The sequence below is a fragment of the Mchenga conophoros genome, linkage group LG6 (assembly GCF_057382185.1).
Source record: "Mchenga conophoros isolate Kocher_MC1m ecotype Shallow Benthic linkage group LG6, M_conophoros_male_GT1.1, whole genome shotgun sequence".
In the NCBI taxonomy this organism is placed as follows: Eukaryota; Metazoa; Chordata; class Actinopteri; order Cichliformes; family Cichlidae; genus Mchenga; species Mchenga conophoros.
The window spans coordinates 23396376-23684733 of record NC_140531.1 but is presented as its reverse complement, the minus strand read 5'-3'; the positions used below and the strand labels follow the sequence as shown (position 1 = coordinate 23684733).

Sequence of the window (288358 nt, the reverse complement as noted above, 5' to 3'; positions counted from 1 at the left end):
TTTTTCCTTTTAACAGGCTGTCAAGTGATTTCTATGTGAAAGACTTGGATCTAATTGCTATGAACATTCCAAAGGATGCCACTAATCAGAAGGTCGGTGGTTCGATCCCAGGCTGCCTCCTGGCTGCATGCCAAATATCCTTGGGCAAGATACTAACCCCATGTTTGCCTACTGGTGGTGGTCAGAGGGCCCGGTGGCGCCAGTGTCGGCCGGCCTCGCCTCTGTCAGTGAGCCCCAGGGCAGCTGTGGTTACAATGTAGCTGCCATCACCTGTGTGTGAATGACTGAATGTAGTGTAAAGCGCTTCGGGGTCCTTAAGGACTAGAATCTTCATGTTTCCCTCTCACCACATATCTAAACAGAAATCATGACCAGCAGCTTTACAGCTGTGGCTCCAGCAAACATCAGCTGATACTAGAAATTAATATTAAATACATTCTAACAACAGCTGATCAAGCTTAAACGTGCTGCTGTTGTTTAGCGCAATATCCGCTGGTTTCCTCTTTCTGGCGCAAAGTGGGCGATAAACAAACAAGAGAGAAAAGCCGATCAGCTGATCATTGATCAGTTTCATGATTGAAGTAGCAACAGGAGAGGGAGGGGGAGAGAATGAGAGAAGAGGCAGCTGTGCAGCATAAAGACAGAATAAATCCAGCTTTGTGTCTTTTTTCCATTCTAGCTAAAGTCCGGGACAAACTGCGTCTCTTCTCAGCTCAATACGAAACGTGTAATATTTTCTCTGAATGAGGGACCATTCCATTTTTTTAAGGAGCCGTTGGCAACTCTACTAACCTTATGAATAAAATAAAGTTCACTATCAGTAACATCATAGCACCCACCCAGCTGTATAAAAACTCCTCAAACTGGCTAGAACGCAGTATGAGTTATTGCAACTGACAGTAAAAAGTCAGCAACATGAAAATAAACTCCACCTAAACTTGGTTTATATCTGACCCAGATAGACTGCAGGTCATAACTTCTTACCTGAAGTTCAGTTCACCTGACACTCGGACTGGCGGCTGCTTCGGGTCTCTCCTCCTGCCTCCCCTTCCCTCATCCACCTGTTGCCTCTGTGGAAGCCCCGTCATAGCCACCACCAAACAACGGAGTTATTTCTACACATCGACCTGCATCTGGCCAATCCACCACCTCTCATTGTTCATGCCATTACAAAAAAAATAAAAAATAAGTCACTGGGGATATGCCCGGTATGCCCGATGGCCAGTCCAGCTATGTTAACCTGCAACCAAATCTGCAGCTCCATACAGCAATGTTACGACTTAGATTATATCTTATAACTCATAACTCTTATGTTAGCTGCCCTCAGTAGCATACTGTCTGAAATATTCCACAGCTGCAATAATTCTTTAAGTGTTATTTTTTTCCTTGGTATTCTAATTTCACCGAAGTTTACTAAACTCAACAAACTTGATATTACTTACCGGGACATTTATTCTGTCCTCATTTTCTTTCACCGAAAAATTGTTTCCTGCAGTGCCGTCTTTCGCGCTTGGCTCTCCTACCTTTGCTAACGTGATGCGCATAGCGCAGAAGCGATGCTGCATTCACTTACACTCGGATATCTGAGCGTCACCGTGAAAACATAATCGGACATTTGATATTTGATTGAATTTTATTGTTTTGCCTTTGGGGTGGCACCTGGGGTGGCCAGTCTGGTTTGGGGGGTGGCCTGTGCCCCCCCAGGCCACCCCGCTGGACACGCCATTGCCCCCCCCCCCCCCACCCCCACCCTATTTTACACAAAGGAGAAGATGACAGAAAATGAAAAAAGTAGCAAAAGAAAGGAAAAGAAAAAAATGGAGCAAGTCAGTAAGCTGAGGCAATATTTTTTGTTTTTTCTCTCTTTTTGGACGATTGAAACCAGATGAGCAAAGAAGTGATGAAAGATCTGGGAAAAGAACCATTACCCAATTAGCTCTCCTAAACAACCATGTCTCCACCTATCAGGGGGTTTTACCTGACAGCTGCGTTACGGGAATCAGATGATGGATAGATAAGCTGGAAATACATAAAATTATGTTTTGAAAAACATGCTAAGCTTTATTGAAATACATTTGAAAATTTGCAGCCCCCAAGAGTACCGAAGACCTGACACCACACATGTCGATGAGATTCACACAACCATTCCAGCAGGAGAAGGAGGGACGCCCCTGATTGGGTGCCCACGGCCAAAATCCCACAGGACCGGAGGTTGGTCACCCTGGTATGAGTCAAGAACAGGGTCCCAGGGTCCCGGGTTTCCAAGAACCACCCAACAGCACCCCCTCGATAAGAAGGAGGTCCAAGCCACCCCGAATCCACCAAGGGAGCGAGCCAACAATCATGTATGCAGAGAGTGTGCATCCATGCGGTGTGTGACCTGTGTGTTGAGCACTACTGTGTAATCTCGTCTTTCTTTTGCCTCAAAACAAAATTCAGACCACATGTTTGTCAAACAATGAATTCAAGACCAGAACTGGGAAAGCACCTCACATCCCACCCTTCCCTCACAGCCCTCCTTCTCTGCTTTCCGACCACCACCACCTCCCCTCTCTGTTCCCCTCTGTCCGCCTCCTATTCCTTCGTCCCACTTCATATCTCTCGCCACATCCACGTCTCACTCAGTATATCCTTATGTCTCTTTTCTAATGTGTCAGATCTCATCATTCACTCCTGAGGTTTTATCCCACCGCAGCATGAGGACAGGTTCAGCTCAGCGTGAAGTGGATGATAGGAAATGGAGTTCCTGCTGAGAGTGTATGCTGTGACCTATTGACCTATTGCCTCAATGAAACACGATGAGGGAAGTGCACAGTTGGTAAGGAATGCAAATGAAAGAAACCCTAATATTTGTCTCTGGGTGGTTGAAGGAGGATGAGCGGGAGAGAAGCTTTGAAGATGTCACTTGAGAAGTTTCTGATAGTTAAAAAAAAGAAGTAAAAAGGTAAGAAGGCGGAGTAGAGAAAAGGGAGGAGATTAATGGTGGCGAAGGCACAGCATTGTCAGAAGAGGAAAGGGAAGGGTGGTGCTCTCACCTTTTTCCACTGCAACCGCAGAGACACAAAGAGCAAGTGGCATTACTATGACAACACAAACACAAACACCAGGGTCTGGTGTGTGTGTGTGTGTGTGTGTGTGTGTGTGTGTGTGTGTGTGTGTGTATTGGATGGTCCCATTGTTGGGACGACCCCACAATATGGATCAATAAATTCAGACATTTTGGAGTAAAGGTTTAAAATAAACTGTAACAAACTGTAAAAGTAACCAGATGATGAAACCTCTGAGGAAAAAACACTGCGAGTATCGTGTTTTGTGTTTTTTGTAGTTCATGATTTCTTTTCGGTTTTAAGAGTTGGGATTTATGTTTGAGCTGCATAGTTGTCTGTTAATTATTATGTGTTTCCTTGTGCTTATGAGCTTTTTGTTATTCTGCGCCTTTAGTTCCTTGCTTAGCAGTTGTTGACAGTGGGTTTGTTAGTTTCCTTTTGTTATCCCTTCCTGTTCCTCCAGTCCTAAGTGTCTGTCTTTAGTCTCTTTGTGTCAATTTTGGATGTCTGAATTTCTGTTTTGATGCTAGTTATTTCCTGTTTTATTCTATCACTTGCACTTTAGTTTTGCTTCCTTATCTCCTTCTTTTGCAAATAATGTCAGCTGTTCTCTCACTTATTTCATCTCCCGTTGTCATATTGTGTGTATTTATTGTCTGGGTCTCCCCTTGTCCCTTGTCGCGTGGCTGTGTGTCTTCCTTTTCTGTGTTTCCCTGGAAAAATCATAAATTTTGGCTTTGTAGATCCAGGTCTGTCATTGTTTTGCATTTTTGGAAAGACTTCAGCATTAAAGCTATCTTTTGAGTTCACATTCTGTCTCCAGGTCCTGTATTTGGGTCCAATTTCTGCCTGACACACAGCTATCATATGACAATATCAACAAACTCTTACCAAAAATCATAAAGGAATTCTACGACTTCATGAATTTTTTTCAACTGCAAAATGTAATGTAGGTAAATGTTGAAGTTAAAGGGCATTCGCATAAGTAGAAATTTGCAGAAACGTGGTGATGACAAATCACAGAAAGCAACGACATTCAACAACTTCAACCAAAAACGAGTGAAATAAACACAGACTGTGAGTTATATTCAACGTGTGTGTGAGTTAAACTTTTCTTACCTATCAGGTGAGTGACTGAAGCGACTTCCAATGACAGCACTGAATACGGTTTATAAGAAGGGGTGGTAAATACATTAGTGGGTTACCTAGGCAGCTGGAGCCTTTTAATTTAATAAGTTACTAGAGTATGTTTTTATTGTTTGAAAAGTAATAGTTTTTTTAATAGTGCCAGTGTTAGTTTTAGTCTTTTCGTATTAAGGGCATATCATGGAGGCAATTTTTAGGAAAATCAGTAAATGTTTTCTAATAAAAAAGAGTTAAAGGGGGCTGGCTGTCAGTCTCGCAAACATCCAAACTCTCAGGCTTAGTCCACGTGTGCACAGGTATTTTGGTAAATGTAGCCTTTTCTATATATTTCTATACATTTCAGCCTTTCGTCATATGCAAACCCGTAAACTTGAAAAACTGCTCATGTTTTTAAATGTTTGTTTTTACATGTGGAGAAAAGTGAGATTTTGCAACATCAAACGTGTGCATCTTTATTTCCTTTGTTAACATCAGACTGTGCACCATATTGTTGTTTGTGGGCTTTTGATTGGCCAGTATTTCTTCAATAGGATGGAGATATTCTTTAAAACAAACTCACCAAAATACTTATTTTACATGTGGCCATGAAACATGCCCATGAATGCCTCATCAGGTAAGTTGGGATAATAAATTAATTAACAAATACTTAACTTATTACTATTTCCTTTATATTTTTCTTTTAGTTTATAAAGGTCTAGTTTTTATTTATATTTTAGTCAACTAAAATGTTTTTTTCACATCTCGTTTCAGTTTTTAGTTTTAGTTAAATGCAATAACAACAGAAACACTTCCGTTGTGGACAACTGTTTAAAACATTTACTTGAGTCTAATTGTGTTTTTGTTGTTCTTTTCATTGTTGCAGTGTGGTTTCCTGTGGTTGTGTGACCAAGAACAGTGGTAAGGATTAGCTAGCTGTGGGCCACCATGACAGAGGCTCCTGTAACAAATAATTCCTCAGCAACTATTTCAACATTGACTAACTGTTCTCTGGTCTTCTCTCAATGTCTCGTCACGGTTACCAAACCTCAGTTTGAGGTACTTCTTAAACGTAGCCTGGAAAATCCTTGTTAGACTTTCTTGTCTTCTTGTGTTCTTATTCAGAGTGGAAACAGCTTCAAAGTCTGTTTTTGGTCATATTGTGGCTGGTTTTGACCAGGAAGATGACACCAGAGTTTTACCACATTTGGTGAGTACAACCAGCAGGTGATAAAATTAATATACCAGTATTCCTGTGACAGTCATATAGGGAGCAGGGGAAATGCATTAGATATCCCTGATATCTTGTCATATTTAAAGAAGGCAAAAAAAAATACAGAGTGAACAGTGAGGAAATGCAGGAGACCATGTTCAGACTGAGAAATGGCATTTTTATGGATCTACAGGACTTTAATAGAGTTTACAATAATAAACTGTTTACAGAGGGAAGCTAAAATAACAGTATAATGGCAACTCAACAGCTGACAGCATTATACTGTAGATTATGGGCCTGTAAAATAATAGCTACATGCTGGCAAATCAAGGGTAGAGTTAGTTTTCAGTTGTTTAAACTTTGGGTTATGGAAGTCTTTAGCAAATTAATGTGATCTCAGTGCCAGTTTCCATCACTCTGAAGCGATGGAAACAAAAACATTTCATGTGTGTGTCTGTGTTCAAAAAGAAATCCTGCCTAATTATATATATTTTCAAAAAGGATTATCAGTATTCCCTCCTCATATATGCGCTTAATACCAACAGGCAGGTACATGCAACACTAACTAACACACTTACACGCAGGCACAGTCTTACACATACACACTGGCCATATAGTGACATCACAAGAGTGGAATTGAAGGATTTAATGTTGCATTTTCTCTGTGTAAGTGTTTGTGTGTGTGTCACTACAGAGGGGAATGCCTTGGCTGCGATCCTGGTTGCGTGTGATGGAGAACTCAACGAATTTCCAAACAAACACTCTGGAAACAATTAAGAGAGAGAAACATGGACGGACATAAAGAGCGAGACAGACAGGGAAAGAGAGAGATGGTGGAGAGAGACAAAAGCAAACGTTGCTTGAAGGTTATACAGACATTTTCTCTACTTCGCGTGCACTAAAGCAAAAGACGTCCACCTCTATCAGATTGAATAGTGATGACACAACCCCACAAATGCTCTACATGCAAGATTAATTAACAGGCTGTAATGCCTATGACACAACATTCCCAAATCACAGGAAATTATTAGTCCCAGAGCAGGCAGAGTGAGTGGAGCCATCAGTCTGAAGCTCTGGAGGCTCATCAGCTCTAAAAGGCTGCAGACACACAGATCGCCACCTGCTGCTGCTGCTGACTTTGCAGTGATTAGTGCCTTAAGCAGAGACACGCAGACACTGAGAGGTGGCTAGAACACAGTTATCTGTAACATCTGAAACATTTTACCTGCAGTCTGTTTGGTCTTTGTCTGGTAAAAGTAGACTATAGCAAGAGCAGCATAATCACACAAAGTGACTGTTTTTGTTCCACATCACACAAGTAATCTATGATAAAAAAATGAGGAGGGGGTGTGACCGGGCTAAAGAAACAATTGTGAGAAAAATTTGTGGAGAACTACATCGACTGTTGAGACAACACCTACAAAAATTCAGACTTCATCAGCAGACACTCGGAGGAAAAACCAGCCAGAGTATGGGCAGCGCGATGACTGTTTACCATTTGTCATGCTGTCAAATAAACATTACTCTGATTACAACTTTGCGGTGGTAATGTGCAGAAATAGTGATGTGTGTTTGGGTTGTACGCGTTCCCAACCCTTCAGCACCTGCACAGGGGAGTGACCTCATGTCCATCAGCAGAGCTGTTCATCTCGTCTAAACACTCAGTGATAGATGCATCAGCTAATCAGGACAGTGATCACACAGCTATGTTACAACCCACATCAGCACAGGCACTAAAAAAGTCAGATCCCCATGGGGGGTTTATTACATCCATGCAGCTCTTCCTGATGAATGACTGGGACCGCAGCTTACTTCCAGTACAGTAACAGCAGCTGTTTGCAAAACATAATTTATCCTCTCTGAGGTGGGATTTTCTTTTTAAAGAGGGGCGTTTATGGTGACTGAAATATGCCGTCACAAATACGAAAATATTGTTTCCGAAATTTGACCATCCTTCCCCAGAAGTCATCCACGCATCACCAAAGCAGAGCAATGACGCAACAACCTAAAAACGCTGCTGAACACATTGGTGGCATAAACTTCCAACAGCAACCTCTGGTGTTAACAGTCAGTCTTTTATTTTTTGCCACTGCTTGATCTACAAGATATATGATTCTTCAAGGTGGTCCACTCAACAGAACTAATCAAATAAGCAAACAGATTACAGTAGATCTTATTAACATAAGCAAAATCCTCTACAAATCAGCAACTTTGTTTAAAACAGTCAAACACATAGGGCAGAACAATAGCCCATTTACCACAGTCCCCCTTTAAAGCAAGAGGGTCCCAGGCTTAAATCCGCTGGTATCTTTATTGAGAATGTTCTTTCTTTCTTTTAAGAGGATGACTGGATGGATATTTCTTTTATCCCCTCTTTTAATTACCATGTGGTGCCATGTGGAACTTTTAAATGATACTTGGGGACTCTTCTGCCCTACATCTTTTGGTAAGTAATCACAAAGGAAAGAAACTAATCAGTCATCGAAGCCTAATCAGTAAGGCCTCAGTCAAGCAGACAGCAACCTGGCAACCAACCACACACTAGGGAATAATACGTATTCCCTAATTCCCTAATCAGTTCATGTATGGTTGCTGGAGGTTGCGGGTTGAAACCAAAGAGGGATCTGCACCAAAAAACTGTGGTTTGCATGGAAGGTGCCAACTTACCTGCAGACACTTGTTAGCTAACCACCAAGCAGGAATCAAACTTATCAAAGTGAGACGCAAACCGGAAACCTTAGCTCTGAGACCAATGTTTTAAAAAGCGAGATTACACATCAAACCTCCCTCAAGCCAACATTCTCTCAATGAAATTATTTTAATGTGTAAATGTGTAATTATTCCGTTACACTATACAAATCTGTTTAACTGACTGTTTTTGAGGACATGTGTGATCTAAACTTACAAATTTAGGTTTGGTTTTGCCAGGCTGCGACATTTTAATTGAAAAAGGACTTGGCCATGAGCTCTGGGCAGTGATGGAAAATGTGTGATAAGTGACTGCTTCAAGTTTCCTCTTTAGGATGGGTAGTCTGAGGCTTACAGATAGTGAGCAACTCACACATCCAGAGGGAGCCTGGAAAACAGCCGGTGCTTCTCTGTGTGGAAAGGAGCACACTGAAATGATTCAGGCATCTAATCAGGATGCCTCCAGGGCGCCTTCCCTTGTAGGTTTTCCAGGCACACCCAGGTAGGGGGAGACCCCAGGCGAGACCCAGAGCTTGTTCAGAGGTTATTAAGTGGACATGTTGCTGGACTCCTCTGCTTAGCCTTCTGCACCATGACTTGACTTTGGATAAGTGGAACAAAACCAACAAATGGTGAAGTGGTGTAGGAGGTGAAAATAAGGGGAATCTGCTGCAAAGGTTTGAATTCACTTACCCCCTCCCTTTCCAAACGCCTTCGATGCTTGTTTCCTGTGGGGGAAGACGGCGGGTCTATGTGCCGCGCTGGAATGGTAGCGCTGTGTAGGACGACTGCTGTGTTCCTTCGGATTACTCCTCACCCCCTACCCAACCCATGTGGCCAGTCACGTGCTCTAATGTTGTAATGTGGACATTTATGTGCTCTCTGTGCAGAGGAGTTTTTTTTGTTTCCTGTTCTCATGCTGTCCTCCCATAGGTGCCCAGCGTGAGAAGAGGTCTCTTTTTTTCCTCTTGTACTTTTCCCATTGTCGTGTACTTTTTCAGTGTTTTTTTCTGTAACGCTGCCGATCGCCGACGGTATTCCCATGTGAAGTCGGGGGGGTGTCCTATTCCTCTGCGGGGCAACCTGCATATGGCCAATAAAGCATTCACTCATTCATTCATTCAGATGACTGGACAGGCAGTTGAAGGACCTTGTCTCTCACTAACTACTTCAGACACTGACTGATAACGCTTATAGGCACCAAGGGATTGATAAATTAGGCCTCCAGAGCAGAGAAAGACTGTGGACAACACAAGAGTCAACAGACCACTGAGTGAGTCACGACAAAAGACGCTAACTTTCTCTAGTTTGCTTTAGTGCATCTATGAAGCTGAGGGCTTCATAATATTTTGAACTCATTGTGGTCTTTACTAAAGATAGATGCAGGAACTCTACTGCTTAACTTTGTCATTGACTCATTCTCAGTTGCTATGGAGCAATATAGAGAAGAGACAATTAAGAAATGAAGAGGTGTTTTATAAAAGAAATCTGTTTAAACCACATTAAATGTTATTTTTTTCCTCTAATGAAAATAAGTGAGTGATGGTTTTGGAAACACCAAAATCACCATAATCCTGCCTTTACAGCTGTGCTGGTGAAACTACTGTGTGAAAGAGACAGAAACAGTCAATGTTTTCTTTTTCAATGTATTTTTTGTGGCCTTGCTTAAGGTTCCATAAGTGATTGATGTTTAACACTCTATGTACTGTTGCTATCAAGAAAAGGCAAGTGTGTGGTTCAGAAAGCTTTAATAAATCACAGTTCATCTCCATGTTAACTACTGCCTGCACTGGTGCTTAGCAGGTTACATAAACGGTTACTCACTGCACATTACTCACTTGAAAATCTTAGTAGCAAAAGTAAAGTAATACACTCATTACTTTACTCTTTTAGTCAGCAGATTTTTTTGCTGAGTGCAGTTTCAGCTTCAATTCAGGGGGTTTGATGACAGTACGTGACCTAACTTTAGTTGTACAATTTTCGTTTTCAAAGTCCAATATTTGAATTAAATGTTATATTTACTAAATAATAATAATTATTAGTATTATTTTGAACCTAAGCTGCAATGTTAGAAATGATTACCTGAAATTCCAGGAGGAGATGTTGTCAGAACAAGTGTGTAATTGCTGCAGGTGGAGTCACTCAGCATAGACATCATTAACATGTTTGTAAACGCTCACCAACTACTCTCTAACAACTGATTTATAGTTGTGCAGTGAATATTTCAAATCCTACGATGTGAGCTGTACAGGTGGCCATCATCTCATCGTTAGGGATATGAATTGGTAAGATTTTAGCTATTCCAATACCATTATCAGTATCACTTATTGATTCGATTCCTTATCGATTATCATTGGGTTCTGGTTGACTCCGCTTTGAGCGTAACCACCATCGCTAAGCACTACGCTAAAAAAGGCAATTATTAAACATATTAAACAAAACACTTTCCTTAAACGTTGAGAAAACGTTCTCAAACTACTCATTACATTTCTTGGTGTTTCTCCGTGAAATGTCCTGAAACGCAGTCTCTTAATAACCACTTGACAACTTAGGCCTATCAGCTACAGTTCTACACACCAACACAAATCCCTATTCTAATGAGGATACACACGTCTTTCTCTTCGTATTTATGCATGAACACAAGGCTAACAGCAAAAAGCAAAGCAAAAATCCAGCACAAAGAGACTTGAAGGCGATCACCACAGTAATGCTACTGTAGAAACATAAACAGGTAGAAATGGAGGCTGCAGCCAGACTGATCGACAGTTTGTTACCTGTTGAAGTTCAGGGTCTGGCTGCTGGGCTGAGGTCACCATTCTCTCAGCTTTAACATCACTCTGGGTTCTTGGCTAGCTTAGCGTTAGCATGCCGTCTGCGCAGCAGCTTGCAAAGAGCTAAAGTCTGTTAGCAGTAAAAAGCAGCTGTTTCTGGCCTGGAAGCAGTTTGCACTTTATCATTGCGCTCTCCTCCTTTTCTGCAATAACATTAAAAGCAATATCTATATTCACACTGTAAACATCGCTACTATTTTTCTCCTCTGATATATGAATTTAAATTAGCTGATTGTAGCGCAATTGCAACTGGAACAGAGTCATCATCATTGTCAGTATTTATTCTTTTGTGTGGTGTTTTATGTGCCAATTACTTTGTGGTTGTGTACAGTTATGAGATTTTATTTATTTTTTTGTTTTTTGGAGACGAGCATATTTTCAAGTTTTTCCATTTCTGTTTACATTCCTTCACGTCCATTCCCATAGTTTCAGCAATCTCTCTCCAGCAATGTGCAGACATCTGAGAGTCATTATAGTGAGGCGATTATTATTGTTCACTTACTGATCTGTTCAAAAGTTTTGGTTAAACCGTAGCAGGAAATGCATAGAGGTCAAAACAATGGGTGCAGACAGCATCTAGGCAGTGTATAGTTACCTTTTTTTTTTTTAAGTCCACGTCAGGTTACAGGATAGGCTGTGGTGTAGGATTTCAGCAGGGTTTGCAGTTACGATGTACCTATGGCATAAATTTAACATAGAAGCATGAATTCATTGGCAAAATGGCACCTTTTCAAATGCCTTGGTTTCAGGAGTATGACACAATTTTTACTTTGAAGGAAGAAAAGTTTTCTTTTTCTGGCTTGTGTCACAGTTTTTTAAGCTTCACTACTAGAGAGTGGTTCTTTAGTCAGTGTTTGCAGACAAGTTTGCAACTTCTGTGCAAACTGCAGCCAGCCACAGTATACTGCAGAGAACTAAAGCAATCATAAGGTGCAACAACCAGCAACCTGTCTGGGAATACACATTTTTCCCTAACAACAGATGTTTTTCAGGTCACTGGCTGATCTCTCAGCCTCCGTAATTAAGCAACCAGCAAAGACTTTCACTTTTAAGGGGGACACTCAATGAATGCCCTTTTTTGAAGGTGCATGCAGTAGTATTAAATTCGTCAAACTGAGATTTTTCTTCCTTTAAAAAACTGTGACTGTCAGGACAGGATTAGGGACTGTGAAGTGACTACTTTAACTTTGAATCCCATAACCCACTAATTAAAGGAAAGTTAAAGTAATAATATAAAAGTAATTTATTACAAAGAAATGCATAACTGCTGAACACTGATCTCCATTCTCTAGAGCGAACAAGCCGTTCATTCATTCGTCAGTTCCATCATCCATTCATTCCTCGCTAAGACAATAGACTGTTGTTGTGTTTATGGTCTTTGTTTGTGGCCTTTCTCCCAGGCTCACTGCGCTGCAGAATCTGGAAGCCCATTCACTCTAATAAAGTTTAACAGGCCTGTTTCAGTCCCACAGGACCCTGAACACATGGGACGACAGCAAAGCAACGCTGACTTTCATTATCTTAAACTCCTGTGACCTAATTACATCCAATCTAATCAGCACTCACTCCTCCACCGTGCGGTTTCCATTACAGAGAAGTGGTAAGATGATTGGCGGCGATGATTTAAACGTTTAAGAGTTTAAGGTTTGACTCCAAAGAATTACTTAATTAGGCAGTGATTGCTTAATTTGTACCACACAGATACTGTCACACATGGAATGGATTTGTCTTTAAAGGCTGTAAAAGAATACTTTCTTCACTCAGAGCCCCACGTTTTGAATAGTTGGAAAACTAGGTTAAATTCTAATGTGTTAGCTTACACATGCGCATCATTGTGGCAACACATTCATCACTGACCCCAACCTGACCTGGTGACAGCAGCTATCCTGAATCACAAACAATAGTTACACGTTACGGTTGCTATGATGTTAACACAGCTAATCAGGGGCAAACAGAGAGGAGCTAGAAATGTGTACATACTCATGTCATCATTGTACTTCATGTATGAGCAGCAGAACACGCCTGGATGACTATAACTGTGTAAACACTGATCACTCAAATACTCCTTTGGCTCTTTGTCTGCAGGTTGTCTTCACTCCCCCGTCCATGTTACACTTTTCCCTTCTATGAAGACATAAATTGTCCCACTCTGCCTCTTCTTCATATCTTTGTGTCTGCTTATCCATATGAGACACAGAGCTTCCTCCAGAGTTGGGTGGGGTGAAAAAGGCGCTACTTGAAGACAAATGATTAGGCTGGAAAGAAGAATTTCCCTACATGTCTGTAGCTTTCAGTATTAATGGGTCTTAGACATGCAACTGCCTGAGAGGAGTGGTAGGTGGGGAGGTTTAAGTCAGATAAAGAGATTTTCTTGAAAGGAGGAAAGTGTATATATGGGGAAGACAGTGCCATATCCATCTGTACCCACTGTTTGTGGAGGATCTGCAGGTGTTGAGAGGCCTGATGTAGGTAAATGTAATCCTTAATGATGTTTGGAGTCTGCTCTGAGAGTTCTAATTAGGGTTTAGTCACAGGAAAAGGTTTTCAGTTTAAATGCAGTTGCTGAAATCGTTTAATTTGCTTTCTCAGACAGACCAGCAGACAAGCAGTTGTGATTAAATATACCAGACATCTTTGTTAATCTTGTTGGTAACAGTTGAAATCAATTACTTTTAAAAATATATTTCTCCAGCACTAGTTTCATAAGGACTTGATATGGCTAAATTTTCTGGACCACACATGTAGTAGGTGAAGTGGGATTATAAAAGAATGGGCATGGAAAGCAATAATATTCAGGCATTTAAACAATGCTCAGTTGGTACTAAGGGGCCCAAGGTGTGCCAAGAAAATATCCCACACATCATTACACCACAAATACCAGCCCCAACCGTTGATATGATGCAAGAAGGATCCATGCTTTCATGTTGTTTACCCCCAATTCTGTGGAGTCTGGTTCTCCTCCAAAATGAGAGATCAAAGGCACTCAGTCTCAAATCCACACATTTTAACTTCATATTCTTACTTAATTATGCTGCTTGTTGAACGCACTGAAGAGGACAAAGTGAGAATAAGGGAGAGGAACACAAGAATTATATTAGTTTAAGCTTTTGGTTTGTTTGTCTTTGTCTCCTTTTGTTTGCCGTATTCTTGTCTGTTATACTCAGTGTTGGGAAGGTTACTTTTAAAATGTATTCCACTACAGATTACAGAATACATGCCCCCAAAATGTATTTTGTAATGTATTCTGGTACATTACTCAATGAGAGTAACGCATTCTGAATACTTTCGATTACTCCATATATTATCAATAACTACAACTACATGAATGTACTATTGCTGTGTGATTTATTACTATTACTGAAGGCTACTCCACATACCACTAGCAACTAGATTTTTAAATCCTAATATAAAATGAGTAACAGTAAGGTGGACATTAGGTAAGGCTGCACTTTTTGCAGCGATCTCATATAGAAAACTATTCCACGAGTATATAAAACAGGCACGCTGCTCCGAACCATAGTAAAGGGACCTCTGGCTAATAAGTTGGGTTCTGTGTCGGTCTCGTAACCGAAAGCTAGCTTTACTTTGTTGTCTGGATCAACTTTGCTAGCGAGAGACAGACAGAGGTGTTGAAAGGCTGCTCCAACGGACTAATTGTTTCGGAGGAAAACACGAATACAGTGTACAGTCGAGTATTAATAGCTTACTTAGAACACTCTTCTTGGCTGCAGTGGTTATTTTTATATTTACATGCTTCATACATGCTATGCCTGTAACACTCTGCCTATTGCTTTCATTTTAAATAATTTTTGAATAATACTTTTTTAAAATGTTTCTTCACGTCATTATGCTGCCGCAAGTAGAGGTGACATGGGCCATGAGATTGAGACCCAGGCATTAGAGCCTCTTAATGCGTGTTTTATTTGGGTTTATTTATTATAATTACCAGATATAGAGAGGGCATAGACTAACATATGAAACAAGAAAAGACCGCCGTGTAATCCCTTTATTTCAACTGTATTCTGAATACCACCTTTTTAATGGAATACAGTTACTCATTTTTTGTATTTTAAATATGTAACGCCGGTACATGTAAATGGTAAATGGCCTTATATAGCGCTTTACTAGTCCCTAAGGACCCCAAAGCGCTTTACATATCCAGTCATTCACGCACACATTCACACACTGGTGATGGCAGGCTACATAGTAGCCACAGCCACCCTGGGGCGCACTGACAGAGGCGAGGCTGCCGGACACTGACACCGGGCCCTCTGACCACCACCAGTAGGCAACGGGTGAAGTGTCTTGCCCAAGGACACAACGACCGAGACTGTCCAAGCCAGGGCTCGAACCGGCAACCTTCCGATTACAAGGCGAACTCCCAACTCTTGAGCCACGATCGCCCGCCATGTATTCCGTTGCTCCCCAACACTGGTTATAGTGTTGGGGTTGCTTTTTTTGTTTTTATGTCATGAAACCTGTGTTTCTCTTGGATTTGCTACCTGTGTTTTCCCACCTGGTGGATTACCTGACCCACCCTAACTGCTTTCCTATGAGCTGTTTTCCAGTGAGCTTCTTGTTTGTGTATATACACTCATGGTCCCTTTAGTAGGTATGCCTTGCTAATACAGCTTTGACTCCTTTTTTCCATCCTTTGTGGCATCGATTCAACAAGGTGCTGGAAACATTCCTTAGAGATTTCGGGCCTTGTTGACATAACAGCATCAAACAGTTGCTGTAGGTTTGTTGGCTTTGCATCTATGATGTGATCCTCACTTTCCTCCCAAAGGTGCTCTCTTGGATTGAGACCTGTTAACTGTGGAGATCATTTGATTAAAGTGAACTCTTTGTCATGTTAAAAAAACAGTTTCAGATCAGTTGAGCTTTGTGACATGGTGCATTATCCTGTTAGAAGCAGCCATCAGAAGATGGGTGAAGTGGGATTATAAAAGAATGGGCATGGAAAGCAATAATATTCAGGCATTTAAACAATGCTCAGTTGGTACTAAGGGGCCCAAGGTGTGCCAAGAAAATATCCCACACATCATTACACCACAAATACCAGCCCCAACCGTTGATATGATCCAAGAAGGATCCATGCTTTCATGTTGTTTACCCCCAATTCTGACCCTGAACATCCAAATATTCCAGCAGAAACTGAGAGTCATCAGACCAGAAAACATCATTCCAATCCTCCATTGTCCAATTTTTGTGATCCCACCTGCATTGTTGCCTCAATTTCCTATTCTTAGCAAGCAGGAGTGGCTTCTGTGTTTTGTGTTCAGAGATGCTCTTCTGCAAACCTTAGTTCTAATACCTTATTTGAGTTACTGTTGCCTTCCTCTCTGCTTGAAGCAGCCAGGTAAATGTCATCTGACCTTTGATATCAGCTGATCTTTTCTGTTTTCTTTTATTTCGGGCCATTCTCGGTAAACCTTAGAGATGTTTGTGAGGGAAAATCCCACCACATAAGCAGTATATAGTAAATACAGTATACAGTATAAAATTAATACTCAGAGCAGCCAGTGGACTTCCACATTCTGATGCTCGGTTTGAACCTCATAAGATCATTTTGTCCTACATGTCTAGATGCCTAAAATGTAATGAGCTACTCCCATTTGATTAGCTGCTTATATATTTGCTTTAACGAACAGTTAAATGGGTGTACCTAATAAAGTGGCTGGCAAGTGTATATAGTCCTGTATTTGTCTTTTGTCAGTGCATCTGAGCTCCTTGTCTAGGGCAGTCTGATGAGCCAGTGCAGAGTCAGCAGTTGGTTCACCTGTGCCAGAGTCAAATCTCTTGGCTGACTGCTACGCTGCTTCAGGGACAGTCTGTTCTGTCTTCTAACACCCACTTGAATTCTGACTGTTCTTGTATCCTCTTGGGTGTTTTAAGATACCTAAATATCTAGTTTGTTCACTTCTGCTGATAGGATGCTGCCAGGCTTTCACCCAGCCTCCTAAGGCCCTTCAGCTTTTGTCAGCTTTGTCAGGGGTCTCCTGCCCATTTTCCTTCTTTGCTGTCCTCCCGGCCCTCACAGAGTTTCTGCCTTCATTGCCCTGCCTTAATACCATCAAGCCAAACAGCCCCACCTATGTACTCTGGCACTACTCTGCTCTCTTTTCTAAGGAGTTCACCCCAAATGCTAGTCTCTGATGAGTCCAATTGTATTGAGTTTTGTGACAGGATTAAAGCTCATGTGCGTACTAGCGTGTAAATCAGAGAGAGTGGGAGTAAGACTTGTGGACATATATCTACCAGCACTTGATTAAGAACACTTGGACTCAGAGTAAAGCAAGTGTTTATCTCAAATCATAATCATAATCTCTAATCAGTACCTCATGACAGTGTCAAGAGCAAAAGTGATGTTTTTTCCTCAAACTTAATGGAAAAGGAAATTTGTGAAAACAAGAACAAATCCAGTACAGGAGAGCTTTACAGATGTTTAAGAGTGACATTTTATTCTGACATGCACACATATCCCAGAGAACAAAAGATATTCAAACCTACACACACAGTCACACACACAGAGCCTGAGTGACAGGGAAAGTGGGTGAGCGGGGGTTAAAGAAACAAGGAGAAATGAAAAGTGTCTTTGAAAGTAAACAAAGGCAGAGTGATCAGGACCAGATTGGTGTAGATCAAACAGTAGTGCTGAAGTAGGAGGAGAGAGGCCTCTGATGGAGACATCAAACAGGACTAATGTAAACCACATATCGGCCTGACATCATGCACACACACACACACACACACACACACACACAGTGGATGTTGTACTTACAACAGGTCAGTCCCTCCACACACTTAGCCAAATTTAATTCATGCACAAGCACATACACAAACCCCCGCATGCAAGGCCTCGTACTCACACACACAAACATCAAGAGCCAAGTACTCAGAAAATACTTTTAAATATCATCTGTTATTTTTTTTAATTTCCAGGAAATTAGAATTATGGCGCAAGAAACAAAATTTATCAGTGAGGGATGGAGCCAAAATACAAAGTAAAACCAAATGAACTTTCAGTAAATATTTGATCAGGAGTTTGTATTCATCAGGGATAAGTTACACATGGATTAGGTGATACATGTTGCTGGAGAGGAACGTAATATGTCTGGACATAACTGGAGGCGTAATCAGTGCGTGATTTTTCTCTGTGCACAGGCTACGGACGCTGACCCACGATGCTTGATGGATGACAGAAAGACAATAAAGGAGACCGTACAGTAGTCATCGTCTCGAACAATAGTTGTTATAACTACCTACGTCATTGTGGTGTAGGGTCTCCACAATGAATCAGCCGCACAGTAATCACTGTTCTCTGAAATGAAGGAAAGCGTGAGATGGAGATAAAGAGGTTACAAACAGGTCAGTGACAGAACGAGCCAGTCCCAGAAACAAAAATAATATTTAAGCAGAGATACAGTGAGCCAGTACGCCTTGTGTTTTCCACACATTTTTCCATGACTTCCAATGTGCTGAACGTGTCACAAAAATCACATTCCGGTATCCTTATACTGTATCTCATCAAATTTACATAGAACAAATAAGAAACCTACAGCATGCAATTAGGGAATACTGTAATTTGTTAAAGGTGTTCCCAAACTTTTACAAATAGTCTGCAACAAAAGACACAAGATGATTATAAAGCAGATTTCTTTTAAAAGTTATTGTAATTTGATGATGAGTTCATAATGGGATGCTCTTTTATTTCCTATAAAATTTGCACTTGGGGGCGCGTGGTGATTTGCACTGTTGCCTCATAATAAGATACCCAGAGGTCATTGGGTTTGATGGTTTGAATCAGCCATCTGGCTGGAGCCTGTCTCTGGGGGGTTTGCATGTTCTCCCTGTGGATTCCCTCTGACTACTTCAGCTAGCTCTCACAGTCCACAGACATGCAGTTAGTGGGGTTAGGTTAATTGGTGATTCTAAACTGCCCATAGGTGTGAACGGTTGCCTGTGACCCTGGTTATCCCTGGTGACCTGACCAGGGTATACCCTGCCTCCTGCCCCATGGCAACTGGGATATGATCCAGATTTTATTTATAATTTAACTGGTTTTACTGGTAGTACAGTGTTAAATGTGGGCGTTTATGATGCTCAGAAAAATGCACTGCGTACTGTACAGATGCTTGTGGAGCAGTGGTGTTCGCTCGTCCCACACAGCAGGAAGCCCCACAGCAAGGATCAGGTTTTTATGGTCCAGCCCCCCTTCCACCTCTGCTTATCTACAGTCTTTACAGCTGACTAAAGTGAGGGTTTTTCTGTGGCTCCGGTAACTTCTTTCTCACACACCACAACAGGACCGCTAACCTACAGTCATCCACACAGGTGCTGAGTGAAGTTCTGGAAATGGAAACACTTATTTTTGTTTGTTCTCCTCGCTGCTCTCACTCACACCTTCCCCTAATCTGTGTCCAGAGGTTTGAAGTAACAAGGTACAAATACTTCATTACTAAAGTACAATTTTCAGGTATTTGCACTTGAGTAGTTTTTTTTTCTGACTACTTATTACCTTCTTACTTTGAGTACGTTTCAGAGGCTGTACTTGCTACTTTTACTTGAGTAAAGTTTCATCAGTTCTTCAACTTTTAATAGAGTATTTTTAACAGTAGTATTTGTACTTCTACTTAAGTACAGAATGTTTATACTTGTACTGGTGCTCTCTAAGCTAACACCAAGCTCCAACCTAAGAAAACCCGAACCCATTGCACTTACTCGTCCACTAATCAACACCACTGTGTCATACAACTCAACCCATAGATCTATCAACTGTCTGTCACTGGCTGGGTCTCTTTTTCCTTTTAGTCCCTACATATTTAAACTAATATCTGTACTTTCTACTCCTTCCATTTTCAAAATGGGCTTGTTACTTTGGTTAAATCCATTTGAGGGAAGTTTTATTTCGTCACTGCGAGTCAAACATCAAACCGATTTGAGCCTAAACAGAAACACAGGAAAGGCAATCTTTAATTAACACAAGATGTCACATAAAAATAGATCATGTGTGCCAAAGTCAGCGGTTAAAAGTGGACCGGTGTGGGGTTTTTGGTTGTTATTGTTGTTTGGTTGAGGATCGGGATAAAAAAATGTTTACGCTGTAAATCTCATGTAACGCCTATGTCTGCAAGACTTGAGTACTAATTCACTAAAATTTATGTAGATGAACCTCATCCTATTAACACGGCGATTTTACCCTTGACTGTCCTCCTGAGAGGTTCCGTAGCACCATGTAAACGATCAGTTTTGGCATGCTTTGTACAAGAATGAAAGCATGACTAGAATTAAATCCAACAGTTGGGGGGGAAGATGTGTGAGAGAGAGATGGGGTGAGTCGAGGCATTTGGATGGTGGCGTATGTGTGTGTCTGTGTGTGCGGAGGTGCTCTCATGGCACCTCTCAAGTCTGTGTAATCAACTCCAAATTCAGTCAGCTTTCAAGGAACTGAAAATGGAATATTTTTAAAAAGTCAAGGTTGTGTAGTACATAAAAAAGTGGGAGGAGATCTGCAAACTTCAGTCAGACCCACACACATGCATGCACACACCACCTTTGCTTGGTTATTTTACAAGGATTACACTGCCAATTACATGGGGTGCTTTCACTGGCTGTTCCCACATTCCAGGTCGCTCCCGCTCTATTTTTCTTTTTTTCTTTTTTTACTCTTTCTTTCCGGCTTCTTGCTCGGTCTTTGTCTTTTTTTGTCAAAACCCCTTTTCCTCTCCACTTTCATCGCCAGATGGAGAAATTTATCTGAGCGGAGAACGTGGGACTGCAGCTCTCCTATATTAACATTTCATTCACGCTTTTAGTTCACTGAAAGAAAATAAACTCAAGTGGGTTTGTGCCTTTTGCTCCCCTCTAAACTGTATACTGCATTTCTCTCTCTCTCTCTCCCTTGCTTTCTCTCTTTTCTTTCTCCGACTGTTCTGAACCCGTAAGAGCCGGTTCAATAAGTGAATGATAATCCCTGTAGAAGCAGGGTGCAGTCGGCTGGAGTGCCTTTGTAGTTTGGAGGGTAGATTAGCATGGTGGCCGTGGAGAGAACAGAGTCCTCTGTCTCACTAAAGGCCAGGGATTAGATATAGGGTCTGGCCTATGAACTTGGGGAAACTTGTTTTTGTGTGACTGTGTATGTGTGTGGGAATGTATGAATAGAAAAATACAAATACAAGCATGTGACAGGTAATATTGAATTTTCTTTTTTCTTTTGGTGAAGATCATTCCCTTTTGTTCCAGCTATGTTATGAAGTTAGTAGATAGCGTGAAGAATGTAGAGATTAGTGAGAACACCTGAGCTATTCATTTATTTTGATCACCTTCTGTGCCTCCGATGTAATTACTGTGTAATAATTACTTTGTAATAATTACTGTGTAATTACCTTACACAGAATGGTAAAACAAGCTGCCCAGCTGTGCTAAATCTAATAATTTTTCCAGTGGAAGTCATTTTTCCATTTTGTGCACCTCAGGAGAGACACAGGTGCTAGTAGTGTTGCTTTTATCAAGAAACACCCATGCTACAAAAACCACAATACACTTTGATATTTGATTTTTAAACACTCGTCATATCACAAAATGTTTCGAATGGTGTCAAGAACGAGGGTGTTGTACAGAGCTGTAGTAGTTACAGAGGGATAAAGCTGGTGAATAGCTGATGATACCATGAAGCTACAGGAAAGAGTTGTTGAAGCTAAGCTGAGAGGAGAGGTGATGATCAGCGAGCAGCAGTATGGCCTCATGCTGAGAAAGAGCGCAACAGGTGCAATGGTCAAAATGAGTTGCACTGTGTCTGTGGATCTAGATAAATCATATGTTAGGGTACCAAGAGAAGACCTGTGGTACTGTATGAGGAAGTCAGCACTTGCAGAGAAGTATATGATGGTGGTGCAGGACAGTGGTGAGGAGTGACAGATTCAGGTAGTTCAAAGTAGAGGTGGGATTACATCAGCGATCAAATCTGAGCTTCTTCTTGTTTGCAACGGTGATGGACAGGCTGAGAGGTCAGGCAGGAGTCTCCTTTGGCTGTGATGTTTGCAGATGACACTGTGATGTCTAGAGAGAGCAGAAGTTGAGGTATGAACTGGAGAGAAGGGGGTGAAAGTCAGTAGAAACAAGACAGAATACATGTGTGTGAATAAGAGGGAGGCGGGTGTAACAGTTTAGATGCAAGGAGCAGAAATAGCAAAAGTGGGATGTCTTTAAATTCCTGTAATTAACCATTCAAAACAACAGACTGACTGCTCATCGCTGACTGTTTCCTGTTGAAGTTCAGGGTCTGGCTGCTGGGTTGGGGTCGGCATTCACTCAGTTTTAACATCACTTTAGGTTCTTGGCTAGCTTTGTTTTAGCATGCTGTCTTTGTAGATGCTTGCACATAGTTGTAGTTGGTTTAGCAGCATAATGCAGTTGTTTCTGTCCTGGACACAATTTGCATTTCACTATTACATTCTTGTACTTTTGTGCAAAATAAATTTTTTAAAAATTTCTGTCTCTCAACTCCTAAAAAGCTGTGAACCACTCCACATTTCCCACCTCTTGAAGACCAACTAAAGTCAGCTAATTGCAGGGTGACCGCTCTAAAAGAAAAATACATGTTTTTCTGAACAACTGAAAATTGAATGACCTTTGTAACACAAGTAATGACCTATTTGTAACTGCAATGTAATTTTTGAATTTAGTACAGTAGCGTTACACTACAGTACTGCGTGATTGACAATGTGACTGAAAATTACTTATGAATGCATTACACCCAACAGTGGTAGAGTGGAGGACAAGCAGAGGGTTGGTGTAACAGTAAAAGATGCTAGGGATAGTTTGAGGTGGAGGCAGATGAGTTAAGGCCATTACACACAGAGCGTGTTGGGTAAAAAAAAAAACATGAAACACATGAAATTCTGAATTTTTTCAATGCAAGCTTGTCGTGTAACTTCGCACTGTCCTCAAGAAAGATAAAGATGATGAGCTGGTCCTGACTTTTCTAAACAAGAAAAGGAAGAAACTGAGATTCTGGGTTCAACCGAGTTTCACGGTTTGAAACAGCAGTTGAAGCTGTATCACAACCCCTTTCGTACATATTTGAGGATGTCAGTGGGGGAGTTTGGGGTCCTGTTGGCAGAGTTGGTACCGCATCTGAGGAGGCAGAGAAATAATTTCAAAGACTTGATTGACACGGAGCAGCATGTAACTGTGTTTCTGAGGTAAAATACCATTATTTTACTATTTTGTATATTCATTACCAGTCCACGTTTTGAGCTACAGCACACTTGCTGCCAAATGCAGTGGTCTGATTGTTCAAATCTGTTTGCGATAAATCTGAAAAATCGAGCTTGGTTCGGAAAAGTAAATGCCACAAATTCATCCAGCAAATTTAAGCAGTCGGTGTGAAAGTAAAATAGTTTTACCACACAAAATATTTGCACAGATTTTATGCATCCCATGTTCAAAGGCCTTTAAGTAACATGTAAATACTGTATCATAGGTTCTCTGGTAAATCCCACCACTCCTGTATTGTTTGTTATTTTACATTAGTGGAGCACAACGTGTGTTAAGTTTCTTCATCACTCTCCCTTCGCCATTCCCCCCGTTTAAAGGCTAAAAACACAGATGTTGTTAAAGCAGTGAACTGAGAGAAATGTTGGGAAACGGTGAGCACAAGAAGACATATGATGGGAATAATATCAATAAAAGAAGTTCCTGTAAATCAAAGCATCAGTAAGTTCAAATAAATACAGAATGCATGACTGGGGATGACTAGAAGTGGCGTATGATGACTGGGATATATATATATATATATATATATATAATAATGGATTGGATTTATATAGCGCTTTTCAAGGCACCCAAAGCGCTTTACAATTCCACTACAATTCATTCACTCTCACATTCATACACTGGTGGAGGCAGCTACATTGTAGCCACAGCTGCCCTGGGGCAGACTGACAGAAGCGAGGCTGCCATATCGCGCCATCGGCCCCTCTGGCCAACACCAGTAGGCAAGTAGGGTAAAGTGTCTTGCCCAGGGACACAACGACCTGGACAGAGAGCCCAGGGATCGAACCGGCGACCTTCCGGTTACAGATGCGATTCCCAACCCCCTGAGCCACGGTCGTGTGTGTATGTATGTATGTATGTATGTATGTATGTATGTATGTATGTATGTATGTATGTATGTATGTATGTATGTATGTATGTATGTATGTATGTATGTATGTATGTATGTATGTATGTATGTATGTATGTATGTATGTATGTATGTATGTATGTATGTATGTATGTATGTATGTATGTATACACACACACACACACACACACAAAATTCCATTCCACCCTTTGCATCAACAAACATGGACCCAGATTTAGAGCCATAGAAAAATGCCAGCAATGAAACAATGTTTTGAGAACAACCACCATCGCCAAGTAACTACTCCTCTCTTCAGACACTGTGTATGTGGGTACGTGTGTGTTTGTGTGAGTTCATGTGTACATGTTTAGAAATCTTTGTGAGGACAGAAAATTGGCATGCTACTATACTTGTGGGGACCTACAGTCACTTATGGGGACAAAATCCCTGTCCCCACGAGTTTGAAGGCATTTTTGAGGTTCAAAATGTGGTTTTAGTGTCAGGGTTACAATTAGGTTATGGTTAGGTTTAGGCAGAGGTTTAAGATTAGGCATTCATTTTTGATGGTTAGAGTAAGCAGCTAGGGAAAGCTTTATGTCAATAAGATGTCCTCACTAAGATATGAAAACGAGCGTGTGTGTGTGTGTGTGCGCGCGCAAGGAAATGTACACTCATGCACACTTTCTTAAAACAAGCACAGGGAACAGATGCTGCAATGCAAAGTCTCTGTTCAGCCTCAAAGCGCTACGCGTCAGCCACAAACAGCCTGCTCTATGTACGTTTCTTCACGACTCACATTTACTGACCTCTGAATAATTCGAAGACGCACTTGGGAGTAAGCCATTAAGAACGAAGTGACCGTCAAGGTTCAAGTGCAACTTTATTTTAACTGCCTATTTGTCCTGTAAGTTGAGATGCAATTTGAGGAGCACTTAGATTGCGGAAAGTCATTTTCTTTACATTTAGTTTCGTTTTAGCCGTCATTGGGAAAACAGCCCGTTCCCTTCCTCCAATCTGCTGTTATTCATATTACTATTGAATTTATGAATCCGAAATGCAATTTTCCTGTGGTTTTAAGGCTGTTGGCACCTTCAGCCACTTGGACAATCACACTGGGTGGAAAAAATATGCATGAGAGTGTGTATGTGAGAGAGAGAGAGGAGTATTGCACACAAGGGTATCATTATACAAAGTTATTATCTGCTGCCACTGTGACACACACACACACACACACAAGCATGCACAAGAGCAGCTGTCTTTACAATAAAGTAAGAAAAACATCATTATTTTGACAACAAAATTTTCTTTCTACCAATAAATTGTGATAAGATCTGATTTTAAGGGAAACTTAAATTCAGATTTGACCTTGGCAAAGCTTTAAAAGCCTCTCCTAATGGACACTGTTTGTTTTCACTCTGTCGCCTGCGTAGAAATAAATTTCTAAAATTACACATTCGTTTTATTTCTGCCTAAACCACAAATTGAAGAAGTGCATTCTTGTGGGACTGGATAGTTACTTTTTTTTATTTGTCCTGTCCTTAATTTCTGTTGTCTCATTACATAAGATGTGAAATCAAACTGCAGCAGCCTGTCCAAAGCAGTTAAACATAACGAGTAAATTGAATTCAGTTTTATTTATACGGTGCCAAATCGTGACTTGTTATCCCAGGGCACTTTGTAAAGTAAGGTTAAGACTTTATAATTCAGCAGAGAGGAACCAAATGATTCAATGTGAGCAAGCAGTCGCTGACCATGCAGAGAAAACAGGAAGAAAACTCCAACTGAACCAGACTCGGGCAGCAAGTCCATCTGTTGGAGGGAGAAATAACAAAAAAATAAATAAATAACTGGGAATGTACCAATGCTGACTGTTGGTGAGCAGCACAGAAAGTACAGAAACTGGGCAAACATGGGATGAATGATGATCAAACGGTTGTTTTCATACCAGATGACAAAATCAGTGCCAAAACAATACCACTCTCATAACTGTAACTAAATAATAACTGTAGCTGAGTACAAACATGCAGCCAGCTTTTCGCATTGGTCTCACTCTCAGTAAACGTTCAGTGCTGAGAAGCTTTTATCGCAGTTTACTGACATAATTCATCTTTATCTGATCACATCAACACGTGAGAAACTGATGAATGACAGAGTATATGTTTATTTTTAAGTGTATTCATTTCTTACATTTCACAGTGTTAAGAAAACAACATTTAGGTTAGAGCTGGGCGATATATCGAGTTTTTAAAACATATCGATATATATTTTTATACGAGATATAAGATGTGACAATATCCTTTATATCGATATAGTCTATGTTACGTTATACTTATAGTTGTGGAGCCGCAAGTTTGCCTCTCTTTCGTCTACTTTTATCTCTACGCAACATTACTCCGCCTCGCCTTCACTGAACACAACTCCCCCTCCTCCCCCATCGCTTCACGTGCAGGCAGCGACAAGATGGACACGGCAAATCTCCGTTAACGAGTTACTGCGCATCGCCCCATGCGTGGGGCTGGACGGCGTCAACATGTTAACGAGCTAACCATGCTAACGAGCTAACCGCGCTAGTCCCTACGGGCTGCATAGCCTAAAATCCTTTCATTCTCTCAAAAGTTGACAGCGCGCCTTATGTATGAATTCTGGTTGTGCTTGATGGCCGCGAACCGATTTTATGTGGTACGCGGCGCTCAGCAATCTGTCAAAAATGTTTGAATACGATTTTGGTAAGCTACGGAGCTGCACCGCTTGATAGATTGTCGGCGCATTACGGCTACCGAGGAGCCTCGCGGAGTGATACGTACTGTGCTTCAACGTAATATTACCGTATTGTGTGTGTATAAGGACCATAAATAGCACCTGTAAGAGACGTACGTGGTTATGAAGTGGATTTCAAACTCCAGACTGTCAGTCACACAGTAAAACTTGGAAATAGAGCTGCTGTGAAATCTGTCTGTCTTTGTTATTACGCTCAGCGTCTTTTAGTTTACATTTTGACTGCACAATTGTGAGCTCTTTGTTATGCACAAAAACAACATTGTTTTATTTTATTCATGGAGCATTATTATTTAATGAATGCTCATAATTTAATTTTGAGTAATTTTTCATGTACATCTGTGCTGTATGTTAATAAAAGTGCCTGTGTGACATCTGGGACACAGCTTTAACTAAGAACTCTCTTTTTGTTCTTACTTTATGGCTTAAAAAAATATCGAGATATATATCTTATATCGCCATCCAGCTAAAAAATATTGAGATATGAATTTTGGGTCATATCGCCCAGCCCTAATTTAGGTCAATCCTGATATTCTCTTAGATTTGTCTTACACATAAAGTTAGGAATCCAACTCAGCTAAATGCATGAAAGCAACATTATGAAACTGGAGTCTAAGCCGCTTGGCAGACTCGAAATACAAGCTCAGATTAGCACATTGTAACTGGTCAGTGTGAATATATGGAACACCTGCCAAGTGAAATCAATATAATAAAACATATAAAATGCATATGTAGTAAAAACACAGAGGCTAATGGAACCATATTTCCCTGTGTTTGGCAGTGCAGAAGGACTAAAAGATTTTAGGAAGAGCTCAAAAGAGAAATGTCAGAAAAATGACTAATGGGGAAAAAATGTTAAGAACTGCTGAAAACAAAAAGCAACGTTCATTTCCTTATTTGTATTCATCCAGTATTTCTGTCAAAGTCACGCAGAACCACTGGAGATGGCAAAAGAGACACATGCAGCTCTGGTGTCACATTTTCAAGACCCCTGCATCAGACCCCAAGTGAGTTCTATTTGAGTTGAATCCAGATGGTAACACATCTAATAATAACAAACAAACCTCAGTCTTTTTAAAAAGTGTTGTTGGGAAGAAAGCTCATGAAGCAAATGTAATGCACTGGATAATATTCAAAACCTTCAGCTGGAAAGAATTGCATACTAGATTAAAAGGCAAACTATTGTAATGTCTTGCTGCACGCTCAATCATCCAGGTAAGCATTTTCAATGGGAGATGGTTTGTAATGTTTGAAATATGTGAAAGATTTAAATCTTGAAGGAAGCCAGTCAGAATGGTTTGTTGTAATCAAGCAGTTATATGCAATTGTGTATCTTTCCCTCTTTTTTACATTCCTCCCACAGACTATAGAAATGTTAACTGGTGATTCTGAAGTGGCCACAGATGAGAGGTTGATAAACTGCTTTAACTGGATAGAATAGAGTGCCTTGTCAACATATTGTTAAAATCTGAACTGTTAAGAGAGCTTTGAGTGGTCAGTAGAAGAAGAAAAGCGCCATATAAATGCAAACGCCACTACACTATCATTAAAAGCTGCACAAATACACACATTAATATGTAATCAAACATATAGACATAGCAAGACTGTAGAACTGCAGAGGGTGGTCATTTTGACCCCATCCTGCAGCACCAGCTGTAATGGCAAAGAGGTATTATCTTGAAGAAGTTAGGTACTTTTAATATTCATCTAATGTCTCGAATTATAATTAAAAGATTTTATAAAATAAGCATTTAGAATTATGCTCTAGGAATTATTTAGATTATTTCATTACAGGTTGTAACGTTAAAATATATTTTTGAATTTACTAATGAACAAACGGTACAACAAAACAGCAAAATAGCTCAAACATCTGAATGACTTAATTACTGTTAAGTTAAAAGTGAATTCTGGACTAAAGGTGGTATTTTTTATGCTAAAATAAAGAACAATTTAGAGATAAATGCTCTTACTGCATGTATTCCCTGCATTTAAAACAGACCTCACAGTTTTTGATTTTTTTAAATACAATTTAATACAACAAATTTTAATGAATTAATTATTGCATATAGTTAATAGTAGCAATTATGTGACCTGCATGACTGAAGAGGACACTGAGCAGATGGACGTATGCAGGTAAAACCTTGGGATGTACACCACATGTCACGATGAAACTAAAGAGGTCGTTCATCAGCTTCTGCGGCTAGTTTAAAAGTGTAAAACAAAATAAATGAAAATGTGTTGAGGATGTTGTGTGCTGACAGTCAGCTGTCCTTGTGTGTGATGAGTTCATTGACCCACTTCTGCACCAAGAAATTGTTTCTTGTGTCTGTCTCCTGCTTTGCCTCTTCCGTTTAAGACAGATTTTTTTTGTACCTTTATAACTGAGCCTACATTTCTGTATATGATTGTAATTATGTGTATGTGAGTGCAAGCTATTTTATGAAAAGTCATGAAATATCAGATTATGAGGTTTTCATTTATCAGCCTTATATGATTTATCAAATGCAAGTGGACCAAAATGACCACCTATGGCGGTTCTAGAGCCGCTGAATTAGGGCTGCTCGATTATGGCAAAAATGATAATCACGATTATTTTCACTGAAATTGAGATCGCGATTATTTGACGATATTTATTTAACCCTTTAAGACCTACTATAGAACCAAGTCCACCAGAGCTTATATTATTTTTTTACATGTTGTAGTGCCATTTGTGGGAGCATTTCAAGTTGCTATACAACTGTTATAGCCCATATTTTAATAATATGTATGCATTAAGTCCATAGTAACTACATTAATTGCAAAAAAGTGCAATAAACTACAAAAAAATTGAAAATTGTTTTTGTTTTTTAACATATATTTCTACTTGGAGAAATTTAAGAGGTTTATCCCTCCAAACTTTAAATACAAAAAAGTTTATTTTGAGTGTCTTCATAGTTTTATTTTGGAGATACAGCAATTTTTATATACTGCAGGAAAAACAAAAACAATCCTATGATGCAAATTTGCAAAGAAAACAGCATGTGCATCAAAATAAACTATTTCCAGCAGTGCAATTCGAGTTCTAAGCATCCCAGAAACTATTCAGAAAAGTCAAACATGACCAGTATAGGCTTTTAAGGCCTACAAGTAAAAAAAACTACATTTTCCGCGAAAATGACATCACTTCCGGTTTCGGGCAGGAAATGGCGGACATGTGATAGTTAGCGGTGATGTCTGTTTCAATGTGCGAAGTGTTACGAACAGCTGATCGGATCGGCAAAGCCTGTTTCTGGAATATTATGTTTTTGTTCCTGCAAGCGCTTTTTATGCAATTTATGTGGAAGGAAACCGTGACCAAGGACAAGCTGATGGCATAAGATGTAAGTTTCATATGCAAAACAAATTATTGCGCTAGCTTACACGGTTCAGGTTCTACAGGGATTTAAAAATAGTTACACAAAACAGAGCGTGCTGCTCTGACCGGCTTTAAAGGGTTAACAATAACAATGTATTGAATAATGACTTTAAAAAATAATATAAAATAGTGTGCAACACCACTGAAGTTTTTTTTACCTCTCTTTTCAACCAACGGCAGTCACTCTCCTCTCCAAATAACTTCTGCTTAGCTTTCCGAGCTTCCCTCGGGTCCTCTTAATCAGCGGTCTCCAACCTTTTTTGCGCCACGGACCGGTTTATGCCCGACAATATTTTCACGGACCGGCCTTTAAGGTGTCGCGGATAAATGAGGGAGGGGCTAATAATCGGCTCAGTCATTTTTAATGATCGTTGAAAGCCCAGATCGTAATCGTGATTAAAATTCGATTAATTGAGCAGCCCTACGCTGAATGACTTACTCAAGGCCTCTGGTGTTAACCTCTCTAACCCGCGACTTAACACAGGCAAGTAAGGTACAGCTAGCTGCCCAACCTGTTGACAATTTAACTAAGAATAATGCTTTCAAAATACTTAAAATACAGTCAGCTCACTACCAAAACACACACACACACACAAAAACCACATTCCAACATTCTACAGAGTAATAAGTAAGTTCGTACCTAAAGGGAAGAGCTCAGTAAACATGCTGGGGTACAACATTTCCTCTGTGCCAGCTCACTGAAGAGCCATCTCGCTTCTTTCCTTTGCAGGTTTGATTAATCATTGGCAAGCGCCATCACTCTTTTGCTCTACAAGTGGATCATAGCTTGCGTCCTCTGGCAGGTTGGTCTAGAGTTTGTTTTTTATATGATTGTTTTTGGCATTTTGCTTTTATTGGATAGCAATTGTGAAGACAGACAGGAAAGCAGAATGTCAGAGTGGGGGAGACACGCAGCACAGGGCCGTGGGTCAGACTCGAACCCAGACTGCTTGCTCACGTACTGAGCTAAACCAGCTCCCTGTATAGCCCAATTTTAAGCATTTAAACTTGCTTCACACGACATAATGTTTTTATGAGACTTTTTACATCTACAGTTATAGCCTTCCCCTGTTGACTGTTTTTATTGCTTATTGAAATTAGTGATTAGCTTCCTCATAAAATTAATCTACGACATGAACACATTAACTTTATTTATTAGACAAACATTCACTGATGTGATAAATCACTTCCTGTTTTAACTGCTTTGCAAAAGTTTTTATTTTAGGAAATACTTGAATTTTCTTGGGACATTTAAATATAGCCATTTGAATTCATCCCCTGTGTTGAGTCCACAGTTAGTAATGATTAATAAAACAGACCCGTCTGCCCCGATGACTTATCGTTACTCGCATGGTCAGGTGCTCTGTGGATGAAAACCCAAATGGCAAAATCATAGAGCTGGAAAAAATAATCTGAACACATAGACTGACACGACCCAAACATTTCCTCCCTCTTAATTTCAGGTAAAACGAACAAACTTCTGTTGCCTCAAAGGTTTCTTTGTCCTGCAAAGTTGTCTTTATTGTTTTAAGTTCTACATTTACACGTCTGCACCAGTTCACCAGAGAGTGAGGAGTTGTCCTTAGAAGGACAGAAAGGATGTGACATTTGGTTCTTTGAGCAAATCTGTGGGAACTGTCCCACTCAGGAATGTTGGGACCTCATAGCAAAACACGCGTGCACACACGCACACACATACACATACACACACACACACACTGATCCATTTACTAAATCATTCAAAATATCATCGTTCACATCTTTGAGAACTGACATGTAAAGACATCATTTCTCCAGGTGCAGGAAGACGATCCTTGCCAAAACAGTGAATATTGAATAGAAAAATGGAAAATCAACCACAATAATTTTAAACATTATCAGGTCTGATGATTTTCTGCAACCCAAAGAGCAAATAGGCCAGCTTTGATCCAGACTGTGAAGGTATGTCTGACTGGAAGAGCATCAGAGAGCGCTCGTGTCTGTCTACACTTTATACACAGAAGACCACTGCTGTTGCCACAGATGGCCCACAGACCTAGAAAAGGTGACCAAGTGTGTATTTGAGGCATGTTTGGTTCATGTTATGTGTAAATGACATCCACACACTTTTCTGTGGCAGTACTCAGGTGCATATGTTAGTGTATGTATGTGTGTGTGTGCGTACACATAGCTGCAGGCATACATTTTTCAGAAATGAGCTCCACAGAGATTTGGAGGTAATCGTTCATCCATGCATTTCTTTGCAATGAATAAAACACTGCTGGGCCTTATGTTTTCACCGCATAGTACGAGCCAGAGATGTTAATCAGGGACCAAGACGTGAATCTGCACAGTGTCTGATTTGGACCACTCTGCTGTGTTTACACAGAGGTTTTTTTATTACAAAGGAGGAGGAAGTCTTTATCGAATTAATGATATCCTTGTCAGGTTCTTGCAACGATGAAAACAAATCCAGAGAAGAGAGAAGGGAAGCACGGCTGATCTGAATTCTTCTGAACTGATGAAACAAAAACAATGCTGTTACTTAGTTTTTGTTGGCCAGGATGTGCTTGAAATAAACAGCTTCTCCAAAGTGTGGTAGAGAAAATCTGCTTTAAATCTGCTTTAAATGGCCACACGCACAGCAGATGAGATCCATGATAGATAGCACGACTAGAGCTAACAAAATCTGCTTTGTGTTGTGGCAAAATGTAGATGCAAAAGTGACATAAGTAATCATGTAACCTAGACTCCCGTAAAATGTCATGGGCAGAAGTATTGAGCCATCTACACATTACACAGTCAAGGGGTGCTTGGCCATGCCTTGAAGCTCCCAGCACACAGTTTTTGTGCTGATGTCAATGCCAAAACGGAAATAGAACAAAAGGAAACAGAAATAGGAAAAACAAAAGAGGAAATGTTTCTGGGGAGACAATAACTTGACGGACCAGTTGCAGGAACCAAAATATGCTAAGAATTGCGCTGGGAGACACTTAAAAGAAGTGGAGGGTCTATCGGAAAGAAAAGATGTGATGTAAGTGTGTTAGCCTAACTATTAGCCTAAAAATCCATCATCAGTATTATATGAATCATGAGATTAAAACACACTTACCTAGCATATTTTGGTTCCTGCAACTGGTCCATCGGGTTATTGTCTCCCCAGGAATACTTCCCTTGTGCTTTTGGAAATCTGTTTTTCCTATTTCTGTTTTTGTTTTTCCTATTTCCATTGTGTTTTGTGTGCTTTTGCAGCGTTTTTCTTATTGCTGGTGTTTTCTTAAGTTGCAGTCCGTTTGGCCTCTCAGGGCCACCGTACAAAACAGGTTAACTGAATGTTAGTAACTTTTACTCACTCTATGCCTCATCACTTGATAGCCCCGTACATGGTCTGCCATGGCCTTGCATAGTGATATCACATAAGCCTCAATTATACTCCATTGTGGATACAGACACGGACAGCTGGACCCCCAAAGGCCCAGTAGTCACTGGCTAGGTCTCATTAAGACTGTAATCTCAATGAGACTTTTACCTGGACAAATAGAAAGAATGCAAATTCCTGTTATACTTCTTTGAAGTCCACCACCTATGTTGCATGTATAGTTGGTGCACTGTAATGTAAATGGACTTATTCTTATATAGCGCTTTTCTATGTATTCCAGAGTACTCAAAGCCCTCTATACAACATGCCACATTCACCCAATCACACCCATTCTCACAAGCACTGTCTCTATACTTATTGTTTTCTAACTACAGGGAGTGCAGAATTATTAGGCAAGTTGTATTTTTGAGGGATAATTTTATTATTGAACAACAGCCATGTTCTCAATGAACCCAAAAAACTCATTAATATCAAAGCTGAATGTTTTTGGAAGTAGTTTTTAGTTTGTTTTTAGTTTTAGCTATTTTAGGGGGATATCTGTGTGTGCAGGTGACTATTACTGTGCATAATTATTAGGCAACTTAACAAAAAACAAATATATACCCATTTCAATGATTTATTTTTACCAGTGACACCAATATAACATCTCCACATTCACAAATATACATTTCTGACATTCAAAAACAAAACAAAAACAAATCAGCGACCAATATAGCCACCTTTCTTTGCAAGGACACTCAAAAGCCTGCCATCCATGGATTCTGTCAGTGTTTTGATCTGTTCACCATCAACATTGCGTGCAGCAGCAACCACAGCCTCCCAGACACTGTTCAGAGAGGTGTACTGTTTTCCCTCCTTGTAAATCTTACATTTGATGATGGACCACAGGTTCTCAATGGGGTTCAGATCAGGTGAACAAGGTGGCCATGTCATTAGTTTTTCTTCTTTTATACCCTTTCTTGCCAACCACGCTGTGGAGTACTTGGACGCGTGTGATGGAGCATTGTCCTGCATGAAAATCATGTTTTTCTTGAAGGATGCAGACTTCTTCCTGTACCACTGCTTGAAGAAGGTGTCTTCCAGAAACTGGCAGTAGGACTGGGAGTTGAGCTTGACTCCATCCTCAACCTGAAAAGGCCCCACAAGCTCATCTTTGATGATACCAGCCCAAACCAATACTCCACCTCCACCTTGCTGGCGTCTGAGTCGGACTGGAGCTCTCTGCCCTTTACCAATCCAGCCACGGGCCCATCCATCTGGCCCATCAAGACTCACTCTCATTTCATCAGTCCATAAAACCTTAGAAAAATCAGTCTTGAGATATTTCTTGGCCCAGTCTTGACGTTTCAGCTTGTGTGTCTTGTTCAGTGGTGGTCGTCTTTCAGCCTTTCTTACCTTGGCCATGTCTCTGAGTATTGCACACCTTGTGCTTTTGGGCACTCCAGTGATGTTGCAGCTCTGAAATATGGCCAAACTGGTGGCAAGTGGCATCTTGGCAGCTGCACGCTTGACTTTTCTCAGTTCATGGGCAGTTATTTTGCGCCTTGGTTTTTCCACACGCTTCTTGCGACCCTGTTGACTATTTTGAATGAAACGCTTGATTGGTCGATGATCACGCTTCAGAAGCTTTGCAATTTTGAGACTGCTGCATCCCTCTGCAAGATATCTCACTATTTTTGGCTTTTCTGAGCCTGTCAAGTCCTTCTTTTGACCCATTTTGCCAAAGGAAAGGACGTTGCCTAATAATTATGCACACCTGATATAGGGTGTTGATGTCATTAGACCACACCCCTTCTCATTACAGAGATGCACATCATCTAATATGCTTAATTGGTAGTAGGCTTTCGAGCCTATACAGCTTGGAGTAAGACAACATGCATGAACAGGATGATGTGGACAAAATACTCATTTGCCTAATAATTCTGCACTCCCTGTACATTCACATGCCATTGGATACATCAGAGAGCAACTTGGGGTTAGTATCTTGCCCAAGGATACTTGATATGAAGACCAGAGGAGCCAGGGATCGAACCACCAACCTTCCGATCAGTAGGTGACGTGCTCTACCTCCTGAGCTACAGCCACCCATGTAAGTGTAAAGACGTCCACAAAAAAAATAGGCAGGCAGACGGACGTAGGAGGACAGAAATTTCACAAAATGGCTTGTTGATCTTTAGAACAACCCATTTTCAGAAGTGTTTGTAAAGGCAGACTGCATATCGATTTCATCTACCTCTGGTAATCAGACACCCAATTAAAATATTAAGAGGTTTGGCCCAATAGTTGTGTCTATACGGTGTATCTGTCTGTACTATGACTTCCAAGTGACTGTGCCACAAATTCAAATGCCAGTCCTAATTTACTCCAGTTCATTTACGCTTCAAGCTTATCTCGTTTTGCAGCTCTGGACCACTTCCAGTAGGCTGCCTGTTTTATATCGCTGCACATACTCATCGCAGAGAGCAAATATCCACCTGTCTGTCTTACTAGCCCAACTTTCATCTCAATAATTATCACTGGTAATGAGATCTGGCTCAACATCTACAACCCTAAGACAAATCAAGAGTTTTCAGTCACAATGTCAAAGAACAATACAGCACATCAGGTAACAGGTAAGTTTGTGAAACACTGAGGTACACGAAATTCTCTGCAAATCACCTGATCTGTAGCGAATTCCAGCAAGCGTCATGTGTGCAAATGCTGAGAACAGGACGTTTAAGAAGCGTGATGAAAGTGACTCTGCCAAGATTAAAGGCTAATTTAAAGCAGGTAATGCTTTTTGATTTTTTTTTTTTTCATGTGTGGAGTCACTGAACTTTATGATCAGGAAAAGAGATTGTTATAATAATTTATTCATACAGGAATAATGTTTGGCTTCTGGGTCTCTTTAACTCCCCGTAAAGTAAGATCACCAAAATTGAAATGCAGTATTTAAAAGATGTGACAGTGATAAAAAAAAAAAAAAATTGCTTTGGTAATGTAGCATCAGGCTTGTACCAGCTTGTTGGAAATAATAAAATAAAATAAAGTTAAAACAAACTAAAGTAGCCCTGAATAGTTTACAGTGATTTAAAAACCATGTCTGAGTAAAGCCTGCGTTTCACAAAGTCTTGTGTGAACATTTTGCCCTTGTTCTGAGTAAACAAGAGAAATTTAATTTACCACTGAGAGATTAATAACCCAGCACAATTTATTCACAGCTTGTTTGTGTATCTTGCTCAAGCTACAGGTGTTCCCACTGGACTTAAATAAACATCGAGCCTTCCAGCCTACATAAACTCTCCAACTCTCCCCAAAACCTCTTTATTGCTTACCTAACCCTCTATAAAAATCTTTCTCCCTTCATACACGTGTCAGTCCTCTCTGCCTCGATTGCATCTTATTCTCCTCAAAGCTGTATGTCAAGTCTGCAATATCTGTCCAGGTCTAAACCTCCCTTTTTCCTTGCAACATGGCTGTTGACCTCAAGATGCCTTCTTTGAGGAGGAGCTGTATGAGTGCATGTGACCTCACAGCAGGCCCCCTTAACTCTCACTGTAATGCCTCGCCTAAAGCAAGGTGAAGGAGCGTGAACACACACACACACTTTCCAGTGATCAAACACACACAATTACATAAGCACACCAGTGACCAGTCCAAGTGGCCTGCCAACACCATTAGACTTCAGCGCACGTCCTGAGGCTGTTCCAGATGTAAAAGACAGAAATACGTGTGAGTCAGGGGTGTAGCGGAGTGTGTCTGGGTAAATGATGGCCACTGAAACAAACTCACTTCTTTTCAAAGACCCGGACACACCTAATAAAGTTGTTGCTAGACCTTGCGGAGTGAAGGCCAACCTTTACGTCTTATATGTCCCGCAGATCTCGCCAACTTAATTCCAAATAGGCTCGATCACAGTTCAGTACAGTCCAGATCACCTCATCCAGCAAAGGTTAGTACACAAACTTGCCTGTTACCTTTTTACTCACATTTCACACCCTGTTATTTTAACGGTATAAAATAAGACTAAACGGTCACTCACTTTAAAATGCTTTGTCTTTACTTGAGGAATTAGCTAATGGTATCCCAATGCTTCAGATATGTAGATGTAGCTTTCTGACACTGCCTCATGAATTGCTTTAATTAAACCTAACCAGTTTACAATATGGGCCTTGAGGGCAACAAGAGAACAAAAATAAGTCGGGTCATTAAAGATGCAGTGCAATGAAAGAACACAAGTGGCTCTGTTTCTCAAAGTTTATTTCAGCTATTTTTTTTTTAAATTAAGCTAAAATATCTTATAGACTCATTAGACTGTAACAGTCTAATCTTATATGAGTAATAATAAAAATATTTATAAATAACAGTTATTTTTGATCATAATAAAAAACAGCAGTCATGTGTCACACCACGACTTACACTTTATGAGATGTCACCAGAGGCAAAATGTAGAACAATTCAAATCAATTTGATTTTGTCCTGCTGCGTGCATGCCCATGCTGCAATATTGTTTGGTGTGTTTGTGCTGTTGCTAACTAATGCACTGAGTCACACTGTGAAAAAAGAAAAAAATGAGGGCGGTAGATGTTGTTTATATAAATAAAGAGAAGATAAATATTCTGAGTCAATCCACAGAATATTTTCCCCAAAACCTCAGGAATAATCAAGACGGGATTGTTTCAAATGTGAAACAAGTTATTAGTCAGTAGTCAGTATTAGGTTTAGAGGGAAGTTACTTCTCATTCAGAGTCAGGAAAGCTAGGGTAACTTTGCTCCTTTAATCATTTTAAAAGAAATGCTTTTAGTATTTATTTAGGTTCTGATTGTCTAATATGAAAAAGTATTTAAGTCTGACAAATATGCAAAAAAAGTGTATTATTACACCCATTGACCAGAGACTGCTATGCAAGATTTTGCAGTAAACTTGGCTTCATAAGTTAATTATAGACAAATTATAGAACTCATACTAATAATGAGTAAACATATTAATATTTTATTAATTGGACCAATAGTATTAACATAAATGTCAGTCTGGAGGCTGATTTTGATGTTGCAAATGCAGCAGATTAAAAAAAAATGCTTTACTCTGATTTCTCAGTTGCATTTATTTCATTGTTACCTACCCAGCTCAATGTTGGACTCTGATACGTACTAATTACTTTTTTTTTCCCTTCAAACAGCTGCAGTTTCTGCAGTATGTTCAAATAACTTCTAACAGACAACAAAGTCTTTGATTAGCCAACCTTGGGCATTGGTCTGCAGCTGGCTGAAGGTCGACTGTGTTACTTCCTCTGCTGAGAAAGACGTTGGAATATGATTAAGAGCACCAGAACAGCTGTGGAGTGGACACTGTGGTGAGTGCATTTCATCATCTTTCAAGGCCCAGAGTAAAGGGGAGAGCTGGTTCATCCCCATATGTGGTGGACATTAACAGAAAGGCTACAATGGTAGCATCAACATAACCCTGTAAAATGTATAAAAGATGGATGTACATGTCGCTTCAGGGTCCCTCACACCACCATTTTTGGTAATGACTAGCAGGGAGCAACGCATGTGGTTACAAAAGGAAGTTTAGTGGTATAGAGGTCATTGTGAAAATGATTACTGCTATGTAGCAACGCTGTCAACAGTTTGTGGCTTCACAAATTTATTTTGTTGTAATTTTAATGTGTTTTTCTGAAACAGGTCTCTCTTGTAAATAAGACATCGGGTCTCAATGGGACTACCTGTATAAATAAAGGTTAAAATATAAATAAATACAAATTTTAACGCTATGTTTTTCATAGCGTTTGCATGTGATTCTTCCTGCCTGGAAATACCAAGTTTTGAGTGAATTCTGATAAAACTTTTTAGGTATGACCTTTTGTTCAAGGTCAACAGACTGATCTGAAGGTCAAAGTAATAATAATGTGTTACAATACATTTTTAGACTGACAAGAACATGTTGGCATGGGATGCTTTTTGATTAGTTTATTAACTTTATCATAAATTTGTTATGAACAAGACAGTAACAGGTTATAACCATTTAAATGCAGAACAATTTGAATGCATGAACAGTTATCCTAAATATATTTTGCTTTTCTGGAAAATAAAAGAAACATGTTTTAAAAATTGTTCCTTTCCCTTGATATTTATCACCAAACATTTAAACTGATTTTACTAAACAATGAAACTAATGCTAGATATTCAAAAATAATTTAAAAAAATAATTGTAGTCAAAATTATGTTAAGTAGGTTAAAATGGGTTTCAACATGGCGAATGTGGGGCCCTTAACAGATTTTATCTATGAAATAATTTAGAACTTTTTCGCAGAGGGCCGGGGAGGCACCCATCGAAACATCAGAGCAGGGATTAACCACTGAGTTAAAGATTTTGAACAGAACTCGAGGATTGTGACTATTAGTCGCAATAATGTTCGACAAAAAAGAAGTTTTTGCCATTTTGGCAGCCTTCTGAAATTTAGACCGGCTCATATGCAGGATGTCAAGGGACACCTGAAGTTGATCTTTTTTCCATCTCCTCTCAGCTCGACGACATTCACGTCTAAGAGCGAGGGTGGATTCATTTAGCCAGAGTTGGCGAGAGGTTTTACGGCGTTTAGTCTTTACTGGAGCCACAGTGTCCAAAATAGAAGAACATGTAGAAATAAAAGAGTTGACTACGCCATCAACCGAGAGAGGTGCATTACTGATGTCATCGTAACAGGCAGAGTCAGCAAAGGCCGCAGAGAAAAGGGCAACAGCCTCAGAATTAATCAGACGCGATAGGCTCAGTGGACCCTCAGAGTTCAGTTCCATATTGCATAACTGAACATCAAATGTAACTGGGAAATGGTCCGAAATCCCAGCATCATTAATGTCCGTGATGCAAATATCCAGTCCATATGACAATACCAAGTCCAGCATATGCCCTTTAGTGTGGGTTGATTTTCTCATCCACTGAGTGATATTAAAAGAGTCAAAAAGTGAATATATAGAAAATATAATAATCTTCTACTAAAAGTAACTGATGCCTTGGCAGAAGTTTGTGTTCTCAAAGTGCTTCTTGTTAAGATTTGTTTTTTACAGAGTTTGTTAGCACGACACAGCTACATTAAGTTACCGAAACTCCAACATTTTTATTCAAGCCTCCAAAAATAACTCTATTTTTAATTTCTGCGATTCATTTATTCCAATCAGTTTACTTTTTCTGTGCTGAGTTGCTGCAGACACAGTAAATAATATTTGGAGAGATAACAGATGTTTCTGGAGAGATGTGAGGGGGATGCTTAGCCACACTGTGCACGTTGCTGATTACACAACACATTCTCTTATAACGTGCTATGAGGCTATTTTGGTTTCTTTGGTGACAAAGGTCCTGTTTCAGAGACCTACAGTGTCTAATTTAAAATATCCATTAGCAGTTGTTGTAGGCTGGTTAGGACAATATTGTGGTTTAAGTTAAAAAAAAATGCACTGTATGTTAAAAAAATGATGAGTTGAGAGACAGACCTTCATGCAAGTAGTTTAAACCATTGTGATGTGGGCTGTGAAACAGAGAGTGCAACTCGATATAACGGCACTTTCTGGAACTTTCTGCAAGGTGAAAATGTGCTGCAACTGCTGCTGTGATGACAGTGAACTCAAAACTCTCCCAGGACAGCCACTCGGACGGTTTAGGAGTCCTCCGTGGGAAGTTTTATGGACTTTGTGGGTCGTTGCTTCATAGACAGTGGACGGGCATGAATCTCCCGTCTGTGGTTGCAGTGTAGATCAGCGCTGCGTCAGGATCCCTGTGAAGGTTGGTTAAGACTCTGAGTTATGGCTCTGGAGAAGTGTTCTCCTGCAGGCGGCGCTTTATGGGGTCACCAACTATGCCGCGGTACTCAGCATACCTGGACACTCACACACATACAGATGTGTCTATCCTGAAGGCATCAGGGGCTCCTTCGGTGATTCAAACCAGATGATTAATGGACTAATTATCATGCTCTTTCCCCACTAGACACACGCACAAATACTCACACACACCCTCCATCACCCTCTGTTTGACCCTCTCTTTTTGGTTCACATCCTCTTACTTTATCCTGCTTTTCACCCACTCAGCTCTTCTATACAAAGTGCCCCCTCCACCACACACACATCCCACCCTGCCCTTTTGCCCTTACTTACAGTCTTCTGCTTGTAATTCAGAGCTAATTAGCTCATTTCAAATCAGAACAAGATCTGTAGAGCTCACTTTAAAAAATCTGTGGCACCAGTCATTCATCGCTTTTACATCACTGGAGCAATGTGCAGAGTCTTTACTAACAACAAGCATGTTAAAGAAATCACAGCTGATGACTATTGGCAAGAGTGGCCAGGGCTGGATGACAGTGCTTCACAGTGACATGGAAAAACAATACTGGAGGGTTTTCCCTCCACACAACTGCTGTCAAGTAAGCTCAGAGACAGACAGAGAAACTGATGTAAAAAAGGAGAAAAAAAAGGGAAGAAAGTTTGAGACTGGGTCAACTCTGCGCACCCTTGTCATATGTCATTAGTGTACCAGTTTCCCCACTGTAGCCTCGTCTGACAAACAAAAAACATCACATGCGGGGCTTATACGACCCCGAGGGCCACAGAGCGCACGTCAAGCAACAAGCCGACACAGGAATAAAACGAATGTGTATTGCAGGTTGTCAGTTTATTGTGGCAGACTGTCTCTCCACACTTCAACAATGACACACTCAAGAGACTGCCTGAGTGTCTGAGTTAACCCACATCTACAACCTTCCTCCACAAAGGTTAGTTAGTATTTTCTTTCTTCAGATTGAAAAAAGGTCTTAATGACTTGTGCGTAGGATGAAAAAGTTTGACATTTTGTCTAAATTACTTTTGTCTGATGAAAGTCTGAGGACAGAAACGCTGCTAATAACGGGAGATAGCGAGAGATGTCAAGTATTAAAGAATAAAAAGTTGACAAGCAATTAAGGTTGAATATTTCCAGAAGAAATTTTACCAATTATGATCAAAGTTTGAACTCGTAATATTTTGACATTTTTCTTGAAACCCCACATTGCTAGATATTAAAAATAATCATCAGAGATACAGTCAGGTCCATAAGTCCTTAAACACCGACACGTGTCTTTTTCTGTGTGGGATTTTAAATCAGACAGTCAATATGTGATTGAAATGTAAACTTTCAGCTTTTATTCAAGAGGTTCAACAAAAGTATTGCAAAAACAGTTTAGTTTATTTTTATACAAGTTCCTCAATTTTCAGAGGCAAGTAATTCATTTTAAATATAAGGATTGCACATGACAGCATATAGTCTTGAACCTGTGGTCATCACCACGTTCTGTGTTTCCTCCCTTGTGATGCTCTGCCAGGCCTTCACTGCAGATGCTTTTGGTTGCTGCCTGTTGCTCTGCATTCAGTTTTGTATTTTAATAAGTGAAAAGCACGCTCCGTTGGGTTGAGATCAGGTAAATGATCAGGCGATTGGAGAATATCCCGTTCATGATGCGGTATGCCTTGAATCAGGAGATGTTCTTTTTCTTCTCCGTACTTTTCCCATCATTCTGGTACGAGTTAATCTTAAGCTCATCTGCCAAAGTAATTTTTTTCAGAACTGCGCTGGCTAAAGCAATCATTAATTTAAAGAACGTACCAGATCATCAGTTTGTCCACTACTGAAGTTTTTGGTATGTTTCTGATAGTTTTGGGGTTTTTTTCTTTTCTGCCTCCTTCACATGCATCAGCATCTGTTTGGACCTCATATTGAGAATTCCTAAACAGCTAATGCAACACTTTTATTAAACCGCTTGCATTAAAGCTGAAAGTTTCCACTTCAGTCACTTCTTGACTGTTTGACTTAAAATCCACTGTGGTTGTGTGGCCTACGTAGGCAAAACTACAAAAATGTGTCCAAAATCCTAACTGGACCTAACTGTATGTGTGGCTGAATTAAAGTGGCCTGTTCAGAGGCACGAACACTTTTAACTTTATCCGTTTTCAATTTTTTTCTTTGTTTGAAATATTATTTTGCTTTCTGTTACGGTGTTACCTGTTTATTTCAGTTTCAGCTGCATACTTACTGACTTGAATGAATAAGTATGAATAAGTAATAAAACTTTCTGTGCTGCATTTTATCTTTGTCACAGTTGTGAGACTGAGTCTGGTTTCGTTCACAAGAGGGGGTTTTTTTTGGTCCTTTGCTGTGGAGAGTCTTTGGGCCCTGATGGCACTAATAGTTTTTCCCCTGAGTCAGACCCCATGTGTGTGTCCCTCAAGGCTGTTTGTTAACAAAAGCCATTCTGACAGTCTCTGCTCCCCTATATTAATACACACAGCCATGCACACATGCATAACTGTGTCATCTGTTGGCGTGTATGAGGCACATTTCAGCAATGTGGCACTGAAAACACAGAGACTGTGTTTATGTGAGACAATGTGTGTGGGGTACCCTTGTGAGCAGTTTAGCAGTGCTAAGTAGTATTTGTAAGTGTTAATAGACCGCTGGCTTCAAAGCACAACGGCACTAATTCTACAAGTTTTTACAGAACATCCTTGTTCCAAAACAAGTTCCCTAATTAGGTGTTTGGATGATGATGAGAGAAACACTGTCCAACACATCGGTACAAAAAGTCAACAGATTGTTATTACTGCAGTGGGTGATCAGGCACTTTTTCAAGTTTCCTGTGATTAGTAGCAATGTCTAGTTTTAACTTACCTTTGATGGTATTTTCACATCATCTAGGAAGTTTGGGATACGTCCTGTGTAGTCCTCTGCTGGGAAACTGAATGCCAACTTTTACTTCACAAAGAAAGCCTCTGAATGACTCTGTGTATTGACTGCCACGTCATCAGAAGTGGATCTATTAGTGAAAGTGATTTTGTTTCCAGCAGCATGAAAAGATTTGGCTAACTGCTTAGCTAACTGATGCTCTCTAGGTGGTGGTCACACAGAATAAATTGGTTCAGTACTAACTGTGGTGTTACTGTGAAATATAATATTGGGTGCTCTAAATGTGGCAACCTTACAGACACAAAGTCAGCATCACAAATAGCAAGGCGGGCCACTGCCAGACATCATCAATCCAATTTTCCATAGCTCTCTCGCTGTCCACAAACAGCTGTAAACCCTGTCGCTCAGATTTGGAATGCTGGAGTCATTTCTGATCTGGATATGTCCTTCAACACGCACATTAAACAGATATGTGGGACTGCTTTCTTTTATCTCTTCAACATTCCTAAAATTAGAAACATCCTGTCTCAGAAAGATGCCGAAAAATAGACCATGCATTTGTTACTTCTGTTTTATTGGAATTCTTCATTATTGGCTGTTCTAAAAGCTCTCTGAACACCTTCAGTCGATCCAAAAAATTCTGCAGCGAGAGTACCAGAAGACAATAAAAAGACAGACTATATTTCTCCCATATTAGCTTCTCTTCATCGCCTCCCTTTTAAATCCCTTACTTGTGGTTCCTAGAGTTTTTACAAGTAGAATGGGAGGCAGACCTTTCCTGTGGAACCAACTCCCAGTTTGGATTTGGGAGACAAGCACCTTCTCTTCCTTTAAAGAATGGAATCAAAGTTGTCTTGTCTTTCATCTTAGGGTTTTTGCCTTTAATGTAAAGCACCTTGAGGGAACTGTTGTTATGATTTGACGCTATATAAAGAAAAGCAACCTGAACTGAATTGAATTAACTACAGGGTGGGCCATTTATATGGATACACTGTAATAACATGGGAATGGTTGGTGATATTAAAGTCCTGTTTGTGGCACATTAGTATATGTGAGGGGGCAAACTCCTCAAGATGGGTGGTGACCATGGTGGCCATTTAGAAGTCGGCCATCTTGGATACAACCTTTGTTTTTTCAATAGGAAGAGGGCCATGTGACACATCAAACGTATTGGTAATGTCACAAGAAAAACAATGGTGTTCTTGGTTTCAATGTAACTTTATTCTTTCATGAGTTATTTACAAGTTTCTCTTGGTTCACAGCCATTGACATGTCGAAGAGGTTAACACGTGAGGAGCGGATCGAAATTGTGTTGATATCTGGTGAACGCAGTGACCGGGTCATTGCAGCAGATTTCAATGCAAGACACCCTACGAGACCACTCATCTCCCATGCTACAGTCAGCAAACTGCTTGCTAAGTTTCATGAAACTGGTTCAGTGTTGGATTTGCCAAAATGTGGACGCAAGAAAACTGTCACTAATGAAGAAACAACAGTGGCTGTCCTAGCTTCATTCAGCAAGAGCCCACAGCGTAGCACTTGCTGCATGTCACTGGAGAGAGGCATTAGTCGAACATCCCTTCGGTGGATATTAGCTACTCACAAATGGCACCCTTACAAACTCCAGCTACTGCAGCATCTCAACGAGGATGACCCAGATCGGCGCACAGAATTTGCAGAATGGGCAAAACAAAAATTGGAACAGGACCCTCAGTTCACACAGAAGATTTTGTTCAGTGATGAGGCAAACTTTTATGTGAATGGTGAAGTTAACAAACAAAACCACCGCTATTGGTCTGACACTAACCCACATTGGATGGATCCCTCCAAGACTGTTGGAACAACAAAAGTGATGGTTTGGTGTGGTATATGGGATACAACGATAGTGGGTCCATTCTTTTTCTTTTTTTTTTTTCTTTCTTTTTTAAATGACATCAGAAACAGCAGTATGCGACATTACGTGATGGCAGAGCTTCAGTTCATCCTTTGTCTTTTTTTTTTTTTTTTTTTTTTTTTTTAAATAAATAGGACAGGGGGAATGAATGAGAGAAAGAGGGGGAGAGAAAGAAAGAAAACCAAAGGGGAGAAGAGACGGTGAGAAGGGGGGGGAAGAGAGAGAAAAAAAAAAGAACTCCTGGGTCACCTGTATGGAGAAAAAAAAAAAACAAACAAACAAAAAAAACAAACAGAGGAGACAGCAAACAACAAAGAGCAACATAATAATAGAGAAAACAAAGCACCATCACAATAAACTAGCTAGTCATAGATATCAATATTTACTAAATAATAAACGATATTGTGCAGCACGCAAGATAGACAGCGCACAGTGTGCTTTGAGGCAGCAGCCAAGAAAGCTTTAGTCCGCGTCTGTGAATACCCATGTGTGCATACCTGTGTGGATCAGCATGCTTGCATTCCAAAGGTTTCTCCATGTAATGATCTGCTAGGGAGTGTGGGGGGGCCACAGCCCCGTCCTCCAGGGTGTGAAGCGGGTATGGAGGAGATCAAAACTCCAGACATCCAGAGGCCCCCAGAACACAAGAGACCATGGAAGACCAACAGAGGGGCAGCCGCGCCACTGTACGTTTGATGATAGTGGGTCCATTCTTCATCAATGGAAACATCAAGGCCACTGGATATTTGAAATTGCTACATGATGATGTGTTTCCCTCTTTATGCACTGAAGCTGGCACATTCCCTGAGGTTTTCCAGCAAGATGGTGCACCACCACATTATGGGTGCCAGGTCCGAGCATTCCTAGATGAACAGTTTCCTGGAAAGTGGATTGGTCGTCGTGGGCCAGTTGAATGGCCCCCAAGGTCTCCCGATCTGACCCCCTTAGACTTTTATCTTTGGGGTCATCTGAAAGCAATTGTCTATGGTGTGAAGATACGAGATGTGCAGCACCTGAAACTACGGATACTGGAGGCCTGTGCTGGCATTTCTCCTGCGGTGTTGCTATCAGTGTGTGAAGAGTGGGAGAAGAGGGTTGCATTGACAATCCAACACAATGGGCAGCACATTGAACACATTTTATAAGTGGTGAGAAACTTGTAAATAACTCATGAAAGAATAAAGTTACGTTGAAACCAAGAACACCATTGTTTTTCTTGTGACATTACCAATAAGTTTGATGTGTCACATGGCCCTCTTCCTATTGGAAAAACAAAAGTTGTATCCAAGATGGCCGACTTCTAAATGGCCACCATGGTCACCACCCATCTTGAGGAGTTTGCCCCCTCACATATACTAATGTGCCACAAACAGGACTTTAATATCACCAACCATTCCCATTTTATTACTGTCATGATCCTGGGTCCTTTTGACCCAGCGTTTTGTGTTTTCTCTTCGCGATTTTGGTTCTGTTCTCTAATTGGTGTTTACCCTGTTCCCCCCCGTGTGTTCCTGTTTTATTGTGAAGGTCTGCGTCTTATGTGAGTGTTTTCAGTTTGCCTCCCTGGTCTCGTCATGTTAATCACTCCCAGCTGTGTCTCCCACCTGTGTGTAATCTCCCTGTGTTCTCTGAGTGTATTTAAGTTGTATTTTCTGTCTTGGTAATCGCTGGTTCGTCTGTGTTGTTTCCCCTTGGTCTCCCTGCGTCTTCCCGTATGTATTTCTCCGGACCTCCCTGCATCCTCATTCTGGTTTGTCTTCTTAGTTTACCCAGTTTAGGTCTCCAGTTTCATGTTTTGTCGCCACCGCTGTTTGTACTTACCCACCACTGTAAATAAACACTCACCTGCACCAGAGCTGCTGCCTTTTTGGTCCTTTCCTACAATCCCACACGGCTTGCCTCGGCAATCCGTGACAATTACGGTGTATTCATATAAATGGCCCACCCTGTAGATGGCTGAACAGAGTTAGTTCATACATGTTCAACTAAGGTCCAAGTTACACAGGTCTAGAGCCTGGATGGCAACTGTATGGCAAATTCTGGTTGCTGAAGAAAAAATGGGTATTTCCTCAATCAGTTGGTGAGTGGTTGTTGGAGGTTGCTATTAGGCTACTTACTGTTGCTAGCAATATTTCTTTAATTGCTAGCAGATTGCTGCATTGGATTGATGGGCGTTTTGCCATTAAAGAGACCACTCATAATATCTTTTTACTGACTTGCAGTGTTACTTCCCTGTAAGAAGAGTAGTGGACCACACCCATGCCATCCATGTATGCCCACATCATAACAAAGTTACCAGACTTTTCCTTACTTGTACAGTTTTCTCGCTTTATCCGCATCTGCACTGCCTGATTTCTGAAGAATATGATGATGGATGTCTCATCTATCAAGTTGGTCTTGTGCCTTATCAATACGTAACGCCTCAGTTTTAATCACAAAATGATTTTTTTTTTAATTTTAACACTAATAGCTTTGAAAGTCAAAGACAAACGAGGTAATAATCAGATCAGAAACACTTCTCTGTCTTCTCTGTGATGACAGCAGGAATACAAAAGAAAGACCGCACAGTTCACACGGCAGGACCTGTGTGTATTTTAACCACCAGGCCAACAGGATGCATTTTTTTATTCTCCTTCAGTGCGGACAAGATCTGAGAACCAACTGAAAGCTTGCTGACATGTATGGGACGTGCAAATCAAACCACATGATGACAAGATCACAAAAATTTGGCTCATAAAGGTGAGTTATTCCCACAGTCACAGCTACATGAAATACAGTCACATTAACCCTGATAAATCATGCACCTTAACAGTAAAACATCCAGATTCTCGACCATTTACCAAAACATGATAAAATATAAAATAAAAGGAAACTTAAACTGTGATTAAGAGCAGTGTGTTTAAAAAGCAGAGTTGGGTTTCCTTCCCTGTAGGTTCCAGCCAAGCCAAATGTTGGCCGGGGCCACATAACGTGCTGCACTTCTCTTACTGAAATTGATGCTGACATTTAGGGTTAATACCGCTTGTCACTGTGATTTCTGCAAATATGGCTTCACCACTAAGTGTTCCAGCAGCTGTTTGTGTGCGTGTGTGTGCGTGCATGTGTGTGTCTCTACAGCTTAACCCAGTCATAATGTCCACACCTAGCAAAACTATTCCAGAGTGTTAAATACACAATTATCTGTGTGAAGCCATCCAGAATACAAGAGGAAACACCCACTACCCACACACTGACCCCCACTCAACACCCTATAACCCCCACCCGCTACTCTACCCCTCTAACTCAGCCCTGCAGGCCAGGTCTGTAAGCGCAAGTGTACTCCATCAAGTCAGTGCCAGGATGGGAGGTGAGAAGGCGCTGGGACACTGGAAACCTGCATGGGAAAGTGAAAACGAATCAGCCCTCCTACCCACATACACACACTCAAAAATACACACACTGCTCCGTAGCCATTGTGTGTTAGATGAGAGCGAGCCACCTGGCACCCACACACATGCCATCGCCCAGGTCAGTGGTCAGCTTGGTGACGGCAGACACTGGAGATTAGGGCTGGCCAGATGACGACACCCAGTGAGAAACCCTGTGTGTCTGCCAGGAGAGGGAGTGTTTGTGGGAGCTGATTGCTTGGCTTCTTTCTTTATTAGACATAACAGAGCTCAAAAAACAGCACCCACAAAGAGCACTGTAAAGAATATAAGACGTGAATCTCTTCTTTCCTTCTTGTCTGCTCGTTGGCTGGGGGTTACGGGGAGTCTTTCCTTCCTCGTGACTCACTGATGAGTCTGTTTTTGACGACTAGCTTGCCAGCAGCAAATCTGGGAAATAAGAGCAGGGGTATTCCAGAGTTACGGTTGCACCACCTAGTGATAATTGCAACTTGGAGTGTGATGGTGCTTAATAAACTTTATTTAGGTAAGGAAGTGATATCACGATACTCACTTGATGGCTCACAGGATTTTTTTTCTTTTTGGGAGGATGCATGTGTGTGAGGAGGTCACAGCCTTCTACACCCTTGTTTCCTTCATCCTAAACACACTCATGAAACCACAAGGCTGACTCGATGGAACCAAACTGTCTTTTAGAAATTATATTTATATACTTTTACTGTGGCTTGGCCTCTTATGTTTGCATATATTTGCAGACTGATTTACCTTTCTCTTCATGGAATAATGCGTTGAGGAGGCTGTCAGGGTGGATGGTGGGCTCGAAAAGCTCACATCCTGCCATTGTCTGCTTTAGTTCTAGAAATGAAGCCACTTTGCAAAAGGTCAACATGTCATCCAAACTGCGCATTAAAATGCCCTCCACACTGACACACACACAAATGTATTTTGTGTTTATGTGACGCCCCTGTCGTCAGGGCAACATTTTTTGCCGGTGACTTATAAAACCACAATAAGCAGTCAAGCAAAGTTTATTTATACAGTGCATTTCACAGACAAGAGTCACAAAGTGCCTTAAAAAACCCAATAGAATCAAGTTAAAACAATACAAAATGAAAGGAATGAAAAACAAAACAACTCAACAATACTACCCATCATCATGGTCCTGGCAGGGCCTCTGCGTGTTTTTCTTCCCTTCTCTCTCTTTGTTCTTTCTTTCTCCATCTCTTGTTTCTCAGGTGGAGCAGTGTGCTGGCTCCTTAGTTTTGCTTACCTCGGGCTGGCTCTCCAGTTTCCCAGGCTCTGACCTGCATGTCATTAGCTCATTTAGCCTGTAATATTTAAAGACCAACTTGAGCCACCGCACTTAGGAACATTTAAATGTCCGACACCAGCCTGCCCACTCTCCACCTCCCACCTCTATGCTCTCTCCTGATTCCTCTGGTCTACTTGCTTCCCTACCTGCAGTCTGCTACAGTAAAGCAAATAAAAATCCCTGGAAGCACCTCTACCTTACTCACCTGTTCAGCCTTTTTTGTAAATAAGCCGATAAACTGCTTGTAGTCTCCGAGTCCTGTGCTTGAGTCCAAATTTACTGACATTATGACATTTGTATTTGCAAACCTTCAGGCGTGCAGCCAGCACATAAGACAGCTCAGGTGTCACAGCTTTAAAAGGTCAATAATCCCGGGTGCCTGAGTGCATCTGTGGACAGGCAGTTTTGGTAATGTGTTGGGAACATAACTCATTATATCTTGTTTTGCACTGATGTTATATGGATTAAAAGTGAGAGTCATTAGACTGCAAACTAATGCAAACTGCAAACTCTGTGGCCAAATCCAACAAGAGTGAACATAAACAACAAATCAAGAGAAAGAAATCATCGTCGTTGCTGGATCTGGGATGACTGTAGCTCAGGAGGAAGAGCAGGTTGTAAGGTTGGTAGTTCACACTCTGGCTGTTCAAGTCTGCATGCCATGTATCCTTGGGCAAGATACTAACCCTAAGTTGCTCCCCATTGGGTGCATCCAAATGTGTGTGAATGTTAGACAGAAAGCACTAAAGCAAAGAAAATAGTGAACGAGGCATGTTTATATGTTGAGAGTAGTGTTGTGAAGCGCTATATAAGAACCGGCCCGTTTACCATTTTTAGTCATATCAGCTCACTTTGTAACTGTTTAAGTTAAGTAAAAAACTTTTGCAAACACACAAACCGAGGCTGCTGCTGTAGTGGAGTGAAATACCTCCAAACCGTTGGGTTTGCTGCTAGCTGCTGCTGCTTTTCTGTGATGACATAAACACAGGGTCAGACCATGGATTGGCTCACTGTCACCAACATCCAATCCAGCTTTTTGGGTCAAAATCAAACTGATATCCAACTCAAATATCCCTCCTTAATTTGTGGAATCCCATTTTAGGTGTTGATTGCGGCTTTATGACCACCGCCATCATGGTGTCATGGTCCTGGGTCGTTGACCCAGCGTTTTGTGTTTATTGTGATTTGTATTAGTTTAGGGTTGAACCTGTAGTTTGATGTATTGTCAGCCCTACCTGTGTCTGTCCTTGGTGCTCTGTTCATGTCCCCGTGTTGTAAATCAGTCTGTGTTTCCTGTTTTACTTTGAAGGCTCGTGTTCTGGATTTCCTGTTCTGTTCTGAAGGTCTGTGTCTGTTGTCATGGTGTTCAGCTTGTCTCCTCCGGTCCTCATGTGTATTAGGTTCAGCTGTTCTTCCCTCCTGTGTGTGATTACCTGATTACCTTGTGTGTGTGTATATTTAGTGGGTGTCGGTCTGTGTTGGTTGTCGGCTCGTCTGCATTCATCCGTGTATTTCTGCGTATCTCTGCATTCATCTGCGTTCCATGGTGTCCTGTCTCTGCGTCCCTCTGCCCCGCACCCCCTTTGTATGGTCTCAGGTTTGTCATTTAGTTCCTCCCAGTTTAGGTTTCCGTTTGTAAATTACTCATACCTCGTTGCCTGTTTTTGCCACCACCACCTTTGTAAATAAAACATCACTCGTATCATCAGTTTGCTGCATCTTGGGTCCTCCTTTTCCTCCACACCACACGGCTCCCTTCGCCAGCCGTGACACATGGTTTTTTTTTAAGCCAGAGGTGTTCATATTTCAACAAAATGACATACAAATAAAATAAGAGAATTTAAGGCGCCTCTCACCCCATGATAGCTGGGATAGGCTCCAGCCAGAAAATGGATGGATGGAATTTCACTCACCAAAACAGGAGCACCAACATGTTATAATTAGAGATGGCACAATACCACTTTTCTATGTCCGATACCGACACCGATATCATAAATTTGGATATCGGCCGATACCGATATGAATCCGATATAGTGTGTTTTAATCAACAAAACTGTTTTTTTGCTGCTTTTTGTATAAGTTCATACTCAAGTTAAAAAAAAACAAAAAAAAACTAAAGCTATTCTGTTATAACTATATGCAAAAAATGCACTGCACCCAAAATATTTCATAGTTCAGCAAAACCCATCAATCTAATAAACTTAAACCTACTCCATCCTCCCTATTCTGGTATTTTAAAGAGTAAGCAACCTAACTAATAGGGCTCTAAAACTCCCAGCAAAAATAAAAAAAATAAAATAGGGAACCACCCTCCACCTCATGATGCTTAATCGACGTAATCAACTTTAATTTGATGCAGTGTGAAAAAAAATGCCCAGAAATAAATTATTTTTCAAGAATAATTAAATAGATTCAACATCTTTCACAGATGGTACCTTCCCAAAGGAAAAAGTACTATAGCTTACAGGGTATATTAGACTTAATAGTTACTATATACAGTAATGGACTTCTATACATTTTACATCAGATTAAAACTTTGGGTGTAAGATTCAGATAATTATTTATTAAAAGCTAGACATTTTAAATGAGAGTAAGAAAGAAAAGTATGTCTTTGTGCCCCCTTCTCCCTGTTCATGCCCTATCGGCCCCCCTGGCTAAACTTTGCTAGATCCGCCCCTGCACAGTTACAGCCGTCAGCTACGTAGAAAAAGATCCTGGTGTAGAAAGTAATATTAAATAAATTCTAACAACAGATTATCAAGCTTAAACGTGCTGCTGTTGTTCAGCCGCTGGTTTCCTCTTTCTGGCGCGAAGTGGGAGATAAACAAACAAGAGAGACGGACTCGCGACAGAAAAGCCGATCAGCTGATTACTGATCAGTTTCATGATTGAAGTAGCAGCAGGAGAGGGAGGGGGAGAGAAGAGGCAGTCGCTCCATATATGGTTGTTAAGCTTAACGCGGGAATGCTTTACAAACATTCAGAGATGAACTTACACACTTGCTTTACTTCTCTCTGGGATAACTTCCTCGGAGATGAAATGCCGGTTTGGTAGCAAAGCTACAAATACACACAGCCGCTCTATCACGTGAGCACACTGCTCCAATGTGCTACGGTTATGAGGAGAGTTACGCTGTGTTGCAAGTTTTGTGAGGTGCTTTTTTGATATTTAATGGATCGGATTACATTTTTTATTTTATTTCTCTCCGATCCAGTAATTTACGTCAGTTAGTTATGATGGGTATAGCTTTCCTCCTATCAGTAAAAGCTGCCCTGCTCCTTTCATTGCAAAAACTTTAAGTCTCAATCAAAATCATTTAGATTAAACTTCCATGAAATTGTCATGAAGAGACCAAAATCATTTTTTGTACTAGGCTGTGAACACATGCATCGACTCTTTTGGAGCTTCAGGACCTGAAGTTTTTGGCATTGGTTTCAGTGCTACTTCTGAAAGTAGAGAAACAAATACACTTCGCCTTCACTGTAGATCAAATGGATACATTCAGCATTACTGTTTTTGGACATGTGAGATATTCACTAATATTTCCTCATTATCTCAATTTAGAAAACATAAGGCAGACAGTAAAATGGCTGCAGAAAAACATAATGCACCCATCGGTGTGCTTTTATACCCTTACAGACTTCTTTTTTTAAATGTCTTCCTTTGATCAAGCTGACATTTGAAAGGGGTGCGTAAGAGTTTTGTGGCTAGACACAGAGGGCTTGCGGTGGCATGGTGGCCCGTGTTGTTTTTGTTTGGTTTGAGGTTGATGTTCACTTTGACGGTCTGCACTCGACTAACTAGATGCAGACCTACAGGCAGGGAAATAATTCGCATTTTCCAACGTTGAGCAGCTGTGGGCATGCAGCCACATACTGAGAACGTTTCTGTACTGTGTATGTACACACACATGCATATCAGCAAGCTAAAATATAAGAGATGGCAAACTGTACAAACTGAAACAGATGAAAGTATGTGCACACACACACAGACACATGCACACTGAGAACACCCAACAAGTTCAGAGGCATCAAGCTGGAATGGGCTGCAACTGAATAATAGAGGCCAAACAGATACACACACGCACACACACACACACACACACACACACACACACACACACACACATTTCTGATATTATTTTAGCCTTGGACATAATCAACCAACAAACTCTAGAGTTAATTCAGCTGACAAATACCCATACATCACATCCAAATACTCAGACGTTGGTCTGACACATACACTGTGTGACTGAAATACAACAGACAAGGTATTCTTTTAATATTTCTTTAAAGCTGCTTTCTTTATTTAATGGTGCCTTATTGCACATATTGTCTCTGTTACAGCTTTACTTTTGGCAGTCTGTGTGTGTCCGTGTGTGTGCGTGCATGCGTGCATGTGTATGCATGAATCTCGTCATTGTAATAGTTTAACAGCTGGCTCATTGTCCAAGTGTACGCACACATATGAAATCCTCATCAGGCTCAACCACATCAATTCGACCCAAGTATTACCTCAAATCATTCTGTCCATTTTGAGGTTTGCCTGTGTGTATGTATCAGTGTGTGTTTCTGTCGCCACTGGCTTCTTGTCTCTTTTTTATGAAGGCGGTGACAGAATGTGTGCCTTTCCCTCACACGGGGTCGTGCCTAAAAATAAATAAGTGCATTTCAAACGCAGGCCAAAGGAGGCTAACTGACCCTGAAGGACAGTTTGTGTTAGTGGTTCAAATACATGAAAGTGTTCAACATTTTCAGCCTTTCTGTGAAACAAATTTCTTCTTATTCAAAATAAGTTACAAAATGAGAAAACTGATTTAAATTTTCTGATAAATAAAGTCTATCAAGTGAGGAAAAAATGAAAAGCATTTTTGTAAAGAAGCAAGATATGTTGGGTTCTTTTAACATAATTTTTAAACTATTTCAGGGGAGAACAAGTACAAACTCAAAAGAATGATTTATTGGGCTAGTTGTTGCAAGGTATTTGACCGCACAGTCAGACTATATACTAAGTCAGGTTAGGACTACAGAGTTTTAAATTTTTTTCTCAAACCCAATTTGTCTTATCACAAATAAATAAACAAACTAAATGTGTACCGCCAGCAATTAAAATGCAAAACAAAAGCAGCTCCCTAAATCAGTGCCTGACTACTAGAATGAACACACAAAGGTGCAATGGTTGTAAACTGACCAATAGAAGCTAGACAAGGGACGTGTGAGGGTTGTTTGGCCAGGTTGGCTATATGGCGAGCAATCGAGAATTCAGTCTTGAGTCTGTAGGTACAGACTCCAGTCATAATTTACTGGACAGAAACCTATGTTATCTCCTTGCACAGTCATGGCGAAACTTGCTCCGTATTCATCACAGGGGGAAAAAGCGACATCTCATAACTTTTCTACAAGTTTTATTCACATCCATCATGCAAGTACTTGACACTAATAAAGACTAATTAACAGGAATGTAGCACAATGTCAAGGTGTCCTGTTCATTTAATATTGTTAGGTTTCAGTTCAGTGGATGTTAGTCACTGCCAGGGCGGCCTTTGTTACCCAATATGTTAATATTTATCAGCAGAATTTCCATACAGAGCTGAGGAGGGAAAGGTATTGAGTTCGGTGGTCTGAGGATCTCATCACTGCATTTTGCAGATGATGTGGTTTTGTTTGCTTGAACAAGTCATGACCTGCAGTTTGTACTGGGGAAGTTTGCAGCTGAATGTGAAGCCTCCAAATCTGAGGCCATGGTTCTCAGCTGGAAGAAGGGTGAAGTGTCCACTCTTAATTTGGAACAACTGGCTGCTCAAGTGGAGGAGTGAGGGAAGAGTGAAGCAGGAGACTGACAGACAGACTGGCATTTCGTCTGCAGTAATGTAAGTACTTTTACTCTGTTCCCCAACCGGACATGGCAGATGGTTGGCCTGCCCTTACTGGTTTTGCAAGAGGAAAAAGGGAGTTTTTCCTTCCCACTGTCACCTAGTGCTTGCTAATTGTTGGGGTTTTCTCTATATTATCGTAGGGTCTTTACCTTACAATATAAAACACCTTGACGTCACTGCTGTTGTGATTTGGCAAAAAAAAAAAAAACTCTGGCTCTGGATACAAGTGGAAAAGTAGTGGCTTAGGTCTTGCTCAGAGACTCAGAGTAGACCAACTACAAGCTACTCCTACATATCAAAAGGAGTCACATGAGGTGGTCTGCACATCTGACCAGAACGCCTGTGCAGCGCCTAGGTGAGGTGTTTCAGGTATGTCCTACCAGAAGAAAGCCCCGAGGCAGACCTGGCTGGGAATGGGAATGTCCCCGCAAAAGAAATGAAAAAGGCAGCCAAAGAGAGGGAGGTCTGCCCCCACCACCCAGACTCAAATAAGCAAGAAAAAACTGGATGGATGGAACAATTCCTCTAAAAAAAAAAACCTTTAAAAATAAACAGTTTTGAACCATAAGCAGTGCCATGAGGTGTTTTACTTTTCTCTCAGTTGTACAACATCTGGAACATGAACACAGACTGAAGTTTAAATGCCGCTGAAGGAAAGACGGTGTTAAGAAGCTCACTTTCCATCACCTCCCTTCTCAGTCTGTCGTCAAGGAGAGCTGCAGCAAAAGGCATGATGTAAAAAGAAATCTTGTCCCTGAAACATCTCCCTGTTCCTGTATTTGCGTGGTTAAAAAAAACAACAAAAAAACACTACATTCATCTTAAAATATTCACAGGCGAATATTTGGTTACATGCTTTGTAACGTAAAAAAAAAAAGAGGAAGATAAATAGCTGCCCACAAGCTAATGTTAGTGCTGTGTAACTTCTGAAAGCTTGCTCTCCTTTATGCAAACAGTTTGTGCAGGCGAGGTGGCTCATAAATCACACGTTTTTCTGAGAATCGCATTGGAAAAAACATCTTTCTGTCATTAACCGCATGCTCCCAGTTTGTCAAGTTGTGTTCTGATAGTTTAAACAAAGTTTTAAATTTAGGCCGCGCTAATGACCATATTTTTGTTTCCCACGAATGTAAAGAAGGCAGCATCACAGAAGATGTGACATAGCTGTTCTGGGGATGTTAGAAACGCCATGACTGCTTAATTAACAAGAACATCTGAATGTGAACACTGGCCTTAATGGCAAGTCTCATATATGCTGACTGCACGGCCCTTTCTGGTCACATTCATCCTCTCGCTCTCTGCTGCTGCTACTAGAAATAGCACACAAAGTAGGCTCGTGGAAATGCCACCAGTGACAGCTTATGACAAAGCTGAGACTACAAGAAGCTATTAGCGAGCTTGCCAAAGAGTCATTAGTGAACAGCAAAGTTTTAACTAAATATGAACGGACAGAAGCAATCTGCTCTAACTGTGTTTCTTGTTGTTTTACTTGGTCTAAATGTTCCTGGAAAGCGAGAACAAGGAAAATTTGAGCTGATATTTCAGTGTCAGGTCGAATATAAACGAACCAGAGGGAGAAAAATGCTTCAGCAGGTAGTAGATGATAAAGTAAATACGGTTGTGTGTGTGTGTGTGTGTGTGTGTGTGTGTGTGTGTGTGTGTGTGTGTGTGTGTGTGTGTGTGTGTGTGTGTTTGAAAGACTTATTGGTGCCACATGTGGAAAAACTGCTGGCGGTTTTGTCACAAAGCGTGTGAAGCATCACATCATGGCGACACATCTCTGTGACAGCTCCCAGCCTAAATGCCGCAGCTGGACTTTGACTGTGATAACTAGTGACAAGGAGAGCGAGAGGGAAAGGGAAGGAATGGGTAGGACACTTGTAGATACCGGCTTTAGGCCTGACTTCATGGCTTTACAAAGCCCTTTGAGCGAGAGCCTCTAACAATACAACTGTACAGAAAAAGGGAAAATCCATGCAATTTAAGTCTGCTGCCTGCCTGCTTTCAAAATTCAGTGTGACTCCAGTGTTGAGTAAATTCTACAATTTAAAGGCAGCAGATATGGATTTATTGAATATTTATCCCGGTTTTATATCCATATGAGCACCTGCGACCTTTTCCTTTGATGTCGGTCTGTCTCCACTTACTGTCCTAATAAAGTGTTCTGGGTTCTATTCACCTTTTAAAGAAACTCCAATAAAACACGAACATGCACTTCGGCGGCACGGAGAATGAGTACGTAACAGGCTTGAGAAAAGGTCTCTCTTTCCAGGTTATGGAGCAAGATAGTCTCATTGTTCATCTTTACAGCTGTCAGTTAGCAGGCGCAGCCCAGTGCGTGCGTCAGCCTTTTCTTTAATAGGGAACACAGCCTCTCTGCACAGCCATTGATTTACCTCCTCCACCCTCACTATCTCTACTTGCACCCAGAGTTTTGAGCAGCACACGCTGGATAAAATTTGCCCTGGCTGTGTATACATGTGTGTAATTGAAAACGAAGGAGAGAATGAAAATTCAAAAAAACAACACACACAAACGCGGCGGTGTGTGTTGTGTGCACTTGCTCGCCTACACCTTGATGCATTTGTGCGTCTGCATCCATTCGGAGTGCAGTCGTAAATTGAGGGGCTGTATTGTATCCTGTGAACAAAAGAGGCCCATTTGTATAAATTTGGCTTGCAGAGGATTTGTCTCTAAAACGTGCCCCTAGCGTAGAAGATTTGATTACACGGGTATCTGTTGCTCTGCCTCAGTGGATAAAACAGGCCTCCATCAACAGAAGAAGTCAACGTGCCCCTGAAAACACTTCAAACAAAACACAGACTTAAGGTACCTGTTTGTGTCTTAGATGCGTTTGGGTTAACATGCTTCTGTTCAACAGAAAGGCTTTTCCTTCTACACTTCAGTTTTTACTTTCATCTTTTTAAAAGATATTTAATAGAAAAAATATTGTACACATAAATATACATCGATTAGTGTGTAAGTACATTTTCCAACTAATCGATGCATTCTCGTAAACTTTAAATTAATCCATTAAAAATGCATAGGAGTACGTGGCTAAGGAACGGCTAAATACATACAGTGGGGCAAAAAAGTATTTAGTCAGCCACCGATTGTGCAAGTTCCCCCACTTAAAATGATGACAGAGGTCAGTAATTTGCACCAGAGGTACACTTCAACTGTGCGAGACAGAATGTGAAAAAAAAATCCATGAATTCACATGGTAGGATTTGTAAAGAATTTATTCGTAAATCAGGGTGGAAAATAAGTATTTGGTCACCTCAAACAAGGAAAATCTCTGGCTCTCACAGACCTGTAACGTCTTCTGTAAGAAGCTTTTCTGTCCCCCACTCGTTACCTGTATGAATGGCACCTGTTTGAACTCATCATCTGTATAAAAGACACCTGTCCACAGCCTCAAACAGTCAGACTCCAAACTCCGCCATGGCCAAGACCAAAGAGCTTTCGAAGGACACCAGGAAAAGTATTGTAGACCTGCACCAGACTGGGAAGAGTGAATCTACAATAGGCAAGCAGCTTGGTGTGAAAAAATCAACTGTGGGAGCAATCATCAGAAAATGGAAGACATACAAGACCACTGATAATCTCCCTCGATCTGGGGCTCCACGCAAGATCTCATCCCGTGGGGTCAAAATGATCATGAGAACGGTGAGCAAAGATCCCAGAACCACACGGGGGGACCTGGTGAATGACCTGCAGAGAGCTGGGACCAAAGTAACAAAGGTCACTATCAGTAACACACTACAACGGCAGGGAATCAAATCCCGCAGTGCCAGACGTGTTCCGCTGCTGAAGCCAGTGCATGTCCAGGCCCGTCTGAAGTTTGCCAGAGAGCACATGGATGATACAGCAGAGGATTGGGAGAATGTCATGTGGTCAGATGAAACCAAAGTAGAACTTTTTGGTATAAACTCAACTCGTCGTGTTTGGAGGAAGAAGAATACTGAGTTGCATCCCAAGAACACCATACCTACTGTGAAGCATGGGGGTGGAAACATCATGCTATGGGGCTGTTTTTCTGCCAAGGGGACAGGACGACTGATCCGTGTTAAGGACAGAATGAATGGGGCCATGTATCGTGAGATTTTGAGCCAAAACCTCCTTCCATCAGTGAGAACTTTGAAGATGAAACGAGGCTGGGTCTTCCAACATGACAATGATCCAAAACACACCGCCCGGGCAACAAAGGAGTGGCTCCGTAAGAAGCATTTGAAAGTCCTGGAGTGGCCTAGCCAGTCTCCAGACCTCAACCCCATAGAAAATCTGTGGCGGGAGTTGAAAGTCCGTGTTGCTCGGTGACAGCCCCAAAACATCACTGCTCTCGAGAAGATCTGCATGGAGGAATGGGCCAAAATACCAGCTACTGTGTGTGCAAACCTGGTAAAGACCTATAGTAAACGTTTGACCTCTGTTATTGCCAACAAAGGTTATGTTACAAAGTATTGAGTTGTATTTTTGTTATTGACCAAATACTTATTTTCCACCCTGATTTACGAATAAATTCTTTACAAATCCTACCATGTGGATTCATGGATTTTTTTTTCACATTCTCTCTCTCACAGTTGAAGTGTACCTCTGGTGCAAATTACTGACCTCTGTCATCATTTTAAGTGGGGGAACTTGCACAATCGGTGGCTGACTAAATACTTTTTTGCCCCACTGTAGTACACCAAAGATGAAGGAGAAGAAGAGGACTTGTAGGCAATGGCATGCTGTGTAGGCAAGTTTGAATTAGGGGACATGAAACGTTACAAATATAAAGGCTAATTTACACCACTGAGCCCTGCTCTTAAAAACTGACATAGATGTAACTCTGGACTTAAGAAAGAAGTGCTTAAAGTTTTAAAAACATGTTTAGTGCCATCTTCTGTCAGTGCCAAACATTCTTACACGCTCCACGCTGTTCTTACAAACTCCAACATTTTGACTGACAACTGGATTTTTCTGTTTGAGTGCAGCTAGCCAAAGAGCGAACAGCCAAATACTGCTAAAGAGACAAACAGTGAAAGTGGACAGTATATCCTCGGTTTCTTAATAAAAAACTCCAGGGGCAGCACAAATGCGATAATTTTAAACTGATTTTTGGGTTTAGTGTCCTTGTTTTCCTCTGACTTATCAATTCTGTCCCTAGCTAGCTAACATAGACTAATGTAAGTCAATTAGCCGCAACCAACCAACCACATGACGTCAAGTTCCTTAGTCACAGAAGATAAACAAGATAAACATGTTTTCAAATTTTTAACTTCAACACTTAGATTTCTTAAATTTCTTAAATCCAGTTTTACAGACAGTGTTTTTTAGAGCAGGGTTCAGCAGCGTAAGTTAACCTTTATATGTGTAGTGTTTCATTTCCCCTTTAATAGCTACCCCTTCACACTTCTTCTTTTTCTTCACCAAAGAAGCAAAAGCATGAAGGAACAAGATGAAAGGAGCTGTGGAGACAGAAGGATTGACGCAGAGGTCGCCTGCTTTCTGCTCAACCAGTAATTCTAAACCTAACAGTCTAAATGATGTGGATAATGCTACAGCTAGTTTTACTAGTAGCTATATAGAACCATTAAAAAGGTGTAGATGCTCACTCTCACTGAAGATCAGCAAATCAAATGTATATGATTAGGCCAAATCTATTATTCTTAATCAGAGAACAATTTCTGTACCACCCTACCGCATCTAACATTTACCTCCTCCAGTTTTACCAACCATGTGTCAGTCTGCTTTAAAAAGAAGAATCAAATTTAACCAGGCTATGATCAAAGGAACTCATAACTGTTCCTCATCTGCATGGGTTAATTCCAAGGTTAATTTATTGTCTAGTGAGCAAAAGTCAGCCTTAATTTCATGAGTCGGTGTGTGGCTGGCAGAGTGTGGACCCAACTGCAGATCACAAAGAAGCCAGAACTCAAAATGCCTTCATTGCTAAAGATCAGGGAGTGAAATAGAAGAACTCTGACTGAACAGGAACCAAGATCTTACTGTACTAGTTACAATACCAAACACACAAAGCACACACATGAGGAAACATTTGTCGACAGCATGACAAGGAACAAGAGCAAAGAGAAGACACCAAAATCCAATAACGAACTAAGGGAAGCAAAGCAGAACATAATGCACATTGGACAAGACTATCAAAATAAGATGGTAAACAAACACAGAGACATGACTGACAGAGGACAGAAGACTCACCTGACACAGCTAACAGGGAGACCAGACAACCACATAGAGAGAGAGACATGAAGACATGACAAAAGATGATAACCAGATATTACTAAGAAGATGGGTCAGAATATCAACAGAAACTAGAGACTGCAAACATGACATGAAACAAGAACAGGTTTTATTTAGCAGGTCCAGATCCACATGTTGGTGCTGGTAGAGTCATATGAGCGGATAACAAAAAAAATATGTGGAACAACCAGTAACGTGAGCTACTCTTGTATATGCTACAAGCTACTACAGTATATGAGTTGCCTAATAAGCCCAGTGTCAGCAGTTAACCTAAATCATCATTTTGGAGAACTGCATGCAAATGCAATTCCATACCCTCTGTGCCGATTTTCCCATAATCCTTCTCTTTGAATACACAAAGAGCTGCACAAACCAACAGAACCATGAATTTCTGTTGAAGTTGGGGGCGGAGCCAAAGATGGTGAGAAGCTGACTGACCCCCAGCGTCTGTAAGTCTGTGGGGAGCGAAGCGAGTCCTGACTATAACACTAGCAGCTCTCCTGCTGACTTATAATCTGAGCCTCTGAGCACACATGAGGAAATGCTTTCACTAACAATTTATTTCAGCCACAGAGAAGGAAGAACAATTATCAACAAACTGTCCTATATTCATATGTACACAGTAAAAATGAAAATAAAGAGAATGTAAACATAAACCTAGGTTCAGTGGTTGGTTTCCCAGCTCATGTATTGGCCCAGACCCTCCAGACATCCCCTCCCATGTCTCTCTCTCTGCTTTCTTAGTAAATAAAAAACATTACAACTCAGTGGACTTCTCACTCAATTTATGGAAAACATATGTTTGTTCGCTCTTCCACACTCGCATCTTGGCTTCCAGTTTTCCCTTTTGAAATAATGAATATGTTTTTAATCGACTCATTTTTCTCGTCAGCCGCTCATCCTGTGATATCTCTTCCCCTTTCGCTCCCATCGTTGGGTCCAGTCGATTCCAGGACCAAGTTTTCTATCTGTGGTTGAAATTTAATATCTATCAGGAGAGTTGACTTGCTGGCCAAATGCTGGGCCTCTACACACACACACACATGCTGGCACATATCCACTTAAATCAGCACAACTAAGTTCACAAGTAGGTTTTTACACATATGCCGGCAGCCCACCTGCAACTTCTTCAGTCTAACTCCCCCCACGCAAAAGAAGCCCAAACCTCTCGATGTTTCAACTGTACTACTACTTTCCTCTTCACTTTCTTACTTTCAACAATCCAAAGCTGTTTTGGATGCTGATGAAACGAGACATTAATCCACAGGAGGAAGACGTACAGTGTCTGATACTGTGGAAAGGATTTGTAATGGTAATCTATGCATCTGATGTAATTTATTGATGCGTTGAGGTTGCACAGAGACTGTGTGTGTGTGTGTGTGTGTGTGTGTGTGTGTGTGTGTGTGTGTGTGTGTGTGTGTGTGTGTGATTTTTTTGGCTTAATGAAACTAAGCTCCATTATCTCCACCTGTTGATCGTCAGCCTTATTACACTATAACAACAAGAAATCCTCCCATTAATACTGGCCCATGGTAGGAGGTTACGGCTCCAACATACACTGAAAAAATATACCATAGCCTGTGTGTGTGTGTGTGTGTGTGTGTGTGTGTGTGTGTGTGTGTGTGTGTGTGTGTGTGTGTGTGTGTGTGTGTGTGTGTGTGTGCCAGAAAGAAACACAGTAGAAACCGAGGCGTGTTCATGTTGGCTGTGGTATTGTTCTTGGAAGATGCCTATCAAATACTGCGTATTGCAAACATCTGGATCCAAACCATCACACACACACAGACAGAGATCTGCTTTCTATCTTCAGTCTAGTGTGTGTGTGTGTGTGTGTGTGTGTGTGTGTGTGTGTGTGTGTGTGCTGTAGATGGAAAAAAAACTCCTGCCGATGATGGGATGTGATGTGGAGATAGTTTTAAATTCCTGGTTTAAAATGACATCTTATTTATGGCCACTTGACTACTTTGACATGATTGGAATGCATTTGGGCAAATGTGTGTGTGTGTGTGTGTGTGTGTGTGTGTGTGTGTGTGTGTGTGTGTGTGTGTGTGTGTGTGTGCGCGCATGTATTATGCCTGTGCCTGTTTGTGTGTGTATGTGTGGTCATCCGTGATTGCTTTTGGTAGCATTATTAACCTCACCGGTCAGGAATAGCAAATGAAATGTCAAACATCATATCAGGTAGGAGGAAGATATTCCCTCTTCGTGTCGCACGCTCGTACACACACAGCTTCTTCACGACTAAAGAAATTAACATCCTCCATATACAGGACGTATACCATGCAGCATTCTGATGGTCTGAATATGAAATGAAATGACAATTCCTACATGATCCCAGACTCAAACTCAATAGATTGATATGTAAATGCAGGCAAATGAATCTCATCCCGGAAAGCTGACCTCACCTGGCTGCTCCACGCCGTCAATCAGCAGCCTCATCAGCCGAAGCACGGTAGCAATCGCACTGCATATGCAACTCTGCGGATTAGGCCTGAACCCTGCAGCTATCATTACTGAGCTCTGATACTGTCATTACAGTATCTTTCCCACTTTGTGGCTTCCCCTTCTGTCCTCTGGCCTGAGGAAAGAATGTAAAATCGCTTTCCAGAGTCAAGAAAAACAGAGGTTTTCTCACAGGGCGTGGAGCTGGAAGACCTTCAAAAACCAGTGCTGCATGCTCACTGCAGTCACAGCTATCATGAAAAATAATCCTGCCCACGGTGTGGCAAATCAGTGGAAAATTACACTTCCTATTGTCCCTGGTTTTGAGGAAATATTTGATTAGAGATTGTTCTTCTCACATTTGACTGCTGTCATCATACAGCTGCGGAAGTGAGACAATTGTCTGGCAAAATTTCACGTTATCAGTATCATTGATAGGTAATTGCAGGTTCAAAACCAACCATGAGATGCTCAGCATCACGCACAAAAGGATCATCATTTGGAGAAATCAGGTTAGGTTTTAAAGTGGCTCAAAGTTTCAAGGTTTGAAGTCTCAAAGACAACTTCTTATATTATATATAAGTTTCAGCGTCATTACTCATAAGTTTTTAAATATTGAATTTCTCTGAAAATTTGAGTTAACAGTGTGCAAATGTTTATCTGCTGAATACAAGCTTTGAGTGGTTTATTGCCTGAGGCTCATGCTTCAAGCAGTTCAAGTTCTCTGGCATTTCCTCTTCTGTCTCCCTCTCTGCTTTTGAGTAGATTGGGTTCATCATACTGAGAGTTACAGCAAAACAAACAAATAAACAAAACAGTTTCGTACTGCTGAACTGCCCAATGCAAATTTGCAGTTTTCTGCATATTTCCTTTGCAAAGTTAGTTTTGTAAATGTCTTCAAGTTGTCACATTAAACTTGTTCTGTGATAAATTTCCAGAGTTGGTAAATCCAGCCCTGTGCAGTGGTATTATAAATCACTGTGCAGCGTTTTGGTACGTAATAAGCTTAAAACTCTTTCTTTTTATTAAATTGTCTGGACTTCCTGGATTATATTTCATTTTCTTACTGGCATAGGCTCCTGTCAGCGAGAACGTCTACGACAGCTCTAAAAACATAATGAGAAGCAGAATTTCAGTGGCTGTTTTGAGCTGAGAGAGCTTTAATTCTTCATGGTGTCGCAAACATTCCCCAGAGATTTTGGTGCATATTGACGCGATAGCATCATAAAGTTGCTGCAGATTTGTCAGCTCCACATTGATGATATGAATCTCCCATTCCTCCACATCCCAAAGTGCTCTATTGGTGAAATGTGATTGTCAAGTCCATTTGAGTGCAGTGAAGTCACTGTCATGTTCAAAAACCCAGTTTGAGATCGTTTTAGGCTTTATGACACATTGCATTTTTCCATTGGAAGCACCCATCTGAAAATTGGAAATCTTTTGTCATAAAGGAATGGACGTGTTCAGCAACAATACTCAAGTAAGCCGTGGCATGTAAATGATGGCCCAGAATGAGTCAAGAAAATATCCACCACACCATTATACCACCACCACCACCGGTCTGTACCATTGATACAAAGCAGGATGGATCCACGATTTGATGTTTACACTAGATTCTGAAACTAGAGATGGTTGTGTGGGAAAATCCCAGTAGATCAGCAGTTTCTGAAAAACTCAGACCAGCTCCTCTGGCATCAACAACCATGACAAGTTCAAATTCATTTACATCAAACTTTGTTCCCTCATTCCGATGCTCGGTTTGAACTTCAGCAGATGGTCTTGATCATGCTTTGAGTTGCTGCCATGTGATTGGCTGATTAGATAGCTGCACGCAGGCAACTGAACAGGTGTATCTAATGAAGTGGTCAGTTGCTCTATGTTTTATTGTTGAGTGGGTTTACCATCACATATTAGCTGAGAAGCTAACAAAAGCTAATTATCAGTGATCAAGGACGCCCGCAGGTAAAAATCATCATGTGTTGGCACTAAGGCTGCATTCACGCTAGGTATGGTTGCTGTGGACCATACCCAAACACAACAATCCCCACATTCCCGCTGTCCTGCACTCACACTGTGCTTAACGATCCAGGCCCAAGTATGTGTCAGTTCTTCTCATCATCTCAGCTCCTTTCTCATGTCTGCTCTCTTTCACGCACACACAAACCACGCATTATCATTTCATTTGGTCATTTAATTGGGGCTGTTTTTGAAGTGGTGGCATGCTGTCCTCTTGCACTAAGTATAGATTTGTTAATTAATTAGCACAGCTGTCAGCGAGCAAGCGTTGGCGTACTTTGGCACAGTCAGCAATCACACTACTCAAACAAACTGGACTTTTGGGGTCAAATGGGTTTGGGTACAGTACGGATTGCCTTGTGTGGGTGCAACCTGGGGCTATTGATGGTCAGTGCAGTCTGTTTCATTGGCAGTAGTTATTGGGTAAGTAAGAGACAAAACTCTAAAATTATTTTTTTGCACTGAGGTAGAAAAGTGTACAATTAATAGTTTGCCAGGTTGGCAACCAGGAATGTTGATTTATGGCCTGTATCCCTATCTAAACTAAAACAATTAGCCAAATAAGAAGACTGGAGGTAAAAGGATCAAGGCTGATTCACTTGGGGGTGGTAAGGGGTGGTGAATGTACCAAAATATTTTGAAGGAGGTGATATGTTTCTCTTCTGGAAGTGGCACAGATGAGGATAGCTCACATTCAGAGTCCTTAAATCCCTGAGAACATGCACCTTGGTCTGCTGACCCAAAGCTGGCCCTTGTGATCCCTGAGATACTTTTGGTGAACCGGAGGTTTGGAATCAGGCCATGGAGAGCATGAAATAGGCTTTTATCCTAAGACAGCCTCCAGTCTTTTGTGGAAGCCACTGCCGAAAATCCCCACCCCGCATCCTGTGCGGTACTGCTGCTGGATCCTCCACAGACGTTCTTCTGAGAGTCTGAGAAGAGGAACAATAACGGAACATGACGAAGGCTCGAACATTGCAAAGAATCGCAAGTGACGGGGTCCTATCGGTGCACTTTTGAGTCGGGAGTGCTGAGTTCACGCCGAGTGAAACCAACTGTAAGAGGAACTGTGAGAACAGGCTATGTTTCATCTGGATTCATCTCAGCTGCTAGATTACTGGCAGGTGTTTACACAAGACTGCAGTTCAGAAACGTTACACGCCTTCCTCCTTCTGTGTGTGTGTATTTAAGGAGTATGTCATGCATGTGTGGCGTATGTGTGTCCCCGTATTGCTGAACGTCAAATCAGATTAAACGTGGGGAGAGGGGTTGGGGGGATTGAGCTGCGAGCGCTCAGATACGCTCGCTTTACTCCAAGGTATGTGAGAGCGTGAGTGTGTGCATTGGGGGTGGGTGGCTTGATTTGGAGTTGTTGGCTCGAAGGTATTTTACCTAAAGAGGCTTGTGCAAAAGTTGCTGTATGTATACATTGTGGTATGTATGTGTGTGCGCTTACATGCACGCGCGTGTGTGTGTGAGTTACTAAACCAAAAGGCCACCTGCTGATAGGCCTGATAAGAGGCCCTTGCAGCTCCGTCTTCTGTTACATCCACGAGTTGGACACAACCGCGACATCATCACAATGACTGCGATTAAAATATCAAGTTGTTGAGTGGTTTATCTTTTTGAAGGGGCTGTGAGGGTTGTTGAATAATAAGAAAATAATTTAATGCTGATGTGTCTGTAAAATATGTCAGCGTCCCGTGCGGATTTCCACAGCGAAAGTTGTTGTTGAGCACTAGTTTGAGATACAGCAGTAGTGACAGCAAAGATAACAATATCAAAGTAGAGTTTGGTCATTTTCCCAGTTCTCCACAGAAAGGATCAGCTCACCATTAGAGACAGGCCTTCTTTTTTTTTCTTAAAGGGGCTTGGAAAAACTGAGCAACAATGTGAAGCCTAATTAAATGGAAAAACATGCTCGTGTTTGCGTGACTTGTGGCAGTTTTCACAGTTTATCAACCGCAGCAAACTGGAAACACAAAATTCAACTGTAAACACAATGTAACTGCAAAAAGGTGAAAAGCAACAGCGCTGTGTAGTGTGATGTCATATTGTCGGTGCAGGCTTTTTTTCACATTTTTAAATGGAACTTTGATGCAAATAATGGGATAAAGTTAAAGTTACAACAAAAGTCAGTTCACCAAGTTAAAACCAAGATATGCTTCTTCAGATATGCATGTTGAAAGACCAGATAGCTTCTTGGAAGGTGAATGTGATTCGAGAGCTCAGGGAAACACTGGCCAAATATGTGCCTTTCTGTGGCCAACATACACACAAGCATAAACCTTCTTAATATCGTATCACTGTAAATATTTAACCAGATACAAACTGGATAAAGGTGGTTGTAGGACCCAAGTAACCATTATCATCTTCTAAGGTCATTAACTCCTCTATACTGCGCTTCCTAGTATTCAGGCAAAGCTCTCCATAACCTGTGCACTGACCTTTGTGTGTTTGTCACCCAGTCCCTCCAGGCGAATGTCTGTTAACTCACCCTTTAGCCATGACTTTAACAGGACACGTCACTCAGTAGAGAGGAAATTACCACTTGAATAATGAGAGGAACCTGTGTTCTCCAACAAAGACAAGCGAACAACTGTGAAAGAGGGCGAGGCTGACAGACAAAGATAGACATGACCTCTCGTTCATATTTCCAGCTTTTGATCATTTATATATTTTTTTTTTCGGATGCTGAATCTGTGTCTGCAGAAACCCCAAATTGTGACATTCTGAAAACATTTCCCAGACATCGAGCATGTATTTCAGGATAATGTTACAGGAAATTTTCCCTCACACAGAAAGTGAGGTTATGACACACAAGAGATCAGTGCCAGTCCAATACCATAATCTGAACACACCCCTTCTCTACCCATGAATAAATAAATGCTGCTATATTTTTCCAGCTGGCAAAAGCATAAAATGATAAATGATGTGTGATCAATTTTGTGCTATAATGTGTAATAATGTGGGTTTTTTGGTTGTGTTGATGAAAATAATAATAATAATGACAGGGAATAATGAGGGGGGAGAGAGCGCAATGAGCAAACCGCTCTCACTTTAACAGCAAAGTCATACTTTCTGTATGTGCAAGTACACGAGGGTTTACTAGGGTTACGAGGGTCCTGCTAGCACAGATTCTCACTGTGCTAGCAGGACAGGAGGTTCTGTGTGGACATCTGTGTAGTCTCCAATTTGTAGGAGTTATCCACACAGCTACTACAGTACAAGGGCACCAAGTGTAAAAGGTAGTATAATAAGAACAATATGCATCATGGTGGCTGCAGCTCTCTGCATACTTGTAAAGAAAACAAAAAAAACTTTTGGCCTGTTTTGTAACAAGTGAACTTTATGTGTTTTAAATACAGAGATGTGCCCTACAGGTCTGAAATTTGAAACTTTCAAATAACACCGTTCCTCTAATGGCCATGTGAAGCTAGCTCCTAAGAATGAGCCAGAAAATGCACAACATGCAAAATGCACGACTTTACAAAGCATGTTTTCAGGTTGGTATGATTCAAATTGTCCCATTCATTATCTCCTTTGTAAAAAGAGCAAAGATTTTAAGTGTACACTTACCAGCCATTTTATTTGGTTCCACTACTCTTTAATGCAAAGATCCAATGATTATGGATACACAACTAAATGCAATGTGTGGGAAGACATTGCATTTAGTTGTGCAATCAAGGTCAAGATGTCCTGCTGGAGTTCAAATTGAACTTTGGAATTGGGAAGAAAAGTGATTTATGGGGCTTTGAGCATGGCGTGGTTGTTTGTACCAGACAGACATGTCTGTGTAATTCAGAAAAAAGTAATTTCTAGGATTTACAGAGAATGATTCAAAAAAGAGAAATATCGAGCAATTGGCAGAAAAATGTCTTGTGGATGCCAGAGATGAGAAGAGGATGGTCAGACTTCTCTGAACTGATAAGAAGGCAATAGTGATTAAAATAACTAGTCGTTAAAACCAAGGTATGCAAAATAACTTCTATGAATGTTGATTCTTGAAGCAGATGTGCTACAGCCACATCTACAAGATCACACCAGGTGGCATGCCTGTCAGCTAAGAGCAAGAAATTTGCACTGACCATACAGGATGTGAAAAATGCCTGCAACTGTTGGAGTATAAACTCAGAATTTGGCATAAACAACATATAAGTATGGCGTGATTGGTGTCAGAGGATGTAATGGTGTGGGGGCTATTTCTACTTTAGAGTAGAGCCACTAGGCCTCAGTGTCAAAAAGAACCAGTCAATGTGGTTTAGGTATCTGGTTAGGATGCCTGCTGGGCAGGCTAACTAAGGCACGCTGAGTGGAAACTGGGAAGAAACCCCAGTTAGACCCAAAACCTGCTGGAGAGAGATTGTATCTCATCACGCCTGGGTTAGGGTTAGAGCCTTGGGATCTCCCCAGAGAAACTTGAAAGTGTTCCTTGTTAGGATATCACCAGAAATTGCTCTTTTACTACCCAGTTTGGTCGGATGGATGGATGGACTAATTAAAATGTGTTAAACATCTCATTTGACTGTTTGTGGCTGACAATCTATATTGCTTTTCTTAAGTTTCACCCTCTTTGTTTGTTTATACCACCCTGTATAAAACAATATGAGGGCACAGCGCGGATTATTTAAGGTGCATTTTCCATGTTTGGTTTCAGCACAGCCCACCCAAGTCAGAGAACTGAAAATTGCAATTCTCTTTTCCTGAGTACTTGTAAATTCTTCACGTCTCTTCTCGACAATTGAGGTAAAGAAGGTAAAGAAAAAGCATTTCAAAAAAGGCCTAAGAGGTAATTTTCTCGAGTATTCAGCTGCAACCCCTTTCTCTGTTCAAAGATGATCTGTGTGTGTGTGTGTGTGTGTGTGTGTGTGTGTGTGTGTGTGTGTGTGTGTGTGTGTGTGTGTGTGTGTGTGTGTGCATGCGTTCCTGTTCTCTTCTTCTGTATGATGAAAACTTGCGTGTCTGACTTTTCAGCACAGGTTTCAAACAGATAATAAATGTGTCAGTGGGATGAGGTAGAATCATACTAACTTTCATAATGTCTGCAGTCAGTACACTTTCACCTTCAAACACAGACGCACATATGAAGCATTGCCAGTACTGTAAAATCTGGTGCCTGAGTCAGCCTGAGACACCGAGAGTTTATAACCAACATGTAGTCCACCCTTTCTCTGTAGACGTCTTAAAGACAGCTGGAACCAGAGCAGTTGTTAGCATCTTCTAGAATTATAAAAACAAATGACTGTTGCATCTTATAAGGTTAACATGTTTTTGGAAAGTGGAAATGTTGTCAGGTTACCACTTTCTTACCTAGGGGCCTAGGGGCGATCGTGGCTCAAGAGTTGGGAGTTTGCCTTGTAATCGGAAGGTTGCCGGTTCAAGCCCTGGCTTGGAGAGTCTCGGTCGTTGTGTCTTTGGGCAAGACACTTCACCCGTTGCCTACTGGTGTGGCTACAATGTAGCTTGCCATCACCAGTGTGTGAATGGGTGGATGACTGGTTGTGTAAAGCGCTTTGGGGTCCTTAGGGACTAGTAAAGCGCTACACAAATACAGGCCATGTACCATTTCTTAGACAACTCTTCAGTTTCGCCCTACATACAGCAATATGTAATAGATGTTTTGGTAATGACAAAACCACATTCTCCGACCTTGCCCTTTCATCAAGGTCTACGTGGCATTTTAAAATTTGTGTCATTTTCATTTTATCACCCACTACTTTTCTATTTCATTGTGCATATGCATATGTGGCCCACTCAGGAGATAGATTAGTTCATCCTCTAATCTCAAGATGGTTGGTTAGAGCCACGGCTCCTCTGTTCAGCATATCTAAGCGTCTTTGACAAGATACCTAACACCCACCCTCTCCACCAAATGAAAAAGAAGAAGAAAAAAGACCTTAATGTGTTCACACAGTCAGTGGATGAAAAGAGTTGAATGTCTAGTTCTAAGTGTATTCTCTAAGCATGAATTGATTATAATGGCTTGTAGTGCAAACTACCAAATAAATGCTGTTCTTTTTACCTATCAGCTTCTTCTATGGTGCTCTCTGAGCAAATGCTACCTATCCACCCTCTAATGGCAGACAAATCTGTTTAGCAACCAGCTGCTGGATGCACTGCAGTATTTAGCGAAGAAGAAACGGGCCAAGACCAAAGCAAAGAATAAAAAAAGTTTCAAAAGAATAATCTGATGGTTATTAAATAGACGACTGTTCAAGTGACCAAAATCATAAATTATTATTTTTTTCACTATATTTGATGTTAAGGTCAGCTGTAGGAGCTGAATGAGGTTCAAAAGTGTGTGTGTGTGTGTGTGTGTGTGTGTGTGTGTGTGTGTGTGTGTGTGTGTGTGTGTGTGTGTAGTGTGAGTAAAAGGTCAGGAATTGTCCTCCCTTTGGGCTGATCTGCCCACTTAGATCAAAGAAAACTTCCAGGACAGACTGTGGAGTGCCGCCTGGAAAATCCCACTCACTGGAACACAGTCGCCATGGGAACCAAGCGCGATTCCGTGTGTGTGTGTGTGTGTGTGTGTGTGTGTGTGTGTGTGTGTGTGTGTGTGTGTGTGTGTGTGTGTACATTGAGTTGGGGCTGGGTGTCCTGAGGCTCGTTTAGACCTTTTAGTGCAGGTCAAACTTAAAGAGCTTGTCATTCTCTCTCTTACACACACACATACACAAACATCCTGCTTGTGGCTAACCAGGCGGGCCCTGAGGATGACCGGCCTGCTACAGTCTGTTGCTGTGGTGTGGTAACCTGGCTGTAGTTCCCTGTTCAAAAGGAGGTCAACATTCAAAAGGTCACTTAGCACCGCTCAGTGTGTGGTGATGTTACTGGTCCCTGAGCAAGGAGAAAATGAAAGCTTTACAGGAGAGTAAACTTAAGCTCGTCTTTAAATTGCATCATTTTAGAGACCATATTCACAAGAGAGCAACACTGCACAAGACAACAATGAAAGAGACTCCATTCAAACACAAACCCTGGTGTATACCTCAGTTTGGTTACTTTGGTAAAAGAAGAGGTTTGGGGGATTTATGTGCACGTCACTTCCCACATGGAGGCTGCACTGCTGAGAACAACAATAAATTGGAAAGCAAGGACGCCACAGAAGGATGAAGAAGGACTCCACAGATTAATCAGTTGCCCTTGTCTGTCAATGTATCTTCACAACCAGATACAATGCTGTGTAGCCACCTTTCTTGTGTGATGCATCACTTTGTGATGCACAATAACACACAAAAGTGACCCTGTACCAGTTTTAATTTCAGAACCACAATAATGATAAAAAAAATAATTGATAACCATTTTAAAACATAAATGTGCCCACAAATACATCTGAAATCTTCTTATTAATGAGTGTATCTTAACACACATTATCATCCATTCACTAATATCTCTATAAATAATGTTGGGACACTGTTGATTTCTGGACAAAAGTCATCTGTGATGCTGCTGAAAATTAGCCAAGAAGCAGCAACGAAACAACTGTGGCACAGCGATCACACCAGCACTGACAAAACAATAAGCACAACAGATCTACTGATTCAACTGTCATGTTATCAAGTGTTGGTATGGGTTTGATTTGTGGTCATTCTTTATTTCCTCTTAAATTTAAAAAAAAAAAAAAAAACTCTGGCTGGGTACACATGCCAGAGCTACCACAATCGTAACATTTAGCCCTTATAAAATCCAAAGGAGTGAGGAAAAAATAGCCCCGACATTGTTTGGTTTTTAAGAAAAATAAAAGAATAAAAACTTTGCTGTAGAATCCTAAGCCTTTTTTATAGCTACTGCATACTCTAAAATTGATCTTTAGACATGGGAGTTTATGGGAAATTGTCTGTCTTTTAAAGCCAGCCTTAAGTGACCACTCCCCAAACTGTGGCTTTTGTCACTTCTGTATGATTTTAATTTTCCAGTCCCAGAGGTTGCTATTTGCTTCGGAGGTTTCACGTCCTGTGACAGTGACAACGGTAGCAGACACTAACAGATGCCTGGGAATTTGGGGAGGGAGACAGGGTAAAGACACACAGGGGAAGAGAGGCAGAGATTAATAATAACTAATAATTAATGCAACGTTCCAGATATCTCAGAACTGGGATGTTCGCACTCAGTAGTGAAGTCACTCCAGAGTTGGTGTGTTCCAAAACACTGACGAAAAACAGGATTTGTTTAGGCTCTTAGCAAGGTCGAGCCCTCCAGGTATCAGTAGCAATCCCACGTAGTACTTGTTTTTTCGCGCTTAAAAGAAACACATTGACAGCCTGATCCCTGCTCTGTGTATGGTAAAACTACACAGTGGCAGTACAAATTAAAAGTTTACAGTTTTACTACTGTTTACAGTCATTGCGGCCTTCTTGAATGTATCAGAAACATCCAAAAAGTACCAAAAGGGAAAGTTTTAAGGCTAATCTCAAAAGTAGAGAGGGTGTCTGTCTCCTGAATCTTCAACAGAAGATGGGCCTGAAAGCTGAAGGCTCTGCCTCCCATGCTACTTTTAAATATCCTAGGAACCACAATTAAGCCAGCAGTATGAGAGCAAAGCGTTCTATTGGGATATTAAGATACTATGAGGTTTCTAAACCTAATTATTCAGAATTGATTATTATTCAAAACAGGTCGGTGGAAAATAGGTGTGACCTTTATTTGTTTTAGCTGATCCAAACTGGTAGAAATTTGAATGAAATTGGGGCTGAGCCAATAAATAAATGACGGTTGTGTAATTTCTCAACTTTGGTTCTAAGTCAAAATAATCAAATAACAAAGGAATTTCAAAACACAGGGCATGACTTTCCTGTACAGCTTAGTATAACTCAGTATACTGCTATATACAACTAATGTATACAACTCAATATAATGTATACAACCATATTTTATAGTATAAACACCTTTTAAATATGACTGAAATATGAACTGAAATAAATAGTATTGCAAAACACAACCACAGCTTTTGAGACATTTTCTTTCCTAAGCATCAGCAGTGCAGCATGAGTTTACGGTTCAAATGAGAAAAAAGTGGAAGCTACACTTTGTACATCTGTAGGGCATTTAGTATGCTGCGCTCTGCATTTCCCCTCCCCAAAGGTGAAATTGCAGACTAGCTTCAGCAGCTACTTCCATGCCAGATGATGGTGTTTGATAGTTGTGTGAGACTGAAACTAATGAATTAGAGAACAGAGGGTGTGTGGAGTACATGCAGATCTACAGGGAGCTCTGTCAGCCAAGGGGAACAGACGAGACAGAAAGCCCACCTTGAATTTCAGCATGCATTCACCCTTGCAAATCAATAACCCCGCTGCAAGCATACATATGCAAAGGCATACACATATAAATACCCGTGAAAGCGTGCTTACGCAGAAAAAACAGAGGAAGATTTCAATGTTAATTCTTGAGGTTGTAGACATGATTGTGGACCATGTCAACACTTTGAAACTTCTCTCCCTACTATTTTTAAGACCAAAGCATGCAGATAATATTGAGATGAGTTCCAGATGGACAATAGTGGAACCATGTGTTTGAATCAGGCCTGCTAAAGCTCTATCGATTCCCCCATCAGAACACAAAGAGGTTCTCCAGTTATCGCTTCCCCTTTTGGACAAAGAAGCCCTCCATCTGTGAGCATCTGGACACTGTTTGATCTACGCACTATGAGCAAGACAAAGGATGAGATGAAGTGGGATGGTATGTGATTAAAAAACAACTGAAATAATAATCTGGATGTCTGGTTATATTTGCTTCTATTATAAATAAGACTTTTGAGAAATTAAAAATCTAGGCTGTTTTATTGCCAAAAGGTCAACAACACAAAGTGTGAATGTGATCTCAAACCTGAATCGTTTGATTCTTTTTTCCAACCACATGGCGAGAGGAATAAATATTCTTTTGCAGCTAAATGTTCACCACATTCACCAGACGGCTCTAATGTGAAGGGTACAAACTGCAGCGAGAGTGAAGCAAAGCAATTAAGCTGAGGGCTGGAGAGCAAACACTGAGCTCACAGAAACACTATTACTGGCATGGTTATTTGAGTTCAGGTCATATGATTTATTGTTAACATAAAAATGTTGATTATATGGCCTTTGGGGCAAACTTGATGAAGAAGTGCAGTAAACTTGATGAAGAGGGAAATAATAAATGGCTACAGATCTGTCCTTGTGTAATATATGCAGTAGGTGAAATTCGGGGGATTAACTGCAGCTTAGGCCAACATCACCACAGAATACAACATCACCTCCCAAGGGGAGCGGGCCAGTGTGACAGCCCTGACTGTCTCACAGTCAGTCAGTCAGGGCTGTCAGTCTGTCTGTCTGACTGTGTGACTGACAAGCTCCAGACACTCCTGTCTCTCTCTCTCTCTCTCTCTCTGCAGGGTGATGCTGTATTCACATCATGACTGCATCAACAGGCAGGGAAGGAGCTGGGAAAGTCATCCTGATCCATAAAGCCCTCATACACACACATTTATTGGCAAACACACAAAAAAATTTCCACTCTCTATGTTATACAGCATGACATTTGTAGGTTACACTGGGGTTGTTAGTGAAATGACAAAAGATAATAACAGCTTTTGCCAAAGGGCCAAAGGTTTTGACCAACCTTTGAACATACAGTTCTGTGCATAACTCTGGAGTTATGCACTGTCATTTCTTTACATTTTGCTAGGAAAATAGGAAATGGGTGCAGTGATTGAAACGTTAATGGAAATACCATAGGCAAGGCAATAACAAGCTTGAAGGTCAATATTTGGTAGGACCACCTTTGTTCTTCAGCACAGCCTGAACTTTGTTAAGCAGATTTTTTATCATTTCTTTAATCAGTCTTCGGGAATAGTTCTCCAGGCATCTTGAGTGACATTCAAGGCACTTTTTGGATGTTGTCTGCTTTTTGTTCTGTTCTCTGTCAAGATGATCGCTCACTGCTTTAATAATGTTGAGGTTCAGGCTCTGGGGAAGCCAATCCATGACTGACAGTGTTCAATTGTGGGTTTTTCTATCCAGGTATGTGTTGGCAGAGTGTTTGGGATTATTTTCATCCTGAAAAAATGAATTTGTTGCCAATCCGAGGCTTTCCAGATCGTACTGCATGTTGGATCAAAATCTACTGGTACTTTTGTGCATTCATAATTCCATCAATTTTGACGAGATCTCGAACACCACTGGCTCAAACGCAGCCCCAAACCAGGACAGAGACTCCACAGTGCTATGCAAATGACTGCAGACACTGTTGTACCTTTCTGCTGACCTCCTCCATACATATTGGCAATTACTGAACCAGAAATTTCAAATTTGGATTCATCACTCCATGAGACAAGCTGCCAGTGATTTTCAGCCCAGTTCTTGTGTGATTTGGCTTGCCTCGGTCTTTTCTCCCTGTTTCCCTTCTTTAAGCATGGCTTTTTGACAGCCACGCTTCCATTGAGACAATTTCTGATGAGATTTTGGTTTAGATGGCTCAGCTGAAGGCTATCTCTCAGTTTCTGTGACAGGTCTTTACTGGATTTTGTTTTATGACTTTCAGACTGTTCATATGCTGTAGGTATTTCTTTAGGCCTGCTACTCCTTCTTTTGTCCTCCACCTGTCCAGTTTTCTCAATTCATTTTAATGACACAATAGACATCATACCGAGATATGCCAACTTTTTGGTTAATAAGACACTTTGGGGATCACCCTGTTGTTGAAAAAGTAGCCAACGTCCAACAAGAAGACATTGAAAGACCTCCAGAAAGCCAGGAGAACTATTGCTCAAGGTCACTTTAAAAATTACAATAAAGTCTGGATCCTTGGAAGCAAAATGTAAAGAAATGAGGGGTGACTTTTACACATTATTGTATTAATACTATTTGAGTTTAATGCATTTATGAATGGGTTTTCAACATTTAAATGCAAGATATGAGCACTTTATCTTTTATCCCGGTTTCTAATGCCTTTAGTAAGAGAAAAATAGAAACACCCACAAGGTAAATTAGTCCTCAAAATAGTGCAGCTATTTTGTATCTGAGGTTGTTGTTTTTTTCAATCTGTTCAACAATTAACACTGAAATGAGTATCGGTTATCTACTATCTGTCTCTTTACGTATTCACCCTGGTGCCAGTAACGACTCTATACGAGCTCCTCTTCAACCAGCATTGATGTTACAGACTGAAGAAGCTGTGGCCAATTGGACTCGCAGTGCAATAATTGAATTTCACTAAATTATGCTGCACAAATTGCTTAGAGAAATGTAATTGTGTGCTTTGCCTTTTCTGGTACTTCTAAAAGAACTGTGCACCTCAGTTGCTGTAGAGAAAATATGGTGCTTGGTTTTAGGCTGTTAGACTTTTCTTTGAGCTTCAGTTGGTGACAACTGTTAAGGGTTATTCATTTAACTTTGAACTTTCTAAATCATTGCTTGTCCACTGTAATGTTAAGGATGAACATGGATTTTTACATTCCTTTAAGTGTTTAAAAATGTGTATAAACAAAAGGATGCTACAGGAAAATATCCAAAATATCCAAATCCAGCATGTGAAGTCAATAGTTTAGTCCCCGACCGGTTGGTGAGCTGGGGCTGGGTGGAATAAGTTGCAAAGAGGGTGCTGCACCAAAAACCTTGCTTTGGTCCTCAGCAGGCAGACAGTAGTTTACATGGAAGACAACTTGTCTCCAAACAGTTGCTAACTAACTACCGAGTAGTGGTGAAACTTGAAAAAGTACGACACAAACCGTAACCTTCATAGTAAAAGTTTTGCCTTACCACTGCACCACACATATTTAAGAAGGCACAACTTTTACTTTGAAGGTTAACATTGTTTCTGGTTTGCATCACACTTTTAGCCAGTAAATGGCAAGTATTTGCAGATAAGGTCATAAGTCAGCATCTTCCTTAAAAACAGCACACAACTATCACAATCTGCTATCAACAAAACTATTGCAAGAAGGTTTTCTGTGCAGCACTATATACCTCTTTGCAGCCAGAAAATGCCCACAACTTTTCAGTCATTAGCCAAACAGTTGCGAAATACAGATTTTTCCCTAGTCACCAGTGATTTCCAGGATTTCCAGTCTGTAGGTCTGCATGACTTGGGCTTTAGCAATCAGTTTCACAGTAACTGCCAGAGCAACCACTCGCAGTTGGTTGGGGAGTACTTGTTTTTCCCTGGAAACCAGTGGTTGCCAGGCAGTTGCCAACCAATCTATGTGACTGGGGCCTTGCACAAATGCATCTTTGTTTGGGTAACCCCATTCAGCATTTCCAGCATCATACTTTTCACCCACCCATTCACTCTTTCACTTCTACTAATTTACAGATGACCCCTAAATAGCTATTTATCATAGAGGTATGAGGCTAAGAGACTTTCTATTGGTATTAATGTTAGTTAGTTAAGATAAGATAAGATAAGATAACCTTTATTAGTCCCACACGTGGGAAATTTGTTCCCTCCCAAACGCCAAACAAACATGATTGTGTGCTGTATTTGTGCATACCTCCCCTCACACACAGTAGATACAGCAGCTGTCATTAGAGGGGAAACTGGTAAAAAAAAAAAAAAAAGAACGGCTTTTCTAATATGTAAATTCTCATTCAGGGTTTGCAGAGAGGTATTTTTAATTGTGACTGCAAGCAATTCTACTAGGGGCACTTAATTTACTTATTTACAATTCTTGGGATGAAGTTGTTCATGCATGAAAAGATCTTTCACATTTGCTGGATGAAAGAAGTTCACATATTCTGTGGCATGGGTGTGTAGGGTTCTTGCAGATGTTTATTTGCGCATACAAATACAGTAGGTTACAAGGTTTTCTGTGGTGCAGCGGTAGTAGATCAGCAATACTCATTAGGGAAGGCCAGCTTTTTTTTTTTACCATTCTTAAGAAAAAATGCATTGCTGCAACAGCACTGTGGTGTTGGCTGTCCATGGAGATGAACATCCCCATGAACCTGAGTCTTGATACATGCGCCCATCTGTCCCTGTTGATGAAGACTGGAGCGTCATTTTACACCTGTGATTCATGATTGCCCTGTGTGGATTACAGAAAATTCAAATTATGTTCAAAACTGTGCACCCAGTTCTTCAAGTCATTAAAGCCCTGGAAACCCTGGAAAAAGAACAGTTCAAAGAAATCATTAAAAACCTAAAATTACCATAACATTCATGCTCATGATGACTGGACGTAAACTTCTCACCACAACTTTATATTATTTGGTGACAAGGATCACTCACAACAGACATTTGTACAAAGTGCCGCTACAGTTGCAGTATCAGTGAATGTGAATCTTTTAGCCTGTTTCAGGATCTCAGTCGGCCTAGGACTTACGAGGTGGTGACGAGATGGACTGACGAATAGTAAATCCTGTCAGCGCACGCATGTACCCACACACACGGGCACAGACACAGTATATACTCACACACGCACAGGCATACATGTGTCAAAAGGGTACACGGTCTACTGCTGTGTTACCAAGCTCCACAGGATGTCCCACCAACTGTGGTCCGAACATATGGAACAGTTGTCACACCCTCACTCTTCACACATGTGCATTCATAGAGCACACACACATACTCAACATACTTGGTGTAATCTCCACAAATTCCCTTTTCCTCACTTCCTCCACTATAAAAAAAACCCATAAAACGTGTCCCGCTTATGTCTCACATACACATCTACACAAAGACATCCCATCCTAGTTTCCTGAAGTCCTTCCTGGATGTCATGGTGGCAAGCTGGGAATTGTGAATGTGTGAGATGACTTGGCCGGTATTAGTCACTCTCACACACACTCCATCAGTCAACACTCTCTCACACACACACACTCAGTCACTGACAGACATATCCAGCATTATACAACAGCGTGTGCTCTCCAGTGCAACACTGGCACGCATAACAATCGCACGTACATTCCCAGCATCGCATGGCACACATGCAAAGAAAAGATACGATATAAAGCAGTACACCATAGTTGCATTAGAATAAATTCTTGATTGAATTATGTCTGTGTGGGCGGGGAAGCAGGCAAGCACTGCTGTGTGGTCTGTTAGCGTCAGCCAGAAACACACCACACAGTTAGAGCCAATCACTAGTAATGAGTCTACGCGCCGCACATTCGCAATCAATTAACTGAAACATCTGCGAGTGGATGAACTCGTGTGCTCATGTGTGTACATATACGTGTGTGGGTGGGTGTAAATCATAATTGATTTAAAGTGAGAAACTTTCTACTTTCCTACTTTCCCTCCCTGCTGTGTCACTGTTGGCCCACACTGAGGTGGAGCTTCTTTTGCCAGATCTGCCATTCCCACACACACACACACACACACACACACACACACACACACACACACACACACACGAGCGTAAATTTCAGGGTCTGTGTTAGCTTCATTAGTGCGGGAGAGAGAATGGGCACCGCACTTTTGGCATGTGGGTTAGATTAGCCAGGCCTGCCGAGCCTTATAAACCTTTTTCTATTACAGCGACAGAAAGAAAGGGAGGAGGTTTTGAGGGTTCTCACTAATATATCTAACAGAAAGGAATATAACTGAGACACAGAGGCGTTGAAAAGTTTCCACTAAAGACACTAGAGACAGAAGGTCATCAGTGAAAGTGCAGCATGTGAGAAACTCACCCCTTTAACGAATTGCACCACAGAGACAAAGCATTAAAGCAAGCACACACAGACACAAAAAGGGCTGTAAGACAAAAACACACAAAGTCAGATATGCAGAAGCAGCTCACATTTTCTGCTTTAGAAGTGTAAATGATGTACAATGGCAACTGTTACACTGCCGTTCCGCTCCACCTTCCCTTATCTCGCCGCTGCCTGTGTCTGCAGCAGTCCAGCTATATATCACAGGTGACGCCCATTTGCTCGACATTAACGCGCGTCATGATTGACATCATTTTCAGCTTTAAAAATTTATGTGTGAGGCTCGGACTCTCTGAGTGTGAGCGATGTGGGAGTGTGTGCACTTTTTTGTGTGTTCTGCGAGGTCAGAGGTGACGGCTGCGTCAGCACACGTGGTGACTGCCTTGCTGCATCGCATTGCGTGCGTCTTGACAGTGCCATCTGGGTCTGTGGTGATACTGGAGCAAACATGCGCTCACCTTGCCGAACTGCAACAGCACAATGTCTGCATGAGAACATAAAAAGCACCACTGAATCCTTGCTGTTGACCCCAGAACGTTATGAATACAGACACTTGAGTTTACTTAAACATCTGTTGCTGGTATCAGCCAGACAGTCCCACTTTAGCTACACTTTAACTGACATTGCTACAGTCACCATTTGTCATTTGTGACAGTCACCTTTCATGCACAAAACTCTACTTGGAGCATTTTCTCTATATTTTTTAATATTATAACTGCTCTGTTGTTTTTGGTTGGTTAAGATGTTTTGATTGGTAACAGCCAAAGCTGTTGCTAGACACTAAGCTCGACTGAATTTGAGCGTGATGCTGTAACAGGATGCCACCATTGCAAAGTCGAAGTCTTTAGGAACCAACCAGAAGCAACTGTCACGGCTGCACAGCAGTCGTGTGGTGTATTGAAAAAAAGGATCCAAAATGCAGGTACCGGCTGGGGTGCGAGTGAGTGTTTATTTACAGCGGTGAGAAGGTGACAAAACAGGAAGAGCAGAGCGGGGAGTAAACAAACCTAAACTGGGAAAACTAAAGAACAAAACTTAAACCAAACACTCACGGGAGGAGGAGCGAAATGCACAAAGAGAGATGGCAGCGAGACGCAGAATGAATACCAGGTAACAGAATAATGCAGACTGACATGGAACTAAACAGACGACGCGACAGAGAGCACAGGAAAACACAGGGCTTAAATACATGGGGAGTAATCAGGGAATGGGCCACAGGAGGGAGACACAGCTGGGAGTAATAAGGCTAACGAGACAGGGGAGAGGTAAAACTGAACACACTGACATGAGACATGAACTTTCAGAATAAAACAGGAAACTAACAGACACAGAGAATCAGACAGGACACTGAACTTGACAGGCAGACTCATGAGCAGACACAATAACACCATGGACAGACAGAGGGAACACAGAGAAGTGGGAGCAGGCAGGCAAAGAACAGAAACCTAACAAATGGCAAAATCACAACAGAATACACACTCGGAATGAACAAAAGCATAAGGAAACACAAAACACTGAGTCCTCAGACTCAGGACCATGACAAAAACACTGAGTCCTCAGACTCAGGACCATGACAGCAACAGCCTGGGCGCCTAAGCATCAGTAAATTAAACAGAAGGAAGCCCCACATGAGTCCACTCACTTTAACTGCAAGTGGCATTTATAACTCTGTCTAATTGAACCCAGTGATTGATGCCAATAAATGAAAGTTGAGAGGAGTTATTATTCTGGGAGTCATGCACGAAAGAACAAAAGGTGGCAATGAAAATGGAGTGATTTGGAGAGTGAAACCCACTATGACATGGAAGCTTACTTAGATATTACTGTTACAAGAATCTTATACTTTATCACTTTATCTTCTTTCTCTGAAACATTACTCAGGTTTCTGGCACCGGCAGCAATAGAAAATGATAAATACTGATAATGCTAGCTATTATTCTCCTGTTCAGCTTCTCATTTTTCAACCATGATACTCTTGTCTTCTCTAAGTTTGTCTCCTGCACATCCTGGGTTCACATACTAAAGGAGGGCATGATGAGTCTGGGATGATTGCAGATGTTCCTTGCCTGTTTCTGTAGGTAAGGGGTGAGCGGATTTTATCCTGCCTGCGTGGTTCAGCTTTGCTCTAACGTTTGTCTTTTTACTGCCTTTTTCTAACATTTTGATGACTTAGAGAGTCATTGTACCAGATCTGTGCCCACTGTTGGCCACTCTTTTGCTTTGATAAGGGTTATTCAGTACTAAAGGTACTCCAAGTCTAGATCTACAAAAACTGCATTTAATCAGCTCAGAGAGTGAACCGTGTCCACTGTAATGTGTAATGTTCTCGACTGTGACGAGCTCTGGTGATTGCAGCTTAGATTCACTGACCTCTACAGTGGTGACTTCTGGTGTTGCTGCCAATCATGCTTCAGGGCCATGTTTGTGCTTGGCTTTTGAATGGTGTCCAAGCTGTCCTCAGCTTCTGCAAAGGGCGTCTCCTGGTTGCTTGTGTACACAGACTGAAGGAGGACATCGGTTTGTGTGCATTCCAGATTCTCCTTATCAGTGTTCATGGATAACGGTGTGACCAGACTTTTTTTCTGCCTACTAGGTGATTTCCATATAACTTCTTCTTTCCAACATTTTGCTGGTGTGGAGAACTATCATATCAAACCTGTGTTCAAGGTTGGCACATTCTGGCATTTGCTCATGCACATCTGTCTGAAGCTCCATTTGCAGATTTAATGGTTAAACTAGCCAAACAATCATTGCAAGCACCTAAACTGAGGTACATTTCACAGATTATCACGTAATTATTATCAGTTATATGATGGTTGCTGAATAGATCTGATCATCACACTAACTGACTAACTAATCCTAGTTGTGGATTTAGGAAGCTGTTATCTCTAAAGTGTTGTTGGTTATCCAATCAGCCACACAGATGAGTTAAGTGAAACCACTAAAATCTTTCACCTTTTCACAGTTCTCCTGTTCTAGATGAACTCTGCTGTCGCTCCCCTCTCTGTTCTGGCCCACTTGTCAACCAGTCAACGTTCAGTGGAAGCCAGTGTCTTCAACTTCCAGGATGCACAGTCAGGATCTTAAGGACTGCCCAGGCCTGTGCATGGGAATCCCCTCCACATCCGAACGGAAGCTTGTACACAGAAGGACACATTTGAAGAACCGTAACTTATGAGGGCCGACAAATGAAGACAAGAGAGTACTCAGGTGTGATACTGCAAATTTCTGTATTGATCCGGCACCAAGTGTTATATTATTGATACCAATACAGACAGTGATACTCTTAACTTATATAGGCAGCTTATATAGGGAAGATCAGTGCGCCATGACTTATGAGATGAATCTTTAATTTGCAAATTCTGGAGTCCATAAATCGATGGATGATATCATGGTGGCTACATACATCTGTTATGTGCAGTCTATAGTTATCATCTGTTTTATGGATCTAGTATTGGTGGGCCGAGTTGTTAGTGGTGTCAAATATGGTGACATTTCTCACCGTCGCCTTTACTGATAATTTGATGTATGACCAACCATCTATAGCTTCATCTGGGCTTTTATACTGCCTGTGGTCAGTTTATAGATGTTCTGGTCTAACATTAATATGAGACGTGGCACAAACTGGGTTTGATAACGCTGCACTGAAGTGCAGTGTGTTTCAGGTGTGGTGTGGAGTTTTGGGTGTAAAAGCAAACAAAGGTGATGGATATCACCATACATATTTTATTTTTAGCAACTTCTAAATGCATTACAGGTATATCCATGCTGCTCTGAGGATAAAGTAAAATGACTTTGGTGATCCACTGACTGTTATATTTACTTTTGGTGACACCAAAAGGACTCGTCCTGTGAAGGCTCTTGTAAACCTTGATAGACGTATCCTGGAAAATGGATTGACTTTACTGGTGTTTTGCTTTTTTGTAGCAGTATCATCATGAAACCTGTATTTGAGTAAACCAGATTATGAATGAGGAATAGCTCACTAAAGATTAGAACTGGATGGAGACGTCTGAATCTGTACAAACAATAGTTATAAGATATTACTGCTGCTCACAGTAAACACGTTACATAAAGCTAAAAAGATAACATTTAGAATCAATAAGGGTAATTATTTGTTAAAATAAGGTCCAAGCGCTCCTAAAGCCAGCTAAAGAGAATGATATGCATACAAGCTAGTGGGCAGAGAGAGGCAGAGAGAAACAACCCCATTGCTGTCTTGTATTTCCCTCTTATCAGTAAGTCACAGCTCTTATCAGAAACATGAGTCCAACAGAATCTTCATAACTGCATTACATAAAACACAAACACACACACACAGATTCACACACACAGCTGTCTGGATTTATGGGCAGTCTATGAGCACTGACATCTTCAAATATCAAATAACTATTTCATTTCCCTAACAGGGCAAACATCGTACATGGAGGTGACTCTTTTTGTTCCCATCTTCCTCCACAATAACATGTTCATATCCCGAGTCTCACAGACACGCCTGGATCACTCTCAGACCTCACAAACAGTCTTTTTTGAGTCTGCCATTGACGCAGGAGAGCTCAGTATCTGGTCTAAGCCACAGCTGTTTATAGTTGCTTCCATAAATGATTGTAAATAACACTGCCAGCTGATGCTTGAGAATCTGGTTAGTTGTATACAGGCATAAATCAGCGCTTTACAAATCATTGACTCCCACAAAACAACTGGCAGCACGGTGGCTCAGTATTTAGCACCAACAACAAGGTCCTGGGTTTAAAACCTGGGAGGGGCCCTTCTGTGTTGAGTTTGCTTGTGAAGGTTTTCTCTGGGAATTCTGACTTCTTGGCAAATTAAAAGCATGCTCAGTTAATGCTCGCTAACTTAACCCAGAAGACTGTTGCAAAAGATATTCTTTAAAAAAAAATTCACTTTCTGGTAAATAAAGGTTACAAGAAAACTGTGATGCGTAAAACAAATAAGAGAAATAATAAAGCAGGAACTTACACATTTGATATTAAAAAAAAGGCAAGTTTATATATTTATATATGGTCCCACTACCACAGTCCCAGATTTCATGTCACAAGTTTTACAATAACATCTTTTTAGCGTGTACAATATGACATTTAAAATAGAAAAACAAAATCTAAACAAGCAACAAACTACCTCGAGCTGCTTGTCCAATGTGTTCAGTCCTGTTATAGCTACATTCAGTGGACATCGTTTAAAATATCACCAATTCTAAGAATAAGGTGCAGATGTGATTCCAAACTGCAAACTACTCCAATTTTTATGTCTGTATAGTCAGTTTAGATTTTACAATGTACAAATTACAAATATTAATGGTGTGAGCATTCATTTAACTGCAAAAACAACACTCAGCATTCTTGCTTGAAAACACTGGTGAACGTTGCTTAGTCAAAATTATTGCCTATAGGTGATCTCGCCTTTGAAATGGTTACTTTGAAGATGGGGAGAAAATCTGTTATCTTTAGGTGCATCAGGATGGCAATAAAACTTCTTTCGGTGGGGTATATATTGCAGTTAACTGTGGTTAATAGGCAAGAAAAAATCAAAAGTCGATTGACGTCTACATTAACTGAAATTCACAATAACCACTTGCATTCAGAGTCCAAACAGAACTTGGAAGATGTGAGAAAGAAACTGCACTAATAGTGACGTAGCTGCTGCTGGACAGTGATTTATCAGCAAAATGGCACAGACAATCAGGAGCTTTGCTTTAACATATATAACCAGAATAAAACCAGTTGGCGATACATTGCTATTGGAGAGAGAAAAGAAGCACATCAAACACTCGACATGCTGGTCTAAAGTCAAGCTTTGGTTAAAAAGCAACACATACCTAACCTGTATAAAAGAGACCCAGTTCTTATCTACACAATTAAATCGAAACTCTCTCGGCCACAATTTAGAAGAGAAAAAATCTTCACAGATTAACAGACCTAATCCGTATATAATTCAGGCAAGTGAAGGAGCAGATGGGGGGAAAAAACTAGACTGATAAGTCTGACAGCAATGTGGTTCTTTTTTAGCTTGTTCCTCCATTATATGCTAAATGAAGGAGAACACTTGACCTTGCATGTGTTTTTACTTTGGCTGTTTCCTCTCCCCTCCACCTCCTTCTACCCTCATCCCTGGGGCAAGGTCTGCCCCTGTGCACCTCCACTTAAAATGACCCTCCACCTTCCTGCCCCCTCCGCAGTCCACCTTTACCCAGCTCAAATGGTTAGCGTGTGTGTGTGTGTGTATGTGTGTGCGTGTGCATTTGTCTTCAAAGTCAAGTGCCTCATTGTGTGCAGAATTAATGATAATCCTTCGTAGTGCTCCTGTGCTGCATAAGCCCCTTGAGCTGCCTTTTACCTTTTACCTCCAGAAAAACACACGTCTCGCTGAGCCCCGTCTTACCTATAGAGCTGCCCAGAAGCACAAAAGACAGACAGCTCAGACAGGCAGGGAGAGAGATGGGGGTCAGTTGAAACCAGTTGGACCGAACAGAAGTTATGAAAGACTTCTTGAAATCGACAGCGGTTTGGTGTCTCCCTGCACAGCGGTAAAGCTCTCCAGGTCTCTGCATGCATGTCTACACACCATCTCCAACTCAAATTAAAAACTTCTTTTCAAACTCTTTGACCTTCCTTCCTCTTTCTGTTTGCCTTTCTTATCCATTTTTTCCAATTGCCCAAATCAAGAGCATAGCTTCAGAAATGTAGGCTATATATATATATTGGGTGGTCAAAAATGTATTCGAGGACCTTTGTGAAGGAATGCAAAGAAAGGCTCTATCACAAATAAACATTACCATCCCATACAGTGACCACCGTACCTCACTTAAAGCCAGGAATTCTAAACAGATGTCTTCATGCATTCACTTGCTCAACAGTGAGTACGCCTGTCTGTTTGGACATGGGAAGCTGATGTGAGGGTTCACACTGGACTCTGTAGGGAACGGAATACGGCATCTCTGTAATAATCACAATGGCCATGCTCCAACCATAATACTACCCCTCCCTCAGGACTCATGCACACATCCATACGCACTGCACAAGCACGTGCACTCAGAAAACACCTAGGTAATTATTTCCATACCTGTTTTCTTTGCATTTATATTCCTGTCTCCTTCATATGCGTTCATAAAAACAATGCCAAAGCTTTCGAAGGTTATATGAATGATTTTTGAAAACTCGTTTAAAGGCCTCTCCTAAAAGTACGGCGTGCATCTGTGCAACGTCAGAAACACATCCCTGGACTCCCTCAACTTAAATGGAATTTGGTCATGGTTAACTAAAATTTAACAAAAAGCTCAAGCTAGGTGGGAGAAAGAGCAACATGGTTATCTGAAAATCGACTTCCTTTTCTTCTTCTTTTGTGTACTTGCAAAAGTAACTAAAATAAAAATGTAATGAAAAAGTCAAGCCATTTAGCGGGGTGACACCCACCCCGCTAAATGGCTTGTTTTAATTTTTTCACAAAGGATTAAATATGTTTGATCCAGGTATTAGCACAAATTGCATCCTCAGCCTTTAAACTGACACAAAGCCTGTGCTTTCAGACACAAAGCTTCTGAGTGTTTCTCTAATTCATCTAAATTTTTAAAACTAAGCATCCCCCACTGGTCTGAATGTGGGGAGGAGGAGGAGGAGGTTAATGGTCACAGAACTGTGCACCCCCTGTGACTTCACTTGCAATTTGGTAAACTCAACAAGACGCCAAGAATTAAGAAGGATGAAACAAGAAAAAGCATGGAAAAACATGCGTCACAGTCAGTTCTAGGGCACACAGGGCGAAGAGAGTGAGTTCATACCAGGCAAACATGCCGAGCCAATTTATTTGTTAGTGTGAACAATAAAACCCTACTAATACCAGGTAAACCTTGCTTATATTAAACATGGGAGGTGTTTCTTTTACGGCATATGGAGAACTGGTTCTAATCATCCTTAAAAAGTCTATGGGCACATGGAAATGCACCTGTAAATTAAATTCACTTGAAACATCCTAAAATGCATCATTCGCACTGCCCTCTTCAGGGAACAGAGAGAATTAGAGCAGGGAAACCAGCAGGATGAGATCTGGGCAGAAAAAGTGTAAATGAGGAAGGAGTTAGGGGAAATAAGATGGATAATTTGGTTGTCATCTTTCCGTGGTTATTTTAAAGGATATGCTTTGTTCTTGGGTGTAATGAGTTCTTGGGATTTATTCATCCTGTGGTTATATTTAATCGGGTAGTTGTGTTTGGACTTTGAGAGCTGGTTCAACTGAGGGAAATTAAAATGTAGTGCTACTGTGCCCCTCTTCTGAACTTAATAACAAGACCCAGGTGTGCACTTACACAGTTATTCTCACAGGCCCACACCTCTGAGAGGGCCTATCCGCAGTTACGGCTGTGTGCATTGTCGTAATGAGATATAGTGACAACTGAGGTGTTAAAAGGTCCTCGGGGTGGCTGCAGAGGCAGCAGAGGGCCCACCACTGAGGTGGGAAGCTGTTGCTCTTTCCCTGATCGCTCAATACATGTTGGAGATACAGTGTACTACACTGACACACAACATACACGCCGGCATTAAAACACACACTCACGTGCACGCACTGTGATGCATGGGTGCTTGAAAGTAAAGCGCACATAGCCACAGCAATGTGGTGACCCTGCACACGATCATCTCTGCCGCCCCCCCTCAGGGCACACGGGGCTGTATGCTGTTGGTCACGCTCCGGCCCAGAAATGCCATTCACCAGACTGCCGTCTTTCATCGCCATCTCCACAGCAACAGCGCCCTAAGTCACCGTGACAACGAATTCCACCTGGGCTTGTGACACTTGTGCCTCCTCCACGCTCACCATTCAATCACGTCTCCCCGTTTGCTCTACAGCCCTCCATCGCTCTTCATAACTATTTCATATGTCCTCTAGTCGGCCTCCCCGCTCTGTCCCCGCCACAGTCTCTTTCCACGAGCCCATTTGATTGCCCTTGTTGTTCACATACCTTCTGGGGTTCCCCATTATTGGTTTGGATTAACCTATCAGGGGACCCTGAGAGAAGCAAAAGGTTTCAGCAAAGGCAGACCCTGCATTCTTTGCGCATTACTTAAGACAGTGTAGATGGAGAAACACACAGAAAAAAAGCAAAATCCTTTATTTATTTATTTTTATTGCATACATCCTTCATCCCCTCAGACTGTACAAATATACCTTTAAGTCAGTGATTTAGGAGCACGATGTGCCTTAGTGGCATGTAATCCCATCAGATTTGCAATTAATTACAATTTTCAAAAGTGACACAGTGAAACTGGGGCTTTTGGGCCTCTTTAACGTCCGCAGCTTGATTCCCCTGTTGACAGAACAGCCGCAGCTGGATGTAAATAAATAAACTATATTTATAAAGTGTCAGATAATAGAATTCTGTAATCACGATGAATAATAATGGTGAATTCACTCGACTCTGCTAATCCAAACATGTCCTGTGTACAGTGCGCCTAACCCTCACATCCTGAAAGCGCTCTGCTGCCCTCATGCGGTCACTCTGACTGTGACGAGTGTGATGACACTGAGGATAGTGAGAATATTTGCATTTGTTTGGATTTTCTGCTTTATTACAATCCCCATTAGCAGCTACCTTTGCGGTCGCACATATACATGCAATCAATGTTCAGAAAACATAAACACAAAACAAAGTAAGCCGTTCTCATTCAGATGTTATTGAAATTCATGGAAGAGAATATTTTTTAAAAAACTACCTTATAACAGGATATTAAACAGAAGCAATGATCACGAGCTTCATAGAATAAGTAATCAATGCAATATACATTAATTTCCATTCAATTATGATTCAGCATTTCCCATCTGTGTTGTTATACTTTAGCTTCAAAATCAAGGTTATAAGTCTGCTTCATATTCACACGGCAGCTATAGACTCTCTCTCTCCACCAGCTGTGTTTGTTATACAACTGGTAATGTCTTCAACCAGATCACAGCATGAGAAATTACAGTTTTTAAACAGTTTGATTCAGCTCAGTATAGTTTTATTCATGTAACACTAAATTACAGCAGCAGATACCTCAAGGGATTTAACCCTATCTAACCCTATCGAAAGATTAAGACCCTACAATAAAACAGAGAAAACCCCAACAATCAGACAACACCCTATGACAAGCACTCGGTCATGGTGGGAATGAAAAACTCTTTTTTAGCAGGAACAAATCTCCAGCAGAACCAGGCTCAGGGAGGGCAGCCATCTGCCACAACCAGATAGGAGTGAGTGGAGGGAGACAAGACGAAAAATAGAGCTAGAAAGTAATAATAACTAATGATGCACTTTTATGTTGAGTTGCTTGATTTTTATTTTTTTTTTATTTCATTGGCTTAAGCAATAGATCCAATCACACACAGACCACCTGGGCTTGAGTCCAGGCCCCCAACAGGACCTGTGCATCTTCTGTGCTCAATGAGGTGAACTTTAACAGTGCGCAACTCTACAGTCGCTGCTGCAGTTTCACTGCTGTTAAAGTGAAACTGTGAAAGTGTCAAGCTGCTGTTTGGCAGTGGTTAAATCCTTATATACGATCTCATTTTGTACAGATATGTGATATGTAACTCGGATAAAACAGGTGGTGTGTAGTTTCATTTTCTTCCTCTTTCAAGGGTAATATTTACTCCCTTGCAATAGCGCTGCATTATACAGTACAGCTGCATAACACTCAATGTTAGGTATATTTTAGCATTAACAATGTCTCCATTAAATGTGCTGTGAGTAAGTAACCACACAGCTTTGGTCTGCATTTTATGTCAAATCTGCACAAAAACTACTCTGTGGTGTGTCGCGCATCCTTCTTAGTCATGCCAAACACCAGATGCTGTGTGCAGAATTGTTCCGATATTTAAAAAAACAAAAAACATCACAGCGAATATATTTATGAAATCACAAGCTATTAATTCAATGATTTGAGTTTAATTTTAGGAGTTTAAATAGACTTTTAAAATAGTCGAGTATGCCACGTATTCCTTTTTTACTCTCACTAAATCAAAAATCACATATCTGACCTTTGACTGTGGCACATCAAATGTTTTAATGTCAGGGGTTTTCCTGCTCAGAGTGGGGCTGTTGTGAGCTGATTATTCTTATAAGCACAAATGGTCCACATGTAGTTCAGGCAAGGAGTCTGTGTTTGCTTACTTAACAGAATTGTGTGGTGCCTGATATCGGGCATGCTTTTAAGCTTGTGTCTGACTTGTCGTGTCTGAGTTTCACATTCTTTTAGGGAGTTTCTGTCTTCTTACATGTCAGGTATCGATTATTGTGTTTTGGTGTAGATTTTTGTGTGGTTTTATCTTCTGTCACTGCTGTGGTTTCAGTATTGTAGTAGTGCATTTCCATGTTGGGACATCACTGCCTCATGGTTTTGAGACTTCTTAATGGTCCTTTGTATTTATCACTGTGATTTTCTTGTCTGTGTATTTTATCTTGTTGTTTCTGGTTTTACTTGGATCTTTACAGCTGCTTGTGCCTTGAGTTTTACTTCTCCCTCGTGATTGTCTTGATTATGTACATTATGTCCCTTTCGGTTATCACTTCCTTGGTCAGCCCTCTCTCCCCCTCTTTGCTTTGTTGGTTTTCTGTTGTTCCTCGAATGCTCCTTGTGTATGTGTACTATATTCCTGTGCATGGGTTGTTTGTGTCATTGTTGAACCTTTGCATTCTTTCTCCTTTTGTTTTTTTTTACTTTAAATTAAGTTCACTTTTTGTTTTGTCACTCTATATCCTGAAGCCTTTACTATGACACAAGTTCAGCATATCCAGGGTATCGTTCTGGATTAATTTCTGGATTAATTTACCCTAACACTGGACGTCGGGATAAGCAGTCACGCAATCCCACACCGTGTTGGACAGGAAAGGGGTGACAGTGGCAGCATCGGCATACAGAGGTCTGAGGGATCTTCCAGAAAATGGTGACTCTATTTTCCAGAGAACTGATTGGTCAGTAGACAATCATCTGGTCTGCATTTTTAACTGATTTGCGAAACACAGTTTTAAATACATTTTTGTTTAGCTAAGTAAATGATAAAGTAAATGACACTTAAATAAGTGGTTTGAAATATTGTAATCACATTGTGATTGTCCCTTAGTGTTTTTTAATGCAAGAGAGACTCTCGATAAAGTTTCTATCTATAAATGCCTACATATGTTTGCCACTGTAAACAATTTGTTCAATTGAACAAACAATCATTTGTCTGGTTGAATGATATGTGACCTCTGTGACCTCTCATTCCTCTGCATACTACCACTCCACATTTTCTGGAGACTCGGGTAAAGAGAGGGGCTGACCTCTCAACTCACCACCTGGTGGTGAGTTGGATCAGATTGCAGAGGAGGATGCTGGACAGACCTGGTGCACCTAAATGTATAGTGAGGGTGTGCTGTGAACGAGTGGCAGAGGCCCCGGTCCACAGGATCTTCAACGCACACCTCATTCATACTTCCAATAGGTGGTGGTAATGCACCCGCCCAAATAAAGTTGAAGAGTAACTTATCAATACTCTTTTATGAGTTTATTATCGAGGTGCAATGCCAATGTTGCGTATGTAAGACGAGAGATGCCTTCTACTTTAGTTATTAATACTCTACCTTTTAATGATAAATCTCTTAAGAGTCACTGAGTAAATCTGTTTTTGAGTTTCTCTAGAATAGGATAGAAATTTTGAGTAATTCTTCTTTCCTGGTTTTTGGTTATTAGAATACCTAAATAGCGAACTTCTTGTTTTATTGGAATGTTACACAAAGCTGTTTTCGAACATTCTTTTATTGCCATAAGTTCACATTTAGGAATATTCAAGTACAGTCCAGAAGCTTTGGGAAACGTGGAGATTGTTTCAACAGCAATAGATATTTGATGTTCATCTTTTAGGAATAATGTGGTGTCATCTGCTAACTGTGTTATGAGTAAATCTTTGCCAATTAGCATATACCTTCTATATTGCTTGACTTCATATGACTAGACAACAGTTGGGCAATTAACAAAAAAAGGTATGGAGAAATGGGACAGCCTTGTCTTATCCCTCTTTCTATGTTAAATCTGGGTGAAGTACCATTTGTTAATTTAATACTGTTGTTACTGTTATTGTATAATCACTGAAGAGAAGTAAGTACCAAAACCATATTTATCTCGAGCTTGAAATATAAATTCATGCTCCACTGTATTGAAGGCCTTGTGGAATTCTAAAAATAATATGAATCCATTGCTATTTATTAGGTCAGAATAATCCAGAATATCTAAAACCAATCTGATATAGTTATGTGTCTTTTGGGCAGGAAGCCAGATTGTGTTTCATCAATAACCGAGTCAAGAACCATCTTAAGTCTACTAGCTAAAATTAGAGCAAATGCTTTATAATCGTTATTTAATAAGCTAGTTGGTCTCCAATTATCAATATTAATAGTTCCTTATTAGGCTTTGGAATCAACCTGGTCAAACCTTGATGCATTGTACTGGGAAGTTGTTGGTTTCCTATGCTTTCTGCAAAATACTCAAGAAGAAAGGGAACCAACTCTTCAGAAAATGTTGAGAAGGGTCTGGCTGCAGCCGCTCTGGAGCGCCATATTTTGTGACCTCCACAGTAGGCTGCATGGATACAGTGGAAACCTTGGATCGTAAAGGGTTGGGACAGAGTCTTTCATATATAAATTTGCCGTTAGTAATTTCATAATTCTATGAATCATCTAGTCTGCTTGCACTGATCATGTTGGTAATTTGTTTGCGTTACAACAACGGTCATTTTTAAATTTTGTTTTTTTAATCGTGCTCCAGGAAATGTTGGCAAAGAGAGGAAGTGAGGTAAGGTTCGCGCATGCGTGGTCGGATTGGGTTTCAGGTACGGATCGGGTAGCGGCGACAAATGCACCGCAGCGGTTACAATACACAGCGGCTGTAACGCAAACAGGGGAGAAAGAGGGGCAGAGGACGAAGAATGACGACGCTGCAGTGTAGATGCATGGCAGAAAAGAAGTTGTTTCGGCGGGAACTTGATTCTTGGCGTTACAAATTGATACACTGCGTCGGTATGGTTCATATGCAGTTTAGTATTTTGTAAAAAATAAAACATGTAGTGAATGGTTTTGTCCGGCAACAGAGGGATCGCTACCCGAGCTGTGTTGGTTCCTAGCTAACTAGCAGCTACTGATGTGGCTGCTTTTAGTGTTCAGTTAAGCCAAGACAGCTGCTTAGCTAGCTCCTTTTGTCTGCGCTTGCTAGCCCTTCGCCGGCGTTAGCGCTTTCTTGGGTCGTTTCATTTCTGTCTTAAATTGGATTGTAACCAATAAGATATAATGCATATGCCCAACCAAGATATGTAATTTTATCTATCGGTGTACCATAACACAATCAGTTATATTAGTAACATACAGTTATAATTGTTTATTGTTCGATGGCTATGCTATAGCAGTGCTTAGCTAAAAGCTGTTGTTATTTCGGGAGGATGTTGTTGTTACGTTAAGTAAGCTAATGTCAGTGCAATGCCAGGAAAGCATTCATTTCAGTGGTGTCCGGTAACGGTTTTTCTCGGGCTCTCTTCTAATTTGAACGTAGTTTTTAATGCTACAGCAGCTGGTGATGTTAGCATAAGGCTGGCGCACCTATTCGTAAGTCAGTTTCCTACTGTGTATAACGTCTAAACAAGGGGTGTCAAACTCGTTTTAGCTAATGAACCATATACGGTCCAGTCCGGTCTCAAGTCGGCCGGATTTATAAGACCACTGTCCATTTGGTCACAAAAAAACTCGATCTTTTTTTAAATTTTTTTTTTTAAACAAAGCAAAAAACTGACATCACCCAAAATATAGAAGACTCCCGTAAAATTTTGTCAGACATCAAATTATTTTGGTCATTTTGCAAATATGATGATTGATGTAGTTTCAGCATTTCTCGATGTTCTTTGCATCGTCTGGTATTGTATGTATCACAGTTAAAAAGGCACAAAATAAACCTTTACATTTGTTTTTGTGATTTAAAGAAATTGCCTGTATCTACAGTTACATTTTAATTCCTGTGAAATAATGCTGTTAACACCACACCAGGAAATTTTAAATGGGAGTAATAACAACTTCACGGTAATATTCACACTGCATGTTTGACACCTCTGATCTAAACTGTTGTGACAATGGCATCCTACATGTAATCATGTATGTGTGTTTTTCAAGGTTTATAAAGAGTTCATTGTAAACATCTAAATTGTTCTGTCTTCCTGAAAATGACAACATAGTAAACAGTTTTGAGAGCAGATTTTTCTCAGATCTTGGAGCCCTAAACCATGCACTTGTTCGTATCAGCACTGATGGATTGCTCCCATTTTTGTCTTGCAGGGTTTGAAAGCATTCTGGAGGGAATTTATGGCCCGCTGCCGAGAGACCTCAATTTATTTCATGGTGGGTTGTTGGTTGTATATGCTCTTTACCATTGGCTTGTGACTATAAGAGGACTGTACATTTGTTTTCAGCATAAGCGATGATATTGCCAAACAAACAAATCATTATTCTTGCCATGCCTTTTGTCTTCCCAACGCTGTCCCATATCTATTCTTATAATATCAGACCTCAAAATTGTGTCACCAATATTAAGGCTTTTAAACCAAAAAAGATTAGCATTTGTTGTGGGATTTACTTAGCTATTGATTGGTATTCATTACGTTATTTAAGTAGTTGAATCAGAAACTACGTATTCAGTATGATTCATACTTGTACTTCCCATTTGACTGTAATTTTAACCGTATATTGTTTTTAAGTAGGACTCAAAAATAGCAAAAACGATTCTTTTCCTGCTCATTTAAAGCAGTCCACTTCCTCTTTAACTCATAATTTTACATATATATGCTCTATGCTACCTCGAGAGAAAGCACAGCAGATTGCATTATTAGATTATTTAACAACCATTGTTAACAAATTATGATACAGTTTCACTGATCCTAGAGGCAAGTCTAAATATTTTCTGGTATTCTAATTTCAATATTTTGTTAGACCTAAAGCTGTGGTAGGAGTAATCAGGGACTAGATTTTCAAAAGCCTAAAACTGAGCCCTGAGGAGATAGAGTCCATTTCTGTGTCAGATGACTGTACAGTATGCTGAAAAGTAGAGTCTCCAGAGCTCCCAAAACCATGTTGAGTAAACTGTAATGTATCAGCTGAAATTTAATCTTCTTTGCCTTTGCCATGTGTTTATGTGTGACCCATTTCTCACCTGCTAAAATTCTGCAGTCACATAACAACCTCAGCGTCACAAAAGCCCCCACGCCCTGGAAACTTCCGTCACTCTTTACGGTGTGCTCCAAGGCACCACCAGTATGTCAGCCTCACAAGAACAAAGGTCTTCACAAAATATTTGCAGTATATAAAGCAAGCAGTTACACCATAAAACATACCCATGGTGCCACTACCCTTTGTACTTATATCAGGAAGGAGCACAATATCGAACCTGGAAGTCAAATAAATCTAACCTAAAACACCAGAATTTGGTAGATCCCTGAAAAAACTAAAGAAAGTCTTACTTTCTGTCTCTCTGATGCCTTTATTAGCTTCGATCATGCCTTCACATCCCTCTAGCACTCTGTGGACACCAGCAGCCAAAACATACAGCTTGCTTGACACTGTCTGGGATCTCATTGAAGTCTGCAGTGTCATCTGGAGTTTGAGTTAGGCTACACTGGAACCTAGTCAGATGACGTGATAGACTCCTGGCTGGGTGGATGATTTGTTCAGTGAGGCATTCATTTGAGACAAGATCAGGGTGGGAAAAAAATCTATCTTAAATGAATGATAAGACAGCGCAACACCACTGTGCAACATTTTTTTTACTGCCACCCTTAATAATTTATTTTCCACACTATAAGGCATACTTAAAATCCTTTAATTTTCTCAAAAATCCACAGTGTGCCTTAAGTATTAATTCCGGTTGTGCTTACTGACCTTGAACCAATTTTATGTGGTACACAGCGCTCAAAAATCTGACCAAAAAATCTTTTAGTACAACTTTAGCTACGAAGTCGCACCGCTTGATGTATTGTCGGAGGATTACGGGTACCGTAGTCAAGGGCCTCGCGGAGTAATCTGGGTCCAAAGCTGCGTCTGCTTCAGGTCTCAAAGTCAAACGAACACTGCGGCATCACTGAGAGTTACAAACTGTCTAAATTCTTTCATCTTTAATAAAATGAGCAGCGTTGCTGCTTTACCAGGTGTGACAATTAAGTTTAACATCCAGGTATCCATGAAAACAGAATTTCTTAAATTTAATGGAGTTAGAAGTTAGCAGGAAGTTAGCTCGCTAGTTTCCACCTAAACATGGTATACCACGTTTTGAGTGAGTGATTTGTGAAAAATATAAACATACAGCTCTGCTACCACTTCCAACATAAATGAAGACAGAAAAGTAAACAGCAGTGACTTTTGTAGGGTTACTGAAGTTGGACTAGCTGGTATATAATGCTGTGCTATGTGATCGCTAGCAACATAGCTATGTTAGCATAACATAAACAGTGAAGCTGGAGGATAAATGCTAATGCTTGTTTCGCTTAATGCGCTTTATGGTCCAAAAAAATACGGTACTAACAATATGAAATTAAAATATACTTAATTCATATAAATTGTGCCTTCAAAGTACCAAAATATCCTTTACACTTTAATTCATAGTATTTTAGGCATCGGTCTAAAATTATTCTGGAAAACTGATATTACATGTACCTTTAAGAAAATCATAGCAAGGCTTTCCATGATATGAAGTAAACTGCTGATGGGTGTAGGTACATCCAACCTCAGAAACATTTTAGCTCAAAAAGTCAAATGCAGTGGCAGCTGATGCCGCTGTTTAAATACAAGCGTGCAGCACACTATTGGCAACAGTAAAATTACTGGCAACTGTAGGCATTTACATTTAATGCAGCATCATATCTAAAGTCTGATTTTAATCACTTCTTCAATCAGTGATGTATTCATGTAATATACACTTGGATTAGAGCAAGATGGTTACTTAAAATGTATCTAAAACAATTTGGGGTAATGGGTCATATGCAGATAATATAAAATATATAATTTATAGGACATTTTATTCTGTTATACATTTACAGCTCAATGTATAAGGTTGGAAAATTATATTTTCAGTATTCTTTTTAATGCTATGTCATCTAATCAGACAAGAGGTGAGTTGTGCATATACCATGATGAGGCATCATGTGTCTGTCTGCCAGAGGTGGGTAGAGTATCCAAAAATTGTACTCAAGTAAGAGTAGCATTACTTTAAAATATTATTACTCAAGTAAAAGTGAAAAGTAGTCGTCAAAAAAGTTACTCAAGTAAGAGTAAAAAAGTACTTGGTGAAAAGACTACTCAAGTAGTGAGTAACTGTTTGAAATGTCCGGTTTATTTTATAAATAAATGTTATCAGACAAACAAAAATAAATAAATATACAAATTTTAGTATTTTCAAAAGGAATATATGTAAAAACATCAACAAAATAAGGCACAATTCTGATTTCAGTTTTTCACAACATAAAGCTTTTTTCACCAATACCTACAGTAAATAATATAAATATATAAACAGTGCAAACAATTTCCAGTGACAAGATATGCTGTAAACTTTATATTCATTTTTGCTCCAAATGGCACAGCAGCCTCAGAGAAAACATTAGAACGAGGCATCTTCAACATATGTACATACAAGGCAGCTCAGTTTACCATAAGTTGTATGGGTGTGCATTTTCTGGATATTTAGCAAAAATGTGCCATTTCTTCACTCAGTGAAGTGATGGTTAAGCTTCAGCAGCAGTTTGCTCTCAAGGTTCTTTCTGTGAAGCTGTAACTATTAAGCAATGAACAGGAGTCCTGCATGACTGAGAAGTCCTTCACAAGCTCCAGATGCAGGAAGAGCTGTATTGATTTTGATTGACAGCTTCTTAATGTGAGGAAAGCCATGCAATAGATCCACACCTCCAGTGAATGGACATGAAAGGTACCTCTCCAGCTCCCCTGCTTCTGGCTTTCCTGCCCCCATGGATCCATCATCTTCGTCGGTTAGGCCGCTGTTTGTACTGGCATCATCCAGCTCTGTGTCTAGGTTATGTCTGATGAAGTTGAGACCTGTATGATGTATGGTTTTCAAAAGAATTAGCTCTGGTCATTATAGTGCTGTATACACTGCCAAGCTGCGGATGTTTGGCAAGAAAATTTGATCACACTGGAGATGTTTTTTTACCAACTCTTGTTGAAAAACAAAATCTTGTCATTCATATCCCGCACAAACACTTTGCAATGAATTCCAGATTAAGTTTAAAATAAGAACGCATGCAAGGCTAAGCAGTGCTAGCCATTAGATCCTCCTGTTTGGCTGTTACTCTGGGAAAGACGAGAAAGACAGTGATGGAAGCCGTGACTGGAGCTACGATGTAGCCTCTAATCTCTCCATGGCTGTCTTGAGAAGGCAAACACCTCAGTCTGGCTGCAAAAAGATAAAAACCCGCCCCTTCCAACCACAGGGGAGGGAGACGGATGAAGCTAGCTTTCAAAAGCTGGGCATACACTGTGCAAATTTTTTTGGCCCATTTTGAGCCGATTTTTCAGTCGCGCAACCGTTTTGGGGATCGGCCCGAGTTTCGCCTTAACCGTGTGTTGTGCATCGTGTAGTATACATGGGGTAACGAAAAGCAATTAAGATCTCACGACCAGCTCCCAATCATCAATCGTATGGTCGCAAGAACATCAAACCTGTTTGAAATCCCGTTGCCCCTCAACGCACCCTCTCAAACTGCGCATGCACAAACACAGAAATGAAAGTGAAAAGGCGGAGCAGCGTTTGATATGGACACGAGATGGAGGCACAACTTGTAGAACTGTGGCAAGCTCATCCGAGTACGTAAGCGTAGAGCTGCCACCCAGGCAAAAGAAAAATACAGCTATATCACGTTATAACCTGAAAAGTTTATTGTTCTAACAATATACTTTTCATGTTAGTGCAATATACCTTTCACGTTTGAACAATATAATATCACGTTATTACAGTATACATAATTATCATGTTCATACAATATAATTATCACGTTCGTGCAATATATATATATATATATATATATATATATATTGTATTGCTTTTAAGCAAAACATTCTTTGTATATGAGGCCAAGGGTGTTCATCCTCTTCAGCTCTAGCGTAGACAGTTGGCTCTGCCATGTTTTCATGTGTTTCTTCTTTCCGTGTGTCCGCTACTTTGAAACGCTCGGGCCGCTCTGCCCGCCACAGTTTCAAACTGGTCATGTGACTGCATGGCCACATCTGATTGGTAAAAAATTTACTGGAAACTCCACTGGCGGCATGTTATCTAATGTGTTAAACTAAGTATTTTTTTAAAAACTAACGAGTCGAATTTTGCAAATGTAGTGGAGTAAAAGTACAGTTTCTTCTTCACAAATGTACTCAAGTAAAAGTAAAAAGTATTGTGCAAAAAAGGTACGGAGTAAATGTAACTCGTTACTACCCACCTCTGCTGTCCGCATTCACACGATTCACTACACCTTCTACAGTATTAGTTGGAATTAAATCAAACTGATTGTGGGCTTCACACAGTTTGTGTTCAGGGTCACATTTGTCATTTTACAGGCACTGATCTGCAATAGATGAGCTACTGCAACAAACGTTCTGGTTGAGAGTAGCTGTAAAAGCAGTTCTTGTTCAGTGTATTTTGTCGCCTTAAAAAAGGGGGGTGTTAAACAGTTATGTAGAGTTCATTGAGGCAGGAGTGACGGTCACTTTAACTGGTTATAAAAAAGACAAGCATGATAAACTGTTAATCAAAACCATTCTATTGAAATCAACATTAGCAGCTAATTGATTTTTAGATGCCACTTATGGAAAAACTCTAGTCATTCTTCCGTGTGTATTGTCTATATATGATAGCGTGGCTCATAATGAGATTAGTATTGTGTCAGCAGCATTTGAAGTGGCTGGTATAAGGAAACAGAATAGAAACCCCTGCTGCCTGTTGTCAGTTTTGGTTTGATCCATCAGCAGTACTGTAATACATGGTTATGCGATATTGTGTCTTTCAGACTGTGAACCGGAAGAGGTAGATGACTGGTCTCCAGAATCAAACTGCTCTCCGTGCTCTTTCTGCAACGTGCTCCTGGACAAATCTAGTGTAAGGACTTTAGTTTTGATAAGCCTCAGAGAGGTTGTCTTTCTTTTCTCTGCACCCTAGAGTAAAAAATAATTCTAAATAAGTAATCACCTTTCTGTCTCTGTATCTTCTTCTTTTTCCTCTTCATCATCCTCTCTAGGATCAAGCACCTGCAGCCACGTCGCCCCTCTCCTCCCCCTCTGATTACTCACCTTGTCAGGCCCCAACCATCTCTGAGAGCACCCAATCAGCACACAAGTTCCTCCAAGCTGTGTTCCACAAGAAAGGTGAGTCAGGTGGATTTGGACAACCTCGTTGTTATGTAGAACTGTTAATATACTAAGAGCTCCTATACTGAAAACAGCTGCCAAAGTTGACATAAATATTAATGTGGGGAATAACCAGAGAGGAGTATCTCACAGTTCCTGTCTACTGATGTACACAATGAACTGAATTACATTATTGACCTAATACACATTGCGGTTACTGTGGTGTAATTGGCATGTCAAATCTCTGCTATTCATGACCCACTAAGTGTTCCCAAAGATTTAGGATGCTTTTGAGACTTGTTTCTAGTGTGGTAACATCAGAAGACATTTTTTGTTACAGTGGATTTAATTTCAATATCTCATTAAAAACGCTGTTTAAACACTGTTTTCTAGATCAGTTTTTCAGATCAGTTTTCTAGTCCTTTAAATAATGCATGTTAAAATTGAAACCAGTGATTTTAATTGTATTTTTTTTCTTTCTCCTCCTGTTAGATGTGCGCCTGAGCAGTGATTCCAACATACCTCAGATTGCTCAGGAGCTGATGAAGAAGATGATAACCACATTTGCTAAGGAGTATGCATCCAAGTGCCTGCTCCACACCAATACAAATGGTGTCACAAGGACCTCATCACCCTTGTCTGACGCGTCCGAAGCATCTGACGCCCCTCTGGACCTCACAGTGAACCGAACTCAGGAGGAGAACACGATCGAAGGTAGAGAACGCATTTAGTGCACGCATATAAAATTTAATGTTATGTCTGACTGTAACATGGGCATCCTCCTGAAGGAACCAAACAACTGGCACTCAGACTCTGACCACTTGTCTTGTAACAGATGGTGTGCTGGACCTCTCCAACCGGAACTCTGCCTGCTCAACAACTTCGTCATCATCAGAGAATCACAGGGGATCAGGGTAAGTTTTTGTAGTTCTCTGACTGCATTTTAATGTGTCTGGCCTATTGACTTATCCCTACTCTTAGTTAAATCTGGGTCTTCTTCACAAAAACAAGAATGCCGTTTACATAACTATGGCCCATATCCTATGACTAGAAAAATCACTTTGGTTTGCAGCAAATCCACATTTCAGAGTGTGGTACAACAACAGCTATATAGCATGCCAAAGATTAAGAGGTTAGCATGAGCACTGTGTTTATTACTGTCATGCTCACTGCTCAGCTAAATAGCACCTGTTCAGCCTGAAATACACACATTCCTGTTTTAGCAGTGCTTTGGTTCAAGTAATTGTAATAAATTGTGAGGAGCTAGCTTGTGTTTGGTGTTGTGGTTCTATGGGGTTTACTCTTTTATCTCTTGAGCGGTAACGTCACAGCAATGGCCGTATTATAACATTTGCCAGCAGCTCAGGATTGTATAATGAGGAGAGCATTTCAGTACTTCACAACCATTTTACGTCCGTTTTTACTAATACATTAATGATGAGTTTGATTATCCAATCTTCAAGCATGTAGGACTTTCACTGGATATCCCAAAACTACAGGGGTTTTATGTGAGCACCAAAGTAACCCCAGCCATTCACAGACTGTCCCACCTGGACGTGAAGAGGCTTTGCTGCTGTGTGTGAGAGACACACAGCAGCAGTGTGTGTGCGTGCGTGTGAGGGCCCACAAACAGACTGAGAACATACAGACATGAAACTAACAGTCGCAGTGATGTTACCAACACAAGGCATAAAGGAGTGGACCCCTCGCTCTGCACCCCCTTGTCCCCTATGCCACAAATCAAACCACCTCCATCACCTCCATCCTGACCCTGCTGTTTGGTCCTCACATCCCTAGGAGGCAGTGCAGGCAGAAGGAATACACTGAGAGGAGCTGGGAGCTGTCTGAGGGATTGCTGTCCAAGGCCTTGAAGGATATACGATCAGGAAGGCTGCAGGAGCAGCGGGCTGCGTTGCTTTATGGAATACCCCTTCAAACCCTGAGACAGGGTCTGGATGGCTGGGCTGAAGGGAGGCTGGGAGTGCTGCATCAGCTTAAAGCAGGAAGCAGAGATATCAGGGATGAAGTGACATCATGCAATGTGATGTCAACAATGCTGGGTGGCGAAGCACGCCTTGTTTTGCAGAAAGTGGCAGCATGGGCAGAGCGAGCAGAAATTGGAGGTGCTGTCGAGGAGCATGGGGACTTTAGTTTCCCTTCATCTGTTCTTGCCTTTTATCAGCCGGGTAGTTTACAGAAGACCCTCCCTCACTGTTTTCCCCAGCTCAGGGATGCTCTCCAGCCCCCTCCAAGCCCCACCCCCAGTCTGGAGCCACCCACACCCCTGCGTATTCCTCAGGTTCGTTGTGCGTCTGACCACAAAAGGTCAGTGTCAGCTGAGAATTGCAGCATAGCTGAAAACCTACATCAACGTACCTCATCAAGCGAAGGTACTGCCAGTTCATCAACAGCAGCTGCCAGACCTTCATCTCTCTTCAAACTCAGACCTCCACTCTTGGCACAAGGATGTCCAGGCAGTGCCAGCCAGTCACCTCATCGCCTGGGACCACGTGGATCCTCACTGGATGAGTCAGAAGATGGGGCAGGTTGCCGGGATAAAGACAAGCAACCTAGAAAGAAGCGTGGGAGGTACCGCCAGTATGACCACGAACTGATGGAGGAGGCCATCACCATGGTGATGGCTGGTCGCATGAGTGTGTCTAAAGCCCAGGGGGTTTATGGGGTGCCCCATAGCACACTAGAATACAAAGTGAAAGAGCGTACTGGAACACTGAAGAACCCACCTAAGAAGAAATCTGCCAACTTCTGTTTGTCCAGTTCTCACTCGTCTGGTTCTGGTAGCACGACCAGTTCCACTAACTCAGGGAGTCTTGCCTCAGCTGCTGACGCAAAGAGGTTCTAGACCACAAACGCCTCAAAAACACCTCAACACTTGAACACATCACCTCCTACAAGATAAATGTTTTCTGGAGACACTTGTTAAAACACAACACATGCCTTTACAAACTACACTGATATTAATATTCAGGTCTTTTAACTCTGTCTGTGATGTGATAGTCATACTTAAAGCTGTATTTCTCCTGCTTCGTTCTGAGTCCTTTGGTTAAAGCAGCCATAAACAGTACTGTTTTATTCAGGTAGAAGTCCTGCTCATCTTGATCTAGACGAATGATTTAGATCGTTTACTTTGTTTATGGATAGACCAACGTGGTAAATGAATTCGGATCAGAGCCTGAGGTACTGAACCTCTTAATTCACCATCTCCTTTCGTTTCACTGTACTATTGTCAGAATACTGTTTTTCTATTTTTTGTTTGTTTGTTTTTTTCCGTTTGGGACTGCTGTGGAGTTTCGTGGCTTGGTTATTAAGATACCAGTATGTGATTACATCTAATTAAATCATCGATAAGTTAATGTTCAACAAAATGTAACGTATTCATAGTTTAACATTAGATCACTTAGTAATTTTTACTACCACGATTGATCAACAGAATTAAAAACAAAGGCTTTTTTAAAACGAGAATCTGTTGGTGATATAGAATCAAATTATTTTACCTTCAGGGTAGTTGTACTGTGTTGTACATCCTTTTCTCAAGGAGGAAAAACAAACAATGATGGCTGCCCAAAAAGATTGCTCAAGACTCAAGTATGAGAAACACAGTTGCAGACCTTTTAAGGCTGAAAAATAAAGTGTGACTGTCATATTTGTTAGCTGTTAGGTTATTAGGTTATTCAGGTTTAATTCAATTCTTAAAGCTCCTTGGTAATGGAGCATTGATGATTGTGATTTGCAGCTTTCTATCTCTCTGGGTATGTATACCTAGGCTTTTCAAGTGACTTAGAGCCATTAAAACTATTTAAAAACTCATTTCTATTGTTAGAGACCTCTACAAACAGGGAGCTTGTACAGTATATATGCTGTGGTGGCTACATCTTGATTATGAGTTTTTGTACAAGAGATTAGCTTAAAAAAGCCATTTTGTGTCCACATATTTCCTTTCATTCTGTACAAGCTAATCTAAACACTGTATTGAGTGTAGTTGGAATGCAAACGTGCAGCATGTTTTAAATGTGCACTGATAAGCTTGGGAACTGTATATTATTGTGTATTTGTACCGTTTGTGAAAGATGTTCTTTTATTATCACAGATATTTACTAATTCTGCTACTGTAGCTGTATTACTGCAAACCTCATACCATGACCGCTGCTTAACTTTTACGGGACTGTTTTCCTGGCACATGGATGCGTAGCTACAAGAAAAACTCATTTCAGTTAACGTTTTAACAGTAATACCGTTAAGCCTAATATTAATATTTGTTTTATGGGTAGTCTTAATGTTATAGATGGTCGACTGTGTCAGCTACTGGAGGTTTCGGTAGTTTAGGTTTTTAGTGAAATGTTTAAACGGCGACCACGCGGCTATTCAGTGTCAGGCTTTTAAGGCTTCTTTGTCTGCGTCTGTAAAAATGCTAAAAGTTTCGTCTACACTCATGTCTGCCTCTAGAATGGGCTTTTTTCCATTAACAGTGCTACTACCAAAGCAGCATTTCAGGGTTACCCACACAAAGCTGCTTTACTTTGGATTTGCTGCAATGTCAGCCTGCCCCCCCCCCCCCCCCCCCCCCCCCTCTCTCTCACCGTCTTTAACCTGTTGCCATATATACCTCTGAACATTCTCTGCCTATAGCCCAGTGTTAGGTTTCAAATCAAGCTTAAAATCTGTATGAGTTCTTTATCTCTCAAGAAACAGCGAAATGTAAATTCACTGCTATCAACAACACTTAAACTTTAAAAAAAAACTAGCCATGTGGCGTGTAAAATCTTTTTTTTTTTTTTCTTTTTTTTTTTCCTTTAAGGTTGAAATTCTGTCTTGCGGCATTTACAGATTTTTATTTTTTATTTTTTTTTTTGTTATTAATGTCGGTTTTTAAAAGTTCTTCAGTCACAAAATTGTGGCATTTCAACCTTTGTAATTCCTCCAGCTGTGCAAATGTTGTCTCCACTTCTGAATGTCTGTTCTTATTGCGGTACATGGTGCCGGTCACAGCACAGCATGTCTCTATTTTGGGAGTTATCTACTATTTATATCAAAATGACTCCGAACACGCCCTGAGAAATTGAAAAAGGACATCATTGTATTTGTTTAATTGCAGCTAATTCTGGGAACACACTTGGGCTTTGAGATTAGGGCTTTTTAATTTTTGATTGAACTGCTGGCAAATCTTTGAGGCAACGTAATTCTGCTATTTATGCATAAATCAATTATTGCACTATGATTTATAAAACAAAATTGTTTTTTTTCTAGAAACTTGTTTTGTGTTGTTATGGCATATTTATTTATTGATTGCGCTTCAGAACTGTGATTTATTTTTTTATTTTTTTAAATATTGTGGTAGTTCTTGATTTGTAACGGGGCACTTTGATGCATTGTGAAATGTGTATTGCTACAATTGCATGAATGCTTTTAAATGTTAGCTCATATAATTTATTTAGTCCAGAAATTATACTGCTGACTATTGTGATTGTTTAGTGATTTTGTTACTATTAAATTATTTTAATGATTTTAAAGAATAATTTGTCATAACAAACTCAACAATATAGCCTCTGTAACACCTAAAGTACTTGGAAAGTTTCCACCGCAGAAACTAGGCGGAGATGGGCAGGTGGTTTTGCAACATATACACCTTTGTATATGTTCCAGTTGTAGGACTAATTTGTGAGGGTAGATATTCCTGCCCAGAAAAGCTTCAAGTGGGGCTCAATGCTGTTAGGTTAAATGTTGAATAAGCACTATTTTTGAAAATTAGCAACCTGTCAAACAAGACAAAGAACATGAAATTGCTGTAAACTGCTCATGTATGAAACAGCAATGGCTGTTCGAGACCCACCACCACCGCTTTTAAATTAAACACAACAATACAGCAAACTGCCCAGTAGTTGGAAGAAATTATTTAACAAGTCGGTCAGAAAAGTTTAGCTTGAACCCCACCACCAAAGTTGCTGTTCTACCTCCTGAGCAAGGACTCTCTTGGAGGTACACCCCAGAATTGTAATTGTACCCTGGTTCCTTCAGTGAAAAGTTCCTGCTGTGGAAACTTGACTCAACACTACAGAATGTAACACTTAAACCTGGCCTCTTGAAACCTGACATGGTTTGGCCGCAAACAGTACTTAAATTGCTGGAGAGAAAAAGTAAAAACTTGAAAATAGGTTGATATTAAATCAGTTACTTGATTCTATAATTAAATATCTTACTTCTTGGACCTGCTGGCTGTTATGAAAATTAGAGGGCTTTTTGAACTGTTGGTTTGTTGATGAAAGTGCTGTTGGTTTAAAAAAAAAAAAAAAAGTTAAGTTGAGCGTTTCTTCAATCATTCCTTCTGCTGTTAGCAGAATGTTATCATTTGCCTTCAGCAACTAATCAATAAAACAGTTCTTTAATCAATCGCCTGTTGTTATTTTTTTTCTAGAATAATGGTTTGCTTTACAGTTATCAGAGAGTTGTACTGCAGATCAAAGGTTTTACAACTTTTTACAAGGGCTAGAATCCAGTAAATGGTAAAATGGTAAATGGCCTGTATTTGTATAGCACTTTTCTAGTTCCTAAGGACCCCAAAGCGCTTTACACAACCTGTCATCCACCCATTCACACACACATTCACACAATGTAGAGCAATGCATCATGTCACTTCCTTCTGCAATACATCAACATTATAGTGGCACTCCAAAAATGAAAGTGCATTTGGGGGAAAAACTACACGGCAAACGCTGCTAAATAGGCTGCATTTACATTATCGTTTTCCTGGTGTAATAAACCACAAAAACATCTTGCACTACAAGCTACATTCCACTTTTTTTTTTCCAAATGTTATTATTTAAGCTGAAAGTTTTGTACCATTCAGAGTTCATTTTATTTCATTATTGATGGCTAGCAAGTCTACTGCCAAAAAAATTTACTGTGTAACTTTTTTCCTTCTTAAGCTTATTTCAAACATTGATTTCTGTAAGGATACATTACCATCATTTCATCACAATATGTTGCCTACATCTTAAGCTGCATATCACATTTTTACATTAACTCTAATAATGCGGGTGCAGTCTTGCAACCAGCACGAACTCCAGTCTCATCTATAAAATATATGGAAGTCAGAAATGACAAACTTTCAGGCAGTGCTGTTATGGAACAAATGCAACTTAAATGTGCTTGCTGCTGAAATTTTTAGTCTTCATTATTTTGTGTGCATGCTCTTTTTTTTTTTTTCTCATTTGAAACTTTGTGAGTAAAACATTCTAACTCCAGTTTTTACCTTTTACCTCTAGCTCCCCGGTGCCATCTTTCACAGAAGACAAGGCAGGTCAGCAACAGCGAGGGACTAAGTTTGGTCAATGTTCCACATTGGATGATGTTCTGAGTTCTCTCTGCCCAGCTCACCAATCCTTAATCTACCAAATCCTCAAGTATGCTTGCCATGAAAAAGAGATGCTCAGGAACGAAAGGGACACTGTTTTATGTTCCAAGAAGCTGCATTGCACTTCGTGTCAGAGTCTTGTTGCAGCCTCTCCTGCATCGTTCCATTCGCCTTGCACACCCTCTTCTAATTTATGCTTGTCCTCTTCCATATGTTGTGAGAAACGCAGCTTCCAAATCAAGAAAACAACAGATGGAGAGGTAGGAGATGGAGACCCTCCTTGTCCTGTTCTGAAGAGAGAGCAGAGTCCCTCTCCTCCCCCTCTTTCCCCAATCCCATCAGATTTCGGTAAGAAATGTGATGAAAACCCACCCTCTCTGCTTCACCAAGAGGAGGATGTTAATCTCATGGTACAGAGTTTTGTAACTGCAAGCTACGAAGCCTCAGATGTCAATGCAACTACAGAAGATGCTGAAAGTAAGATCGCTGAAAGAAGTCAGGCTGATAAGAATCCAAGTGGGACTTCACTGCAGGATGTCATGGATCGTTTTAGTGAGAAACTGGAGACAATAACACCTCTAGACAAGGACCCTACTCTGGTTTCTACGGCTATCTATGTTTCTGAAAAGGAGCAGCCGTTATCTCCCTCAACCAGCTACAACCTGCCTTTTCGTGCTGATGCCCATGTCACTGAGATCATCACCACAGTGCTTCGCACAAGCAGTCCCAGTGATTACAGCTTGAGTGAGCTGTTTAGTCGCCAAGACAAAGAATCCAAGTCACCCGTTACTAGATCCCGTCATCGCCAGAATGTTGAAAAACCTAAATGCACCCCTGAGATACAGAACAACAATGACCAACAAAGTTCAAGTGTACAAAAACAGGTGAATACAGTGGCTACAAGCTCAGCTAAACAGTGTGTTTTGTCCTGCAAAGAAGGTGGTGAGGGTTGCAGTTCTACAAATGACAAAAGCCACAAGGGATCCCCATCAAGTGAAACCACTGAGGCTGAAAGATCAGGTAAAAGGAAAGCTTGTGCTATTAAAGGGAGAGTGTGTCATCTGCTTAACATTTCTGAGGGTGCAAGAAGATCAAGGAGAAATATAGTCCCTCCACCGCGGTTCTCCTCCTATGTCACAGAGCCCAGACGTATGTTCTTTGTTGCGTGTTTCTCTGAACCTATCTTCAATCAGAAAGCACAAAAGGACAAGGCTTCATCTAGCACCAATCATATGTCATCAAAAGATCCAGATGCTAAGGATGCCAACGTAGAATCCAGAAATGACGTTTCTTTGTCCTCATGTGTGAACACAGGGAAGCTTGCCTTTCAGTCAGCAGAAAAAGGACATGAACTATCTCACATGGAAGTGAAAAGTCAAAGCCAGGTCACTCCACAGATTGTGACTGCGAAAGACCAAAGTCCTAAAAAACATCGCTCAGGCAAAGAGAACAATAGTAGTGACAGTGTTGTCCCTCTCTTAGGACGGTTACGATCAGCATCATCAAAAAGAGTACAGGACTCATCAAATATGGATGTCCCTATAAATTCTGATACTTGTCTTGAGAGTCTTAAAAATTCCCAAGTCCAGTACACTAGTCCAATTAAACTTATGTTTGTATCACCAGTAAAGGATAAAGAGGGAGTTAAATACAGTCTCAAATCAGCAGGCTCTGGTTCTGGCTCACAAACAGAACATTTTGATCCCTGTGAAGAGTCTTCATGGTCAGGGACACATCAGAAGCACACAATCCAGAGCAAAAAGCCTGCAATATCACAAGTAAAATCAGTTGTCTCACCACTAAAATCTTCTGCCTCATGCATACGGTCTTCTTGTTCCCCAACCAAGTCATCTTCTTCACCAGCCAAGTCTGGTTCCTCAACACGCAGGTCTGCTTCTTCACCTGCCAAATCTGGTTCCTCAACACCCAAGTCTCCTTCATCACCAGCCAAGTCTGTTTCCTCAACACGCAGGTCTGGTTCTTCAACACCCAAGTGTGATTTGTCACCTGCCAAATCTGGTTCCTCAACACCCAAGTCTCTTTATTCACCATACAAGTCTGATTCTTCAGTATCGAAGTCCTCTTCCTCACCAAGCAAATCTGCTTCCTTAACACGCAGGTCTGCTAATTCACCATCCAAGTCTGGTTCTTCAACACCCAAGTGTGCTTTGTCACCCGCCAAATCTGGTTCCTCAACACCCAAGTACGGTTCTTCACCACGCAAGTCTCCTTCTTTGCCCAGGTCCCCTTCCTCATCACCTAAAGATGCTTCCAGAGGATCAGGTGAAGGTACTCCAACTAAGCGCGTAGCTGGAGCTGACAGCCAGGGATTATCAGGTAACTCGACTTCTTTTCATGAAACCACTCCACCAAAAAGGCGTCCTGGGCGTCCGAAGAAACTGGGACCACAGCTGGAGCAAAAAGCAAAAAGGCCAATTGGCCGACCCCGTAAGCAGAAGACTTTGGATTCCGAACCTAAAAATGTTAAAATGGTAAATGGTAAATGTCAGTTGGCACCTAATATTGAGGAGAATACAACTAAAAACCTCAAGATAACAGTCGTATATGGCCGTTCGAGGAGAAACAAACGATTGGTGTCAGAGGGCTTTGACCAGCTGCAAACAGAATTTCATGACGCTTGGCGAGCCGTAAATCTATTGCACAACTCTAAGACCAGCTCAGGTAGTATTAAAACAACCTCAGAGGAGTTGGATTTTGTCAGACCAGCGAAAAGGCCTGCTCCTCAATCTGGCAGTAACATCAAATGTCAAAAGCATGATGATTCTGTTCGCTCAAGGAAACCAGGTAGACCTGCAAAGGTTAAAATCTCTGGAATCTCAGTCACAGTGACCACAGTGTCACCTCGTCAACGTAAAATTCAAATCAATAAAGAGAATAGGCAGTCTCCTGAAATGCTGGCTCCTAGGAAAGTACTTCTACAAGACTTCATGTCTGCCAAAGAGCCCAGGACAATCAGTCATCAGTTAATGAGCAAAAGGGGTCAAAAAGAAGAAGGGAAAGAAACAGAGGATGGTAGTAAAGATGAACTCCCCAATCAGCCTGTAGTACGACACTCCAAGAGAGTGAGAAAGCCATCAATACACTTTTTGCATGCTGTTGCCACCTCTACATCATACAGCCGCAGCAATGCGCTGGTACGACGCTCTAAACAACTTCTTTTAAACAAGGCAAACAGTGAAAGGAGACAGGATGAGCAGCAAAGTAGTTTCGAAACTTCAGGTGAGAAGAGAAAGTCACGTGGACCACAGAAGAAGGGCGTTTCTCTAGACGTAAGCAGATTGGCAGGGGTATCTGTTGATTCGATCTTTAGGTCTAAAGAGACATTAAGGTGGTGGGCAGCATCAGCTGAGGAAAAGACAATGAACCAGGAGCTCGCCAGACGAATAAGAGTCATCTCTGACACTTGGGTCTCAGACGCTGTGGACAACCAAGAAAAAGAATTGGCCCTCGATTCTAAACTAGGCACTAAAGACAGCAGTTTATTTGCCAAGAATTCAAATCATTCCTCTGTGGTCCGAACACTGTTTGACTGTTCGCCCAACAAACCAAGGTCCTGTAGCATGCAGCAGATCTGCTCCTGGTTTATGGAGACCACCGAGACACAATCTCTGGCCATTGTCAAGAAGGCAAGCTCCCGTAATCGTTACGAACTTATGCACTTCCCTCGTTCTGCTAATGCAAAAAGTGTTTGCCACAGTCCTCAGGCAGAGCGACTCCGCAAACACATCAAGAAGTTTGCCAAAATGGTGCCAAAAAGCCCTTTACAGCATCAGAAGGCTCAGAGACGGCTGAGGAAGAGAAACAAAGCAGCTGTGTCAACACACAGACGACAACTTTTTACTTTAAGCATTGCAAGCAAGCGCACTCGCCAAGTCCAGCCGTTGAGAGGCAAAGCATTTAGTATATATCAAGCCACTCTGGTTAGAGCAAGGACACGTTTTCTAACCCGGAAAGAAAGGGATAGGTGGCAAAATGGGGCTAGGGACAGGAGAAACATAAAAGCAGTATCATGTTGTAGAAATGAACGTATAGTAACTGGACTACAATCTAAACGTAAAGCATTATACACATCCACAAACGATCGGCACTCTGTTGGTTTGGAAAACGGTTCTGCCGCCTCTTCGGTTAGCCAAACTCGGGAACTCGTGGATGTACACAAAGAGCAGAACCTTTGCTCCAAAGCCTGGGGTCCTGAAACGCTGAAAGAATGCCGGGTGTTTCTAAGGAAGATCAACTCTCCTGATAGCGAATCGGCTGAGGAAGAGTGGGACTCTTGTACTGTGACACTGGAAGGGTCACCTTCTGCATACCTCTTTGCAGAACAGGACAGGCAACTGGTAAGATTCGTTAAAGCTGTGAAAACTGAAAGAAAAAGGAGCATTAATAGGAGGACTGCCTCGAAAGAGTTGGCAGATTCTGCATCAAAATCAGTCCAGGAGCAGGAAGCAAAGCCAGCAGGGAGGCAGAAAAGAAAATTCAAGAGTCCCAGGGTTGCGTCTACTGAACCACCACAACCACCACCAGCGAAAATCTTGAGACAATCGCGAATGAGGGGCCTGACTGGGCCGAGATGGCGTGACTTTGTCCTTGGTAACTACTTTTCTTTCTTTTCTTTGAATTGAAGGCATTGACTTTGCCCATGCAAAAGTTACCCAATAAACGTTTGTTCTTTTATCTTTTCCTGACAGAAAGCTAACTGAAGCATGAGGCCTCCTCTTCCTGGGAAAGGGACTGTGGTTTAACGTGGTGCCTTTGGACTTTGTGCTGACCACGTAGACTGGCCATCTCAGTATGGTTCAGTCTTACAATCAGCAGCTATGTAGCAGTCTAACTTAAAAGCTTGATGTTGCACTATTTTTATCCATGGATATGTATGTACATTTTGTCATCTTGCCTTTGTCTTTCTGAAGGTGTATAGTAGATCAATATAATAGTTACTTCAGAGTTTTAATGGAAAGAGTGCTTATACCGTGAACCCTGTCAGAGTGGTCATAGAGGAATGAAAGCTCGACTGCCATCTCCCTAAAAATGTACCTTTACTGATACTAAGACCAACACTTCTTCTCGGAAATGAGCCCTTACTGTATATCTTAACCTGACATTTATCATAATTTTTACTACTTTAAGCCACAATGCCAGCTCTAAAACCCCCACTTATTTTATTTATAGTGACTCGTACTTTGGCACTGTTTTGAATGTTTAATTTGTAATTTAATATTTGCTTTTGTATTTTAGGTTTGCTTAAAGTATATTGGAATTTGATTTGAAACTTTCTCTTAATCCGAGCCTTTTGTTTTCTCTACTGCTGTCGCAAACAAGTAGCCAAAACAGGCTTTTAATGAAGGAATCTTTCAGTTCACTTAACACCCAATCTTAACTCCAGTAGCTATCTGTGAAAAGGCCACAGCTGTAAGAGTGTGTCTTGAAATGCACTAATTGGCCTGTACTAAAACCAAATATTTGATGTCATGAGTTCTTTTTCAAGAGCATTTTCAGTTGTCAATTCCCCACAAAATGCAGAGGTGTCTGTGAAGTGACAGAAATGGCATTATGCAGTTGTAGAACATAGCTTCTGGTTAATTTCATGGTTTGTGGGATCTTTCTTGTTTTTATTCAGTTATCTTTCTAAGAACGTATTATTTTCACCCAAAGCATATACTGTATGTTGCTGTCAGATCGACTTTTTGCACTATTGAGCCCCTTTCAGACGTGATATATGCACCGCTGGCTTTTCGTTAAAGTGCTGACATCCTGTCAGTCAGACGTAGGGTGCTTTTACATTGTTTCTCACAATTTACTCGTATTTAATCTGTGATTTTTTTTTTGCGCTTGTTGTTCACAAATATTTAGCCAGTGACCTCCCAACTTTGAATGACTAGAATTTTTACGTTTTATTCAGTATGATGTGAAACCGACGACTGGGACCACAAAATCATCTGAAAAACTGAGCTGTGAAGAGGGTGTGGGCGTTTGTCTCATAGATTTAGGCACGATCCTAGAGACAGGTTGGCAACCACCAGTTACTGGGGAAAAATGAGTTTTCCCTGACCAGCTGTTTAACTATTAATTTCTGCTGTTGTCACTATGAACAGGGTATTTTTCTTAAGCGTGTGCGTTGCACGTATAAGTAGCTGCAGACACCACTGACGAGTAGCATTTCCTGTTACTTTCTGCACATGTTGTTTGTAAACTGCAGCATCTCAGCGGGCAAGTCTATGCCATCACTGCAAATTGGCAGGCATGCAGATGTCTTGCACACCATCTGCTGATGCAATTTACATCACTCAGACTTGCCTACGTGGGAAGTGGAACGCACCCATTACTGCATGTATCCTGCTGAGAGAGCTGTACCCTGCCTCTCCTGCACAGGCTCAGAGAGATGTTTGCTGTTGTTTCGAAACAGAGTTGGCGAGATAAAATCTCATTGTGTACCTGGTATTTCTGTTCAGGTCTTTCACTTGAGAGCTCAACAACTCGCAGGTCCACGCGATACGGTCGCTGTCCTAATCTCGCAAGTTCCTTTTAAGTTGCAATGTGACGCATGCAGTGTAGAAGTTGATACACTAATGTTGCAAGTTCAACATTAGTAAAAGCTTTGCCGTCGTGGCTTTCACAGAAGAGTGACCGGGGTCTTCCTTCGCACATGAAACCTACGTGTTTTCATGCTGTCAGATCAAAGGCGAAGAGTGCACGTCTGAAAGGGGCTCTATATTTGAGATTAATCCCACTACGCAGATTCCTCCTCCCATATTTTGCACATCCCATCTCCCACTACCACTCCCCCCCCCCCCTTACTGTAAAACTAGAATCTGTTTGGTGCAATACAAATCCAGATGATTTATCAGTATGTAGTAGTTATTTTATTGCTGACAGACGAATGGATGTACATGAGTACCAGTGGCCTGGGATGTTACTTCAGTTGTTTCCATAGCCATGTAATGTGATCTTAAAGGATTCTGCTATACAAACTATGTTTGCCCACCTGCGTTGGTCTCATCAGAGAAACAAAAATATAAGAATTTTTTTTTTTTTCCTCTTACACGTAATAGCATTATTTACTTTTTAAATGTTGAGTTGTCACTGTTTCCCTGGATTTTCTGTTATTTTCTTAAGTTGCAGCAAGGGACGCCGACCTCCACAGGAGCTCAGCTAGGACTAGGCCTGAGAGTTGATGGGGTAACACTAATCTTGGATCAATGTCATTGTTTTTCTGCCATCTGTCCAGAGACCGGCAGATCCAAGGTGTCCAGCTGTAGGTCAAAAACTTCACCCTTTAGGGTGTGTTGTGCCCGACTACCGTTGTATGCATGTCACTATGGTTGCCGTTTCAACATAAAGGAGGTGGGCAAGTCTCTGTCATTTGATAAATAACCATCAGCCCTTTGTTTGTTGAAGAACCTGGTGCTATACATCTGTTGTATATTTTCTTTATCATGTGTTTTTATACTGTCCAATACAGATGCAACAAACAGGTGTCTGTGACTGAACCAATAAAGAGTCTTTTGAGATAACCAGAGAGAGGTGTGAGTTATTCATTCATTTGTTGTTGTGGACCCACTAGAACATGGGAACAAGTAAAAGTGAAATATAAGAATATTCTACAGAATGGTAATATTTATCACTTATATTGCTTTTAGTCTCTTGAAAAGAGACCCTGAAATAATCTGTTTGTTTATAACAGCAACCAAGAAAAGGGCAGAGCAAAAAAAGACAGGTGGTGGTCCTGCACCCCCTCGTCAACAAGTTGGTTAAGTAAATAATACCCTCACGGGAAAATCGATATCTCTCTATGAGCACACTGTCGCGCTGAGCTAAAGGATCCTGTCTGTCCCGCAATATACGCTGAATTCTGAGGACTCTCCTTATCAATCTTGCACCTTCCGCAATGGGTGGCTCGCGTAAACGGACAGGACATGGCTGCGACAGGCTTCCCAAATCCACCTTCGCTTTTATAGCCTTGGTTTCTCATCTTGATTACACGAAGTAATTTACAATTACAACTCTAGAATATGAATTACATCTGAAATAATCAAATACATGAAATAGAATGATTAATAGTACATTTCCCTTTTTTAGGAAATGACCTGTATGTATCTGTGTGACATCAATAAAAGGATCAAGTACTGCATTATCTTTAGTTACATTGATAATATTTATTTTTGGTAAAACAGTGGTAAAATATCGCTGTTGCTTTCGTATACATGAAGCGGACATACCTGAGTGGCCGCGATCTAATCCTGTTTACATAAAGTAAGCCTGCTCCCGAGCAGGTTTACGCTTACGGATCTGTTGCTATGACAGCAAGTCCCGGATGAGCTTCGGGGAACCGAACGATCCAGGATCACGCGAAATCGTCAACAATCAAATCCAGCTAACTTACTTAGCGAGGTACGAAGAACGGACCCCAGGGTCATAGTAAATAAGTTCTTCAACCAGTAGTGTGGTTATCCTTGCAGTCACTGTAAACACCGTTGTGGAGATCAGGGCAATATTTTACTGCTACTATTCATAACCATCATTACCATTACATTAATTATCATTTCATCAAAGCATTTATTCAATAGATTACACATGTTCTTAGTTAAGATTATTACACCTATCACAGAGAGCTTCTGTCTGGTAAAAGGCCAGAAGCGTCAACGGGCGGGGTGAGGCTGAGTGCGTTGGAGGTTGAGACACACACATACACACACACACAAACAGTAGTTAGACTCATGTTTAGGTAAGAGTTCAAATAATAGTTTGCAAAAGCTTGTGACTGCAAAATTGTGTCTGCCTAAGGGACAGTTTGCTCCAGGAGATAAGTGAGAGTCAGAAGATTAACAGGAAGCGCCTGGCCTCGAGACGGAGAAGATGTCCTTTTAAATGTGTCAAAAGTCGTCAACATTTATTGTATTGTATCTGCTTTGGCGCATGAGGGGGCGTCATAAATAATAACCTGATGTTATAAAAACAACTACTTGTGTATCACTGGCCGGAGATCGATGCTGTCTGTGCGCAGTGTTCATCTCCCCACGCGTGTGTTCATTAAAAATCATTGTTTGACCGACTCTCCTGGACCATTGTTGTTTTTGTGCTCACCCTCAATATTTGAACCCGCAACACCCTACAGGGTGTCTACATGTATTAATGTAAATAGAAAACAAAGTGAAAAAAAACAAAAATAAAGTTCCCACAAATAACTATACACCACACATTTAACATACTCGCGGTGTGGAGGGCCTTGAGTGCCAAAATGATTTAATACATCATTAAATTTGTTAAATTAAAACTGTTTAAACTTAATTACATGTAATTTCATTTAAAACACAATTATTTAATTTGGTATTTAATTCATTTTGACACTCGTGGCCCACAATAAAGGCTATCAGTTTGTTGTGATTAAGTCCAACTCATTACTTTTCCTTTTACAGTTCAAACACAATTTAGAAATACATTAATAAACTGTTCTAAATCCCTACTATATGATTACTATAGAGTGGGGGGAGGGGGGGTGGGGGAAAAAAAAAAAAAAAAACACCCATCATGAATATGAATATTAAATTAAAATGTAAAAGTAAATAAATATATAAAAATGCAAGATTAATCCAGTCCAAAAGTACAGCATACTTACGTGCTGGGAAAACATTATTCTAATACCATAAAATTACCATGAAATACTTAAAATTGCTTACACTTTACTTACAGTATAATTATTTGTTTACCGTAAAAACCTGACTTGTTACTCTCCCTTTAAGAATTTATAGAAAATGTATGTAACTTCAAGCAAAACTGAAATACCATTTCCATTTTTATTCTGTAAGATTTCAATGATTGAGATCAGACCTCTCTGAATTCTTCACATTTGTGGTGATTAACATGGTTTAATTATGTACTGGTAGAGAGGGAACTGGTAAGGGAATCTAGAAAGGTCACATGGTTATTCAGGGCATTAAAACATGAACACAAAAGAAACATTTTGTCTTTGCTTCTTGTGTGAAATGGTGATTTGCTTTTTTCCCTGTTAAAAGTTATCAGGATATGTTTGCACTAAATTTTTAAAAAGAGAACAAGCTTTGTTAACTTTGATACATTTATTTAATGATTAAAATGACAAAACTTTAAACAACAAAAATGTAACTTAAGGGTAAATATGACTCATTGCCTGAACACTTGAGTCGATACAGAAAGGTAAATCTCTTTATTCAGGACACATTGGCCTCCTGGTTGATAAGAGGGTTGAGGTCCAGCTTCGTCTTCTCCAGAGCTGCAGTCTTGGCCCTCCGTGACGGACGCACCACGGAGGCCGACTCTGGGACATTTTCTCCATCGCTGTAGCCAAAGAGAGACGGTGAGACGAGAAAATGAGTAAATGCACTTGTGATGAATATGTTACTGAATGGGTGTTTTCTATTTTGCTAAAATCAGCAAACTCGCCTCTCCTCTGACGACTCTGCCCTCCTGTTCGGCTTTCTGCCACCTTTGGCTGTGCACGCTTTCCTCTGACCTGTGAAAACAAAGACTCGGGTTACCTCCCAGTGCTGACTCAACTTCTTGCCTCGGGCAGGAGAGGAGGAGCTCTAAAAATATAGTGGCACTGAAGGACTGCGGTTTTAGACGAGCATATAAAAACCCCTGCATTACCTCTTTTGGGTCTCTTGGCAGATTTTGATGGATCATCTGCCGCAGCCTCTGTGGAAACAGCAAACAGAGAACTCATTTTTCTGCATTTCCGCCCTCAGCCTGCTGCATTTTTATCTAAACAAACACCGAATGGGACGGAGCGAGTCATTTTTAATCTACTTAGCAACATGCTGGTAAAGTCATGTAATCCTTTTGCAGGAGCGCTTGTCACAAATTAGCATTTTAAATCTATTTAGACACACACTCAGGAGGTAACATAAGTTGGAGATGCTCCATGGGATATCAGATGGCCATTCCTATTTAAAGTCTGTGTTTGCATACGTACCATCTGCATTGACATCCAGGGGTTGTAACGCAGTGGTGCTGAGGAGCTCAGCCTGTTCTTTTGAGTCCGCCAGCTGATAAATCATCTTCTCCAGAGCACGGAGACAGACACGATCCTTCACCACCTGAAAGAAAGGAGGAGGGAAAGGGGTGAACTTAAACAATGGGCCTTTTAACAGACAGATATGCAGGTACAGCTCTGTGCTCCACACTACATGAGCTCGGTTTGATGGACTGCTGTGAAGGTTTTTCTATATATCTTGATGATTTCTGTCTTTTGACATTCACACACGTGACACTTTCACCACTAGGGGGGGGAAGCATGTTAAAATGTTTTTGGACTTATAGTGCCATTTTCCTCCCGTCCTTTTAACTATTCCTCAAGAAACTTTACAACGGTGTCCTGGCAAAAGGTAAAGAGGAATACGTTCTCGTTGACTTTGTTTAAATGAAGATTAAACTGACTCAATCCACCTTGTGGTACAAGCTGGTATTACATTATAATACAGCCCAGTTTAGCTGACCTTCAACTCCACAGAAAACACATTTTGTTCATAAAGTCGGAGCTGCTGTTTTCTCCACTTTATTCTAATGAGAGGTGTAGTTAATTCTGGAAATTTTTCAACTGTTTTTAAAAACACAACATGGACCTATGATGTCGTTCATGTGTCCCGTTACAGTGGCTAATGCTATGTTCACAATCAAAGTCAAAGGCATCACACTGCTTTAATATCGTCATTTGAGACAGTGGTGCTCACAGTCGCACTCTAAATGTGACCACAACAGCTCCACCCACTTGCTGTTTAAACGTTCTGTTTGCAAGGACAAAACAAATCAGCAGAAGTTGGCTTAAAGGAAGAAGAGCTAAAAGAGCTTATTTCAGATAAACCGAGTAGCTGCACAAAGTCTTAGTATAAGGTAAATAAGGATTATTTTAAACTGTGAATCAGTCCCAGGATATAAAATATGGAGCTTGAAATGAACAGAACATGTTCAATACTTTGATTTTGTTTTTTTGGTTGAAAACAAACAAACAAACAAACACAACAACAACAAAAAACCCAAAGAGCTTTTTTAATTGCAATTTTCACAGCTTTAGCTATAATTTGTGATTAGTTCTCACTCGTGTTTGCATCTTCTCTTTTTGGGTGGAGTAACTAACGAATTTCTACCTCTGTTTAAAGTTAGCTCAGAGAAAGCTTTTGCGGTCTCTCCCAGACCAAGCAGCTCCTGAGCATCTATAGGTCCCTCCTTTACGTTCTTTTTCCTTTTCTTTGTCAAGTTTTAGCAGTCTGCTGTTTTTTGGCAGTACCTTAGTTTAGCTTTTTATTTATACAACCTCGTTAAGGGTTGTCCTCCAGCCCATTGTGTGGCTCCCTCAGTCTCCTTCCACCTTTTGTTTCTTCCAGGCCTTCATTTCGTTTTTTGTTGATATGGTGAACTTGTTGCCAATATCACGTGGACTACGTTACAGTGGTGCGATAGCAGTAGGCTCACTTGTACAAGCTGCTGCAGCAGTGTCTGCAGGTCCTCCCTGACGGTCTCGTCTCTGCTGAGCTCTAGGTTGCTCAGAGTCTTTGCATAGAGGCGCACCTCGGGGGCTGTGGGGTCCTTCAGCATCTCGCCACAGATACGCACAGCCATGTAGTCATGGACACACACCTCCTGAGACATACACAGGTATACAAATACAATTATTCAGAGATTAATAATAACACTCTGTTCTGCTCACGCTTACTTGACCTGCAGTAATCGTGTGAAACATTTTGCAGACTGTTAGCTGGTATTTCAGGGAAGATGTATAACGAAAAGCTCAGTGAGGCAATAAAAACATCCTTGGTGTTTTCCTTGAACAGAGCCACAGACCCAACAGTAAATCCACACTCCTAATATAATAAGATTATAAATAGCTTGTTGGAATTTGGGTTTAATTTAAAATCTTCCTGAGTCTCTTCCTCAGTCTCCGATGTTTCTCACCTCAGTGTTAGTTGAAGGTTTAATGAGAGCTCCTGGGCGAGTCAGCTCAACAAAAAGCTCGACTACATTGTTGATGTCCACCTCAGCGAGCGGAGACGTCGCCGGAGCGTTCATCAGAGTCCGAACGGTCAGCAAGAAACTCTCCTCCACGACTTCCTGGTGAGCCCTGAAGCATAAAAACACCATTTTCATGTCACATGATCAGCTGGGGGAGATTCCATGCCAAATAAAAGTGACCACATCACTCAACATGCACATTAGTGACCTGCTCTCGCGGGCGTAGAGCTGGAAGAAGACGCCGAGGCAGTGTCGCAGGCGTATGTCGTCCTCTGTGACGGGATTGTACCACAACAGCACCAGACGGGACAGCATCTTGGCGCTGGAGATGCGGCCCGTGTACATGAGTTTGGCCAGGCCCTCCGCTGTCTCTGTCCGCAGGTCGGACACCTGAAGGATGTTCCCAGCACATGTATCAGACATCTATAAACACCCACATGCATACTGTAGTTTCTGGAGTAAAATATCTCAGCCTCACCTCACTGTCCAGGAACTCTGACAGCATCACAAGGATACTCTGTGCGGTGTCCTCTGGTACGTCCGCCTTCTCATCAGTTGCAACCGCCATGTCATCGTCCTGGTTCTCTGGTGAGGATTGGGAGGGCGGGGCCGCTTCAGTGGCAGCTGTTTCAGAGAGAAGCTGGAAGCCAAACAGCAGCAGCAGGTCGATGATGTCCCGCAGAGCACTGATACGGATCTTTACCTCATCCAGCTGAGCTATCTGGAAACACGCAGATACACACAGAGCACTTTGAATCAAGAAAGCCTTTAATACATGTGCGTTTTCTGTCAGTGAACAAAAATGACTAGAATCACCCCCCCGACTCCCCTCCAGCCTGCATAATGTTGTTTATTTTGCAATTAGCTACATTTACAAAATAACTGAGGATTAGTTTGAGCACAGCTCTTAAGCTAAAGGCATCATGTTTAGTTTATTACATGTTTTTTTTTTTAAGAGATTAATTAGCAATTATTTTATTTGCAGAAAGACTGACAGTAACTGAATTATTAATGTCATTAACCTCTTAGGACCTGGCGTTCACATATGTGGACATCATTTGGGTTCTCTAGACCAAAATACTAAATTTTGCTCTGATATCCACTTACGAGGACATTATACTGTCACTGTTCTATCGAAAGTTAAAACGAATGCCCTCATATGTAAATCTCATTTTTCTCAGAAACAAAAATCAGGTGAAAAAAAAAAAAAAATCATGTAATTCTTTGTTTTTACATTCATCAGGTTCCAATCAGCCCAAATAGCAAAGAGAAATTAAAAATGCATGCCATGAAAGAGTTTGGGACTTACGAGGTTAATAATCATTTAATCCGATTAGAAGGGAAGCAGCAATTTAAGTGTGGAAATGATATTAAGGCTTAACTTTCTGTTCATCGTGTAGCATCCTTACACATATAAACAAAGTGTTTCAGGTATCTGAAACACATCTATAAGAAGTTACCTGTAGCAGCAGGACCATGTGGGTTTTGGCTAGCTCCTTGCTGTGCAGAGCACATGTTCCTAAACACACCACAGCCATGTTGCGGACAGCAGGGTGTGCGCTTGCTATGCTGGGCAGGATCTGAGATGCAGGAAAAAACAGTGAAAGCAATCAATAAGGTTAACACTTAACCATTGTTAATAAACTGTGCATTGTTAGTAACAGATAAGAATAAATGATAACAGCTGTTATTTATTTACATACGTTTTGTAATATAGGCTTATTACTGATGAATGGGTGTGAAATAATAATAATAATAATTTTATTTATAAAGCGCTTTCAAACAAAGTGCTGTACAACTAAAGGGATAAATAAAATAAAAGCGATACAGGTAAGAGACACAATAAAGTTAAAAACAAAAATTTAAAAACTAAAAGCCATAGAATTAAGACATATAGGATAAGGTGAACAAATGTGTCTTCAACTTAGTTTTAAAAACCTCCACAGAGCATGCCTGCCGAATATCTTGAGGGAGGTTGTTCCACAGAAACGGGGCACGAAAAGAAAAAGCTCTCCAATTGTCTTTTTTAGGAACTTTTAGAAGGCCAGAGTCCTGAGATCGGAGAGCACGAGATGGAGCATAAAGGTGTAAAAGGTCGGAGAGGTATAGAGAGGCACCTATAGGTGCCAATCCGTTTAAAGCCTTGTAGGTGAGCAGCAGGACCTTAAAATCTGCTCGAACCTGACAAGGTAGCCAATGCAGAGATCTCAGAACAGGGGTGATGTGCTCAAATTTCCCAGTTCTTGTTAAAATGCAAGCAGCTGCATTTTGCACCATCTGTAGACCTCTAAAACTTTTCTTTGGTAGGCCAGAAAGAAGAGCATTGCAATAGTCAATACGGGAAGACACAAATGCATGGACAAGAACCTCTGCAGTGTCGCTTGACAAAACTTGTCTGATTCTGGCTCATGTTCCTCAAATGATAAAAGGCAGTCTTTGTTATCTCTTTCACATGAGATTCAAAGGAGAGCACCATGTTGAACCACACACCCAAGTTTTTTACCTTGTTCCTGCAATTTATGGCACTGTCATCAATTTTCAAGATGAAATTTTGGGACAAGTGCTGAAATTTGTGTGGCCCAATGACCATCAACTCTTTCTTTTCAAGAAAAGAAGCAAGAAATTATCCGATAACCAGCCCTTAATTGCAGATAAACAACATTCTAGTTTAGAGACTTCAGCACAGTTCCAATGGTTAAAGGAACATAAAGCTGCAGGTCATCAGCGTAACAATGAAAGGTTACAAGAACGTAAAAGAACACCAAGAGGTAGCAGGTACATAGAAAACAGCAATGGTCCAAGTACGGAGCCCTGAGGGACCCCATGCCTCACTGCACAGGTCTCGGACAGATCATTTTTAAAACTAACAGTCTGAGACCTCCCAGACAGGTAAGATCTCAGCCATGATAAAACATTTCCTGTAATTCCAATAAAATGTTCAAGCCTATCCAATAAAATGCAGTGATCCACAGTGTCAAACGCAGCACTTAGATCCAGCAGTAATAAAACTGAAGTGCGATCATTGTCTGCATTTACCAGTAGATCATTTACCACTTTTACTAAAGCTGTTTCTGTGGAGTGATTTGGTCTAAAAGCAGACTGAAATGGTTCAAACAGATTGCTTGTTGACAAATGCTCAGTGAGCTGCTTAAAAACCACTTTTTCAAAGACCTTAGACAAAAAAGACAGATGTGAGATGGGTCTATAGTTTGCAACCATGTCAACATCCAGTCCAGGCTTTTTCAAGATCGGCACTACCACAGCTGATTTAAAACATTCAGGAAAGACTCCAGTCGTCAATGAAGTATTTAAAAGAAACAGAATGTAGGGTCCTAATACTGACCACAGTTCCTTTATAACCCATTTAACCAAGGCAAAGGGTTAAATGACATTTTTTGACATTTCAACTTCCCTACGGGAGCAACAGCAAATAGTGCTCCAAGTCATCAGGATTCACACACAATATTCTGCACAAGCTCACAGACTACCTGACTTGTCAGCACATGTACGATGTTTCGCTCCACACCTTAAACTTCGGACAGTTCTTGCCCAACTGATTCATGGACGGTACCAGCAGGGGCCGGTTTTATCGACTGAACCACCAACAGTTCAGCATCACTAACAAAGAAAGCTGCGAATTCAGGAGAACCGAGTGAGTGAAACAGCATGACCCGATTCAAACCACTTTAACCTCTGTTAACCGCTATTAGAACAAATACTGCAGATGTGCCTCATCATGACATCCATAGTACAGTGTACATTTAAACGTGATATGAAAATATTGTCACTACTATGGGCATTTCTGAGAGTGCGAGCCAGCGTGTCAGTACCTAAAAAGTCTGTGTTTTATTCCCCTCATCAAAATAAGTTATGACTGTATGAAATTTTAAAAGCTGAGAAATGGTACGTGACACACTTCTGAGAATAAAACAAATAGGGTCTATGAGAAAAACACATTTGTAAAACAGAAGAAATAACACATGAATTCATTGGTCAAAAACTTCCATCTAACCTCAGTATCGAATACAGAATTATTTATTTGTTGATTGGTGACAGATGACAGTTTCTTTCTTCGTTTTTTTTGTAAACAACTTGATATGAAAATCTTCAGCTTTTGGACTTTGTGGTCTTGAGTTTTATCAGCAGCAAAAACAGTCTGTTATTTTTCTTGTGAAATCCCCTGATACTTTTTATGTGATAAATATTAAGAAAAATGAAAATGTTTGGCCAGTCTGTATGCACCGATCAGACATAACATAATGGCCTAATACTGTTCCCCCTTTTGCTGCCCAAACAGCAATAACCTGCGATCCTCAGTGTATTCAGACACCTTTCTATCAGAACAAGCATGAACCTTTTCAGCAATTTGAGCTAGAGTAGCTTGTCTGTTGGTTCAGCCTTCACTCCCAACATGCATCAGTGAGCCTTGGCTGCCCCTGACCCTGTTGCTGGTTCACCACTGCAGATCGGGAATACCCCGACAACAGCTGCAGTTTTGGAGATGCTCTGCCCCAGTCGTCTGGCCATCAATATTTGGCCTTCACCAGACTCACTCAAATCCTTACACTTGCCCATTTCTCCTGCTTCTAACACATCAACTTTGAGAACAAAATGTTTACTCACTCCCTAATATATCCCACCGATTAACAGGTGCCATGATGAAGAGATAATCAGTGCTACTCACTTCAGCCATCAGTGGTCATATTGTTACGCCCGCTCTGTGGATTTAGTGTCCCTTGTTTGGAGAGATGCAGTTCTGAAATGTCTTCAGGCAGTTTTGTACAAACAGGATGTTTAAGTTCTCCTCAAAGAGGGCATTTGATGATAGGTCGGGTAATCCATTCTTCTTCTTCTTCTTCTTCTTCTTCTATCTGTGCAGAGTATCCTGTGCCACATATCATCTGTGATAGCTGACATTTATTTTGCCTTCCTGCCCGCCAGTCATGAAGCTCTTTATTCAACACTAACTTATCTTGGTCTCACAGATCTTTTTCTGGCGCCCTCAGTTCCCCTTAATTGCTTTTTCTGCATCACATTTTTAACGGCTGAAATTTCAATCTGGAACTACGGTGGTATCTCGTCATAGCCCGCCTCTGCTTTGCAGCTATCAGTTTGTTTCAACACCCACCAAGTATAAATCGTCTGAATGAGCATCTAACTGAAGCAAAGTTTGAAGACTCAGAGAATCTGCCAGCTCTGAACCATCATCAGCTGTTTGGTTATGTGCATTGAAGTCTTTGGGAAAACCACCCTCTGGCTCCCTTCATCTGTGACCTCAATAAACTTTCATATACAGCTCATGCTCGTGTCCTAAAAAAGGGATATTTTTAAATGCTTGTTTTCTACAGGGTGGCGTCGGCTCAACACTAGCATGAAAGAAACTGAAGGTTTCTGGAAAAACAGATGTACAAACTCAGATCTGAAAAGGCGATCCTGCTGCCTTTACTATAGATCTGCATGTTTAGTTACGACACAAACTCAAGTGCTTGTTTTGTTTTTACCAGTGAAGACATTAAGGCGCTTGTGGTTGGACCAATCCGGGTCTTGATGTTCATTTGCTTCAGCAGCTCAGCACACATCGTTAGACACCTCAAAAGAGTATCTGGATCATTCTGCAAAGCAAACAAACACATACCATATTCACCATTTCATTTTATTAAAACGCATTTATTTTCTGTCATATGGATGCGTTTGGCTCATATGGAGATGGATGGTCATATGAACAAGGTTTCAAATAATGAGGTGAGTGAGCAAAAAGCTCAAGCTTCTCTAAACCAGGTCAGGTCATAGTAATTTCAGTTCATGGGTCACATACAGACAGATCTGATCTCCACGGGGATGCACTAGTAAAACTATTGCATCACACCCTATGATGTATAAAAACAGGGACAAATTCAATGAAAAGCCAAAATCTCCACATGTGAAGCCTGTATGACGGTTTATTAAAAAAACAAAACAACGAGGACAAAAGTTGTCTTTATGACTCAGCTTGTTGGGATCTAAAAATACTGAAATTATTATAAACTGTGTAACTAGTGCTGTAAGCTTTAATCTCGTTAAAATGACGCTAACGCTGCAAATCTTCATCAGCAAGTTAGCGCGGCTCGCCCTGTGCGTGGGGCTGCACGGTGTCAACGCGTTAGCTCTTTAAAACGTTAGCACCGTGCAGCCCCACGCACGGGGCAATCGGCACTAGCTCGCTAACGGAGATTTACCAAGTTAATGCGGTTATGGCATTAATGTCATTTCAATGAGATTCACGCTGACAGCGATTTGGGGTAGCCATCATGCAGCTCTGGCCCTGAGCTCACTAACTCCACCCCATGGAAACTTGGCACCAATATGTAGAAATATTTGGTTTTTATCGCGACTTCATGAATCAAAACTTCAGGCCATTTTCTCCATTTTAAGTTATTTTCTCAGAAGTTTGAGTGATTGTGTCAAAATATTGAGATAATATCCAGAAATCTTGACTTAGGGTTGGCATTTTTCCCTCCAGTGGCAGAAGCAAGCCCCCATACCTCCTGTCTGCTTGGGAAACCTTCAGCTTACAAGGGGTAACAAATCAGAGCTGGCATAAACAGGGGGTTGCCTTAAAAGGAGAGGTCCATGAATGGAGCTAGAGCTGAGCAAAAACTGTACATTTAAATGCAGAGGTGATGTTTCTGTGTAGCTTAATACCTTCTCTGTGCGGACCTCCTTGTCAGCCACTTGGTTGCTTTCAGCAATGTCCTGGAGAATCTGGTTCCTGCGATTTTCCAGATCTGTGATGGAGTTCTTCAGCTCTGCCGCCTGGCTGAACTCCTGGGCGGAGATGCAGTCCTCCAGAGTTTGTTTAGCCTCTAAGATACGCACCTTCACTTCTGCAAGCTGGGAGCGAAAAGAGGGAAAGAAAAAAAAGAAAAAAAAAAAAAACACAAACAGGTCAGACAATAAAAATAAGAGGGGAGGGTCATTCTTCAGCTGAAGCACGCTCAAGAGAGGACTGTTGAGATGGAAAACTGCACCTCCGCAAACAGGAAAAACAACAGCTGATGCTCTGGAGAGGCTACAGCCCTCTGGAGCCTTCTTTGCCTTTACTCACTGAAGAATAAAAAGATGGGAGAGACCAGGTGCACAGAGCGGACAGAGTAAGTGAACACCTGGGCTAGGATTAACTTTCTCAACAGCCATTTTGAACCCAACAGATTTCAGTATTTAGTGAGGAAACTAAGGTACAGTCACAACTGAGAGTAATTCCCTCAGAGCGTACGTGTGCATGGAGCTTAAGCAAAGGGAATGAAGCAAAGAAGGGAGAGCTAATGAACCAGGATTTACCAGGCAAAGATACGTTTAGCGTACATGACATTCACCATCCACCCCGCTAGTTTAAGTGGGCTTGGCCTTAAATATAAACCATCTGCCAGCTGGATGTAGAGCAGGACAAAGAAACAGAAAGGGAAGGAATATAAATGGAGCAGAGAGCAAAAAAAAAAAAAGGCAAAAATCCAACTAATTAAGAAATTATTAGACTGTAATCTGGTCGTCAGTCTACATGGTGTCCTTTAATAGAAAGGGATTTTTTTTTTGTCACCTTCTCACTTTTAACTTCTATAAAGTAGAATTGTGCAAAGATGCTGTTTAGCTCTTCTATTTAATCACAGTGAGACAACTGGACGGGTTTCCAGAATCAAATTGCTTCTGGGCGTTTTCATTTGGCAGAGTGTCACCCACCTGGACCTGCTGCCGGCGTCTCTCGTTCTCATCCACTGGCTGACTGGCCCCTGTGATGGGCTCCCTCACGTCGGAGATGATTTCTGCCACCTGTGCGACACAAAGCCAGCTCATTTAAACATCAATCTGAGGGTCAATGATGCCACAGCTGAGAGGAAACCTGCTATATTTTCTGACACGTCAAACAAAAAGACCCCGGTGTATGTCCATCTGGAACCACTGATAAATAACTACAGCCTTTATCATTTCATTTCTGACTAATTGGTCTGTCAGCTGGATTCATAAAGGGCAGTGACATTTATATTTCCCCTCGTGTGCAAAAGGGGAGTTTAGATAACATGACAACTGACTATACAGTGAAGTTCATGTTTAAGCCTAACTTACAGTTTGGATGCGTCTGTGGTCATCGGAGATGAGGTTGAGGAGCTTCTCAGTGAGGAGGAAGACCAGAGAGGAGGGAGTCTGAGGAAGAGCCAACATGTCCTGCAGGACAGCCAGTACACGCTTCCTACGAACATGCACAGCTCAACCGTTAAATGAATAAACAGACTTCAAAAAACTAACATTATGAATCTCCTACCAAATTAATTAAGTCTTATATATAAACAAGAGCAGTCTCAGAGTCACAAGCCTAAAAACTACTAGCGTTCACAGACACACTCACACCATTCACACAGAATGGAGGAGTCGAAGATAAAGCCAGTGACCTTCACATTATTAGATGACCCGCTCTACACCCTAAGCCTCAAGCTGCCACTACGAACCAGAATCTAGTTCCAAAGCTAGACTGACTGCACAGGTTTATTACTTCCGAGGGATGAAACCCAAAAGTAAAATTTCACGCAAATCTGACCAAAGCCTCCTGAGCTATCCAGATAAACAGACAGGCAAACAAATCAAAACAATATTTAATTTAATATTTAACCAAACAGTCAGCTCACTGTCTAACCTGTCACAGCAGCTAATCTGGGTCTGAAATTTATTCATTAATTTATCTATTAGCTGCCTGTCAGAAAATAATCTTTACTTGCAGTCATTTCTCAAACAAAGAAAAGACAATACTTTCTTGTATGAGTTTTGTCAATATGAAGATCTCATACACTTGTTTCTTATTTCTGACCTGCTGTTTGGGTAGGAAAAATCAGAAGGGGGCTCTAAAAGACTTATATACCATTTTGGGCCATATTTGTTAGGACATGCTGATTAATGAAATACCAGACTGTTTGCATCACCCTCCAAAAACATCCTTCCTCTTTCCCAGCTGATTTCCACATGCATTTTAAGGTATTTTGCATCCGATTCACATTCCTCAACCTTGTTCTCATCTTACCTGCCACCCTCCTCGTTGGTGTCCAGACAACCAATGAGATGGATGAGATGTTGCGAGATGAACTCTTTGGTCATGACAAGCTCCACTTGGTTAAAGTCGGCCCTCTGCTCCTCGGACAGCACAGGCACGGCCTTCAGATATCTACAACAGTCAGAGTCAGACAACAGCAGCTCTCAGAGCCCATTCATTTAGAATAATTCCGCTACCCTGACAGCATAAACAAAATTAACGCTTCTCCCAAATGTCACGCAGCAGAGCCAGTTATCAGTCAGCGGTGGAGTGACTTTTAACCAACCAGCTACTTGTCACCTCACTCAAATTAATAAACCCATTTTACGAGCAGACAAATGTTAGATTTGCCAATTAGTTAAATCAAATTCATTTGCAGAGCATATCACACGTCAGTATTTCACACACTTACATACACAAGCACTAGACTGGTGATAAAACAGCTCTGTCAGTGCACAGCAAGGGTAGCAGATGAGCTGTCAGTCTGCTTGAGTATGGCAAAAATCAGCTATGATCACTTGGATCACTACTGAGATCGTGATTACCCACAGACTTTGGAAAAAATAGAACTTTATAAAGTGGATTTCTTTGGACTATAGATATCACTCAAATAAAAAAAGAAATAAAAAGCTTTGGCTTACACAGCTTGGCAGAGAGTTAGGGGCATAAAGCACCACGATACCAATTTAGGCAACAAAACCAAACAACAACATCATTACAAAAATAATGCGGTGCAATAATTGTCTGGTTTTCATATTTGCTGAAAACCACAACTGTTACTATAAAAGATAAAAGTCTAGAGGATAACAAAAAGAAACCTGCTGCTGCAAATGAGATAACTTATCTGTATAATTAACTTGTTAATAAACAAAAGACACAGAAAACGTCAATTTAACAAGGACTGCGAAGGATAATGGTACCCATCAAAAGCAAATAACATTATTTAAAAAAATAAACATGAAGGTGGATATGTCGTGCTTTTCTTTATTGTTCCACTGGTGCATGTTCAAATTAAACATGGCAAAAGTTTCAACTAATGGGTTCAGTGTGAGTGTTTTGAAGTCCATGCAAGCTCAGGCTTCAGGCTGCTCTAAACATGAGCTCCAGATATCGATCCGATATTTGGTCGGATGTCGGTGACAACGTGACGATCTGTGGAGAGTGGGAGAGCTAATGGCAACGCAACAACAGCATGGAGGTGTTTCACTCAAGCTACACTAACTACTTTTATTTGTGATTTGTTTAATTTAATTTAACTGCAAATTGTGGACATTTCAGCTGCTATGACTAGAAAGTCCTAATGAACTCTTTCTCACAACTGGAAAAAGTTGGATTGGTACATACCTGGATTGGATTGTACTTGACCTGCTGCACACTAAGGGCGTGTTAAACTGATTACTACTGTTTTTAAAGTATCACGTTTTACTCTTGTAACACACCCATTTTTATGTGCACTGACCATGAGCAAAGCAGGTTAACTTGTCTGGATGTAAAACTATATTTTATAATAGCCAGGTGAAGTTTAACAAAAAGCAGTCAGTTAGCCTCGCTGTTATATAAGCTTTGAGTTAGCCACACAGTTACATACAGAACGAGCTCCTCTGAGAACACCGGACCTGCCTTCAGATACCTAGAGTTACAACACAATCATTATGGCAACTGTATTTTTTTTCCCAAATAAAGCACCACAAAGTAACTAAAAGCACATTAAGTGCCCAATAAAATATTCCATAAATTCCACCAATATGAAAAGTTACTTGGTCCAGAATTTACACAGCACAGCAATAAGCAAGAAAACCACAATTTATAATCCAATAACAGTGGCTCTTCTTACCCACAGAGGTAGTCGGCATAAGTGGCTGCATCTGGCAATACTTGCTCCAGCATTTCATCACCATCATCTCCTTTACTCCTGATGAACTCACACAGGGCTCTCCAGTAAAGCACATTTTCACAGGTCAGACTGTCCTTTGGGATCAGCCTCCTGTTAAAAAACACACACGATGATCTCTAACTTCAGACATTTTATTTATTATTTGTTAGACAGAGGGAGAAGTGGGAGTACCTGTTGTCGAGCTCTACTTGGTTCTGCAGCAGCTCTTCAGTCGGGATGTTTTTGAAGATCGCTTTCAGGGTCTCCAGAGCCGTTTCTGCGCAGTTTTCCACATCCAGCCTATGGAGCAGTTCAATGATGTTCCCATCCAGCCGAAGCAGCCAGGCCGGTAACAAACGAGAACAAACCACCTCCCTTACCGCTTCTGAAAAGCACACAGGCTATCAGACACATATACAGCAGGACCATTCCTATCAATCGAACAAAAATACTAGCGGTGCCCAGTTCAGCACACTAGTTGATACACCGACGGTATCAATTTGAAACTCTTACGTCACTTTATTCTCAAGTTATCACATTTACAAGATTTTCGGAAAACTTGACCTCTGACCTTCTGGTCAAGATCACTGAGATTTAAACTCGTCCGAGATTTTTAGTAAATTCACTTATGTTACCAATTTCAAAATCCAAGGCAACTTCCTTCTCGAGTTATTGCCTTCACAAGATTCTCAGAAAACCTGACCTCGAGGTCAAGGTCACAGATTCAAATTGTGAGGTAGATACACTTCTGGTATCATTTTGAAAGCCCCACGTTGCTTTGATGTCGAGTTATCGAATTCACAAACTTGGATGTCAAAGTTCAATACCCCATCAGCCTTTAAAAGCCGAGGGGTAAAAAAGGGCTCAACTTCTCCAGTGTGTTTTTCATTTTATATTTGGTAAAGAAATCTCTTTAAATTTTAGATCACTCATTATTCCAAAGAGCTTTTTGCTGTATAAACAAACATTTTTGACAATGAAGAAAAAATAACTGGTGTATTAATAATTAAAACAATAAGAAGTAGCTTTGATTAGGGTTTTGCGTTACTTTAAGTGCAAACTTTGAAGTTAAAAATGCATCTTTATAAAAGTAGTATTATTTAACCACAAAAATCAGTGTTACCTGAGGTGTCATGGAGGCCTTGCTGCAGTAGGCTTACTCTCTGTGCAATGCTAAGGGCTTTAATGTGAACTTTGTCAGCCAGAACCTTAAATAGAAACACACATGGAAGTTTTAGTGCAAATCTCCGTAATCAACCAGCCCTTGCAGTGGATACATATTTTTACATTCATAGGTACCTGATACGCCAATTTGCGAACATTTTCTTTGATGTCTCGAGTGCGCTTGAGTACTTTGAGGAGGGTCCGAGGGGACATTGCAATACAGGACAGAACGGCACGTCGCACCTCGGCATTAGTATCGTTTTCCAGAATCAACATAAACGCTAGAAATAGAAAATAATTCCGCAGTTAGAGTGACAGTAACAAAGATACACAAACACAAAAACAAACAACCACGTGACAATAATTACTTTCTAAGAAGTGAGATTCAAGAGAAGATTAAGAATTTAAGACCATGTAGAGGATGGGGATTCAACACATAATTTTAGATAATAAGTCACAGATTTCAGCATTTAAAAAAACAAACCATTGATGGTCGGACAGTCTGGATCTGTTGGCTGCTGAAGGCGGGTCATGGCCAAAGCAGCCTGAATCCTCACATTGGGGAATTTGTCAGTGACACGGACCAGCATGGCTTGGTGGATGCGATCAAAGAGATCATCGTCAATCTGTGCATTCTCAGCCATACTGCCCAGCAATTTGTTGATCAGCTGACACGCTCTGAAACGTACTGCATGACTATTGGCTTTGTGGGACTGAGAAGAAAGAAAGGCAGGAAACGAGATGAGACGGTCATTAGAATAAGAGCGAAACGCACAAAACTCAGATTGGGAGGGAAAAGGCAGAGATACAAGAGTAGTTGTGAACATGGATTGGATCAGGATAAGTGTATGAGGAAAAACAGATGTGAATACATAAGGAATAGAAAGAAGTCATATGGGAAACCACAAAATAAAATTGAGAGGCAGTATAGACAAGAATCACATCAAAGCCTTTGTGTTCAAAAAGTCAGAGCAAAATCAGAAATGAACAAGTTTTAATTTTTGTGGTTAACAGATTTGTTTAAAAAAGAAAAAAAATGATACATTTTTAACAAATCATCATCAATAGGTCAAGAATTTGCTGGTCAGTTCATTAACAACACCAGAAAACAGTGCTCACAGGCATAAACTAGCATTATAATGTTCATACCTCCAACAGAAAGTTGAAGATGAAACTCAGAAATGGATGATCGTCCTCAGCATCATCATCTTCTTCTTCTTCCTCCTCTTGTTGCTGCTCCCCCTCCTCGTTTGTTTTAGGTGGAGACTGGAAACTTGAAGCAAACCTTGCAACGAACTCGATGACGTTTTCAACTGCAGGTTCACGCTTGTAGACAATCATTGCATACTTCAGGTAGTGCGCAAACTCCTCATGGAACAGTGATTTATCCTCAAGCTGAAGGAAGAGACAGAGGAAAGAAGGGTCCATGCTTATGAGATCAATAATAAGAACCCAGGTCATCTGAAAGACTTATTTAACAATCCAGACATCTCAGTTAATCTGAGATTAGTATGCTTTCTGTCAAACAGTTTAATACAAACACCTTACAAGCACTTCAAACTTCCAGAAACTTAAGCAAGAAAGAAGAAAGATGGAGCTGCCAGACAGGAGAAAAAGAGGAAGACCACAGAGAAGATTCAAGCACGTAGTAAAAGAGGATATACAGAGAGTACCGATAGATGTGACGGAGAATGAAAACCTGTGTACAAGCTTTAATTTCACTTTACTGTATTTCTTCTAAGAAGAAAGCGCATTTATACATTCTCGTATAAACCGAGTTATTTTATCATATTAAACGATGCACTCATTAATCCAGGATAATGTGAAAGACATTTAGGAAGAGACTGATAAGAAAGCATCATCTCGTACCTTGTTATAGCGGCTCTTGAGGCTCGCCACCAGCTTTGCCTTGTTATTGTGGCCCTTCTGAGCTCGCTGAAACGCCTCCTTGATGTCTATTTCGTTGTCCGCCGTCATCTTTCCTTCGCAGAAACCTAAACTAATACAGACAGCGATACAATGAGCCGAAGCAGGCTTACCTAGAGTAAACTCTGTCAGAAATGTCTCTATTAGCTAGCAGTAAAGGAAGCCGCCTGATGGTCTCTGGTGTCTCATTAGCTTCCTAAACCCACCTCGAGAGAATTACCAGTGAAACGAGCCGAGAAAAAAAACACAACGCAACGTAATTAAGTCACGCACGACGAAGTCCCTAGAGAGGCGTTTTATAATTATCAGACATGAAAAGTAGTATTAAAGCCAAAAGCTTAACGCGTGAGCTTTAAAACGTACCTCTTGGTTAGTTTTCTTCTCAACGAACAACCGCCTGTTTTTGAATTTTACTCTCGCGAGAACTGAGATGTTTGCGTACTTACGTGCGTCACGTGTATGGTTTATCCCTGTGTATGCCAAGCGGGTAAGCGATTCTCTGGAGGATATAGCAGACAAAAAATTTTATTTATTTATTTTTATTTATTTATTTAATCTGATAATCGAACAATGGATATTTGACCTCTTGTCGCTGCCATATTACAATAATTGTTTTAATGAGAAAACAACATAATAAAAGCTTCTCAAATGTTTTAATTAAAAAGAGCTTGTTTCTGCCACTAAAAATAATAATAATTAATTTAAAAAAAATTTAAAATGCAATCCGGCTTTCTAACTCAAAATTCTGAGTAAATAAATTTAAATTTTGAAATACTAGCCCAAAAGTTTGACTTATGGATGCCAGAATGTATATATGCCTAATATATTAGTCAAATATCATTATCAGTTTGTTGAATTCAATCAACCCATTGTCAAATAAGATGGCTACTGAATGATGCTGGATGTCATATTAATGTTTTACTGGGGAAATATTAAAAGATAATGTGATTAAGATATTTGGAGGTTTTATTCTATAGATCAAACCCACTGAGAAAACACTGATGGTTTTTTTCACGGTTTTGAAATATTTAACAGATTTTGTAGATATGCAAAAATGTAATTTAAGGGTATTTTTTGATTTCCTCTGCATTATGTTTATACTTCAAAATGGCATTAGACTAATAATTATTAGTTGAGTTCTTGTGTTTGTTTGTTTTGCTAACCCTTACCTTTTTTTAAACTTTATTTAGCTTGGTTTCCTGCAAGGAACTAACTGAGGTGACTAACCACTTTTATGAAAGCATCTCTTTTACTTTATAACAACTGAAAACTTATTCTCCTTAAAACTATATAAATACATTAGGTAATCATGTGGATGAATTTCTGTTGTACTGATGTTTATAATTTAACCCATATGTGTAATATATTTGTCATTATCATGCAGCCAGTGTCCAGGGCCACAGCTGCTGGACAGCTGTGGAGGGGACAGCTCACCCATAAGGAGGGCAGAAACATGCTTCTGCACAGGCAGAGAGGGCTCCTTATTTTATGGCATCTATTTTTGGAAATTAATTTAATATAGATGGCACTCTGTCAGACTGTTTGCTTTAGACCTGTGTGCATGTAGGCCGGGGATTATCATGAAGGTGTATTATCTTATTAAATATTTATACAATACGGGGACAAACTATCCCTGCATTAGACCACATAGCTACAGCATCAGAAGCCAGAGGGATGAAAAATACCCCTGTGTATGTCTGTAAATCCTGCAAAGGTGACAAGAAATTGTTTGAGATTCAAACTCTGAATTAACTGTAAGGTAATAAACACAATGACTTATCATTTAGGTCTACATATTTAAAGGCTTGGTTAGCTGCTCCTAGTTTCTCCTGTTTGTTACATAATGTGAACCACCAAAGAATGTGGCCCAATAATCAGTTTGTTTCAAATAAACTGGGCTGTCATTAGATCAAAACTGGATTTATAAAGGTGGCACAGCAACACACACACTCTCCTGGGGAACATTTAGAAAAATGTTTAAGAGGAATGTTTCAGAAACTGAGAGATTTAGGCCCAAGATGGTGCGAGTCAACTGTGTCCAACAAAATTATCAGAAAAACGTAAGTGGCACAGAAGGTCTGGCCAAAGCAGGTATTATCCTGCCAAACTGCTCTGTCATAAATGTTTGTATATGTCTGTGCTTGAATAACACTCGGATGTGAAAGGGTTGATGCAAGCAGCCTAAACAAGGAGGATGTTATAATGGTTAAGTTGGTTTTGTATATTTCTGATATCATGTACACTTTGTGCCATAATTCACTGGCACTGTGGAAATAGGGAACAAAAATGAGATTTTCCATGCTCACCCACAAACTAGCAATGGTCAATTTCTGCCTCTTCCTGAACTTGGTTTTGCTGGAGGTCTCCTCTAATTAAGGAGATGTTCTTCTCATCATTGTCGAGGGTGTGCTCATAGGAGGACCATCTGCTTGTTAAGTTTGTCTAATATTGTAGTCTTTACCTCACAATATAAAACGCCTTGAGAAAACTGCTTTTTTTGTGAAGGGATAGTTTAATTGAATTGTATATTTTTCTCATTTTTATTGTTGCTTATTTGTGACACTTTTTATGCAAACAGCTAAAGCCAAAGGTTTTCTGCCGATCTGAAAAAGTGCCATATTATCTCCGGTATCATATCTCACCCTTCTCCAGAATAACCACACACATTTGAGTTGATCCTATCATATCAGGGTTTACTTCAGCATCAGCTTAAAGGCCAAGAAAATCCTGCATTAGAAATTGAAGATTTGAACTTAAAAGACAGTGTTCAATAATTAACTCAAGCACTTTAACAGATAACGTGCCTCACAGGCTCAACTTTATCTGTAAATTCATTGCATTTATAAAAAGGATGCAAGGACCAAAAATGATCTATCCTTAAACACAATTAAAAAAACTAGACACTTCCGATTATCACATTTATCCTACGTTGTGACTGCCTGCCCTCTCCACGTCCTTTCCACCTTGGACCCTTGTGTTTTGTCATTCATTCTGTCTTCTGTGTGTATATATAGCCCTGCCCACTTTGGGAAGGGGTGAGGCACCCACCACATTGAAATTTGATCCCCACCTCCAAACATATTGTGCTATTATATCCATGCAATAACAGACAAAAATTGCAGATAAATTACAACCGGAAAAACTGTTTTCTCCCCGTCAACACATCACTGAAAATGTATATCTGCATAATGTTAAATAATATTACATGCAGTAAAATCTATTGGTTTAAAAGCCTGGTTTTGAACGATGGACATCCTCTCACGTACCTTTCCTTAATTTCTTTAAAAAAAGAAGAGTCCACTGTATTTTTGTCAGTAGTTACCTTTGTGCACATTAAAATCATTACAATTCACTAGATTTTCAGCCAGTTTCAAGTGATTTTTAGTTCTGAAAGCATATTCTGATTTCCCATGAGCTCCCTCTGGTCGGTTATAACCCTTGAAAAAAAAAAAATCATGTTAATGTCCCTGCATTTGGATCCTCTCATTACATCCTGACACTCTGCTGCATTTTTTTTTTAACCTGTCTCTGTCAGTCCACCAAACGCTATGAAAAACCGCAGCAACACATTTCTGGAGCAGGCTACACCTTTAAGGTGGAGAAATGAATATTTAGTAAATGGAGTCCACTCGTATAGTGAGTCACTGCGCTCTCATTTGCTTGCAAGGGTTTTCTTTGAGACAACGAGGTGTGCATGTGTACTTGGAAAGTAGTGTGTTTAAGAAACAAATGACTGTGTGGGAAGTTCCTTCATCTGTGCTAATCCACCCTTTATAGTGAGTGCTAGTAGTTGTTCTTTTTTTTCAATGAAATCAGTCCACAGTCAAAGCATGTGGTTTATCGTGTGCTCGTAGTCCACAGCAACTGACACTGCCCTCAGTGCTTCCCTTTTATCTGACTGATGGAGTAAAATCACACGACTGGACCCCAGAGACCCCCTCCTCCTCCTCCACCTCCCATCCGCGCGCTGATCGGCATTGATACAGCAGCTCCGGTAGGGGCGGGGCAGCACTGCAGCAGTGCGCCTCTCGAGCTGTCTCCGGTAATGTTCCATAGGATACGCACGCCCCGCTCCGCCCCTGCCGCGAGACAGGTGGTCGGACTGTACGCCTTCATCCTCCAGCGCTCCCTGTAGACTAAGAAGGAGGGGAAAAATCCGTTGACAACAGGGAAAGGGTCGGTCGGCGCGAGCGCGTCCCCGATGGACTTCCAGCGTGTGACCTCGGCGATCACCGGGCGGGCAGCAGGAGAGGGGGGCAACAACGGGAACGCACGAGGAGAGCCCCGGCGATTTACTCCCAAATGTTTTGCAGCGGATTACTCGAGATGCCGTTCGCGGGAGAGGGTGTGCCGACGGGGGAATGAGATGCGCAAGTAAAAAAGTTGACACGATTTCTGGTGGGGATTTTCATCTGCGAGGCGGCGGGATCATTTCTGACTATCCTCCGGGCTGGGAAGTTCCCCTGGGGGGCTTCGTTATGGCTTCAGGCGCCGGTAAGGCTGCACAGCCCCCCGGGCCGGGCTCCGCCGTTAACGGGACTGCGGCAGAGTTCTCCAACATCGAGCAGGAGCTGTACGACTATCAAATGCACAGCAAGATGTGCAAGAAGATCGCTCAGCTCACCAAGGTAAGACCCGCCGGTGACACCGAGAGAGGGAGGGAGGCGCGCCGCCCGGATGTCACTCCTGTCAGGCTGACTGATGATCCGCTGGCTGCCTCACACTCAGACACGGACGGCGCGTCAAAATAAATGAAAATACACATGAAATCCGTAGTTTAAAATAAATAAATAAATAGTAATTAAAAAGGAGCAGGCTGGTAATAGAAGCTATAAAGTCGGTACATAGGTCTACACGTTTTACATTCTCGGGATAACGACGGGAAAACTTGGATCAGCTTCGTGACTGACAGCTGCAGATCCCGAGCACCAGACATCAGGCAGCAATTAGAGCTGATGCAATTTTAATCAATCAGTAGATTTATGGATTACCTTCACCGTGCATCAATTTATAATCTGGGCGTTTAGGATATTAAAACAATTCCACAGCTCGCTGGGCCAGAGCCCAGGGTGATGCTTCTTTGTCTGACCAACAGAGAGAAAAACGACTCCAAAGGTGTGCTATCAATTAACTGTGGTGTGAAACAGATGAATCCCCACAGTTAATTAACAGCTTGGTACACCAACATGGCATTTCTCTGTGTTTATCAGGGAGTTTAACAGCTGCAGCAGCTGCATGTGAGGATTCACCCTCTCTGTATCTTCACAATAATGCTCACAGAAGCAGGGCATGACCCATGGCTTGTTGAGCTATGACAGTTACTGATGACTGTGCACTTCTCATCTTCCCTTGTGGATGCACCTCTGTGTCTTTAAAAAAAGGACTTCCTATCATGCACACAGGCCCAGGCAAACAAAGATGACACAGATGAGGGGTCAGCACTTGTGTCTGTGCTTGTTAGGAGAATTCGCCAGCCCCGTCCTTCAGCCTCTTGTGGCCCCTCTGTTCCTTTCCACCCTGATCTCCCTCCACAGAAGCCAGGACTTGTTTTTGTCTCCTCTGAAACTTCATGGCATGCCATGCCAGCCCCGCTTTAGCTCTGGGGCGACCACAGTAAATGAAACCCGGAGCGCGGCTGAAATATAAGAATCATCGATACACATATTTGGTGTGTTTGGTTTCCCCTGAGCTTTGGGATGCTGGGCATGTGGCACATGGTTTATTTGAGTTGTTTGGGGGGTGGAGAGCAGAGGAGAGGAAGTAGGAAATGGGTCAGCTGTGGTAACCTTATATATTTAATAACCCATATTCTGTGTGCATGGAGGCACACACGCACAAACACACCCGCACATATGGGCTTCTACTTAACACACCTCCTCACGTCTGCCTCTCTCTTCCACTCACCCATCCCGACTTGCACGATTCCCCCCACACACACACACCTCTCCCCCCATCAGTGAGAGCAGTCTGCCCTGGCTGAATGGGTGCTGCTAAAGATAAAACAGCAGCACGTCGGAGTGTGTTTACATGGCAAAAGAAGCCAATGGGAAGGAATTGAGAGCTGACCGTGTCAGGCCAGCTGTTGTGAATGTTCACATAAGGTTGCATGCACACACACACACACACACACACACACACACACACACACACACACACACACACACACACACACACAAACGCGACTACAGAGAGAGGAGTAGTGTCTCTGCATGACTCACAGAGATCAACAGTAGCATATTAAAGTGTGTGCTTATGTGCACACCTACACGTCAGACTGGTGGCTCTAATTCTGTCTTTGGATTTCCTGCACTTACCCTATCGAGTGTACACTAGGCGCTGTGTTCCCTGCTTTGTAATCCAGCACACCCAGTACCCTCTTTGATATGTGTGGAGGTATGTGTGAGAGTGGGAGAGGGCGGCTGATGTAAGAGAGTGTGTGTTTGTGTGCACGCTTGCTTTGTCTCTTTGCCTAACCTCTCCTCTGTGCACCGAGCGAGTCAAGTCTACGTCTCACTCCAGTTTCAGCTGCCTTGTCTCTTGCTCTCCTTTACACTGTAGACAGAATATTAATTTCATGCTTTGCTGACTATGAAGTTACTGTCAATGAGCACGGGCACTGGCTTGTGAGGCCACATGAATAACATTATCGACCGGCAGGATCGATAAGGGGATCTCGAGGCAGAATTTGCAGTGGCGGGCTCTCGCCGCTCTCTGGCCAAACTGCCAAAGATTTAAACCCAGAGAGCTGAATCAAAGTGTGAAGCTGTCTTTAATCCCACCTCCTAAAATAAATCCGATAAATACTGTTCGTGATGGCATGTAGTAGTTTTACTTAACTGTGTGAAAGCGGGTTTCCTTAAATCTGACCTTAAAGTGAGCTGACGCTAAACAGCAGCCACTGTCTGCGTGAATAAAAATGAACAGATAATGGTAAGCGCAGCGGTAGCAGACAAACGGAGCCGCTTAAGTGACTCATTCATGCTAGTGACATATAAATATCCTACCTATACTTTAAATAGGTAAGGCAGCAAACTTCTAGAGTAGCAGCAAGCCTCCTCCAACCCCCACCCGAGTGCATGAAATAGAACAAGAGTGGATTTTTCAAGTGCATAGATGTCACTGCTTTTATGATAAAGATAAAACATGTCATACAGATTTAGATCAGCGGTTTCCTACCTGTCCTGTAACTCTAAAGATAAAGCAGCGATAGCTGCTTAATACATCGCTGAGTGAGCTTGGGCTGATCACTTTTCCTTCTTAGATTAGGTCATGTGATTAATTTTCAGAGGAATGAAAAGGTGACTCTCGTAGGTCAATACTTCAGATGTACTCGATATGGCAAATATGCAAAGTTACTAATAGGTCCCTCTTAAATCTATCTGAATGTGTGGTAACCATTTTAGATCCTGTTTCCAAGACATCAGTCTTCACATCTTTTAGCTTATGAGCTTGGTGCTGAAAAATTCCAGAGCCTCGACCTTGACACCGTCCAGCACCTCTGGGATAAATTGCCATGCAGACTGCAGGCTAGGCTGTATCATGTACCATTTGTAGATGACCTCACGTGTGCTGTTTTAGTTCAATGGGAGCAAATCCCGGCAGTCAGACCCCAAAATGTTGTGGAAATTCTGATTCTGATTTGGAAACTTTTCCCAGAAGAGTGCAGGCTGTTTCGACAGCATGTTAACGAACAGAGTTGGGTGTAAAGTTCAGGTGTCTGCAGGTGTACTTTGTAACCCCTCAGGGGTCCAAACCCAAGGATGGGAACCACTGGTCTGCATTATTAATAGGTATTATCTAATAACCTTCATTAAATCTCTTTTTTTCTCTATGCTCTCACTTTCAAACCAGCCAAAGAGGACAGCAAAGAACGTCCTCCCCCTTAGAGCCTGTCCCCGTTTCAGAGTCCTCTTCATTCCTCCCTGTCATGAGTCACTGTTTGCTAAAGTTTGCACATCGGTGTGACATACTCCACCAGCGTCTGATGGACAGGAGATAGAGAAATCTCACATTTGACACCAATACCAAAACCTGCTTTACAATAAATACATAACAGATTACTGGAGACTGACAGTGTCGAGGTAATGTAAATGTGTGTGAGAGAGGATTAATGACATGCACGCACGCACACACACACACACACACACACACACACATTGGGCAGAGACAGGGACACAGGGAATGTCCGGCAGGCCTGTACCAGCTGCAGACAGAGAGGCGTCTGAGTAAAATATGAGCCCATGTGTCTCCCGGATACAGTACGCGCATGCGTGTGAGTCCACACAAACACACACGCACACACCTCTGCAAGTGGATAAGTGAGACGTCAGGGTCACCAGGAGGAGATGATGACATGGCGCAGGGGGTAAAGTGAATAGTGGGTAGAAACAGGCCGTATTTCATAGGTTAGTAGCGCTCTATATGGAGAGGTTGAAGGGAGGCTCCATACATGCTGACAGGCATCGCTGCATAAAGCCTGACTGTCCGTGGCTCAGACACACAGTTTGTCAGTGTTACTATTTAAAGTCGAATATTATTTCGACTGGTGGAGAGCACTGTTGCCTTACAGCGAGGAGGTCCTGGGGTTGAATCCTCTGGGCTTTCTGTGAGGAGTTGGCATGTTCTCTCTGAGCGCTCCAGCTTCCACCAAAAATCCAAAGACATCCATGTTTAGGCTAATTAGCAAATCTAGGTGTAAATGGCTGTCTGGGTCTTTGTGTTAGCAACGGCTGGAGATCTGTCTCCCCTTCCCATCTTTTCTATAGTTTTAGTTTTGGTCTCCGCTATGGTACATTTGCATAATTCACAGTACAAAATTGTTATTTTTTTAGCTGGTTCTTGGTGCAGCCAGTTTGAACTCCTCTCTCTTTAATCCAACTCTCTTTTGATTGGCTGTCTTTCACAAACAGAGGGTTTGTGCAACCTTGTGTGCCCAAGATGATCAGGATATATTCTCCCTCTGACATTATTAAAACTTTCCATCCATCAATTTTCTTATATTCTTATATTTCTTATAGCTGTCATAGAATGAGAGGCAGGCTACAGCCATGGCACTATATTAGAAATTAACATGCATGCCTTTGGAGTCTGGGAGAAAGAGAACATGCGACACTCCACACAGAAAGGTCCTAGCCGGTCAGAGGATTCAAACCCAGCTGTGAGGCATCACAATGGTGCCGCATCATATTGATGAGATCCAGGAGAAGAAATAGTTTCTGAAAGCAGACTGAAACATTAGCTTTTAGCTCACAGGTGATTGTTTATACACATCCTGCCCTCATTACAGCCCCTGTTTAATATGTGACTCTATCACTGTAACAGGATATACGTGATAAAACACTGTATTGCTGTAATATTTGTTAGCATAAAGCTGCCATAAGGATATAACCAGGTTTGCTCATATGAGACTGAAAACCCTCATAAAATATTGAAGTTTTACTCTCAATACGTGCATATTTTTAACAAGGTGGCCAAGGTCATTTTTAATCTTTTCATATCAAATTGTGGAAATTCATTATTTGCTCCATATCTCTCAACAATGACTCACCATTCAGGTTTCAAATATTCTGCATTTGGTTGCAAAACTAATAAAAGTGCTACACAAAAGGGCATTTTTTTCAGTCTCTTGACCTTTGGGATCTCTGCTGCGTTGCTTGATGGATTCTGAAGTCATCAGATTTTGGTGGATTAAAAAAAGGGGAGTTAACCAAGCAAGTCAAAAAATATTAGACTTGGTGGTTTATTTATGGAGGTAAGTGATCTAATATCACGTATCTGTAGAGTGGATACAAATGTGGACTTTTCAAGCACCATTCAGCAAGTGAAAAAAAGACACCTCAAAATAATCACAAAGAAGTCTGGTATTAACTTTCCAAGACTGAGGGAGTCAAAGGCATGCAGTTTGAAGCATGAACTCAACACACTGTGATGAGCATAAGCAATGCATTAACATTAAAAACATCCATGAGTGGTGATTAGTTCGCATTTATCTGCAAAGATAAAGTGTCATGTATCCCTTAAAGAGAGGATAAGCTGCTGCTTTTAATGGACACGAGCTTTAGTGAATGTTTTTTTATAATCTGTAGTCAAAATGCTTATTTAACAATGGCTCGCACATTTAATAGAGGAAAAAATACAGTGAAACAAAACAAAACAGTTGAACATTTTAAAAAAAATGTTTTTCACATCACTTTTTAGAAGATGCCCTTCTTCCTCCACCTTATATACACAACACTCAAGTGGAAAAATAATGCAGGGAGGCAAGAAGACACAAACAAGCAAACATAGATTAATATCTTTCTAATTTTTAGTGTTTGTGTCTTGAAGGCTTAAATGTGCACAGCTCTTGAATCTTTGCCCTCTTGTTGCTGATGCTCCAGGTGATTTATTCTCTGAACATGAAGAATGAGGAGCAGGAGGCGGCCCTGCAGGCGTTGAGCAACGCCCACCACGACGAGCTGCACCGGATCCTGATGGAGACGTGCCACGAAGGGGAGGGGTCAGCCCTGAGGACACGCCTCCTGGAGCTGCAGGAATCTCTGGATCAGCAGCAGCGAGTCGGGGCCCAGGTGTGTGCATGTGTGAGTCCTTGTTTATGGGGTTGGGGGTCGGGGTCCTTGTTGTGTCTCTGTAATTTAATGTCTAACCTCCCAGTGAGGGCAGCAAATCAAACCTGGCCCTAACATGACCTACGGCAGCCAGCCTCGCTCAGAAAGCCCGTTACTTTACCCAGTCTTCATAATTTATATGCTGTGCACCACAATAAAACATCAACATGAATCGTAAACACCCACATGGCTTTCCTATCGAGTCCGCGGGGGGAAACAAAAAAGCGTCTTAACAACTAAATACATAAAAAATGCACACAGGGACCTAAAACTTTTATTTTGAAATGTTTTTCCTTGTTATCTGTCTGGCATGTCTGGCATCTGTCATGTTTTTTCATGTCCTACTGTCATTTTCTCGAGTCAAAGCATGTAGATCAGCGCGGGTCTGATACAAGAAAACACCTGTACAAACCTACCAGACTCACGTAGACAGGCTTTCAACGTATGAACCACAGGGATGTGTTTTTAAGTGAAACAGGCTACAGACAACGATAAGTGGCACACATCAAACAACCTGGAACAGGATTAATGCGCCAGTAAAAGAAAGCCTTATCGCCTTTAGAGCAGACGAGTGTCGTAGCGCCACTGGTGCAAAAACTATGAGAATGTGAGTGTGTCAAAACACTGCATGATATCTCTCACAGGTACCTATGAGCATAAATGACATAACATCTATATAATCACAAACATAACACTTATGCTAGTAAAATTTGTCTCTAACATCTTTAGTTTCGTAGTATTATCTTGTTTTGGCACTTTTTAAATCAGACTACTGCTGCTGAGATCTTCCGCACAACCGCCTCTAAGCCTTACACAAAAAGGGCCAAAAAACAGAAAATATCCAGTGAGGTGAAGTTAAAATGCCTTGTTCATGATGTCAGTGGTCAGAAATGAATGGCAGGACTGCTGCAAGCTAATAGAAAGGCAACAGTAACTTCTTAAATGTCCACTTGTTAAGAAGGTGCTATGCAGAAGAGCATCTCTGAACACACACGAAGGACGACAGCAACAGAAGACCACATTAGGTGCAACTACTGTCAGATAAGAACAGGAAACTGAGGCTATGGTTTGCATGAGCTCCCCAAAACTGCACAACAGAAGATTAGAAAAATGTTGCCTGATCTAATGAGTCTCGATTTCTGCCGTGACATTGAGGCGATAGTGTCCGAATTTGGCATCGAAAACATGAAAGCATGGCTCCCTTCTGCCGTGTATAAGCGGTTCAGGCTGCTGATGGTGTAATGTTGTTTGGGATATTTTCACAGCACTCTTTAGGTACAGCTAACAAAGTGGCTGCTGAGTGAGCAGTGTTGCAGTGTATATTTGTTTTTGCATAAATATTACAATGTTACAGAAGAATTCCTGAAATTCACCTCTGGAAAATAATAATTTTATTCCTTATAAACTCCTAGCATGTGAACATTTTTTCAGTAAAAGCAGTGGTGCCTGGAGTCTATGTTAGCAGTGAATGGATAGCTAATAAGCATATAGTATTTGTTTATTTGTTATCACAGTATCGAACAGTGTCAACACACATTACTGCAGATCTAACTATTAAGAATAAGGGTTCCATAAATGCCAGAAAACGGCAAATCTTTGGGTTCAAATAAGGCTTATTTTGCAAAAAAAAAAAAGAAGTCATAGTTATATAACTGTATAGCTAATATAACTAATATGGAGCTATGTCAAAGAAACCCACACAGTGTCTCCCCCCTTGGTTTATAATGTTTGCAGCTTGCTGCATGTTGAGGTTTCTTTCTGATTTCTGGTTTTGTGACTTTTGAAGAAGTTTTTTGCGGCTCTGAGTTGCCTGAGCTCAACATTGCAGGCTGGTAATGATGTTTTGCCACATACTGAGTATTGTGTGAATGTCACAGCGTTACTACTAATTGGCCAGTCTGGCCTTTTACAAATGTTTTGTATAGTCTGTGTCAACACTGTTCGCTCCAGCCGTCTGTACAGTTCCCAGATCTCAGCACAGTGAAACACCTTTGAACAAGCATGCATTTGTTATTGCATAAGTGTCATTGTAGCATGGAACAAAGTGTGAAAGGCTTTTCCGAGAGTTGTTGGAGAAAAATTAGGTGCTTTTTAGGGAAAGTTGTCACTACCAAAGGTTTATATGTGTGAGTTATTCTCTCGTCCTCTGTGGCTCCAGGTGCAGGCGGACTTTGAGTTCTTCCGCATCCAGGCGGAGGAGAGGGAGCGTGAAACGGAAGCAGAGCTAAGAAAAGAGTTTGAGGAAAAGCTCCAGGGTGCGCAGGAAAACCTGCAGGAGGCCAAGGCCCAGATCAGTGTTGCCCAGGAGGAAAACCTGAGACTGAGCAAAGAACTGGAGAATGCTGAGGAGCAGATCCAGCAACTGGATGCCAAGTGCGAGGAGCTCCAGAAAACAGTCGTTGATGAGGAGAAAAACAGGAAGAAGGAGGATAGGCAAAGAGAAGATGAGGAGGAAAAGAAGAAGGAGGAGGAGGAGAGGAAAATGGAGCAGTGTGAGGAAAGGATTAAAGCCCTCCTGGAGGAGCTAAAGGCACTAAAGGAGGAGAGGGGTCGAGCGGAGGAGGAGAAGAGGCGAGCCGTGAAGGAGGAGAGGGAGCAATGGGAGCAAAAGGTGAACGATCTAAACGAGGAGGGAGAGGAAATGAGGAAGAAGATAGAGGCGGAGTGGAGGGAAGAGCGGCAGAGGTGGGAGGAGAGGGAAGAGGAGGAGAAGAAAGGGATGCACAGCGCTCTGCGGGAGAGGGTGAAGAGGGCCGAGGCAGAGGTGGAGAGTCACCTGGAGAGGCTAGCCGAGAGCAAGAGAAACACAGTGAAGCTGCAAGAGCGAATACAGGTACGCGCCTTTTCTCTCGTCCCTGCGTGCATAATCCAACGCTGGGAAGGGAAATTGAAATGTTGCAGCTTCCTGTCTCTGATGCGCCCAGCTAATAGTGTTGATGGGAAAGAAGGGACTGAAGTAGAAGCAGAGCTGGGGGGGTGGAGGGTGAGCGGGGGTGGGGGAGGCATCTTGCTTGTCTAACCACAAGCTGCCTTCCCTGAGTGTTATTCCCACTGCCAACTAGCTGCTAATGAGGAGCAGGATAGATTCGCTGCACCACCTCACGCATGAGCATTAAGAAGCCCTGTGAGAGCTGGCATGGAGCTGACATGCAGTAAGTCCTCACAGCAGACCATTAAAGGCTCGCAGCTGGGCAAGACAGCACCCTGACTCACCACATTTCATCCCTCATTTTTTTTTCTGTTTGTCTGATTGTGTTCACTCCCTCCTCCCTCATCTGTGTCAAATTTGCTGTCAGCCTCTCTCTCTCTCTTTCTCGTCTGTTTCTTTTTCCTTTTCTATTCCCTCGTGGCCTTTTGTCAACATGCAGTACTATTCCGCATCGCCTGACCTTAATTGCCCTCATGCTAAACTCCTTCCTGGCCTTTATCCCTCCCTTGCAGGACTTGGAGGAAGAGCTGGAGCTGGATCGCAGGCGTGTGTCTGAGGCCGAGGGCGTGGCCAAGCGGGCTGAAGAGGAGCTTGCTGTAGCCAAGGAGCGGCTGCTGCTGCAGGAAGATGAGCTGCAGAGCAGAGCAGGTAGTCTGCCTCTCGCACCTGTCAATCTTACCTGCCCTGCTCGAAGCGAGCTTGCAAAAACTGAAGCTGTTCCAGGTGCACGTCCCCATTCCTCATTCAAACCCGCCGTTAATTAAGTTTTCCACTCACGCTGCCATAATATGTAGAGAAAATGTAACAAATTATTCATTCCTGCTCAAAGGCAAACAGTTTCATCAAACTGGCATCTCACCCCGTCAGCACAAAACTCTGAGTTTTATTTATTGCACAGTAATGGGTTTTAATTCAAACCCTTCCTCAGTCAGAACTGGTCAGATGATCCATTCTGCTTCTGCTATAGACGATCAATCAATCACTTTTGTGTGTTAGAGGAGCTGCTGAATCGAGGAGGCTGTGAGGTGTGTGTGTGCACTGAAATGGAGGAGCTGAGGAGCCAGGTGAGTCGTCTGCAGAGTAGGAACAGAGAGCTGGAGCTGCAGAGCAGCGGCCGCAACAGCGACCACGCCAGGCAGATACGCCAGGTAAGCACGCATACACATGCACATATGGTAAAACTGCAATGTGGACAAAAATATAAGCACAGCATGAATGAGTGTGCTGTGTTGTGTGTTTATAGCACGCTGAAGCACTGTCCAGTTTGCGCTCAGAGATGGTGAGAGCCCAGACAGAAGAGCTGCGTCGCATTCAGAAGCACGCGGACGACGAGCGGGACAAACTGCAGAAGGAGATCGAAAAAGAACGAGAGAGCCTGCGGAGGGAGCGGGAGCAGGAGAGGGATCAGTTCGAGAAGGAAAGGAACCGAATACGGCGAGAAAGAGACGAGGAAAAGGAAGCGCACCACAGACAGCTGGAAGAGGTCAAGGATCGTGTGAGGAGAGAGAAGGAGGAAGAGGTGGACCGCCTGCGCAAAGAGCTGGAAGTGGAGAGGGTCCGCATTCGTTCCCAGCTCGACAAGAACATCGAACAGGTCGAGGCGGAGAGAGCCGGCGTGCAGCTGAAGCTGGAGGAGGAGAAGAAGAGGCTGGCGGAGAAGGCCGAGGAGGACAGGAAGCGACTGAAGGAGCAGGTGCGGAAGGCGATAGAGGAGGTGATGAGGAGACACGCGGCTGAATTAAACGGCGTCCAAGAAGCTCTGAGCTCTGAGAAGAAAACCAACCAAGAGGTCAGCATGTGTCGGCACACAAAGAGTTCTCTGCATTTAACTTTAACAGACATCATCAGTGATCATAACAGGAGAAATCAGGTTAGAGAGGAAAACTGGAGAAAGAAGCTGCATTTTTGATACCACTTAGTGACCTGACCTGTTTGGCTACTATATTTAAAAACTGAGGCTATATATCATAAATGAGCATTAGTAATTTTGCACTGGAACCCAGTGAGATGGTGCTAAGAAGTAAGAGGAGACTGGCTCTGTATTAGGACCAGACACAGATTCTTTATAATGTGCACTGCTTGCATCTCAAATTTAAAAACGTCCTGCTGTGGAATCCGAAAAACACAGCCTTCATTATTTTTAGTTTCAGTCACTCTTTGGATGTAATTATTTTTGATATGAGCACAAACCGTTGCCAACACAGTAAAAATCTCCCTGCCTGAAGTCAACCACATACCGTAAGCCATGAGGGTCGAGGCAAAAGTTCACCCATTTAATCCACAAACCTGAGAAAAAGTTTGCACGGCTCGGGCCACCGAGGAGCGTCGACAGTAACCAGGTTACTGAAGTTCACAGAAACGCAGCGCCTGAGTTGCACAGTCGAGCCTCAGCGGGGGTACTGCCTAATTAAAACAGAGCTTCTAAATATTTTGGGCTTGCGTCGCTTGTCAGCAACTGACGATGTTGAACAAAAGTTTCCTCTTTTTTTAACCTGAATATCTTCAGAGTAATTTGAAAGAAAGGGATTGTGGGAAAAAATCTGTGAACGATTATGTTTGTGTAGCAAAAATGCTTTCCTTTGATCCAGTTAATTCTCTTGTGACCCCCCTAGGGAGAGTTCTCGCCCCCAGATTGAACCAAAAGAAAAATTTAATAGACGTTTTTTGCTCCCAGTAAAAGTAGAAATTTAAAGATTTTATCATATAATTGCCTACCCTTTGAGCCCTCTTATCATGTTCACTTCATTATTACTAATTATTAATTAGGCTCACTTGTAAGAAGATGACAGAAGGGTAGGGTCGAGTGTTAAAAAGGAGATTCTTTGCTAATGTAATAATAGTTTTGATGAGGATGAATGTTTTTATGAAGGTGTGCGTGCGTTTGGAAGAGGAGAGGAGAGCTGCTGAGGAGCTACGCAGCAGGATGGAGAAGGAAAGAGAGGAGCTGAGGACGAAACTGAAAGATGCCACCAGTGAGGTTAGAAGTCAGGTTACGCTAACTGAGAGTAAAACATCAGCTGTAGTTCCTGTGACATGTGAAGAGAAAGAGATATGTTCCTGTGATCTCAGATCTGTAGGTTGGAGTCACTGATCCACCATAAAGACAAGAAAGACAAGGCGACCCCCGATGCTCCATCCTCGGGTGGACCGCAGTGCTCCCGTCTGGAGGAAGAGCTCCATCAGGCTCGGAGTCGACTGGCTCGCATTCAGGACGAGGCCGAGAGGCAGCGGGACAGGCACCAGAGAGAGATCGCATCCCTGAAAGCTGACAGGCATCGGCTGGAGGAAAAAGTCCTGGAGCAGAGCCGGATGAACACGGAGAGGAGTCTTCTAGAGCAAAACCAGAAGCACACAGAGGACCGGATCAGGTAGCAGATCAAACACAGACCTTCCAAAGCTGCTCAGGCTTCCATTACAAAGTCTGCTTGTAATCAGCCCCCCCGCTCACCTAAATGATCTTTGGGAAACATCAGAGTCAGGAAGGAAATCACTCGAATTGAAGCTCGTTTCAAGTTTGAATAAACTTTATTGACTTGGACCGTGTTGTAACAGAGCTAACGCACGCCAAGGAATTAGATGTAGCAGCAGAAAAAATTCTGTGTGAGCTGGCAAACGGTGTCGGCACATTAATGAAAATTAAATCAATATCACCAATTAGTCTGCCCTCCCCGACAGATGTATTTTATTAGCCTGTTTTTCACCATGTGCCGACAGCAATTAGAGCATATGCGCAAACAAAAACCAGCCCTCTGCATTTATTTTAAATGTGTTTGATCACTCGAAACTATCAGTTTACACGCAGTTCCCCCTTCAATACATGTCCTTTTTTTCCCCCTCATTCAAACACACCCATTAAAAACCGACCTGTCAGCTGACGGTATAACAGGTTATCTTATTATCTTAATAGGGCATTGCATTAATATAAAACTCAGATTTTATATTTATGTGCTTTATGGAATTGGATGCTCCTCTGCATGTTTGCTGCAAAAAATAAATAGGAACTGCTTTGCAATGTTAGATGGCATATAACCAGAAGACATTTTAACAAGTCATTTTGCATGTAGGTTAGCTGTGTCTCACTCTTTGTTCTGATGCATGCCTCCAGGGCGGAGTGCGAGGATCGTCTCAGAGCAGAGTTCAGGATAGAGATGAACGCCGCCGTCGCCGAGAGCGAACAGAGATGGCAGAGCCGGGAGGAGGAGCTGCAGGCTCAGATCTCTGAGCTGCAGGGTCAGCTCACCGAGCTAGAGTCGCAGGTGAGCCCTCTGCAAATCGAATTATAGAAACCCATTTGTGATGCTTGGCCCTGATTGTCTCTTTAGAAACGTAATCAGGCTGTTTTGCCATTCTGCTTTGGCTTCATTATTCAAATTTTGCCTGAACAGATGAAAAATAATCAGGCGGGTTGGCAGCATAGCTGATATATTGAATCAGGCATATTTATTTAAAAACAGAGACGTGCAATTAAGGTTCATTCACTGCAAAAGAGCTGCGTGACTCATGTTCTCAGAGCAGCGCTGGGATCCAGCGTTAAAATAAATACGGTGGGATTTCGGCCGCTGGAAGTGCCGTTATGGAAGCTGGGGATCATGGGAGTGGCTGTCCAAACTGTTCTTTTCATCTGAGCCAGAGGTCTGAATCATTGTCAGCTTTGCAGCTCTTGCTGAAAACCCACGACCTGCCACACCAGCTTGGCTGAAGAGGCGTGCTGACGCGTTTGTTCAATTGATGATGAATTGGTGTCTTTGTAACGACAGCAAACTGAGACAAAGGGAGACATGTTGTTGAAACATACATACATATTTTCCCCTTTGTAAATCTCTGTTTTGTAAATATGGACAGTGTAATTTTCATGACTTTTCTTTTAGGTTATTATTATGTAATGATTTTAGTGGTCGAGCCCTCTTGGGATCAAATTGGGCTGAATGTTGTGCATGAGTTAAATCGGTTTGACAGCCCTAGACTAACTCTTAATGGAACTGCTGCAATGTTCATAGTTGAGTTGAATATTTTTTTCCCCTCCTGAGGCAAAGATGATGTCATCATCCTGTTTTGACAGACCAATGACCCAAAAAAATATTCAGCTTTCCATCCTAAATGATGGAGAAAAGCATCACTTGCATCCTCAGCAGGGTCATCGGTTGTTTTGGGTCTTTTACATCAGGGGTCCCCAATCCCAGTCCACGAGGGCCGGTGTCCCTGCAGGTTTTAGATCTCACCCTTGGTCAACACACCTGAATCACATGATTAGTTCATTACCAGGCCTCTGGAGAACTTCAAGACACGTTGAGAAGGTAATTTATCCATTTAAATCAGCTGTGATGGATCAAGGACACATCTAAACTGGGACTGGGATTGGGGACCCTTGTTTTACATCCTGTTCTCTGAGCCTGTATCCATGAGATATTAGTCCTATATTGGTTCTGGCTTGTCTGTAGTGATCTGAAGTCATTTGAGGATTTCTTCACTGCTGCTCACACTCTGTTGATGGCTTTTCTTTTTACGTGATAACCCAGAAGCTGTAGGCTTTGCAAAGCAATTCACATTAATCTCCCAATTTGAACACTTGCTTCTTCACCAGTTTGTATTTCCCCCTTTTTCCTATCACTGGCCCATCCAGTCCTTCCAGGTTCCAGAGTGGTCTCTGCAATGTTTTTAGGAAATTTGACTCGGTTTCCCAAGCCCATTTTTATCTCCCACTAACGTGCTGTTCCTAGGAGGCATTTGTAGATTTTCCTGCTTTAATAAATGTGACACATAATCCAAGCGATGGTTTGTACACGCTCTGCCATGGTATTTATTTACTCTAACGGAGCGCTCAAAGCAATTTTTACTTCAGGCCACATTATTCTTCTGTGCCTTAAAGCGCTTTTTAACCATCACACACACACTCACTCAGATGGATGCATCAGGGACAGCAGCCCTTTGCCAAGCTTAGGCCATGCTTCTCTTCCCTTGGCACAAGGGGTATGTCGGAGTTGTTGGCTTCCAGAAGAGGTTAGATGGCCTGGGTAAAAAGTCACACACATGCTAAATTTTAAATTTACATAATACAAATTTACCTGATACATATCCAGGTCAGTTTATTAGCTGTGTTAAGTGCTTTGTAGCCTCTAAAAACAGTTGTGTAAACTCTAATCTTTGCCAAGTCTGAGAACACGACCCTGACTTTGTGTCCATCACGCCTTTGCTTTGTCTTTGTAGCTTTCTGTATGGCAGAAATCCTGCATTTCAAACTTGAATGAGGACTTTAAAAGATGTGGGTGTTTACGAGGCAAAAAGAGTCTCTCTTATTGTATTTTAAGTGTAGGAAACAACAGCTCTGGATGCGCTCTAGAAAGTTAAAGTCGGGATGTTTCATGTAATCCGTTCAACTTTTTGGGCGTGCGATGCTAAATTGTTGGAGGGCTCTTCTAATTTGTTCCATAAGCCTGCTTATTTATTCTGTTTGAGTATGCACATCCTAAAACAAAAGTGGCATCTCCATTTAATTCTTGCTGCAGACCCATTATCTCAGGATTACTTTGACAGCATGGAGAGCCTTAAAAATCCTTTGCTCCCAATTTGTCACCAATGCAGGCAGAGAAAAAGAAGGCAGGCCAGGGAGATGATTGCCACGTGAATCCTGAAATTGACAAGCTGAGGAAGGAGGTCCAAGACACAAAGGAGATAAACAAGAAACTGAGGGAGCTGCTGCAGGTACGCACATGATGCACAGTCATTTTTAAAAATCCTACGCGTGCCCGTTCATAGATTTTCTCTGTGATGAATAATTTAGCAGCTTTGATGAAAGTGCCGCAGTGAATAGGCAACATTATGTTGGTCTGTGAGTGTGTGTGCGCGTTTACTGCAACAATGGGTTTTTGTGAGCTTAAGAAGAATTGCTGCTGTGGTTCTAAAAAAAAAATGTGTTCATTTGTTGGAGGAGCCCCAAACGCAGTCGCTAGCCGAAGAGAGACACAGTCATGCCATGGCGCTGCAGGCGTTAGAGAGACGGGCAAAAGAAGAGCTGCTGTCTGAGAGGAACAGACTTCAGACAATGCACCACCTGGAGCTGGGTAACACACACACACACACACACACACACACACACACACACACACACACACACACCCATTAGTATTAGCATAAGCACATGCAGGCATTAACACACTCTGGATAGCATGTACACAGCTACATGAGCAAAATAAGCAAGCACACACACACACATGCACAACGATATACACATTGCATTGAGATTATAAATTCAACAGTGAAGTTGCCATTGCCATGGATACACTTCACCATGGCAACAGCAGAAGGGTACCTGTAACAGTGGGGCCCATTGATTTTGTTTTCGGTATGTGGTTTTGTGTGTGTGTGTGTGTGTGTGTGTGTGTGTGTGTGTGTGTGTGTGTGTGTGCAGATAAGCAGCGAGCAGAGCTGACCCAGCAGCACACGGAGTGGAGCAGACAGATGACCCAGAGACACATGCAGCAGATAGAAGACCTACAGGCTCAACTACAGGCGCACACACAAATGATGGCTCTGCAACAGGTAAATCACCCACACCGTGTGCGCACAAACACACACCTCTTGGCCTCAATACCTGTGATTCATTGCCTGTAACTCCAGCAAGTCAACTTCTGTTGTCTACTACTTTATTCATGTGTGTGTGTGTGTGTGAAGGATTTGAAGCAGCAGAACCAGTATCAGGTGTTTGAGCGGCAGCTGGACGAGAGTCGCTGCGCCATGCTGGAGCTGCAGAGAGAAAACGCAGCACTGAAGAAGCAGTTAAAGGAAAGGTAGGGACGGTAACACTGAGTCCATCAGTCAAGGCGAAAGCCATCGATTTTACAGAGAAACTATGAATGTTTGGCATTCACAAAAATACTTTCCACCTAATTTCTTGTCAGTTTAAATAGTTTGATGGAATTGTTTTGCAACTGGGACCAAAGTGACAACTAAATGAATTTGCAGTGAATGGCACACTGGAAGCAGCAACGTAAAATAAGAAATCATGAATGACTTAGCTTAGCGAACCAAGCAAAAACATGGCAGCTAAAGTAAATCGAATGTGTTAATTGTGCCAGAATCAGACATGGACCCAAATGCAGATTAAATCAAATCAACATCAAATCAATTTATTTATATAACACTTTTCACAGGATAAAAACCACAAAGTGCTTCACAGTAATATAAAACAGAAATACATAAAATACATTAATAATAAAACACACAGCACAAATCTAATTAAAAGCCAATCTAAATAAAAGAGTCTTAAGCTGCTTTTTAAAAGAATAAATACAATCAAGGCAACGTAATGATGGAGGGAGAGCATTCCACAACCTGGGGGCCACCGCTCTAAAAGATCTATCACCTCTAGACTTAAAACGAGTTCATAAAAAACTGAGCAAATGGAACAAAAATCAAACAAACTTTATTTTAAAAAGCTGATTACTGTGTTAACAAGCAGGTAGGAACTGAAGGTGAACGGATACCAAAACACAACAGACAAGACACACACAAACCCACACACAGAGAGCTGACTGAGGATGAGACTGCGGTTCGATCCAGACACGGAGCTAATGAGGGCGGGCAGACAGTAACAAAGGAGGGCAAAAAAGAAAGGAAAACATGAAAAATGAAGCAAAACTGCAACAAATTGCTTGAGCAAACTAATGTTCAAAGTAAAAGAGAAAACAACTAAAAGACATGAAGACTAAAACCAAACATGATGACAGAGACAGGGGAGGAAGATAACACCAAGAGCGAACAAACTGGTGAGCTTGTATATTTTTAACTGCACTAGCTGTTCCCAGCTTCTCACAGTCTCTATGTTAAGCCAGCCAAAGCTCCTCCCTGGAGCTTCGCGTTTACCCGTCATCTCATCCAAGTTTGGAGGAAGTTTGCTAAACTTTTCCTTGGAGCTCTGAACACAGACCAGGATGTTGGAAATGAAGTCCCACACCCGAACCCAAACCTGTGACAGCTGCAGAGGAAGAGGACGAAGGAGACAGAATAAAGTCAAAATCCCCCAAAAAACCCAAAAACCCACCAGTCTTACAAATGTTTCTAAACACTCAAGTCACATGACCACAGCAAATTGAGACCCAAAAGGTCTTGGTGCTGCATTTGGACTTGGAAAAAGTAAAAAATATTTGTTACTATAAATAGTAACAAAAGAGTTAAATAATAACATTAGTCATGTGATAGTGTAACAATAATATTCATCTTCTGTAAGCATCGTGAGCTACATTGTTTAACACTTCATTCCACTGTGGACGAAACATCTCCCACAAGTATCTCCTGTGTGGCTACCACAAGAAGCACAGCAGACTTTTATCTTATAACATGTTTTTTCCTGCACCACACTGATTTAATAAGCAGCTGAAGCAGCCTCACGTGTGTCAAAACAACAGGGTTACATTAATATTTGCTGAAACACTTCATTAGCGACACAGCTCGCTATCGTCAATGATCCCAGTTTTTAATTTTTTTTCGCTTGTTTGCGGATTTCTCCAAAACACATGGTGATCATAATTATTTATCATAATTATTGAGAGTCTGGTGTAATATGTAGCTTTCCTGTGACATTCTTTCACAATATATGATAGAAAAAACTAGGATGTAGCTGTTGCTGTGGAAAGAGGTGATTGCTTCCAAACTTCGATACAGTTCAGACAGCGTTGCCTCGAATGTTTCAGTGTTTGTTTCGCAAGGCCTCACTTTACCATTCACCACAATGAAGTTGAGGGGTGAAAAGCAGGAAGGCCCCTACAGTAAAACAGAGAAAAACCCCAAATTAGACGACAACCTGTGAGCAAGCACTTGGCGACAGTGGGAAAGAAAAACTCCCCTTTAACAGGAAGAAATCTCCAGCAGAACCAGAGTCAGGCTCAGGGAGGGGCAGCCATCTGCCATGACATCCAGCACATGATCTAGAAGAGCGGTGTCAAACCCATTTTAGTTTGTTGGCCGCATACAGCTGGTATAATCTTAAGCGGGCTGGTCCATTAAAAAAATGTTGCCCAAGGAAGACCTCCAAATCTTTTCCCCTTTCCTTTAGTGTAAATGCATTTTAAATACATTCACATTTAATGAGCCATCCTTTTATGAAAGTGATGATGAAAAGCCTGGGATGTCTCAAGAAAAATGAGTGCAATTTAAACAGCACCTCTGAGTTTTTCCACATTATTAAAGAAATCTGTCAGCCCTGCTCCGTCGGCTTAACCACTTTCTAAGACATAAATTTGAGAAATGAACCGGCAGCTCATCACTCAGACTTTGTCCTGTAGTTTAACAAACAGAACGTTACAGTTATTAAAAAAAGAGAAGTCCCTCTTTCAGACTCTGACCAGTACATATCTTAAGGGTTGTCCACACAGGAAACGTTTCACTCTTCACACATCGCTTTGTAGCTGGTGCTTGGTTGCCTACGTAACTCTCTAATGTATCTACTACTCTGTCATACGTTAATCAAAGATTTTGAGAAAGGTTTAACTCAGGACCCACCCAGTTTGCATCACCAGTTATTTCGTTCATTATTCCTGCAGTTGCTGAACGTCACAGACTTTCTGTGGTCTCGGATTGTCGCTGGTAACTTCCTGTGTGGATATCCCTTTACTTCAGTCCTCTTCTTATTCTTCTCCTCCTTTCGGCTGATCCCTTTTGGAGTTGCCGCGGTTGATCATCTGTCTCCATCTCACTGTATCCCTAGCATCCTCGTCTGTGACACTGACCCTTCACTCATCCACAAATCTTATCTGAGCTCTTCCTCCTGTTGACAGCTCCGTCTTCAGCATCCTTTGTCCAAAATATTCTCTATCCCTCCTCTGCACAAACCATCTCAGCTTCGTCTCTTTTACTGTGTCTCCATACTGTCCCTCTGATATAGACAGAAAAGAAAAATTGACACCTTTGGTCTGGATAAACCTGAGAATTTGGTGTTCAGGGCACGTTGTATGCACCCTCACCTCTCGGGTAAATACTTTGACACTGACATCACAACCATGAGTATCCACTGATACCAATCTGATGCTGTCTTTTCCCTCGCTTCAACAGCTAAGCTGTGAATAATACATTTGTCTGGACACACTTCATAGCTCCAGATATCAGTTGTGAAGCTAAGCTTGGCAAAACTATCTAAGCAACATCTGTTACTGGAGACACATCTGTCTTTACAGCACATCATTCAAAGTTTAGTTAGCTGATGCAAATGGATTATATTAGACTATAGTTACGCAGTTATTTGGCTGGTAGACAACATTACTGAAAATGTACTGTAGTATATGGCAAAATAGTGCAGAGGTATCGTGTACGTCTTCTTTTTGTGTAGATTTTTAGCAACCAGCAAACACCTCTTATTTTGTATTAAAGATGCCACATGCGCCATTGTTTCCACTTTTTTCCTCTGCTGTGTCCTTCTTAGCTCAGTGCAAAAGAATTCAGAGGCCGAAGAGAAAGAAGAGGAAAGCGCAGAAATAAGGAAGAACAGGGACGCCCAGCTGGAGGAAGAAGCACAACGTCTGAAGGAGGAGGTGGAGAAGCTGAGAGTGGAAATGGAGAAACTCGAGGAGTCGCAGAAGCACTGGGACGAGAGAAAAGAGGACGACATCAAAGAGGAGGAGCTGGACGAGGAAAAGAGAAAGGAGCGGGAGGAGGAGAAGAGGCGAGAGGAGGTGGAGGAGATCAGGAGGGAGCACAAGCGGGAGATGCAGAGTTTGGTGTCCGAATACAGCAACGCGCAGAGTCACCTGCAGGCGCGAATCGTGGCCTTGGAGAATGAGTGAGTAGAGGAGAGACCCGAGGAGATAAGACACCCGGAGGGCTGGAGGGGTCGGGGGTGTGTGTGTGCATGTATGGGGGTGAAAAGGTGTGCAGGTATGTGAGAAAGGTGTGTGTTTCTGTATATGATTTAACTGCAGGCTGCGAGAGCGGGAGGAACGCTGCAGGCGGAGGGAGCCTCGATGTGACGACCTGCAGCTGGGGAGACTCCAGGAGAGGCTGACGGAGAGAGACCAGCTCATCAAACGATTAGTGGTGAGAGCACACACAAAAACCATCACATTAACGCAAAACCTATGACTTTTTTAACCCTCAAAGATCCAAAAATGACCGAGTGGGGTGGTTTATGATCCTGTTATTTAAACAGAAGCACTTTTTTTTTTGAATAGTTCAACTTGTTTTTTATCTACTTATATTTATCTGTGGCAGATATTATAAGTATAGTTTTCTATGGTTAGCATCAGGGCTTCTGCAGCAGTGCATCCCTGTACTCTGGATATGTTAGGCATGCTTCACTGCAAAAATACTTATAGATAGATTTTACTTGGACAACATCAGACACTTTTTAATGTAAAACAGTGAGTATACCTGATACAGTCCCACAAGATATGTTGTTGATTTCAGCACAGTCTGACTGTTCCAACTAACCCTGACAAGAACTGTTAAAAAGTATATGAATCCATTCATCAAAAAACTTCAAATCTAAAATTTCCGCCCATCGTGCCTGTCTTTAGGGCTGTATTCCCTAATTGCATCGAGACAGTCAGATTTAGTTTAGGTTTTTTGGTTTTTGAACTTTCTTTATTGACGATATGAGCATAGATATTACAGAAGATCAAACAACAACAACAGTAGGAGAAAAAGGATGTTAAAGAACATAATACAGACAGATTTTTCATGCCTTGGATTTGTTAAAGTTGTCAATAAAGGGTTGTGATATCCCAAAGAATAAGTCCCAATTGTCCCTTTTCCAGCTGTAAGTGGTTAGTTACATCTCTCAGCAGGGTTAGCTGGGTCGGTGGTTTGTTTTGCTTTCAATTCAACAGAAAAAGTCTTTGTATCAGCAGCAAGAGCACAAACTGAACCAATATATACCGATTATTTCACAATTCTAAGGTTGCCACCCTAAACCCAAATGGTGCCAGAAAAAACAGGTGACATCAGACAAAAAAATGAAGTATCTGTGATCAGTTTTGGTGGTTTGTTGCAAAAGAATGGGAATGAGTTTGCATACATCTGAAAATATCCGATTTGGGATGATCAAACACATTCAGTTTTTTCAGACATGTAGAGGAACACGCTGTGCAGTGTCACACCTAGAATCAGAGCTTTCATTATGAAATCACATAAGTAAAACTCTGCTTTATTTTGTACCTTTTTATTTTCATTTACTACAATATTTAGTAATTTAACCGCTTTTATAGTAAAAAGAATTTTCTTTCCTGTATGAGAGACCTCAGAGAATATAAAAAACATTTTTTGTGCAATTTTGGGGTTTGTCCTTCTAACCTAAATGTGATAGTTAGTGTTGGAAAATTACAACCATTTCACCCATAATGCTTAACAACATACATCTAATTTATTTACTGGTTTGTAAAAAACTACACACAACTTTCCGTTGCTCTTGCCATGCCAATGGGCCAATTTGTGTTAGAAATAAAATAATATGAAAAGTTTCAGGAGAAGTAGAAGTCGACAAACTCACGAAACATCACAACAGTAGTTTAAATAAAGGAGAAAAAAAAGGGGCAAAAGGAACCAAATAACAAAAAGATGCTACAAAAAATAATAAAAAATAAATCCAAGACAGAAGACTAAAGCTCTACTGGTTTTCAAAAGAATCCAAAAATACTACAAAGAGAGCAGAAACTAAACCGAGCACAAACAGGAAATGGTAACCTGTCAGGATCACAGCCGAGAAACACGGGCTGGAAATAGACAGACTGAAATACAACCGGGAGAAGGCGAGGACTGCGAAACGGAGAACTAAATGACTGATTAAGCACATGTAAAACCAATAAGAGTGAAGAAGAAAATCACAGTGGAGCGAAGAAGACAGAGACAGGAAGTAAAACTAACAGAGACACAGTGTGACTCGCAAAAGGAAAAAAGTAAAAGAGTCTGATGTTTATTATTTATTCATCATCTGTGCCATAGAACTCCATTGTTGCACTTGCAGACACACACACACACACACACACACACACACACACACACACACACACACACACACACACACAGCAAATATGTATAAATACTCGGCAGAAAATAGTCCTCATTAATTACCCTATTTACTCCTGTTTGAATAATGATTGCTGAAAACTACAGTGCCCATTAGTTTTAGGAAATGAGTCAGTCTTTTAAACAATAAGACTTTATAATTGTGGCCTTTTTTTAAAAATAGTGCTGACTGCCACAGCTGGCCTGTCAAAGTTGGCTAGTTGAGGCTTTTTAATGGATTTGCTAACAAAATGAATCTTTAAATGTTTGTATTGTCTCTTTAGATGAGAGACAGATGCAGCTAAAAGAAGTATGTGTGTAAACTTTTTCCCCCCAAAGCAATACAGCTAATATAGCTAAGTATTAATACACTACATGGACAAATATATTGGACCACCCCTGTGTTTTCGGCCCCATTGCCACCGAGGCGTAAAAGCCACCAATGCTCTGCTGACTGAATAACTGCAGCGCTCCAAACTTGCTCTGTCATTAAAATCGGCACAAACATTGTGCGCCAGGAGCTTCTTGATATGGGCTTCCATGACCAAGCTCCACCTGTAAGTGGAATGTATAGGTGGTGATGTACAGTACTTTTATCTTATCTTACTGATCCGCTGATGGGCTTTTCTTCATCTTTGGGAACACCACAATGGAAAAAAATATAAGCAAGTTTTCTGGAGGTTAAAGATAAGATTTGCTTAGATGAGCCTGTGCCCTACAACCTGCCCATGTGCATTACTACTTTTCTTTCATAATTTTCTTTTTGGTTAAAAAGGTAATCATTGCATTGATCAATCATTGATTTTGGAAGCACTACAGTAGTGCTTTAGTTACTGCACTAAAACCTGATGACACCCTTGCAGAATCTGCGCTGAGGTTTGGCCCGAGCACCAGGAACTTCATGGCTTCCATGACCTTCCATTTTTCTTTAGCAGAGGACTTGAACAAAATGAGCAAAGGTCCACGTGTTGGATAACTTGATTAACTGGCTACAGTAAAAGTATAACCAACATAAAAGATGTGTTAAAAAAGTTACATGAACACTTAAATTAACTTACATCTTGCCCGTTGTCTGATATACACAACTGTATGGGTCAGCATTAAAACACGCGGTGTAGCACAGACTCACTGCAGTGATTCCTCTTGACGTATCTTTAGCATAATGTTGCCTTGTATTGATTTCTTAGCAGTTGCTTTGTTTTCCTCTGGAGACTGAGGTGGTCCAAGGTCCCATCTGACTGCAGCATCCCTGGTTTGATTTCCTTCAAAGTGTTTAGTTGCTAAAACTCACTCTCTAAAGAAAAAAATATACCAAAAAAATAATCTTTTAAACACAGACAGACTGATTATAGCAGCTGCTCTGATCCAAACTCTAACAGTAGCAAGCTAAAAATCAAAATCACACAGTGTGTTGAGACTGGGAGTTAAAAATCTGGCTGCATAAATGAGCATTTTTCCCAAACCATAAATATTTAAATGACTCAGACTAAACCCAGTGGAACAGTGCCTTCATTAATCATCAGCGGTCATGTGTGCGTAGGAGAAAACTACATTTTTCAGTGTCCTCTGACTGAGTGCTGCATCTACCATCTGTGTGACGTGAGGCAGCTTAGCAAACATTTACACCCTCCAGACACAACTCCAACCCTACAACAAGAACAACAACAGAAACAATTGTGAATAAGGCCAGTGAAAGTCCTTCCTCGTCCTCCTTGCCTCCAGGAAGAGAGGCATCAGCTGCAGCTCTACCCTCCTGTTGCCGGGGACAACAGTAGCCTCGGGCTCCGTGACAGCAAGTCCCGCCCCGGGAGCATCACGCCAACCACGATGGTGAGTTTGTGTGTTCGGCTCACGCGCGTGAGAGTGAGCCTCCATCCAACCAGAAGGGCTCGCTGGGCCGAAGCCGGCTTCGGTTTCTGGGGCACGAAACAGTGAAACGCAGAAGTTCGCCCACTCACCACGTCACCAGTGTGCCTGCCCTCCCTGCAATAACTCCATCATCACTCGGCTTTTACTAACATTGCATTTGGCAACTAAAGACGCAGATGTGTGAAAGATGTGGGAACTTATATTATGCAGCTCTTTTTTTTTTTTTTTTTTTAGTTTGACCTGTTATCAGCTGACGTGCAAACATGATGAAATCGATTTTGAGGCGTTCGCGTCTTTAATCAAAGCTTCTCAGGAGTGTGACTAATAAATCGAGGCTGCTGTAAAGTGCAGGATTCTGTGTGCCTTCACTTGCACTTGTTTGGTGTCAGTCGTGGATTTGTGCTTACCGACCATCTGGCGTGGTACATTTAAAAATGCTGACACGCATCATCACCTGCAGCCTGTCGACAGGCTCCTATGATGGCTGCGGGCCACCAACTTTTGTATTTATGTCCATGCATTTGTTACTGAGAAGTTTCAGTAAAACTACACTTATTTCGGGATGTGTCTTCTTCTCCTGTAACGCCTAAACACTGAACACTTCAGACTCTGCTGTTTCGTTTTAATATAAATCATAAAGGACATAAAACATTTTCCTTAACTGCCGATTTAATCAAACTTACTACTTAAAGATAAAATGTGCATTTAGCTGGGGACTATTTTCAGAGTATGATTTAATACATGTGTAGTATTTACAGGACAGAATATGTGGCTGAAAATGAACTATGGTGGCCTTCATAATAACTGAACACGTGTGGCTTTACTAATTTCACTCATTTCACTAAATTGACTAGTGGGCACTTGCTTTGCAACATAAACTTACCAACATAACACTAACATAAACTAATTTTAAGAGTGGTCTTGCGTAGTAGTTCTCCAGGTTTTCTGAAGGTCTCTTAGTCTTTCTTTGAACATTTGCAGCTTTTTTTCATTTTCATTTTTCAGTCCAATGTACCCGAGTTTTCACGCTCAGATGGATGTTTGTTTTTCTTTGTTTGTTGTTTGTTCAAATGGCATTGGATGAACCAGTGTCCTGACTACACAAAGAACTCGTTTTAAATTTAGGAGACTTTTGCAAAAACATTTATTCAAGTTCTTTATTTGAGTCTATGAAAACTACCAAAGATACCACAGTAAGCCAAAAGCCTATATCTCAGTAAACCCATCTACAGCAGACGAACATTATCTGAAAGTTATATCTTTAAGAAATAGGAAAAAAAATACAGCAAAGACTTGATACGGCACCTGAAAGATGCTCCTGGCCCTTCAGTAGATCAGACGGTCCCAGTTGAAGGGTGGCTGTCAAGAAGCCATTCTTAAGGAAGGGAAATAGGTTGAAAAGGCTGAGTTATGCCAAATGAAACAAGAAATGGACTGAAAATCTGTGGCAACATATCTCATCAAATAATTACTCCAAATTTAAACATTTTGCTTCAAACTTTTGTCAGTATGTATGCATGAGGTCAGGAGAGAGGCACAACAGTGAGTCTCTACAGACATCTAGAAAACATGATGGAGGGTCTGTCATAGTTGGCCGGTGGTTTTGGAGAGCTTGTCAAAATTGATTATGAATGCAAAAAAGTGCAGTGAGATTTTGATCCACCATCTGGAAAGAATCAGACTGGCAACAGTTTCATTTTTCATCATGACAGAGAATGAAGGAAAAGGCAGCCAACATCCAAAGAAGAGCTTTGAATGTCCTAAACTATTCTTGAGGACCACTTAAAGGAATAACAAGAACGCTTGTCTAATAGAGTTCAGCTGTGTTGAAGAATAAAGGTGGTCAAACCAAATATTGACTTTCAAGCTTATTAGACTTCTGCAACCTCTGTTATCTCTATTCTTGTTTGCACGTTTCTATAAATCAATGCACCTATTTCCCATTTTTCTTGCAAAAAATAAAGAAATGAAGGGCCACTCACGACATTTACACAACATTGTACATTTTTTTAAATATAGGTTGGTTGTCTAAACAGCCAAATTCAAGCCAGAAGCTCAAGCTTCAGACTGCTCTAAATTCTCAGTTTTGCTTTTTTCTCCTCTTGGATCTGCGAGGCAGCTCTGGCTGTGAGCACAGACACCTTGGCCACCTGCTGTTTGGATCTTTTGCTTTTGAGTAGCAGCCAATCAGAAGAAAGTTGGCTGACCTTAAAGAGAGAGGAGCTTCAACAGCTTGTTTCAGACAGAAGATGAACCAAGGCTCTGCACCAACACCCAGTAAAAGCTAAATATAAGCACTGTTTTGAACTGTCAGTCATGCAAAGCTGTCCAAGAATAAAATATGTGGGCCTGGATGTGAGAGCGAAGCCTCCTTTAAACAGATATGTGCTTGTAAATATGCACAATTTGCAAGTAGGAGATTTTCTAGCTTACAGGCCACTTGTAGTCTGAGTGCAACTAACCAATCATTTGTTTGAGCAACAAAAGAGAGACTGATTTTGCCCCATTAGTCATAAATCGCAACCAGTGGGTCCAGATTTCTGCTGGTTATACTGAGCGCTCTGAAAAACTGATCCTTTTTTTTTTAAAACTCTAACCTATGTGTCAATTTTTATTTATTTATTTTTTTCCACAGAGGAAACGTGCCGAGTCGCCTCCTCGTGTCACCAGCATCTCCACGGCCGGCACTTACAACAGGAGCATCTTTGTGCCCCACTCCTCCTCCTCCTCGTCTTCCTCCTCCCCCTCCGTCCATCAGCACTCCTCCTCAACCCTCCCCCACCAGTCCTCCTCCCACCCTCAAACCTCGCCCCACTACTCCACCTCCTCTCTCCCACACAAACACACGTCCCTCCCCCTCACCCAGCATTCCTCGCCCTCCCTCTCTCGCTCCGCCAGAACCCGGACCTCCTGCATCCCACCGACGCCGGCACCGACGGCACCTCTCCCCGTCTGCCCCTCGCCTCAGACGGGCATCCGATACGTGTCCCCCTCCTGCCTGGACCCACACGTACACCTGCAGGCCCACTCAATCAGGTATGAATGTTTTGATTCAGCCAGCTGACTTCCTCAGGGTGAGATAAGAAACCAAAAATCAAACTTATTTTTAATATTTTTTTACTTTTTGACTTAATCCTTACCAGGGATATCACATGTTCAACAAGTTGTATTAACAACCTTTTGAACTTTATATAAAGATATGAAAATATGATAAAAAGTAGAGGGAGCAATACAACAATAATTCTTAGTGATGACATTAATCAAACTGTTACAACAAGGACTCAGATCGCTGGCATGAACTGGATGTCGGGATTAATCAGCTGTCAGTCTGTGTTAATCTCAGCGCTTAGTTCAAGATGAGCCAGCTGTAGCTGTCCGCTGCAGATCTCTTGATGGAAACCTGCCCTACCAGCAGTCATCACTTTCCATGACAGCGTGGCTGGTGATGTTTCCACATTTGTGACTCTTTGTGTCTGTCATGGTGGCAAAATTTGGTCTCATTCTTGCAAGTACTACTACAAATGCAACTTTAAGTACTGAATAAGTAATTAACTACATCATGATTAATAAATAACGCCAATCATCCCGCTACAGAATCATGTTTTACAACCTTCCTATTCATGTGGATCTTACTTTGACATTTACTGCCAACCTTAATCAGTGTCACATGGGGGCTGGAGCCTATCCCAGTTACCATAGGGCGAGAGGCAGGGTACACCCAGGACAGATGGCCAGTCTCTCACAGGGCTAACACACAGAGAGACAAACAACTATTCACACTCATGGGCAATTTAGAATCACCAATTAACCTAACCCCACTAACTGCATGTCTTAGGACTGTGGGAGGAAGTCACAGTACCCGAAGAGAACTCACGCAAACACGTGGCGAACATGCAAATGAGGCAACAGTGCAAACCATTGCTGCAAACATAGACTGTATATAAAAGATAGCACATAGACTCTGTGATGTCACATGTTGGTCTGTCGGCTTTGTGTTTTTGTTAGCTCAGCGGTTTGTGACTCTAATGTGGATCATAATTTACAGACAAACCTTTCATGGTCCATGAGTCCATGAATTAATCAGAACAGGGTTTACGGAGGTCGTGGATCAAGACAGATGAAACAATGCAGTCACAAAAAGTCTAATTAAGACAGACATTTTGAAGAGGGATGTTATCCTGACCTTGTGTACTCATTGCTGTGTGATCATGTAATAATCAGTTTATGACTACTGAGGATTTATGCATACAAATACAACAATAATTCTTAGTGACGACATTAAATAAAACGATCCAAGGTTCACCTTGCTAATGCCAGGTTTGATCCCGTCTTGTCTTCAGAACTGTCAGATTTGTCGGCTGCACATCCATAACGTGACTCGCCCCTATTAACACATCCAAGTGGTTCTCTGTTGGTGACTGTGGAGGCCATTTGAGTTCAGTGAACTCAAAGTCATGTTCAGTACAATATTTTATTGTCCAGTTTTGATGAGCCTTCCCCAACTGTAGCCTCAGTTTCTTGTTCTTAGCTGCTGTAGCACGCCTCCTGTTACTGTAGTTTTCTCCTCTGACCTTTGTCATCAACGAGACATTTTCTAACAGAGAGCTGCCCCTCACTGGATATTGTCTCTTTTTCAAACCATTCTCTGTAAAATAAAAGGAGAGTCCCAGCAGATCAGACGCTTCAGCCTTTCAAGCACCAACTACCATACCAAATTTAAAGTAACTTAAATCACCTTTCTTCCCCATTCTGATGCTCAATTTGAACTTCAGGAGGTGGTCTTGACCATGTCTACATACCTAAAGGCATTGAGTTGCTGCCATTTTATCAGCTGATCATTTTCACTCATGCAACACTTTATTCTTTAAAAACACCTGAACATGCTGGAGCTTGAGCCACAGACCTTCCAATTGGTACACAGCCCACTCTTCCTCATGAACCACAGATGTACCAAAGGTCTAACAGCTGTAATATAGTGTAAATACCAGTGAGGTGACGTCTTGTCCTAAAGAAGGTATTCAGTAAATGTCAGTCTTTATAAGCTGAAACAGTCATGGTCCTGCTGCTTTCCTTTCTCTCTTTTCTGACTGCAATTGAACACCTTAGCATAACAACTAAAGGTGTAATTAACCTGTAATAAATGTCATTTAATTCAAAATTGTAATGTAATTATATTTGCATACAAATACTTAAACGTAGACACACTACCATAAGGGGGTAAGTCGAGTTTTTACAGGAACAAGGAAGTAATTATACTGTAATTACTTATTATTATTAGCATTATTACTATGTAAATTTAGGACTCCATAAGTAATTTTAAGTATGAGGTAACTAATTTGGAATAAAAACAATGTGTTCCCATCTTACATCGCACACTGTACTTTTCAGGGCACAAATTGCCTTAATTTTGTCTTTTTACTTTTTTTATTCAATATTCATTAAGTAGATGTACATGATGGATATTCTATTATTTACCTTTTTGCTTACGCTGTAGTTTAAATCCCTGTAAAAACCTCTGACTTCTTACCAACTTTATTCTAGTGTACCTACCTTAAAGTAGTAGTATGCGGATATAATAACATTTTAATTTCAAATAAAATCCTTTGAGATTTGTTTTAATTACAGGGGAATTATTAGTCGTGGGACGTGTTATAAAATGTTACGAATGTTTTTCTTCCTGTCATGTTTCTGAATTAGTTGTGATTAAAACACTAAACCTGTCTGCGTCTTGTGTGGTGCAGGGGGCCATACCTGGAGCAGAGGGGGACAGAAGGGCTGAAGCAGGAGTGGTTCACCAAATACTTCTCCTTCTGAGCACAAATGCATACAAGCATACAGACACACACATACACATACAACAGCTGCAGGTACATTTCATATCCACTTCATTGCTTCTTATACACATCTGTTTGCTTCCCAGACTCAAGCACACACACACACACACACACACACACAAACAGAGAACCTTGAAAACAGACAAACACATCAACAGACATATGGGCTCATCACCAGCAAGGCCATTTCAAACATTGCCTCAAAGCTCAACCAAAAAGTGCTTCTCAAACACATGCCTGACCTCTTCTCAGACATTGGCCTGCCGGATCTTGTTTGTATAGTTTGGAATGTCGCCATATGTTGTTTTTTTTAAAGGACGTCTTCCTTTTTTAATGCAACTGTTGCCCTAATCCCATCGTGTAACGATTCCAGGCAGGTGTTCATTAAGAAAAAAAAAAAAAAAAACAGCAACCAAGTGTCTCTTTGCGTATGGAAGCATTGAACATATTCAATCAAGATCCACATCAAAATGGACACACACGACTCACCATACCAAAATGAAGCTTGTTTCAATGCAAAAATGTATAATAATCTTAATGATGAAATTGAATAAACTATTTTGTTTTTGTATGTGCGTCTTTTTTCTGTGTATCACATTCTTTGAGCTTAAGCTCAGATGCTTCTCCGTGGTTCAGGGTATCACTAAAAAGATTCACATCATGTGTCGTTTGTATGACAACGTGCAGTGTACTCCACCCGCTGCAAGTACTGCACAGTAGGTGGATTTATAATGTTGAAGTAGCTGAAATTCTTTACCAGGATGATTTATAATTAGTTGTAAGTTCTGTTGATAAATTACCCAGAAAAATCTGTTACTGACCAATTTATCAAATTAAATAGTCGACATATCAAACGATTTTAACTCGCTGTTCCAAAGACGACCATAATCACCTTTCAGGTATTAGTTAAAATGATTTATAGACTGCTGTTAATCTGACCACTGACTTATTTTTGTCATCTCAGGACTTAAAAGTTATTAACTCAAAGATAATATACATTTTTGTTTTGGAGACATCTCACCTTTCTGGAGGGAAATAGTGTACCAAGCTTTCTTCTTGATGGTTATCCACAGGAATAAACCCAAACTACTTCAAGGCAGTTTAGTTATACTTTGTTTACTACTTGGAGACATGTTTCACAGCTTACTGGGCTCCGAATAATCCACTAGATTTCCTTCTGCTGGCATTTTAATGCAGTACAATACATTCCCTATCAGTTTAATAAAGGGAGCCCTTCTTCAGCCCATTCCTTTGTCTAACTGCTTATCAAATTCAGAGTCACGGGAGTGCAGAGCCTATCCCAGCTCTTTTAGAGGGAGAGGAGGGGGTACACAGGAGGACGCGGGACCTGGGCAGGTCCCCAGAATATCACAGGACATTCACAGAGACAGATGACCATTGACTAACATTCACACTCACGGCCAATTTAGGATAATCAGTTAAGCTAAGATGGATGTTTTTGGACTATGGAAGGAACACCTGGAGAAAACTAACACAGGGAGTACGTACAAACGCTGACAGACCCAGAACCGTCTTGCTGTGAGGTGACAGTTCTGATTACTATTATATACGACCATACTAAAACAATTATAAATCTAAATACCCTGGTACACAGTAATAACAACTTAACATGCTTCATTTTTTTCTTACATCTTCTTACAGACTTTTATTTTATATAAAAACATTCAGAACTCTTAAAATGAGCATTTATTGATTATAATGCTTCACACAGAAGTGAATCCTCTGCCAGATTTACCTGTTAAATGTCCCGTTTACACTACATTTACATAGCATAGTTTTGAGATCTAATCTTCTATTTCCCCTTGTGGCCCTTCTGCTTTTCAAATGAAATCACATCACATGTTTGTGAACCGTTTCATCATTAACCAGAGAAAAAAAAATGAAAGAAAAGCTGAAACCTGGCCATGTAGAAGGTAGTGATTAATTTACACCAAGTAACAGATTAAGAAGCAATGCAGACTGCAAACACTGAACCACATTGCTACAAGATTAAGAAAGAAAAATTTATCATGATAATTTTTCAAATTTTATACTTAGGATGCAAAAAAAAAAACAAGTGAATGGATTTATTAGAATAACAACATAAAGAAGCGCCACTGACCACCAATATATAATCTTCAGTCATTTTAATGAGCCTTGTTTTATGACAGCATTGTCTGCATTACACTCTAAGTAACTCTCCTGTGACGGCGCGTCCACTGGGAACACTGTCTTAACAGAGGACGAACGGGAAGAAACAGTGCACCCCCTTCGTGCTAAAAATGGTCTGTGTGAGTTTCCTCACACTTTGCGTTGAATCCTCGTGCTACTGGAACATGGGGCAGCTCTGCAACGCCTCTGTGGCTGAACTGTACTGGAGGACATTGTCATAGAAACCAGTCAGCTCCTCTCGCATGTCCTTGGCAGTCCTCCCCCCTGAGCCGCGGTACTTCATAGAAAGCAGCTTGGAGCAAAGGTAGTGGAGCCACAGTATGTTGGTATGAGGGTGGTAAGCAGCCCAGTTATTCCTGATAAAAGACACAAACAGCATGAGAGGATCAATAAATCAACAACAATGCTGCATTTCTCACTGTGCTGTCATGAACTTTAACAATGCCAAGAGTGTCATATTTGACACGTGAATTTCTGAGACGGCTACATCATCAGTGTGAACCCACACTCTAAAGCAGTGCTGTCAAACAGGGCACAGGGGCCAGTCCGACCTAATAGTCTGGCCCGCTGCACTGCTTTATAAAATGTGAGGGATTTTTTTTTCTCCACAGCTTTTCTGTGAATTAACAAAAACTTTTAGTCTTATAATTACAGGACTGTGTGGGCAATGAGCTACCAGAATTGTTTGGTTTTTTGTTGTAATTTTAAGCATTTCTCACAATTTGAGTCTAAAGAAACTCAAAAACAGAATATTCTCATCATTTCCCTTATATTGAGATCACTCTGAGATTAAATGTGCAGTTAAACTTCTGTACAGTGACAGACAGGGCAGTCTGACCCACTTAGGATTAAAGTGGGCTGTCTGTGGCCCACGACGTAAAATCAGGTTGACATTTGTGCTCTGGAGAAAAGGCCAACGGCAGGGAATGTCCTGACCTCCTGATTCACAGGGAATTATGCAACCTCGCCTCACTGCTTTTTTTCCTTCTTTTTTTTTCTTTTTAAATTTGACATAATTACAAACATGTTTTTATGAGCGTATCAAAGAAAAAGAAATCCTACATAATAGCAAAGAAAAATTATAATTTACTAGAACGTAACCAGTTCAAGTTTAACAGTATCACTGGTTTCATTTTGTTTCCAGGTTTGTTTCCTCATTTCAGTTAAGTTTATTTATAATGTTGGTGGTATTCGTCATTTCAGGACACAAAGAACTGACTCCATGTCATCATCTCAGTCTCAGACAAATGAACAAATCACTCGTTCTTTCTGGTTTAATTGAAAAGTATGATGAAACTGACCTGGACAAAAACTAAAAATATTTACTGTATATTTTTATTCTAGTTTGTTTTGTTTAGTAGGTGCACAGTGATAGATGTATAGAGATACAGCTATAGAAAGATACAGAGACATAGAGTGAGATAAAGACTTTAAGCCTTTACTACACAGAGACTCCTGTTACATGGCACATAGATGCTTGATCACTTAATGGACTGACCCGTTTTCCTGTCTCATGAGTCTGTAGATCTCAAACTGGTAGTCTCCCTGTCCCATGAAGAGCTCTTCATCATTTGAGATGTCACAGGACACAGTCAAATCATCTACAACACAAAAGCAACATTTTAGAACCACTACGTAATATTCACTATGTGTATAACACAATCCACTCAAAGTATGACAGTAAGCAAGTAGAAAAATATCTGACCGATTTCTAGTCTGGAGAGAGAATAGTCAATGATGCGGACCAGCACCCCTCTGGTTTCCAGAGAGTGGGTGGTTCCATTGATGAGGAAGCTCCCTGTCTTCTGCTTGGTTGTTTTGACCAGCACATTTCCCCAGTGCAGGTCCCTGCAATAAACAGTGTGTAGGGTTAAACTGTTAGAGTAGAGTTCCAGCTGAACATTTGTTAGTTTCCTTCTAAACACTAGAGGGTTTTGTTTTGTTAGCAGGGAACAAACTGCATCTGTACGCGTCTTCTTGGGAAACTGTCAGTCGGTGCTGTAATTTATCAATGTGTGTCAGTACCTGTGTTCAAAGTGAAGCTCCTGCTCAGCAACAGCCAAGGCAGCAGTAACCTGGTGAAGGATGCTCTTCGCCACCGCTAAAGATGCCAACTTGAAAACACAACAAGAGTATAAATTAGACAAAGTCTTTTAGACTATTTAAGTGCAACATTCAAGGCATCCAATTTCCCCACGAGTAAACATCCCTGCAAATTCACCCGATAATCAGTGCAGTGAGAAAAAGTGCAAAAAACAAAACAGGTCATGAGGTCCGAGCACCTGTGCCACACACACTGAGCACCTTCTTCCTGAATGTGTCGTCTGAATGTGTCGTCTTCATGTCGACACATTCAGACGTCAGAGTCAGGAAGAAGGTGCTCAGCGTGTGTAAGACCTCAAGTCAGAAAAGATTCATAAAACCTTGCAGGGAGATGAGATGTGAATGTTGTGTAACAGCAATTTAAGTTTCTAGAAGCCAGAAAAAGTCCAGCCGTGCCAAAGATAACACTAGTCCGCAAGAATTTTCAGAAGCAAATAATTTCTTTAAGATGTTCATCATCTTCTCTCATTACCTCCAGCGTGCAGTAATTTATGGTCTGGCTGACATTAAGCTGTAATGACTCGACTCAAGAACTTGCTATTTTTATGCAGCCGCTCTCGTCATTAAAATTTAAAAACATTTTTACTGAGAGTGTGAACGTGAAATAAGCAAAGGCTTCTTTTTAGCTTAATCTTCAGTAATGACAATTTGAATACAAAGCGCTTTAACTGACCACACACACTTTCAGCTTGTGTACTTTCTACATTCAGCCAATGTAAAAGTAGTTTTATCTCCAAGCTACCAGCTTTACCTTCTATATCTCTGAACAGTCACTGAGGTGGCAGATAAAAGCTCAACATTTCCACAAAGACACGGGGAAAGCTTTGATCCCTACCGTTCCGTTGCTGTTCTCCAAGTCGATGCCGCCAAACTCAAACTCCAGGATTAGGAACATTTGGTCATTTTCAAAGAAATCTGAGCAAAGACACAAAAAGAGAAACCCAAATCACATGATTTGCTTATTTTAGGGACCGAGTGGGTTCATTTATGACCCCATTTTAGAAAGAAAGTCTAAAATATTTTTTAATGGCTTTATATTATTTTCTTAATCAAAAATTTGTTTTTGTTTTGTTAAAAATCTATGACAAATAGATTTTTAACAACAGGCAGAACAATTACATCCTCTTACACTAGAGGGCAGTACAACTACCTGCTCTAATTAAATGGGTACCAACTGCCAGGAAAACAGAAGAAGACAAAGAAGAAATTAATTAACAGCCAAGTCGATCTGACCTGGGTCCTGCAGAAAAACCCAACCCTGATGAAGGCCCTAGCACGAGTAGTGGTCAGAAAAAAGCAAAATAAAAAAAAAAGGACACTGGGGAAAAACTGACCCAATTCCACTATGACTGGTGTGCAGGGGGGAAATTATCAATATGCTTTTTGTGACATTTTTATTTGGTGGTGTGTTGTGTGATTTGGGGAGCACTGATCTAATGATGTGGGGGGCATTTTTTTAGGGCCACTTTGGGCCACTTAATATCTACCAAGCATCATTTAAACACCACTGACCACATCCATCCCTTTTTGACCAGTGTACCCATCTTTGATGGCTGCTTCCAGTAGGATACACACTATGTCACAAAGCTCAAATCATCTCAAACTGTTTTTTGTTTTTGTTTTTTAAACACAACAATGAGTTCACTGAACTGAAACAGCCTCTAAAGTCACCGTATTTGAATTTAATAGATGATGTTTGGGATGGGGTAAAACCAGATTCCCATCATGGATGTGCAGTTGATAAATCTCCAGCATCCATGCAATGATGGCATGTGGATACGGCCAAAATCTCTGAGGAAAGTTTCCAGCATTTTGGTGAATCTGTGCCACAATTAAGGTGTGACTAAAAAAAAATTTAAATCTATAAATGTACAGCTGGTCATAAAGAAAACAAACAAACAAAAACAACAACAACAACAACAACAAAAACAAAAAAAAACACAGCAAGTTGGGCAAGAACTTTTTTAACATTAATAATTAAATTAAGTTGAATCTTAGTTAGAGAGAAGTTAATATAGAAGTAAGTTAACCCCTAACCCTAAGAAATACACAAAACATGTTCTTGTGAATAAATTATAATGAGCTCTGTCTCACTGACCTGGTCTGTCGTTCTCTGAGCCTTTCTGTTGGTCAAATGTGTCCCACGCTTTCAGGAAATCTGCAGGGTAGCAGCCTTGAACACAGTGAAGACTATGGGGAGAAAAATAGACACAAAGTCACATTAAGACTCAAAACTACTGAGGCACTAACAGAAAAAAAGACCAAAGAAAATACTTACTCTTTGAGTCCAATAAAACCATGGGTCTGGTTGTGCTGCTTCTCTTTGAGGCTGCTCAGCTCCCTGGTAGAAGAAAACAAAACAAAACACACAAACACTGCTCATTAGAGCTGTTCAGCTGGAGTACTTTGATGTGGTTCACCATTAGGTATCACTGTACTGAAACAAACAGACCTTATAAGCTCTAGCATTACAGCAAATGGACTGCATATAGTGAGCAGTGTGTACCTGCGGTTACTTACTTAGAGATAATAATTTCATGGAGAATCTCTCCAAAGGTCTTCTGGTCCTCTCCGTTCACCTTCTCACTCCCCTCTACTGGAATGATCTGAAAATACAATCCAGGGTGGGACTTCTTGTGTTGAACGTTTGCAGTTTTTTCAGTAACATTAGTGGTTTTATTTTTGAAGCACATTATAACTCAATTGGTTTATACTACAAATTACAGGCCTGTTCCCTGCCCTTTTAGTTCTGAGCCATCATCAATGCCCCCTTTGTGTTTTTATTGATTCATTTTGGCCTCCTGAGCTTCATGTTGAAGTATCTTTGCTCCCTTTTCGTTCTTTTCTACTACTTAAAAACTATAAGACCAGCTCAGGATCAGAAAAGGGCCAGAAAAGGAAAAACAATGCACAATATTTACCTTCTTTGATACAACTCACATCTGTAACTCTCTAACAGAGCTCAGTCAACGCTACACTTCTAAAACATGTTGTTCACATACACTCAAATGTGCTTACTTTGAGGGCGACGGTGTCTCCTGATTCGTTGTTGGTGGAGAAGACTTCCCCAAAGGTGCCCTCTCCAATCTTCAGACACTGCTTCATACGCTGGGGGAGAATGCACTCTTCCCAGGGCAGAGGCCGCTGCTGGCCACATTCAGCATACACCTTCTCTGCGTCTGACAGGTCTGCGTCTTCACAAACCTTCAACAACAGACAAGTGGGAGGAGGTTACGTGCATCCACAGCCTGGATGTCACGCCATCAGGTCTAACGACCCAAATGCAAAGTGCAGAGAAACCAACAGAAAGTCTGAATATATAACTTATGTGCGTTTAATACCAGGGAATGCTGGCCCAGCAGCTGTGACCGGAGCCGCTTGGGGAGTGGCGTCCGTAAGGGTGTGGTAAAGAGATCCCGACTGAGATCAGCAGTGTCCGTCCTCCCAGGAGAGCCCGACGCTGATAGACGTAAACTCCTCGGAGTGAGCAGCACTAAGGAGAGGGAATGAGGGGGTGGGGGGCAGAGAGAGAGAGTGTAAGGACTCTCAAAGTCAAACTAAAAGCTTAAAATCCAAACACCAGAGTGTACATCATTACCCAAGCCTTTGCGATGAACAGAGAGGGCGGCTTTGATCCGGCTCCAGGTTTTTGTGTTTGGTGTGAAATCAGCCAGCAGGGATGAGAGGTTGAGCCGAATTGCTTTCACCGGGGTGGAGAAATTCATGGTAGAGCCCAAAAACTCCTACATATAGCACATACAACAGGCTTTAGGTTAAATGACTTAAAAGCCTTTAAATGTTTGATTAGTGCTCGGTGGATCGTGACAGAAAAACTTAAGAGTTAACACAGATCTGCTCTGTGATCAGAAATATTCTGCTTCTTCACTTACGGGAAGAGTCAATAGCTTAATAGTTTTTATGAGGTTTGGAGATCAAATGAAGTAATCATTTGTGGCACTAAAGGGACAATTCATCCACAAATTGTATATAGATAGATTATTTTCATGCTAATTTGCCCAGTTTTGGAGATTTTGGCTGCATGGACATTTGCCTTCCTTTGAATACAACCAAACTACATTGCAGCTACATGGAAGCTTGTGCTCGCTACAGTGTGAGAGCACCTAAACATTATATGCTTACCCATCACCAGAAATGTGATGTTGGTGAGATGCAGGATTTCTTTATAAATGCAGCAATGAGTGCAAAAATAGGAGATACTGGTAAGCTGGAAAACTTGGAAGCCAATTAGAATCTTTTGTCACACCACATGTTCAACATCAAGAATAATTATCTGGTCACTAGCTTCGTTGGCATGTTTTAACTCAACTCTGGTACAGGCTGAGAGAGCAGACACCCCCTCTATCTCTTGTAGTGGTATTGAGTGGTGTCTGTGTGTGTGTGTGTGTGTCTGTGTAAAATAAGATGGGGTCAAAAAGTCCCCCTCTAAACTCAGTCAGAGTTGGCTTCTTCTCCCACAGTCGATCACCTGCTTCCATCTCATTCCATCTCCACTCCTCAGTCACACTAACCCTCTGCATGTCCTCTTTCACTACATCCATTAACCTTCACTGAGGTCTTCCTCTTTTCCTCCTACCTGGAAGCTCCATATTAAACATCCTTTGTCCAGTACATCCACTATTACTCTGGATAAATACAACATAATAAAACCAGTGCTGGTACCAAAAAAAACAAGATTTTTCATAACACACAGGAAAAGACCCAGGGAAACCGAGTTAATGATAAAAAAAATATGGCTAAAAAAATAACCCTAAAAACCATAAATTTCACACCCAAGCCTCAACTCTTGTGGCTCAGTAACAAATACTTGTTACCATCAAGACATCGGGAAACCAAATGTGCAGGTTAATTAGTGCAGCTGCATCTGATTAATACTCTAATAGTCAGCATCATTTGTTGACTGGAGGGATTTACAGAAAAGCAAAAGCATCAACTTAAATGGTAACTTCAACAATGAACCCATTAACCATCACCTTCATTATCCATCCAGCGCTGCTGAACATGCGAGCCTACTGTTTCAGCTGTCACTCTGAATTTGATTCTTACCTTTGGTTGCTTGTGCTGTGAGGGGATCATCTCATTGATGCTACAGTCCACAGCCCTGCTCCTGATCATGTGCGTGCTGGCGTTGCCTTTGTTTTTCCAGCGGCTCACGCTCATGCCGCTTACGCACGCCTTCCTCGTCGTCCCAGGGCGGTCTGTGGATGCGCTCCGCTGTTTCTTTTCCTTCTGAACCACGGGCATCTTTTTTCTCTTCTTTACAACTTCTCTGTCTGAGGCGTTCTCATCCTCAGAAGTAGTCAAACGTCCGTTCTTCACGCTGGCTTTCGAGGCAGTCGTCTCTTTACTGTCATCGCTCTCCGACAAGTGGTCCGTCTTTGTCTGGTCGTCACTAGCTGAGTCGGGCACATCTCCGGCTGGTTTTAGCAGAGCACCTTTGGGACTCATAATTTCTTTCAACAGTGACAAATTTACTCTCTTTATCCCAACAATAATGTTATCTGTTAGACATTTCTCCTTCAGCCCTGCTGTGAGATCTGCTGCACATTCTGTCTTGGCTGATTGTGTCTTACCCAAATCTTCCTCTGTCTGCTTTGAGAAGCCTTTTAGTTGCTCTTGTGACAAAACCAGGTTCTTCATCTGGACTGAACACCTCTTAGTAAGACTTTTACTCTTTGCCACTATAGCCTCGCCTTCCACTGTCTGCACGGTGCTGCTGGACTCCAAATGTGTGCTCATTATAATCTCAGAGCTGCTGTCTGTGTGATGAATAGACTGAACATAAAATACCGATTCTGACTGCTCCATAGGTGATGCGGCCGAGTGTTCGGCTGACTGCTTAGAGTTAACTAATGGAGAAATGTTAGTGTTGCAACTCCGACTCACTGAAGCTTCTTGGTCAAAACTATTACGGATATCATTGACTGTACCTGATGAATGAAGACAAAACGATGCTTTTAAAGACTCTGACAGATCGACCGCTTCACTGCTGTCCACAGGCTGTTTGTTTGTTTGTCGGCTGTGCAGTGAGTTTGAATGTCCCAGACAGGATGAGTAGGTTGTTTCACAGCTCAGCTCAGCGAACAAGTCTAATCTCTCCAGCGGCACGGTGCAGCGTGTGGACAAACATTTCTCCTTCAGCGTCTCGATCAGCCAATCTAACCCTCCTGCTGCTGCAGATACAAACTGACTGCTGCTGCCACTGTCTGCAGACAGCAGATTTGCACTCTGTAATTTGCCTTCATTTTTAGACTTTGATTCACTTCTTCTCTTGGGCTCTGAAAATAAATCAATAGATGGTTCTATGTGGTCAGGTAGGTCTGTGTCTGTCTGCTGGCAGTGAAGCGAACAATCTGGTGGGGAGACTATGCCGTCTACTGACATGGATGGAGGAGTGCAGGACAGATTGTTGACTGAAAATGGTTTAAGCTTCCCGCGTTTGCTGAAGGATCCTGCTGACGGTGTAGAGCAGAAGATGGGTTTCCTGGGGCAGGGTCCAAGACTGCAATCTGCCAACTCATTGAGAGATATCTCTCGGAAGGGAGCGCTCATAGAGTTCTCTGCACTTGACGGCCCCAATGCCGGAGGCAGTTTTCTTTTCCTGGAAGACCTGCTGTAAGGAAAGGCTGTAGAAGTGAAGTCATCTGAGGAGCTGAGTATACTGACAGATGCTTTGGGGACTTTGGGTTTAATCACAGCGGCTCGTCTACGTTGGGTTACAAAGCGGCCTGCAGAAGATGGATAAACACTAGAAAGCAGGAGAAGAGAGGATGAGAGCTAAAGGTTACTGCAAATAATGATGACATTTCTGTTCAGGCTTTTAACAGAGCTCTTAAAGACATGAATGCTCACTTTGAGTTTGTCCTCATTTTATCTGAATTTCTGTGGCCTTTTAGTGCAGACGTTTCTTCCTCACTCTCCGTGGTGACAGGAACCTGCTGGCCCCTCCGCTTCATCAAAACTCTGTGTCCAGACACAAGCCGGCTCGTCCTGATAACGGGAAAAGACACAAATCATTTCACAAAAAGACAAATAAATGCAAAAGAGATGCTTTAAAAGTTGTGAATGGCTAACAATAGTCACTCACTGCAAACCAAACGCTGAAAGTGCTGAGGTAGAGAGTAAAATAGAGAGAGAGAGAGTAAAGAGAGTAAAAAGAGAGAAGTTAGGCAGAAACAAGTCAAAGTAATGCAAAACATTTTGTATCAAAAAGCCTGCTGATAGAAAACTCACAACTCATTTTTAATCATTTAAAAAGTAGTTCCAGCATCTCAAATGTAAAGATGTTTTTCTCTGCATGATTATAAATTTGAGTTTGTTTTGGGACTGCTCTGGCAAAAGTAAGTTTCACTTGAGACATCTGTTTAAACTCTGAGAGCAGCCAAAGTGCAATTGTCAGTATATTTTTTTACATTTGATATTGATTTAGACAAGCAGCTCAAGAGCTGACTCTGCAAACTGCAGCTTTTGGAATACATTTCACAGAAACTGCTGAAAACTGTTTGATCAGCCTTCAGTTTGCCAGAAATGTCAAACCTCTGCTTACATTCACAGTTGTGGTTATATTTAATAGAACCCCAAAACTCTCAACATGCGTTGTCATTTTAGTAATGTGTTGTTGCTTTGTTGTTTTTAAATGCCCAGACCTGGTTGTTTTGCTCTGCTGAGTTAATACAGAAGGAGGAGGTGGAGCGAGCATCCTGCTGTTCTCCTCATCGCTGCTAGTCTCCGTTATACAACGTATGGTCTTTCTTTTGGCAGGACGCACTGCTCTACGACTGGCCACACTACTCTTCTTCTTTCTAAGGAAGGGAAAGAAATGGTGTGGACCACTCACACATACAATACAACAAAAAAAAAGCAAACTACTTCAAGGATATTTTTCTAGCCTAAGATAATCTAATAATTCAAATGCAGTAATACTGACTGCAATGCTATTTACCATTTATTACAATATTCACAGACCTGGCTGTCCTGCTCTGCTGAGCAGGTGGAGGGAGAGGAGGTGCCTTCTCCTCATTGCTCATGTCCTCTTCATCCACACTCTTCTCAGTCAGACAAAGCATTGCTTTCTTCTTGGCAGGACGAACGGTTCTTCCAGTCAAGGCGTTGGTGCTCTTCTCCCTGTTAAATGAAAAGCAGATGAAGCAAAGAAGATAGTCAGGCTCACAATCAGAGCAGGAAACTCTGATTGACAACTAAACTGTACTTTGCACACGTCCACAGGGGGTTGTTATGTATGTACAAACTGTTGATTTACTCTACATTTTTGCCACTGTTTTAATTAGCTACAGTTTGGTGTATTTAAGATATTTAACTATATTTTCATATAGTAAAAATATAATAAAACGAATCCTTTATAAATATATTAATAACTAAAGACTTCAGATATGTGACTGTATGGACTGGCATTTCTGTGGCTTCCATACACACCAATAATATATTTCTTATAAGCTAAAACTAAAAAGTAGCTGCACAGTTTTTGTGATCCATAATGTAGAGAAAATACTGAAAAGACGGTTTAGTAAAGAAAATTATAAACATACCTTATCCTCTGAGGTTTGGACGGCTCAAAGACGGAGACATCCGAGGAGGACGGGGTGCTGTCGAAGGCCTGCTTGCGGTCTTCAGGTGAGATCCAGGCGGACACCTTCCGCCTCTGTTTCCCGTACGTCTTCAGATATAGCGGCTTTACTGGCTTCATGTTTGACTTCCCAGCAACAACCGTGCCAAAAGGTAAAACTTTTATAAACTACAACTGGAGATTTACCGCGGCTGGAGCACACAGGAGTAAGCCACAGTCTGACAGGTTTATATATCGACCGTTGACTGTGCAAAACCACCAAACCACTACAATGATTTTAATAAAGCGTAACCGAAGAACTAATTCTCAACTAACTCAAGCGTAATAACAGTTTTAGCCTGTATCCATGGTTGCTAGCTTTATCTTTTTCTTGTCTTGCTAGAAATCGGAATAATCCAACCCGCTTCTTGTTCAAACTGCTGGAAAACGGTGATTGGTCTGCAACTGTTCGGTGGCTTTATCACAGCGCCCCCTGGAGGATTGGAGTAATAGCAGCAGGCGTTTATATTAGTTGCAATTTTTCCTTTTTGCTGTCCTCTTGGCCAGGTTTCCGGTGGAAAAAAACATTTTAATTTCAGTGAAACTTAAATATATAAATATAGTATATATAAAAAAAACTTTGCAAAAACTGAATGTAGCTTCTATCTTGTGACAGGAATGATGTGATATCACTCATGAGAGATATGTGTAAGATATGATTCACAGATTCACCCGTGTTTCATCTTGAAAGTAAACATTTTCCTTAGATTAGTTAGATTTACATTACTTAAATACACTTACTACATTTCATGTAATGGAGGCTACTGGAGATTTGGAGCCCATGCCAGCAGTTCCAACTGGGGTTTTTAATTAAAGAAAAAAATATATATATATCATCATTTGCACCCAAATAGTTAAATGTTGCTGTTGGGTAGTTAGTTACTGCTCCAACAACAGGTAGTTGGAAAACGTATTGCCTCTGTTTATTAATCCTCAAAGCTGACAGTAGATTTTTTTAGCATAAATATTTGCTAAAGTAAATAAATAATATTTCCGTTTTTCCACTTTGATGTTTGTTTGTTTGTTTGTTTAGATTTTTTTTTAGTAAAATCGCCAACATTACTTTATTTTATTGTTAACCATGTAAGCGTTACTTTCTTTGTGAAATCAAATGATCAGTTATAAATACTTGACACAGTGTGTCACAAAATAACTTTAGAATAAAGACCCATTTATGTGATTTAGTTTGGACTAATTCAAAATGCCTAAGTACCACGTCACACAGTGTAGTAAGTAGATTTCACCACCAGGTGTCATAATTTTAAAAGAATATTCCCCAAATTTGGTCTATGCTGAATGACACCATATTAATTTTATGATTAAATAAATAAAATAAAGTTTTGTCTTTATTTGTATTATTCATATTAAGGGGGCAACATAAAGCGCTCACTGCAAACTACAACTCATAGAAATGTTTAATTTGTAAATGTTATCATGACCAATGGATAGCAGCAGAGGAAAAGTCAAAAGCAACCTGATAAATCCTCTAAATACAGAAATGTTTCACTACACGTGTTGACTCAAAGATAAACTCCAGCATACATTAAACTCCACATTTAATAGACCCAGCGTGGCTCCAGCCTAAACTGGATTATGCCCACTTAACTTTTATTGAATTGAACTGATTTTTCTTTTTAAATTTGTGTATGTGCTTATGTATTATATTTTTCAGCCTTAACTAAATATGCACTGTTGCCAGATCTTATATGGCATTCATTTGTGTATATTATGAAATGTATCTTAAAATTTGCCAAAACCAAAATGGTATAGCCTACGTATAAGTATGTTCATTTCACACAGTCAGTTTTTGTTTGTGGCTCAACTGTTGCACAGTTTTGCTTATTATCAGTACAAACGGCTACAAAAACAGGTTTATTTACACTGTACTTGCAGTAATAGTTAACCTTTTGAACATACTTGAACAAGCAAATATTAGATTTTTTTTCTGCACCAGTGCTTGGATAAGGGGATCAAAGACACATAGACATTTTGTACTATTTTCACAGTTGAAAAGAATGAAATAACAGTTTAGTCACATAGAAAAGGTAAGTACACCCCTAACTTTATCATACCTTAAAACCATAAAGCTAGTGTGTGAATCTGGGAAAGGATTTAAAATATAAACAAACAAAAATTTCCAAGAGCTGAGGATTTCAAACACCTATAAAATTCAGCCCAAGAGCAGACTGCTTGAGGCTTAAAAGTGTTTGTATCTAGTAAAAATGAAAAGAATCTACAATAACATGGATTTGCCACTAATTTGACCTGCAAGGAGAAAGTCTTCACTGTTCACAGAGCATTAGAGCAAATCTGTAGTTTGCTAGTGAAAACAGACAGACAAATCAAAGAGGGAGGCCACAGCAGCAGTAGACATTTTTGAGCTTTATAAAGAGAAGACTCTAATACCTACTATTAAGCGCGGATCATATCTAACAGTGCTTGCAGATGTCCAAGGGAAATTGCTGATAGCTTCATTCAAACAATTATCATTTCCACATAGAAGAAACTGATGTTATAAAATGGTATAGTCGAAAGCAAAGGTCCAGACTTAGATGCCGTTGAAGTGCTGGTTGTTTGTGCATGTAAGGAAAACCAGCTTCTGATGCCAACATGTGCAAACGTACATAAAAATTCAGTATATATGGCAAAAACAGAGTTTGAACAATTTAAATAAGCTTGTCAATAGTCAATATTTGGTATGACACCTTTATTCTTCAGCACAGCCTCAACTCTTTCAGGCAGCTTTCTTGTCATTTCTTTAGGTAGTCTTAGTTCTCCAGGCTTCTTGAAGGACATTCAAAGCTTGTCTTTGGATGTTGTCTGCCTTTTGTTCTGTTCTCTGTCAACATGATCCCACAACACTTTAATAGTGTTTAGGTCTTTGCTCTGGGGAGGCCAAACCTTGACTGATAGTTTCATTGGATGTGTTTTTCTATCCGAGTGTGCTTTTATTGCATTCGCGGTGTATTTGGGATGCTTCTCGTGCTGAAAAATAAAGCTATATAAAGCCCCAATTGGCATTTTATATGACTTCAACTAAAGATATGAGAACAAATTGTGTGTACCTAAAGATGTGTTAAGTGTCTTAACAAACAAACAAACAAACTCTGAAAAATTTGAGGTGCAAGATCTGAACTGAAAAAATAGTGAAAAAGCAACCTATGTCCAAAGGAAAACTCTGGAAGATCTTCAGAAAGAAATTAAGATGTCTCGAGACTTTTGCACAGTACTGCTTATACAGTAATTTCCACATTATGCTTGCTTATTATTATATTATACATTTTAACCTATTCTCTGCAGTTATTCCTTCCCATCTCGTGTGTTAGGAATAATCATGCTTTCTGTCGACATTTTCATTGTCACTTTTTTTTTGGACAATGCTTTCCTAACCAACAGTTCATCTTTGCTACTGAAACCTCTTGATTTAAAGCTGCCAGCAGGCATCACAGATTAAAGCGCTAATATTGAGCCGCTCTCTGCGTAGGCAGTAAAAACAGAGGAGCGTTTGCTTCCGGAGCAGCGTCCCCCGGTTCCCCCTGCCGGAGACCAGCGGCATCTGGGAGGGAGGAGAAAAGGGAAACAATCCGAGAACGGAGGGGTGGAGAGAGAGAAAAAAGACAGGAGCTCTGCGAGGAGTACGTGAACCCGCAGGAGAAGAGGTGAGTGATGTGGTATGCCGATAAATTTCGCTTCAACGCAGGGACTTGCGGTCGTTTTACGTCTCGTTCAAATGAAAAACGGGAGTTAACTTTTCCCGTAATCTTCCCCGGGCGACGCAGTGATTGGCATCTGAGGGGCCCGCTGTGTTACAAACGGTTGGCGAAGGTGGTGGTGGTATAGGAGGATAGGCTGGGGCGGCAGATGAGGGGAGGGGGCATTTACGGGACCCAGGGTATGCTTCTTTCACTTTATTGTCACGTATTTTCCCGGTGTCCGTGGACGAGCTCTCACACAGCGTTCAGGGAGTCACACGTTCAATGCGCAGCCGTAAACGGAGCACGGTCGCGGGCAAGGCAGCTGCCGCTGACTCCAGCTTGACTTTTTAACTCAGCCGCTGTGTCGAGGGGACCGAAAAACAGGAGAACCGTCCGACGGTGGACACAACATACGTGTAAAATAACCTTTGTGGCACCTAACGGCTCTTAAACGTGTGTCGTCTTCATGCAGAGGGCCTAGGCTCAGGTAAGAGACGGGGGAAACTGTCCAATCATCCAAACTTGGCCAACCTCAAGACAAAAACAAGGCTTTTTTTATGCTTCACACCCCTAAATACCTTCATATGAGGCAACTAGCCAGTTTGGTGCATTAAGCTAAGTCAGTAAGATATAATATTCATTTCGGCAAGTGACCAAAATAAAAAATAAAAAAATCAGAAAATTTTGAGTAAAGCCTAGATTGGTGTTTTTATCAGTTATTCGTGGATCAGGCAACAATGTGACCTTCCTCACATCTTCAGTTGTATAGTAAATCATTTAAATTTAAGATGATTGATCCAACAAGTATCAGTCTGTCACTCCAACAGTGGCTTAAACCTTTAATCAATTATTAATTTTCTGTTTGGAACTAATTAGCTGACAGATTAATTCAGCCTGCGCCAGTTTTCTGTCCTGTGGTTTCCATCCAGAGGTTGGAAACATTCCCATGTCGTGCTCTGTTTACAGCAACAATTTAAGTAATAAAAAGGCTCATTGTGAAACAAACAGGCATAAAGGGGGTATTCTCTTCACTTAGGCATATTACATTGAATAGTGTGTGGGGCTGTAGGCCATCAGAAACCCCTGGGAGCCCAGTCAGGGACTTGCAGTGGTGCTTGGTCCTGGTTGGTTGTGGCTAGCTAATCATTTCCAGCCTTCCTCTGGTTGTTTCTGCCAGAGCTCCCTGAGAAGATACGGCTGTTTGTTTTATGCAAACATGGAGCCACTTAATTGCATGTTTATGTTTTTGCGATATAAAGAATCTAGAGGAGGACGTGAATAGCTTTCCTGTTTTAATTTTCTTAGAGGTAGGGAGGAGAAAGAGAGAGGGGAGAGAGTGAGAGTTTGGGGTATGTAATGATTGTGCATAAACACCTAGAGGGAGCGTCACTGTTGACTCTTGTGGTAAGACTGTAAACGCTCGGGACACAGTTCATGTAATATATTGCAGCCTATGAGGAGAAGGAGTGCTGAAGTTGTTGACAATAACACCAATTGTCAGAGGACCCGATTTCTTCTTTTAGAGTGCACCACTGAGGTTTCACTGCCAGCCTTTCTCTCCTGGCTCTGCTGTATTTGTTTTGCATCACATTTGCACTGGTACTTACTTACTGGTGTATCTGTTTCAAAGGTGCAGTCATGTTAAAAAGCCTCATGAGTAAAGCATGCTTTGAGTCTGATCTAAATATCTTCCCAGTTCTCCCTTTTCCTGCCTTTGCTTCCTTTTTTTATTTTTTATAAGCACTTTGTTGGTAAACAGCTTGTGCTCTCTATTTTAAGCTGTGGTTGTGGCGGTGTCGGTTTGGTGAGTTCATTTGTGCAATTGCAAAACTGAATGTGTCACTGGCTGTACCACCATAGTAGAAATGGTGCACTGTCATCCTCTGCCTCGCCTCCCTCGCTATCCTTGCAGCCTCTATACCCTGCTGTCTTGCTTTTCATTCAAACCTAGCCCTTCTCTGCAGTGTGTGTGTGTGTGTGTGTGTGCGTGCGTGCGTGTACATGATGTCATTGCTAATTGCTCAGGGCTTTTGGGTTTGGGTTAAGTTGGTTTATATTCTGCTCCTCTCTGTGTTGCCAGCCTCTGTCGTCGCTTCATCCTTCTTTTCCCTCGTCATTTTCTCTCTCTCGCTCCTTTGCCCTCCCTCCCTCCCTCTTGTAGCATTTCTATACAGCAATCAGGAGTTGCTGAGTGTGGAAAAAGTGACTCGGACATTTATGGGTCGAGTTTTGGGCCAAGCACTGCAGACTGTTCCTGAGTGCGTCTTTGTTTTAGCTCTGGTAATATTTGGTATGAGCTCCTCGCTTTCAAGATGCCAACTCATCCTCAAAGGAAGGCGTGCTGCTGCACGATTTGGACACATGCACAGAATGCAAGCGCAAGTCGGTAATGTCTCGTTTTTATATGAAATGAATCAACACATGGCACCTGACCCCTGAAGAATCAGGATTTTAGAAGTTTAGCAGTTTTACAGTCAAAGAACATGAGATGAATGTCAAAACCTTTTCAGCATTTCTGACCCTTAATAATTTCATGAAATGTTGGTTTCAAATCAGTTTTACTGCAGTGTAAGGGTGAGGTAAAATCTTAGCGTTATATTCTGAAGGCAAATTTATTTTTATTTTGTATTTTTTGATTCGAGCATCAGTTCTGCAGCATATATCATTGTTGCACTGGCAAAGTTGCACTTGGGTCAAATTAAGCTTTAGCCTGTGGAAGTTCTGCTTTTCTGTGAGGCAGATAGGAAAGGACGGGAAGATGGAGTAAGGTGAAAAGCATGCAGGAAATGATCTGTGGTGGCCTTGCGGCATATTGGTATCCCACTCAACCCAGGGAGCTAAACCACCTCCCAAAGGTCTCGATTTTAACCTGTATTTTAATACCAGGCTCATCCTTAAGCTGTGTGAAAATGATTTCTGAGATAGTCATTTTTTTTTTGTTAATGACTGGTATCTGTGAAAGAGTGTTCAGATATTCCATATAATAGCTGATCAAATGGCTTTAGGTGCTGAAGAAGATTTTCAGAATCGTCATAAAGTGAACATGCATGGACATCAGAGACGGTCTGTTTGTTTTTAGCCCTTTATGTGGCTAGTTGTTGTACTTTTGGGATTATAAGGGCTAAAAATGCAAAAAAAAAAAAAAAGATTTTTAAAAAGAGCAAAATTTGAGGACCTAGTATGTAGATAAAGTTTTGCATGCCTTCATTAAAAATACTTGAATCGTGTGATGGAGGGGCTCAGGTGGGCATTTTTGTCACATTTGGTTGATTGACCCTAATCCAGGCTGTCACCTTGCAAAGCTTTGAGCACAGCCTAAAATATGTTTCAATAGCCGCGCTAGCCACAGTCCTCAGCAGAATGGGTGCAGTTGTTGGAAAGACGATAAACCTGCATGTGAACGATCCCGGGACTTTCTTGCCTTGCAGCACCAACTCGTTAGTCTGTGTGTGGTCGGGGTCATGCACAGCAGCTGACGAGAAAGCGTGGTGAAAGTGTGCGTGTGTGTACATGCTTGTGTGACTGAGCGTTTCTGCGTGGGTGTGTGTGAGCAATCAGATAAAGAGTTCGGAGATCCGCTACCACCACCCTTCTTCCCTTGTGTAACAATACTTCTGGTCCGCCCCTGACCAAACAACTGTTTGTGTGTGTGATTTTTAGTCGTGTGTGTGTGTGGTGTGTGTGACCAGATTGGACAGATGAATGATGAATTAAGGACAGCAGAGAGTAGATTCATCCCAGGCTGTCATGCTGGCAGGATAACCACGCTACGATTTGTTTGTGTGGATTTATGTGTGCTGCTGGGTCCGGGAGACTGTATGTGTGAGTTGTCAATCTTTTTTCAGCATCTCATTCTCTTCACTTTCAGCCCCCTATCGATGCCTCTCAATAGGGTTATTGTGCCCACTGTTAGGCAGGCTGCAGTGTGTGTGTGCGTGCATGCGTGTGTGTGTGCGCGCATTGTTGTTGCAGGGAGCAGACAGCCGTGAGGTGTGTTTGAACAGGGAAGGAGCACAGAGGCCCTGTTCATCCTGCGGGGTGTGAAGCCAGATGATAGGGCCCCTTTTTTTTCTCATCTTTCCATCTGTCCGTCTGTCTCGCCTGTTTTTTGACAGCTTTTCGCCCGCATGCTTGCTCCTCATCGCCGCCTTTTCCCCCCTCCACTTTTTTCCGCTTTGTTTTCTTTTCTTTTTTTTTTGTGTGTTTTTCTGTTTGTGTAGCGTGTCGGCTCCTGGCAGCCTCGCCGATGGACTGTCTCCTTGCTGTCAGAGCGCTCTGGGATCGGGTCATCAGTATGCACGTTATTCTGCCTCCAAATTACCTGAGGATGAGGCGAGGATGGACAGGATTTCTACTTTTGAAAGGGGGGGGGGCTTTTTCTGCGACTCTCCTGTTTATATGTTTCTGTTTCTGATGTTGTCTTTTCCACATGGCTGCACTTTCCCCTGTATACACCCATCAGTTTCAGTTCAGCTGCATAAGGGTTTTTTCTTCTTCTGGCTTTTGGTCTGGCGTTCCCTTCTCCCTCCTCTCGCCTCCTTTTGGCTTTTAAACAAACACACGTGCACACACACAGTCATATGATATGAAAGTGGCTATAAAGGCCAGAGCCCCAGGTGCTACTGTAAATTGGCCTACTTAAAAAAAGTTCAAGGATTTGGGCTGTCTCTAAACAAGGATTAAGAAGTGATAGAAGTGAGAGTCTGGACTCCATGTCTCAAGGACCACTTGGGTAAATGGACAGGTGTTCCTCTGTTAGCAGGTAATTGGATTTCAGAAAGAATTTTTAGGGGTGGGGGAAAAACCTGAAGGGCTTGCCAAGCAAAATATTTGCAGTGCACTAATAATAGCAAGCAGAGCTGAAATTAGTGCTTTAAGCATTTAGCCAGGAGATACGATAAAGAACCAAACATTCACATATAAAGAACAACATTTGTGCAAAAATATGTTAAGCCCTTACTGTTTCCCTTGCAAATTGGCACAAATCTTGAAAATGATTGGAGATCATTTATATGTTTGGTGAAATCAAATTGTAAAAATTTAACGATAGAACAAACAGCTCTGTAGCCAGAAGAAAACACTTAGCAATGAGGCTAACTTGGAAAACAGGTTTCAGTTTGCCAAGGAGCATAAAGATTGGACTGTGGAGGAATGAAAAAAGGATCACGTGGTCTTATGAGTCCAGATTTGCCCTGTTCCAGAGTGGTGGTGCATCGACCATCCCTAGTACCTACCATGCAAGCCTGTGGTTGCAATTTTCATTGTAATTTTTAGGTGGTCTGTGTTCAGAAAACAAGGTCAGCTGACTACCTGAATATACTGAGAGCCCAGCTTTTTCCATCCATTTGTGGCACAGGGATATTTTAATTATATTTGACAGCGCCAGGATTCGTTGGGCTCTAACTGTCAAAGAGTGGTTCAGAGAGCATTTTCACACATGGATTGGCCACCAATGAGTCCAGACCTTAATCTCATTGAAGAACCGGGATTTGCTGAAGAAGACTTAATGTATCGGTCTAACTCTCATCATCAGTGCAAGATGTTGGTGAAAAAGTGCAAGTCTAGATGGAAATAAGTGTTGTAACATTGCATAAGCTTATAATGGAACAGTGGATGTGTGCTGTCATCAAAGCTAACACAGTCCAACAAAATATTAGTGTGACTTTTTTTTTTTGTTTTTTTTTTTGGACCAGGCAGTGTATGTTTGACGCTGCTGTTTTCAGTGTTCAGTAGTGACACTGATATGCACAGTGAATGTATAACATAATAGTAAATGTAAAATAGACACAGGATGCCTCTTGAAAAAATTGACTTATCGTAGATCATAGTCGAGGCCTGCTTCATCACCTTCCCACTGATGCTTTAATTGAAAACTATTTCTCTGATGCCACTCGATAATGCAGGTCACTTGATCCCTGAAAGTGTATGAGAAAACTAGTTTTAGCCAAATATTAGGTCTTTTCTACATCAGCTGTGTGCCAAGATCAGCAGCAGAAGGCAACACTGATTTTGTTTTTTGTTTATTTTTTATCTGTAGGGGTTTTTCGGCTGGTTTAAAATCCCACAGAAGAAATGGTAAAACTGCCACGAACCATTTCTTCCATCTTGATGTGGAAGGGCAGAGCCTGTAAATTCCTGTGTGGTGAATGCACAGGATGACAGGTGATCTAAAAGTTGAATCATGTGTGCAGTCATTGTGGTGGTGTTCTTTTTGTTTTTTATGCCTACATCATATCCTGTGGTGGGAGTATAAATAACCGAACATCTGTGGTAAGGATGTGATGCGGTGCCAGCCTCATCTCCATATCTTTACTGTGATTCATAAAACCGCAGTTGCATTTAAAACAACTTTGTATTGGGGATTAAAATTTAAATTAATTGACTAGTGTCGCTTTGATTAACCACACAGTGCTGGAATTTGCTTATTGGCTTTGCACTCACTCGTTAGAATAAACGAATTGGCGGCCTTGACCTCTGTTTGCTCCTAACAGGGGTGGTGCAGAGCTGGTCCACTAGTTGTGGTTTAGCTAGCTTTGTCATCCCCATCCAAAAGCAATATCTAGCAGGAGAAGAATGGCCTGCTTAAGCTGGGAAACAACAACGATAAGCAGTACAGAGACAGAGGGAGAAAGAGACAGGCTTTGTGTAGGAGGAAGAGGTGACAAGAGCCAGAGATGGGGTGATTTAAAGTATTGGCGACGGAGCAATCATTGCAACGGTGTCTGTAGTTTCGTTGGCAGTGATGGGACATTCCTTTTCTGATGAGTCACTCGCTCTGATCCACCAACTGTCCTCACATCTTTGACGCTAGTACCCCGTTGCTTTCTCTCTCATTTTCTGAGTCTTTCTGTCTCCCTTCCTTCCTTTCCCCCCCCTTTAATTTGGCAAATAAAGGCCGAGCCTCCAGCCATTTTGATCACACAAGGCTGTGATATTAATACAATCTTGTGGCATTATCATGCAACAGCTTGACACAGGCTGTCTAATGAAAGGTGAGATAACAAGACTGTGCTGAAGACACACACACACAGTTTGATTAAGTGCTGTGCCATTTGTGTCTAGACTTCCCTGTCCTCTCGGATGTCCTGTCACATTTCGGCTATATATAGGATACGCAGTCTCTCCACTGCTTCTGCCCTGGCCTTGGATCTGACAGGCCTTTTGTGCACAGCCATGTCTGTCCGCCCCTCTATGTGTTTCTTCAGAGGGGAAAGGTGTGGCTTTCCAATAGCCAATATCCTCTCTTTCTACCAAACAAAAGAATATGAAGCAGCTGTAATGTTTGCAGTCAAGTGAGAAGTAGTAAGAAGCTCTAATGATCGAAGTGCTTGCTTTTTGCTGACTCATATTGATAAAAGAAATGACAGGAGCATGAGGTTTGATAGTATAAATATAACCTGAGTCAGAAATAAAAATATGGAGAACACTTTATTTATTCTCCTTTTGGTCTGCAAAGAGATATTTTCGGTATTTAGTGAGATGAAAGAGTGAATGAGCAAGTCAGAATTTTAAGAGTTCAGCGTCCCATTTTTACCTGGAACTTTTATATTATATATATATATATATATATATATATATATACATTATTATATTTTATATTTGGTAACCTGTGATTTTTACTGGGTTAACCTCTCTGGGTTAGTTTCCACCAGGTGACCAGTGACCTGGTTTGGGCTAGAGTTGGCTTCGCATCTGCTCCTTTTTAATGGCATTTCCTTCCATTTGGCACACCCAAATGGAAATATTATAGCAGATGACTTGTAAAGCCAAAATGGATTAACAGGACTTGATTGGAAAGGTGTAATCTTCAGGCTTTTGTTTAGCACATGGCTAAAGTAGAACCTAACACTACCCCTAAGAGGCATGTTATAGTTATATACATGGGAGGACATCTGCATGCTGGACAGCTTTTTGGATCAAAACAGCCTTATCTATGGAGACATACAGTGCACCAACTGTGCACCCTTTAGTTAAAGTGGACTTTAGTCATTCCTGTTCTAGTGGACTTAATGGTCCATGATAGCTACAGCTGTCTATGTCCATAGCAGGGTGTGATCGCTGCTTAAGCAGGTCTCCAATGATCTGGTGGATGTTAGTGTTTGAACAAATTAATGTATGAGACTTTGGTTGAAATGTGCAGAAAATAGAGAGGTTCCATTTTCCCTCATTTTAAGTATGTAGCTGAAACAAAACTTAACCAAAACATTAGATGGGGTGTCCTGGCCAGGTGGATGTTGAGACGCTTGCTGACACATGACGCCAACAGATTTACTCAGCTGTAACTAACGGATGTTAATTCAATGAGTGTGTCAGACAGTGTTGAATTTGCACTATGTGTAAAGTGTAAGAAATGTGGTAAAAGGCACAGAGTGTGATTGTTTAATACAATGGGGAGGTGAACTCTGTCTTTTTAATGTTTATCTGCGATGTTCTCTGCGGTATTGGGAACTGCATCATGATGTTCAGGTAGATGAGTGGCCATAGGCTCGTTAGTGATCGAGCTCATACGGTTGACAGCTGGTGAATACCAAACAGCACCTGTTAATCCACCAGTTAAATTTGAGAGCAGATTGCCTTTTTTGCAAAGTAACTCCTGTGGATTCATGACACAGCTCATCGTGCCAGTAAGTGACTCGCAGCACCTTTTCCTGCTGCTGTAGCCTCAGATTCAGTCTTGATATTTGAGCTATAGATGCTGTTCCCGTGGTGACTTTGAGTGATGAACTCTTTGGTTTGGGTGCCTAGCAACGGGAGTCAAACGAGTATTCAGTTTTAATTGTGAACTATTTGATGACCAAAGATGACCCCCACCCCACACTGCTCTCAAATGACTGTAATGAAAGTACTGGATGGACCTTAGCATGTTCTTCTATTTCTGTTGTTTAGTGGTAGTTGACAAACCGTGGTAGTGGAGCATTAAAAAAGAAAGAAAGTTCAGTGATGCAGACCATTTCTCTAGTTATATTAAGTGTAGTAAAGTGAGACGACTCTTGAATGTGCAGGACTGCCCATTTTGCATAACTACAGTGGGGCAAAAAAGTATTTAGTCAGCCACCGATTGTGCAAGTTCCCCCACCTAAAATGATGACAGAGGTCAGTAATTTGCACCAGAGGTACACTTCAACTGTGAGAGACAGAATGTGAAAAAAAATCCATGAATTCACATGGTAGGATTTGTAAAGAATTTATTCGTAAATCAGGGTGGAAAATAAGTATTTGGTCACCTCAAACAAGGAAAATCTCTGGCTCTCACAGACCTGTAACGTCTTCTGTAAGAAGCTTTTCTGTCCCCCACTCGTTACCTGTATGAATGGCACCTGTTTGAACTCATCATCTGTATAAAAGACACCTGTCCACAGCCTCAAACAGTCAGACTCCAAACTCCGCCATGGCCAAGACCAAAGAGCTTTCGAAGGACACCAGGAAAAGTATTGTAGACCTGCACCAGACTGGGAAGAGTGAATCTACAATAGGCAAGCAGCTTGGTGTGAAAAAATCAACTGTGGGAGCAATCATCAGAAAATGGAAGACATACAAGACCACTGATAATCTCCCTCGATCTGGGGCTCCACGCAAGATCTCATCCCGTGGGGTCAAAATGATCATGAGAACGGTGAGCAAAGATCCCAGAACCACACGGGGGGACCTGGTGAATGACCTGCAGAGAGCTGGGACCAAAGTAACAAAGGTCACCATCAGTAACACACTACAACGGCAGGGAATCAAATCCCGCAGTGCCAGACGTGTTCCGCTGCTGAAGCCAGTGCATGTCCAGGCCCGTCTGAAGTTTGCCAGAGAGCACATGGATGATACAGCAGAGGATTGGGAGAATGTCATGTGGTCAGATGAAACCAAAGTAGAACCTTTTGGTATAAACTCAACTCGTGGTGTTTGGAGGAAGAAGAATACTGAGTTGCATCCCAAGAACACCATACCTACTGTGAAGCATGGGGGTGGAAACATCATGCTATGGGGCTGTTTTTCTGCCAAGGGGACAGGACGACTGATCCGTGTTAAGGACAGAACGAATGGGGCCATGTATCGTGAGATTTTGAGCCAAAACCTCCTTCCATCAGTGAGGACTTTGAAGATGAAACGAGGCTGGGTCTTCCAACATGACAATGATCCAAAACACACCGCCCGGGCAACAAAGGAGTGGCTCCGTAAGAAGCATTTGAAAGTCCTGGAGTGGCCTAGCCAGTCTCCAGACCTCAACCCCATAGAAAATCTGTGGCGGGAGTTGAAAGTCCGTGTTGCTCGGTGACAGCCCCAAAACATCACTGCTCTCGAGAAGATCTGCATGGAGGAATGGGCCAAAATACCAGCTACTGTGTGTGCAAACCTGGTAAAGACCTATAGTAAACGTTTGACCTCTGTTATTGCCAACAAAGGTTATGTTACAAAGTATTGAGTTGTATTTTTGTTATTGACCAAATACTTATTTTCCACCCTGATTTACGAATAAATTCTTTACAAATCCTACCATGTGGATTCATGGATTTTTTTTTTCACATTCTGTGTCTCACAGTTGAAGTGTACCTCTGGTGCAAATTACTGACCTCTGTCATCATTTTAGGTGGGGGAACTTGCACAATCGGTGGCTGACTAAATACTTTTTTGCCCCACTGTATTCATAACAGCGTTGCTTATCTAGCTGCTTATCAATACCTAGCTACCAGTGCCAGTTCCATACTGGTTATTAACAACAGCCCTAAACAAGGAGGACAGCAAAGAGGATGCTCTGCTGGGATTTTAAAAACTTTCTAACCACATTATTATTGCAAGGACACTGTCTGAGGTCTTCAGGCATATAAAAAAAAGCAGTAGGCACTTGCTCTCAAATGTTACGTTTTGGCCTTCACCCAGAGGAGAATCTTCTGTTGTTAAAATATACAGCTCAGAAAAATTCACAACGAGGTTTAAATCACACATCGACTCTTCAGGATTTAAGTATTCAAGCTTATTCAAGTTTACTTATATAGATTGTAAAATTTGCTGAGAAGAGAAGGAGATGACAATGGCCAGTGGAAACCAACAATACCAACACTTTGAGGGCTGGATTCAGAATCACACCAGAGTGTCTCCTCTTTAACCCATTTTTAAAGTGGGGTGTCATCATATCAGACTTTGGTTGAGTAACGTAACACTGACTCTTTGAGTGAATAGTACTTTAGGCATTCAACAGATGTTATGATCACTAATAATACAGAGTACTTAACATAAAAAAACAAGAAAAGGTATTTGAAAATGAGGAAAAAAGTGATATTGTAATATAATCCTGTAACCATGAAATGGAAAACGATTACCCCGAGCTGCAGGCACATGACAGGCTGCACTATAAACGTGTTGTTGTCACACTCCTGGCACTACTTGTTGCCGTCAGCGCTGGGTCCAGGAAAGAGCTGTGGTCTCATTACGTCAAAGACTTTCTGGCTGCAGGACCGGCTCATCTGCGTTACTGCGTTTCGCTCAGTGTCACTGTATTCGTGGTGCACCCTTTCTCCCCCTCCCTCGACCTCCGTGCTCACCCACAGGAAAGAGGGGTCTGGTAATGGGGGAGGGGTTGGTGCACACTCGGTCCCAAGTTTCCCAAATCCAGGAAATGGTCTCTTGGCTTTGTTTCTGAAACGGTTTTTTTCACTCCTACATCAAAAGATTTCAAACCCTGCAGAATGTTTTCTGGGCTCATTTTCTAAGTGTGTTATATAATTCTTTAACCCCCTGTCACCCCCAGCTGCTTCCTGACTTTATCTGGGCTCGTTTCATCAGGAGCAGTGTGTGTGTGTGTGTGTGTGTGTGTGTGTGTGTATATCTCTGGAGTCCTGCGCCTTTGACTGGCTGACGTGTTGAGAGAGTTATGGTTAAATAAGTAACTCTATATGTGTTTTCTGTCACAGCTGACCCATTTACTTTCAAGTATACATACAGAGGGCATTCACTGTCACCGGCAGTGTTGAAGAGCTCAGTTTGCTCTGGGTCAGTGAGGGGGATGTGTACACACATGTGCTCACAAATGCTCATTACTTACCTTCATTCTTGAGGCATGTAGCTTTTGTGTTTTGTCTGCTCCTCCTGTTGACTAATTAGTCTTTTTTTTTTTTTTTTTTTTGCCCCCCACCTCACAGTGGCCCTGGCCCACCCACCCTCACATGCCTTAGATTCTTTGGCACACCCTGAAAATTCCCCCCTCCTTCCCTTTCTTTTGTGGTAAATTTTTTTTTTTCCCCCCCCTCTCACCGTCCCGCCCATGGAAACCACACCGGACGGAAAATGATATAGCTACACACACACACACACACACACACACACACACACACACACACACACACACACACACACACACAGATGCTGTAAGTCTTTAATTGTGCCTTAAACATCGAGCTATTTGTGTCCGTCCTTCACTCTCTATACATCACTGCTGCTTAGACGAAGCACGGCCGTGTGAGCATGCTCACAACTTGGAGCTCTGTTTGCAAGCTTTGTTTGTATGTGTATGTGTGTGTTTGTGTGTACATAAGGTTGTTTGTTTAGGCTGCAGTACCATTCAAAGTGTTACTTTGTCTCTGTTATTTCCCGCTTTGACAATTCAAGGATACACACACACACACACACACACACACACACACACACACACACAGTGACGTCTAGCTTCGATTGCAGCTGTGGAACCAGATTTTGTAAATGGTTAATGTTTTCTTTATTGTTTTTATGCACACACACACACACACACACACACACACACACACACACACACACACACACACATCATGACGATGCTTTCCAAATGAGATTACAAAGAGCATCTTCAATAAATCATAAATAATGATCTCTAAGGAAGAAGCGTAAAATACATCTAGCAAAAACTAACCAAGTTAGCTCTTCTTCGTGTTATCGTCCTCGTCTTTCCTTTTCTTCATCTACTGCTTCTTCTCTTTCTCCTTCTATCTTCATCTGCATGCATTACTTCCACTCTTCCTTCTCCTCCTTCATCTTCTACCTATCCTCGTCCACTTCTTCTTTCTTTTCTCCTCCTCTTCAGGTCTTCTGCTACTACAGCTTGTTTTCCTCTCATTTCCCCCCCGTTTCCTCATCTCCTCTCCCTCCTTCTTAATCTTCTTCTTCTGATCTCCCTCTTTTCTTCTACTTCATCTCCCTTTACTCCTTCATCTAGCAGTTGTCAGTTTCCTCCTTTTTCTTCTTCGACTACTACTTCTCCTCTTCCACCTGCTTTTTTTTCCTCTTCTTCGTCTAAGTCGTCATCATCTGCATATTGTTGTTGTTATTATTATTACATTTTCTTCCTCATTTTGTTTCTCCTCAGCCTCTTGAAAAAGTAGAACAGCTCAACAGTGCATCATTGTAGTTTAGATGTAGGCTATGTAGTAGGCAACATTAAATGGGACACGGGTGGTTGGGCCGTGAGGAGCTCTGCACCTTTGACAGCATGTTTTTTGGGCAGTAGTGTTGTCAGCTTGTCGTGGAAGTAGTTTGCAGCTACGTGTTGAAGGCCTGGGCTTTTCTGCAGCCAATGAAAACAAAGCCAAGAAAGATCTGGGAAGTTTGCCTGCTATTGTGCAGCTGCCTTACAGTTTCACGTCCTAATCCAAAAAGTCAGAAAAACACCCCGCTGCATTTTCTGTTTCTGCATAGCTCGGCTTGTCTTGCTGGCTTGAACCCATCCGTTTTGTTTCCGGCGGCCTGGCCTCTGACTGCGACAGTTTTGCTTTCTTGTGAGTCTTTTTCGGTAACAGATGGGATTTCTCACGAGCCGTGGGGGAGAAGAGAGGGGAGGGGGCTGTAAATCAGCGTTATAGCGAGAAATGGGTGGTTTTATGTGAGTTTACAGACCCCCTTCACTTTTATTGAGGAAAAGACAGCATTTCTCTTCTTGACAAAGAGAAGAGTGAGGGATTGAAAGGTAGAGGATGAATGAGGTGGAAGCCCGGAAAAGAGAGGGAATTGGACAAGAAAATAGGATAGAGGGGGGAAAGGTAAAAGTCAAGTGGGATTAGCAGGGGAACTAGAATGGTGAGAAACTTTGAGAGGGAGGTGCAGGAAGGAGTGATGAAGCCCATCAAACTGCTGGCAGGCTTCCATCTGGCGTATGAATTTAAAAGCAATCTCAGTCCAGAGTGTCGGTGGTTGGAAACAGCACGCACGTAAAAAGAAACAGAGACACGGAGAGCGATGGAGTGTTTGCAGCTGCTTCCTTCATTCTTTTAGGATCTGGACACTCCGACATACAGACGACACTAAGTGCATGCACACACACAAAAAACAGCACACACTCAGTGGGCTGGCCTGTAGGTCAGAAGTTAAAGGTCAGTGCCAGACTGTGACACATCCTAGATCTTATTACCAACCCCTCCCCTCCCTCCCGGTGAGTGTTTTGTCTAAATGTCTGTGTCTCAGCTTGAACGTCTGTCCCTATATGTATCAGTACCACTGCTGCCCTGCCTGCAGATAGGCCCTCTAATTATGTATAGCCCCCCCACCACCACCATCCACAACAGAGGACTGCAAGGAGTGCTTCAAAGGTGCTGACGCTCCGATGCAGCCCAGATCCAGATGTAGTTGGTATTCAGACTTATCGTTTTAGTGCATTCCTGAACTGTAGCTCCAGCTCCTCTTTTTTTTTTTTTTTTTTTTTTTTTTTAAAAACATCATAATGATATGGCATCTTCGGTGCAGTCTGTATTTAGTGTTTGGACAGTGATGTTTTTTTGTTGTCTTTTACTACTTTAGCTCGCTGGACTTAAAATGAAAAGACCGATTTTTAAGTGCTAACTTGAAACTTTAAAGGCAAACTCCTCCAGTTTTATGCATCAAAGTGTTTAGACCAAATTTAAATGGTCTGCACCAAACAGCACCCTGTATTTGTTTTTTGTTTTTTTCAGCGCAGTCGAGTTAAGTGACTCCAGTTGGTAGAGGTGGAGCCCTGTGTCTGGATCGTAGTGAGCACAAAAGATGGATGTAGCCATCATGAAGTCGCCTACTGCTTTCTTTTTAATGAAATGAGCATTTTCAGGGTTTGAAACCAGATACCCCAACCGTGGGGTGGATCTGACTCTTGAAACTGCATGCCTATACGAACATACCCTGGGTAATCCTTTTTTTTTTTTTTTCTTTTATTTAAATATTAGAATAATCCAAATTCACAAAATGGATTTGGTGTTTTATTCTCTATGATCCGTAATGAGTGCCTGAGCCCATAAACTCATTGGGAAAGGGCTTACAGAGGTCAAAGCTGAGGACTGTTTTCCCCATAGACATTCATAGGACCAGAAGTTCTTTTATTTCCCCCATAATATTAAAAAGGGTTATTTTTTTTGTACTCTATTTACCCCTTTAAAGCCTTCTAGGAATAAGCATTTCATGATCTCTTCTGAACTGAATAGTTTCTGTCATATTTCAGGCCTGCTTTTAGGACAAAAGGACTGGGCATGCATCAGAAGTTAATGAGGGTGGTCTCTGCCTACCCTTTCTATTAGTTGTCAAACCACATTTTTATTGATATATAGTGATGTGTGAAAACAAGAGTACATTAGGAGGACATGGGAGGGTTCCAGCTGTTGTAAGAGCTGGGCATTTTGACATTAGAGTCTGTGTGCATTGACTCGATTGTGAAGCCTGGCTCAAAAGGCCATTAGAGGAAGTGCAGACTTGATTTCCAGTGAGGTGGTGGTTGGTGCAGATTACTTTATCATCATTATTATTGTTATTATTATTAATAATAATAATAATAATAGATCTGGTTGTGTGTATTAACAAACTAAGAAAAATTGAGATTAGACTGCTATGGCCTCCTTTCTCCTCAAGCCTTCTCCCAAATCATAGGCGTAAGGATGAACTGCAAATGCTGCTTAGGTTTAAGGCAAATATCCAAACTGCCAGACTCTGCAGCAAGCTATCCATTTGTTTTCAGTGTGGACACCCTTTTGTGCAAATACCCACAAAGTCACATATATTCTCTGGTATGCAGACTTGTTGCAGCAGGATCCAAGTAACCAAGCATGCCTTGTAATTTTAATCCCAGAATGCAACATTTCAATTTTTTTTTAAACACCAACCCTCTTTCTTTGTCTGAACTTTTCTTTTTCTATTTTCAGATTATGCATGAAAATTGAGTTGCCTTCAAAACGCATCTGTGCCTGCTCACGGTGTGATTCCTAAAGTGTTGCTGTTCCCAGGAGTTTTTAAACCCTTACACCTGATATGGCAGATAGTGTAGTCCATTCGTGTCCCAACATAAACCATTAAAATGAAAAAAGCATTAGAGTATGTGCAGCTGGTGAAAATTATACAGCTTCTCCTCAGATGTGTGAGTGTTTTATCACAGTTGCTGTAACACTTAGACAAACCAGATGTTTGACTGTTATGTAAGTTGATACTCAGATTGGTGTCAATGTTTCAAGTTTTAAATAATATTGACAATCACATTCATGGATGTATGTGAACTTCATAACACTGCTCAGTTATGTAAACCTGTAGAAAAATGATGTGAGCTTGGAGACCTTTTGTTGTTTATGGGATGTTTTGCAGCTCTGTTGCTTTGGTTCCTTTATTTCCACTTTAGCACATGTCCTGAAATTGGCATTTAGCCGTGGCTCGTTTTGAACATGAACCAACAATGCAACTTTATCTGATACATAGAAGAAGAAGAATTCACTGAATTTGTATTGCATTTATTGGCAACATTAATCTAATTTATTTTCACTGGTCACATTTCAGCTCAAAGTGAAGCTTTAGGCTAGTTAGATTTTTGTTCTTTTGCACACTCAGACACGCATTGCATGTGTTGCTAATAGGAGACAAATGACGTGACATGATATTAATCACACTCACAACACAGGGTTATGTTGCCATGAGTGTTTATAAAAGCTTTCCAACAGGTTTTTCTGAACCAGCCTCCCTCCGAGTGGTTCGGTAAGACGAATGAGGAGCACAAGAAGGAAGCCAAAACATCTTTGTGTTGCGAGTGTTGCGTGAACTCACTCGCCTACAGTTTTGCAGTCAAGTAAGAAACTTGCAAAGTAAAGCTGCTGGCATTGTAGGTGTGAAATGCTACATTAGCTCTCCCAATAGCTGCTTCTGCCTCGTGGCAGCAAACGCAGAACGACGCCGAACCCAACAGATTAATCCACAGAACAGCAGTTTGTTACCATTATTAGAGACAAATCTCTAATTTGGAAATCCAAAAATCTTTGGTGTACCACTCAAATCTTTAATGATAACGTTACAGAAGCCTAAAATGAAATATTTAATCTGTGTTTTCATCAAGTAGGTTTTGATCTTCTGGCGATTTACTTGTTGAAGGTGATTTTTAGTTCTCTTATGTATTTTTTTTTTTTTTGAAGATTTAAATCTTTAACTCAAATTTAAAGATAATTTACAAAAGACTTTTTTTTGAATACATTAATACTATATATGGTTTATCGTGGCCAAATTGTAGTACTTTCATGACCCATCACAGGGCTGGGACCCTCATTTTGGTCCTGAATCCCTTATTCTTGTTCTGAAATTAGCAACCATTAAAAAATTGATTTTTTTTGTTTATCCAATGATGCAATAACATCTTTTAGGTGGGCTGATTTCCAAGTTATCTTTTGCCGTAAGCCACTTTGATGATTTTTAAACATAACCGTGCTATGAGGTAAACAGTTTCTGAAGTTATTACAATTTTTACACCCTAAAATAGGGCTGTGCGATATGACCAAAATCTCATATCCCGATATAAGACATCTATCGTCCGATAACGATATAAATCACAAATTTTACATTTTCTGTAAATTCTGTGAATCTCAGGCTGCTCGACTTGCGTGAAGTGTTTCCAGCTGTGCGTCGTGTACCTGGAGACGAGTGTTTTAACTGATGCATGAAACGATACATTTTTAGACATAAGTTGTAACGGCTGCAGTTTTCTTTGAGTATTTATTACACGGCGTGCTGCGGGGAAAAGCCTGTTCTAACGTTTGAGTCTAAGGTTTATTTTTTAGCACCTGACAGCTCTTTTTTGCTTTTCATCCATAAATACCCTGCATACTCTTTCACATGATTCAGTTTATTTTGAAGTCTCAACAGGATCTTGAGCTTTATTGTGAAAGGTTTATGTGGAAAATAAACAGGCGAACACGCGATGCTGTTACCGTCGTTGTTGCTAACAACAACGCATAAAAACAGGCGCTTGTCCGTCTGTAGTGTGGTTATATTAAATATAAGAGAAAGAGAGAACTTTAAGAAATTAATATAGCCATTACAGTGACCATCAAAACGATGAAAAAATATTGCCGTAAACACTTTATTTTGCGACACCACGAAACAAATGATAGCCTAAAATGAAACTATAGACGTTTTTATATCGTCATCCGATATATATCGTTATATCGAACAGCCCTACCCTAAAATCAGTCCAAGGGTCTTCCCAGCCCTTCAGCCAGATGTAAGTGGGATTTTTTTATGGTCCATTCTAACTATACTCATTATCTTTCTCTCTGCTTCTCATAGTTGTGTGTTAATAAGAACTGTCCAAAAGTCTGCTGTGTGTGCGTGCGCGTGTGTGTTGGAAAGCAGAGGAGAGTTTACAAGCCTCCGGCGGCATTAAGTTTATGATGGTTCCAGTCAGCAAAGGTTTGGCCCGACTGCACCAAAGAAAGAAATATGAGCTCTCTACAAAATGAACCTTATGTTCTCTCACACACATGCACATATATATATCCAAACATACACACCCATCTTGTGTATTCCTGTTTGATTGAGGTTGTGAATAATTGATGTCTTTATTATTTGTCCCTCTTGTGCCCTTCAGACCTCTCGCTCTTTCTGCTCACCCGTCCCTCAGTCTCTCTCATTAATCCTATTTCATGTTTCTCTCCCTCAGGACGCTGCTGCTGCTGCTGCTGCTGCTTCAGTAAAGCCATGATTGGATGAAGAAAGAACCATTGACTACCAGTATGGACCTGCTCCATCCTGGAGTTTTCCACCATCCTTAGCTCTCAGGTATGCAACAGCTATTTTTTTTTTTTAAGTGCTTTTCTGTTTTTCTTGTAGTAGTGACTGAAAATAAAGGCCTGTTTCTGTTTTTTATTTTTTTAAAAGTCTTGCATGTGATGCAGCTGTTGAACTGAAATAATGTAGGAATAATATTATATAGAGATTCTTTTTACTGGATAGCACATGTCTCACCTTTAACCTACGTTTTCAGGCTTGCCTTAGAGCTGTGATTCCTGTATCAGAATTATTGTCTAAATAACTTTTAGTGATAAGACGACCTCAAAAGTTCCCTATTTTGACCTACCGTTATGGTAGGTCAAAATTGGGTAGGCCGCTGAAATATATAATTGTGCTAGTCTTCATCAAAAATGTACTGACAGATTTTCCTTGGAGTGACTCAGGTGGACTGCTTCAGTGTTTGGATTGACTTCAAACCTGATAAGAAAACGATCATTTCCAGGTTCCTCCCACCTTTAAGATACCACCTTAGCTTTATGCTAGGAAGGAAGCATTGTTGGATTATCTTAGTGTTTACAGCAACAGTAGATTAGCATTGCTAACATAACTTCTATACCCCTGACCGCAGCTCTATCATTATGTGTGTTTTGTTTAATTATTCAGAAATGCTTTGGATATCCACTTTAGTTTCTGCTGTCTCAGAAACCTCTTCCGTCTCCCTTATTACTGTATTATACATGCAGAATCAGACGTACTCAGGTCCGTGTGTGTGAGGGACACAGTATGGAAGACGTCTGAGATCCCTATCGACTGATTTCTTCTTTGATTCCTCCATGTTTGATTCATAGTCTCCGTTTAATCATTTTGATTTCTGTGGCCAGCATCCTTGCTTTATCACAGTGTTGTGTTGTCTCCATAGAAACCAGCTGTCAGTGGGTTTCACATGGATGAATGCGGTCTCTGTGGGCAATCCAACAACTTCTCGTAATTCTTTTCATTCTTCTTCTGATCATTTTGTTCTTTTTTTCCCCCCCTCAGATCTGAGTCCACATAACTCTGAACAGTGACCACAGCCAGTGTATGACAGACCTGTCAGGTACGTACACACGCACCCTCAGTCTGTTTATTATTGGGTCACAAAAACAAATAATTTGGAGTACTTAAAAACATTCTCTTGATACAGTACAGTCATTCAGTCCTGTGAAAAACTAAGCACATGATTCAGTAGCTTGTTGAACCACCTACAGCGACTGTAACTTGTATTCTGAGCAACTTTATCAGTCTCTCACATTTATTATGGAGGAATTTTGGTCTGGTCATCTTTACTTATTGCCTGCAAACCTCGATAAACTGAAGCAGTCATTTTTGCACACCTCTCCCAGTTCCCACCGCAGCATTTCAATCAGGTTGAGGTCTGTACTGCGAGTCATTGCAACACTTTCATTATTTTCTCTTTCAGCCATTCTTTTGTAGATTTGCTGACGTGCTCGGGATCATTGTCCTGTTAAACGACCCAGTTTCATTTAAGCTTCAGACAGAGCTTTAGACAGATGGCCTCATATTTTAATATTAAAATATGTTACTATACATGTTCTGGGGTGCAACCGAGCAACCCCGCTTTTTTTTTTTTTTGTCAAAGTGAAGAAATAAAGTGACCACATTCACCTAATCTGGTGACAATTCAAACGTCATAAACGAGAGTTGTGGTCAAATTGAAATCTAGAGGTTGTTCTTATGTATTTTTAGGCATTTCTGGAGTGAAGTATTTCAATGACTCATGCAGTCATGTCTTACTAAGGTTTGAAGCATGCAGTTTACTGCAAATTTCTTCTGAATTTAACACTGACGGTATCACAGACAGATGTGGCTGTGATACTTGCTGTTAGGAGTATTCATTTATTTGAGATTAGAGGGTAGGATGTTATCAGAGTGTACTTGGCATGGCTGGATGGCTCAAAGCTGTGAGCAGGGTACCAAAGCTTCAGCTCTGACCTCTGACTCTTTGCCGAGTCTCTGTTTTAGAGCAGAGACCCACAAATCCTGGGTTCTAAGTAATGCTGGTATTTTAATGAAGCAGAGCTGGGTGTGGGGTGCTGGAGGGAGGAGGAGAATCGCAAGGATAAGATAAGGAGCAAAGTCATTTTTACAGTGAGCTCTGGTGCGTTTGCAGTGTTTCAGGGTTTTAGTCACACTTCCAGTCAGAGATCCTGAGTCTACAGTAGATCCAGAGTCGACCATGTAGCAGGAGTGCACCTCTGTACATTAACAAATTCTGCAAGATCACATTGGCATGCAGAGACAATAGAAATGTGCATATTTATGCTCGTAATTGTGCATAGATCAGCGGTCCCCAATCCCCGGGCCTCGGACCGGTACCGGTCCGTGAGTCGTTTGGTACCGGGCCACGAGAGTTGAGGCTCAGGTGTGAAATGTATAGTTTTCAGGGTTTTTATCGGTTTTCAGCATTATTTTGTTATCGTTTTTATCGTTTACTCGGTTTTCCTGGGTCTTTTCACGTGTGTTATGAATAAATTTTCTTTTTTACGGTACCGGTACTAGTTTTATTTTGTTGTATTTATCCGCGACACCTTAAAGTCCGGTCCATGAAAATATTGTCGGGCATAAACCGGTCCGTGGCGCAAAAAAGGTTGGGGACCGCTGGCATAGATGTTTTGTGTTCTCCTGTATCCAAGTGTTCAGAAATCCAAATTTTCCAGATTTCAGTATTCAAATCTCAGGTTTATACAGCAAACGTCTTTCTAATAAAGCAGCCTTTCCCCTGATAAATCCTGCACTTCAACTATCTCTCATGAACAGCTGTCTCAACAAGACTAAACGGCCCCCATCAATTTTCAACAGATGAGTTCACCCTTATATCAAAACACATCAGTTCCCCTTCAGCTGCCTCTCGAACACCCGTAAAACCTGCGCTTAGGCTTTAATATTTGGTGGATTACTCGACTCTTCAAAAAGGCTGCTCGTTGTTGACCTGCTATTATTTGTGCTGTTGTCGGTAGAATGAAGTAAACCGCCATCTTTGTGCTTATAAATTAGTGCTTTGGTATTATTAGGTCACCTGCAGAACTTTCTACTTACTTCTGTGGATTTATGTGACTCCACATTCCACTTTAAAAGCTGCTGGTAGCAGCGCGTTTATGCATTAATGAGTAAAAATAAAAGACATGTTGTAGCAGCTCAAACTGTAAAAGTTAACAGAACAGAATGTATTTTTCTTAAAGTCACTGGACTTTATTCACTGCTGAAGATGGCTGACCTTTTTCTTATTAATCTTTAAATGACATATATTTTTAATAATTTGTTACATGCACATCACTTATTATTATGGACCTGACTTTAAACCATTTTTAAAATGTTATTTCTTCTCACCAGCACAATTGATTTGAAATGAGACTGTAATCAAAGGATATACTTTTGGCTTAAATTTAAGATGCGCGAAAAACTATTGCATTGCCAGTTTAAGAATCACAATTGTTGTTGATCTTTTTCCACTTTTTTTTTTTTTTTTTTTTTTTTTTTTTAAACCATATGTCCATTTTTTTTACAGGCTAAAAAAAAAAAATCAGCTAGTTGTTTGATAAGCCTTTTTATAGCCACTTGTCTTTTGTTTCCTCATTATTCAGCACGATCAAAGTGTTTAATTTGTATTTGATAACTCTTAATGAGAACTGTCAAAGAGGTGTTGATGCAAGCGATGGAGGGCTTCATTAGACTTGAAACAAAACAGTCCTATCAGAGAGATAGCAGAAACTTAATTGTTGATTTAACCACCACTCTTGGAGCATTCTCAAAAAGAAGGAATGCACTGGCCAGCTCAGCAACAGCAAAAGGCCTCAAAGACGACAGAAGATAATTAAAGTGGAGTAAACAAAATCCCTTTGCACCATTTGGCCAAGCCAAGAGCATTCTTGTAGGCGATAAGGTGTCATAGTCCAAAGTCTGCAATCAACAGTCGTCTTCATGAATGTAAATACGGAGAGTTTACCTCAAGATGCAAACCACTGACGCTTAAATAGAAACATGAGATCAGAGTTTAGATCAGAGAAAAGATCAAAATACTGTTTGAAAGGATTAAATCAACTGGAATGTGTATGAAAACGGTGGCAACAGAACAGTATTTAGAAGACTGGAGGCGTACCACATCTGTCCATCGTGGTAAGGTGGTGTTATGGCGCGGGCATGTTATGCATCTGAGTCTATCGTGATATGACTGCTGCTTGAAGTATCTGCCCAGATCCCACAAAAGCTATGGTTATCTATATTACAGATCAATAATAACTCAAAACGCACTACAAAAGCAACCCATGGGTCCGACCTTAGCTCAACTAAGCGTGCCTGTTTAAAAAGCTTGAATTTCAGCTGAAAGTCCACCTGCTCATTCACGTCTTGATTTTTTCCATTTCAAATCCATTGTGTGGATGTACAGCAGCAATGTTCCTGGTTTTGCTAGTTTCTGGGATAAAAACAAGTAAAAATATTGGCAAAATTAAGTCCACGCTAATGGATGAGGTTGAAGACACACATGCAGTGCCACACGTTATTCCCACAAGTGCTAACATTAGCATTGCTAGTAACAGGAACCTTCTTCCTTGCAGCGCCCTAGGCTAGTGGCGAATGGCGCCATAACATCTTAGGATGGCACGTAATAAAATTACATAACACAACTAGGGACCTGCAGTGCTTTCTCAAATTGTTCATTCTGTATTTGGTGGTTAGTTGAACAAAATTCGAAAAAGTTTAGGCGACGTACTATGAGTCTGACACACGCAGCGAATGCAAATGGAGAACCTAACAGTCGATATTGGCAGCAGCATGAATAAATTAACATAATATGTAAGAAAATGAAATAGTAATTTTTTTTTTTAACAAACATATAGATGTTATTGACAGTGATGTCTCACCTGTGTGTTGTCTGTGTATTAACACGTGGATATTTAGGTTTTTAAATTCACTATTTATTTTTTTCTGCTTCAGGTGATCTGTCTGGTGCAACGATGATGTCAGTAGACGTGACCAATCGTAACGGCCCTGCCGCCACGCCCCCCACCTCACTCAGCCTTCGCTCTTCACACAACCAGCTCCTCACCAGCGATGTCATCAAACAAGGCTCCGCCACTCCTCCCAAATGTCGGAAGAAGTATGCGCTTACCAGCATCCAGGCCGCCATGGGCCTCGGTGAAGTGGTGCCGCCCTCATCGGCATCATCATCTCCATCGTCATCCCCGTCACAGTCCTCCACTCCCAACAATCCCAAACTAGCAAAGAATGGGGTGAACCAGCTTCGTAAAGCTGGCCAGGACCACAACAAAAACACAACTGACCCTGATTTGATGGATTCAGAAATAATAGCAGATGACCTTAATGTCAACGTGGCAGAGGAACAAGACAGTCGCACTCTTACTAATAATGATCGAGAGGAAGATGCCAACCTTCACCCAGATACTCACAGTGATGTAGAGGCTGAGCAGACGACAGAGCCTGACTTGGACTGTAACATAAACACTACTGTGGAGCTCAAACTGAGCAGCAGCACGGCTGATTTGGACTTTGACTCAGAGGACACCAATGACATCAGCATCTTGTCTGAGAAGGAAATGATGTTAAAGATGAAGATCGAGGAAGATGAGATGGTGGGGGGAGAGGAAGATGAGGAGACGAAGCCTTTACTGACAGTAGACAGTGAACCCCCTGTGAAGAACCACAAAGTTTCTCCAGGCCTGGAGCTCATCTCTGACCTCCACTCCAACCTCAAGCTCCTCAAATCTGGCAAGAACTCTCCAGTACCCCCTCCTCCTTCCCCACCCAAGCAAGCCAGTCCAGAAGACACTCCCCTGCTCTCCATGGTCTCCTGCCCCTCCTCTTCCTCCTCATCCTCCTCTCCAGAGACGAAGAAGGACAGAAGAACTGGCGCAAAGACAGACTGTGCTTTGAACCGCATCCAGAATCTGAACCCCAGTGACGAAGAGTTGAGCTGGACTACCTTGTCCCAGGAGAGCAACTCGCCAGAGGAGACAGGTACGCACACGGACAGACACACACAGAGCCCATGAAGCCTTAATGCAGCAAACGTTACTGATATTTACAAATATTCAGTGTAGTTTTTATGTGAGTCTTATGTCAGCTACTGTGGTATGTTTTGTTTTGGAGGGTTTTCCCCCTCCTGGTGTTTAGCGGTTTCACCGTCCTCTCTACTGATGACATTTTTCCATTTACCCAGAGTGTGTGTGCGTGCACATCTGAGAGTGTGTGTGTCCATTCATGGATATGCAGAGCTCAAGCATTGCTTAAAAAGAATAACAAAAACTCCAGCCTCCAGTAAATCTCCCAGAATCCCTCAGGCACAGGAAGTGCCCTTGTAACCTCATGGGGGTTGGTGTGCCAGATCAGCTGTGTCCTGTTTCCAGCTTCATCCTGATCATATGTGTGTGAACCAGGCTTAACTTAATGCATAAACTAGCTGCCAATATCTTGGTGTGTTAGATGTTTTTTTCCCCCCCTCATCTTAAAGCTCCACAGAATGGAGCTGCTTTCCTCTCCCCTGTTGCACTTGTATTCGTCTGTATTGATCAGCTACCTTGAGCTTCATCTCTATTATATATCTGTGAATACGAGCATCTGGTCTCTGCAAATATTAGATAATGGATAACCTTTCCATAAGAACCTGTAAGCTGGGTCAAGAGGAAAAGCTGTAGTCTGCTGTTAGTCTAACATAGTTTTAGTTTTAACAACTACAATAATTACCTTCCCTATGTGTGCAAATCCTGAACTTTAAAAATGAAAACTAATTAAGACTAATACTGAACAATTTTAAATAAAAATGTAACTGAAAGAAGCGCAACTCTAGAAGTTGACTTAAAAACTAATTAAAATACAGAAAAAGTAATATCCCTGAGACACAGAGTGACTGAGATATTCTTAGTTGTTCAATTTCTGTTCCTCTCATCCTGTAATGATGGGCATAATGATGACGCTGACTAATATTTAATATATAGACATAGAAAAGAAATCAGATGTAGCCCTACTTTACATCTGTATGTTTCTTCTCTGTCTTTGGTTACTTTGTAGATAATTTCTCTGTTTAAACCTTTAGATATAAAATATCTGGGAAAAATGGTATTGTTTAGATTGCAAACAGCTACTCAGTTTTGCCATCTAATGAACTATTATTAATATTGTTATTATTCATTGTTACAAAGCTGTGAGGATAAACTTTTGCGTGATATTTAGAGTTTGAGAGTCTCCATCTGTTGCGGGTCTCTTGCTTTCTTGTATTTGCATGTTGGCTACGTCTGCAGGTCTCTTCAGTTCACTGTTGTTCTTTGCCAGCGTTATGTTAAAATCTGGGTATGGAGTTTTTCTCTGGGCACTTAAAACTTGTGGTTTAGTGTAAGACGAGCAAAACACATCCGTGCTCCTGCAGAACAGCAGCCGGTCCTGCAACATAACCATATGGGCACTTTAGTGTTCCTCATAGCTTGTCATATAAACAAAGCCTCCAGATTAACAGAAAGAAGAGGCTGTGGTCTCGGCTGTAAACAGTGCCGTCTTTCTGAGTCTGTGAGTTGTACTGCTGCTTTTTTTTTTTTTTTTTTTTTTTTTTTGGCTTTCTGATGACTCACAGTCTCAAGTTGAAAGCTCTGAGCATCTGTGTAACTCATTTCTCTACAAGTTGGAATACCAGCAGCTTGCATTTTTACAGTTTTACTGTCGTGTTGTCTGGATTTCAGGATTACATTTTCATGTGTTCATTTGTCCAGGATTTCATTGTGTATAAAAGCCCATCTAGGGATGTGCATCGCAAATTAGCTAAGGCTATAAATGCTGGCGTGTATGGCACTGTTCATATTACATACCTGTTTCTATACAGAAAATTAATAAACGAAAGTAACAGTCTTTCAGATCCATCTTTGCTTATTTGCAATGTCATTTAAAAAAGAGAACCAGGACCATGATGTGTGTAGTGAGGAGCTCAGTAAGGAAGCAAATGACTAGTTAAATTGTATATGTCACTTTCATCCCCGCAGGCCTATATAATCAAGCACCTTGGCATGCAGACTGCTTATACAAACATTGTGAAAGAATGGGTCGGTCTCAGGCGCTACATGAATTCCAGGATGGTATCATGACAGGATGCCACCTGTGCAACAAGTCTGGTTGTGACATTTCCTTGCTACTAAATATTCCACTGTCAGCTGTTAGTGGTATTATAACAAAGTGAAAGCGATTAGGAACGACAGCAACTCGGCCACGAGGGGTAGGCCACGTAAAATCCCAGACTTGAGTCAGCGGATGCTGAAGCATATAGTGTGCTGAGGTCGCAGGACCACTAAACTTCATGTGGGCTTCAGCTTGGCTGAAATACAGTGACTAGACAGCTTCATTGAATGAGTTTCCATGAATGAGCAGCTGCATCCGAGCCTTACATCACCAAGCAGTGGTGTAAAGCATGCGACCACTGCACTGTAGAGCAGTGGAGACGTGTTTGCTAGACTGACGAATCATGCTTCTCTGTCTGACAATCTGACGCATGACTCTGGGTTTAGCTATTTCCAGGAAAACGGTACTTCCCTGACTGCATTAGGACAATTTCATGCTCCAAAATTTGTGGGAACAGTTTGATGATGATCCCTTCCTGTTCCAACATGACTGCACACCAGTGCACAAAGCAAGGTCCATAAATACATGGATGAGCGAGTCTGACTGCCCTGCAAAGAGACCTGACCTCAACCTGATAGAACACCTTTGGGATGAATTAGAATAGAGACTGCGAGCCAGGCCTTCTCAGTGTCACAAATGTGCTTCTGGAAGAATAGTGAAAAGATTCCCGGAAATACACTCCTAAACCTCCGGAAAGCCTTCCCAGAAGAGTTGAAGCTGTTATAGCTGCAAAGAGTGAGCTGACGTCATATTAAACCCTATGATTTAAGAATGGGATTTCACTCAAGTTCATGTGCGTGTGAAGGCAGATGAGAGAGTACTTTTGGCAGTATAGTGTATCTATCCAACTCCTAGTTGCCCATACTGTAGTGCCCCCTATCTGCTTTTGTCAAACTCACGTTGACAAATCTGTGTTGTTTTCCCAGCAGTGTGATAGATTCCTCTGTGGGGATTGTGGGCTAGAGGGTTGGTATGACCCTGTTTTCCCACAAAGGTGTCAAAACACACACACACTCTGCATACAGAGTCTAAGAGGGTCCTTCAAGCCCTATTTATAGAAGTCTAACATTATCACATAACATCCTGTGCTGTAAAACAGATTTCATGGTACAGCATTCATGATAGTTTGTGTAGGTAGTTGAAGTATTTTGGGACATGCAACTGTGTAGTCTGTCCAAAAACCAATGCTGATTAGAGCAGCAGTGGAGAACAGTGGAGTTCACCACAAAGAGCAAACAAAATTAAAGTTCCTGCTCTGTTCTGACTCAAGCTAGTAGCTAAGCTAAAGGACCAACAACCATTGCCCAACCATTGTAGGAAACAGTTACTGGCTGTGGTGACAGGGGACAACTACATGTACACCAGTGTTCGGCCAGGTTGGTCCCTTAACTCAAGCACAGTATAACTGAATGGTGATTAGTGCCAAAAAGCAACGCGTGATGCTCAAAGTGTGTTTGAGACAGTTACATGTCTTTCTACCTCTCTGACCCACCTCGTCCTCGCACCTCCACTGGATGAGATGCTGAATAAAAGCCGATTTGGAGGTTGCCAGGACAACCAAGAGAGGCTGAAAAAGAGGGAGAAAATAATAAACCTAGAAATTCGATAAGGATGACTGTGCCACATTTTAGCCTCCTTCCATGTGCCCCGGCTGCATGTTTGGTTTTGAACAGGAAAGGGAGGGTAGAGCTTTTTTTTTTTTCTTTTGTTTTGTTTTGTCTTCTTGTTGATGTGGCTGATGCTCTAGATAGAGAGGGGAGAGACAAGCAGCAAACACAGCTCGCCTGCAGGGGGAAACAGCCCCCCCCCCCCCCCCCGTATAAATGTTTGTCTTTCACTCCTGTTTTCCTCAGTCGCAGGCTCTCCATCCTTTTTTTTTTTTTTTGCTCCTCCTCTCATTCACTCTTTCTCCCCATTTTTTTTTCCTACTGCCTCTCTCGTCACGTCATGTTTTCTCTACCTCTCTGCCTTGATTTGTCCCCCCTCCTCTCTCTCTCTTTCTCTTTCTCTCTCTTTCCCTTCCTCTCTCTCTCCCTCCCTTCTTGGTCTCCTCACCCCCTCTGCTGCGGTGTCCCCCTCACTCTGATCTCTGCTTCCTTCTCTCTCTTTCCATCTCTGTCTGGGCTTCTCTCTTTGGTTACAGCATTGGGTTTTGCTGTATGAGAGGCAGCTAGCTAACTATGATGCTGGGAAAAGACTACATGCTGGCCATTGTGATTGTCAATTACGAGGGTAGGTGCATTTTTACAGAGTTGGCCGGAAGCTGGACTGTTGTCTTTGAGTTTCAATGCTGTCTGAGCATGCATGTGTCTGTGTCTTCCTACATGGGGATGAAGTTTATTTCTGTAATGACATCATCTGCAGAAACAGTCTGGTTGGTTCATGCTGTGTTAATATGTCAATGCTGGTGTGCATGTGTGGTGTGGTGTCTGTATGTGTTTTGCTCCAGAAGCTTGCAGCTCTCCCCCTCCCCCTGCTCAACTGTACTCTGGCATGCAGCTGCATGCTAACCGAGGCTATCACAGGCTAACTGCTACGTAGGTCCCCATTTCCACCAGCTGCGTAGGTGCACTTTAACAGCATCAGTGCAAGCACACCAAGTCTCCTAATGCCGTTTCCTTACTTGCCACATCCGTTGCCAAGAGTGACACTGATAACTTTGAGTCATTGTGTAGCCCTCAGACCTTTCCAGCCAGAGATCTCCTCTCTTTTCTCTTTCAGTGTTTCTCTCTAATTTTGTTTATGCAGATGCATTAATCCACATCCAGTAGTCATCTCATGCTGGCACCCATTCTAAGTCACCATCTTTCCTCTCGCTCAAAGCAGATGGAGACGCTCAGATTCTCTCTCTTGTAGTTTTATTTGCTCTGACCTATTTTTCATTCTCAAAAGACTCCAACTCCCAGCAGTCAGTGCACCACCCTAAAGGATGTCCTTATCTCCCAGCGAGTGCGTTTTTCTATATTTTCTATGATTTATGCTCTTTGAGAGTCTTAATAACTTGTGTGTGCACGCATGTGTGTCTGAGTGCCATCACAGTCTGGCCCGACCCCGTTGTCACAGTGACATATGGCCTGCTGTCGTGGCAACGGGCCCACTCGCTGCGTTTCATCAGCATGGTCAGCAGTTCAAGAACGCCTTGCAATCACACAAACGTACATAAATACATGCAGCACCAGCTGACCGGCCCCTTGGAGCTTATATCACTTTTATGAGTTGCTACACCCCCAACAGAGTTTGGGATCGTCTTTACTACGTCTGCCACGACATCATCTCCACACAGGAACACAAAGATCCCATCAATACTTCACTGTGTGTGTGTGTGTGTGTGTGTGTGTGTGTGTGTGCGTGCGTGCATGTGCATGCTGCCAGGAAACTGCAACCTTCACATGAGATGACTTTTAGTCCAAGAGTGAAGAAAAATTAATTTAAGTACTCCATCTCCACAGAGTGTGTGTTTGTGTGCGCACATGTGTTTTCAAGGTAACAGCTGTAGCTCCTCTAAATATATCACTGCCCAATAAATTATGCTAACAGACATCTGCTCTGTTTGCTGATGTTGTGTTCTGTTGGTGGAGGAAAGCTTAATTTTCACATAAATCTGCACATGCATACATTCTGAGAAGCAGACTAAAGCACAGATGAGACGTTTGCTGTAGTTGCATCTCAACTTTGGAACAGTCGCCTCTTCACCATTAGGACCTCACCAACACTTGACATGTTTAAAGCCCCCTGTAAAACACATCCTTTGAGCTTTTGACACTTTTTTTTACTTTTTTTTTCCTTGTCTTACTTTTTTCTGTATTTTCTTGCTCTGATTTATTCATTTTATTAGTACAGCACTTTATTTATAAGCTCATTTAAAAAACAAATTAACTTTACTAAGCCCGTACAGCACTCAGAAAAGTTTATTTCTGGTTGAAATTAGACAAAGAGACATTTGTGGTGATGGTGCACGCATAACCATGATCAGTCAATATGGAGTCTGTGTTATCTTATGTCTGGGACCTGGGATTTTGATGTTAAGGTTTTCTGTGTATTAGAGTTCTTTGTTCTGTATTGTTGATAATCTGGCTTTCTGGTATTTCTAAAGGTTTATGGTTCTTTTTTTTCCTTATTGCTGATACGAGTTCCCTTTCGTGTTACTACTTTGTTCCAGTTCAAGTCCTTAAGCTCTGTAGCCGTCAAGCTCTGTAGCCTTCTGTTTATGATGGTAATTCTGCTTTTTTTAGGTTCTCATGAAATTCTTGTTATCTGTGTCTTTAGTTCCTTCACTAGTTTGTTAATCCCTGTTTCTGTTCTCATTCTGTTTCTTCAGTCTTCTGTCCATATTTCTGGTATTTCTATGTCATTTTCACATGTGTGAGTCTGCCATCTGTTAGTCCTTGTCTTACTTTGGTAGTCTTTTGTCTCTTGTCTCTAGTTTTACTTCCCCTGTCTCGTTATTCTTGATTTGTTGCTGCTGTATTTCCCACCTGTTTCCTTTTCTCTCATTACCATGTGTGTATTTATTGTCGTCCCCTATACTGTGTGCTCTCTCTTTTTTTTTTTTTTTTTTTTTTTTTTTTTTTTTTTTTGTGTGCTTCCTTATAGTCCTGGATTTGTATTCTTGGCTCCTGTTTAGGGGTTTTGGGTTTTTTTGGGGTATTTAAGGAAGACTCAACCATTAAAGCTGTTTTGAGGTCATTTCTTGTCTCATGAGTCCTGCGTCTGGGTCCTAATCCTGCCTTCTCCACAGGGTTTCATGAGTATTTAATTCTATGCACTTTACTGTTACTGAGTATTGCCCCTCTTCTTTCCACTTCATTAGGCTGTATATCGAACAATGAACAGCTTTGTGTATGAAGTTTAACTACTATGTTGCTTTGATCATATTTAACCTATAGCTTTCCAATGTATAAAAATGTGAAGGGGAAAACGTCACCACTATGGGAGAGATGAGACACAATTTAATGGTGGGTGGAGAGGAAATGCTCGCAGGAAGTCCTATAGCTTTGGGAGCCTATAACAGCATAACTGAGAGATCGGGGTCACCTGAAAGTTTTGAGTTGAAAAGAGGATGTCTCTGAATTTAGACTGGTAGATGGTCCACAAGCCTGATAACGGAAGGCTCTGCCTCCCATTCTACTGTTAGAAGCTCCAAGATACCATAGGTAGGATAATTTGGTACTACAAGGAGTTTAAGGTTAAATTGAAGAACAACGGATCACACACCCATGGAAATCAAGCGGCACATTTCTCTAAAACAGGGTTCAGTGAAGAAGCTAACACAATTACCAGGGCCAGTGAAGAACAATTCCTCATTTGTGTCACGCTGAATAAACTGTAATATGTTTTAAGTACTGAGTGGGTCGCTCATTGAGAAAGTGTCTCAGCTGCTTTAGATGTAAGAGAAATCCTGATATCTGTTTGATATTTTTTTCTTTTTTTTTTTTTTTTTTGCCCATGTGATATCTTTCATTTAAAAAGTGTGTAGGGCTTTGTTTAACAAATGCTACAGAAGTGCTTTACAGGCGTTCTTGTGCACATGGAGATATGGTTGGTTAAAAGGGACAGGTGCAGCAGATGCCGGTAATCCAGCTCAGCTGTTGACGTAGCTCAATGTGGGTTCACTTTGAATTAACTGTATGGTGCAAAAACAGCCACAGAGACGGGAAGTTTTGGGGGAAACGGAGCAGGAGAATGATGGCCCTACATCCATCCATTCACAATTTTCTTCCACCAGATATTTGGAGCGAGCAGTCATTCCAGACAGACCCCGACCTGCCTCCAGGATGGAAAAAGATTACAGACATGGCTGGTATCTACTACTGGCACATTCCTACAGGCACCACTCAGTGGGAACGGCCCGCCACTCATCCACAACCCCCTGGACAGATGGAGTCCACGGCCCTGGGTGACCACTCAGCCTCAACACCACGTAAACCTTCCCTGGGCTCACTCAGCCCCTCACCCACTCCAGACCACGAGGTGAGGGACATGCATCAGACTTCACATTATGACCACTGTGGATGTTAATTTGACACGTACCACCTACCTAATCGTTACTGCAGACCATGTGCACACTCTCATGGAAACGGTCTTTCCTGATGGCTATGGCCTCTTTCAGCAAAAATGATTCAGGAATGGTTTGAGAAGCACAACAACGAGTCTAAAGTGTTGACCCCGCCTTCAAATTCCCCAGATTTCAATCTAATTTAGCATCTGTAGGATTTGCTTGAGAAATGAGTCCGATCCACAGATGCCCCACCTCACACAACTTACAGGACTTAAAGGATGTGTTGCTAACATCTTGGTGCCAGATACCACAGCACACCTTTCTTTTTGTAGTTGAGAATAGATTCTGACGAAGGCAATCAGCTCACAGCATACATGAAGAGATGAAGGGAAAGTAATGCAGTCAAACAATTTGATTTAAAAACAAAGTAATAAAGTCAAACTTTAATGCAGTGAAGGTAGTGTATCTATTACTGGCTACAATGCAATTTAGTTGCTAATGAAACTCCTCAACTCTTAATAACAGCTAAGCATTAATAAAACTGGAAATGTCACAGCGGTTAAAATGAAAATGTTTATTTTGAGCTTTGGATTAGCATAAATCAACAAAAGCGCTCACAGCACAGAATAATTATGAGGAAAACTGTAATAACACCTGTGTTGGAAGTGAATTAAGCACTCTGTGCTGCTGTTCTCAGAATAATATGTACATGACTTGTACTTAATGCTGCTGTGAGTTTTCATGAACAGGTATTTTTACAATTTGTATTTATGCAACTGACATGAGGACCAGTCGGTGCTGCCGACAGTAATTCTGTCAAGTGCAAATGACGAGCATTTCCCTAAACAAGATGGGAAAAAATGGATTTCTTGAATCCATTAATCATTGTTGACTCCAATAAATATGGATTAAACAGTGTGTCTTTATTTTTTTAATACCTCTGTGTTTCCATGCGCTTACAGTCATGCCAGGCCGAGATCTTCTTCAGGGGGTCGACTCGCTCGGGCAGCACCACCTCTGACAGCTCAGTGGAGCCTCTGTCCACTCACGAGCCCACACTCCCCACATGTGGATTTGTGAACAGCTGTTACTTTGTAAGCCACCGTCGTTTTTGTGTTACATTGTACTTCACAGGAGTCTGTGATGTTCATCGCGGTTTGCAAGAGTTATTTTCACGCTTCCATGTGCCAGTTTTAAACGGCGCAGTGCATTTGTCTGGGTTTCAATATAGTTTTATTTAAATGTAGGCAGCTGGGCAAAGGGAGTGAGAGGGAGAGCACTGTTAACACTCCAGTCTGGTAGCAGAATACAAGAACACTGAGCCGATCAATCAGTCAATCATGTAGAATGATAGGTGGAAATGTAGAGAGGAAAGGAGATGGATAGAGAGCGGCCCCATGTAGATAAAATATCGATCCAGTGAGAATGGACTGATGTTGACAGATGGATGTGCCTCAATCTGATTCTGGCACATCCATCTGATGCGATCGACCTCCAGACTGCTCGAGTATCACCCAGCTGCACAAAAGCTAAAATGGCAGACGGACCAACATGGTGCAGCAGGATGTCACTAAACAGAGTCTCATCATTTCTCTCTCTGATGTCTCTTTAGCCGCGCTCCGCGTCTCTGCAGGGTGTGGATCAAGAGTGTCGCTCTCAGCGTCACGAAGATGAGGAAAAGGTAGGAGTCCCAATCTGCCCTCAGACTTGTAGCATCTTTTTTCACTTTTTTCTTAGTTCTGTAAATAATTCCTCTGCACCCGTACGTGTATATTACTGTATTTGACTCCTTGTATCATATATAGAGCAGTCAATAAGTGTTTGGACTCTGACACTGATTTAACCTTGTACTTCAGCATGCTTTCCCCCATAAAGACAACATTTGACAACCAGAGACTCACCCCTCAGTTCAGAAGAGAGCTCCTAGTAAGCTTTCAAGGGGCAAAGACTGGGAACAAGTGTAATGGTCATTGGACATCAGCTGCAGTCACTATAACATCTAGTATTATAGCTTTTAGTAGTGTGACTTTTATAATGATTTTCTAGTTATATTGATGTCTTTTTCTACTTTTTGTCATCTCTTTGCACACTTTCGGTGTAATTACTGTATCTTTGTGCTGTAGTAAAGCTTGAAAACAACAGAAATGGTGTCACGGTCTAAACACTTGCTGATGGGTCCTGTATGTTTGTGTCGCTTACATTCTACTAATCAAGAATCGACAGATTCTCCGTAGCGAGGTGAATGTTCAATGGGAGCAAAACAAATCGGGGAAAACCCGGAAAGTCCCGTTGGACTCTTCTTGGCCCTTTTACTTTTATTTAGGAAACGTTTTGCTGCTTTGCTCGTTATTGCAACACCGTCTGAGTGTAGAGTAAGCTGGTTAGCTAACAACATTGTTCTGTCTTTATCCCCTTGCCCCCCTCTCCACCCAACCTTTGACTCTCAATCCTTGACCCGCCACTGTGTGTGTGTGTGTGTTTGTGTCTTAACGCCAAATATAGAAACAGGTGTGGAGTGAATTTGGCGGAAAAATTGATAGTGAAATGTGGAAGGCAAGTATAATGCACTCGGTGTCAGTGAGTCTTGTTCTTGGTCTAACCTCACCAGCTATTTGAGTGTGTGCATTTATACATCCTGTGCTAAAGTTCACTGCCTGGGCAAAAAGCATGCGTGGCTGATGCTTTAACATAAAAATATCTGCACAAACCGCAGCCTCTGATCATGCCTGATGTGTAAGAACATGTCTGTTTACTCCACTCCAGCGACACATTAGGTTGTTTCTTTCTTTACATACGCCAGTAATATATTTTCATCTTTCTGTTCTGGTGGCACAGATCTGACTGCGTAGTCACACACACCAGTGTGTGTACATACCACATAAACCTTTTTCTTTCTGAATGCAGCATGCCCCATTACACATAACACACCAATGCCATTTATCCATCCGGCAGCAGCATTCGCTCCACACTTGGATGCATGCTGGCATTCACGCTGAAGGGTCAGAATTTACATCTATTTCGTGTCTTGTAGCGCCTCTACCACAGGAGTTTGTACCCCATGAATTTTATGACGGGTACACATAGGTGTTTCAGTTTATAGCGGTAATATTTTTGGACATTGCCACATATCTCGCTGGAGCAAAATGACCAGCAAGCCTGTGAAAATGATCTTTTTTTTAGGAGGACTGAGGAAGAAATACAACCACACGAGAAGATAGAGTAATTTTTTTTTTTTTTTTTTTTTTTAAAAACAGTAGGAATCCATAAGGAACATCCATATTAACATTAAAAGGATAATGCCAGCTCATCTTCTTGTTGTTAAATCTGGATGTCTTCATCAGGATCTTATCTGGCTGCACTTACTCCTGTTGGATCATTCAGTTTTGTTTTGTTTTTTTAATTCAGGAGAGTGTTTCAGTGACAGAAGACACAATCGGTTTATATTCTCATACAGTATTCCAGGTTGCATGTGTAAAAGATGCTCTAGGGTGGAACCCCTGCTGGATACAGAGGCTTATTTTGCTATGATTTTCACATATGTGCATCAGGACCTGCAGGCAGCCACAGTGAACCCGGACCCCAGTCTGAAAGAGTTTGAGGGTGCTACGCTTCGCTACGCGTCACTCAAGCTAAGGTAAAATACAGAAGACACACAAATCCATCCAGCTTCTGTGCATGAATCTCTGAAAGCCTCCAGAGCTGCAGTTATTAAACAGATTGTCCTGTATTTTAATCTCTTCTTTGTTTCTTGGAGATTGTATTTAATTAAAGTGTAACAGGTTCAGCCAAAGCAGCCAGTTAGATCCTCTCTTCAGGAAAAGGGTCCATGTTCTGCTAGTGTATCGCCTGCTTGTAGCTTCTGTAAATTCACACATCAGACAGAAACCTTGCTAACAAAGCAGCTAATAGTTCTCTTATGTTTAAACTATTTTCAGGAGCCGTCCAGCAGCAGAAGAAGAAGAATCCAGCAGTATTAACAGTGACCCCGAGGCAAAGGTAAAACCCTTTTTCTAAACTTTATATACATGAAGGTCAGCATTACGCATTGGCCTTCGAATGTCTTTATAATGTGTGGTCTTAGACACAGGACAGGCTGAATCAGGTGAGGTTGTTATGTAGCTGTTGCCTCTATATTTAAAAAAAAAAAAAAAAAAAAAAAAAAGGTATTAAGTAGGTTAAAAGATCATTTTAGAATTTAAGTGCCAAACACGCTACTTTTTATAAAAGTACTTCAATTTTTTCAGTGTCTAAAGTTCCTTTAAATGGTTAAAGTTACACTCGGCTTTCCAGCACTCATGATCTGCTGCTGTTGTTGAAAGAAGAGAAAGCTTGCCCCCCAGTGGTGGAAGAGGAAAATACAAGTGTGCAGTGGTGGACCCTCTTTAAGCATCCAAACCAGAAATTCAAATGAGACATTTAAGCCTTTAAGGAGTCTCAGGCTCAGTAAAACTTACTACTGTGGAGGGTGGCATTCATTTGCAAAAGGTCACCTTGGGCCATAAGTTAAATTTTAAATTGCAGTGTTACTCACACCCACTGCATTCTGTCATAAGCTGCAGCAAATTCCAGTGAGACTAAAATAAATGAACACAATCCACAACAACCACAAAATGTACGGACAACAAAGCACAAAAACTTGTACACATTCATTACATTTATGCATGTACCTATGCATGTTGGTATTTGCACACTATCATATATATATACTGTATAAGTTATTTTTGTTTTGTTTTTTTTCATTTCCCACCCAGTTTCGTGAGGTATTTATAAGACATATGACAGTTTTTACATATCATCCCTTATTTTGATAGATTGAGAGAAGAAAATTTCATTTAATTTTATGAGCACTTTTCTTGCAGGTGATTGGTTGTTTAATAATTTGCCATGAATTAAACACACTGATACATGCCCAAGATACATTGCCTTATGTACATTTATGGAGTTATTTATCATTGAACTTTTGATATAGTCCCTTCTTAAGGTCATGTGTGAAGTGATGTGTTGTAATGTAATATTGAACCTACAAATATCAATATAAATTGGATATATCAAAAGATTTGCTAAATTAGATTTTACAGTAGTGAAATGAAAATGATACGATACTTTTACAAAGTGTTACATGTGCATAAATACAACAAATGGGTCATTTTAGCTTTGCTAGGCATCTTGGTGACATCATGAAACCGGTCATAGATGAGAACCGTCAGCAGACTAAGATGTAGGAGGATTTCAATTTTGTTTTAGTTCCCAACTTTTTTCCTCATTTGGTCTTTTTTTGTACCCACTGTTGCTTCTGATTCCCCTGATGGTGGTGGTATTATTACTATTATTATTAATAGTAGTAGTAATATTATTATTAATTGTTAAAGTTCTGAAAAAGGTTCGAGATGTGTTTGGCTCATCAGAGTTAAAACTCAGTGGGTTGGTTGGTGTCCCAGCCTTCAGTCCTTAGGCAGCAGTGACACTGTGATGAAGACCAGACACAAACACATGCCTGCAGCTCAGGCTTTTGATATGGCAACACGCTCGCACACTCACATGTTACAGAGAAGCAAATCAGCCATTGCTCTTTTAAGATTGGAGTGATCATTTTTCTGCCTACAAAAGAAGAAGTTAATTACGTATTAGATCTCACTCTAAAGCAGTTTCAGCCTAGCATGAGTGGAAACATGACTGCATTAGAACAAACTTGCCACGAGTCAGTTTAACTGTGACTGTCTCCGTCTCCCTCCCTGACCTATATAGAGTGCAGAGTGCTTTCTGAACGGACTGCAGAAATCAAATGAATACTTTATGAGAGCAGAGGGACTGGTCTCACTCCTCTCTTTGTCTTTAACTTTCTTCTGTTTTCTTCATCTTTTCTGTTGTTTGTTTGTTTGGTTTCATCTTTAAGAGGTTGCAAGTTTCCAATCTCATGTGTCGTTTTAAACAAAGTGACGCTACCGTTAAAGGTAACAGGGACATATGACCTTTAAACTTGCTGTCTGTGTACAAAAAAGTTACTTTACTTTTTTGCTATTAAATTAATGCTCTTCACTTAATAGCTTTTAGTCTCAGTTGTTCTTCAGAGTGCTTTTTTCCCTCTTTTCTCTGATTCAAAATCAACTGGTAAGACAGAGTAGCAGCAGATTGCATCAACATGTGGACAGGCAGAAGACTGACCCTGAGACTAACCCTGCATGGCTCACTCTTCCACACAAGCCACAACTGCTAAAGGCAAGCGCAGCGTATTTACCAACAGAGCCTGCTCTTGAGAATGATCCATACACCTGAACCATTCATTGTCCATTACAGCAAGCTTAGAGGAGCTTAGAAAATATATTAAAGTGATGCAAGATGTAGAACAAACTGTGTCCTGTACAAATACAGGACATTCAGCACTAGTGTTGAGAGGAGGTAAGAAAAAAAAGTAACAGCAAACCAGCTGCTGGTAGCTCTAAAACTTTGTAAACCTTATGCCCCATAGTGACAAAACGGCATTAATAAGGAATGACATTGCTGGAAGGAGAATATACCCAACACGTGTGAGCGTCACGGTTCGGAGCTGCCAAGGGATCCGTGATTCCTAAAAGAAATTTCAACTTTTTAGTCCTTCAAATCTTGGATGCTCTTCCACTTCCTTGTTTTCTTTGTATTTGTTGTGTATGATGGTGTGATCATCTGTTGTGTGCATTTCTTTCAGTGTTTCGCCGTGCGCTCTCTGGGTTGGGTGGAGATGGCCGAGGAGGACTTGGCTCCTGGAAAGAGCAGCGTCGCTGTTAACAACTGCATCCGACAGCTGTCCTACTGCAAGAACGACATCCGGGACACCGTTGGCATCTGGGGAGAGGTGATGAAGACTCTCCTGTTTAAAATAAAGAGCATCGTGTTTGCAGCTATTAGAAGGAGAGGAGGGGAATGCTTAGGAAGATGAATCGGAAGAAAAGCGTAAAAGAAAGAAAGGAGCAGCATCAGTTAGCGTGGATAAATGCCTCCTGAAATATGGGGAAGTAGAGCAGTGCTATCAATTCTCTGCGGTGCGCTTTTATTTAATATGAAGCGACAGAATGGACAGAGAGGGCTCGATCCCTCTTTTAATAACCTTTCATCTCCCAGCACCCTCTTTCTAGGGTTTTATAATTTATTTAGAGACCTTCAAAGCTAGAGAGCTCACAGGGACACACATGTACACACGGATAAATAAATATATGCAACAGTTGTACTGAAAGCCGCTGGCATTTAAAGGACTGTTGTTTAGTTTTTTTTATATTTTTGCTGTGACTCTCGCTGCAGGAAATAAGGATTGCATATTTTTATGATGAGCTCTGAAGGATTTGTGTGTGTTTGTGTGCCCAGGGGAAGGACATGTACCTCATGCTGGAGAATAATATGTTGAACCTAGTCGACCCCATGGACCGCAGCGTGCTTCATTCTCAGCCAATCGCGAGCATCCGAGTTTGGGGCGTTGGCCGGGACAATGGCAGGTTAGTGGGTTTTTTGTTTGTTTTTATTTTTCCCTTAAATTTGACTTTCTTTTTCTCGTCTCCGTGAATAATTTACAGTGTGTATAAAAGCACGTCTCACACTGTGCTCAAAATCAATTCCCTGGATTGTAAATGTTCAGAGAGATTTCTGTATATTTAGCGGTAATCTGGGTCCTGACTCATTGATGTCAGCATCCTTTTGTTGTTTAGCGTTTCAACGCTTCGGCTTATAAGTCGATGGCGAATTTAAAACACTCGCTCAGTGAAAGGTCATGGGAACAAATGAGGGCAAGCAGACAGGTGGCAGAGTTAACGTGGAGAAGAGGGGGAGTTGGTGATTGATGAAGGGGAGCTAATGTCAGATTAATTCATCACTACAAAGTCGAGGATGACACAGAGAGTGGCCTTTATTCTCTTTCACCACAAATCCCCACCTGACTGTCTGTCCCTCGCTTTCACCGCAGCTTGGCTGGGCTTCACTGACATCATGCTGTCACTGTACCCGGCAGCTTCTTGGTTTGAGCTTCCCGAAGTAAGAATGAGATAAATATTAAAAGAAAAGGAGCCTTTTTCTGGGCATATGAAGGTTAAAATTAAGCCATGGGCAACCAGCAGAGGACGCTGTGCACTGCTGCAGCATGCACACTGCAGAATGTAGGTTATGAGGCACAGCCGGGTGACTGGGGACTGAAACAGTTGGTGCTTACTGTATAATAAGAGCTGGCACACACGTGCGCGCGATGACGAGTGTACTCAGGAGACGGGATGAGGCTAAAAGCTTTTTGGAATATGCAGAACCTCACAATCCTGTTGCCTTGAGGGTGCATCTCTCTTCTTTCATTCACAACCACGCAGTCGTAATCGCGCAGGTGTCGATGTTATTCCGTATAATGAAGCTGAAAATCCCTCCACCACATGGACCACAAGCAATTTTTCCCCCCTCTCCAAATACTTTATTGGGATCTGTCACATATGGCTGGATAGTCTGAACAGTGGGCTGCAGCAAAGGGAGGAGGAGAAGAGGAGGTGGTCAGAGGGAGGGGGATCTGGCAGGAGAGAGGGAGAGGGGAATGAGGCTGCCAGAGGGGGAGGCATGGTTAGTGCTCACAGGGTGTGGAGCAGACAGGTTGAGGAGAGCGCGCGTGCAGTGCAGTTCGGTATCACCAGAAATTGATGGTGTGAGTCTGTAAATACGCCTGCCGGTCACAGGATTACCTGCCAGGATAGGACGACAGACCCTGTAAGTACATTTAAACACCTCATCCTCACTTTTGGAAGCATCACTCCTGCTCTTATGTTTAAAGTACAAAGAAAAGGAGGAGAAACCACAGATGAGAGGCCTTTTGGAGGGTGTTTTTTTTCTTTTTTCTTTTTTGTGAGATGTGTGTAATTGGAGGTGCTTATCACTACAGTTTGTTTGTTTTGTTTTTTTTAAGGAAAAATACTTGTTTACTCTCACGCTCTTTCAAAAGAGCCCTTCTGACATGTAATGGAGGTGATTACAGGTGAGGCTCGTCTTGTTAAGGGTCTGTTTAGGTGCAGAAGTTTAATTAAGAAGCTTTTATTTCGTGTTAAAATGGATTTTTAAAAAACAGCGAGAAGCTCCAAACAGTGTAATTCGTGTTTGATTAAAAATGCAAGATAAGAATTTTTTCAGTGTGTCAGCAAAAATGAACTCCAGTTTAGATTTTAAATTAACGACTACATGCTGGTGTAAGTTTATGCAAGTTGTTTTTTGTTGTTGTTGTTTTTTTAGCCCAGTTTTTCTTTTGTTTGTACGAGTCACGGTCTGTGAGCATGTGGATTGTATTGAAACCTGCACAGAGCTGGGATTTTCCCCTCTCTCTGCCTCTCTCTGTGTCACACACCCCTGTGAAGTGGTTGTGTCAGCACTGGAACCGTAGCCCCCAGAGCCCTCTCTTCATGTGCTGCGAAACTCATTATCACCACCGATTACACATCCTCACAGCAACCTTGACATTTTCAGGGGCGTTGGCATGATGATAAGATTATATTAGAAATGAGACATCATTCCCACTCTCTCTCCCGCCCCCTCTCTCTCCAATCCTCCTTTGACTTTTATGTTCTTCTCATCTCGGGGTCTTTTATTCTGCTCTCGTCTTTAGGCTTTTATCTTTATCTTGTACATTGTTACAATTCACTTCCAATTTTCTCTCCTTCCTTTTTCGAGTCACCCACTCTCTTGCTCTAGGTTTTTTTTTTTTTTTTTTTTTTTTTAATTAATTTTTTTATGTGGCTTAAAAAAAGCTTCTTTCGTTATGTCTTTTAAGGATATGCAAGCCTTCAGCAGGCTAACTGTTCACAACCTGACTTCTCCGTCACCCCGAGTCCCTCTCTTCATCCATTTTCTCTCTTTTCCTTTATATTCCATATATAATTTTAGCTCAGAGTAACTCTGCATTTAAGATCACCTGCAGTGCTGCTGAGATCTGTGTGCATATATACGTGCATTTTACCGTACCGCCACTAAAACTCTGTTAGAGAAGGAGACGGCAGGAGAAGTGAATATGTCACTCAAGGTTAATTTTCTATGTGAAAGTGCATCTCTTTGCAACCTTTTGTCACCCGGCAATAACGCTCACTGGTGCGATGGATTTTTTTTCTCTCCCCCTTTTTTTCCCCTCCCACTAACCTGTCTTCCTTTCCTTCTTTGCTTCCTTGGATACAGAGAGAGGTAAACGCATTCCTTCCTTTTCAGTCTGCAATGCTCCTCCTGTAGAGTACCTCTACATCATTTTATTGTTTAATTTCCTCTCTCCGTCTCATTTTCTTTCATCTTGAAAGTGGCTCTTGATGTACTCTGTACCACTGCGTGCATGCATTCAGACATGGAGGAAATGAAGGTCACATCCCCTGTCCTTGTCTGTCTACAAGTATTTTTTTTTTTTTTTAACTTTGTTACACACACACACACACACACACACACACACACACACACACACACACACACACACACACACACACACACGTACGTACGTAAATAGGAATGTCTCGTGGAGAACGTCCCTGAGAATCTGCGTCCAGGAATCCTGTTAGCCCTCAGGCCTTGTTTGACTATTACATCTCATATTGAAACACAGCCTGAAGGGAGTTATTTACACTGGCTTATGTCTTTGTGTGTGTCTGTGTGTGTGTGATGCTCTGGTTTAATTTGCTGCAGCTACATTTCTTTTTAAAGTATCCTGTGTCTTCATCCCTCTCTCCATCCCATCTCTTTCCCTCCTCCTTTTTATTCTCCGTTCCTTCTGTTCAGCTGAGTTAAATTGTTTTCGGCTCCAGTGGGCCCAGGGGAAAGTTCTTTCCTGCTGTTACTCTATTCAACTCCCTCTTGCATCACGCTGCTCTATTGATCTTTGGGGTCCATTGTCGTCTCTGCGTGTGTGTGCATGTGTCCGTCCTATATTCATCCCGCTACAAAAGGTCACTTCATCTCTCATCTGTCTCAAAGACCTGTCAGTCTCAAAAGTAGACACACACATTTTTGTTTTAAAATTTCTCCAAGTAGCACCAAACTCGTCCAGCAAACCTCATCTCCATTTGTGACTGTGTGTTTGTTTTTTTTGTAAAGCAACTCTGTGTTTTCCTCTTCTCAGGGACTTTGCATATGTGGCGAGGGATAAAAACACCAGGATCCTGAAATGTCATGTGTTCCGCTGTGACACACCAGCCAAAGCCATCGCCACCAGCCTGCACGAGATCTGCTCCCGGGTGAGTTGTTCAGGCCGGAGGAGGTTCCAGACACAGGAGGCTAACTTTGGGATTTTGGCAGACGGATGTGATGAAGCTAGCCAAGTAGTTGGACAAATGTTTTCCCTCCCACTCAACATAAAGGCTCACAGAGAAGAAAATGTAGTGTTGATGGATTTTAATTTTTTTTATTATGTTTTTAAAAGCACAAAATTATTCAGCACGCAAGCTCATCTTAAAACCCATAAAGCAAAAAAATTAATCTGTAGTCATGGTGCTGAAGAAATGCTGCAGTGCTTTATCTTATTTAACATCCATCACACAGTCAAAGCACACTCCCAAACACAGTTACCAGCAAGCTTTCTCTGCTGTGTTTGATGAATACAGGTGAATTCAAACAGGGCTGAAAGGGCAGTATTCAGACTGCGTGTTTGTCTGCTTTGAACGTTTAGTTAATGGACTGTCCTCATTAAAAGGCGAACTTTATATTCAGCGTCTGAAAAGACCTTCGAATGATTTCTTCATTTATATGCAGTCGAGATGAAAATATTTTATTTTTCAGAAGGTTTAACTAATGCTCGCCTCTGAAGTGTTTTTAGCTGAAAATGTAGAGGAGCCATTCCTCCCCCTCCATATTCATCACACCCGATCTAACAACATCTAACAACAACATTTTATTTTCCCCCTAGTCGGTCTGTTTTATAGAAAACTGATAAGAAAAGAAGAATTGGTTGCTAATAAAGATTTATTTTGATTGAAGTCTTTAATCCAGGGTTCGTACGGGTGCTTGAAATCCTTGAATACGCTTGAATTGTAATATTGTCCTTTCAAGGTTTGAAAAGTGCTTGAATGTCAGATGTGGTGCTTGAAACTGTAGTAACTCTAAGTTACTGTGACTCAAACATAGAAAAATTGGATCTTTAATTTTCCTCACCTAATTTATTTAAAAGTATTTTATAGCATATAACACCTTTAAAAAAAAATTTCAGTTCACATTTAATTCCAGAAAATCATAAATCAAAAGATGGATCTTACCTTACCTTTCATCGTGAGGTAACTGCTCTTTTAACTGTTTGGTGTCTTTGCTTTGTTTGGTGGTTGCAGAAATGGTTTACATGAGCTTTTAGCTGAGATTGAGAGGTTCCTGTGGACACTACTGATGTCAGCACTTATATTTCTGACCTCTTCTTATAAACGATTAAACGCTTTTGTCCCCATTTTTGGGCATGACATTCTCACAATAAATCAGATGAGATACTGCAAATAATAATTTCTGCATTTGTGCGATTGAATGAATTGCAAATGTGTATGCAATGACACCGTTTTAAAGATTTGGCCTAAATAATTTTGGAGTGATTGAGCCCAAACATGATGACCTAACTAGTGACACAGTGTCCTCTGTGAGTCTCACACACACACGCATGACTTTGCCGGTTTCAGCTGAAACAGTTTCAGTGTTTCAAACCTTGTTCCAGAGTTTTTAGTTCACCATTTAGAAGAAAATAAAAGACAGATCTGAATGTTTGAAAATGTTTTGGAAAAATTCTGTCAAGATTAGATGAAAAATACTCGAAGGATTAATGCAATTGGTTTATTATTTTGTTACACAAGTTTTAAAAAAGTTAAACAAGCAAGTCAATAAAGAAAAAGTTAAACAAGTAAATAAAGAAACAAGCTAAAACGAGGTAAGAACGAAAAGTTAACAAGTAAATCAGGAAACAAGGTAGAGGAGAGAAAACCCCAACAATCCCCTCTGAGCACGCACTAGGTGACAGTGGGGAGGAAAAACTGCCTTTAAACGGGCAGAAACCTCCGGCAGCACCAGGCTCAGGAGGGGGCAGTCAACTGCCGGGACTGGTTGGGGGGGTGAACAGAGGTGGAGCAAGACGAGGCTGCATCAGGTGAGGAAGCAGTAGCGTCCTTCCTCCGGAACAAGCCGAAGCATTTTTTTCTTCTTTTCCATGCACTTTTCCACGAGCGCTTTTTTTCTCCAGGATGAGGGTTCTCAACTCATCGATTGTTTCGGTGCTTTGCTTCTCAAGTTTGTTGCATCTTTGTTCCACCTGTTCTAATGTTGCTTGTTTTTCTTCAAGCTTGTCTTTGAGTTGTTTGGATGCTGCCTCGTGTATCAGCTTGTCCTTGTGCATGTCTGCATTTCTCTGTTGTACTTCTTTGTGCTTGTCTTCTAACTGCGTATTTCTACTCTGGATTTCTTGGAGCTGCAGGTCTTCATGTATTTTGTCTTGTTGCTTTTGTGCCTGCATTTCAGTGTTTTTACGCTTAAAGTTATTGAATTCCAACAACATTCCCTTAATGAGCTCTGAGTTGTTTCTCGCCATTTGATCGATCCTTTTCTGCATCTGTCAGCATCGTTTTTCCTTTTCTCCTTTTCCCCTTCCAGTTCACTTGTTTTGTCTTTCCGTTCAAAAAGGGTGAGCTTCTTGCTTGAAAATGAAATGACCAAAATAAATGCAGTATTTCTCTGCAATTACAATTGCTGTGTATTATTGTGACGTTTGGTGCAGTTTTCTTGTTTTGTGAGGTTGTTTTTTTTTCAAGTGGAGATGAATATCTCTAACAACTTGATGTCTTTTTTGAGTTTCTGCACTATACGCATATAAGGCAACCATTTCCTTATTCAGTATTTTTGTTTGGTGCATTTTTCTGTTTTTACAAAAGGGGAACAAAGGACATTTAAGTCGACCTGAGATTATTTGTTTTAATTTTTACATGGTCTTACTGAGGTGATGCAAAGTGAAACATGCATTATTTTATTTTATTTTTTTATTATTTTTGGTAATGTGCTGGAAAAGCTTAAAAATGGACTTTGAAAGTGCTTAAAAAGTACCTGAAAAATGTGTAAGAACCCTGTTAATCCAGCATAAAAAAAACAACAAAAAAACGACAACATACGTTTGATGTTTTTAAGTGGGGTTTGTGAAAGCAATGGGTGAAGCAGTTTACTTGCTTCGTGAGCGTCGTGTGTGTTGCTCGGGAGAAAAGGCTATCACTGTGTTGGAGAGAGGAGTGTGACCTGCTTAATTTGTGTGTGTCTGTGTGAGTGCACTTCTGTGCTCTTCAGGTGAAATGAGAAGACAGCATGACAGTATCAAGGGTGAAGCATTTCCAGGCTTTCGTGTTTATGCTTTCATCTCCCTCTCTCACCCATCCTCCTGCACTCTCACACGTTCTGTTGTTTTTCGGCTTTGTCTCTTCGCTCTCCTCCCCTGTGTCTCTGTCACGGCATATCACTTTGGCTTTTTTTTCTTTTACATGCCATTTCCTCATACTTCTGTATCTTCTTTTTGCTTCCCTCTCTAACCCTCCCTGCCTCTCCTCCAGATAATGACAGAGAGAAAGAATGCCAAAGCGATGGCAGGAGGCTCCCTCCATGACAGGATGCAGGCAGGACTCGATCTCCCTTTACAAGGTAGGCTTCATACATTACACAAAGCAACTCCTTGTCTGTCTGTGTGTGTAAGAGGGAGTAAATGTGACAACTGTCTTGCGTCAATAGACGCACGGGAAGTTATCATTTCTGTGGCACTGAAGATGCGTCCAAACTGGCCATTTGGGAGACTGAATGTGTCAGAAAATAGCTGGCTTTTTATCGTAATGTCCTTTTTAGTTAATGAGAATTTATAACAAGATGATTTAGGAGAGATTTATTATTGCAGCCTTGAATTTTGACAGGGGTTTAATGCGTTTTCTTTTTCATAAAATTTGCTGCCTCCTTCTCCATCATTTGACCAGTGCTGCTACTGCTCCTCATGCTTCACGCCTACCAACTTTCAATCAGTGCACTAGAGAGAAACCTGCACCAAGTGTGATAGTAACGATCAAAAACGCCACAGGTTGCCTAGCAGTTCTTTCCACTTGACAGATTTAGAGGTTTGTGGTCCAGTGCAGTTCATCATCTCACCTTTAGATTTACAAAAAAGGAGGAAGTTTAAAATTTTTTTTTTAAATGTCCGACAGATGGTAAAAATAGACTCTGTGCCTCTGTTTTTCAGTCAGTTTAATGAGAGATGTGACGACGAGCATCCGCTTCCTGTCATAACTCACTCTGTTATTTCCTGTCACCTGTCAGTCTTTCTAAGAGAGACGACGTTAGCTGTGCTGAACTAATCACTGTGTGTGTGTACACACACACACACACACACACACTCTCTCTGACTGGTCTGCTCATGTCAGCTTCTCAAATAGAACCGCTGTGGTTACTGACAATAACTTTTACGATGTAAGAAAACATGTGTTTCTAGTCTACTGTGACATATTTCAACAGAAGTCTTGTTTAAAATATTTAACACTACATTTGGAGATTATTTATTTATGATGGCAGCAAACACTCAAAGATACCAGTTCAAATATTAAAGCGCGAGCACTCTTTAATTCCACAGTCGTTCACCGGTAACGATCGAAACATGTACTGTGAGAAAGAGGCGATTCGTGAGTTTCACATTGTTGCTGGTATGTAGCATAACAACATGCTCGCATGAGGCAAGTCCGACCATCATATGGACACATGCCGTACATCTGGATGAAGATTCATATGTAAAATGTATAATTTAGGCAATGTATATTTAAAATTTAAAAAATAGCCTTTTAAAATGATTTTTTATTTTATTTTTTTAATTTTAATACACCCTCTATTGTAAAATTGTGGTGCAGTTCAGTGTACTTTATGTTATGTGTTCTTATGAGCACCAATTCAAATGTGTGTTGAATTCTCCTCAGCAGAGTTCCCCACACCAAAGACGGAGCTGGTTCAGAAGTTTCAGGTGCTCTATCTTGGGATGATGCCTGTGGCCAGACCGATAGGTTGGTGTGACACATACACACAGAGTGATGAAATGTTAATGTTGATTCTGAATGTTTATTTAATTCAAATGTTTTGTTTTATCACCTTCTACATCAGGCATGGATATACTGAATGGAGCTATAGACAGTCTGATCGGTTCTTCCAGCAGAGACGACTGGACTCCGGTGGCCCTCAATGTAGCCGACGCTACGGTCACCATCAGCAAAGACGAGGTCAGACAGGTCTGATGTTGTTGAGCTCTTATGATGCAGTCACACCAAACACCAAGCAAAGTTTTGCCTCGTTTTACTCGCGTGAAGTCGGTTGGAAACTCGCGAATATTCCCCCCTAATGTTTGATTTATAGTATCGTGTTTGCGTGCATATTTGATTATGTAGAGCATATGCAAACGGGGTGTGCAACCTACACATACACCATCCTCCACAAACCAACACAGATCAAAATGAGTGACGGTGTGTGTGTATGTGGACTGCTGATTGGTTGCTGGTCGGAACAGGAAAAGGCGTCTTTTGCATTCATGACTTACGTGAGAAACAGAAAAACCCCATAATGGTGGACACTTTTCACACTTGACTTCACTTTGCTTTTCTCCAGGATTGACTGAAGAACCAACAGCAGCATGAAGCTAAGCTGCCACCAAAGTCGAAATATTTTAACTCATGCAAACCTGGATTTGCCTCTGTCGGTGTTGGCCAAGGCTGATATACCGCGCCTCGTTGCATAAGCAGCAGTTTGTAATCACACTGTGTGAAACTTTGCTTTACATTTGGTTTCATTATTATTATTATTTGATCCTATAAAAGAGCCCCGACTGGTCTCCTGACCTCTGGAGACACATATAGAAGAGACTGCTCTCCAGGAAGGGCTCCAATGAGCACAACCTTTTCAGACCTCATCAGAAAGATTACTGTTTATTTCAATGTGTTACTCTAGAAAAATGCTGAAAAAACACACACCTTGCATTCTGGAGCGAGAGAAAATAAGCCGCTGACCCGAGCGATGAATCGCAGCTCACACAGAAACTCCACTCCCGTGTGTGTGAAGAAGTCACGGCGTTCAGCTTGAACAGCCCAGCTGCTGTTTGTAGCTGTTTAAATAAATTACTGATGAGAGTGAGCTCTTTAATACCTAATGCCTAAAGAGTTCAGACTTTCTGTCCGCAGGATGAAGAGGATGTGCTGGTAGAGTGTCGTGTTCGCTTCCTGTCCTTCATGGGCGTTGGGCGTGACGTGCACACGTTTGCCTTCATCATGGACGCTGGCGGCCATCGTTTCGACTGTCACATCTTCTGGTGTGAGCCCAATGCTGGGAGCGTGTCTGAGGCCGTACAGGCAGCTTGTATGGTGAGTCACACAAGCTGAAATTCAGCTCTGTGGTCCGTACATGGATTAAGAGTTAGATGTAAAAGAACTTTAAATGGGTAAAAGAAGAGAAACTTTGAGCCGTTTGCATTTTTTTCTGTAGCTTAATTAAATCTCTGAACTCTTGATTGCACTTAACAAAGAGCTTGTTAAGTTATTTACCAGCTGATGTTAATGCTGCTGATGCAGAGGTTTTACAGACGGGAAGATCTTTAGAGCCTCCCTCTCTCTGAAGGTGGATGTCCTTGGCGGTAGTGTAGTTGGGGTTTGATTGTTCAGTCTTGACAGATGCTCTAACCAGTACGATTTGCTCAAGTTGCAGTGGGACCCCATGTCAAAGCGTTGCTGGTTTGAAACATGCATTTAGATCAGGATAAAGCAGTTAAATTGCAGTGGATGCCCTTGCAGGTTATCCGCTATAGATTTTCTGTTTAAATGGTAAATGCTTTAGATTGCACACAGCGGTGTTTCCTGCTCTGCTGAAAACTTCTCAAACAGGATGTACTGTATATGGATTTGAAGTAATAACAGTTGTGTTAAAGCCGTAATACCTTCACAGTGTTTCCATTTCATCAGTATAATGTGATCACAAACCCAGAGTCCCATCTGCGCTGTTTATGCTGCGATGCATCCCATTAGTGGAGGTTACTCGCCCTCCTCTGCTGTGGTCGACTGCTGACTGCACTATTGATCACACATCAGAACTTTGGATATATGGAGACACACACACACACACACACACACACACACACACACACACACACAGATTGATGGTGACAAGAATCATTAGTCATTACTATTGATCACAGCTAGCAGAGGTGCAGTCTGACTGGTGCAGTCAACCCTCCAAATGCACACACACACATTGGGTCATATCTTGTGGGGACATCTAATTGACATAATGCTTTTTTTTTTTTTTTTTTTAATGATTACCCAACCCTTACCCTATACCTAACCATAAACCAATTATAAGCCTGACACTAAAACCACATTTTAAGTCTCAAAAATGCCTTCAAACTTGTGGGGACTGGGATTTTGTTCCCCTAAACCAGCGGTCCCCAAACTTTTTTTTTTTTTTTTTTTTTTTTTTTTTTTTTTTTGTGCCACGGACCGGTTTATGCCCGACAATATTTTCACGGACCGGCCTTTAAGGTGTCGCGGATAAATACAACAAAATAAAACTAGTACCGGTACCGAAAAAAAGAAGATTTATTTATAACACACGTGAAAAGACCGAGGAAAACAGAGTTAACGATAAAAACGATAACAAAATAACTCTGAAAACTGATAAAAACCCTGAAAACTATACATTTCACACCCGAGCCTCAACTCTCGTCGCGGCCCGCTACCAAACGACTCACGGACCGGTACCGGTCCGAGGCCCAGGGATTGGGGACCGCTCCCTAAAAGGGCTGTTGATCCCCACAAGGACGGACACACACACACACACACACACACACACACACACACACACACACACTTGCCCCTTCCACAGTCGTATCCTCAGCAGTTGTAACTCTCCATAATTTATGCTCTCTCTCCCTCGCTCTCTTACAGCTGCGGTATCAGAAGTGTTTGGTGGCTCGACCGCCCTCCCAGAAGGCCTGCGGTTCGTTGCCTCCCGGCGACTCGGTGTCCCGCCGGGTGTCGACCAGTGTGAAGCGAGGCGTCCTGTCTCTCATCGACACCCTCAAACAGAAGAGACCTGTCACAGAGTTGCCACAGTAACCGTGGTGAAACACTACCGGCTTTCGACCACGGCCCCAAGTCACCATAGTAACTCGACGCATCGCTGCCAAAACCCGTCACCACCACAGACCCCAGTAGCCATGGAAACGCAGTAAAACCCTTGGGTTTTTTGGGGGTGGGGGGTTTAACCTGTCACAACTCCTTCACTGGTTTGGAAGCAAATTGGAATTTCACCTCAAGAGTTAACTGGCTCTTGAGCCGCAATTCAAGTCTGTTTCTTCCAAATAAGTGAGAATTAAAAAGGCACCAACCCCACGTCTGAAGAGGACCACCTGAGTGCCGGCCATGCAGGCGATGGTGTACATAGAAGTAGGTCTCATTCCCCTCAGCTCACAGCAGCAGAGGAGAAGAGGGCAGGAAGTGATCCTGTGTGCTGCTGCTGCTGATCTCTCCGTGCTCTTTGTGCATTTGTGTCTGTGCCTGTGCTGACAGCATGACCTTTCACACCTGGCCACACTCCTCCTCCAACCTCATCCACCGGGTTGTCCTCCCCCCCCCCGAGCTCTCTTGCTCATCATCTTCAGTAGACTGTAACCGTAAGGAGATGAAAAGTTTCATATCAGCGGATGATCATTGGAAGATAAAGAGATTTGTTTCAGTCTACACCCTCCAACCACTTGACCCTGCATGAGCTTTTTATCTAAATGTGAATCATTCTATACAATATCAATACACTGCTGCTGCTTTCAGAGACTCGAGGGTGAGAAATCAGAAGTCGCACGGTTCGTTTATCCTGTCTTATTCGTTCTTTCTCATCAGCTGTGCGAGAGTCAGCCCCGCGTCTGAACGAGTGGTGACCTTTCACCCGAAACATACTTCGCGCATTTCCTTGTTTACGTTGTTATTCTTTTCTCATCCCTCTAGGAAATGACAGAAGATAGCCATAACGGAGGACGAGATGGGGGCGGGTGGCGCTGACCCTCTCTCTCTCTAGTACAGTGCTGCTCCAAACACAGGAGACCTTCAGCATGCTGCTGCTCTTTAATACACATGTTGGAGGAAGTTTGACGGATTATTCCTTTAAATCCCACCTCAGTATCGGTCATCAGACTTCATTTAAACTAATAAAGATCATGGGTGGCATTAAAAAACACAAACAAGCCTGGAGGAACACTTGAGGAATGCGTTTTTATACCTGGGTGTGGTTGTGATGATTTTTAGTCCACAGCTGATGTGAACTGTGATTTGAGAAAGAGAGAGGACAATTTTCTCTTTAGCTGTGGATGTTTTCTAGAGGAAAGCCAGCAGAGAGACGTGTTGACCCAGACTGACGGACTTTAATGGACTCTATATCGGTCTGTCTCCAGGATTGTGTTCAGCTGAACGCGCCTTGTGTTTCCTTACTCACTGTACGTCTGATTTCATCAGTGTAATGAAACCGCTCGCTCTGTGTCTGTGTTGTGCAGAGTTCCAGTTTCACCTGCTAGCTCCTTATTATCACATATCTGACAAGCTTGGATGTATGGTAATAACTAATGAAGTCCTTTATGTCACCTAAAAATCACATAAGATCCTCACAACAACGCATCTCCCTCCTGGGTGTGGGGCAGCAGATTAATACTCTGTTAGGCGACCCTTTGCTAAACCCCCTGATTAGAGCCTGTCAAGCTTTGGGTTCACTCTCGGCTTCTTTTCCAGACGATGCTGCTACATCAGAGCTCTGTCCTCTCTTTATAGGCTCCTTTTAAAGAAATGGAAACACTAAAGCATAATTGTAATCTGTGTTTGTATTTCAACCTGCTGCAGTATGGTGGTACATTTTTCACTGTGTGTACCTGATTGGTTATCCTGGGACTAAGAAGGTTGGTGCAGAATGGATCATGGCTCACTTTCTACTGAGGACACCAACTTTTATGCCAGAAGGAGTAGCCTGGCCTCTGACATTTAGCATCATATTGCTAGCAGCTGGTTCAAAATGACTGCCTAATGTTAAAACAACAGCCGGATTAAAAAAATATGGTCCAACTCTTCATAAAACATATAAAGTCTGTTCAAGACGTTCATCATTGTTAGGGTCCAAAATTGAACATTTGCTGTTAGCAGGAGATGCTAGTCTGCGCGTAATACGCTTTCAAGAGTTACTGCAGATATGTGACGCAGCATTTAAAAATCTAAAGTCCAAAATTCATTATTTTTGCTTTAACTAAAATTTCAAAACTTCCAGATTAATACTGCACAATTCCATGATTTCTTTTTTTAAGATGAAGATTTTGAAGATGTCGAGCTGCAGCCGTCCCTTGAATTGTTTGTGGTTCAGTAACTATGCACAAGTTCCCAGGACGAGATGCCTTCGTGTCTGGAATGACATCCCATAGTTGGAAAAGATAAAAACAAACAAATCTTCCAAATCAAACACATGAAGCTACCTGCTGTGAATAAGGGAGCAGTAACAATTGTAGCACATTCGTAAAAAAGTTTACCTTATGGAGACCCAATGCAGAAGTCACCAAACTTTTCTGGTTGACCGTCCAGGTCAGTCCTCCGGGTGGGTGCAGCTGTGCAGAGCGGAGGGTTTCCCCTCGTAGCTGTGAGGCCTGGACACCTAAGTTTGTGAGGGCGATAACTCGAGAACAAGGTGACGTAGGATTTGGTGCCATAGCTGCATCTACTAAAAGTCTTGGACAAGTTTGGATATCAGTCACTTTGACGTCAAGGTCAGAGGTCAAGTTTTCAGAAACTTGAGAACGAGGCGACATAGGAGTTTCAAACTAGGCACATCTACTAGGAGGCTGAGTTGAAGTCACGGGTATTTTCCTTGACTTGTGAGATTCCCGGTCTTCGTCTTTGCCTGTTTTTGTTTGTGCTGCGTCACATTTCTGTGATAAATAAGTGGCCTAAAAAAACAAAGAAATGCTTGACAGGGGCTGAGGCAGTAACTTGAGGGGGGGGGGGGCTTAGCTAACGGTCAGCATGTTGTCTTGCACTTCGTCTGTTGGCTCCACGGGGGAACCTAAAGAAACTATTTTAGTAACGGAGATGATTTCTTCTTTTGTCACAAGGATGCTGAAATGTGAACGAGATGACAAAAACTTTCTGTACATAATACTGATTTCATGTAACATTTGGCATTAATCATCGTTATAAGCTATGTTTTTCTTTAATGTGTTTCTTTGCCTGTTATTTTCCTCTAATGAAATGCCTTTTTTTTTTTTTCTTTTCTATTTTTTGAAAATTCACCAAATGGCCAAAGTGTAAAATACTGATATACATTGTAGATAAAGAAAAATACGAGATAATGAACACGGAGGCGATCGGAAGCGCTCACAGTTGGCAGTTAAGTTGATGCTGAATTTAACTTAGCAATTATCTATGCATTCTTTTGATCTGGAGAAACGGAAAGTCATGAAAAGCCTCGCACGCTCTGGGACGGTTGTGAGAGAGAGAGAGAGAGAGAGAGAGAGAGAGACTGTATGTATTGAACAGAAATATTTTTTATTTTATTTATTCTATTTTATAAAAGGTATATACTGATTTTTATTAGTTGGGGCAAGTAAAGTCTCATGACTGTCATCGTCTCAGTCCCCGGTTTAGTCACAACGCTACAACAAGCTCCGCTTTGCAGAACACAGCAGGTTATGGATTATATCTTCACCTTGTACAGTGTACCGAGAGCTGGGAGTCCACTGCTCCGTCTGAACCGCTGACCGGAGGGTGAGGAGGAGGATTGTAGCAGCAGTGGACTCCTTGCATCTCTTGTCAGTCTTGCACATAAACAACGCCCACACACACACATATATACACTATCCATTTCCCACTGATGGATGTGTCTGCTTCCGTTTGCTGCTCACTGATTTGTACACTTTATCAATGTAACCAATTGTGAGAATAAACAGCATTATAAAACCTGTGCGTGCGCATGTGTGTTTGCAGCTATTTTTGTGATCGGTCTCTTGCTTAATCAGAGTCCAGCTGTCTGCAGCTCGTGAGTCATTAAGAGTTATTTATTCCCATGAAACTTTTTGTTTTTGTATCACTGAAGTAAAGAGATGTGCATCATTTTACTGGAGGAAAAAAGCAAAAATGAAAATGTAGTGATGTAACAGTTCTAAACTGTGAATGTAAAACAACCGTGAGATCCCACAAAGGAAAATATGGGCCTGAAATGAGCATATGTCACCTTTAAGCCAGGCCTCCATGACAGCTATACCAAGCACTTAATTTTGACATGATAAACCATCTAAATCATGTCGAGTTCTGCATTTTTCAGTTGTGTGGCCACCTTGACTGATAGATGGGTACCAATCAGGTCAGTAGTTACACTTTGTGCCTGACAAATACTGCAACCTGCTCTTCACTGAACTTCACTGTGGCCCAATTAGTAATTTATTTGTGTATTAGTCAACATAAATTACTAGAAGATCTAGTTTATGAGTGAGCCACATATATTTAAAAAACAAATCTAAGCAGCAGAAATGGCTACAAAATAATTTAAATATTGTAATAATTAAAAAGCACTTGATGTGGCGTTAGTACATTCCAGTTAGTACATCCGTGAGAATACTTTTTTTTTTATACATCAGGCAGAGAGATTGAGGATGAAGACGTAGACATGTTGCCTTGCTGGGAGTTGAGGGTCCCAGACAGAGGCCTGTAGCCAGAACTGCCACTCCTGCTGCGCAGAGAGATTGGTGGCAGCCCCACATTGTCAGCTCTGACCGCCTCTTTTGCTGGTTTAGCAGCGTCGTTCGATGTTTCCTGTGCTCTTTCAGGCTGTGTGTTTAGTCCCGTGGAGGCGGTGTGGGGAGCGGGTATGGCAGGAAGAGTGGTTGAAGGATGCTTTCCAGCGGGGGAAGGCGTGCTGAGTAATGTCTGCTGTGATTTAAACGCTGGATTGATGCTCATCCTCTGTGCCAGAGCTGTGATTGGAGACAAGTGGTTGGAGGGTTTTGCAGAGGACATTAAAGCTAGTGTAAGGCGAGGTATTCGTCTCGGTTTGCTTTTCGTCCGACGCCTCTTGTGATGTGATTGGTTGACTTTTTTCTTTGTCTGTTTCTTCTTGTGGCCTTTAGGTTCATGCGTGGAGACAGTAGTGTTCTTGCTTTGCTTTGAATGGCCTTTTCGCTTACGCCCTTTATGCCCCCTCCTCTTCTTTTCCCCCTCTTTCTCTGTCTCGCCCACTTTTTCCTCCTCATCATCTCCCTCGCCTTTCTCCTCTTCATCTCCTGAAGGTGTGACTGGATCTCGTCCATTTGGCAGCTCTCCTCCCGTCTCCCTCTCAAGGCTGGAGGAGGATGAAGGTTTGCTGCTGGCTGATGCTGCTCGATTCTTCTTGCTTTTCCCCTTTTTAGCAGCTTTTGATTGTTCGGGAATCATTCCGCCCAGGAGGCCCTTTGCCGCCGCCCTTGCCAGCACATCTTGGACTGTTTCCACCTTAGTAGGATCTGCCTGAAGAAGAAAGAGCAGTTTGAAGATTTAATGTGAAGCCACAATGCATTAAAATGTAGCACAGGGGACAGCTACACAATAAAAACACAATGGTGTGGAAATGAGCTACAGCCATAAGGCGAACTTGCAGAGGAGGGGGAGGAGGCTTTTACACCGCATCATGGCAGCAAATAAAGAATATCATCTGAAAGGCACCAGGATGATCACAGTCTACAACCACTTTTGTTTCCTCTCTATGCCCATGTGAGAAAACAGCTGGTTTTGGACTGAATGCTATCATCACAATGATACCCTGCTTACAACAAAAATGCTAATGTGTTTGTAATGTTTGCCAGCCCTCAAAGTAAAACTTCAGTTTTTCTTCTTTAAGTACTGAATAACCAACCTGCACTCAGAAGTTCTCTGAAATTTATCTCGGTTTATCCTATCAGATGTACGAGCATTGCCAAATTAATTACAGATTATCCCGTGTGGATAGTAGAGAAACTATTTTTAATCTGGACAGAAAACACAGGACCAATCGAAAAATCATCCAGCGTTAAAGCTTCAGGGCCATTAATCCAGTCAAATACATAAATAAAAGGTGAGGGAAGATAAGCGATAAATTCGGGGTAGATGAATTTTGTTGACAAGCCCTCGGGCTGAAAATTGTCATAGTGTAATAGTGTAGCTTCCCACACTGCCACTCCAGACTGGCTTTAGAAGGTGTGTTAGTGCCACAGACTCATGTTACAGAGGAAATGCACAGATTAGAAGCTCAGTATAAAACAAATGGGCAACCAACTCTGAGTTCGGGGGCATCTTTATCATGTTGTAAGTTTTGTAAATTTGTCTTGCGGTCTGAAGAAGTCTGTGCTCAGTTCTTGTTACTTTGTGCAAATTAGATCGTATTTATCTCTGTGTGTATTTATACTCTGTGCAGCTTGCTAACCAAGCTTGTTGGTGTTAGTTAATAACTCTTGTCTAAAAATGATGTAATCAAAACTACTTCATGAAGTCACCTTGGCAACATTCATTTTAATGTATAACTCCCCATCACACTGAAACACAAATAACCCTGTGGAAAAGAAAGTTTGCACAGAGACTCTGCAGTCTCGTGCGAATCTAAGTACACTCCACGATTCAGTCATGTACTGAACCACCTTTAGCAGCAATAACCAAAGTAATGATTAAGTAAAGGTTTTCTCTCTCGTGCCATTGTGGGGGAATTCTAGTCCACTCTTATTTACAACGCTGCTTCAGTTCACTGAGATTTGCGGGCATTCGGTCATGCTGGTGTAGCTTTGCTGCTGTGTTTGAGGTCACTGCCCTGTTGCGTGGCCCGATTTAGGCCATCTTTTAGCTGTTGGACAGATGGTCTCACTTTTGACTCTAGAATACGTCAGTGTGCAGAGGAGCTCATGGTAAAATCCATGACTGCAAGGTGCCCAGGTCCTGTGGCTTCAAAGTAAATCCACATAAACACACACCTGAATGCTCAAAACCAGCACATTATGCAAACTTCTGCTTTTACAGAGGCGCTCACAATCACTGATGATCACTCAATCAAATGCATTTGATTATCAGCACCTGGCTGCTAAAAGGACGTGCTCAGTGTTTCACAGGACTGCAAATGAACTTTGTACGTTACAGCCTGAGTGTTATATGGATAGAAGTGAAAGGTTGTCATCGGCAGTGCAGAAACAAGAAATCCCATTAAATTTTCCCGAACCTTCGGTCTGTCTGTTTTCTATCACAGTCTCTCTGAATCATCATTTACTTTCTCTTCTTTTATGAAAGCTGCTTAAAAATATTACAAATGCATTTTCTATTCACCCCTGAGAGTTTAATCTGTCTCTGCAGTTTTCCATTTTTCTTACTTTGACAGCATTGTACGCTTTGAGTCATTTATAAGCCTCAGAACTTTAATTGCGCTGCCAATGTGGTGGTAAAATGCAGAAGACTACAGTTTACTGGAGAGCGGTATGACTGATTGCAGCCCGTCACACGTGTTTAACAGATAAAATATTTCAGGTTTCAGGCTGATGAATCATTTTCTAATTAAAATGTCTACTTTAAGTCTCAGTGACAAGATCATTGGTCTACCACTTTGGTCCAGGCCGAAATATCTCACCTATCCGGTTGATTGATTGATCAGGAAAATGTGACCACTTCAAAAGCTTCATTGTTATTCAGCTATTAGCTCAAAGCAGCACTGATAACCACACAGAGCTTCCAGCTCGGCTCCTTGAGTCGTGTGTACACCCTTACATTTTTAAATTAAAATGCTAAATCTACAATTTGTGAGGAAATACTGGAGATACTTGAGAGGGGAATAGAGCTCAACAACCTCCCAGATGTGGAACAGGTGCAGTTTGTCCCCTCGTCTATGAGGACGGGTTCTCATTTCTTAATTTCTGTGTATCTGCACGCATCAATGAGGTATCTCTTCAGTGTAACAAAATCTGCAGCCCCAGCTCTGTGTTCATTGTAGTCGCTGTAGTGGTCGTCAATCCAATTAGACGTGATCATTAGATTTTAAATTACCGCAGCGAGCTGGACAGGACAGAGGTGTCTGCAGCAGCGTGCCCATTTGTGTTAGAAAGATACGATTTGCATGAGAAATGATTCTTTAACCAGCAGCACGTTCTGCATGAGAACGTTTAAATGAAACCCTTTCCTGCACATCAATCACCTGGTCTTTATTATGTATGTGTATACACTGTAAAAAATCAAACTTGCAGTTGTTGAGCTTACAGTCATTTCTTTCACAATTCAACAATAAAAGTTCAGTTGGCCCATAAACTCAAATACATTAAGGGTTTCAACTAATCATTTAACGTTTTGGAGCAAAAGTTGGTCTCAGATGAAATTTATTGCTGGCAAAATGAATGAATTCAAGTTTTACATGAGTTGAAGCTGTTGGCGCCTTTCTGTGCCTGAGTACGCATGCGCATCTCATATTTTTGGATGCTACGGGGTCTACTTTGCGCTTTTGCAAGGACTGAAAGCCACCTGCCCGTCTGCCTTAATGAGAACGTGAGGCTAGGAGCTGTTCATCTCAAGTTTCTAAAGGCAAGTAATGTTTCTTTTATTATATCAGACAGTATATGTTTGAACAGTCTCAATTTGTCTGTTAGAAATATCACAACTGAAGTTCTTCGTATTTTTCCGAAACTTAGCATAGCATTACTTTCTTGGCTAAGAAGCCTTGTGGCTTATGGGTATGTGTTTACTATATCATTTAAGATTCCATGTCACAAACTACGTGCCATGTCACAAAACAATGAAAATCCGACAAACTTCGCTACTAAAGAGGCGCGCTCATATCTGACAAGCCTCCGCGACACCCCCTATGCGTATTTCATGAAGTGCAGTCTGTGGCCGCCATACCACCGAACGAAACAAAATAGGCTGGCTCACTCATGACCAACGGCAGCAACCCCCCCACCGCTATTTAAATAAAATAAAATAAAGTTCGGGGGCGCCTGCTGCCATGTCGTTTAATTTGTTCGAATCACATCTAGCCAATAAAATGTGTGCTTTAGTTTCTGTGTGAACGGGGTGGTGGAGTCCTCATGGCCAGCGAGCTCCACTAAATGAAATATGAGATGTGACAATATAGTTTATATCGATATAGTCTACATTATCATTATACTCGTGGAGCCGCAAGTTTGCCTCTCTTTCGTCCACTTTTGTCTCTACGCTGTGTTACTCCGCCTCTCTCCTTCACTGAACACAACTCCCCCTCCCCCATCGCTTCACCTGCAGGCAACGACAAGATGGACACGGCAGCTATCAAAGAGGAGCTGGTCGGTAAAAAGAAAACATTTGAAGATTACTATTTTAGTACTGTCAGCGTAAAGTTAATGCCATAACTGCATTAACGGGGCAAATCTCCGTTAACTAGTTACCGCGGATCACCCCGTGCGTGGGGCTGGGTGGCGTTAGTGAGCTAACCGGGCTAACGCGTTGACGCACGGCCTAAAATCCTTTCATCTCAAAAATCGACAGTCTGCCTTATGTATGAATTCTGGTTGTGCTTACTGACCTCGAACCAATTTTATGTGGTACACAGCTTAAAAAAATATGTCAAAAAATGTTTTGGTACGACTTTGGTAAGCTATGAAGCTGCACTGCTTGATGGATTGTTGGAGCATTACGGCTACCGAGGAGCCTCGCAGAGTGATACGTACTCTGCTTCAACGTAATATTACCATATTATGCGTGTAAGGACCATAAATGGCGCCTGTAAGAGACACGGTTACAAAGAGGATTTCAAACTCCAGGCTGTCAGTTGCGCAGTAGAACTTGGAAACAGAGCAGCTGCAAAATCTGTCTTTGTTATTATGCTCAGCATCTTTTATTTTACATTTTGACTGCACAATTGTGAGCTTTTTGTTATGCACAAAACAACATTGTTTTGGTTTATTTATGGAGCACCATTAATAAATGCACTGATAATTTAAACAGATGCTTCAGGAGTTTTATCCCACTCATACTCTCAATCCAATGTTTGTCATTCTAAGTTGTAAAACCAATCACACAAAATTATCCTTGGCTTACATAATACATCCCAGTATACTGTTGGTGCATTCCATGTAGAATACAATTTGTTAATAATAAATTAAATAAATTAAACATTTGATGTAATGTATGTTTTGTAAATTATTTGTTTTACTGTGTTTCACATGGCATTTTACAAGGCAGAATCAGCTCACTTTAGTGAGCCAAAAAAATTCTTAAGTAATGTCAGGAAGCTGGTATTTTATTTTAAAACTAATTGCTATTTTTATTTATTTAGAGAATTAAAAGCCAACTCCAGACCACTGCTTGTCCTGATTTATGAGGGACTGATGAGGAGTTGGTAAGGAGAGGAATCAGAACAGGAGTGCCTGCCCCCCGCCCCAAACACATTATCAGGTAATGTAACTTTGGTAATTTGAGATTAATTCAGGTTTCTTTTGAATTGTTGACACTGTCCTCTCCTCTCTTCTCATTATAGCTTTTGTATGCAGTGCCAGTTCTGCTCTTTTGTCTGTTCAAGCCAAGAAGTACTCTTAAGACATCACCAGCTACGACATAGAAGAGGATTTCATTTGCCCTGTGTTTACAGTGACTGCGTCTGTTCGTTCAGGACACGAGGGGCATTGAAGTCTCACCTTAGCAGATCACACAACAGGGCTAAGAAAAGGCAGGAGATCTCAACATTTTTTTGTGATTTTTGTGAATTTAAGGAAAACTGCTCACAGCATACATTTATTTCACATATTTTAAGGCACTTAAAAAAAAATCAGACTGTATCCTGTCCTTTCCAAAAATGTGACTATGCTACCAACAATTTAACAACCTTTACGTCACACACAAGCAGAAAGCACAAAAACTCAAAAGATATAAAAAACTGTATTAGACTGATTTCTCATGCAAATGCATGTCCTAGTGAAAGTAGCTCCCCTGATAAATCCTTAAATACCTCTCAGGAGCCAGAGACATTACCAAGTGGTTCAGGTGTAGCATCAAGTGATAAAGAGGACAATGAGTTTGTAGATTACCAATGTCTTGAACATAAAATAGCTAGACTTTTTCTATGCATGCAAACATTGTTACATGTTTCTAAAAGTGCTTTGCAGAGAATTATTGAGGAAATTAGTGACATTTTAAAATTTTCTCAGGTTCATTCATTTCAAAGAATCAAACAGGTGCTTGCTGAACAGAACATTGAGGCAGATGATGATGTAATTAAAAATATAAATGATGCACTTTTCAAAACCAACCCATTAATTATCTCAACAGAACCAAAAGGTGCATTATCTACTGATTACAAGAGAAATATTTATTTCAAGAATAATTTTCATGTAATTGAGCCTACAGAGTACATCTACAAAGCGAGAACTAGAAATACATTTGTTTATGTCTCAGTAAACCAGGTCTTGGAGAACTTATTGAAAGAGAAAAGTTTCTTTGAAAAGTTAGCATTTGATAAAGAAATTAGTGAAGGTTACAGATCATTTAGAGATGGGCAGTATTTCAAAAACAACAAGCTTTTAGGATTGCAAGATACTTGCATTAGTTTAGCTTTGTATATTGACGACTTTGAAATATGCAACCCTTTAGGAACATCTCGAAAAATTCATAAAATAACTGCTGTCTATTGGGTTGTACTCAACTTATCTGCAAGGTTTCGTTCTACATTACACTCAATACAGCTTGCTCTTCTTGGTAAAAGTGTAGACGTTAAACAGTTTGGGTATGATGCTTTTCTTTATCCACTCATTGAGGATTTAAAATGTCTTGAAAGCACAGGGGTGTATGTTGAATCTTTAAATAGTTTTTTAAAGGGAACTGTATTTTGTGTCTGTGCAGATAACCTTGGGGCTCACAGCCTTGCAGGCTTTTTGGAGTCCTTTAATGTTGACAAATTTTGTCGATTTTGTAGTATTGATAAACATCAGATTGCAGCTCTTGATCCTACAGAATTTCCATTAAGAACTGTGGAACAGCATAACATTTTTCTAGAAGAGCTTGAGGATGGTCAAAGACAAAGTGTGTGTGGTGTCAAAGGTTCCTGTGCCTTAAGTGCGTTGTCCTATTTTCATCCAGTCACTGGATTTCCTCCAGATATATTACATGATTTCTTTGAAGGTGTTGTCCCTGTGGAATTGTGTTTGTGTCTTCAAGATTTAATCAGAAAGGGTTTTATTACATTTGAAGGATTAAACAAACGTATAAAATCATTTCCATATAAATTCTCTGATAATCTCAACAAGCCACAACAAATTACAAAAGCCAGTTTTGGAACAGGAAGAGTGAGTGGCAATGGACATGAAAACTGGACACTTTTGCGTTTGCTGCCTTTTATCATTGGGACCCGTATACCAGAACATGAGCCATCATGGGAAGTATTGATGGACCTTAAGGAGCTTGTTGAAATTGTTGTCTCGACAACTCTATCAGAAGAAATATTGTCATACTTGGACACCAAAATATTGGATCATCGACGATTACTGATAGAGACTTTTCCTGATTTTAATTTGAAGCCAAAACACCACTATATTGAACATTATAGTCATCTTGTGCGTTGTTTTGGTCCCTTAGTTGATTTGTGGACTATTCGATTTGAATCTAAGCACAACTTTTTCAAGAAAACTGTGCATGATGTCCAATGTTTTAAGAATATACTACTAACACTTTCTTCAAAGCATCAACAAATGATGGCATACTTGTTAGATGGTCACAGTCTTTTTAAACCAAGTCTGCATGTTGATAATATTGACACAGTTGACATCTGTTTCTTGAATGAAAATCTTCAGAAGTGCTTGAAACTGAAATATCCACAGGTAAAAGCTGTGTCATTTGCTAAATGTGTTTATCTGTATGGGACCCAGTATGTTAAAGGCATGATCATTTCATCAGGACAACTGAGTGGACTACCTGAATTCTACAAGATACTGAACATTTTGGTAGACTCTGGGAAAGTGTCATTTGTTGCTACAAAGCTCTCCTCTTGGTTTATGGAACACTACAGATCATATCGGCTTGACAGCAGCTACAAAGATCTGGAAATACTTGACCCAGAAGATTTGAATGATTACCACCCTTTAGCTGAATACTGCGTAGATGGACAACTGATGGTGACACCTGTTACGTGCCTCCTGCATTGAAAGTGATGGTATGTATTATTCATAAATAGTTTTCAGTTGATTACTTTGAATTTGTCAATTATTTAGAATTGCGCCCTTTTTTTTTGGTTTGTCTTCACAGGCCCTGTTACTGCGAGTCCACGTCAGTCCAAAACTTATCAGAAAAATCCAACTGTCCACTGTTCCAGAATCTGTGAAGCAGCTTCAAGATGAACTACAAGCAAAGCTTGGACTTGAAGGTGACTTTGCAATACAATATGAAGACCCAGATTTTGGGAATGCACTTTGCAACCTGATGGATATTAAGGAGCTACCTGCTGGACGGGCAGTGTTGCACCTCATTTGGGAGGAAAATGCATCAGCCTCGCCACCACAGACTCCATCTGATCATAGCGCTATCTCATCTATTGATACAGCCAGTGTGAGTTCAGCATCTTCTTTCAGCCCATCCTCATCCACAAAGACCTACATGCGTAGCACTTCACAGTGGCCAAATCCATTTCCTATCCCAACCTTTTCCTATGATGTAGCGTTAAAACTTCGCAAGGGCAATGAGGTATATGAGAAAGCAGGGGCAAATTTAAGTGTAACAAGAGACATCAAGATGGAAATTCTAGACAAGTTGGCACAAGAAATGTTTGCAATCAAAGCGTACCCTGACAAGAATGAAATAACATCTGTTGCACAGGAGCTAGTTTCCAAACATCCCTGCCTCAAAGAGCCTGGCAATGGCACAGGATATGATGGTTGGGCAACAAGCATTAAGTTCAAGCTTGGCAACTACCGTTCCAAGCTAAGTAAAGCTGGATGTAGTGAAGTTGCAGTCAATCGAAAAAGAAGAGGGGAAGAAGATGACAGTGGCTCAAATAGATTTTCCTTAAAGAAACCAAAGCGAGGTGAAGTCAACTTTATCCCTGATGGCCCAGAAAACTACAATGATGAGTCTCTTGAAAATGAAAGATGCATTTTGGAAGATGAAATGAAGAAGAGGGATAAGAACATGGCACTCATCACCCAAAAGATGGACATCACATTCTCTCTCAGGAGGAAAGAAGTTGTGGAGATGCAGCCCTTGGTCAAGGAAATGCAGCTCAGATGGCCAGCTCTCTTCTTGAAAGAACAGGTAAGATAATCTCTTAAATATTTAAAGGAAAACTTCCGTTTTTTTTTTTTCTTCTTCCCTTTTTCCCCAGTGTGGTCTTATTTCTAAAATGGAAAACGTTCATTTATTCACCCAGAAAAATTTCAAGGCATTTGGAGTTGTTAGAAAGAAATTTTAATCCCAATGTTACGAGTCAGTCGTTTTGCAAGAGAGAGCTGAGCCACGGTTATGGGGAAAGGATTCACTGAGACAACTAAGAAATGCCTGAATTAAGCCAAAAACCACTCTGGAGGGTTTTTAATCTAAGGAAATAACATTAAAATGTGTTTAAAAGCTCCAAAAAGTTGATTTTACATGATATAGGACCTTTAAAAGCATCTGTTTGTATCACTCCAATATCTTGTAGAAAAGGTTGAAGGCTCGCGATGAGCTAACAATGCTAGTGGTAAAATATAAAAAAATATTTGGCTCTAAAAATATGAAGCTAATTTTGGTATTACCAACAACTATTGAAGTGAAATCTATTTACTTGTCAACTTGCTGTGTATAATAACGGATTGCTTTTATTTCGCTCTTCTCTGGGCACCCAAAGCGCTTTACAATTCCACTACTCACTCACTCTCACATTCACACATCGGTGCAGGGAAACCACAGTTGTAGCCACAGCTGCCCTGGGGTAGACTGACAGAAGTGACGCTGCCATATCGCGCCTCTGGCCAACACCAGTAAGCGGTAGGGTAAAGGGTCTTGCCCAAGGACACAACGACCAGGACAGAGAGAGCTGGGGATAGAACCAGCATCCTTCCGGTTACAGATGAGCTTCCCAACCCCCTGAACCACGGTCGCCGCAATGACGTGTCTTCACTGGGCATCTAGAATCTTTTGGTGCTGACCCTTAGCAGGCAACAGCCATGAAACTCACAGAACAGGATTGAGAAAGTCACTTACGTGTTATGAAAGTATACAAATTTGACCACAGGATGTTATTCTTACTTCATTCCTACATAACTATAAAATTAATGGAATTTTTTCAATGAATTTAAAATACAATTTATTGATTTATTTCTTTTCTGCAATGAATCCTGTAACAATTGAAACCATTATTTTGTCTTATCAACATTTGATTAGGTATTCTATAGACTTACTGTAAGATCTGCCGATCAGATTTTTCTTGGGTTTTTTTTTTTTGTTTTTTTTAATACGTCAGTTATCATTTGTACCACCACTACCACTAAAGGAAAAAAAAAAAAATCCAATCAAGGCCTGACCAATAGATCAACCGAGACTAAATGTTTTGAAATTAAGCTCTTTTAACCAAATTTGAAAACAATGTGATTTTTATATAATGTACCTTTAAAAGTTTTCTTCTATATTTTTTTTGTTGCTTTGTAGATTTGTGCGGAATTCTCACACATTACCACCAAGGATCTCATGGGGACCTTCTTGACTGCCCTCGACACTTACTCACTTCGGCTGATTAAGCTGTATCGAATTAGAAAAGCTGCTTTCCGCAATGACATGGATTCCCTGTTGCAGAAGTTTGATGAACAGGTAATATATAAAAATGTATTTGTGTCTGGTTTATGAGGAACCTGAAGTTCCCACTGTAACGAAAGATACTTTATTAAATATTTACTAAATTGATGTAAAAATTGTTAGTTTTCAAAAAGTGTGTCCTGAATGGGATTATAAGCTAACAAGCAGCGCTGTGTTTGGCAGATTGCAGGTCATGACAGACAGTTCAACTCTCATCCCACTCATGGCACTTTTTGTTATAAATGTTGTAATAAGTGTGCTACATTTGTTGCACATCAAAATTACTTAAAAAATAAATAAATAAAAAAAATCTGACAAAAACATGACCAATTATCTGTAATAACTCATTTCAACATCTTATTTCTTAAGGCTGTATTTTGAGCAACAACACTTAATGTGTTTTAAAAACAAAATGGTAGGTTTATAAATGAGACTGAGTCTTATTTGATTTCCTTGTTTTAGGTCTCAAACATAGTCCAGCATCGACGAACCATCAGTTTGGAAGGGTTACCGATATTTGTTCGCGACGACGAGACCAAACTCTTCTTAACATGTCTGGTGAGTATGCAAATCTACTCAATCTTCAGTTTTGGTTTTCAGAGACTTATATGTACTGTTGTTTTTTATTTTGCATAGGATACAGATCCAGTTGAGAGGGCAACCCGAGGTGTTACGGTGGGCATCCTCACTGTTCTGGAGGACTACGTGGGACCCAACTCGCAGTCCACAGTGGTCAACACTGCCATTGTTTTGGAAGAGGACATTATTCTTGATGATCTGCCAGACCTTCCCACTGCCTTTGCCTACTTGTTTGGCCTACTTTATGGGCTCAACATGGAGTTTCCCAAAGAACTCAAGTACACATTTGAAGCTGTGCAACACATTTTTATGGAGTTGACATCTACCTGTTCCCAGAGGATAAGAAGCTTCAAAACCAAGCTCTTAACCAAAGTCTAACCTATTTGACAACATGTTCAACTCAAATGCAACTTGTGTAAAACAGAATGCAGCAATTTGTTTTGATTTACAGTTTTTGGGTTTTGTGGCAAGTTGCTCTGAAAAAAGTTCATTTCTGTCTTTAAGAAAACTAAGGTGCAGAAAGTTCTGAATCAATGTCTTCTGTTCTAACTTTACTTAATGTGGCTTGCATGACTGATTGCAGATTTCATGTATAACATGTTATTATAAAATGTTGAAAGGTTTTATTCTAACTTGAGCTGTTTTAAAAAAATTTTATAATCTGGTTTTAGGTACATTTGTATTAGTTTTATAACAAATGTGGCACGATACTGAACTTCACAGGAAATTGGAGTGTTGATTACTATTAAAAGACAAGTGGTGGAAAAATTTGTTTGAAAGTTGTTTGCTGTATGGAAACCAGATAGAAGTTGTTCACATCCTGCCATCTGATGTTTTGAATCCGTTTGTTAGTGACCATCTATCAAGATAGGTTTGATATTCTGTCTGACAACACCACCTTTAAAATTGGATGAGTAACATTTGTTACAAAAATTTGACTTTTTTTGTGTTTTTGGAAGGACTTTATTTGTGGCTGAATGTTGTCAGTATGTTAAAAATGGCTGATCTCAAAAGTCAACATTGTCAGTGGTGCAGTTGTGTTTGAACACAAAGTTATTTGAAAATCAACTGTGTAAACATTCATTGGTACAACAGGGAGCACCTCATGAAAACTATGAAAGATACTTTTTCTAAACTTTAGGAAATTGATTGGCAAAACAAAAAAAAATATGTTGTGTAAACTTTAGGAAATACGTTGCCGAAACTAAAACTAATACCTTTTGTAAACTTTAGGAAATACGTTGCCGAAACTAAAACTAATACCTTTTGTAAACTTTACGAAATACGTTGCCGAAACTAAAACTAATACCTTGTGTAAACTTTAGGAAATACGTTGCCGAAACTAAAACTAATACCTTGTGTAAACTTTAGGAAATACGTTGCAAAAACAATAAAATATGAGTTGAGAAAAAGGACAATTATTAATTTTGTCAACACAAAAACATTAGCTAAAGCAACTTATCTCCTAAACTTGAAATTATAAGTTATCCATCAGAACCTAAAAACGTAAATGCAGTCGGTTGCCTTGAGTTTTTAAGTTTTAGCAACGTTTTTTTTTTTACAGTGTATATATATATGTACACACACAAATATCTTACAAATATCTTATTTGTGCCTCTTGCTACACTCTGTGTGTGTGTCTGTGGGACAAATCCAGGAAGAAAGACCAATTTAAGAATGATTCCTGGTAACTTTTATGTCCTCTTTGTTCACAGAGTGCAGGATGTGCTATATTTCAACTGTTATTCTATTAACCGATCCTTCAGCCATGTCTCAAATCAGTGCTTCTCTGCTGAAGGAATTGGCTTGTTCACGCTGACAAGTACCTACAAGCAGACTACACGGGTGGTGTTTGCTCTGCTTCTCACTCTCATTTGTCCTACAGCATCCAGCGTTTGAGTTTACTGTCTGCACAAACAGGTTTGTTGTGTACTTGTACATGCATGTCAATTTACGTTTCTGCCTCCATAAAGAGTCATTTTTCTTCTTGTCAAATGTCTGATTTCACTTAAAGGCACTTTCTTGTTTTTTCTTCAGCACTCAAAGGTGTCGAGGAGTTTTAAACTCGTTTCATCCTTCAGCTTTCAAGATGCTACTTTATCTTTTCCATGTTTACTTCCAGATGTGAACATTTAGCATGTAGATCTGCATCACTGCAGAAGCAAATTTTTTAAAGCTTCTTTGTCTTTTGCAACATTCTTTTATGACAATAGATTTAAAGGATCAGCGTTACTAGGGACTTACTAAATATTACTTTCAACTCCTATAAATGCATTTTTATACATGAGTAAACCATTATAAACCCAACGTGATTGAATAGTTTTTGTTGTGGCTGTACGGACCTCACTGCAGCATTTTTCGAGCTGCAGGTGATCGAAGGAGCAGCAGCTCCTTCTGTTGTATTTTTCCCTCTTTTTATGAGTGCAGCAAGAGGCAAGAAAGGGGAGGGGGCAAATGAGGTGATGCAACAAGGCTTGAGGGCTTGGAGGAAAGGCTGAAAGAGCGACACAGAGAATTATCCATTCATCTTGGCTCTGGAGTACTGAAATGTTTCACTGGCTCACATGCATTTCATCTTTAGCTTGTCTCATTTTTATGGAATATTGCTGCAGTGTTTTTACAGAGCAATGGTACACACACACACACACACACACACACACACACACACACACACACACACATCTACCTACTGTGTGTGCGTGCGTGCGCAGGCTCACAGAGCTGACTGACCTCCCTGCAGTCAGACAGCAAAGAAGTGCAGCCTCAGCACTACTAGAAGGTCTTGTTGCAAAGCAATTGCATGCGCGCACACGTGTAAATACTCTACACACATCACAAAATCTCAGTCCTTTAAAAGCAGCCTTGTCCTTTATTCTCTTCTTACTTTCATCTTACGCTTTCTCCTCCCATGCGTCTCACCTGTCGGGACAGTCTGGCGACGAAGCAGCCGTTGGTGACCTTCGATGGTTCGAGCCTGAAAAACTTGTGCGAGTCCGTTTCGCCTCCTGATGAGGAGTCGTCCGGGAAAATTGGACCATTCACCCTGAGGGAGCGGTACAGAACGGGAAGAAAAAGAAAGCATTTTCACACTGATTCTTCATCATCACATGCATTTAGAAGAGGATTACTGTAAGCTCAGGATGCATAGTTGTGGTCCTTGGGAACAGTGTGTGTGGCTCATGAGCCAGTGAAAGATGATCACTACACAGTTCATCAAATATGAAACCATAGGGGTGTTTTTCTTCTGTTTCAGCCATGATGCCAACTAAAACCTCCTAAGAGCTACTGACAAAGCAGGGGTCATAAAAATACCACCAAGGCTGTAAACCATAGTAAAAAATACCAACATAAATCGCAGTTCTCTGAACAGAGACTGTACGAATGCTAAATGGTTTTGATGTATTTTTCCTGTGCGGCCCTCAGTCACAAACAAATTTCCTAAATTGGCACTTGGTCGTCAGAACTCGGAGCTCCCCTGCTGTGAGTAAATGGTTGTGTAACGCGCACAAGAACTGCCCGCTTCTGGAAATTGAACCAAAGAGAAATAAATTATTTTGACAACCAAATAAAGAAAACAGGATTTGTTTAATCGGCCTCAGCTTTTCTTCAAACTTTCTAGCGCCGTGGCGAAGTTCTTGAAAAACAATGTTGCTAGCAGTTTTACTTGATATACAAGCAACAGCAGTCACATGAAACAGTACATGGGCATCCTGCAGTTCAGTGTCAGTGCAGTAGTTTCCAGGCACAAAGGTTTCCTGTATGTAAGTGGATGGGAGTGGGTGGCTCATCAGGTGCTTCTCGTGGTGTCTCTTGACAGATTGTCCTGTTCACAGCCTAAGGACAGTCTTGTTTATGGGCCTCGCAGCTGTTGCTGTCAGGCCATACTTCTGGTCCAAGTTCCCTTCAGGATTCAATATTTTAGGAAATGTTGAATGAGAAATCTCAGCGGACCAAGCGCTGTCTAAATCTTGCTGAAATATGGAGACGATGTGCAGATGTGACCTTCGTTCGCATTAAAATTCTCAATGCAATGCTGATTGTGAAAGCAGGGTGCTCTTTATGTCGAGTGTTTACACACACAGTCAGATTTTTGGTGGGGCAACTTTTCATCTCCACTAAAAGCTATTAAGATAAAACTACGCTCGTGCTTTTATAATGGGTTGTGAGCTCACATGTTAAGTTACATGACTGGAGTCACATGTGTGGAAGCAGAATGTACAGTTCGGCTGATATTGATCCAGGTTTTTTCAGTTTTGCCTCCGTGCACCAACACAGAGGATTTTTAAATCTAACAGTAAAGATGTGACTGAAGTGCAGACTTTTAGCTTTAATTTGGAGGGTTTAACAAAAGTATTGCATTAACTGGACAAATTTAATTTTAAATGAGAAGGGCAGAGCCTATCCAAGCTACCATAGGGCGGGAGGCAGGGTGCACCCTGGACAGATCGCCAGTTTCCTGCAGTGCTAACACAGAGACAGACAACCATTCGCACCTATGGCAAACACCCAGGGCCGTGATGCTATGAGGCAACGGCGCTAACCACCGCGCCACCATGCTGCCCTGAATAAATCCTGCTACTTCTATCACAGCAGTCACAGCATCAATAAACACTAATGACCCAGTTTCACTGGCAGCCATACATGCACATGTCAATATGCTGATAATCTGATCATTATCTGGGGAAAAAAGCAGTTCCCCTCCTTTTCTATATTTCTCTTCTAGTTCATCTTGGTTTCATCTGTCCAAATAATCTGTTTTCCTAGAACTGTGTGGGCTCTTTTAGATGTTTTCTGCTGAAGTCTAATCAGGTCGTCCAGTCCTTCAGTGTAACCAGTGATTTGCACTTTGTCATAAACCGTCTGTATGGAGACATCTCTTGATTGTAGATCCTGACAAGGACTCACCTGCCTCCCTCAGTGTTCTTGAGTTGTTTGTAATTCTGTCATCATCCCACTTTGTTTGACTTCTGTGGTCTTTCAGGAATTTTTGGTGTTGCTGAGCCGGCTAAAGGAATTTCCTTGTTTTTAAGAACATACCAGGTTGTGGCCTCTGTTGATGTTTTTGCTCTCTGTGATAGATTTATTATGGCTTTTCAGCCTAATGACGGCTTCCCCCACTTGCACTGACATCTCTTTGGGCCTCATATAAAATACAAAGTTCAACACTGTCATGAAATACCAGGGGAACAGACATCACCTGGCAATGAAACTGCTCGTCCCTTGTCTAAGTACATTCGAGCCTCTGTGGACTGTGTATAAATGTGCCGGTCATTCCTAAACAGTTAATGCAAGTTGCTGAAAGTCAGTGCTTCAATCACACATTTACCATTTGATTTCAAATCCACTGTGGAGGCAAACATACAAAAACTGTGTCAAAAACCTGGCTATGTACTGATCGCTACTTCCTTCCTCCAAACTTCGCTGAAGTGCTGTGGTGTTTGCAGTGCACTGTCATCCCTTGTAAAAACAACTGAAACATCTGTGTCTTCACAGAACAGATACTGGAAACACAGAGATCAAACATGTGCCTAAAATCCTAACGCAAGTTGATAAAAGAGCTTATGTGAGCTGATTTAATAACATTTGGATTCCTTTAAGTGGACGGATGGCAGGAAATGACTTTTGTGGAGCAGCAGGCATGAAACAGACTCTGAAATCTTCTCCGCCCCGTTTACCCCGACTGCGGGATTAATCTCAGGCCCACCAGTAACAGCAGCTGATCCTTTACACTGTCATCAGCCTGCTGACAGACTCTCTCTCTCTTACACACACACTCTCTTATAGAAAGGTAAAAATAATAGGTTATTTAGAAATCCGTGCACGGGAATGGTGACCCAAACCGCCGTATCCGCTGGAATCACATGCTTTCCAAGCTTATAAAGTGAATTTATCAATGTCAGCATGCTTTATCTGATAGCTTTTGTGAGTTTTTGCTCACATGAGCCCCATGCAAGGGTTTGTCCTACCATCTGTGTTTGGACTCAGAGATAATAATCCAGCTGCAATAAGAGAAAACGAACAGTTTAGCTTTAAAAAAGCTAAAATGACTTTTGGTTTCTGTGGTTATTGCACGGTGAGCTGAGCCCTAGAAAAGAAGATGGGCTGCTCGTTGCTCCCATTTCTATTTGCTGTGGAAATTAACGAATGATGCCAAAAGATAAAACGAAAAAAAAGGACCATCAAATTAAACAGAAAGTATCTGAGATGGTTTAAGTGCCTCCTGTTTCCTGTTACACTGCCCTGTAGGTTCCTCATTACGCTTGTGTTTGTTTAAGCCTGTGGATTAAAAAAGTACTTTATATTTATATATGACTAAAAGGATTAAATGCCTATTAAGCAGACAACTGTATAAAGATGCAGCCGAGTGTGTTTGTTGTACCTGTAGGGCAGCAGTTTGGGGTGAGTGTGTGTTTTCTCTAACACTCTCTTCACCAGCTGTTCGTTTTCCTCGGGATACACTGAGCGTGTGCAGTAGACCACAGTCTGAACCTTTGGGACTGATGAATGAAGGAAATAAATGAATTTTTTACCAACAGGAACAAAAATACATAACGTGTTTAAGTTGTAGCTCGGTTGGTGAAAAGTGTGTGTGCTTGGTATTTACTCACAGGTGAGAGCGTGTGCCAGCAGTTTCGCCTGCTGGGCGGTCAGAGAGTTTATTTTTCTCTTGGAAACAGAACCATGGGACAAATCTGGCAGCAGACCCCAGTCTGTCAGCAGAGGAGAACCTGTTTAACGTCTGCCCTTGTTTAACTCTACTTGGACATGACTGCATAATATTCAAATGTTAAACAAAACGACATATATTATGTTTACTCATTGAAACAGGAGGTTGGGGTCTCTTATATTTCCCTACCTCCATGTTCACTGTGGATAGCGGGCACCGGGTCATTGAGGGCAGAAGACGAGCACTGAGGCAGCACCATGATGACCTTTACTCGCTGGACGGTGGCATCTACGTCATCCAGACCGTAAAACGCTTGTGACAGGACACGAACGTCTACATCAGGATGTAGAGCAACATGTGAGTGATCGGATTAGTGTTGGCACTGTGCTGCCATCATATGTAATATTCAAAACTCAGGGTTAGGGTTCATGAATGTTAAAGCTTAAAGGACAAATACAGCGACATCAGCAGCAACAGGGACAGATCAGTAAATCTGAAGTGTTTGTGACTCACTTTTTAAGTCCATCTGTGTGAGCAGTTCCTGGATCTCCTCTTTGTGTGAGGGGTTGTGATCAGCGCCACACACCAGCACTCGGACCGAGCGGGCAGCAGCCACAACAGCCACGTGTGCCACGGTCATGGCCGAGAAGGCCCCCACTAGCAGGACGTCGTTTTTATCAAACAGCAGGGGGCGTAACACACTTGTTGCCACGCACACGCTCCTGTCCTACAAAGACAGACAGACAGGTGTGTCTGCTATTCACACAAGATCGGTGGACTACTTTCTCCTTAAAGAAGCTGGCCCCTCCGGACTTACAGACCGCTGTGCAGCTAATCGAATTCAAGTCATTCAACTCAAGACTTCAGACTTCACATCACAACAGGAAGTCAGCCTGGATCAAAGGCCAAAACTTGCACTTTATCGCACAGCGGTGAAATGCTTTCCACCTAGAAAAAGACTATTAGGCAGCCTTCATACAGACTGAGTGTGTTTCTTTCTGCTGATTTCGATTCCTGTAACCTTTTCCTTCTTAATTTAAGTATTTTATAGAGGAGCACGCAGCGCTCACGCTAAATGCACGTGTTGCTAATGATCTGAAAAATCTGGACCTAAAATGACCGTCAGTAGAAAAGCTGACAAAAACAGTGAGTGAGCTGGATTTCCACTGTTGCTGTTCTTTAAACTGAATATATGCAGTGATTTTTATCTCTCGCTGAATCCTTTTTCACTTTTAACTCTTACCTTCAGCTTTCACTTTAAATCTTTCAGATTTACAAGCAGATCTCTAGTCCCCTCTAAGAATGACGTCAGCTGTTGGTGATCACCATCTTGTTCTTTGAAACCAGACTTCACAGTTATGACTAGAACTGACTGAGAAACTAAGGACTCCCATCAGGCAGTAATAAATAATACCAGAAGGTTTTTCTGAGACCGTACATCCATCAAGAAAGCATTTACCCAGGTAAATCAAGTAAGGGATAGCTTTAATCTCATAGACTTTTATGCAATCTGACATACTTCTGCTTCCAGAGCAAGTTCCCGCTGCTGATCATTAGAAAGAATGCAGATTTAAAGGACATCTGCAATGGCTTCACTCCTCTTGATTTAGTCTGTATGCATTTTCCAATAAGCACCACTGCTTGAAAACATAAATCCTGGTCGAGTCACTTGAGGGGCTTTAATCTACCAGCTCTCTACTACAAACTGTCTGATTTGTGGCATCCACACCTCCCACGTCTCAGGCAGCATCTTCACCTAAACTAAAGACTTCCAGTGGTGAGAATGTGCCCAATCCCAAAGATCGCCTGCTGTGTGCTACTTTGTTCTGACCTGACTCTCCTGATGTTGTCTTGAGTTTACGTGTGAGAACACCTCATGAGTCCAGCACTCTTCCCCGCTCTTTGCTCTAGTTTGCTAAGGTTATGTTCAAGTGCTCACCCCAGAGAAAACAGGTTCTCAGTTATCCTGGTCATGGTGGCCTTAAGAGCTTGAAAGGAAGGAAACCCACCCCACAAGGGGTGAAAAAAGGCAGGGGTCATTATCACCAGAGGTTTTGGGGGAAAGCACTGTCAGACCATGCCCTACCCAATCATGTGAGCTATTTATGTCACCTGACGCGTAGTGTGAGTGGGGGTTGAGGTCTGGTAAGGGATCTCAAGACATAAATTGTAGGTGGGTGACAGCAGGTGTCCTAAGCCACCACCTCTGTTCGATGATGGTCACTTATATTCCTCTTTCAAGCCATTTTGCCATCCCTGAAAGAGTGACCTTTGACCTTTAAGTGCAAGTACACTCTGGAGACTCAGCTACACATTAACGGCGAGTCAACAGCCACCTCCTAAGGGACTAATACCTGAGACTCTCCACCTTTAATTTTTAATACTGAAGAAAACTCTTGGATGAAAGGTGACATGTCTTCCGAAAAGCTCTGACGAAGTCTTCTCACCTTCTTTTTAAGCTCTTAAGACTCAAATATAGGCACACCCAGATTTCTACCTGTATGTTCAGCACACGTGTGGCGGTGAGGCTGCTGTGCTGGAGCCAAGCTTGAAGATGCTGCGAGAAGATGAGTGTGTCGGGACAGAGGGGGTCCCTGCAGAACGTGAACTCCGCGAGTTCAGTCTCGTTCTCCGCTTGACACAAATCGGCGCTTTGTAACGCTTCACACATCTCGTCAAGACTACAGGGAGAGGACAAAACATGCTGTCAGAGACACACATCACCAGGTACAGATACAGGAGACTAGATTGTAATACAGAGACACCAGTGCCCTCCGATTAGCTGCATGTCAGTATTCTGCTTTAACCACCAGTAAACTTTACCAGGCATTAAACACATGCTGCATTAAGCCAAAAAAAAAATCATGCTGAAACTACCTGATCTTGAGAGTGTCGATCCATGCGCACAGTGGCAGACCTCTTGCTCGGTGCTGTTTGGTCCTGACGCTGTCGGACAGGAAGCAGGAAACACTCTGCAGATTCTGCTTCACTCTGCAGCGAGCTAGAGAGGCAGCCAGCTTGGTCTTACATCTGTAAAAACACAGCAGAGCCCATTTTCATGTTTCTTTGATTCAGTTTTGGTTATTTGGTTATGCATAAATAAACTTCTGTTGTTCGCATGTGACTTTTACACTCGCACACACACCTGTGCAGACTTTTCTCCAGGTTCCTGACTTCCTGGATGGGTTCTTGCCCTTCTATCGTTGGACGTTCACACGGAGAAAACTTTTTGTCCTGAAAGTCGAACAGCATCACCATCGCCAAAGGCAGCAAGTCGTCAGACTGAAAAACATTGCAGGGCTTTATTACTGACTGAGTCCTGAAACAATTGGACTGCTGTGCAAAAATGGGCAAAAAAAAAAACAAAAAACCTGGGCAAATGTTATAAAACCGTATTTTATATTTTAAAAATATATTTTAGAATGAGTAAACTGAGAAAATGTGCTATTTTAAGAAAAATATCAGCACATTTTGAATTACTGGCAGCAATGCATCTCAAAAAAATTGGACAGGGCCTTGTTCACCACTGTGTAACATCCTGCCCTCTTTTAAAAACATTCTGGGCTATTTATTTCTCTTGTTTTAGCCCTTTGACTCAAAATGTTGTAGCTTGAGGGGAAGCTCAGCTCTCTACTGAGAGGTCTGAGCCTCCCTTTAATCCAAACGCTGTGTCACACTGAGTCAAAACGGTGACGTTTCAAACCAGAAAACCAAACAAAGGAGTTAGAAGGCAGTGAAATGTTCACAAAAGCTGAAGTTAAGGGTTCCCTTCATTCTTCAAAACAGGAATATATGATCACCAAAGAGTAAAGTAAAAATGATGAGCACGTCCGTCTGCACTCTTCCTTATGGCTGTGTACATGCACTCTTTTTGTCAGGTTGTGCGTTTGTGTGTGTGTGTGTGTGTGTGTGTGTGTGTGTGTGTGTGTGTGTGTGTGTGTGTGTGTGTGTGCGGGAGGCAGAATATGTATGTTGCAGTAAGGATGTGTGTTGAATTATAAAGAGCTGTGTGGTGGTTTTATAGTCGCACTCGCAGACTAACGGCCTCAGCCCATTCTCTGCGTTTCCCTCGACTTATCATTCCCACACAGAGCCACGCACGAGCGGAGCGAGTCTCTTATCCATGTATGTGTCATAGCGCAGTGTTTCACAGCATAATTTACGGTTCCCAGTCAGAGAGAGTGTGTCTGCCTCTCCCTTGTGTGTATCACTTGCCACCTATAACCAGCCAGACCATGTACACGTCTGAATACAAATGGCCTTTAACTGCGTCCCTGCCTCCCTCGCTATCATTCCGCAATATTCGGATGAATCGCGCTCATACGGCCACAAACACTTCATTTGAAGACAGATAACTCCCAGACTGTTTCACACACTCAGTGTGTGAGCGTATTTCTTTTTTTCTTTTTAAAAAAAACCATTGGATTTGAGTCTGTAAACACCCAAATGTCAAATCTGGTGGGACTCACAATATGCTGCGAAGTATGGAAGCAGCTGTCGGAGATGATGTCCTCAAGTAAATCTTGATCTAGGAGGAAAACAAAGTTGTTAATGAACAAAGGGAAAAAAACATCGGCTGAATTTTAATGAATTAAGAGAAATTTGAATCGTAGTGTCCATCAAAGCGGAGGATAATCATACTCTGTCACTTGTTTAGTCATATAGACAGTTTGGCTCTATTTGCTGATATCTTGAAGCTCTGTCTTCAGCTGAACCAAGGTCATGTGTCTTTTTGATATGCTAACAGCAACTGTGTTTTGGTTATTATTCTAGTTAATACACAATCATTTCTGATTCAGAGTCAGAACTACAGATGCCAGAGCCTGCAAAGTCGCTGCCAGTCAATGTTGGACGCTGGGATATTTCCCTGTGCCCTGACGGTGAATTTGAGCAGCATTAGTAGAGCGCAGGAATGAGTAGAAGGACCTCTAAAAAGACTCAGTATGAGTCATTCAATCTCTACTTGCTACTTTACACATAAAGTAAAAAAAAACTTTTGGTATAATGAATTTGGGAATAAAAAGTTCCAGGAGGGAGAGAGCAAGAGGGGGGAAGAATGAAGAAGAAATGCTAAAGTGCCCATCAGAGTTAATTAAAAATGAAAAGAGCTAAACAAAAATCCTTGAGCTTACTGCGTATCTCTGTTTAAAACAGGCAGGCTATTTGTTTTGTAAGTCACTGGGTCCCTTTATAAATTAGTATGTGCATTGATTAGTGTATTCCTAGAGGGTTTTTGAGGGTTCACCTGCAGCCAGAACCTTGAAAACTCAGGTTCAGAGGCTCTTTGTCCCAAAGCTTTGCATTTTTAATCCAAATAACTTTCAGACCAACATGAATTTGAGCCTGAGGGGAGTAATAACACATATAATAACATGTATAATAACCTAAAAACTGTTCAGTTATTCCTTTTGTACACTTATGGATGCAGACAACTGTCTACACACGTATTCACTTTTATTTTGGACACAATTTTGTTGCTAAACATGGAAAAACAGTTTACTGAAAACACTTTAATCACATGTGGAGCCACCCCTCACTTCTTTTAATTTTGCTTCCAAGAAGCCAGCACTGCACTGATTTTAACTTGTGTCTCAAGGCACTTTGTTTCTAGCAGAATGCTGCAATAACAGGAATCATTCCCATATATCCAGTTGAAGTAATATTTATAAACAGAACGATAACAGCCTCTGTTATTGTTTGTGGTTGCATTTCAACCAGTGGTGATGGAGATGTTAGAACATCTGATTGGTGCAGCTTCATTTCATTAATAATATAGTTATTATTGAAATATACATATAGATATATATATATAAAACACTTGAAACTAATTTTCTAAAAAAAGAAATGCTGTTCACTCCCCCGACCACATTGCAAAGCTATGACATCACAGCAATGTGATTGGTCAGTTGCAACATTGCTACATACGATGATGCAGGAACAACAACAACAATACAGGGATAACAGACGCAGCAGAAATTATGATATGGAGGCAGTATTAAATAACACATAGTGTCAGTTTAAGTGGCCTGGGATGGAGTCAAATAACCAGCCTGAATTATCTTGTCAGTCTGTCCCTGCTGCCAAGAAATTACTCAGAGTAACGAGAAAATTATTTCTGGAAACGAGTGTTCCTGTTCAGCAGAAAACACAATAGTGCTAAAGTATCATGAGGTTATGGCAAATGGAACTCAATGAGAGCTCAACAGAAAGGTTCCGGTGGTAAAACGAAGGAAAAAACCTGTTTATGAGCCATAATTTTGTGAGCATCCAAAGTAGACTTACTGCGAGCTCCTGTGGAAACCACAAGCCTGTGTTTGCATTTTATTTGCGCTTTCACATGAAAGAAGTACTGAACTGAAACAGTGACATTTGTGATTGCTGTTACCATGGAAATGTGTAAGTCTGTGTACACTTCAGTGCACACAAACAACAAAAGCTATTAAACAACACAAAAAGGATTAAATCTGACAAGGCTGGAATTCATTTCCTGTGAAATCTGGCATAGTTTTGCTTATAGGTTGGGTAGTTATGTAGACAATTATGCAGACAGTAATTATGTAGACATGTCTTGTAACTTTTGCCTCATTTTATTTTTTGATCTAAATTATCTCTTTCACTGCCATGAGTCATAACTGGTTGGTTCAAGGCTTAAAAGTCTTTCTATAAGGACTTTAGACATTGTCAGTGGAGTAAATGCTTATTCCAGAAAATCACTTTTGGAACTGGAGCCATTAAAACAGTGTTCAGTCACTGTTGAGCTCTGTCAGCAAGATGGTACCAGGTGGTTAAAAAAATGAATGCAGAAAGTTTAGTGTTCAGCTGTTGTCGTGCCTCTGATAAGCTGACAAATGTAAGTCCAAATTCACCTCTTTTAATTCTAATTTTGTCTCTACCTCCTCCTGAGAGAATATCTGCCTCATTAGCTGCCAAATGCTCTGTTATGGTTACCAGCTCTGTGTGGCAACAACCAGGCCAATACCCAAATTTAGAGTGAGTATGTTGCATGTTGGTGTGTGTGCGTGTGTGTGTGTGTGTGTGTGTGTGTGTGGCATCTGGAACTGGTTTCTGTAGGATTTCAGTATTCATTTTTTTTTATATTGAAAAACCTTTTTTTTTTTTAAATATTATATTCCATTCATAGATATTCATGCAATTTTCATGACAAAGAATTCTATCCAGTGAATGAAAAATGCAACATGCAGCAACACTTCAAAAGCAGCTCGCCAACCCTATCTGTTTGCCCCTTCCCTTCCTTTACTCGTGTTGCTGGGCAAGAACTGAAGGGGGGTGTTTGCTATGCTCTGTAGCGGTCCAGAGACCTGTGCAAGTTCACTATGCAATACACACTAAAACAGGAATTCCCTTTACATGCAGATACATATGAATGTCATAAATGTGTTTCAGTCGAGGCTGCTGTAGTCATGATATTGCCAGTGGTACAGAGATGACAACAGATGTGACTGATAAAGTCTGGAAGAAAAGGGGGATCTAGGAGTGGAGGTGGGGTGTAAAGTGGCTTGCAGATGTGCACCAATAGTGGGAAGGCTAAAGTAGCCTAAATGCTACACAGTATAGGAGATTTATCATTTAGATGCGGATGTCTACCCAGAATCATTCTATAACCAAACAAGTTGCCAGTCAAATGTAACCATGTTTTACCCATAAGAAACAAGCCTTTTAAGGTTAGCTGGTTCTGTCATAGTGACACTGACACACCTCGTGACTGGAAATGGTGACATGGGAACAGATTCACATAGTATCAAACGACTGCACCATGTTGGTCTCTAGATATATCACGAGTTAAAGTGAAGGATGAACCTATATAAGGAACTTTACAGAACATTTAAATAGGTAGTGACACTTAGTCACTATGCTGTCTTATGTTCAAAATCAGGATGATTATTTCTTGTTTTGTCATAGAGAATCAATGATGCGTGTTTTACAAACTGTTTATTGCAAAAATAGAAAATGCTGCGCTTTAGTATTCAGAAGAAATTCTGTTTACCTACATTGCAGGTGGCTGTGGACAACCAAAAAGAAAAGACAGGTATCTGGAAAAACTTGCTGCCACCTAAATGGTCAAATAATGTATGTAAAACGTTGTGTTTTTCACTATATGCGCACTTGTGGCTTTTTAAAGTGAATTTATATGTGTGTGCGTGTGTGTCTGCCCATGACATGCACTCTCTTATCACCTCCCAAACAGACATCTACTGCACTTCCACTCAAGCAATTTGCAGTCACGTGGAGAAATGAAATGTATGACTATATATTATTTAATCTGCTGCCTGCAGTTGAAGATGCTATTCAGAAAGTGAATATTGGAGCTGACATATGCTGCTCTCCTCTGTTATTCATTATAGAGATAAGGCTACCTTATCCCTAGGAGTTGGGTAAAGTCCTCAGAGGTGGCAGTAGAGGGGATCAAATTAATTTCCCCCTGACTTTATGTTTAACCACCAGTGGGCTCCCTCCATGCTGGATATACAGTACAGTTCATCTGCATTCATAAAACTAAATATGGTTAAAGTATGGTGCGCTATTCTAAATCGTTCACTGTAGAAGTTCACTGTAATCTTACATTTAAGTGTGTTAAAGGCAAGCTGGAACACATGCTTCTCCATGGTTTTGTCCCCGCTCTTGAGCAGCGATGTTTCCGTCTTTTTTCCATAATGTAGACGCTGATGTTGGCTGGCTGGCTTGTCTCTACACAGCTGCTGGAAAATATCTGCAGCCTGTAGGTAAACCTGATCAGATAGATGATAGGCTGAGGAAAAACAAAGGCGGCACGAGAGAGGTGGAGGGAGGAAGTTGGAGAGACGATACAAGAACGGTGCTGATTATCTGAATAGAGAGAAAAGTGTCGGGTTTGTTAGATATTGTTAGTTTCTGTTGGCAGCTGTTTTTTAAAAGCAGGTATTAATAATAACATTAAAGATTTCCTTTGCTCTGTATTCAAACATGTAAAAATGTAACTTTACAAAGTTGCATCTGCTTTCGTGTTCTTTTTCAGGGAGAAGAGGCTTTCTCCTTGCAACTCTTCAAAACAAGCCTTACTTGTTCAGGCGTTTTCTTATTGTACTGTTATCAACACTGATGTTTAACATGCTAACTGTGGCCTTTAGAGCCTGAGATGTTGCTTTGGGGGTCTTTTGGAGCTTCTCTGTGCTTTGCCCGGTCTGACCTTGGGTGAATTTGCTGGGATGTCCAGTCCTGGGAAGACTGGTGACTGTCTTGAATGTTTTCCACTTGTGAATAATCTCACTGTACAATGTTGGGTTTCCCAGACTGATGGCAGGAACAATTGCTTCTTTAAAATCATTGCAAATGTTTTTTCTCCTTGGCATGTGTTAATACTGACCTGCAAACTGCCAAAACCTCTGTTTTTATATAGGCGCTGTCACTCACTGATGACCAGTCAGTTAATTGAGTATTTAATTAGCAGCATTTTCCTGCCACTTACCCTCTAAATTACCATGAAAGCAAAAATGCTGTATGCTTAATTTTTCACAAGATGAAAGTTCTGCAAAAATTGTAGTTTTCTCTTGCAACTTGCAGTTTGGTAAATACAATATGAGATAAGTAGTGCAAGTTTTAAGACTGGATATCACCTGTAGACTGAGAAGATGAATGCAGTCGAGGGAGCAGGGAGCAGAAAGGCTCCTTGCTGATCACCTTCTCCGTCCCAGAGCTCGTATTCACATCCTCGCCGGAGCCCACTGTAACACAAAGACTATATATGTGTGCTCATGTTACACAAATACACAACCAGCAGCACCGTAAACACCTTACCTTTGCCTGTCATGATCAGAGAAAAAACAAACACTTGTCAAGAGGTTCTGTAAGCAATTTCCAGTCTATCTGACAACATTTGTCTTTTCTTGTTTGGCACTCCTGCCAGCATCTGCTGTTCCAGCGAGCATATAAACACACACAAACACTGTGTGTTTACAGAGCTGAACCCGAGCTCTGCAAATGTAAATAAGACGCACAGCATCGGTCATAGCTGACATGTGATCCACCTCCCACTTTCCTGTGAATGTGAGACAGAGCGGCCGCAGGCCCCTGTGCGTAATTGGGCTCCTCCTGGTGCAATTAGGCGGCCTTTCGGATACGTCGGCATGAATAAATAATGGACCGCTGCCTGACCCTGCACAAAGGTCCACCTCTGACTGACCCTCTAAAACCATCTGTGTGCAGCTGCTTCACCAACACACATGCACTCAGTTGTGTTTCCATCGCTTCAGGGGACATTACATTGACCTCCATCTATTTTCCTGCAGAGTTATTCTAACTTTAACAACTACTTGAATGACCTCTAACCTTTACTCTGACCTTAAACCTAGATTCTTCTGTCTAAAATGTAATGAAATGATAGAAAAGAGGCACACATTAGCTAACCCAATAGTTTTAATCAGTGTTTAGTGTTGGGTGACATCACTTTCTTTGAGACTTAACATCCAAAAGTTCAGGGACCACTTGGCTCTAATTAAACTGGATTAATAGAGAGAAACACAGACACAGTGTAATCGGCTTTTACGGCACTCATGAATGTTTAAACACAGAGCCGGAATTGACCAGAAACGTGTCCAATAAGGCCATGTCAGTGCAAATGGAATAAATTAATGAATATCAAACAGCAGTGATTTAATGAGTGTCAAGCAGTTTCCTGCAGAAGAAAAACCCTAAGTCCACTTAAGAAGAGCAGCACTGGAAGAAAAGGCTACAGCGGCTTAGTGTAATCTGCATACAGGATGATGGGCTGTTTAAAATTGCATAGCAGGTCTTACCGTTGTCATTCAGGACTCTCCTCATGGGAACAACGCTCATCTTCTGAGCGAGTATCCTGGATCTGCCTGTGTGCTCTTTACTCTTCCCCGGCTATTATATGCTGTCCCAGTGAATTGGAGAACTTCACTCCTCTCATCACCTCTTTGTCATCCACGGCTTCCCTCTGGAGAGAGTTTGAAATGCCATGGCAACAATATGATAATGAAGGAGGCCTGACCCCCCTCTGAGATAGCTATACAGTATAATACATAACATACTTTGTATAACATACAAAACATAAAATACTTTATCATCCTGGATTTTCACTGTTACATTAGTCACACATTTATTAAATCATGTTAAATATATTTTAAAAAATGATCAAAGTGAACCACAGACCACAAAGCTGAGTGTCTGTGTTTGCTGGCAAATATGAGAAACTATCTTGGATACCATTACACACAGGAATGTGTCCAGGGCAGCTGGACACTTCCTTCATACTGTACTACCTGTTAATAAGTGACAGCGTTGGGGGGGGGGCTTCACAGGTATCTGATGTCACTGCCCCCTACTGAGCACAGAAGTGCAGTGCAGCATAAGGCAAAGCTGGGGAAGCTGTTTGTGACTTACAACATACTAGTACAATATTTTTTCATTTGGTAATAAAACAGGATGTGATGCTAATGCCATAGACTGTATATAAAGGATGGACATAATCCTTGGATATATTTTCATGCACATTAATAGACACTTGGAATTCCCTCTGATTGGTATTATTGAGCCTGTGGCTAAGCTTCCTTGGGAAAGATGCTGAACCCCGAGTTGCCCCTGATGCACCCATCAGTGTGTGTCTGTGAATTTTATATGCTTAGGCATAGAAAAAGTATTTGAGTGAATAGGTGACTGAGGCTTGTAGTAAGAAAACACCTTTAAGTCTCAAGTTAAGTAAAAAAAAAAAAAAAGAAGTATATTCCATTTACCTTTTGATTTGCAAGCTGTAACGTTTTACTAGGTTTCATGGTTGAAGCTCACATAGGTGCTTGAAGGCAGCTTAGAGATGCTTTAAACAGGATGCAAAAGGGCGCCGGGCTGCAGTCTGTGGGGCTGAAAAATTGAAGCTAAATGCAGAAGTGCTAAAAACGCCAGTTTCTCTAATGGCTCTTTAGGGCTGGGCTCAGAACTGAGTAAATCCCCACAGACTCACCTGTTAAATGTCCAACCTCACAGCATTAAAAAGCATGTTAACATGTGGCTGCTTTGACTGACAGGTATGTGCTGCTGTTAAAGCATTTTTAATAGACTTAGAGCTTTTTATTGTCATTGTGCAGTTTCTTGCACAGCAAAATTGGGTATCAGAATTGAAATCGGGTAATAGAATCATCTGACAAATATTACAGCTTGCTGTGTATTACAGACCATCGGAGAACTTCATTTTTTGATTGGTGATATTTTATTATTTAATTAGCTGAAATGTGTGTCTGTGTTGCACTTCATCAGTCTCCACTCTCTAGGTCAGATATGTTCATCTGAGGCTCCATAACCCAACATATTCATTAATTTATTCCATGTCTAAAACACATTGCAGGGGTTGATGTCACAGCATAGTGACAATGTCCACCTGCGTTTGCAGTCAGTGTTGGGTTCCTGTGTCATTCAGTGCACGTATAGCCTGCCGAGTATATCTGTGTTGTACGGACGTGCTTGCTTTCTGAACTTCAAGGTTAGCAAAAGCAGAGATAAGATGTATAAGCACGTCTTATCTTCACAGATTTACGAAGAATGTATTTAAACAATCGGGATTGTAAATTCAACACTAGGTCAGACTTTTGCAGGTTCATTTAAGTACACGAACGTGTCATTTCCAACAGTGCTGAATTTGAGTGATTTGTTAATAAGGAACTCAGCAGTATGCAGACCCCGCAGAGAGCAGGCTAATGAGCTTTTGTTCCAATATTTCAGAGCGAAAAGAGAACATATAAGGATGCTATTTTAAACTTGTTAAGTCCTGGAAGCAGAAACGTTCTTTAGCTTCCCCTTTCATAACGACTGTTTTTTTGCTTTTTTTGTTCACTCATCTGCCTGGCTAAACGTGTTAGGGGCGTGGCCATGTTAATTGACCCGAGCCGACTGCTAGGCTAATCCAGTGGAAGCACCCTATGCCTGCTGTCGGAGACTCTTTATAATGGATTATTTAATTAGTGCCATGAATTTCTGTGAGGTATGGACCATCTGAGAAGTTTCTACTTCAGCTGTCGTGAGTGAAATTATAGTTTTGTTTGTTTTTGTTTTTTGTGTTTGCTTAGCATCAACTAGCCGATATGTGTCTTTGCATTTTATGACTGCAGTGCAGCTCAATAATGTTAGCTGATGGTAAGCTCCAAAATGCCAATGTCAACCACCTGGTGACCTCACAGTCGATACCTTTGCATACAGTTGTGGTCATAAGTTTGCATACACTCATTATGGATATGAATGTCCTCGTAATTTTGGGTTTTTAATGATTTCTTTGGTTTGGTATTTTTGCAGAGTGACATGATTATACAGCATGCATCTGTTGGATGGACAGCATCAGGGTTGGATTTACTGGATTTTTTTCTAATCTACACAGGTTCAAAATTGTAAATACAAGCTGAAATATATGCATGCATACCCTATTAATATATAATTAGATGCACCTCAACCAGATGCTTTTGGTAGCCATCAGCAAGCTTCTGCTATAGTTCTGGCTAGATATTACACCAGTCTTCATGGCAGAACTGGTAAAGTTTATCTAAATTTGTTGGTTTCCTGGCATGGACCCAGCTTTTAAGCATAGTTCAAGTTTTCAGTAGGGTTTGGGAACATCATTCCAGAGACTTCATGTTAGCCTGTTTTACCCATTCCAAGATCGTTTTCTTAAAAGTGTTTCTCATCTTTGACCTGATGTAACACCCAACTGTGTTCAAGACCACTGAGAGCTAAACAGCCCCAGAGCATGAGGCTACCACCACCATGCGTGACCACCAATACAATGTTCTTAGGTTTGAAAACCTCATCTTTACTCCTTCAAACATACATCTTGTCATGGTGGTCAGATAGCTCTATCTTTGTCTCGTCTATCCATAAATCCTTTCTCCAGAAGGCATTTGGCTTGTTTATGTAGACAGCTGCAGATTTCAGTGGAACTTGAAGTTGTTGATTTTGGAGCAGGGGCTTCTTTCTCTGTCAATTTCATCTCAAAGAAACAATTAAAAGCCCAAAGCCCATAAATCAATTAATTAAAACGTAAATCTCAGGCCATTAACTCATCAGGGAAGTGTTTACTAAAGTTACAGATTAAGGAAGCTATGGGTTGTTTTCACATTGGCTTCTATACAATCAGACTTCAGAGGTGTCACTCCTATTGAAAAAAAAAAAAAAGCAGGTTTGTGGAACTTCACAGAGTTTAAATGAAACTGACTTCTACCATGTTCCTCATTTTCTTTCCCTCACAAAGTATTTTACATCAGCCAAGTGTTGCATGAGGAAACACGCTCTTATTGAAATAACCTTTACTCCTGCCATGTGTTATTATAAAATCCTCGTCCCCAAGTCATCAAGCACATGTCAGCAGGTAAGGCTTTTCTTTTTATAATTTTTAATTGATGGATTATGCAAAAACAACCAAGAAACGCACAAAACCAAACAGACACGGTGCTTTAAATGGTGAGTCACGTATTGAGAATGAGTATTCAAAGGGCCTGACAGGTTTCACTCAGTCTCAGTGTCTTGGAGATTTCACTAAACCCTTCACACCTCAGCATGTCTTTTCATGCTGGGAGGCTAGGAAGTCTAGTTATGCCACATGTTCTTTGTTCTGTAATTCATCACAAGCACAGTGTTGTCAGCCATAAAGGTCAAACAGGTATATTTACCACACTAAAGCTATTTACAAGCACAGCGAGTTTACTATATAAGTAAAACTGCCATGGCTGCAAAATATGCTGCGTGTTAAAGCACAAAAACCTACGCCCCGTGTACTTACTGGCCCTTCTTTTTTTTTTTTTCCATACATCCATTGCTACACCTGCGTAAATACATTGGAGGGTTACCTAGGCAACTGCAACGTGGAGTGTCCAGTAGTAACCACGCTGTAGTCTCATCAGTGTTCATTTCAGTCACCTCTAAGGTGAGAAAAGTTTATCCCGCTCACTTCACCCACTTTTGTTTTGCCCTGTAGTCCCTTGCAGTCACAATGTGTCATTGACTTTTCATGGTCTATGATTGCCATCGATGTCAGATATTGTGATGTCATCATATTGCCTGGCAACCACCTAGCAACAGGCTTAAATTACCTGGTTTTTTTTCCCTTTTATGGCTCCGCAGCACCTAATACAAGGATCACATCATTTTAATCGTGATGGCAAAATCTTATTTAGATTACCAAGAGTTGAATTCGATATATTGTGTCATCATGTTGCCTAATAACCACCTAGCAAGTGACCGAAATGCTCCCCTTTCCTTTGAATATATAGCTATGCATCTACAACAACTTTAAAAAGGATTGTGTGTCTGTGATTTCATGGCGAACAGCACCAGCAGACCAAAGAAACCAAACAATACTGAAGGGCTTGTACTAGTGTTAGCTAAAATAACACTGGACTCGGTTTTTTTTCACACAATTAATGTAAATTTTCAGCTGAATCAAAGATGTACTTTAAATTAAACAAGAGAATCCAAAGATTAGCATAAAAATCAGTAGAGATTCTTCTTCTCTGCCTTCCTCCTTCAGCTGCTCGCTTTAAGGGTGACCACAGTGAATTACGTGCCTCCACCCTATCCATAGCATTGTCTTCTGACGATGAATTTTATTTTTACTCTTGCAGTTTGCATTCTAAATGTTTAAATGACACCTTATTATAAGCAAGTTGCTAACAGTCATAAAAAGTCATTTATCTCGCCATGATTGTAATATTTGTGTCAGACCAACAGAGGGAGACATTTTCTTGGATTATTGAGCCACGGTGCACAATTACTGCTGGAGTGAGTGATTTATTTCAAAGCCACTTTTTGGCTTCTGGCCCTTAACAAGTTATGAATCAAAGTCATATTTTTTATTTTCAAAAAATAAATCGGGCTAGTCAGCCCCGATGCAAGCAGAGATAAACCAAGATGACACATGATAAATCATTGAGGCTAACCTTGTAAGCCGGAGAAGATGCTGGAAAAAAGCAGGGGTGGGATTTATCAGTGTGTGGAAAAACCACAGTGAGCTTTGTGGGGCCAAATGAGCCTCACTTCTCTGCGGGTGAGAGTACAGCTGGAGGGATAATCCCATCCAACACGCGTCATCGATGTCGCCTCACAACAGGGCTCTAGTTACATTGTATGTTTTGTGTGTGCGTGCGCGCGAGGATGCTTGTGTGTGTATTAAATTCAATAATCGGCCCAGTTGGAGACGGCGGGTTGTGCGGCCATAAGCCGACCTGGAATTTTCTCAATAAAGGTCTAATCTTTACAGGAAGCTGTACAGTGCCGGAGGAGTTTCTTTCCCCCATGGTTGTTGTTTTTTTCCCCTTTTTAATCAACGTAACCGCACGCTCACCGGTGTTATTCACTCAGATCTAGCATTCACGCTCTTTTGTGTGGTTGAATTCAGTGACCTTGAGTTGATCTACAGCGAGCGACAGCCTTGTATGTTTCTCTCTCTATGGCCCATTTTTGTGGACATATAAACATTACTCACATATTATTTTGGAATCTCTTGTTTTGGGACTGTGGGCATGAATACACAAGCAGTCACTCCTTGGAGAGTGCTTTCTATAGGATATGAGCTTTGTCTGAAAGGTGAAGGCTGCAGTTTAACCCCTGATTCATGGCCTTGTTGAATCAGACCAGTCTCTAAATATAGCTACGTTTTTCTTAAACAAGTGGTTTGGCATTTTTAGATGCTGAGATTTACGAGAAGACAAGTGGTGCTTTTTATCTAAGCGTCCGTTTTGGAGCTCCAGGCAGGTGGTGGACAACGGGAGATAAACAGCTGGCCTGGTTCTAACGTCACTTGAACGTCTCAAATTTTTGTTTAAATATTTTCTATTTTTTAGCAAGAAATGTCCTTACCACATTACGTGGGACTATTATTTGCTGAAGGATGACTTCCTCAACGTGTGTCCTCACTGTGAGGTTGCAACCAGGCAGGTGGCTCCTGGTTATCATGAAAAACAAGTCTGACATCTCATTGTTAAACATTTTGACACGTTTTATGGCAAATACTTTATCTGTGGTCTTTAGAGGGGGAGGAAGGCACAATGTATTTCATTTACACATATCCAGGATTCCTGTGTTCTCCTGTACAAGGCTGTCTACATACTTTTGGCTACACAGTGTATTCATTGTGTATATGAGAGTGTGTGTGTGTGTGTGTGTGAGAGAGAATTTCAGTGGTGCTAATTAGGCTGGGCTTGATCTCTGTCACTCATCAAGACACAATTAGAAACTGTTAGCGCTACACACTCACACGCAATGCTTATCATTTTCCTAGAGACCCGCCACACTGCTCTGCTGTTAAAGAAGTTTAACTCACATGTGCACACACATGCCTCGTCATGTTGTAGCGCAACCGGCAAAGCTCGTGAACATAGGCAACTTTGTGCCGAGGAGCCAACAACAGCGAGTTCCTAGATATGTCAGAGCACCTGCCGGGTGAGAAGACGACACAGGGCTGTGTAATCAGTTAAATAGCTGTAATTGTTTCCTGACAAAATCAAAGACTTCTCGTAAGTCTCGTGGCATTAGTCGAGCGGGGATGACCAAGGAATTCAAATGAAACTTCCTTTTAAGCCGGTAGGGCCGGCTGTGGCAGATTCCATCCTGATAGAAGACGGCTGTGTCTTCTATTTATTTAGAGATCGTGTTCAAGACAATTTAATGCTGTCATAGCTCAGTTTAAAGGTGAGTCAGCTCAGGGCTGAAGAATGCCCTCGTCTGTCATGAAACCCCAGCAGAATCATAACCGCGGAGCGTACTAAAGAAATCAAAACAATCAAAAACAACTTTAGAAAATCTTAGATCATCATTGAGAAAGTTTATTTTTTCCTAATTCAATTTTAATAAGTTGGACGTTCATATTCTATAGTTATTACAGATAAAGTGCACAGTCAGTGGGAAAACTGCTGATTTGAAAGTTGTCCTGATGATGATCTTTGACATCCTCCACAATGAGGGGAAAACGCAGGTCATTGCTGAAAAAGCTGGCTGTTCACAGAATGCTGCATCACAGCATATTAATAGAAGGGAAAGGTGTGGTTGGAAAAGGTGCACAAGCAACACGGATGACTGCACGTTAAAAACATGACGTCAGTAACTTTGGAGAGCTTCACAAGGAGTGCACTAATGCTGGTGTCAGTGCAGTAAGCGCCACCACGCGCAGGCATCTTCAGTACAGGAGCAGCTAATACCAAGCCACTCTTGAGCCAGAGACAGTGTCAGAAACATCTTACAAGAGCTAAGGAGAGAAAGAACTGGGCTGTTTGCTCCAAAGTCCTGTTAAACTGTGAAAAATAAAACTATGAGCCTCTGTCAGTGCGCCCCAGGGCAGCTGTGGCTACAATGTAGCTTGCCATTGCCAGTGTGTGAATGTGTGTGTGAATGTGTGTGTGAATGTAGTGTAAAGCGCTTTGGGGTCCTTAGGGACTGAGTAAAGCGCTATACAAATGCAGGCCATTTACCATTTACCATGAATAGAAATTAAATCTAGATCCTGGAGGAAGAGTGCAGAGGCACAAAATACAAGGTTTTAGAAGACCAGGGTGAAGTTTGCGTTCTCTGTGATGGTTTGGGTTTCCATGTCATCTGCTGCTGTTGTTGGTGGTATGTCCACTGTATCAAGTCCAAAGTCAACACAGATTTAAGAGCACTTCATGCTTCCCTCTGATGACTGGGTTTATGGAGATGCAGACTTCCTTTTCCAAGAGGACTTAGTACCTGCCCACTGAGCCAAAACCTACTACAAATGATTTGCTGAACATGCTGATGCTGTGCCAACTCTCCTGATCGGAACTCAGAGAATCTACGAGGTATTGTCAAGAGAGAGATGAGAAACACCTGACCGAATAATCACAGACCAGCTGAAGGCCACTATGAAACAACCTGGACTTCAGTAACGCCTCAGCCGAAGTGCCACGCTGCCACGCTGCATCGATGGAGACACTTACAGAAAGGAGCTCGAACCTTGTACTGAATTTTCATTATTCTGACATTTCTGTTGAAACCTTTTTGATTGATCTTCAGAATTATAGCTGATTTTTCACGAGCTGTAAGCCATAACCACGAAAGTTTACCTTTCTGGATTAAGTTCTGAAAAAAGTAGCTTTTTCAAGTTATTCTGTTTCTTGTTTTATTATTTTTTTAAAATATAAAAAGGATGAGCATGGCTTCAGGGTCTGAAAATAGAGGCCAGACAGAATCAGTTTGAGGTAACTCTTCTGGTTGGAAAAAGAAGTCAAACTGTATAAAAGCTTAGAAAAAGACACATTTCGCACTAATGCGGCAGCAGACATTTCACTGATATGCTAATGGACTCAACTGCCGAGTTCAAGTCTTATTGAAGACAACATGATGTTCATTTTTTAAAAACGATCCTCCACATCAGGCTTAAAAAGAATTAAAAGGAAGGTTGCACTTTAAGCTGTGATCATCTGAAACGGTCCTTTGGTATCTCAATCTGTTCTACGGCTGGTTCATTAAATCGGCCTCCAAGACACCAAAACCGGACTGCACATCTCTGTGTTTATGTCAATATTTTATATACAGTCTGTAGCACACAAGTTATGGCTCCGATGTCATAAAAGAAAAACTAAACCTCTGAAAAAATATAAAAGCTGTAGAGCTTGGTAGTTATACTATGAGACAAACAATGGAAGACATTTCAGCTGTCTCTTCATGTGTCGAGTCCAGCTCTTGTTTCAGCTTCTTGCAGAAACATGAACCACATTTAGCAGCTTCAGTTCACGATGAACTCTGCTGAGCCCGTGTCAGCCTCAGAAACAATGCTGCCCACGCCTGGTGTACAGTTGTGACGGCTGCTTGTCTCATTCACTGTTCTTCAGCATCAAACACAATAAGGGAGAGCAAGTTGTTTTTACCCGATCTCTAATATCTCCCTGCACACACAATACCTACCATTATGCATTTATTGGCTTTCACATACTTATGAGACGTCAGAGATACGCTTTGTAGCTGCGCACACATTCACACATTGTGTAAATAAAATGTGCACACAAGTGGTTCCAGGTCTGATGCTGTTGCTTCCCATCATAATGCTTCCTTGTTAGTTCTTGTTTAACTACCCCACGATGCAGGCGGTAATATTTGAAGGAGAGCTTTTTAGTTTTACCCACTGCTAAACACTTGACACATTTTTCAAGGATATTTGTGCATATTAGTGTTTATATAGCTTCAGGCAACATTACACTGGCTTAGATTAATTTCCTGGAAGCTTGTTCAAATCTAACTCTTATCGCACTTACCTGACTTTAAAACAAAGTCTTTGCGTCAAAATCTGTTAACTAGAATTATGGTCTTGAAGAGAGACGCGAACTGCAGTCGCAGCACTTACGGTCTTTTGATAGACTTCGTAAATCCAGTTCACATTAGTAACATGATCCAAGTTTTCCACCTTTCTCCGTTCTCCTTGTTGTGTGCGTGACAACTTGATTGGACCCACTTTGTTGGGGGTGAATAACTAAACTGCCTCATCCCTTTGTGCGCCATTGTGAGGCGTCATAAGAGTATCAGGAGAGCTGGAAGCTTCCTCTCAGTGTCTCAGATCTCTCTTTCTATTAAGTAGGAACGAGGGCATGGTCTGAGGTTTTTATTATGGGGAGTGTGTGCTTTCTTGTGTGCACATGTGCAAGTCTCTGTGCCTGTAAATTACAAGTTTAATGAAGGGTGCAGGATTTTGAGGTGTTCTCTTTTTCTAGTTTTCTTAAATAACTTAAAGTGCCAAAAATAATCTGCTGAAATGACTACTCGCCAGCCAGTTTGTTAGGTGCACCTGTTCAGCTGCTTGTTAACACAAATATCTAATCAGCCAATCACATTGCAGAAACTAAATGCATGTAGACATGGCCGAGAGGACTCGCTGAAGTTCAAACTGGACATCAGAATGGGGAAGAAAGGTGATTCAGGTGACTTTGGTTGTTGACTTTGGTTGTTGCCTGACAAGCCGTTCTGAGTATTTCAGGAACTGCTGACCTGCTGGGATTTTCCCACACAAGCATCTCTAGTGTTTACAGAGACGTTCGGGCTGGTCAAGCGGCAGTCTATGGGTGAAAATGCTTTATTGATGTCAAATGTTGGAGGAGAGTGGGGAGATTTAACATTTGGCCTCCTGACTTTGGCCTCCTATATCAATGCTTTCTGTGACGGGGAGGAAATCATTACCGATGGATGTCATTTTCACAGATAAAGGCAGTTCTATTGAGTGCAAGAGTTGGCATTGTTTAAATTTGTTTAAACGATTAAACTCGTTACAGCTAAGGCAGATTGTCATCTCTGAAGACAGACGATGGGATACAACAGCAGAATACTGAACAGAAAACTGAGGCTACAAATCACACAGGCTCACTGAAACTGGACAATAGAAGATTGCAAAAACATTGCCTAGTATGATGAGTGTCGATTTCTGCTGCAACATTTGAATAGCACGGTTAGAAATTTGCGTAAACAGCATTAAACCATGGGTCCGTCCAACCTTCTGTGAATGGTTCAGGGGTCTGGTGTTAGTGTAATAGTGTCTGTGTGTGTGTCTGTGTGTGTGTGTGTGTGTGGGGGGGGTATTCTGTGCCCCATTTAAACACCACACCCTGCCTGAGTATTGTTGCTGACCATGAACACTCCATGTCACAAAGCGCAGATCATTAACGTGGTTTCTTGGACGCGACAGTGAGTTCATTGTACTCAGATGGCCTTCATAGTCACCAGATCCCAAATCAACAGTGCACATTTGGGCTGTGATGACATGAGTGATTCACATGATGGATGTGCAGCCAAAAAATCTGCAGTAACTGTGATGCTATCATGTCAGTATGGACTAAAATTTGAGGAATGTCGAGTCTGTGCCATGAAGAGTTAAGGAAGCTCTGAAGGCAAAAACGGGGGTCCAACCAAGCACTAGTAAGGTGTACCTAATAAAGTGACCAGTGAGTGTGAGACTTCGTTAAAATAACGACTCTTCTCATTTGTTTTCCTATTTTTTTTGTCGTAATCTGTCTTGTTAAGTGAGGAGAAGCTATAAAGCATAACCTTAAATACGGAAATAGTTCAGGTGGTAATTAACCTCGATTATCCTTCAACTCTGGTTTGTTTACAGATGCCACTTAAAGGATTTCCTTTTCTTTCCTTTTGTAAACAAGAAAATGTATGTTTAACAGATTTTTCAGCTTAACTTATACTGTAATCAGCTTCATGTTGTGTTTTATGCCATTTTAAATGGGAAAAAGCCAAATGGAGCTTTCTCAGTTTAAGCCGCCCTCCCTCCTTTGACACAGTGAACTGTATATGATCACACTTTTATCTCCCCGTGACCTATGAACGACTACTCTTTATTGGAAGCCTCCAACCGTTAAACATGATATGAGCACTGTAAACTTTTAAACAATGCCAACCCTTGCACTCAATAGAACTGCCTTTATCTGTGAAAATGACATCCATCGGTAATGATTTCCTCCCCGTCACAGAAAGCATTGCTATAGGAGGCCGGATCAGTGTCACGCAGTAAGACTTCAGTCCTCATAATGACTTTTTAAAACTTCTGTTGGAGCACTTTGATCTATTTCTGGCGTAAACAGCATGATTTGTGTATG

General features: G+C 41.3%; 7 protein-coding genes and 1 long non-coding RNA gene across 18 annotated transcripts in view; 5 read left to right on the top strand and 3 right to left on the bottom strand.

Annotated features, from left to right (window-relative positions):
• LOC146572626 (uncharacterized) overlaps positions 1 to 6217 on the top strand; it is a 12703-nt gene extending 6486 nt beyond the window's left edge. Inside the window, exons 3-5 of the long non-coding RNA XR_014892925.1 lie at positions 5056 to 5090; positions 5295 to 5379; positions 6054 to 6217. This is a non-coding gene — a long non-coding RNA (uncharacterized LOC146572626). The remainder of the gene's footprint in view (positions 1 to 5055; positions 5091 to 5294; positions 5380 to 6053) is intronic.
• A 90483-nt stretch (positions 6218 to 96700) lies between these two features.
• lcorl (ligand dependent nuclear receptor corepressor-like) lies at positions 96701 to 119338 on the top strand. Of its 2 annotated transcripts, XM_085276884.1 has the most exons (8): positions 96744 to 97076; positions 98376 to 98438; positions 104096 to 104184; positions 104324 to 104450; positions 104925 to 105146; positions 105268 to 105346; positions 111713 to 116412; positions 116511 to 119338. In XM_085276884.1, exons 1-8 carry the CDS (start codon positions 96986 to 96988, stop codon positions 116516 to 116518), a joined length of 5379 nt encoding a protein of 1792 aa, XP_085133010.1. In that variant the 5' UTR covers positions 96744 to 96985; the 3' UTR covers positions 116519 to 119338. The 2 variants fall into 2 exon arrangements, with proteins under 2 accessions (XP_085133012.1, XP_085133010.1); XM_085276886.1 differs by lacking the exons at positions 111713 to 116412; positions 116511 to 119338 and adding an exon at positions 106230 to 109006 and having other exon boundaries at positions 96701 to 97076.
• Positions 119339 to 121876: 2538 nt separating this feature from the next.
• ncapg (non-SMC condensin I complex, subunit G) lies at positions 121877 to 139291 on the bottom strand. 5 transcript variants are annotated; one of them, XM_085276879.1, is made up of 22 exons: positions 139182 to 139291; positions 138762 to 138891; positions 138042 to 138287; positions 137377 to 137605; positions 137028 to 137173; positions 136852 to 136936; positions 135921 to 136113; positions 135690 to 135839; positions 133847 to 133987; positions 132901 to 133024; positions 132517 to 132606; positions 131485 to 131673; positions 130305 to 130415; positions 126264 to 126383; positions 125282 to 125524; positions 125012 to 125193; positions 124747 to 124912; positions 124267 to 124434; positions 122771 to 122894; positions 122446 to 122493; positions 122239 to 122308; positions 121877 to 122133 (listed from the first exon to the last, which is right to left on the bottom strand). In XM_085276879.1, exons 2-22 carry the CDS (start codon positions 138867 to 138869, stop codon positions 122007 to 122009), a joined length of 3060 nt encoding a protein of 1019 aa, XP_085133005.1. In that variant the 5' UTR covers positions 138870 to 138891; positions 139182 to 139291; the 3' UTR covers positions 121877 to 122006. The 5 variants fall into 5 exon arrangements, with proteins under 5 accessions (XP_085133005.1, XP_085133009.1, XP_085133007.1 ...); XM_085276883.1 differs by having other exon boundaries at positions 138762 to 138886; positions 139265 to 139278; XM_085276881.1 differs by having other exon boundaries at positions 138762 to 138886; positions 139182 to 139248.
• A 3535-nt stretch (positions 139292 to 142826) lies between these two features.
• Positions 142827 to 174496, top strand: fam184b (family with sequence similarity 184 member B). 2 transcript variants are annotated; one of them, XM_085276877.1, is made up of 18 exons: positions 142827 to 143446; positions 149198 to 149386; positions 151584 to 152258; positions 152867 to 153002; positions 153351 to 153502; positions 153598 to 154143; positions 155224 to 155331; positions 155424 to 155722; positions 156460 to 156610; positions 158934 to 159053; positions 159280 to 159412; positions 159760 to 159890; positions 160023 to 160138; positions 163765 to 164121; positions 164261 to 164375; positions 168063 to 168170; positions 170845 to 171245; positions 173951 to 174496. In XM_085276877.1, the coding sequence occupies exons 1-18, from the start codon at positions 143180 to 143182 to the stop codon at positions 174021 to 174023; spliced, it is 4077 nt and encodes a 1358-aa protein (XP_085133003.1). In that variant the 5' UTR covers positions 142827 to 143179; the 3' UTR covers positions 174024 to 174496. The 2 variants fall into 2 exon arrangements, with proteins under 2 accessions (XP_085133003.1, XP_085133004.1); XM_085276878.1 differs by lacking the exon at positions 168063 to 168170.
• A 1185-nt stretch (positions 174497 to 175681) lies between these two features.
• On the bottom strand, positions 175682 to 187363 carry haspin (histone H3 associated protein kinase). The gene is made up of 16 exons (XM_085276876.1): positions 186883 to 187363; positions 186302 to 186460; positions 185983 to 186138; positions 185189 to 185326; positions 183383 to 185084; positions 181917 to 182061; positions 181660 to 181811; positions 181337 to 181522; positions 180839 to 180924; positions 180597 to 180659; positions 180417 to 180508; positions 179154 to 179233; positions 178241 to 178329; positions 177921 to 178063; positions 177714 to 177816; positions 175682 to 176571 (listed from the first exon to the last, which is right to left on the bottom strand). Exons 1-16 carry the CDS (start codon positions 187038 to 187040, stop codon positions 176370 to 176372), a joined length of 3654 nt encoding a protein of 1217 aa, XP_085133002.1. The 5' UTR covers positions 187041 to 187363; the 3' UTR covers positions 175682 to 176369.
• Positions 187364 to 190467: 3104 nt separating this feature from the next.
• Positions 190468 to 246721, top strand: apbb2b (amyloid beta (A4) precursor protein-binding, family B, member 2b). Of its 4 annotated transcripts, none has more exons than XM_085276872.1 (18): positions 190468 to 190618; positions 209532 to 209650; positions 210641 to 210698; positions 214595 to 215635; positions 223503 to 223747; positions 224738 to 224869; positions 225388 to 225456; positions 226278 to 226328; positions 227324 to 227409; positions 227711 to 227771; positions 230458 to 230604; positions 231111 to 231238; positions 234853 to 234967; positions 238289 to 238376; positions 239684 to 239767; positions 239865 to 239980; positions 240932 to 241111; positions 242687 to 246721. In XM_085276872.1, exons 3-18 carry the CDS (start codon positions 210683 to 210685, stop codon positions 242855 to 242857), a joined length of 2730 nt encoding a protein of 909 aa, XP_085132998.1. In that variant the 5' UTR covers positions 190468 to 190618; positions 209532 to 209650; positions 210641 to 210682; the 3' UTR covers positions 242858 to 246721. The 4 variants fall into 4 exon arrangements, with proteins under 4 accessions (XP_085132998.1, XP_085133000.1, XP_085133001.1 ...); XM_085276874.1 differs by having other exon boundaries at positions 190469 to 190618; positions 239687 to 239767; XM_085276873.1 differs by lacking the exon at positions 190468 to 190618 and adding an exon at positions 190831 to 191141.
• A 666-nt stretch (positions 246722 to 247387) lies between these two features.
• LOC146572619 (protein NSUN7-like) lies at positions 247388 to 276596 on the bottom strand. The gene is made up of 13 exons (XM_085278495.1): positions 276557 to 276596; positions 275378 to 275485; positions 274348 to 274533; positions 270236 to 270294; positions 268912 to 269048; positions 268644 to 268796; positions 268264 to 268447; positions 266280 to 266493; positions 265956 to 266099; positions 265708 to 265809; positions 265479 to 265596; positions 262019 to 262142; positions 247388 to 248263 (listed from the first exon to the last, which is right to left on the bottom strand). The coding sequence occupies exons 1-13, from the start codon at positions 276594 to 276596 to the stop codon at positions 247388 to 247390; spliced, it is 2445 nt and encodes an 814-aa protein (XP_085134621.1).
• Positions 251243 to 259803, top strand: LOC146572620 (uncharacterized). 2 transcript variants are annotated; one of them, XM_085276870.1, is made up of 8 exons: positions 251243 to 251317; positions 253047 to 253165; positions 253248 to 253436; positions 255768 to 255911; positions 256004 to 257005; positions 258377 to 258535; positions 258983 to 259078; positions 259157 to 259803. In XM_085276870.1, exons 4-8 carry the CDS (start codon positions 255909 to 255911, stop codon positions 259475 to 259477), a joined length of 1581 nt encoding a protein of 526 aa, XP_085132996.1. In that variant the 5' UTR covers positions 251243 to 251317; positions 253047 to 253165; positions 253248 to 253436; positions 255768 to 255908; the 3' UTR covers positions 259478 to 259803. The 2 variants fall into 2 exon arrangements, with proteins under 2 accessions (XP_085132996.1, XP_085132995.1); XM_085276869.1 differs by lacking the exon at positions 251243 to 251317 and adding an exon at positions 251758 to 252054.
• Positions 276597 to 288358: the final 11762 nt, after the last annotated feature.

Bases quoted from the DNA above. Each gene is read 5' to 3' on its own strand.
- lcorl (XM_085276884.1), top strand. From the start codon at position 96,986: ATGACGACGCTGCAGTGTAGATGCATGGCAGAAAAGAAGTTGTTTCGG. The intron at 97,077-98,375 runs GTATGGTTCATA...TTTGTCTTGCAG, and splicing joins CAAATTGATACACTGCGTCG to GGTTTGAAAGCATTCTGGAG. The intron at 105,147-105,267 runs GTAGAGAACGCA...GTCTTGTAACAG, and splicing joins GGAGGAGAACACGATCGAAG to ATGGTGTGCTGGACCTCTCC.
- ncapg (XM_085276879.1), bottom strand. From the start codon at position 138,869: ATGACGGCGGACAACGAAATAGACATCAAGGAGGCGTTTCAGCGAGCT. The intron at 136,114-136,851 runs GTAACACTGATT...TGTGCTTTTCAG, and splicing joins AGGCCTCCATGACACCTCAG to AAGCGGTAAGGGAGGTGGTT. The intron at 122,895-124,266 runs GTGAGCCTACTG...CCTTTCTTTCAG, and splicing joins TGCTGCAGCAGCTTGTACAA to GTGGTGAAGGATCGTGTCTG.
- fam184b (XM_085276877.1), top strand. From the start codon at position 143,180: ATGAGATGCGCAAGTAAAAAAGTTGACACGATTTCTGGTGGGGATTTT. The intron at 143,447-149,197 runs GTAAGACCCGCC...CTGATGCTCCAG, and splicing joins AGATCGCTCAGCTCACCAAG to GTGATTTATTCTCTGAACAT. The intron at 160,139-163,764 runs GTAGGGACGGTA...TGTCCTTCTTAG, and splicing joins AAGAAGCAGTTAAAGGAAAG to CTCAGTGCAAAAGAATTCAG.
- haspin (XM_085276876.1), bottom strand. From the start codon at position 187,040: ATGAAGCCAGTAAAGCCGCTATATCTGAAGACGTACGGGAAACAGAGG. The intron at 185,085-185,188 runs GTGAGCATTCAT...CCTGCTTTCTAG, and splicing joins AAAATGAGGACAAACTCAAA to TGTTTATCCATCTTCTGCAG. The intron at 179,234-180,416 runs GTCAGTGAGACA...GTCTTTGCTCAG, and splicing joins CTCAGAGAACGACAGACCAG to ATTTCTTTGAAAATGACCAA.
- apbb2b (XM_085276872.1), top strand. The intron at 223,748-224,737 runs GTGAGGGACATG...ATGCGCTTACAG, and splicing joins CACCCACTCCAGACCACGAG to TCATGCCAGGCCGAGATCTT. The intron at 227,772-230,457 runs GTAAAACCCTTT...CATTTCTTTCAG, and splicing joins ACAGTGACCCCGAGGCAAAG to TGTTTCGCCGTGCGCTCTCT.
- LOC146572620 (XM_085276870.1), top strand. The intron at 258,536-258,982 runs GTAATATATAAA...TCCTTGTTTTAG, and splicing joins TGCAGAAGTTTGATGAACAG to GTCTCAAACATAGTCCAGCA. The intron at 259,079-259,156 runs GTGAGTATGCAA...TATTTTGCATAG, and splicing joins AACTCTTCTTAACATGTCTG to GATACAGATCCAGTTGAGAG.
- LOC146572619 (XM_085278495.1), bottom strand. From the start codon at position 276,596: ATGAGCGTTGTTCCCATGAGGAGAGTCCTGAATGACAACG. The intron at 268,797-268,911 runs GTGTGTGTGCGA...GTGTTTTTACAG, and splicing joins CTGGAGAAAAGTCTGCACAG to ATGTAAGACCAAGCTGGCTG. The intron at 262,143-265,478 runs GTACAACAAACA...CCGCTCCCTCAG, and splicing joins CCCAAACTGCTGCCCTACAG to GGTGAATGGTCCAATTTTCC.